The sequence below is a fragment of the Falco punctatus genome (genome assembly GCF_963210335.1).
Source record: "Falco punctatus genome assembly, chromosome: 2".
Classification (NCBI taxonomy): Eukaryota; Metazoa; Chordata; class Aves; order Falconiformes; family Falconidae; genus Falco; species Falco punctatus.
In genome coordinates this window covers 79311005-79599362 of record NC_137581.1, presented here as the reverse complement: position 1 = coordinate 79599362, position 288358 = coordinate 79311005, and the positions used below count along the sequence as shown (strand labels likewise).

The 288358-nt window shown below is 43.8% G+C and overlaps 5 protein-coding genes and 1 long non-coding RNA gene across 15 annotated transcripts; 4 read left to right on the top strand and 2 right to left on the bottom strand.

Moving 5' to 3' along the window:
• Nucleotides 1-57836: 57836 nt before the first annotated feature.
• On the bottom strand, nucleotides 57837-151190 carry UMODL1 (uromodulin like 1). The gene is made up of 22 exons (XM_080376693.1): nucleotides 151102-151190; nucleotides 124665-124907; nucleotides 116533-116694; nucleotides 116038-116144; nucleotides 113696-113888; nucleotides 112626-112766; nucleotides 111696-111815; nucleotides 109698-109952; nucleotides 108138-108250; nucleotides 105795-106014; nucleotides 102079-102216; nucleotides 100807-101529; nucleotides 97504-97616; nucleotides 90616-90829; nucleotides 88979-89116; nucleotides 86821-87284; nucleotides 86060-86202; nucleotides 84676-84912; nucleotides 83710-83869; nucleotides 80652-80736; nucleotides 78521-78728; nucleotides 57837-76194 (listed from the first exon to the last, which is right to left on the bottom strand). Exons 2-21 carry the CDS (start codon nucleotides 124840-124842, stop codon nucleotides 78541-78543), a joined length of 4092 nt encoding a protein of 1363 aa, XP_080232819.1. The 5' UTR covers nucleotides 124843-124907; nucleotides 151102-151190; the 3' UTR covers nucleotides 57837-76194; nucleotides 78521-78540.
• Nucleotides 151191-151568: 378 nt separating this feature from the next.
• Nucleotides 151569-170872, top strand: ZBTB21 (zinc finger and BTB domain containing 21). Of its 2 annotated transcripts, none has more exons than XM_080376701.1 (2): nucleotides 151569-151674; nucleotides 162557-170872. In XM_080376701.1, the coding sequence occupies exon 2, from the start codon at nucleotides 162570-162572 to the stop codon at nucleotides 165738-165740; it is 3171 nt and encodes a 1056-aa protein (XP_080232827.1). In that variant the 5' UTR covers nucleotides 151569-151674; nucleotides 162557-162569; the 3' UTR covers nucleotides 165741-170872. The 2 variants fall into 2 exon arrangements, with proteins under 2 accessions (XP_080232827.1, XP_080232828.1); XM_080376702.1 differs by lacking the exon at nucleotides 151569-151674 and adding an exon at nucleotides 159369-161743.
• Nucleotides 170873-180279: 9407 nt separating this feature from the next.
• C2CD2 (C2 calcium dependent domain containing 2) lies at nucleotides 180280-218818 on the top strand. 2 transcript variants are annotated; one of them, XM_080376704.1, is made up of 15 exons: nucleotides 180280-180979; nucleotides 183112-183210; nucleotides 193426-193545; nucleotides 193968-194069; nucleotides 197903-198025; nucleotides 198329-198449; nucleotides 201462-201570; nucleotides 204584-204645; nucleotides 207059-207198; nucleotides 207468-207639; nucleotides 208407-208520; nucleotides 211063-211190; nucleotides 212325-212637; nucleotides 214384-214420; nucleotides 217932-218062. In XM_080376704.1, exons 1-14 carry the CDS (start codon nucleotides 180698-180700, stop codon nucleotides 214407-214409), a joined length of 1911 nt encoding a protein of 636 aa, XP_080232830.1. In that variant the 5' UTR covers nucleotides 180280-180697; the 3' UTR covers nucleotides 214410-214420; nucleotides 217932-218062. The 2 variants fall into 2 exon arrangements, with proteins under 2 accessions (XP_080232830.1, XP_080232829.1); XM_080376703.1 differs by lacking the exon at nucleotides 214384-214420 and having other exon boundaries at nucleotides 180513-180979; nucleotides 217932-218818.
• A 362-nt stretch (nucleotides 218819-219180) lies between these two features.
• On the bottom strand, nucleotides 219181-223858 carry LOC308059426. The gene is made up of 2 exons (XR_013926232.1): nucleotides 223790-223858; nucleotides 219181-223215 (listed from the first exon to the last, which is right to left on the bottom strand). It is a non-coding gene; the product is annotated as an uncharacterized lncRNA (long non-coding RNA).
• A 1736-nt stretch (nucleotides 223859-225594) lies between these two features.
• Nucleotides 225595-264302, top strand: PRDM15 (PR/SET domain 15). Of its 7 annotated transcripts, none has more exons than XM_080376699.1 (25): nucleotides 225595-225711; nucleotides 230635-230680; nucleotides 234031-234124; nucleotides 235122-235275; nucleotides 236981-237233; nucleotides 238422-238544; nucleotides 241148-241246; nucleotides 242022-242252; nucleotides 242958-243093; nucleotides 244836-244960; nucleotides 245575-245669; nucleotides 246601-246688; nucleotides 248075-248242; nucleotides 249840-249934; nucleotides 251007-251138; nucleotides 252006-252140; nucleotides 254070-254233; nucleotides 254682-254761; nucleotides 255370-255489; nucleotides 256222-256353; nucleotides 256885-256968; nucleotides 257166-257341; nucleotides 258506-258586; nucleotides 258974-259186; nucleotides 259679-264302. In XM_080376699.1, the coding sequence occupies exons 2-25, from the start codon at nucleotides 230644-230646 to the stop codon at nucleotides 260153-260155; spliced, it is 3492 nt and encodes a 1163-aa protein (XP_080232825.1). In that variant the 5' UTR covers nucleotides 225595-225711; nucleotides 230635-230643; the 3' UTR covers nucleotides 260156-264302. The 7 variants fall into 7 exon arrangements, with proteins under 7 accessions (XP_080232825.1, XP_080232823.1, XP_080232824.1 ...); XM_080376697.1 differs by having other exon boundaries at nucleotides 244782-244960; XM_080376698.1 differs by having other exon boundaries at nucleotides 244779-244960; nucleotides 257169-257341.
• A 6143-nt stretch (nucleotides 264303-270445) lies between these two features.
• On the top strand, nucleotides 270446-287869 carry LOC308059421 (histone H4 transcription factor-like). Of its 2 annotated transcripts, none has more exons than XM_080376757.1 (6): nucleotides 270446-275780; nucleotides 283408-283528; nucleotides 284511-284649; nucleotides 285441-285556; nucleotides 286350-286392; nucleotides 287795-287869. In XM_080376757.1, the coding sequence occupies exons 1-6, from the start codon at nucleotides 275648-275650 to the stop codon at nucleotides 287801-287803; spliced, it is 561 nt and encodes a 186-aa protein (XP_080232883.1). In that variant the 5' UTR covers nucleotides 270446-275647; the 3' UTR covers nucleotides 287804-287869. The 2 variants fall into 2 exon arrangements, with proteins under 2 accessions (XP_080232883.1, XP_080232882.1); XM_080376756.1 differs by lacking the exon at nucleotides 287795-287869 and having other exon boundaries at nucleotides 271649-271725; nucleotides 275139-275780; nucleotides 286350-286750.
• The last annotated feature ends 489 nt before the right edge of the window (nucleotides 287870-288358 follow it).

The following is a 288358-nucleotide window of genomic DNA, read 5'->3' as shown; positions in this document are numbered from 1 at the left end:
CAGACAGGAACATAAACCACCAACATAACTTTGTGTGCAGAGGTGCCCTAGTTACTCACACAACCTTCCCTTCTCAACCAGCGCAGCCCGTTGGCCTCACACAGTGACACTGGTGCTAAGCCAAGGACAGAGCAGCAAGGCTGGATGTGACTTTCCCCAGCAGGGTGATGATACACCCTGAACCACACCAGCCTTTCTGTAGTAAGGCCAACACATAAGGTGGTGTCAGCTTTCAGCCTTCTGTCCTCAGCAAGGTACCTCCAGGATCCATACCACAGCACAGGAAAGGAGGTATAAAAAATTAACACTGGCTGCACCCAGAGGACAGCAGGGTTGCTTGTGCACCAGCATGCTGCTGGGGTCCTTCATCTGCTCATGTCCCACAACATACTACAGTTCTGGACAGCTCCTTACTCTAGCCTATGCCAGCTAACCATAATCCACCAAGGCAAAAGGGCCTGAACCGTTCGGGGGGTGTAAGCCAGGGCTTCAATATCACAGGATATTCAGTGCCTCAACATGAATGCTGAGCACAGGCATACCGACAAAATACACAGACACAGGGAGAACTGCTTTGAGGTGAAATACATAAATCCTACTGAAAAATAAGTACAGCAATATACTGCCCTTTATCATTTGTTCAACAACATGTTCCAAGCAGAAAAAATACACTACAGGAGAAATGGACTGTAACTTCACCAGGACTGCCAGCTGAGTGGTGAGAACAGATAAAGACATTTCTTTTCGTTGCTCTAAAGCACAAGGTCTGGTCCAATCCCACAGGATCCTTCAGGTTGCTTTTAGCAGTCTCGACTTTGGGATTATCAAGAGCAAGGCAAAATGGCACTGTATGACACACCCCTTACCCAAACAACCGTTTTTGAGAGGCAAAAATAGATGAGTAAAATTCTTTGGCCCAAATTGCCCAAATTAACCTTCTGTCTCACTTTCCCTGTCTAGTAACATGTTAAAGCTATGCAATTACTGATTTCCTATTAATCCACACCTGTATTTAGCATGCTACCCATTTGTCCCATAAAGGCAGTTGTTTCTTCATAGCCCAATAGTTAAAGACACAAACCTTGAATTCAGAATCCTCCAGATCAATTTCGTGCTCCGCCAGAGACTCCTATAGCAAGGACATATATCCCAGATCTACTGCACTTCCCTTCAGACTCTTATCCAGCCTGCATAGGCTAGAACACCAATTGTCCTGGGCTCATTCTGCACTCAGTGGAGAGAAAGAGGCATCTTTGTATGGTGAGAAAAATCTCAGGTGAGGTGAGTCAAGTGCATAAAGACCAACAAGATGACTCTGTGCTCAGCTGTGTATTTGGGTGACCTGCCATAGGTACTAAGATAAGATCAGTCACTCTGCTGTGTCATCTAAACGTAAGTATTGACTAGTTCAGATCCTGCCCTTGTTAGGGTTAGGAATGGTTAGGAATCATTGCAGTACCTATAGTGACTAGTCTGAACAGAAGTTTCTCTGCGCCTCACTCTACCACATGTACAATGGGGAAAATTCTCTGCCCCATACCTGAGAGCAATATTTAAAGGCTGATTCATTAGGGGTTGTTAGGAGCTCAGGAATGTGGTGGTGAACATTGGGAAGGAGAAGGTAGCGTTGTCTTAAGTTAATATAAACAATTAACATATAATTTTAAGACAAATACATTATCTTTTCCCCTCACCCAAAATATGTAAATGCAACTGATGGCTTATAAGTGCTTGTAGACAAAATTTCCCAGGAGTCCTTTGGGTTCAACCAAATATTTACCCTCTCTTTTCTTCATATAGATGTAAACCAATGTTACCAGAAGAATCAACACAAGTGCAACTCCAAGTAAAACTCCAAGGACAATCACTGCCACTTTCCAGGTGGAACTTTTTCCAGTTGGTGTCTGAGCAGATAGAGCTGGAAATTTAAAACACATTTTAGAAATGTTAGCTGGAAACAGAAAAAAGCAGGTGTAAGAAAGCCTGGAGCCCTAAGTGACAGCTGCATTTTACTGTTTGGCAGCTTTGAAACTTTTGAACAATATTAAAATGTTTTTATATGTAGTAAAGATTTGTTATCTAGAAAATTTTTGGTCTCCTCTCTCTGAAGGTCCTTGTGATCTATTGGTGATATCCATAATTGGCAGCTCTGAGAATGTGCTTGGTGGAAAGTGTCTGGAGGGTTCTGGGAGGAGAGAACTCCAGGCTGTACTTCAACAAAGAGTCACTCCAACAGGTAAAAAAGAGCCATGAAATGGAGCTCTACATAATTTAATCCTCGCAGTCCTCCTTATACTTGCACAAGCAACTTTGTGAAATTAATTGGGACCTGATCCACCAGCTGTACTCACACCTACCCATGTCTTGCTCCACAAGACAGTTCACTGAAACCAAAGTCTCTAAACGGATAGACCAAAATCAGGAAGCTTCCTGATTGCCAGATAAAGACAATGAAAAGCCTGTAGCACATGTAAGCATACTTCATCTCTGTGGTAAAGATGCATGTAGTAATGACGGAAAGGCACACAGACTGAATTATAGTGCTCGCCAGCATTTTACAAAGGGAGGGTATTAACCAGGGCAGGAGGAGCATCTGTGTTGCATAGGATATGCAACTCATAGGAGCTCAAGGCAATAAGCACATCACCACTACCATGAGCATGACAGATACTGTATTTTGGATTAATATCCTTCTGCACAATTTTTGCTTTCCCTCTCAGCCTCTTTGCATCTCTGCAGTATTTTGTGTTGTTAAATCCACACTGCTTCTGGCCAGGGAAGCAAGGGCAAAAGGTTTTTGAGGGTCGTTCAACGGAAGAGGTGTACCCTTCCATCATGTCTCTGTCCAGAGAGAAGTATTGCAGATGCCACTAGAGAGGAAGTCTCCTCAGTCCCCTTCTCCACTGAAAGCCAATCTTTTAGGATCAGTGTGGAGGGTTCAAAGGTAATTACACTGCAACAAGAAGCTCACCTGGCCTTCCTTCTATGTGATGAGAACCCATCCTTTGAGTCTGGAACTTATAAGAACTGGGTATGTGTAGTGGCTCTTTAAAATAGATCCATAATCTGCATATATCTGGACTATGTGTTCTATGAATGTTTAATTAGGTTATCTGGTATACTTGAATCTCATGACAGAAATTTATTTATGAGCTTTTGTGAAGAGCAGGAGATCTGACCCTTTAATCCCCACACCATCACAGAGAAACTGTTTCAACATCACTTACATTGTACAGTTACTTCAGTTTGGTCACCAAACTTGCTCTTTAATATTTGACTTAAATGTGCTTGTATAACATTGACACCGATGGACACTTGTTTTTGCAGTAGAGAAATAAAATAAGCAATCACACTCCCAGGTCTGAATCCAAGCATAATGATATCGAAGTGGTCATCTTTCAGTTTAATTCGCATTTCTCTAACAACCTGTGTAAATTGAAATTGATATTTGTTCCATACGTCAGTCAACTGAGACAGAGCAGGAATGCACACATCATAGACTCAAGAGGATATTCATATTCTGCGCTTATTGTTTCAGGATAATTGCTTTGGAATGACAAGTAAATGAATAAAGGCAGTAATTTTTTTCTATACCACTAAAAATCTTACTGAAGGAGGATTCCAGAACAGTGCATGGTCTGTAACTGAAAATACAAAATCAAAGTTTGACTTTTAAAGAAGTAATTTGTTTAGCTAGTTATCAATGAAACAAGTTCTCCTCCTCCGCAGACTCTAAACCCATATGGGACACCAATTGTACAAAATTTGGAATCTACAAAGCGCACCTAACATTTCTAAAGTTATCTTTAGCATCCCTTAGCTTTTTTAACACGTACAACTAAACTTCAAGCATGGTCATGCACACACTGCCAGTGCAGAACTTGACATTAGGAGTTTAGAACAGAGAACATGTTTGGGTTTTGGTTTTGTTTATTTTTTTGTTACCAGATTATCAAAATCATGATGTTACAGTATAACTACACAGAGGCAAGGACCTGATTTGTCTCTCAATCATTCTGGCACAAACTAAGTGTAATACCATTATACCAATGGGAATGATTTCAGGTTTACATTGATATCGCCAAAAGTACAGTCTTGGCCAGTGCTTTCATGCGGTTATAGGGCAAGAACAAGCATCCCTCCCTTCTAAGTAAGACTGGTTGAAACTTTTCTGTAAGGACTAATCTTTACAGAAAATTAGGTGTTTGATTCAAACCACTAAGGTATCTTCTTGCTGTGGATATATATATATTACCTGAAAAGTGAAAAATTACTATTTTTTATAGATTATAATGAACCTTGTTCTGAGTCCCTGCTCAGTTGTCTCCCTCTGTCTTTCTCTGTGGGATAAACTCCCACCCACAACTACATGTTGCATTAAGTTCTCTGGCTAGAGACTCCAAAAATACTTTTCTTTTCCTCACTATGATGAGCAGTGTAGATGGATAGGAAACCGAGCCTATGCAGGCAAAGTTGTAAAATTTCAAAACTACAACTACAGTGTGGTAGTACTGTGGAATTTAAAAGAAGTAGTTTAAATTACAAAAAAAGAAAAACCAACCAACCAAACAAACAAACAAAAAAACCCCCAAACCAAAACAAGAAAACCACCACAGAAATTGACTACATTTTCAGTTGTGTTAGTACAGCCTTTCTTTGGGTTTGCCTTTTTTATTTTAAAAAAAGGGTGGTAAGTCATGCTGACATGTTGCACAAGCCCTGAGTTAAAGCTTATTAAAAGACAGTAAAGGGATTGCTGTTGGATTCAGTCAGGTTGGAGGAATCCTTTTAAATTCACTAAAGTAAATGGTCTATCCATGAAATGGAGATGCTAGCAGTCATAAGACAAGGTTACCTCTGAGTTGGCGTTATGAGTACATACTAATTTCTGCTTATGAAATCTATGGAGATTCTTAGCTAAAAGGTATGATAAACACACTAAAAATAATTTTCTGTGTCGGTTATTTAAAACAGTCTACTCCAATCTTACAATTGTTTTACCTTTCCAACAGGCTTATATATACCAGGATTCCTGAGAGGTGTGTAAATTAGTTCTTTTCTTTAACAACCTGCTAAAGACAGCTAAGCAGCAGACTGCTGCTTCTGCATGTCAGCTTTACTAGGCTCACCCTCTGTCTCTGAGCTTCCACTTTCTCTCCTCAGTTCCTCCCTGGTACGGACCTCTTGATATTTTCTCCAGTCCTGCAACCACTACTGTGAAGCAAATTGTCAATGCTCTGGAATAACAGTACACACCTGTAAAGATCCCTTCTTTCCAAGTATGTTTTGAAATGTTATTTGTGAGTACTATTCTTTTTTCATCTCCACAGGCATCTTTTTAGTAAGGGGGGAGAAAATAAACAGATTGGTGTGTTCCTTGTGCTTATAAAAAGGTAATTTACAAGTGTCTTTCACTCTCTCTCTTGTATTTGAGGATGAGTAAGGGAATATACCCCTCCTCATTGGACAACATGCTTTCTGTCCTTCAGCCAAGACAGTTCTTGTGCTTCCTATACTGTTTTATCACGGAGAGATTATCTTTTTCTCCTGTCACAATCTTGGTTTAACAATGAGTCTGGGAGACTGATGTTGCCAATCTCAAAACTTTTCCTAGTTCATTCATGATGACAAAGAAGATTACAGCAACTTACTTCTGTTTTGATACTTTCAGACATTGTTTTGTAGCCTTCACTATCAGAGTTATAAAGCGTATGATTAAATGTCTGGCTTTTTAACAAAACACTGCAGGCAAATGCTTGATAATCTGGGGAAAAAAAAGTGAAACCATTAGGTGAATCCCAAGCTGTCACTCCATAATTGCTTTTTGGACTTTATTATCTCATATATGTATAATACAAATTGATAAAACCAGAAACCAATCAGCACTGGCTTCTGAACCTTCAGAGTTGAATCTCTTCCTCTTCAAATTTGTCACCCATCACAATCCTCACAACGTGTTAGTCATTCCTATATTATTCAGGGTGCACCCTACTCCCTAATTCAACAGCCACTCTCCCATTAATTTCAGCAGAAGCAAATTCAGTCTATTAGATTTTGCAAGGCACTGAATTTGTTTAAATCCTCCTGAGTAGGTGGATGAGCCCTAAGCTAAAAGAATTATGCTTTACATAGAAAAGTCTGGAGTAAAAGTAGAGCTGGAAGCTGACACTGAAGTTTGAAGAAGGCAGGTTCCTTACCAAAGAAGTGTGAACTTTGTGTAAATTGACATAATACAGCAGATGGCAAAATACTCATGCAAGATACTATATTGTGGAATAATACCCCATAGTTATGAATAAACAAATTTTTAAATTCTATAAAACTTACATGCGCATGCAATGTATTTCAAGTCAGGACAGCCAGTATTTTGTGGTAAGCAAAACTCAGTTCTGTTGAAACAGGAAACAGGATCTGTAAAATAAATTAAAAATTCAGGATAATTGTCTCTGTGCATGAGTGATTGTTGCTAGTAAGAAAATTATGAAATAGGTGAAAGCATTTTATCATTGCCAAGGCATCACCTAAGCAGCACTTCCTTTTGCCCAGTGAGAACTCAGAACTGCAGATCATAAAAATGGAGCATATCAAACTAAAGGGTGGTGGTGGCTGGGTAGGTGATATTTGAAAACTTTACTGAAATAATGTTGAAAACTCTTGTTTTTACAGTTTCTTGTAAGAATTAAAGATACAGGTTTTGCTGTTACATGCTTGTACAACTCAGGTAAATTAGAGTTTTCAGAAGTAAAAGTCACCTGCAATTTCATTCAAAAACAGTATACATCATGGATTCTCAAAACTTCAGTCTGTGTCTCTGGACTGGCTAACCTGAATTATTTTTAATGGGTCAAAACCGTAGTAAAGGGTGGTACAGTAGTTTTTATATGGTTAGTTCACTGGGTATAGCTCTAGTTCTCACAGAATTGAACATAATCTTTAACTCCACATAACATCTAGATAACTTTGTCTTTATTGTTCTTTTTAATTAGCTCACAAACACTTTTCAGGTAGGGTAGATGGCTTCAGATTACAAAAGGAAAGAAATTCTTTTTTTTTTTTTAATATTTAAAATAAGCAAACTAATAAATGAAAGCCAATGGACTGAAGTATTAAAAGATTTGAATGAAATGTATGATGAGAACTCCTTGGCTCTGTGGTCCTAAAGCTTAAGATAGAGGGTAAGTCTGCAAGAAGGAACCCCACATTTAACTGCTAGAATAATTGCCCTGAAAGGCTTTTGAGAATAACCAGACAATGCACTAAAGAACTGAAAAAAAGGGTTGCAACAAAGATGGCAGTATTTTAGAGGTCAGGAGATGCTGGAAGAAATTACAGTTGCCAAAGGTCAAGTTAGATCTTTCAAAGGATATTGAAAGAAATCATGAGAAAGCATGATGAAGTGCAACACAGTTTTATCAAAAGTGGATAATGCCAAAATAACCTAATAGCTGCCTTTGACAAGCTGACTTTCAGATCTCTTCCAGTGATAGAAAAACAATATTATACAGTGCCAAGTGGTAAATTTTGGTGGAAAAATATTTGTCTAAAGAAGCTGGCTCACAGGGCTAACGGGACATGGCAATGGGTAGCATTCAATACATTTCCAATAGAGATGGGAATACCGATATGGTAAGCACACTGGTATGACTTTGACTGGATGGCAGTGTATAATCCCAGTTACACACATTCAAGAAGGGTGACTTCTATTTCAAAGAAAGAGAAGAGTGATGGGGGCCCTCAAGGTAGAGAAGTTTACTTCTTGGGAAAGGAAACTAGGAAAGAATGTCTTACCTAGTCTAGCAAACAAATTGTGAGAGCACTCTTTGTAGAAAAGTTTGTAATTATATCTGGGAGGAAGAGCACAAAATGAGGAAAGGAGGAAAGGTTAAGCTAGAGGACAATGTTAGCACAAAAGCAAATGAGTAAGTATTTGTCATGGATACTTTTCAGCTGGCAATTTGATAAATGTTTTCAGAACATTTCAGCTGGCAATTTGATAAATGTTTTCATAACATCAGAGCATTGCAATTCTGAAACTGCTTTTCATTTGGAATAGTGGAGGGAAAGCGCCTGAGACCTTCCCAGATGGCTTATAAATGAGTTGATGAGAACCCACTATAGTTCCTACCTTATAACTACATATCTATACTTAACAGACCACTTGCTGTCAGCCTTGTTAAGAGGCAGGTATGGATCTCAGGCTCAGCAGTGCTCAAAGGGCACTAAACAGCTTTTGTGTGGTCAGCAGTGGGCAGAGGAAGATTTTTCAAGAAAAGCAAGCTCCTGTCTGCCTGCAACATCTTTTTTCAGAGGTAATCATCAGTGCACAGACATTTCAACTAAGAAGGTCCTGTTGAGTGCCCTAAGCTAAAATAGCCAGGTTACATACCTGGTTATATGTACAGTCCCTAAATGGCTCGTAAGGAAGACAACGTCACTTCAGAGGCCCCATACATGGTATGAAAAGTTTAGTCAAAAGCAGTTGGCTAAGGGAAAGGGTGTAAGCATCCAGGACTATATAATTCCCAAAAGATATTTTCCAGGTGTATCTGAATTTTGAAAAAAATATAGCATATATTCTGCTTTTTATGCTTTGGTACAGTGATACAATTAAACAGACTGTCTTAATGTCTATATCCTAGGATGACATTAAAAAGATAACAATGACAATTAAGGGCTGTATGCATTCACAAAAGCACCTAAACTTTGCATTACCGGACTACTTCCTCGTAAATTTACAACCAAAATATCCTGACTTTTGTACAGAATTATCTGGGTCAACAATACAGCATGGTGAGAAATTTTACAACAAGCACTTACTCTTGCAAGCTCCTGTTTAATCCAAGTAGTCCTATCCAAGTTTAGGGGATTAGTCAAATAAAGATGATTTACGGAAATAATAGTCTGTGAAATCATATCCAAGTCATATTGTGAAAAGATATTCTGTGAGTATGATCATTAAAAAGAAATTGCAGGATGATTGAGGAAATACCTGTTCGGACACTAACTGAAGTCCAGCTGTTCTCAGCACAAGATAATACTGCCACAGATACTGTGTATACATGACCAGGAAGTAAATGTTTAAACACAGTTTTTGTCTCTTTTGTGATCATTTCCTTTGTATTCTGGCTTCCATCCATGAGGGAGATGGTGTAGAGGCTGCCTCTCCTGCCACCAGTCCAGCTGAATTGTATTGCTTCCCCAGTCACATTCTGAACTTTGATGGACACTGGCACTGCAAAGTGAAAAAGTTTCATACAGCTGAGAGTGATTAATTTCAGTTCTGTGATTCTACACATTTAATATTGAACCAGAAAACCACGATTCAACCAATATAAATTTTTGTAAGTTTTCTTAGAGCTGGTTTCAACCTTTCACCTCATTTTCCCACAAGAGCAGAAATAGACTACTTGCTCTATAGCTGTAAATCATACATTAATGTACTTTATTTAATGGCTCCAAAACACAAATGACTTTATACTTATTTCTGGTCTTTCTCACCTCAGGCAAGGCAGCTGCTCTGATGAGCATTCTGAGGTGGACTGCTGTTGGACTCATACTGATATCATCAGGAGGATGGATTACTAAAATGTCACGAGGAAACCCCAAGTTCAGAGCAGCAGATAGGCATTTAATAAATGTGCTTCATAACAACATTAAGAAAAAATCACCTATCGCAGTGGTCTATCACTGAATGCAGGCTCCCAGTGGAACCTTACTGACTCCAGCAGGGCTTTACCAAGGTGCAGAAACAGCCTTGGTTTATGTTTGTATAATCATGTATTTTCAGTGAGTCTCTCAGGCTTCCCTTTCTAAAATTATATCCAGAGGTTTTACTTCACAGCTGATATAACTGATGAACAAGAATGTTGTATCTGATTTTAATAACTCATTTTGGATAATCTTTATTCTAGTATTCAATATAAAATATTTACTTACTGCAAGATCCTGATGTAAATGTGGTAGCAAAAATGGAATCAGCTGTCGATCCTGTAAATCTAGCTGTAGCACTTTTTGGAGTGAACGTAGTCATCTGTTCTGTAAAACAGCAATTTGGAGGCAATGAAAATAATTTATTTTAAAGTTTCATCAAGTTTATGCTATTTATTTTCATTGACACTCTCCTTAGGGAGGGTCAGGAGAGGGAAAAGACTTTATATGCAAATTTTTAAAGATTTATCATTATTTTTTTAAATATAAAGTGGTTACGTGAAGGTAGATTCTGCTTTTGCTGACAAACTCTCCCTGGAACTTGGGGACTGTTATCTGTGAATCCTTTGTTGCATTGACAGGAATAGCTGCCTCCAACAGTAGTGCAGGTAGCATGTTGGGAACAGTCGTTTAATCCTGGCTGACAACTGTTCCTTGCTGCAATGAAGTTAAACAAAACAGAAAAATAACAAGGTTTTAAAACAGCATTGGAAAAAAGAGATAAACTGAATACTATTTGCTATTGCTTTTCCCCACCTAAATCCCATTTCTCTGGATGTTACCATCAGTGAAATATCCACTAGTGCTTGAATTCACAGTGACAAACAAATTCATACCTTCTATAACAGTGTTTTTAAGATCAGCTTTCAATACTGTACTCCTGTTAAGGGCCTCTGTAAAAGCATCTGAGATCTCCGGTTTTGTTATGTTTTCTCCTATATCCAACACGATGTTGAAGAGCACAACCACACTGCCATTCTTGATGCTATTAATCACTATATGATTTTTTTTTCCATTTATTAATCCTAGGATCTTCTGTGGCAGATGTTTTTTTATCTGCAAGGTAAAACCTTTAAGTTATTATCTATTTTTCTCCTTTAACATAAAGAGTTGTTAGAGTAATATGCTGGCCATAATTCATTTAGAAGCATCTCTCATAGTAGGGGAGCATTTATAACTCCCAGACAGAATTTCATTTAAATCAGGTTATTAGAGGACCACAATATAAATAAGAATAAGGCCTTAATAAATACTACTTTGTTTCTAGCCATCATACAATCTTTCCCACCCACATTTATGATTATTCAACCCAAATTCTCATGGTTATTTACATTAGGAAGAGCTCAACAGAAAATAAATTTTGGGTTAGAATTCCTAAGCAAAATACCTCCTTAATGAATTTAATTTCAAAGTCCTTAAATGCTCTGCTTGATTTGTTCTTATATTCAGGTTTGAAAACTTCGTTGGTAATCCTAGTGGTTCCATTGAAGACTTCAGCAGCTGTGGAGATATTAAAGACAGAATGACCAGCCCAAGTATAAGTATTGTTTAAAATTGTTCCTCAGCTAAGTACCTCTAAGGATAAAAGCAGATCAGAGGTGAATGCAGACAGGTTAACTCTCTGCAGCACATGTGGCCACAATATATCTCATAAATACTCTGTACCAGGCACTGACCACTGTATTCCTCACCTTTTACTTGATGTGTCTCCGAAGGAAGAGGACAAGCTGTTACATGATATTAAGGGGAAGGACGTGGGTTGTGTGTCTTACAACAAGGCGACTTTGAACACCAGTCCATGCAAGAGGCCTGCCCTTGGCCTACAGTGCATTGATTCTGCTCCTTCCAACATATCGCTTCATATACCAGGCACCATTGCTCCCAGAATCACAGATGCTGTCCCATGGGAGGACAGTGCAAGACTCCACATTACAGATAATAGAATAGGTATTTAACTTGTGAGGTTAACTAGACTGGTATATCCTACTGTAAGCATTTGCCATAATGCAGCTGCTTCCACTGAAGAAGCAGCTGGGATATGCAAAGCAAGAAAACAGTAGGAGGTACAGGACTCTCAGCTTTCCTAGGCTGAGTGGCTACAGGAGGACTGTGACTTTAAACCTGCTGGCTGCATGTGACTGGGAACCCAAAAGTGGGCACAACTTGTATGGGAGCATATGGGAGCAGGACAGGCTTGGGAAGTAGAGTATGGAGCTGCGAGAGACCAGCATGTTGAACCACTGTTGGTTTAGTTCAGTAGAGTTTTGAATTTTGTGGGAGGGCAAGGGAGGCTTTGGATCTTAGCCTCACAAAAAAATTGAAGGCTGGCTTTGTCTGAAAGCTTGATCTCCCTCTCCCTATTTATTTCAGTATATAGCTTATTCATATAGGTCCAGGCAGGTGCTCAATGAAAAAGGGCTTAATCTTCAGGCCACGTATGTTAGTCTACTAATGGAAAAACAAAAGGTTCCTGAGGAAATACCTGTCTGAACTGTCAAGGAGGTACTGACGTTCTTAGAGCAAGTTGAAACATCCACTGATATTTGGTATTTATGATCAGAAAGCAGATTTTCAAATGCAGTACTTGTTTCATTTAGGTGTCTCTTCTCCATCTCTCTAGAGTCTCCCCACAGGCGCACTCTGTAAGGACTCTCTCTTGTGCCACCTTGAGGTTTCCAGCTGAACTGTATCAATGTACTGGTCACGTCCTCCAGCTGTATGAAAAAAGTGATAGGAGCTAAAAAGTAAAAAAAAAAAAAATAATTCCTGTGAGGCATGTAGTTATAGACTGTGTGTCTTCAAGAAAAAAAGTATTCGTGTAAAACTGATTGCCTAAGGATAAATTAAAGTCTCTGCAATGTTTTTATAAAGCTGTGAATCATAGAATCTTGGAATGGTTTGGCTTGGAAGGGACATAAAAGATTACCTAGTTCCAACCCCCCCTGCCATGGGCAGGGACACCTTCCACTACACCGGGTTGCTCAAAGCCCCATCCAACCTGGCCTTGAACACTTCCGGGAATGTGGCATCCACAACTTCTCTGGGCAACCTGTTCTGGTGTCTCACCACCCTCATAGTGAAGAATTTCTTCCTACTATCTAATCTGAATCTACCCTCTTTCAGTTTAAAGCCATTACCCCTTGTCCTGTCACTACATGCCCTTGTAAAAAGTCCCTCTCCAGCTCACTTGCAGGCCCCCTTTAGGCACTGGAAGGCTGCAATAAGGTCTCTCCAGAGTCTTCTCTTCTCCAGGCTGAACCCCAGCTGTCCCAGCCTGTCTTCATAGGAGAGGTGCTCCAGTCCTTTGAACATCTTTGTGACCCTCCTCTGGACTCGCTCCAACAGGTCTGATATTGGGGACCCCAGAGCTGAATGCAACATTCCAGGTGGGTTCTCACAAGAGTGGAGTAAAGAGGAAGAATCATCTCCCTCAACCTGCTGGCCACAATTCTTTTGATGCAGCCCAGAGTACTGTTGGCTTTCTGGGCTGCAAGTGCACATTGCCAGGTCATGTTGAGCTTCTTCTCAACCAGCACCCCCAAGCCTTTCTCCTCAGGGCTGCTCTCAATCCATTCTTTGCCCAGCCTGTATTTGTGCTTGGGATTGCCCCAACCCATGTGCAGCACCTTGCACTTGGCCATGTTGAACTTCCTGAGGTTTGCACAGGTCCACCTTTCAAGCCTGTCAGGGTCCATCTAGATGGCATCCCTTCCCTCCAGCATGTCAACAGCACCACACAGCTTGGTGTCATCAGCATATTTGCTGAGGGTGTACTCAATCCCACTGTCCATATTGCCTACAAAGATGTTAAACAGCTCCAGTTCCAATACTAATGCTTGAGGAATGCAACTCGTCACTGCTATCAACTTGGACATGAAGCCATTGTAAAAGACCAAGTTGTATCTTATCATGCATGAGCATATCTCCTATTGAATTCCATAAGAGCACTATGACTCCAAATCAGATAGGATTAACACTTAGATTTGTATTCAGATTAGAATACTTTCACACTATAAAAATTGAGATCGTATCACCAAATATATTTTGGTGCAGAATACTAAAAGTCTTCATTTTCCTCTTTTAAATCTTTGCTTTACTTTGTATCTATTACATATTAAAGAAAAATTAATAACTGCATATTCTTTGACGCTGCATGATAGCAATGTAGCAAAAAGTAAAGATACGTTAGAAGAGAAATAATACTGAAAAAACAGAGAACCAGGTTCAGACAAATAAATTTCATGGAATACTCCAAAAAAAAGAACAGCCTCCAATATTTCATAGACTGGAATTTCAAAACTCAAATAAAACCCAACAACAACAATTAAAGTTCCCTCAAACATAATTTTACCTATGAAGCTAGCTCTGTGGCATGAACACCACTGCATAACCACAATGTGTGCCATTTTGAATACAAATGGAGAGTAGAGCTAAAGATTTTGAAACATTTATATAGATGTAGTAATTCATATTAGTGAATAAATTACCAGACTTAGAAGTCATGTTGTACAAACTAAAAACTCTAAATGAAAATAGAAAAAATAACAGTAAAATCTACACAAATTTTCAAATAATAAAAAAATAGATTTTGATTACACCTATTTAAATACTCACAGCAAGCTCCAGAAAAAGAAGAATTTACAGATGTTGTTTTCCTAAAAGTCGAAATGGCTTGGGTCACCAAAGATGTAGCAGAGACAGAAAGAGATGCCTTTGCACTGCTCCGAGATATAGAGCCACTCCCCGGACTCATGGTAGGACTTTTCTCTTTACTGAGAGTAGTTAAGAAACAGCAAGCAGCAGAGGACATGGACGAGGTGGGCAACGGCATACCCATGGAAGACGTACGAGGCCTCCCCTCCGTGGGGTCCAACCCGCGCATGGTGAATGTAGAGGTCAGGAAAATTGCCTGTGACACGGAACTACCAGAAAGAATGGATGAAAGGCTTGTTTCAATGGTATCTGAGGTGTCTGCGTTGGGGGACGTGCCGGCAGTGGACTCTGATGGCTTGGGAGTGCTTGTGTCTGAAGCTGGGCCGTGTGTCGCGGAATCTGCTTTCTCAGCACCCGACCCAGCACTCGTCACACCGGGAGTGGATGAAGAAGCGGAGGATGCAAGTGCCATGGATGGGTGGGACGTGATGTCCAAGTCCATCCCAGTGGTGCCGCTGGCGCTGCTTTGCTGTGGGCTAGGAGTGGCACGTGAGGAGCCCACAGGCAAGGAGGTGGGCCTGAGAGGCAGAGAGGCAGCACTGCCACTCGCTGTGCCCAATGCAGTGTCAGTGGTGTCGCGCATCATCGTTGTGACAGCGGGGCTCTGCCCTGCCCTCGCGGCAGTCACTCTGAGGGAGCTCCCATCGCCACTTGGCGTCATGGGCACAGTGTCTGTGCTGCCTCCTCCTCCTCCCATGCTCGACATGGAGGCGGTCACCAAAGTTGTGGCAGGGAGATAAAGGGAGGACTTGGTGCCGGGCTGTGTGCTCGCGCCAGTCCCCTGGATTGTGGTCGGACTTTTGCCTTTGCCGGGAGCCGTCATCTCGTGGCTTGACACAGAGGCTGTTGCCGCGTCAGGCCAGGGGCTCCCCATGGAAGATGTAGTGTCCCGCACCTGCACAGTGGCCTGCCCGTGCATGACGACCGTAGAGGCGAACTGTGCTGCTTGCGTCTGCGCACTGCCAGGCGACGTGGGCGAAAGGCTTGTATCAATGGTATCTGAGGTGTCCGCGTTGGGGGACGTGCCGGCAGTGGACTCTGATGGCTTGGGAGTGCTTGTGTCTGAAGCTGGGCCGTGTGTCGCGGAATCTGCTTTCTCAGCACCCGACCCAGCACTCGTCACACTGGGAGTGGATGAAGAAGCGGAGGATGCAAGTGCCATGGGTGGGTGGGACGTGATGTCCAAGTCCATCCCAGTGGTGCCGCTGGCGCTGCTTTGCTGTGGGCTAGGAGTGGCACGTGAGGAGCCCACAGGCAAGGAGGTGGGCCTGAGAGGCAGAGAGGCAGCACTGCCACTCGCTGTGCCCACAGCGGTGTCAGTGGTGTCGCGCATCATCGTTGTGACAGCGGGGCTCTGCCCTGCCCTCGCGGCAGTCACTCTGAGGGAGCTCCCATCGCCACTTGGCGTCATGGGCACAGTGTCTGTGCTGCCTCCTCCTCCTCCCATGCTCGACATGGAGGCGGTCACCAAAGTTGTGGCAGGGAGATAAAGGGAGGACTTGGTGCCGGGCTGTGTGCTCGTGCCAGTCCCCTGGATTGTGGTCGGACTTTTGCCTTTGCCGGGAGCCGTCATCTCGTGGCTTGACACAGAGGCTGTTGCCGCGTCAGGCCAGGGGCTCCCCATGGAAGATGTAGTGTCCCGCACCTGCACAGTGGCCTGCCCGTGCATGACGACCGTAGAGGCGAACTGTGCTGCTTGCGTCTGCGCACTGCCAGGCGACGTGGGCGAAAGGCTTGTATCAATGGTATCTGAGGTGTCCGCGTTGGGGGACGTGCCGGCAGTGGACTCTGATGGCTTGGGAGTGCTTGTGTCTGAAGCTGGGCCGTGTGTCGCGGAATCTGCTTTCTCGGCGCCCGACCCAGCACTCGTCACACCGGGAGTGGATGAAGAAGCGGAGGATGCAAGTGCCATGGGTGGGTGGGACGTGATGTCCAAGTCCATCCCAGTGGTGCCACTGGCGCTGCTTTGCTGTGGGCTAGGAGTGGCACGTGAGGAGCCCACAGGCAAGGAGGTGGGCCTGAGAGGCAGAGAGGCAGCACTGCCACTCGCTGTGCCCACAGCGGTGTCAGTGGTGTCGCGCATCATCGTTGTGACAGCGGGGCTCTGCCCTGCCCTCGCGGCAGTCACTCTGAGGGAGCTCCCATCGCCACTTGGCGTCATGGGCACAGTGTCTGTGCTGCCTCCTCCTCCTCCCATGCTCGACATGGAGGCGGTCACCAAAGTTGTGGCAGGGAGATAAAGGGAGGACTTGGTGCCGGGCTGTGTGCTCGCGCCAGTCCCCTGGATTGTGGTCGGACTTTTGCCTTTGCCGGGAGCCGTCATCTCGTGGCTTGACACAGAGGCTGTTGCCGCGTCAGGCCAGAGGCTCCCCATGGAAGATGTAGTGTCCCGCACCTGCACAGTGGCCTGCCCGTGCATGACGACCGTAGAGGCGAACTGTGCTGCTTGCGTCTGCGCACTGCCAGGCGACGTGGGCGAAAGGCTTGTATCAATGGTATCTGAGGTGTCCGCGTTGGGGGACGTGCCGGCAGTGGACTCTGATGGCTTGGGAGTGCTTGTGTCTGAAGCTGGGCCGTGTGTCGCGGAATCTGCTTTCTCAGCACCCGACCCAGCACTCGTCACACCGGGAGTGGATGAAGAAGCGGAGGATGCAAGTGCCATGGATGGGTGGGACGTGATGTCCAAGTCCATCCCAGTGGTGCCGCTGGCGCTGCTTTGCTGTGGGCTAGGAGTGGCACGTGAGGAGCCCACAGGCAAGGAGGTGGGCCTGAGAGGCAGAGAGGCAGCACTGCCACTCGCTGTGCCCAATGCGGTGTCAGTGGTGTCGCGCATCATCGTTGTGACAGCGGGGCTCTGCCCTGCCCTCGCGGCAGTCACTCTGAGGGAGCTCCCATCGCCACTTGGCGTCATGGGCACAGTGTCTGTGCTGCCTCCTCCTCCTCCCATGCTCGACATGGAGGCGGTCACCAAAGTTGTGGCAGGGAGATAAAGGGAGGACTTGGTGCCGGGCTGTGTGCTCGCGTCAGTCCCCTGGATTGTGGTCGGACTTTTGCCTTTGCCGGGAGCCGTCATCTCGTGGCTTGACACAGAGGCTGTTGCCGCGTCAGGCCAGGGGCTCCCCATGGAAGATGTAGTGTCCCGCACCTGCACAGTGGCCTGCCCGTGCATGACGACCGTAGAGGCGAACTGTGCTGCTTGCGTCTGCGCACTGCCAGGCGACGTGGGCGAAAGGCTTGTATCAATGGTATCTGAAGTGTCCGCGTTGGGGGATGTGCCGGCAGTGGACTCTGATGGCTTGGGAGTGCTTGTGTCTGAAGCTGGGCCGTGTGTCGCGGAATCTGCTTTCTCAGCACCCGACCCAGCACTCGTCACACCGGGAGTGGATGAAGAAGCGGAGGATGCAAGTGCCATGGGTGGGTGGGACGTGATGTCCAAGTCCATCCCAGTGGTGCCGCTGGCGCTGCTTTGCTGTGGGCTAGGAGTGGCACGTGAGGAGCCCACAGGCAAGGAGGTGGGCCTGAGAGGCAGAGAGGCAGCACTGCCACTCGCTGTGCCCAATGCGGTGTCAGTGGTGTCGCGCATCATCGTTGTGAAAGCGGGGCTCTGCCCTGCCCTCGCAGCAGTCACTCTGAGGGAGCTCCCATCGCCACTTGGCGTCATGGGCACAGTGTCTGTGCTGCCTCCTCCTCCTCCCATGCTCGACATGGAGGCGGTCACCAAAGTTGTGGCAGGGAGATAAAGGGAGGACTTGGTGCCGGGCTGTGTGCTCGCGCCAGTCCCCTGGATTGTGGTCGGACTTTTGCCTTTGCCGGGAGCCGTCATCTCGTGGCTTGACACAGAGGCTGTTGCCGCGTCAGGCCAGGGGCTCCCCATGGAAGATGTAGTGTCCCGCACCTGCACAGTGGCCTGCCCGTGCATGACGACCGTAGAGGCGAACTGTGCTGCTTGCGTCTGCGCACTGCCAGGCGACGTGGGCGAAAGGCTTGTATCAATGGTATCTGAAGTGTCCGCGTTGGGGGATGTGCCGGCAGTGGACTCTGATGGCTTGGGAGTGCTTGTGTCTGAAGCTGGGCCGTGTGTCGCGGAATCTGCTTTCTCAGCACCCGACCCAGCACTCGTCACACCGGGAGTGGATGAAGAAGCGGAGGATGCAAGTGCCATGGGTGGGTGGGACGTGATGTCCAAGTCCATCCCAGTGGTGCCGCTGGCGCTGCTTTGCTGTGGGCTAGGAGTGGCACGTGAGGAGCCCACAGGCAAGGAGGTGGGCCTGAGAGGCAGAGAGGCAGCACTGCCAGTCGCTGTGCCCACAGTGGTGTCAGTGGTGTCGCGCATCATCGTTGTGACAGCGGGGCTCTGCCCTGCCCTCGCGGCAGTCACTCTGAGGGAGCTCCCATCGCCACTTGGCGTCATGGGCACAGTGTCTGTGCTGCCTCCTCCTCCTCCCATGCTCGACATGGAGGCGGTCACCAAAGTTGTGGCAGGGAGATAAAGGGAGGACTTGGTGCCGGGCTGTGTGCTCGCGCCAGTCCCCTGGATTGTGGTCGGACTTTTGCCTTTGCCGGGAGCCGTCATCTCGTGGCTTGACACAGAGGCTGTTGCCGCGTCAGGCCAGGGGCTCCCCATGGAAGATGTAGTGTCCCGCACCTGCACAGTGGCCTGCCCGTGCATGACGACCGTAGAGGCGAACTGTGCTGCTTGCGTCTGCGCACTGCCAGGCGACGTGGGCGAAAGGCTTGTATCAATGGTATCTGAGGTGTCCGCGTTGGGGGACGTGCCGGCAGTGGACTCTGATGGCTTGGGAGTGCTTGTGTCTGAAGCTGGGCCGTGTGTCGCGGAATCTGCTTTCTCAGCGCCCGACCCAGCACTCGTCACACCGGGAGTGGATGAAGAAGCGGAGGATGCAAGTGCCATGGGTGGGTGGGACGTGATGTCCAAGTCCATCCCAGTGGTGCCGCTGGCGCTGCTTTGCTGTGGGCTAGGAGTGGCACGTGAGGAGCCCACAGGCAAGGAGGTGGGCCTGAGAGGCAGAGAGGCAGCACTGCCACTCGCTGTGCCCACAGCGGTGTCAGTGGTGTCGCGCATCATCGTTGTGACAGCGGGGCTCTGCCCTGCCCTCGCGGCAGTCACTCTGAGGGAGCTCCCATCGCCACTTGGCGTCATGGGCACAGTGTCTGTGCTGCCTCCTCCTCCTCCCATGCTCGACATGGAGGCGGTCACCAAAGTTGTGGCAGGGAGATAAAGGGAGGACTTGGTGCCGGGCTGTGTGCTCGCGCCAGTCCCCTGGATTGTGGTCGGACTTTTGCCTTTGCCGGGAGCCGTCATCTCGTGGCTTGACACAGAGGCTGTTGCCGCGTCAGGCCAGAGGCTCCCCATGGAAGATGTAGTCTCCCGCACCTGCACAGTGGCCTGCCCGTGCATGACGACCGTAGAGGCGAACTGTGCTGCTTGCGTCTGCGCACTGCCAGGCGACGTGGGCGAAAGGCTTGTATCAATGGTATCTGAGGTGTCCGCGTTGGGGGACGTGCCGGCAGTGGACTCTGATGGCTTGGGAGTGCTTGTGTCTGAAGCTGGGCCGTGTGTCGCGGAATCTGCTTTCTCAGCACCCGACCCAGCACTCGTCACACCGGGAGTGGATGAAGAAGCGGAGGATGCAAGTGCCATGGGTGGGTGGGACGTGATGTCCAAGTCCATCCCAGTGGTGCCGCTGGCGCTGCTTTGCTGTGGGCTAGGAGTGGCACGTGAGGAGCCCACAGGCAAGGAGGTGGGCCTGAGAGGCAGAGAGGCAGCACTGCCACTCGCTGTGCCCACAGCGGTGTCAGTGGTGTCGCGCATCATCGTTGTGACAGCGGGGCTCTGCCCTGCCCTCGCAGCAGTCACTCTGAGGGAGCTCCCATCGCCACTTGGCGTCATGGGCACAGTGTCTGTGCTGCCTCCTCCTCCTCCCATGCTCGACATGGAGGTGGTCACCAAAGTTGTGGCAGGGAGATAAAGGGAGGACTTGGTGCCGGGCTGTGTGCTCGTGCCAGTCCCCTGGATTGTGGTCGGACTTTTGCCTTTGCCGGGAGCCGTCATCTCATGGCTTGACACAGAGGCTGTTGCCGCGTCAGGCCAGGGGCTCCCCATGGAAGATGTAGTGTCCCGCACCTGCACAGTGGCCTGCCCGTGCATGACGACCGTAGAGGCGAACTGTGCTGCTTGCGTCTGCGCACTGCCAGGCGACGTGGGCGAAAGGCTTGTATCAATGGTATCTGAAGTGTCCGCGTTGGGGGATGTGCCGGCAGTGGACTCTGATGGCTTGGGAGTGCTTGTGTCTGAAGCTGGGCCGTGTGTCGCGGAATCTGCTTTCTCAGCACCCGACCCAGCACTCGTCACACCGGGAGTGGATGAAGAAGCGGAGGATGCAAGTGCCATGGGTGGGTGGGACGTGATGTCCAAGTCCATCCCAGTGGTGCCGCTGGCGCTGCTTTGCTGTGGGCTAGGAGTGGCACGTGAGGAGCCCACAGGCAAGGAGGTGGGCCTGAGAGGCAGAGAGGCAGCACTGCCACTCGCTGTGCCCAATGCGGTGTCAGTGGTGTCGCGCATCATCGTTGTGAAAGCGGGGCTCTGCCCTGCCCTCGCAGCAGTCACTCTGAGGGAGCTCCCATCGCCACTTGGCGTCATGGGCACAGTGTCTGTGCTGCCTCCTCCTCCTCCCATGCTCGACATGGAGGCGGTCACCAAAGTTGTGGCAGGGAGATAAAGGGAGGACTTGGTGCCGGGCTGTGTGCTCGTGCCAGTCCCCTGGATTGTGGTCGGACTTTTGCCTTTGCCGGGAGCCGTCATCTCGTGGCTTGACACAGAGGCTGTTGCCGCGTCAGGCCAGGGGCTCCCCATGGAAGATGTAGTGTCCCGCACCTGCACAGTGGCCTGCCCGTGCATGACGACCGTAGAGGCGAACTGTGCTGCTTGCGTCTGCGCACTGCCAGGCGACGTGGGCGAAAGGCTTGTATCAATGGTATCTGAAGTGTCCGCGTTGGGGGATGTGCCGGCAGTGGACTCTGATGGCTTGGGAGTGCTTGTGTCTGAAGCTGGGCCGTGTGTCGCGGAATCTGCTTTCTCAGCACCCGACCCAGCACTCGTCACACCGGGAGTGGATGAAGAAGCGGAGGATGCAAGTGCCATGGGTGGGTGGGACGTGATGTCCAAGTCCATCCCAGTGGTGCCGCTGGCGCTGCTTTGCTGTGGGCTAGGAGTGGCACGTGAGGAGCCCACAGGCAAGGAGGTGGGCCTGAGAGGCAGAGAGGCAGCACTGCCACTCGCTGTGCCCAATGCAGTGTCAGTGGTGTCGCGCATCATCGTTGTGACAGCGGGGCTCTGCCCTGCCCTCGCGGCAGTCACTCTGAGGGAGCTCCCATCGCCACTTGGCGTCATGGGCACAGTGTCTGTGCTGCCTCCTCCTCCTCCCATGCTCGACATGGAGGCGGTCACCAAAGTTGTGGCAGGGAGATAAAGGGAGGACTTGGTGCCGGGCTGTGTGCTCGTGCCAGTCCCCTGGATTGTGGTCGGACTTTTGCCTTTGCCGGGAGCCGTCATCTCGTGGCTTGACACAGAGGCTGTTGCCGCGTCAGGCCAGGGGCTCCCCATGGAAGATGTAGTGTCCCGTACCTGCACAGTGGCCTGCCCGTGCATGACGACCGTAGAGGCGAACTGTGCTGCTTGCGTCTGCGCACTGCCAGGCGACGTGGGCGAAAGGCTTGTATCAATGGTATCTGAGGTGTCCGCGTTGGGGGACGTGCCGGCAGTGGACTCTGATGGCTTGGGAGTGCTTGTGTCTGAAGCTGGGCCGTGTGTCGCGGAATCTGCTTTCTCAGCGCCCGACCCAGCACTCGTCACACCGGGAGTGGATGAAGAAGCGGAGGATGCAAGTGCCATGGGTGGGTGGGACGTGATGTCCAAGTCCATCCCAGTGGTGCCGCTGGCGCTGCTTTGCTGTGGGCTAGGAGTGGCACGTGAGGAGCCCACAGGCAAGGAGGTGGGCCTGAGAGGCAGAGAGGCAGCACTGCCACTCGCTGTGCCCACAGCGGTGTCAGTGGTGTCGCGCATCATCGTTGTGACAGCGGGGCTCTGCCCTGCCCTCGCGGCAGTCACTCTGAGGGAGCTCCCATCGCCACTTGGCGTCATGGGCACAGTGTCTGTGCTGCCTCCTCCTCCTCCCATGCTCGACATGGAGGCGGTCACCAAAGTTGTGGCAGGGAGATAAAGGGAGGACTTGGTGCCGGGCTGTGTGCTCGCGCCAGTCCCCTGGATTGTGGTCGGACTTTTGCCTTTGCCGGGAGCCGTCATCTCGTGGCTTGACACAGAGGCTGTTGCCGCGTCAGGCCAGGGGCTCCCCATGGAAGATGTAGTGTCCCGCACCTGCACAGTGGCCTGCCCGTGCATGACGACCGTAGAGGCGAACTGTGCTGCTTGCGTCTGCGCACTGCCAGGCGACGTGGGCGAAAGGCTTGTATCAATGGTATCTGAGGTGTCCGCGTTGGGGGACGTGCCGGCAGTGGACTCTGATGGCTTGGGAGTGCTTGTGTCTGAAGCTGGGCCGTGTGTCGCGGAATCTGCTTTCTCAGCACCCGACCCAGCACTCGTCACACCGGGAGTGGATGAAGAAGCGGAGGATGCAAGTGCCATGGGTGGGTGGGACGTGATGTCCAAGTCCATCCCAGTGGTGCCGCTGGCGCTGCTTTGCTGTGGGCTAGGAGTGGCACGTGAGGAGCCCACAGGCAAGGAGGTGGGCCTGAGAGGCAGAGAGGCAGCACTGCCACTCGCTGTGCCCACAGTGGTGTCAGTGGTGTCGCGCATCATCGTTGTGACAGCGGGGCTCTGCCCTGCCCTCGCGGCAGTCACTCTGAGGGAGCTCCCATCGCCACTTGGCGTCATGGGCACAGTGTCTGTGCTGCCTCCTCCTCCTCCCATGCTCGACATGGAGGCGGTCACCAAAGTTGTGGCAGGGAGATAAAGGGAGGACTTGGTGCCGGGCTGTGTGCTCGCGCCAGTCCCCTGGATTGTGGTCGGACTTTTGCCTTTGCCGGGAGCCGTCATCTCGTGGCTTGACACAGAGGCTGTTGCCGCGTCAGGCCAGGGGCTCCCCATGGAAGATGTAGTGTCCCGCACCTGCACAGTGGCCTGCCCGTGCATGACGACCGTAGAGGCGAACTGTGCTGCTTGCGTCTGCGCACTGCCAGGCGACGTGGGCGAAAGGCTTGTATCAATGGTATCTGAGGTGTCCGCGTTGGGGGACGTGCCGGCAGTGGACTCTGATGGCTTGGGAGTGCTTGTGTCTGAAGCTGGGCCGTGTGTCGCGGAATCTGCTTTCTCAGCGCCCGACCCAGCACTCGTCACACCGGGAGTGGATGAAGAAGCGGAGGATGCAAGTGCCATGGGTGGGTGGGACGTGATGTCCAAGTCCATCCCAGTGGTGCCGCTGGCGCTGCTTTGCTGTGGGCTAGGAGTGGCACGTGAGGAGCCCACAGGCAAGGAGGTGGGCCTGAGAGGCAGAGAGGCAGCACTGCCACTCGCTGTGCCCACAGCGGTGTCAGTGGTGTCGCGCATCATCGTTGTGACAGCGGGGCTCTGCCCTGCCCTCGCGGCAGTCACTCTGAGGGAGCTCCCATCGCCACTTGGCGTCATGGGCACAGTGTCTGTGCTGCCTCCTCCTCCTCCCATGCTCGACATGGAGGCGGTCACCAAAGTTGTGGCAGGGAGATAAAGGGAGGACTTAGTGCCGGGCTGTGTGCTCGTGCCAGTCCCCTGGATTGTGGTCGGACTTTTGCCTTTGCCGGGAGCCGTCATCTCGTGGCTTGACACAGAGGCTGTTGCCGCGTCAGGCCAGGGGCTCCCCATGGAAGATGTAGTGTCCCGCACCTGCACAGTGGCCTGCCCGTGCATGACGACCGTAGAGGCGAACTGTGCTGCTTGCGTCTGCGCACTGCCAGGCGACGTGGGCGAAAGGCTTGTATCAATGGTATCTGAGGTGTCCGCGTTGGGGGACGTGCCGGCAGTGGACTCTGATGGCTTGGGAGTGCTTGTGTCTGAAGCTGGGCCGTGTGTCGCGGAATCTGCTTTCTCAGCACCCGACCCAGCACTCGTCACACCGGGAGTGGATGAAGAAGCGGAGGATGCAAGTGCCATGGATGGGTGGGACGTGATGTCCAAGTCCATCCCAGTGGTGCCGCTGGCGCTGCTTTGCTGTGGGCTAGGAGTGGCACGTGAGGAGCCCACAGGCAAGGAGGTGGGCCTGAGAGGCAGAGAGGCAGCACTGCCACTCGCTGTGCCCAATGCGGTGTCAGTGGTGTCGCGCATCATCGTTGTGACAGCGGGGCTCTGCCCTGCCCTCGCGGCAGTCACTCTGAGGGAGCTCCCATCGCCACTTGGCGTCATGGGCACAGTGTCTGTGCTGCCTCCTCCTCCTCCCATGCTCGACATGGAGGCGGTCACCAAAGTTGTGGCAGGGAGATAAAGGGAGGACTTGGTGCCGGGCTGTGTGCTCGCGTCAGTCCCCTGGATTGTGGTCGGACTTTTGCCTTTGCCGGGAGCCGTCATCTCGTGGCTTGACACAGAGGCTGTTGCCGCGTCAGGCCAGGGGCTCCCCATGGAAGATGTAGTGTCCCGCACCTGCACAGTGGCCTGCCCGTGCATGACGACCGTAGAGGCGAACTGTGCTGCTTGCGTCTGCGCACTGCCAGGCGACGTGGGCGAAAGGCTTGTATCAATGGTATCTGAAGTGTCCGCGTTGGGGGATGTGCCGGCAGTGGACTCTGATGGCTTGGGAGTGCTTGTGTCTGAAGCTGGGCCGTGTGTCGCGGAATCTGCTTTCTCAGCACCCGACCCAGCACTCGTCACACCGGGAGTGGATGAAGAAGCGGAGGATGCAAGTGCCATGGGTGGGTGGGACGTGATGTCCAAGTCCATCCCAGTGGTGCCGCTGGCGCTGCTTTGCTGTGGGCTAGGAGTGGCACGTGAGGAGCCCACAGGCAAGGAGGTGGGCCTGAGAGGCAGAGAGGCAGCACTGCCACTCGCTGTGCCCAATGCGGTGTCAGTGGTGTCGCGCATCATCGTTGTGAAAGCGGGGCTCTGCCCTGCCCTCGCAGCAGTCACTCTGAGGGAGCTCCCATCGCCACTTGGCGTCATGGGCACAGTGTCTGTGCTGCCTCCTCCTCCTCCCATGCTCGACATGGAGGCGGTCACCAAAGTTGTGGCAGGGAGATAAAGGGAGGACTTGGTGCCGGGCTGTGTGCTCGCGCCAGTCCCCTGGATTGTGGTCGGACTTTTGCCTTTGCCGGGAGCCGTCATCTCGTGGCTTGACACAGAGGCTGTTGCCGCGTCAGGCCAGGGGCTCCCCATGGAAGATGTAGTGTCCCGCACCTGCACAGTGGCCTGCCCGTGCATGACGACCGTAGAGGCGAACTGTGCTGCTTGCGTCTGCGCACTGCCAGGCGACGTGGGCGAAAGGCTTGTATCAATGGTATCTGAAGTGTCCGCGTTGGGGGATGTGCCGGCAGTGGACTCTGATGGCTTGGGAGTGCTTGTGTCTGAAGCTGGGCCGTGTGTCGCGGAATCTGCTTTCTCAGCACCCGACCCAGCACTCGTCACACCGGGAGTGGATGAAGAAGCGGAGGATGCAAGTGCCATGGGTGGGTGGGACGTGATGTCCAAGTCCATCCCAGTGGTGCCGCTGGCGCTGCTTTGCTGTGGGCTAGGAGTGGCACGTGAGGAGCCCACAGGCAAGGAGGTGGGCCTGAGAGGCAGAGAGGCAGCACTGCCAGTCGCTGTGCCCACAGTGGTGTCAGTGGTGTCGCGCATCATCGTTGTGACAGCGGGGCTCTGCCCTGCCCTCGCGGCAGTCACTCTGAGGGAGCTCCCATCGCCACTTGGCGTCATGGGCACAGTGTCTGTGCTGCCTCCTCCTCCTCCCATGCTCGACATGGAGGCGGTCACCAAAGTTGTGGCAGGGAGATAAAGGGAGGACTTGGTGCCGGGCTGTGTGCTCGCGCCAGTCCCCTGGATTGTGGTCGGACTTTTGCCTTTGCCGGGAGCCGTCATCTCGTGGCTTGACACAGAGGCTGTTGCCGCGTCAGGCCAGGGGCTCCCCATGGAAGATGTAGTGTCCCGCACCTGCACAGTGGCCTGCCCGTGCATGACGACCGTAGAGGCGAACTGTGCTGCTTGCGTCTGCGCACTGCCAGGCGACGTGGGCGAAAGGCTTGTATCAATGGTATCTGAGGTGTCCGCGTTGGGGGACGTGCCGGCAGTGGACTCTGATGGCTTGGGAGTGCTTGTGTCTGAAGCTGGGCCGTGTGTCGCGGAATCTGCTTTCTCAGCGCCCGACCCAGCACTCGTCACACCGGGAGTGGATGAAGAAGCGGAGGATGCAAGTGCCATGGGTGGGTGGGACGTGATGTCCAAGTCCATCCCAGTGGTGCCGCTGGCGCTGCTTTGCTGTGGGCTAGGAGTGGCACGTGAGGAGCCCACAGGCAAGGAGGTGGGCCTGAGAGGCAGAGAGGCAGCACTGCCACTCGCTGTGCCCACAGCGGTGTCAGTGGTGTCGCGCATCATCGTTGTGACAGCGGGGCTCTGCCCTGCCCTCGCGGCAGTCACTCTGAGGGAGCTCCCATCGCCACTTGGCGTCATGGGCACAGTGTCTGTGCTGCCTCCTCCTCCTCCCATGCTCGACATGGAGGCGGTCACCAAAGTTGTGGCAGGGAGATAAAGGGAGGACTTGGTGCCGGGCTGTGTGCTCGCGCCAGTCCCCTGGATTGTGGTCGGACTTTTGCCTTTGCCGGGAGCCGTCATCTCGTGGCTTGACACAGAGGCTGTTGCCGCGTCAGGCCAGAGGCTCCCCATGGAAGATGTAGTCTCCCGCACCTGCACAGTGGCCTGCCCGTGCATGACGACCGTAGAGGCGAACTGTGCTGCTTGCGTCTGCGCACTGCCAGGCGACGTGGGCGAAAGGCTTGTATCAATGGTATCTGAGGTGTCCGCGTTGGGGGACGTGCCGGCAGTGGACTCTGATGGCTTGGGAGTGCTTGTGTCTGAAGCTGGGCCGTGTGTCGCGGAATCTGCTTTCTCAGCACCCGACCCAGCACTCGTCACACCGGGAGTGGATGAAGAAGCGGAGGATGCAAGTGCCATGGGTGGGTGGGACGTGATGTCCAAGTCCATCCCAGTGGTGCCGCTGGCGCTGCTTTGCTGTGGGCTAGGAGTGGCACGTGAGGAGCCCACAGGCAAGGAGGTGGGCCTGAGAGGCAGAGAGGCAGCACTGCCACTCGCTGTGCCCACAGCGGTGTCAGTGGTGTCGCGCATCATCGTTGTGACAGCGGGGCTCTGCCCTGCCCTCGCAGCAGTCACTCTGAGGGAGCTCCCATCGCCACTTGGCGTCATGGGCACAGTGTCTGTGCTGCCTCCTCCTCCTCCCATGCTCGACATGGAGGTGGTCACCAAAGTTGTGGCAGGGAGATAAAGGGAGGACTTGGTGCCGGGCTGTGTGCTCGTGCCAGTCCCCTGGATTGTGGTCGGACTTTTGCCTTTGCCGGGAGCCGTCATCTCATGGCTTGACACAGAGGCTGTTGCCGCGTCAGGCCAGGGGCTCCCCATGGAAGATGTAGTGTCCCGCACCTGCACAGTGGCCTGCCCGTGCATGACGACCGTAGAGGCGAACTGTGCTGCTTGCGTCTGCGCACTGCCAGGCGACGTGGGCGAAAGGCTTGTATCAATGGTATCTGAAGTGTCCGCGTTGGGGGATGTGCCGGCAGTGGACTCTGATGGCTTGGGAGTGCTTGTGTCTGAAGCTGGGCCGTGTGTCGCGGAATCTGCTTTCTCAGCACCCGACCCAGCACTCGTCACACCGGGAGTGGATGAAGAAGCGGAGGATGCAAGTGCCATGGGTGGGTGGGACGTGATGTCCAAGTCCATCCCAGTGGTGCCGCTGGCGCTGCTTTGCTGTGGGCTAGGAGTGGCACGTGAGGAGCCCACAGGCAAGGAGGTGGGCCTGAGAGGCAGAGAGGCAGCACTGCCACTCGCTGTGCCCAATGCGGTGTCAGTGGTGTCGCGCATCATCGTTGTGAAAGCGGGGCTCTGCCCTGCCCTCGCAGCAGTCACTCTGAGGGAGCTCCCATCGCCACTTGGCGTCATGGGCACAGTGTCTGTGCTGCCTCCTCCTCCTCCCATGCTCGACATGGAGGCGGTCACCAAAGTTGTGGCAGGGAGATAAAGGGAGGACTTGGTGCCGGGCTGTGTGCTCGTGCCAGTCCCCTGGATTGTGGTCGGACTTTTGCCTTTGCCGGGAGCCGTCATCTCGTGGCTTGACACAGAGGCTGTTGCCGCGTCAGGCCAGGGGCTCCCCATGGAAGATGTAGTGTCCCGCACCTGCACAGTGGCCTGCCCGTGCATGACGACCGTAGAGGCGAACTGTGCTGCTTGCGTCTGCGCACTGCCAGGCGACGTGGGCGAAAGGCTTGTATCAATGGTATCTGAAGTGTCCGCGTTGGGGGATGTGCCGGCAGTGGACTCTGATGGCTTGGGAGTGCTTGTGTCTGAAGCTGGGCCGTGTGTCGCGGAATCTGCTTTCTCAGCACCCGACCCAGCACTCGTCACACCGGGAGTGGATGAAGAAGCGGAGGATGCAAGTGCCATGGGTGGGTGGGACGTGATGTCCAAGTCCATCCCAGTGGTGCCGCTGGCGCTGCTTTGCTGTGGGCTAGGAGTGGCACGTGAGGAGCCCACAGGCAAGGAGGTGGGCCTGAGAGGCAGAGAGGCAGCACTGCCACTCGCTGTGCCCAATGCAGTGTCAGTGGTGTCGCGCATCATCGTTGTGACAGCGGGGCTCTGCCCTGCCCTCGCGGCAGTCACTCTGAGGGAGCTCCCATCGCCACTTGGCGTCATGGGCACAGTGTCTGTGCTGCCTCCTCCTCCTCCCATGCTCGACATGGAGGCGGTCACCAAAGTTGTGGCAGGGAGATAAAGGGAGGACTTGGTGCCGGGCTGTGTGCTCGTGCCAGTCCCCTGGATTGTGGTCGGACTTTTGCCTTTGCCGGGAGCCGTCATCTCGTGGCTTGACACAGAGGCTGTTGCCGCGTCAGGCCAGGGGCTCCCCATGGAAGATGTAGTGTCCCGTACCTGCACAGTGGCCTGCCCGTGCATGACGACCGTAGAGGCGAACTGTGCTGCTTGCGTCTGCGCACTGCCAGGCGACGTGGGCGAAAGGCTTGTATCAATGGTATCTGAGGTGTCCGCGTTGGGGGACGTGCCGGCAGTGGACTCTGATGGCTTGGGAGTGCTTGTGTCTGAAGCTGGGCCGTGTGTCGCGGAATCTGCTTTCTCAGCGCCCGACCCAGCACTCGTCACACCGGGAGTGGATGAAGAAGCGGAGGATGCAAGTGCCATGGGTGGGTGGGACGTGATGTCCAAGTCCATCCCAGTGGTGCCGCTGGCGCTGCTTTGCTGTGGGCTAGGAGTGGCACGTGAGGAGCCCACAGGCAAGGAGGTGGGCCTGAGAGGCAGAGAGGCAGCACTGCCACTCGCTGTGCCCACAGCGGTGTCAGTGGTGTCGCGCATCATCGTTGTGACAGCGGGGCTCTGCCCTGCCCTCGCGGCAGTCACTCTGAGGGAGCTCCCATCGCCACTTGGCGTCATGGGCACAGTGTCTGTGCTGCCTCCTCCTCCTCCCATGCTCGACATGGAGGCGGTCACCAAAGTTGTGGCAGGGAGATAAAGGGAGGACTTGGTGCCGGGCTGTGTGCTCGCGCCAGTCCCCTGGATTGTGGTCGGACTTTTGCCTTTGCCGGGAGCCGTCATCTCGTGGCTTGACACAGAGGCTGTTGCCGCGTCAGGCCAGGGGCTCCCCATGGAAGATGTAGTGTCCCGCACCTGCACAGTGGCCTGCCCGTGCATGACGACCGTAGAGGCGAACTGTGCTGCTTGCGTCTGCGCACTGCCAGGCGACGTGGGCGAAAGGCTTGTATCAATGGTATCTGAGGTGTCCGCGTTGGGGGACGTGCCGGCAGTGGACTCTGATGGCTTGGGAGTGCTTGTGTCTGAAGCTGGGCCGTGTGTCGCGGAATCTGCTTTCTCAGCACCCGACCCAGCACTCGTCACACCGGGAGTGGATGAAGAAGCGGAGGATGCAAGTGCCATGGGTGGGTGGGACGTGATGTCCAAGTCCATCCCAGTGGTGCCGCTGGCGCTGCTTTGCTGTGGGCTAGGAGTGGCACGTGAGGAGCCCACAGGCAAGGAGGTGGGCCTGAGAGGCAGAGAGGCAGCACTGCCACTCGCTGTGCCCACAGTGGTGTCAGTGGTGTCGCGCATCATCGTTGTGACAGCGGGGCTCTGCCCTGCCCTCGCGGCAGTCACTCTGAGGGAGCTCCCATCGCCACTTGGCGTCATGGGCACAGTGTCTGTGCTGCCTCCTCCTCCTCCCATGCTCGACATGGAGGCGGTCACCAAAGTTGTGGCAGGGAGATAAAGGGAGGACTTGGTGCCGGGCTGTGTGCTCGCGCCAGTCCCCTGGATTGTGGTCGGACTTTTGCCTTTGCCGGGAGCCGTCATCTCGTGGCTTGACACAGAGGCTGTTGCCGCGTCAGGCCAGGGGCTCCCCATGGAAGATGTAGTGTCCCGCACCTGCACAGTGGCCTGCCCGTGCATGACGACCGTAGAGGCGAACTGTGCTGCTTGCGTCTGCGCACTGCCAGGCGACGTGGGCGAAAGGCTTGTATCAATGGTATCTGAGGTGTCCGCGTTGGGGGACGTGCCGGCAGTGGACTCTGATGGCTTGGGAGTGCTTGTGTCTGAAGCTGGGCCGTGTGTCGCGGAATCTGCTTTCTCAGCGCCCGACCCAGCACTCGTCACACCGGGAGTGGATGAAGAAGCGGAGGATGCAAGTGCCATGGGTGGGTGGGACGTGATGTCCAAGTCCATCCCAGTGGTGCCGCTGGCGCTGCTTTGCTGTGGGCTAGGAGTGGCACGTGAGGAGCCCACAGGCAAGGAGGTGGGCCTGAGAGGCAGAGAGGCAGCACTGCCACTCGCTGTGCCCACAGCGGTGTCAGTGGTGTCGCGCATCATCGTTGTGACAGCGGGGCTCTGCCCTGCCCTCGCGGCAGTCACTCTGAGGGAGCTCCCATCGCCACTTGGCGTCATGGGCACAGTGTCTGTGCTGCCTCCTCCTCCTCCCATGCTCGACATGGAGGCGGTCACCAAAGTTGTGGCAGGGAGATAAAGGGAGGACTTAGTGCCGGGCTGTGTGCTCGTGCCAGTCCCCTGGATTGTGGTCGGACTTTTGCCTTTGCCGGGAGCCGTCATCTCGTGGCTTGACACAGAGGCTGTTGCCGCGTCAGGCCAGGGGCTCCCCATGGAAGATGTAGTGTCCCGCACCTGCACAGTGGCCTGCCCGTGCATGACGACCGTAGAGGCGAACTGTGCTGCTTGCGTCTGCGCACTGCCAGGCGACGTGGGCGAAAGGCTTGTATCAATGGTATCTGAGGTGTCCGCGTTGGGGGACGTGCCGGCAGTGGACTCTGATGGCTTGGGAGTGCTTGTGTCTGAAGCTGGGCCGTGTGTCGCGGAATCTGCTTTCTCAGCGCCCGACCCAGCACTCGTCACACCGGGAGTGGATGAAGAAGCGGAGGATGCAAGTGCCATGGGTGGGTGGGACGTGATGTCCAAGTCCATCCCAGTGGTGCCGCTGGCGCTGCTTTGCTGTGGGCTAGGAGTGGCACGTGAGGAGCCCACAGGCAAGGAGGTGGGCCTGAGAGGCAGAGAGGCAGCACTGCCACTCGCTGTGCCCACAGCGGTGTCAGTGGTGTCGCGCATCATCGTTGTGACAGCGGGGCTCTGCCCTGCCCTCGCGGCAGTCACTCTGAGGGAGCTCCCATCGCCACTTGGCGTCATGGGCACAGTGTCTGTGCTGCCTCCTCCTCCTCCCATGCTCGACATGGAGGCGGTCACCAAAGTTGTGGCAGGGAGATAAAGGGAGGACTTGGTGCCGGGCTGTGTGCTCGTGCCAGTCCCCTGGATTGTGGTCGGACTTTTGCCTTTGCCGGGAGCCGTCATCTCGTGGCTTGACACAGAGGCTGTTGCCGCGTCAGGCCAGGGGCTCCCCATGGAAGATGTAGTGTCCCGCACCTGCACAGTGGCCTGCCCGTGCATGACGACCGTAGAGGCGAACTGTGCTGCTTGCGTCTGCGCACTGCCAGGCGACGTGGGCGAAAGGCTTGTATCAATGGTATCTGAAGTGTCCGCGTTGGGGGATGTGCCGGCAGTGGACTCTGATGGCTTGGGAGTGCTTGTGTCTGAAGCTGGGCCGTGTGTCGCGGAATCTGCTTTCTCAGCACCCGACCCAGCACTCGTCACACCGGGAGTGGATGAAGAAGCGGAGGATGCAAGTGCCATGGGTGGGTGGGACGTGATGTCCAAGTCCATCCCAGTGGTGCCGCTGGCGCTGCTTTGCTGTGGGCTAGGAGTGGCACGTGAGGAGCCCACAGGCAAGGAGGTGGGCCTGAGAGGCAGAGAGGCAGCACTGCCACTCGCTGTGCCCAATGCAGTGTCAGTGGTGTCGCGCATCATCGTTGTGACAGCGGGGCTCTGCCCTGCCCTCGCGGCAGTCACTCTGAGGGAGCTCCCATCGCCACTTGGCGTCATGGGCACAGTGTCTGTGCTGCCTCCTCCTCCTCCCATGCTCGACATGGAGGCGGTCACCAAAGTTGTGGCAGGGAGATAAAGGGAGGACTTGGTGCCGGGCTGTGTGCTCGTGCCAGTCCCCTGGATTGTGGTCGGACTTTTGCCTTTGCCGGGAGCCGTCATCTCGTGGCTTGACACAGAGGCTGTTGCCGCGTCAGGCCAGGGGCTCCCCATGGAAGATGTAGTGTCCCGCACCTGCACAGTGGCCTGCCCGTGCATGACGACCGTAGAGGCGAACTGTGCTGCTTGCGTCTGCGCACTGCCAGGCGACGTGGGCGAAAGGCTTGTATCAATGGTATCTGAGGTGTCCGCGTTGGGGGACGTGCCGGCAGTGGACTCTGATGGCTTGGGAGTGCTTGTGTCTGAAGCTGGGCCGTGTGTCGCGGAATCTGCTTTCTCAGCGCCCGACCCAGCACTCGTCACACCGGGAGTGGATGAAGAAGCGGAGGATGCAAGTGCCATGGGTGGGTGGGACGTGATGTCCAAGTCCATCCCAGTGGTGCCGCTGGCGCTGCTTTGCTGTGGGCTAGGAGTGGCACGTGAGGAGCCCACAGGCAAGGAGGTGGGCCTGAGAGGCAGAGAGGCAGCACTGCCACTCGCTGTGCCCACAGCGGTGTCAGTGGTGTCGCGCATCATCGTTGTGACAGCGGGGCTCTGCCCTGCCCTCGCGGCAGTCACTCTGAGGGAGCTCCCATCGCCACTTGGCGTCATGGGCACAGTGTCTGTGCTGCCTCCTCCTCCTCCCATGCTCGACATGGAGGCGGTCACCAAAGTTGTGGCAGGGAGATAAAGGGAGGACTTGGTGCCGGGCTGTGTGCTCGCGCCAGTCCCCTGGATTGTGGTCGGACTTTTGCCTTTGCCGGGAGCCGTCATCTCGTGGCTTGACACAGAGGCTGTTGCCGCGTCAGGCCAGGGGCTCCCCATGGAAGATGTAGTGTCCCGCACCTGCACAGTGGCCTGCCCGTGCATGACGACCGTAGAGGCGAACTGTGCTGCTTGCGTCTGCGCACTGCCAGGCGATGTGGGCGAAAGGCTTGTATCAATGGTATCTGAGGTGTCCGCGTTGGGGGACGTGCCGGCAGTGGACTCTGATGGCTTGGGAGTGCTTGTGTCTGAAGCTGGGCCGTGTGTCGCGGAATCTGCTTTCTCAGCGCCCGACCCAGCACTCGTCACACCGGGAGTGGATGAAGAAGCGGAGGATGCAAGTGCCATGGGTGGGTGGGACGTGATGTCCAAGTCCATCCCAGTGGTGCCGCTGGCGCTGCTTTGCTGTGGGCTAGGAGTGGCACGTGAGGAGCCCACAGGCAAGGAGGTGGGCCTGAGAGGCAGAGAGGCAGCACTGCCACTCGCTGTGCCCACAGCGGTGTCAGTGGTGTCGCGCATCATCGTTGTGACAGCGGGGCTCTGCCCTGCCCTCGCGGCAGTCACTCTGAGGGAGCTCCCATCGCCACTTGACGTCATGGGCACAGTGTCTGTGCTGCCTCCTCCTCCTCCCATGCTCGACATGGAGGCGGTCACCAAAGTTGTGGCAGGGAGATAAAGGGAGGACTTGGTGCCGGGCTGTGTGCTCGCGCCAGTCCCCTGGATTGTGGTCGGACTTTTGCCTTTGCCGGGAGCCGTCATCTCGTGGCTTGACACAGAGGCTGTTGCCGCGTCAGGCCAGGGGCTCCCCATGGAAGATGTAGTGTCCCGCACCTGCACAGTGGCCTGCCCGTGCATGACGACCGTAGAGGCGAACTGTGCTGCTTGCGTCTGCGCACTGCCAGGCGACGTGGGCGAAAGGCTTGTATCAATGGTATCTGAAGTGTCCGCGTTGGGGGATGTGCCGGCAGTGGACTCTGATGGCTTGGGAGTGCTTGTGTCTGAAGCTGGGCCGTGTGTCGCGGAATCTGCTTTCTCAGCACCCGACCCAGCACTCGTCACACCGGGAGTGGATGAAGAAGCGGAGGATGCAAGTGCCATGGGTGGGTGGGACGTGATGTCCAAGTCCATCCCAGTGGTGCCACTGGCGCTGCTTTGCTGTGGGCTAGGAGTGGCACGTGAGGAGCCCACAGGCAAGGAGGTGGGCCTGAGAGGCAGAGAGGCAGCACTGCCACTCGCTGTGCCCAATGCAGTGTCAGTGGTGTCGCGCATCATCGTTGTGACAGCGGGGCTCTGCCCTGCCCTCGCGGCAGTCACTCTGAGGGAGCTCCCATCGCCACTTGGCGTCATGGGCACAGTGTCTGTGCTGCCTCCTCCTCCTCCCATGCTCGACATGGAGGCGGTCACCAAAGTTGTGGCAGGGAGATAAAGGGAGGACTTGGTGCCGGGCTGTGTGCTCGCGCCAGTCCCCTGGATTGTGGTCGGACTTTTGCCTTTGCCGGGAGCCGTCATCTCGTGGCTTGACACAGAGGCTGTTGCCGCGTCAGGCCAGGGGCTCCCCATGGAAGATGTAGTGTCCCGTACCTGCACAGTGGCCTGCCCGTGCATGACGACCGTAGAGGCGAACTGTGCTGCTTGCGTCTGCGCACTGCCAGGCGACGTGGGCGAAAGGCTTGTATCAATGGTATCTGAGGTGTCCGCGTTGGGGGACGTGCCGGCAGTGGACTCTGATGGCTTGGGAGTGCTTGTGTCTGAAGCTGGGCCGTGTGTCGCGGAATCTGCTTTCTCAGCGCCCGACCCAGCACTCGTCACACCGGGAGTGGATGAAGAAGCGGAGGATGCAAGTGCCATGGGTGGGTGGGACGTGATGTCCAAGTCCATCCCAGTGGTGCCGCTGGCGCTGCTTTGCTGTGGGCTAGGAGTGGCACGTGAGGAGCCCACAGGCAAGGAGGTGGGCCTGAGAGGCAGAGAGGCAGCACTGCCACTCGCTGTGCCCACAGCGGTGTCAGTGGTGTCGCGCATCATCGTTGTGACAGCGGGGCTCTGCCCTGCCCTCGCGGCAGTCACTCTGAGGGAGCTCCCATCGCCACTTGGCGTCATGGGCACAGTGTCTGTGCTGCCTCCTCCTCCTCCCATGCTCGACATGGAGGCGGTCACCAAAGTTGTGGCAGGGAGATAAAGGGAGGACTTGGTGCCGGGCTGTGTGCTCGCGCCAGTCCCCTGGATTGTGGTCGGACTTTTGCCTTTGCCGGGAGCCGTCATCTCGTGGCTTGACACAGAGGCTGTTGCCGCGTCAGGCCAGGGGCTCCCCATGGAAGATGTAGTGTCCCGCACCTGCACAGTGGCCTGCCCGTGCATGACGACCGTAGAGGCGAACTGTGCTGCTTGCGTCTGCGCACTGCCAGGCGACGTGGGCGAAAGGCTTGTATCAATGGTATCTGAGGTGTCCGCGTTGGGGGACGTGCCGGCAGTGGACTCTGATGGCTTGGGAGTGCTTGTGTCTGAAGCTGGGCCGTGTGTCGCGGAATCTGCTTTCTCAGCACCCGACCCAGCACTCGTCACACCGGGAGTGGATGAAGAAGCGGAGGATGCAAGTGCCATGGGTGGGTGGGACGTGATGTCCAAGTCCATCCCAGTGGTGCCGCTGGCGCTGCTTTGCTGTGGGCTAGGAGTGGCACGTGAGGAGCCCACAGGCAAGGAGGTGGGCCTGAGAGGCAGAGAGGCAGCACTGCCACTCGCTGTGCCCACAGTGGTGTCAGTGGTGTCGCGCATCATCGTTGTGACAGCGGGGCTCTGCCCTGCCCTCGCGGCAGTCACTCTGAGGGAGCTCCCATCGCCACTTGGCGTCATGGGCACAGTGTCTGTGCTGCCTCCTCCTCCTCCCATGCTCGACATGGAGGCGGTCACCAAAGTTGTGGCAGGGAGATAAAGGGAGGACTTGGTGCCGGGCTGTGTGCTCGCGCCAGTCCCCTGGATTGTGGTCGGACTTTTGCCTTTGCCGGGAGCCGTCATCTCGTGGCTTGACACAGAGGCTGTTGCCGCGTCAGGCCAGGGGCTCCCCATGGAAGATGTAGTGTCCCGCACCTGCACAGTGGCCTGCCCGTGCATGACGACCGTAGAGGCGAACTGTGCTGCTTGCGTCTGCGCACTGCCAGGCGACGTGGGCGAAAGGCTTGTATCAATGGTATCTGAGGTGTCCGCGTTGGGGGACGTGCCGGCAGTGGACTCTGATGGCTTGGGAGTGCTTGTGTCTGAAGCTGGGCCGTGTGTCGCGGAATCTGCTTTCTCAGCGCCCGACCCAGCACTCGTCACACCGGGAGTGGATGAAGAAGCGGAGGATGCAAGTGCCATGGGTGGGTGGGACGTGATGTCCAAGTCCATCCCAGTGGTGCCGCTGGCGCTGCTTTGCTGTGGGCTAGGAGTGGCACGTGAGGAGCCCACAGGCAAGGAGGTGGGCCTGAGAGGCAGAGAGGCAGCACTGCCACTCGCTGTGCCCACAGCGGTGTCAGTGGTGTCGCGCATCATCGTTGTGACAGCGGGGCTCTGCCCTGCCCTCGCGGCAGTCACTCTGAGGGAGCTCCCATCGCCACTTGGCGTCATGGGCACAGTGTCTGTGCTGCCTCCTCCTCCTCCCATGCTCGACATGGAGGCGGTCACCAAAGTTGTGGCAGGGAGATAAAGGGAGGACTTGGTGCCGGGCTGTGTGCTCGTGCCAGTCCCCTGGATTGTGGTCGGACTTTTGCCTTTGCCGGGAGCCGTCATCTCGTGGCTTGACACAGAGGCTGTTGCCGCGTCAGGCCAGGGGCTCCCCATGGAAGATGTAGTGTCCCGCACCTGCACAGTGGCCTGCCCGTGCATGACGACCGTAGAGGCGAACTGTGCTGCTTGCGTCTGCGCACTGCCAGGCGACGTGGGCGAAAGGCTTGTATCAATGGTATCTGAGGTGTCCGCGTTGGGGGACGTGCCGGCAGTGGACTCTGATGGCTTGGGAGTGCTTGTGTCTGAAGCTGGGCCGTGTGTCGCGGAATCTGCTTTCTCAGCGCCCGACCCAGCACTCGTCACACCGGGAGTGGATGAAGAAGCGGAGGATGCAAGTGCCATGGGTGGGTGGGACGTGATGTCCAAGTCCATCCCAGTGGTGCCGCTGGCGCTGCTTTGCTGTGGGCTAGGAGTGGCACGTGAGGAGCCCACAGGCAAGGAGGTGGGCCTGAGAGGCAGAGAGGCAGCACTGCCACTCGCTGTGCCCACAGCGGTGTCAGTGGTGTCGCGCATCATCGTTGTGACAGCGGGGCTCTGCCCTGCCCTCGCGGCAGTCACTCTGAGGGAGCTCCCATCGCCACTTGGCGTCATGGGCACAGTGTCTGTGCTGCCTCCTCCTCCTCCCATGCTCGACATGGAGGCGGTCACCAAAGTTGTGGCAGGGAGATAAAGGGAGGACTTGGTGCCGGGCTGTGTGCTCGTGCCAGTCCCCTGGATTGTGGTCGGACTTTTGCCTTTGCCGGGAGCCGTCATCTCGTGGCTTGACACAGAGGCTGTTGCCGCGTCAGGCCAGGGGCTCCCCATGGAAGATGTAGTGTCCCGCACCTGCACAGTGGCCTGCCCGTGCATGACGACCGTAGAGGCGAACTGTGCTGCTTGCGTCTGCGCACTGCCAGGCGACGTGGGCGAAAGGCTTGTATCAATGGTATCTGAAGTGTCCGCGTTGGGGGATGTGCCGGCAGTGGACTCTGATGGCTTGGGAGTGCTTGTGTCTGAAGCTGGGCCGTGTGTCGCGGAATCTGCTTTCTCAGCACCCGACCCAGCACTCGTCACACCGGGAGTGGATGAAGAAGCGGAGGATGCAAGTGCCATGGGTGGGTGGGACGTGATGTCCAAGTCCATCCCAGTGGTGCCGCTGGCGCTGCTTTGCTGTGGGCTAGGAGTGGCACGTGAGGAGCCCACAGGCAAGGAGGTGGGCCTGAGAGGCAGAGAGGCAGCACTGCCACTCGCTGTGCCCAATGCAGTGTCAGTGGTGTCGCGCATCATCGTTGTGACAGCGGGGCTCTGCCCTGCCCTCGCGGCAGTCACTCTGAGGGAGCTCCCATCGCCACTTGGCGTCATGGGCACAGTGTCTGTGCTGCCTCCTCCTCCTCCCATGCTCGACATGGAGGCGGTCACCAAAGTTGTGGCAGGGAGATAAAGGGAGGACTTGGTGCCGGGCTGTGTGCTCGTGCCAGTCCCCTGGATTGTGGTCGGACTTTTGCCTTTGCCGGGAGCCGTCATCTCGTGGCTTGACACAGAGGCTGTTGCCGCGTCAGGCCAGGGGCTCCCCATGGAAGATGTAGTGTCCCGCACCTGCACAGTGGCCTGCCCGTGCATGACGACCGTAGAGGCGAACTGTGCTGCTTGCGTCTGCGCACTGCCAGGCGACGTGGGCGAAAGGCTTGTATCAATGGTATCTGAGGTGTCCGCGTTGGGGGACGTGCCGGCAGTGGACTCTGATGGCTTGGGAGTGCTTGTGTCTGAAGCTGGGCCGTGTGTCGCGGAATCTGCTTTCTCAGCGCCCGACCCAGCACTCGTCACACCGGGAGTGGATGAAGAAGCGGAGGATGCAAGTGCCATGGGTGGGTGGGACGTGATGTCCAAGTCCATCCCAGTGGTGCCGCTGGCGCTGCTTTGCTGTGGGCTAGGAGTGGCACGTGAGGAGCCCACAGGCAAGGAGGTGGGCCTGAGAGGCAGAGAGGCAGCACTGCCACTCGCTGTGCCCACAGCGGTGTCAGTGGTGTCGCGCATCATCGTTGTGACAGCGGGGCTCTGCCCTGCCCTCGCGGCAGTCACTCTGAGGGAGCTCCCATCGCCACTTGGCGTCATGGGCACAGTGTCTGTGCTGCCTCCTCCTCCTCCCATGCTCGACATGGAGGCGGTCACCAAAGTTGTGGCAGGGAGATAAAGGGAGGACTTGGTGCCGGGCTGTGTGCTCGCGCCAGTCCCCTGGATTGTGGTCGGACTTTTGCCTTTGCCGGGAGCCGTCATCTCGTGGCTTGACACAGAGGCTGTTGCCGCGTCAGGCCAGGGGCTCCCCATGGAAGATGTAGTGTCCCGCACCTGCACAGTGGCCTGCCCGTGCATGACGACCGTAGAGGCGAACTGTGCTGCTTGCGTCTGCGCACTGCCAGGCGATGTGGGCGAAAGGCTTGTATCAATGGTATCTGAGGTGTCCGCGTTGGGGGACGTGCCGGCAGTGGACTCTGATGGCTTGGGAGTGCTTGTGTCTGAAGCTGGGCCGTGTGTCGCGGAATCTGCTTTCTCAGCGCCCGACCCAGCACTCGTCACACCGGGAGTGGATGAAGAAGCGGAGGATGCAAGTGCCATGGGTGGGTGGGACGTGATGTCCAAGTCCATCCCAGTGGTGCCGCTGGCGCTGCTTTGCTGTGGGCTAGGAGTGGCACGTGAGGAGCCCACAGGCAAGGAGGTGGGCCTGAGAGGCAGAGAGGCAGCACTGCCACTCGCTGTGCCCAATGCAGTGTCAGTGGTGTCGCGCATCATCGTTGTGACAGCGGGGCTCTGCCCTGCCCTCGCGGCAGTCACTCTGAGGGAGCTCCCATCGCCACTTGGCGTCATGGGCACAGTGTCTGTGCTGCCTCCTCCTCCTCCCATGCTCGACATGGAGGCGGTCACCAAAGTTGTGGCAGGGAGATAAAGGGAGGACTTGGTGCCGGGCTGTGTGCTCGCGCCAGTCCCCTGGATTGTGGTCGGACTTTTGCCTTTGCCGGGAGCCGTCATCTCGTGGCTTGACACAGAGGCTGTTGCCGCGTCAGGCCAGGGGCTCCCCATGGAAGATGTAGTGTCCCGCACCTGCACAGTGGCCTGCCCGTGCATGACGACCGTAGAGGCGAACTGTGCTGCTTGCGTCTGCGCACTGCCAGGCGACGTGGGCGAAAGGCTTGTATCAATGGTATCTGAAGTGTCCGCGTTGGGGGATGTGCCGGCAGTGGACTCTGATGGCTTGGGAGTGCTTGTGTCTGAAGCTGGGCCGTGTGTCGCGGAATCTGCTTTCTCAGCACCCGACCCAGCACTCGTCACACCGGGAGTGGATGAAGAAGCGGAGGATGCAAGTGCCATGGGTGGGTGGGACGTGATGTCCAAGTCCATCCCAGTGGTGCCACTGGCGCTGCTTTGCTGTGGGCTAGGAGTGGCACGTGAGGAGCCCACAGGCAAGGAGGTGGGCCTGAGAGGCAGAGAGGCAGCACTGCCACTCGCTGTGCCCAATGCAGTGTCAGTGGTGTCGCGCATCATCGTTGTGACAGCGGGGCTCTGCCCTGCCCTCGCGGCAGTCACTCTGAGGGAGCTCCCATCGCCACTTGGCGTCATGGGCACAGTGTCTGTGCTGCCTCCTCCTCCTCCCATGCTCGACATGGAGGCGGTCACCAAAGTTGTGGCAGGGAGATAAAGGGAGGACTTGGTGCCGGGCTGTGTGCTCGCGCCAGTCCCCTGGATTGTGGTCGGACTTTTGCCTTTGCCGGGAGCTGTCATCTCGTGGCTTGACACAGAGGCTGTTGCCGCGTCAGGCCAGGGGCTCCCCATGGAAGATGTAGTGTCCCGCACCTGCACAGTGGCCTGCCCGTGCATGACGACCGTAGAGGCGAACTGTGCTGCTTGCGTCTGCGCACTGCCAGGCGACGTGGGCGAAAGGCTTGTATCAATGGTATCTGAGGTGTCCGCGTTGGGGGACGTGCCGGCAGTGGACTCTGATGGCTTGGGAGTGCTTGTGTCTGAAGCTGGGCCGTGTGTCGCGGAATCTGCTTTCTCAGCACCCGACCCAGCACTCGTCACACCGGGAGTGGATGAAGAAGCGGAGGATGCAAGTGCCATGGGTGGGTGGGACGTGATGTCCAAGTCCATCCCAGTGGTGCCGCTGGCGCTGCTTTGCTGTGGGCTAGGAGTGGCACGTGAGGAGCCCACAGGCAAGGAGGTGGGCCTGAGAGGCAGAGAGGCAGCACTGCCACTCGCTGTGCCCACAGTGGTGTCAGTGGTGTCGCGCATCATCGTTGTGACAGCGGGGCTCTGCCCTGCCCTCGCGGCAGTCACTCTGAGGGAGCTCCCATCGCCACTTGGCGTCATGGGCACAGTGTCTGTGCTGCCTCCTCCTCCTCCCATGCTCGACATGGAGGCGGTCACCAAAGTTGTGGCAGGGAGATAAAGGGAGGACTTGGTGCCGGGCTGTGTGCTCGTGCCAGTCCCCTGGATTGTGGTCGGACTTTTGCCTTTGCCGGGAGCCGTCATCTCGTGGCTTGACACAGAGGCTGTTGCCGCGTCAGGCCAGGGGCTCCCCATGGAAGATGTAGTGTCCCGCACCTGCACAGTGGCCTGCCCGTGCATGACGACCGTAGAGGCGAACTGTGCTGCTTGCGTCTGCGCACTGCCAGGCGACGTGGGCGAAAGGCTTGTATCAATGGTATCTGAGGTGTCCGCGTTGGGGGACGTGCCGGCAGTGGACTCTGATGGCTTGGGAGTGCTTGTGTCTGAAGCTGGGCCGTGTGTCGCGGAATCTGCTTTCTCAGCACCCGACCCAGCACTCGTCACACCGGGAGTGGATGAAGAAGCGGAGGATGCAAGTGCCATGGATGGGTGGGACGTGATGTCCAAGTCCATCCCAGTGGTGCCCATTTGCAGTGGGGTAGGAGTGGTAGGTGGGGATCCATCTTTATAGGGGTAAGGGCTTCTTGATGCTGAGCTGAGGCTTTTGTAGGTCAAGGCAGCACTTCTATTTACTGTGACTTCTTTTTTGGGAGTGGATTCTGACTTCATTGTTGGAATGGCGCTGCTGTTCACCTGGCTCTTGGCAGACACTTTAATTGAGGTCCCTTTACCACGTTGTGTCATGGTCATAGACTCTGTGGTCCGTTCTCCATCGAGAGTCCTTGTAGTGGAGGAGGTCACCAGTGATGTTTCAGGATAGGAAAGGTATATCTCCATATTTTGTTCTCTTGTGATTTTATTTGAGCTGTGTGCTACCAGGCTTTTTGTGCCTTCTGGCTCTGTATTCATAGCTGTACTTACGTAGTTCTGAGTGCTGTTATTTGTTACGCTTGTTGCTTCTGTCAGTGCCATCGTAGTGTTTGTACCTGTTCACATTTTAGAAAGACGGGCTGTGGATATTTTTATTGTAATTATGTGAAGTACTTTATTACTGTCTCAGGTATAATTTTGTTCTTGTTTGAAGATTTCATTAATCTTTCTCATTTTCTTTTCTTTCCTTTTCTTCCTGTTTTCCAGTGACATATATTTTTTGCTATTCCTTAACTACCATGAGATTTCTATTCTATTTTTTTCATCTTCATAGATTTAAGGAGCTCTTTACCTTACTTATTTCCTGATAATATTTTTTGAGTCATTTTAGAATTTTAAATTACCTTATTACATGCTTTACTCTTTCTACTCCAATAATCTTTAAATTTTTTATGTTATTTTTTTCTTCCTAATGTGATCTCTTGTACACTTAGATATATGTTTTATTGGTGGATGGACTTGGTAGTGTTAGGTTTGTAGTTGAACTCTATGAATTTAAAGGTCTTTTCCAACCCAAATTATTCTATGATTCTATCATCTCTCTAAACTATCTAGAAAATTAATGAGGGAATATAATAATGAATGGGATGCATTTTTTTCAGCATCAATTTCTCCTCAGCTCTTTGTGTGTATTCTATTATTTTTATTTCTGTGTTTTGCAAGGCAGTTATGTCTTTCTTATTTACTAGCTGTCAGGCAGGAGAGAAAGATTTTTCTGTGTATATCTTTATGTTGATATTCCAAATCATTATAAACATGTGAGAAAATGAATTGTTTTCCTGTGTTTACCTGTATCTCTAACTATGAATAAATTGTAACTAGTTTATTTCATAAGTATGAGAATGACAACGTTTCTAACACTCCTGAAATTTCTTTGAACGTAAAATCAGATCCTTTTCCCTTTGTGGTTATATACTCTGGCTAATTTAGGCTCATTTTATTTACTTCAACAAGCAATCTAACCTTAATTTTGAGGAATGGTTTTGTTCCTACTAAAACCACAAGCACAGTCTTCTGTCTCATGTTAATATTACTCCTTAGCAACAATTAGTTATAATACTGGGTCTTTAGTTTTGGCTATAAAACTTAAAGTATTCTCAGAGAGGATATACTGGAGTAGCTCTACCAAATTCTTAAGAACTACATTAACATCTTTTGACTCTACTTACCTGTAAAACCAAAGTGGTATTTTTCTGTCATTTGGTGCATACATAAAAGCCTGTAATGTAACAGTACATATTTTGCAAAATTCCTCCTGCAGACTGATACATTTTCTACATCCCAACACAGCTTGAATTGTAAGACCTTGTACTTGTATCCCTTGGATTATTACAAAAAATACTGATCACTCAAGAAACTTACACTCATCTGCATTGAGTGACATAAAACTAGACAGTAAGAATGAAATAATGCAGCCCTCTGAATTTCTGCTTTTTCAAAAAACTTTTGCAGTACCATGAGAATACAACATAATTAATACAATCTAGTCCATGCTGTCTTACGAGTGTTTTCCTGGAGAGTATCTTGGGGGGGGGGGGGCCTGGAAATTGGCAAAGCAGATCTTTCATTGGTTCATTGGTCTCATAACTAAGCCTAAGGATAAAAAAAATTAATAAAATCTGGTCAGATACTGCACGTTTCATCTTTTAGATGAGAGCTTTCCAAACATTTTGCTCTAGTTCTTTTGTCTACTTACAGCTTTATGTCCCTACTAAAATATCTGCTGAAATACTACATGTTCAAGAGAGACAATAATAACAAAAAAGTAACTGTAAATATTGCATGTTGTTACATTTTATATTGATTTTTAGCCATCCAGTCCCCCCTGCCCTATCATTGTTTCAAATATATCTCAAGGACATCCTCTAAATATGTATCAATGGTAAATAATCAAATAGATTTTAACTTACACAGAAAAGAAGAGAAAATGAAATGCCAAAGGTAATTCCAAGTCCCCATGTTGAGTTTTCACTCCTTGCAGTACTCTTTCCATTTGTAAACTGACATTTTGAATTGAAGACTTCAGTAATTTAAACAGAGGTGAGGCTGCATTGTTACAACTTGGCCTCAGCTAATCCCTCACGCCAGTGGGATCACAGCCAATGTAAGGAAATTCTCACACCTGACCCATACTATAATAATTTCCAAAGTTTTCTGATGAAGTATGCTTGCTTTTCTATAGTGGAAAAAAGTCTGAGTGTGATCCAAGGTCTAGTGAGTCAAAAGGAAAGACAGAATTCAGTGAGTAGTGCATCACACCCGCACATCTTTTTGTTCAGGGTATTCAATAAGCAGAATATTCTAACAACCCTGGGCCTAGGCAATGCGTGGCTAAGATACAGAACTGAGAGGCCTTGAGTCCAAAAGTCTTGCCCTAATCAGGAAATACAACTTTTTTCCTCCACATTTTCCTGTACTTTTAGTTATTTAGCAGTAAATACTTAAGTATTCAGTTCTACCTTGTATTTTTATTGTATTAGAATGCCAAATTGCTAGAAATGTACCAGACATCAGCCTTCGGTTTTCCAATACTGTAAAGAGGCTGGAGTGGTGATAAATCTCTGCTACTTCACCTCTTTAAACTAGGTAGAAAATACTGGATCAACAGGCCTCTCATTCTTAGCTGAGTTTCTCCACATTTTCTTTAGCAGTTAAGTTCCTCTTAGCCATAGGCAGTTGATGTGGACAGTCACTGCTGGTTGCCTGCTTTGGGTCACAACTTTACCCCAATGATATCACAACCGCCTACCTTCTTTTCTGTGACAAATCATTATAGAAACCCCAGACCTCTGGGTGCCTGTGGGCTCATCAATAACTTCAGTATTTACATTATGTCATATTTTTAATGCCCTTCTCTGCCTGAGGTTTATGCTGATAAAAGCCCTTATTAAATTATTTTTGGTGGGATTTTTTTTCAGCCACACTGTGTGCAAAGGAATGCTGCTAAACAGACAGCACTTGTGGTCCTTTGCAAAGGGAAAGGGGTCCCTCTTACTCTGCAGGACACCAGGACTTAATATCTGCCTCTCTGGGGGGTGCTACCAGTGCTGGCACAGCAAGAGCAGTGAATGCACTTAAATTTCCTACCTTCCCTGTCTGGAGTAGAGTGGAGTGGAGCAGGGTAAGGCCTGAAGAAGGAAGACCATTACTTATCTGAACTTTTTTCAAGTTTTTTATAGATATGTCAAGACTTGGATATCTATAACTACCTAAATTCTAGATTTTGCTCCTGCAGTTAAGTTTTCTGAAAGTGGTTTCATTTTCATTTTAGTTTGACAGGGAAGTAAGACGAAGGCAAATAGTCCTTTAAATGAACCCAGTAAAGGGTATTGTTCTCTGGTATGAGGTAGCAGATTTCAGCTTTGTGCCTTGTTTAATGTAGGAACTCCTGATGCCATCAGATATTTTCTTAGCAATTGCTTATTTACAGCTTTAGCTGAAATGCTTAAAGAATGCATATAAGCTATTGCCTCTTGTATAAGTAATTGTAATTCCCATCTTCCTTTTATTTAGGAGGTCAATGTCTTCAGGATCCTCCCTCTCTTGGACTCCTATTAGTCTAACACCAGTCTTTAACTCGTACTCAGCTTGGGCACTCTAATAACATTACCATTCCACACACAAGGGTGGTGTTTGGACCTATGATTGTTTGGACAAAAAACGTACAAGCAGCAATGCTCCTGCAAACTAGAGCCTTCTGTCCTTATCAAGGAATGGGCAGGATATGCCACTCCCTACCTTTCTTAACCAGGATCTTCTATGAAATGACAGACATAGAAAATTGGCTGCAAAGTCTATTGTCAGGTTTTTAACTACCTTGGAAGTAGCACCACTGTTTTTTAGTATACAAAGACACTTACCTTGTATGAAAATAAGTCCTTTATGAATGAAAAGAACAAAGCACGTTCAAATTTAGTAGTATATGCGTATTTTCACTAACATACAGCAAATGACATATTAACTAAAAAAAAATAAAATTCTTTTTTCAGGGGAATAGATACAGCAGGGTGACTGGTTGCTTCGTTACAGCCTGTCACCAGAGCTGAGGTTTGGGTAAGCCTTTCTGTTAAGCAGCCTCGATTCCACGGTTTCTCTTTTTACACCTGTAACAATCTATGCCCCAAAAGTAAACTCACTTCTAATTCAGCTTGCTATATATTTTATGATAAAAGTTGCTTTCTGGCAAATACAGAACAAGTTTTACCACATGCCTCAAAGATATGAGAGTTCCCAGTATGAAATTGGTGACCCCTTACAAATTTTTTAAATGCTTGTTGACTGATCTCACCAGCCTATGAACTCAAGACTGGACTGGTCACCTACTTCTTACATATATCTTTCAAAGCTTGTGAGCAAACTCAGGTTACACCTAGAGGCAGGAGATGAAGATAAACAAGGAAATAACAAGATTGCATTGCCATATAGTTCACTTGCTAAAACCTTGGCATTCCTTTGAGATGTTCAGAGACTCTGGACTTTACATTGCAAAAAAACCCTTAAGATATTGATTTCCATCTGCTTAAGAATACGTCATCAGAAACCTATGTTTACCAAGGCCTTAGCTTCTCAAAAAAAGGATGAAGCTAAAAGAAATACCGAGGGCAGCTGAATTGGCAGAGGCAGTGTCTTTTATTAAGTCAAAGAATAAAATGAGGAGAAAAACAAAATTCTTGTGGGCATCTAAGACCCTTAGCCAACTTGAATCACAAGCAGCAAATACTGGGGAGAAACACTAGTTACTTCACAGCTGAAAGATAAAAAACGATTTTGAGGTACTCAGTTTTTGAATGCTCCCTTCTGCCAGCTCTCACCAAACACTTCCAAACTCTCACTTGCCCATTTATTAGTCAAAGATGGAATTTCTTGGGGAAATCACAGTTCAGGGGAGAGGATAGTACTGTTTTTAACTTCTTTTATTGTGTTGTAATACCAAACTAACATATCCAAGAACCTCCAAAACTGTGTCAGTACTGTCAGTGAGGATGTGTATTGCTCTGTGGGTGTTGGGAGTGAAAGAAAAAGGGGGTTTTAAGTAAGAACTGTATTTTCTACAGGTATAAGGGTGTCTGTAAAGCTACATAACTGTTAATAATCATAATCTGTTCCACTATGTTCTTATAATAGTACTAAAGGAGCTCTGTAACCAAACTGTTCCCATACAGTAATGCCTGTAAATGAAACAGCCTTAGTCAGAAGCAGAATCTACCTGCACTGTCACAAAGTGCAGCCACAATACGGATTTCAGACAGACAAACCCTCTTGCCTTCTGCAGTCACTCAAGAGGTTTCTGTTAGAGAGATAAATGATATATTTTTTTAATATTAAATGTGGCTCAGTGACATTTCCAGCTCACATTCTGTATCATTTTACAAGTACACTTGTCTAAGAATTGCTCTATCATGGAAATTTTTTTTCAGCTATTTAATATGTGAACTTCATTCCAGAGAATTCAGCCCACCTGAACAATGTAAAACTGCATTATTCAGTGGAAATCACTGAGTTTGTTCTAATATCGGCCTATTATATATTAATTCAAGACTGTCTCTTAGGTTTTTTATTTTATGTTTTCTTTCTCATTAATCATGCATGGAAGTGAGGTTCTTCCCTGTCTAAAACTGCTTCCAGAAGAACCGCCTTCTCATTTTGCAATTTCAGCGCCAGAGAGAATATGGGGTTTTTTTCCAACAACTCTCCTAATTGCAACTGATTCAAGCATTTCTAATTCAGCAAATTTCTAATTCTTGTGACTCCAAGAAGCACAGATATGATATGTATTTCCTACTGGTCCCAAAAGTCCAAGACCGTTCAAAGTGTATAAGTTTTAAATGTGCACTCAAACCTTACTGGTCATGAGGCTTTGAAGTGTTCTAGAGAAAAGGATAATGCTGAGGAGCATTAAAAGTTAATTAGATATAAGGAAATTAGATGGTATTAGCACTAGGCATTCAAAGGAAATAAACTGTTTTGACCAGAGATCTGAACAGCACAACATGTTCCAGCAGGGTCCCTGCTCCTACATTATCCATACTGAAGACCTGATTGAAACAAGCTGGATTTCCCCCTTGCGTCTTTACATTTGGTGAGAAAGCCATCTGAGGGAGGTACAGGAGTATTCTTGTCCCTCACCCCAATAGGAAATCAGTGTTCAAGGGGCATTTCGTAGAATATGGGAACCATGTAACTCCCCCACTATAGATATTGTGCACATAGGTACTGATATAACTCTGTGAAGCTACTTGCTTTTTAACACACCATGTGAGCTACGTGTTGTGAGACCTCTTTTTCATGGACAAACTGAGGGCTGGGGGCATTTATTTACTCACAGCATGATTAAGAGAAAAATTTCCTGTCAGGCTCCTGAACAATCCAGTTGATAAGAAGGAAGGAAATTTTTCTCTTGTGCTACACAGGACTTCCAGATACCTTTAGAACGTTTCTATTCACTAAGGTTTACCTATACTTCACTAAAGACATGCCTGTGCCTGCAGTCCTCCTGCTCATGTGTGGAGGAACTAAGGAAACCCAAGTCATTTATGGGCCCTGAGGCCATAAACCATGCTACCATTTCTGAAATACTCAGTCAGTACCCCTTGACGATAAATCACAGTGGGCTTTATGCATGTACATATTACATAGATGGTGAGACAATTCTAAGGTATGCTTTGTGAAGACACTGACCCACCAAAAAGCAGCACATTGCATGTATCTTAGTCATTTGGGTCTCAGTACAATATGAAGGGAGGGAAGGGGAAGGATGCTCCCAGGTGGCTAAAATGACTTTGTGGTTCCCTGACCACAAAATCACACAAAAACCCACTTAATTCAGGGAAACAATTCACAGGAGCCTTGAACTCTTTCAGCTTCCATCTCCTCATACCGAACTATTTGAAGCTCAGCCCAATCAGGCTAAGAAAATTCATGATCTTGGCTTGAAAAAAAAAAAATGAGAGAAACCAAAAGGAAACAAACAAGGGCAAGAGGTGGCCCTATTTGCCTTCTAGATTTGGGGAACTTTAAAGTTCATGTCAAGTACTTGTTGCTGCATTATAATTATTGAAAATATAGGACAGCTTGAGGCCTAAAAAAACCCAAGTGTCATCAAACAAGAAGTACCAGTCTTGCAATGAAAGAAAATGGGTTTCCTAGAAAATATTCCTGTTTAAAGTTGGCAAAGCATAGTTACTTTTGTGGAGGGCTAATGAGGCATGGGGCTGAGAGTAGAGAGCCGCAGAGGTAATAAGTGTGCTTCAACTAGCTCTGATGAGATGAAATCCACATTTTCCTTTACAGACTTGCATTGGATTATCCCAGAAAGAGCAAATGGAAGAAAAATCAAGTACAAAATACCAAGACAATAGTAAACAGCATAAATAAAGAATCAGAGATACAGCTGAAACAAACCCATACCCAGAGTTCACAATCTAACTCAGAAACTGCGGCTTCCAAACAGGGATCTCATGGACTGGTCAAAATGCTCTACTCCGGAAATAAGAATAGCAGAAAATAGAGAGAAGCTTTCTGTGCAGGAGAGGAGGTATGTCTTCTAGGAGAGGGGAGGTATGTTCTGCATCTGAGCAGGGCACAAAAACAAAACCACAACATCAGAGAATATGTCTGCCTCACCCAGTAGCACGGCACAGAAAGATCCTTGAGACAGAACCAGCCAAGGTGGCTCTGGAACCAGAATCAGAAAAGCCCTAGTAATCTTGATGTTCCACTACAGATAATTAGACCTGAATAATAGGTAGCACTGTGCTAATGAGACTATGCTGCTCCTGTGATTTCATTAGCAACTTTTCCTGACTTCCTTCTATGATGTGCAGATGCATCAATTTGCTTATAGCTATATCAGGGAATTTGTAACACAGCACTGCATAAAGCTGTGTAGTCCCCAAAAGTCCAGTTCTCCGCCAAGCAGCCTCACTGTCAAAGCTTCAGAACCACATTCAAATAGTCCACTGCCAGACAACAAATATCCATGTTAATCATAAACCACAGATGAAGATTAAGAAATTAGCTGCGGGTTCCAGGGTAGAATTCAAAGGACAGCACTCGGCCAAGGATTATTGGCAGCAATGACAATATAACTTCATTACATAGAGTAAGTGTCCAAAACTAAAACAGTGATTCCCAAGGAAGATACTTCTGGCTTGGAGGCTTGCTGCATGGCATCTAATGCCTTTCTTACAAACTAACAGATCAGAATTCTCTTAATGTAGCTACTGACGCTCACTACCAGCAGTTCTGTTTCCCTCTTCACGTTTTGCTCTCCTGATTTCAAAATCTTTTCTTTTTTCTCCAAAATAGGGTTTCCTAGCATCACTGAGATATTTCCCATATATAGAAGATCTACATTCTGTAGCATAACAGTTGTAACTCTATGTAGCATGTCAAACCTCCTATGGATGCAGACATAGGTGTCATGGAGAACCTCAGAACCACTTCTTGATTAAAACATCAAACAGAGCCTCTGTGAAATTAGCTCTTTTTCCAGGTGTGCTACAACCATCTTTTGAAACCCTGAACATATGGTCCCATCCTCTGTCTGCAAAATGAGGATTTACTGTATTTATATGGGCTACTTAAATTGCTATTCTTTGAAGAAAAGATAACTGCTGGGACTACTGCTTCCATGCGTAAACATGTATACATTCTGAGATTGTGACTTCTTATTGGGGGGCAACTGTTTTATGCTGCTAAGATTAGCAGACAGGAGATTTCTTGCATTTAACAGGTGGTTTGAGGCTATAGCAATGCTGAAATTGTTGTTGAGAGGGGCTCTTTGCTCACTCCCCTGCTGTCTGGTTTTGCGTTGGTTGAATAATACAGCCACAAGAGACAGCTGACCAAGTTAGCTCATCTATCAGAAAGCTCTTTTCAACAATTTTTCATCTTCTTTGAAGGATCCATTTTACCAGTATCTGCCAGCCACCAAATCCTGGAATTTGAAACAACTGCTGAGTACATAAGGCATATGGTAAGAGAATAGGGTGGAACAGCTCTTCTTGGCAGCTGCCAGGTATTAGATTGACAGGGTTGTCAAGTCATGTTGCAGCTTCAGTGCTTTCTGTAAAACAAATCCTGGTGCAAAACCAGCAACTGCGTAGAAACATTTTTGTCCCACCAACATAGTCCAAAACCAGAACTCTGATACAGTATATCTACCGTTATGATCAATTGTTTTATTTCACCTACCACACACTGGAACAAAGAATTCTTTCAATAAGCACCTTTTTCCTACAAATAGTGTTTCATGATATTTTCAAGAAGCATATTTTGTAACTCAGTTTCTCCTCTTACCAGCCTTAGTCCATAGAAGTGAGCGACACAATTTTGAAAATTCTTTGGGCTCAGCCTGGGTGCAGCAGGCATGAGAGCCACAGGAATCACTGTGTTCTTTCAAGACTTTAAACTTTTACCTCATATTGACTGGGAACTCAAAATGTCACCGCTCTCCAAATAACTTCTGAAACAAAATGTTCTGAAAAAACTTTTCAGTCTTAAGGAAACTTTTGATTGCATTATGACTGAATGGTCTGGTTTTGACTCTTATCCGAGTCTAAATGCTTTGATTTCCCAACTGTATAAAATTGTAATGTTATCTAAAAATCAAAATTATAAAGGCAAAATAAAACCTATTTGACAGTGTTTTGGAAATAAGTGTTGTGATAACTTCTCCCTGGTAATTTCAGTGAAATTAGTGTGCTTCTCAGAGAGAGTTTCTTTTCACATAAACAAGATTTTTTTCAATAGTGCTGTTTTCAAATCAGCAAAAAAAAAGTGAAAGACCTTTCAATGGAGCAGTTTTTGTCAAGGATTCCTCTATGTTCATAATTTTCTTTTAAATAATTTAGGTAGTGACTATGCAAGAAAACCTTGCTCCATCTTAGGTTACCCTTTTCCATACCTACAGACCTTTCATTAGAAAGCATTAGCTCTGCCACAAAATGATGCAGAGAGTATCACCACAGCCAGGATCATGATTCCAGCCTTCCATTGCCTTTTTCCTGAAGAGTTATGATTAGCTTCATGTGGCTGCACAGAAGGGACAAGGTCGAGGTTTTATGGAAAAAGAGTGTCTTCATCTAGAAATGGGAAGTGAAAAAGAGGTGCCAAAAGATCATTATCAACACAGATATTGCTAAATAGAAGCTATGCTCCTGGACCCCAAAGCTAGAGACAACAGCTGGCTCAAAATTACAGTGCTTAGAGCTCATCCCTCTAAAGCAGGTGTCTCTTGGAGAGAACCAGAGAGTGAGCTAACAGTTGAGTACTGCAAAAGATCAGAGGTTTAGTGAGTCAGCTCTCTCCCTTATCTCTTTTTGTTCAGAGAAGACATTTGTGGAAGCTTTTCTCTGATTTTTCCATGGAGGCTCCAATCATGCCTTCTCCATTGCCTTACTGACGTGTGCCAGATCTAGAAGATTTCAGGACTAAAATCAGAAGATGAGACCATGAATAAAACATACTTATGCTAAGGGTATGTGGGGATCTCTTTTGGCTGCGGAATAAATGCTAAACATTAATTAGTTGCTGTGCTAAATAAGCGGTTTCTTTCCAAGAATTCACTCTATAACTTTGGCTTAATCAACTGTGTTTAGCAGCTAAATATTCCACGTTTGAACATCCTTGGAATACAGCTGAGTTTTTACAGTCCGGGTTGGATCCCCCTGCACAAATAGCACAAGGGCAACGGAACTGCTCCCTGCTAAACGTTCAAGTGACGAACACTGTATATCTCACTAGTCCAGTAGAGGAACACACAGGCTGTTAGTTCAAATATTCTTTCACTAGTTTAAGTTTTCTTTCACAAATAATTATTACTTTTGCTTATTAGCAAGAAGACAGCTACAGCCTTTTTTTCTAGACAGGTAGCCCTTATATGGAATTACCCCAGGGAAAGTCTGTGCTCTTTCCTCCTTAAATACAGTAAGTAAGTGAAGGCATAGGTAAGGTAAATGACAACATAATTAACATCTTCAAAGGACTGAGCATATACAAAAATGAGATAATAAGTGATGCATATAATTATACAAATATAAATATTATATGCATTATATCATGCATTACCCTGAAAGTGTGCACAACATCAATATAAATATACAATATGACTCTCCCACCCCTCTGCCTATCCCCAGCACCACAATAGAATGTCAATGTAAATTACTGTAATTAGTGACAAAGTTAATTCCATGAATATGTGGATTATTGAATGCTTCCAGCTGCTTTTTTACTCCCCATGAAGTAACAGTCCCAAGCTTTGTGGATTTTGAAAAAAAATTAATTACCTGTAATGACTGCCTAATGTACCTGGTATGGCAGCACAATCCCTTTTTGTACTCCAGAGCTACAAAAAAATGACCCTGTGCAACACAGGTGTGGGAACAAGGAGCTGGCAGCATTTGTGAATAGGGTACAGATAGCTTAAACAGTCTTGGCTTGCTACCATATCAAGCAGGATAGACAATTTTTTAGTGGTCTGCATAAGTTCATGAAGGACGATTTAGCTTAAGGCATGACTTTAATTTGCCTGCGATGTTGCTCTGGTGCAATTCAAAACCATCAAGCTCCTTTCTAAGTTAATGTAACTGCAAAGCAAGGGCAGCTAGGCTTCAGCTCTTCATGCCTGTTCCAACGTTGTTTATGAGGAAGAATTTTGCAAGTCAGATATTGAAACAGCAAGGGCTTAGCTGAAATGTAAATTACTCTTCTGGAGCCTGCCACAATTAATGGGAGGAGGATGGGACCCATATTCTTGTTTTGTTCAGTTTCAGGATTAAATATAATGGAAAGCTTTGTTTCCTTGTTATTGTCTTCCTCTGGAGACTCCGTTGGGAGATCAAGGACTAAGATTTGTCCCCTAATGTTATTTATTTGAGCCTTAGTTCTTTACAATGCTTTTTTCTTCTCTCACGTTCTTTAATTTGGTCTGATTTGCTCTCTCAAAGTGATATTAATTTAATAAATTCCTAGCCTACCCTCTGACTTTGAAGAACTTCTCCTCCACCAGCCTTATCTGTCCATAGCTTTCAAAATACACATGCAATAAATTAGCATCTTTGTCTAGCAAGGATATTCCCAGAAACAAAGGGATTTATTCTAAGCAAATTTAGCTGAAGATCCTTCTCTAAAGCACCAATTCTTTCAAAAAAATTCTTCATGTATGAGCTCTCCAAAGGAAATAAGCCTGAGAAAGTGCAAATTAGACACAACACCTGACACTTTTCTTCAGATTGTGAATTTGCATCTAGTTATGGCTACAGATCTTCTCTTGAATTCCTCAAGTATTTAAACATTTTTCTGCTTCTTGAAACATTGGTCATTTAGCAGAAATACTGAATGCCCTGTGCTCATTGTTACTGCTATGACTTTGAAAAGTCATACCAGTTTAGTGATAATGCCATAGTCACTTCAGGGATCTAGATAACTTGCATGGCAGCACATTGCTGATAGTGAGGATCACAGCTTAGCAAGGCACTGGAGTGTTTAAGTACAGAAGAAAGGCCGTAAGTACATGTTTACCATCAAGCAGGTGCTGCTGAATTACAGTTTGAGGCCACACAGATGAGTCAGGAAAGCATTTCAAGTGTAGAATGCACAGGATAACAAGAGTACCTATGATCACTAGCAAATAAAACAATACTACAATCATTAAAAATATTAACAATTAGCAGAGCAAACTCCAAGTCCTCCAAGCCAGCACTGGCATTGCCAAAGTCATTTGACCTCAATGCCTAAGGACTGTGAAACACACCCTTAAAGTCTGCACCTTTATAGCACCTGTTGTTTGAGATTTTCAGAACGTTTTCCTAGCATGGTTTGGCTACATTTCATAAGGCGCCTGCCCCAAGGGTTTCTCTAAGCTGTATTTCCCTGATTTTATTAACAGTGAAACTGAGTGGTTAGATATCTGGCTCAAAGTACTTACACAAAAGAGTTCCTGAAGCCTATGAATACCACCACTTAGAAGCTAGAAACCTGTCCGCTTTTGCCAAGGATAGCTTTCAAGTGAGTGCATGCAGCAGAGCAATTGGTACTACAAGAGGTGAAGAACTGGTATGTTGAAATTTCAAACACTTGGAAAATTTTCTATTTCCTGGAAGAAAGCTTAAAAGCCAAATAAATTTAAGTGATTAAACAACATGAGGATATGTAACCTGTTTATCTACTTCTACAATAGGAATGCAAGCTGGAGAGAGCTGTAGGTAAAAATTCTTGCTATATGGTAGGTGAACAGAAACAGAGATGCTTTAGGAATAATACTATATTTCTATATTAAGAAAATCCTGTTTGTTTTTGAGAAAAAGGCCGCACCACTTCCTTATGATGTATGTGTCACAGTCATGGTGTGAAATCAGCCGTTCCACTGAACTTATTCAAATTTTGGACATTTCATTAAATGACTGGCAATACAGAAATGGTATTACAGTATGTACTAGAATCTGTCTTTCTCAAACATTTTATGTAAGATGAGGCTGGCATTCCTGTTAGTCCTGGTATGAACCTTGGCTCTACAGGCATCCTGTTGCACTAAGAGTGGACAGAGGAATTCTTTGCAGCACATTGCCTGACATACAAATTCAATTCAAGACCCCACAATTTCTATGTGATGAGATATGGGTAGAGACAAGCCCCTAGACTCCTATTATGAGGTTACAGTGGATGAATCCATAACAAAACTAGCAGTATGTGACCTCTGCCCCTGTACAGGAAGACTGATCACTGAAGCATCTGACATCAGTTCACTCTCAGCAAAGTCTTCCCAAAGGGTAGTGGTAAGGTGGGATTAAAATGAGAGCTCCTAGCTTTCAGAGAGCATTTAACCACTCCTGAATTATTTTTTTTTCTTCTCTTCATGAAGCAACTTTTCTGGGATTTATTTCTCCAACAAGGAATGTAGGGAAAATCCAGATATTTATGGCAGATTCCTCTAAGAGTCATCTTTCAAGCAAGGTTTCCTTGAGGATCTCTTTAAAATTTCAAAAGTTGTACTTGAGCCAGACAGTTCACTGGTTTGTGCACCCAGAGCCAGGGCATCACTGCAGGCCCTAGATGTTAGAAAATCACTGCCCTTTGGTCACTCAACAGAAACCCACTTGAGGATCTTCATGGTTGTGTCTATGCTAATCCTAATCTCTATATTCATACCGTCAAACTGGATGATAGATTCTCTTGCCATGAAATCATTAAGCTGAACCAATAATCAACAATCATGGCACATTGCAGAAGAGGTCAGGATACTTCTGTGGCCTTCCTGTAGAAGCTCACAACCATCTATAAGTATAGCACATATGCTTAAACTTTTAGTTCACCCTAACCTGGTAGTGCACCATTTCAGTTTTGTGCACCATTTCACTATATCAGCACGACTTAGTATTTGTTAGAAAGTTCTCGCAATCGCCTTTCACTAAAGACTTTGAGATGCACTTCTCCTCTCCAGGTTGATTAAGGAGTGTTGTACCTATAGTATGAATGAATCATAAATGTTCCTTCAAGAAAGGAAGAAACTGTTACCTACTGATAACTAGAGTACTTCAAGATGCATTGTCCATATACACATTTATTACTGATTCTCCACCATCTGTCTCTCTGATCAACAGGTTTCTGCAGGTGAATGGAAACCACAGTGTATAAAATAGGTTGGGTGTGGAGGGTGGTGTACACCCCTTTGTGTGGAACATAAGGGGAGGTGGGTGCAAAAGCTACTGAAATGAAAAAGTCTTAAGTGCTGAGATCTTTATGACATATGTGTCCTTACACCATACAAGTACATAGAAAATATATAAAACCACATGAAATATAAAAAACAAAGAACACTAGCTGTCGATAAGTAACTTCCTTCTTTATGATGTGACACATATTACTGTATGGGAGACATATTACTGTATTAATCAAAAATAAACATAAATCTTTTTTAGATCAGCTATTGGGCATTTCATATGATACTTTATTTCTTTCACTGTCACTTTTTACGCTGAAATCTCTTTGGAGAAAGGACAGCTATGTCCTACAAAGTGTCAGCACCATTCCACAGCCAATCTGGCCTCCCTGCTCTACTGTAACACAAATTATAAAAATATTTGTTTAGCATTTCTATCAACCTCTTCTTCTAGTTACTGTTGAAGACACAAAAGGAACTGTGAACTCAACCTTAAGAAGTGAAAACTGGCTGCACAAACCAGATGATTCTGAATTAATCTTGCAACAAGCTGCTGACATCTCTCTGTTCAGCTCTGCTAAGTAGGATGGGGAAAATTACACTGGTGGGTGAGGTGAAAGGGAATAGGAGACAAGCCAAGGAAGGAGCCACTCCTTCGCTGTATAATCCTCAGTGTTCACCTCACTTTGCAGTGCCAATGGTGAGGTGAAAACTGCCTTTTTAACCTCCACTTATCCTGTTAGTGACTCAAACGGCAGGTGAAAAAAAAATAACAGGGAAAGATTTACAGACAAATGTAAAAGAAAAGTACACATTCAGAGTATTTAAAGAAATACAATAATAGAAGTACTCTTGAAGTATATTTCCTTTTAGGTTTCTTGGTTAACTGCAGGATTTGTTGGCTGAGTGAAAGCATTTTTGTAAACCTGACTCCAGTTTTCAGTATAAGAACTGTCCAAATAAACGACACCACCCAAAAGTTAATGTCAAGTCTATAAAATTAACCTACAACAGTCAGAACCTGCATTCATTTAAGGAGAAAAAATGTAAGTGCCAGTTCTGATCTTATCATTGCAGATCTGTGTTTGTTTTTTCTTCAGTACATTCTTTTCTCCTTGCTCCTGGAGCTGAGCTGTGTAAGCACCTCATGGCATAGCTTGACAACAGGATTGTTGAGGGCTTTTCCCATCGTCCATTACTATGGAGGCATGTTGTGGCTGACTGCACTTCGTTGGCACAAGGTACACATGAGGGAGAAAGGAGAGGGCCAGGACTACACTACCTGAGAGGAAGTTTGGTAAGAAACCATGGCTCAGTCACAGCCCAACTCTTCCAAGCACAAAAGGGTAGATCTTGACTAGGGACAAAACATGCCCCACTGGAGTGTTCAGATGATGTGTGTTCTCTAGAAAGTGATAGACAGTAAGGCAAAGTCATGCTCTATCTCTTCCTTCCAAGTGTTACCAGAGACCAGTCACCAGGCTAAAAGGTATCACAGCACCATACAAGGACAACACCCTGAAGTTATACCCGAGTGCTAACATTTGTCTTTGCTCTAGTCACATTATAAGCACTTTGTTTTGTACTCTGATCTGCAGATAAGATGCACTTAAAAGCATCTTTTCTTTCTCCAAAGTGCTGTTTTGTAAAACTCCTCCTCATTGCTGCACAAGCAGGCAGGAAGCTGTGCTTTGAGTCACTGTCATAGCTGGTTGCAGGGGACAGGTAATCAGATCATTCCCAGAACCAGCAGATCTCTTGGTAAACAAGGCCGATCTCTAGGCTTAAGTAAGCAGCACAGCAGGCCCCTAAAAGGTCAGGCTGGCAAAGAGGCTCAGTGGGCCGAGCATTAAGGAATGAGCTTTGCAACTCTCTGAACAGCAGTGTGCATGCTAGACATACTGTGGGCTGGGCTGACATACTCACACACAAACTTCAGCACTTGCCTCGGAAGTCTCAGACCTTACAGCCACCTCTTTGAGTGAGCAGAAACCTCCATGGAGAAAATGAAGGAGTCACAACTGCACTGGACTATGCTAAGGGTTTGCGTACACCTTTGCCAAATGCTCATCCCACGTCCAGCTTCAGTGTCCTGGACCAACTTTATTAATATTTTATCTCCCTGCCCCCCTGCATCATCACTCCTTCAGATGCAGGTTCTCTGGGAGAGGAGTTATCCGATATTCTCTGCCTAAACTGTGTCTCTACTTTCCATAATGTAATACTCCTTTGGGAGCAGTGGATTGCAGTGTGGTATTGTTACTGTCCTAGCTCATCCAGATAATTACATAAAGAGGGCAGGTAAAGGGGGAGTTTGTGCAATCCTAGATAAGCAGTCTTGAACTGCCAAGACTTAAAAACACAAATGTGAGGCTCCTCTTCAAAAAACAGCAAGGAAGGGGACCCAGAGAACTTCAGGCTGGTCAGCTCCACTTCAGTTTCTGGGAAGTTTATGGAGCAGATCCACCTGGAAATCTGTTATTCCAGACACATGAAGGAAAAGAAAGTGATTGGGAACAGCCAGCATGGATTTATTGATCACAAACTGTGCCTGACCAGCCTGAATGCCTTCTACAATGAAACATCTGGCTCTGCGGACAGGGAGAGTGAATGTCATTAACCTGGGCCTCAGCAAGGCTTTTGACAATTTTTTCCACAGCATCCTTGGACCCTTGTGCCCAGCTGGGGGGGACATATGGACGGGATGGGTCAAGACAGGTAACTGTTTCCTCTAATTGGAAGTTGTGAGGCCACAGTGCAAGTCTTGTGTTCAGTTGTAGGACTCCCGAATACAAAAGTGATATTGTGATACCGAAGCAAGGCCAGCAAAGGGTTACCGAGACAGTTAAAAGGCTGTGCACATGACATTCCGGGGCTTGAGAGTGTCCCTGGTCAATAGGCATAAAAAAAAAGTCCTCTGAACAGTCTGCCAATAGGTTAGTTCTGAGTATAACATATTTATACAAAGCCCAGGGTGCTTTCCCCACAACTCCGTAGACAGTGCTTTTGTTTGGGTGCTTCAGGCAAGGAAAGGGAGATGGAAACTCTGTCATGCTGTGCTGCTGGAAGACATTGGCCTGGTCTGTGCTTTGTTCTTGTACCGACAAACTATGTCAAGGTTGACTTTTTTAATCAAGAGAGATGTAGCTGCATAGCTTACAGTGCAAGTGTGGTTAGATGAACATGAAGGTGCCTGAAGCTGGAAAAGCTTCTGCCCTTTCCCATACAGCTCACTAATTCTAGTTTGAGTGCATCCTGGACAGGGGACTTCTGCTTTCACAACTTGAATACAAAGAAAGATGACAATACTAGTCTACAGAAAAAAGGCATTTTTGTGTTTTGGGGAGCCTTAGTGGGTGTCTTCACTAAGACCATCAAAAGTTCTGGGAAATGGGTCATTGCTTTTCAGAAACAACTACATGGCCTCTACTCTTTCCCAGATACTATTGTTCTCCAGCTGGATGTGTTTTTTTGAGATCTGCTCTCCCTTCCTTCTTCACTGTTCCCCCATGTTCACCTGTGACCAACGTCAGAGTGGAAGTATGCCTATTCACACAAAGAGCCTACGAGAAGAGATGTCAACAGCACAAAGATTAAGTGTGATCCAGCAAAAAAAATGTCTGTTTTTCTGGATCAGTCAGTGCATTCATGAATCAAACTTACAAATATGTACTCATATTTCTTTTTTGTTTGTTCAGAAACTGTCTATTTGATTTGGTGTGTTAAAACAGCCTAATCCAACTGGCACTGCTTAGTCCATGATGATTTGTGTTCCTGTTTACATAAAAACTTATTCTTTAAAGGACAATTAGCTGTCTATGTCTATGGACAGGTTTCTGGGTTTGCTTGTTTTCTAAATAATAGCACTGGGAAGCAACTCTCTCCCAAACCCTGTTTGACTCAGGTTACTTGAAATTATAGCTATTAATATTTCTGCCAATCCAGAAATAAGGGGGGAGAGGGGAGTTAGAGGTTCATTTTCTGACTGGAGAAGTGTATTTTCTTTCTTAGGCTGATCTTCTCTCTGCCAAGTTATTCATCCAAAGACATCCTCTCATAGGATCCCCAAAAGGACCCCCCCCCCTTCTGCCATGAAGCCTGAGATTTTATTCTTTCTGGTTGGCTCCCCAAACTGCCTTAACATCCGAAAACTTTTTCCCCTTTCTTCAAGTAAGTAAAATCTTTGCTTCTCCAAGAGTCTCTCTGTGCATAAGAGGACAAAACCAGAAGAGGTCTGGTGAGATTTACCACCCAAACTGTGGTTTCTTTCCACTATGGGTGGGTTCATTTGGCTGTTGTAGTGAATTTACCTGTTACACTGTAGCCTTGCCAGACACTCAGTATTCTAGTTTTTCAAAGTATTTTCAGACAAGCTATTGTTCACTGAAGGGCAAGAGGAGTCTGTCCACCCCAAGAGAAAGGAGGGGAAAGGGGAAAGGAGAGAACTTTGAATCACGAATGAAAAAGTAGTTTTCAATAGTTATGTAGTCAAATGGCACAAGACCTCAAAAAGGTAGAACTATTAATGCATTCCAGTTTTAATTGAGAAAGTTCCTGCTCACCTTCTAGCTGGTCAAAACTGGAAAAAAATGAACAGGTGTAGGACAGACCAAACGACACACCTAATCTTGATGTTGGCTCACTCATACCTCTCCTTGGCTTGTTCTTCTAACCTGGGGAAATTCCCTGTAACAATATGAGTAGGCAGTTAACAGCTTTGCTAGATGGTTATCAGCAAAGAAGTGAAACTATAAAATGAGCCATTTCATCATCTTTAAAGATCAGTGACAAATAAATGTTTTATTGCATATAAATATGGGAATGTGCAAATGCATGCTCATCCACATATGTGAATGTAGTAGTTGGGAGAGCTAAAATATTGCATACCTGGATAAGGCCTCAAACCCTCTTTAGGTCATGGGATGCTTTCCAGAGAGGTCATGGTCAGATGAAAAGGAAATACATTCAACAGCACACCAGAGGCAAAGCTACATGAAGGAAGGGTCACACTACCCCTGCCCTCCAAAATCTGGGCCTTCACTTCTGCCAGAGGTCATACTGTGTGCTACAGAGTTCTGCATTTTCTCTTTGATTTCAACCTGTCTGACCATGTAAGTGCTCAAATCATGCCACTGGCCACAGCAGGAGAAGAGTTATTTGAGTGACTTAAAGATATAGAACAGGATCTGTATTACGGAAGCTATTTACATTTGAAGAAGTGTAGCAATTACTCAGTTTCCAGTTCTGTAAAGGAGTGCTATGGCCCTTGATCTGCATGGCATTGTATAGAATGTGTCATTTGCCGCAGGACAAAAATGTGAAAGCCGTAACAGGCATTGTGAATTTATCAGATGAAAGTACACAGGAAACAGCAACAAACTGCTAACACCTAAATTATGATATCTGTTGCTATTTTAAAGGGAGAGGTTGAGAAAGTTGTAGAGGAATGACTGAGAAGCTTTTTCCCTGCTGTCAGAACCACCAGCACAGATTTAAGAGGTAGCTACAGATCAGGCAGCTAGGGAAGAAGTTCTTTACATGTTTTGTGTGTGACCTCTGTATCACATACGGATTATCAATAATGAGTTTCTTGTGCATGGCTTCGCAAGTCCCTTTGACAGCTAAAACTACACACTGAGAATTCACGTATATCTGTGGTACAAACAGATAATATGTGGTTCATATTATTATATGACATATATTACGTGGTAATAAATGCACCCTGCCAAAGCATGCTGTCATTAAGCTTTAAAATCTGCCAGCAAATATAATACTTTAAGTAGTTTATATCAGAAATATTAAACATATTCACAATGGAAAAAACAATTTTTTGTTTACCTGAAAAGAATATGGTAACCTGTGGTATTCTTAGCATCTATACCTAGCACCTATTCAACAATACAGGAACAAGTATGTAGGGGCTAAGCACTTCCTGGGATCTTAGTTAATGTAAAACTTGTGAGAACACTCACAGTTTCCCTGTCAGCAATCACCAAGCAAGCTTTAGAGGCAATTGGTTCTGGTTTTGACAGTCATCTTATATGTCTTTTAAGATTAATTAGCAAATTAGAGTGTGCCCCATTTTTCCAGGCCATACAAAAACAGAGATAATCCCTTTCTAATAAGTATACATGTATCTAGCAGACAGAGCTTTTAGTAGGTGTGCAGCTTTCTCACAAGTGCAAGAATTCTTTCATACTCAGCCTTGGTGATTGTTAGGTGTAATGCAAAAATTAATTCAGAAATAGGAAGATCAACTTCAACAAAGGTCTGTTTTGTTTAGTATTTAGTGTTATGATGTTTATGTTAATTCATGTATCCACCATCCATATCCTATAGTCAGAAAATAAAATTAGAACATGCATTGATTGATATATTTGGGGCATGGTTTCAAACTACTTTGAACAGTTAGTTATATGTCTTCTTCTGTTTAGCAGATAAACAGGGATAATGTGCCAAATCACTAGAAAGTTCTCACTGCAGAATGAAATACTGTAGTGAGAATGAAACAATACTTTCATTTCAGATACTGAACAGCTTCCACCTTCTGCTGGGAAGGAAAATCAATCAGTGCAAAATCCATGGCAAAGAAATAATGTGACAAAAGCACTTTTTCCATGCATGACTCATCACTGGCTTACCATAGCATGTGTAGTAGACTGGTTTCCTCCTGGTTTTGTAATTATGAAATCTGAAAAATGAGGCAACTGACTTCACAATGTTATAAAGTAGAGCAAGAATTAAACACAAGTGTAAGAGATAAGCTTTAGGGCTTGTTTATACTCTGCTGATGTGAAAGGGAAATGTAAATGCTTTCCACACCAACCTTTCTCAGCTGAGGAGATTTATCTTGCTAATGCAAGGTTACTACTTTAACAGCCCCCCCAGTCTTTAACTACAACTTTGGGTCAATGCAGCCTCAGAGATGTTCCCTTGCTAACTTCTTTAAACATGCTTATTAGGATATGCTGCAAGTGGAGTTAGTCAAGGTGATTACAATCATCATCACTATCTCCTCCTCCTCATCTGGCCACTTTCTATCAAAAACAGCACACTCAGGTTAGAGGTGCCTAGCGACAGTTAGAGACTCCATGGTCTGCATACTGAGTGGACAGAGGATCCTTATATCAAACACTAACACAGATAACCAAGCTGCAGAGAAGGGCAAGAGCTCATACCAGTTTCTTCATATTACTTGGCTGCGGGCTGTAGGCCCTGCTCAGCATATCAGCTTCTTGCATTTTCCTCTGAAAAGACTGCAAAGGGCATTCAAAACCTGCCAGAAGTGTATGGTGCAATTTATCCTGCCAGCAATGTGTATTTAGACAATTTTAGGACTTGTGGCAATAATGCCAAAGAACTGGGCAATCGACATCTGCTGCTGCATCATAGTGAGCACTGGTGAAACCTGTCCCTGGAATGAAGTTGTTGTCAGAGTAATGTACATAAGATACAGAATCCCATACTGTAAATTTCACGTTTTTGTGGACATGGCCTTGATAAGGTGCAGCATTCATGGTGACAGTTGAAAAAAGAAACCCTCAAGTCCAGGGGGAACCTCACAGACCACCAAGGCTGCCTCCACCCTGCCTGCAGTCTTAGGCCTCTCCGCATCCCTATCTCTCAGCAAGCTGGGCAATTCCTGCTACAAAACCCTTGCTACACTTTTCCTCCATTGGCCCTGCCTCCTGCAAGGGGGGAGGTCCCCAAAAACATCTCCCAGGTCCTCAGAGGGGAGGCAAAAAAGAGCCTTTCATGTCCATCCTGTCCTGGGCCAACAGCCCCCCAACCCCTCATACTTCAGGCCTCCACAGGCACTTCCCATCCACCTCCCCACCACGGCAAGCAGTGAGCAGACACCTTCCAAGCAAGCTGGAGAGCCACCTGGCCAGCCTTGGCGTCCCCAGCAGCTCACTGACCCTCTCTGCCCGCGTTGGGTGCTACCCCACTGCTGGCACCAGCACACAGCAAAGCGATGACAGGACTGGGTGAAAAAAGCAAAGCCAGCACTGCTGGCAGGAGGAAAAACAAGGTCCACGCGGAAAGGCAGAAGAAGGGTTGCCCTCTCCCTTCAGCAGGAGGAGCCGCTTACCGCCAGCTGAGCGCGGGCAGGGGTCAGGGACTGAACCCTCAACTAGGGGATCTCCATGAGGCTGGAACAGCCCCTGAGTCCTGGGCTAGGAAGGAGGCCATGGTCCCAGCCCCTGCAGCAGGCCCTATGGCTGGTCACTGCAGGAGCAGCCTGAGGACAGAGCTCAGGAGGCACACTGACCCCTACTGCTGTTCACAAGGGCCCCTTGTCAGGGTGAGGCCTCTCCAGCACCATCTGAGGAAGATGGGCCACCCTGGGCTCAGGGCTGGACCCCAAGGCCATTGACAACCATCAGGGCTCAGGGCAGGTCTGGAAGGCAAATGGGGGCTGAGGAGGCAGGAGGGCGGCTGTTTCACCGTGGGGGTTGGCTTCAGGGTGGGCAACAGGTTGAGGTGAGGCCACAGGCAGGGACACCAGCACAGTGTGAATCCTGTCAGTGCCGGTCCCTGGTTTTCCTGACAGCGGCGAGAGGAGCAGCAGCTCGGCTGGCCTGGCTAGGGAATGGCCCACATCAGGCAAGCTCCTGTCAGCCAGTCTCCTTGTCCTTCTGCTACATGCCTCGTGATTGGCACCAAACCACTCAGCTCACCTGGCAAGGCGCTTCTCTGTAAAGCAAATCGGGGTTTTCTCTCTCTATTTTCACAGCAAGATTTTGTTATCAGCTGCCAGGATCCTGGTCTATGCCCATTCAAATCCCTCTGTGTATCTTACATACAGAACAGTCACATACAACTGTACAGCTGTGAGGAGCTGCTTCTCACTGCAGTGAAGTCGTCTTGTAGCAAAGCAGAGGCCAAAGACACCACCATGTGTCCCCAGGAGAGAGCACAGAGAAAGGGGAAACAGGTACAAAACATTAAGTCACCCAGTTGTGCTGAGAGTATTAGTCAAGGCTGCGTTTACAGGAAAAATGCAGTAAAACTTTCCATGAGATTTTACTTAGACATATTATTAATGTAAGGTTGGTTTTCAAGGACAACATGAAGAACTTCTTAAATACAGCAGCTGTAATCACAGATTTCGTGTGTAAATAGATACATGCAAGTAACTAAACACGTGTCACTAAATGTGCAGAGCGTTGCTAAGTGATTCTGTCAGAAGCCAGTTAGTAGGATCCATCTTACTCCCTGAGGAAGCTCTAAAATAAAAGGCAGTTCTGTTTGTGTTTATATGGGGACTGGGGAAGAAAACAATATCCTAGCAAGTGTGCTTAGAGCACAGATACATTTGTTCAGCTGAAAGTCACTAACGTGTTGCTTAACAGAGGAAAAATAAGCCATACAATCACAAAAAGAATTTAAGGGCCTGTTCCGTCCTTTATCAGATCTCCTGTTTCATCCACCATCTGCCAAATGCAGCAGGAACTCCAGTAAGAAGCTGACATGGAGATTTTCCTCAAATATCAGGAACTTGCACAAAGGGAGGTTGTATTTTACTCAGCATCTCACTTTCAAAAAGCCCAGGCACTAACACATTAAGTTCAACTGCATTTTTTACTCTTAATTTCAAATTTCATTTGCCTCCATAAAATAACTGATCAGATGCCTGCATAAGCCTGTATAAAGGCTTCTGTGAGGCAATGTATGTCACATTTTGCTCTCAGTGACAACTGGCTGAGGCAGTTGCAGCAGTTAATGAATATGAATGCCACTGGTGCTTTGCTGGGGTTTGAAAGCAGTAAAAGAAAAGACGCACTGTACCCACACATGGTATAAATGTCAGTTGCTTGGATCAGCGGGAAGACAGCACTGTTTGTGGTTACAACAAAGGAAGGTGGTAAGTCAGTAGCATAGGCCAATCTCAGGTGTTCCTTTCTCTCATGTGTATGGCTTTACTCCATTAAAATACCAATATCAGTTTAAGAAACAAATTCTGGGGGAAGTGCTAGAAATAATAAACCTGGGAATTACTAAACATACCTTTCCAGGGAAGCCATGCAGCCTCCAAGGGTCTGTATAAGGGAGTACCAGAAGATGGATAGTATTTTATCTTCAGTAGTACTGTCTTAGAAGTCCAGGATATAGGACATCTAGGATACAGGACAAGGACCACAGCCTGGACATCGTGGCATACTGACTTTGGCTTTTATAGAAGTCAGGTGAAAGTTAGATGTCATTTCAGGGGGAAGACTAAAATTTACAAGGTGATGCTTCTCATACACCTGTAAGGCAACAGAGGTGCCTTCCTCCTTTTCAAAAATAAGATGTCACAGCTGTAGCCAAATAAGTGAAAAGGAGGAGAACAAGTAGTCAAATAAATGCTGAGAAACACAGGAAATCGGCAGCAGTATCTAGTATCTCCTAAGAATAAGTCAGCTGATTTTTAAATAGACTTCAAAATGTAACCTCAAACAAACTATTAGCTGAAAATCTTTCTGGGACATAAAGAAGATGCCTCCAGAAGCCAATAGCATCTTGTTCAACTGTTACTCCTGACTTATGCCTTACTGACATAGTTAAGAGCTGTGGCTTTTGCTTTGGTCCTGTGCTCTGCAAAAGCTGTTCTGTAAAAATTACAGCTGGAGTCAGTAAACACCCCATTCCAATTCCATTTCAACCAAATTTTCACATTCTTTGCTGAGTAACTCAGTGGACAAACACTACATTCTTACTGAGCAGGTATAATACAGTGCACAACTAAGTGTGCTAGACAAAGCTTAAGAAAGCTATTCATATATAACACTCTGTAATTAGTATCTCAAAGTTGGCACTAGAACAAACACAAGACTGTTCTATCTTCATGTACTAGCAATGGCCATATTTGTTCAAAACATTGATGTGAAGCACTTCATCCTTTCAAATTGCCAGATGCCAAAGGCAACTAATAAATGGGAGCATTTTTTGTGGCTGGCATTTCATATCAAAGCTCTAGGCAGTACAAGAGGCAAAGCCAGGCATTTCCTGAGTGGATCTGAATAGTTTTAAGTATTACTGAACATAAGCCATGAAGAACCCACACTGTCAATAGTGTTACTAGCTGCCAGCACATTCCCAGGCATGTAGTGATATTGTTTGCTGGCAAGATTTTACCTAAATGAAAATTCTACCCAAATGCCTCTGTTAAAAAAAGCAGTCTTTTCTTGGAATTCAGTCACCTTCACGCTCCTGGAGTGAGCCAGGTTTCTTGGTGCTTTAGGATGGATTTGCATCAACCTGTTGAGAATACTACTTCCCCATAACCTACTGCACCATGCATGATCCACTTCCAAATATTAGTGAAAATAGCTCCATAATGACACCATACTTGGAGTTCCCCAACATTTGTCAATGTTTAAATCAAGCTTTCCTATTTTTACCTTGGATTTTCCCAAAGGCTCCATCCAGGTGAGGAAGAAGTAAAATGTCCCATGTAGCAAGGTGCCAAATATGCACTGCACCATCAATAAACTGGGGCATATTTTCTCTTAGGTTTTTATCTTCCTTAGAATTATCTGCAGCAAAAGCAGACACAAAACAGTCAAATAAAAACAACTGTCAAGAGATTGTGTTCTTCTCAGGATAAAAGAGATTTAAAGAGAGTAGTGTGAGTGGACATTCTGGGATCCACTGAAGTACTACATCAGTGATTTATTACTGACACTTCCATACAGCATTTGAACTTCACTGTTTTGGTCCTTTACTGCTTTTTTCCTTGCCGTCTCCAAATGTTCTGACTTTTTCTCAGTTCCTCTTTTATGTTTGTGTTATGATTGTTTTTAGTGTACAAGTCTCTGTTAAGTCTCTGAAACTCTTGTTTCTGTAAATTTCAGAGGAAAAAATCTGCTTTGGGAAAGAAAAGCAGAAGAGGCAGAGAGCATTTTCAGGGGAAATTGCTGCGTGTGGAAAGGTGCTGCATTGGCAAGTCTTGTGTTACCCTCTGGCAGAGTGTCACACCCAGACATGTACCCAAGAGTGTCTTTAGCACAAGGTTGCAGCTGTCCACACAGCTAGAGGAAGGTGAGTTGAAGAAACAGGCAGAGATTCCTTGAAAACTCTAGGCTGAAGTACTGTCTACACTGGTCCTGCTAGGATCAGGAGATAGCAAGGACAGAAGAGAAATCTGCAAAACAATAGAGAGGGGTCTTGAAGAAAAATAGTACTTCTACAAAGAGGTTACTATTCAGTTGCAGGTTTCCCACAAGCCATGCAGGACAGATCCTCAGGCAGCATAAACGTTAAGGAGCAAATCAAAGAAGCCATTAGGTGGCTCTGTGCTCTAGGCTTTCTACAAGATTATAGCAAACATCATGTTTTTAAATCAATTGCAGTCAAACATTTCAAGTTCCTTTAACTTGTTTCCTTCCGCAGCCTACAAACTTTCCAAACAGGCATTAAAAAGTCAGCTCTTCTGTATTTTAACGGCCAAGGAAATTTTCCAATTATCTCCACTTTTTCTCAGCCCTTCTGGGACCAGAGTTTGGCAGCATCATAATAGGAAAGGAATAATGATGAGTGTTTTGCATCAGGTATCAGCAGTGTTGTGTTCTCAGTGAACAATAGGGACATTAGGCACGCATATCACTGCTCTGAAGTGCTTCTTAGGAAACAGTGTAAGAGGTCAAAACTAAATCTTCATTTCTACATATTTTTCATCCATTGTCTCAAATAATTATTTAGAGCCAGTGCTTCATTAACAGAACAAAAGGTGGGCAACCCCAGACTGGAAACAGGAGATAGTCGATGCTGCTCCTGTACAAGATTTCTCCTTGGTCTCAGAACTACTTGTTAGGTGAGATTGCCTGATCACTGGTATGGGGAACTGACCACAGCAGTCTAAAATGAGCCCTCCAAAGCCATCAAAACTTGTCTGAGCAGCAGATGGGGTGAAATGGTAGAGACAGAGGGGTCCTACTGCACCTCATATGTTTCCCCCTTCACAGGAAACACCTGTGAAATGCCTCAAAGAAATTAGGGTATATTCCTCTAAAAAGGTGACATGGTCAATAGCCCAACTTCTGTGCCTCTTTTCCAAAGCACACAGCATGGGTAACAAACAGGAGGATTTGGAAGCTGCTGTGTGATTAGCAAGCTACAATCTAATCACTGTCACTGAAACATGGTGGAACAAATCACGTGACTGGAGCACTGCAATCGATGGCTATAAAATGTTCATAAGGGACTGGCAAGGAAGGACGCATGAGGAGGTTGCCCTCTGTAAAAAAATTGATTGACTGCACAGAGCTACCTTTGAAAAACAGCAATGATCAGATTGAGAGTTTATGGGTAAAAATTACAGGCCAGGCCAACAAAGGAAACTTTGTAGCTGGTATTTACTACAGGCTGCTCATTCAAGGGGAATCTGTTGACAAAGCTTCATACTTGCAGGCTTTGGTCCTGCTGGGAGACTTCAACCACCCTGACATCTGCTGGAAAGGCAGCACAGAAAGATGTAAACAATCCAGGAGACTCTGGGAGTACAACAAAGATAATTTCTTAATCCAGGTGGTAGGCAGCCCAACCAGAGAAGAAGCATTACTAGACCTGCTGCTGGCCAGCATGGATGAGCTAAATATAGATGTCAGTTCTGTCAGCAACCTGGGCTGTAGTGATCATGCCCTGGTGGAACTCAGTCTTGAGGTATATGGGGTAGGTGAACAGTAGTGTCAGGACACTGAATTGTAGGAGAGCAAACTTTCAGTTGTTTAAGGAATTAGTGGATGGGACCCCCTGGGCAACTGCCCTCAGGGATAAAGGAGCTGAACAGAGCTGGCTGCTCCTTAAGGACATATTTCTTAGAGCACAACACCTCTCAATTCCCATGTGAAAGAAATCAGGAAAGGAAGCCTGGAGACCAGTATGGCTGAGTAAGGACCTCCTCATCACACTAAAGTATAAGAAGGAAATTCACAGGTAGTGGAACCAGGGATGTGTATCCTAGAAATAATATAGGGATGCTGCTCAGATGTGTAAGGATGGGATCAAGAAAGCTAAGGCACAGCTGGAGCCAAATTTGGCAAGGGATGCAAAGAATAGTAACAAGGACTTCAGCAGGTCCGTTGGTCAGAAAAGGAAGATTAAAGAAAATGTCATCCCCTCTCCCTGTCCGCTGATAAATGAGACAGGAGAACTAGTGACAACCATCATGGAGAAAGTTGAGATACTCAAATATTTTGGCCCAATTTTTAATAGTAATCTCTCTTCCCATATCACTCAAGCCCCTGAAACCTCAAAGCAGGGACTGGAGGAATGAAGTCTCTCCCATTGAAAGTGAAAATCAGGTTTGAGACCACCTGAGGAACCTGAATATACATAAATCCCCAGGACACAACAAGACGCGTTCCAGGGTCCTGAGGAAACTGGCTGATGTAGTTGCCAAGACACTCTTCATCGTATTTGAAAAGTCATGGCAACCAGGTCGAAGTCCCTGGTGACTAAAGAAAGAAAAAAGAGGACCCTAGGAACTACCAAAAAGTCAGCCTCACTTCTGTGCCTGGTAAGATCATGGAACAGATCCTCCTGGAAGACATGTTAAAACATAGGGAAGACATTGAGGTAATTAGAGACAGCCAACATGGCTTCACTAAGGGCAAATCATGCCTGGCTGATCTAGCGCCCTTCTATGATGGAGTGACTGCATCAATGGACAAGGAAAGAGCTACAGATGTCATTTACCCAGACTTCTAGAAGGCCTTTCATACAGCCCTCCCCAATATTTTTGCAGTTAAATTGGTGAGATATGGGTTTGTCAGATGGACTGTTGGATAAGGAATTGGCTGGGTGGCTGTGTCCAATGAGTTACAATCAATGTCTCAGTGTCTGAGTGGAAACCGGTAATGAGTGGTGTCTCTCAGGGGTCCATACTGGGACCCATACTATTTGTATCTTCATCAATGACATAGTGGGATTGAGGGCACTCTCAGCAAGTTTGCAGTGACACCAAGCTGAGTGGTGTTGCTAATTCACTAGAGGGAAGAGGTGCCACCCAGAGGAACCTTGACAGGCTTGAGGAGTGGGCCCATATGAACATCATGAAGTGCAACAAGACCAAGTGCAAGTTTCTACACCTGGGTCAAGACAATCCCCAGTATCAATACAGACTGGGGTATGAATGGATTGAGAGCAGCCCTGCAGAGAATGACTTGGGGATACTGGAGGATGAAAAATTGGATATGAGCTGGCAATGCACTTGCAGCCTAGAAAGCCAGTTGTATCCTGGGTTGCATAAAGAGAAATGTGGCCAGCAGGTCAAGGGAGATGATTCTCTCCCTCTACTCGATTCTCATGAAAACCTGTCTGCAGTGCTGCATTCAGCTCTGGCATCCCCAGTACAAGAAAGACATAGTCCTGTTAGAGCAGGTCCACAGGAAGGCCACAAAAATGGTCAGTGGGCTGGAACATCTCTCCTATGAAGAAATGGTGAGACTGAAGGGGTTGTTCAGCCTGAAGAACACTCCAGGGAGACTTTATTGTAGCCTTCCAATATAAAGAGGGCTTATAAGAAAGATGGAGACTTTTTATGAAGGCCTGTAGTGACAGGACAAGGTAACATGTTTTTAAAGTGAAGGAGGATTGATTTATATTGAATATAAGAAAGAAATTTTTTATGATGAGGCTGGTGAACCGCTGGAACAGGTTGCCCAGAGAAGCTGTGGATACCTCATCATTGGAAGTGTTTAAGGTCAGGTTGGATGGGGTCTTGAGCAACCTGATCTAGTGAAAGATTTCCCTGGCCATGGTAGGGAAGTTGGACTAAAAGACCTTTAAAGATCCTTTCCAACCCAAAAAATTGTGTGATTTTTTGATGCCTCAACTGAACAAACTTCTGTGTCTCAGCATGAAAAGGGACACAAAGGGAGACGGTGCTGAGAAAATAGCGACTGCTAGCCACTGAAACATAGCACAGAAAAAAATGACAAAAAAAAAAAATGGGTGGCAGCTGTGCAACACTTTTGCACAGGGATGAGAAAGGAAGCATTTGGAGCAAGTGCTAGTGCTCTTCCTTACTTTTCACATTTGGATCCAGACAAGTCCAGTAATGCCCCCAGGGTAAGCTTCCTTGAGGGTAATCTCTGAATACACTGCTTTTGGAGCAGCTGTCAGAACTGTACAAATCAAATGCCCAGGGAGGCTGGTGTGCCATGAGTTTCAGATTGGATCACCACATGCTGCAATACTATTATTGGACTGGGAATGTTGAATATTCTTTTGGTTGTCCTTGCTGCAAAGCACGAAACTAAAAATTTATTTGCCCTTTGTAATGTTGAAGAAAGAGATTCTTAGTAAATGTAGGTACATAATTGTTGCTAAGTGCAGTCCATTGGTGTTTGGATAAGGTCATGTGTTGTGTTTTGAGTGGTGTTTGAACATCATACTGATACTTTAACAGTTCTTCAGAAGCTGTCACATCCACACAATGCACATGTCAATACCTGTGACTAAATCATAAAAGGAAAATATAACAGGACAAAAGTCAACAATAAGTTACAAGAGTGCTTTTATTAAGACACCAGAACTCCAATAAACAGACTCAGATAGTCACAATAGCAGTTTCTGCCAAGCATGCAAAGTATCAAATACAAGCTACTGTTTTACATTTCTTCCTGAAGACTAGTGCTCAGCCTTTGTAAATGGCATAGCTCCACTGAAACCAATAGGCAGATCTCTAGTCTGTCACTTTCAAGCAGTTCAGGACTGTAAGTACTAAAAACTAGAAAAATATTTAGAGTAAAATAGCTTATCCTTTCACTGTGTGGAGAAGGCAAACACATTAGATATATTTGAGAGTAAATGGAGCAAAAGTTAAAAAACTCCTATATAATAAAAAGCTAGTGGTTATGTTCATCAGACTCTAAGATTGCAAAGATAATTTGTAGTTTCACTAATGAATTGCAACCAAATGGATCATTTTTATGTCAGGATGTGGCAACTGATATTTCAGTAAGCAAAAGACAAGGATTTTTACTCCTTAAAGATCCATTTGACTCAGAAGTAGAATGCAAATGATCATTCCAAAATTTATTGATGTATTTAAAAGGTGTATACATAACCTCTAAGATCAATCAGTATGACCTTTTGGAAAATGTAGAAGTCCTTTACCCAGTGATCTTATTACCTAGCAGAAATTGGACTAGGAGGTTAGAAAAAAAGCTTTCCAATGTTATTCTGTACAAAAAAAAATTAGTACCTAAATGCTATGGATACTAAGAGCATTTGCAAGTTCTATTTAATGACCAGTTTCCACTGAGTTGTTTGTAATGGTGTCCATTGAGCTTAAAGAGGAGTTAACCTTATTCACTGTAAATTACTGAATTATAAGTGACCTAGATACAGCAGACTCTGTCACTGTGTAGGAGAAGTGCATGCAGCAATCAGAACCAAGGGGTGAGGGGACAAGTTACCACACTTCTTCACTCTCCATCTTCTCACACGTTTACTGAAGTGGAGGTTTGGGGCAGCAGAGTGAAGAGTCCCCTGGGAAAGAGTCCTGCAGGTGATGTTTACTGTATGGAAAATATTTTTGTTCTAGTTTATCCAGCTGAGCAGGCTGTTGTTGTATCCCATAGAGCATGTAAAATAAACCTTTGCTGCTGCACTAATGGTAGGGTCTTGCAGCCATGCAAAATTCAGCTCAAATTTATAATATTATGTTGCAAATGGAATGCTCTCAGCTAGGTAGGCATCACACTCTGTGGCTTGACTGCACAATCATTGTGGTCTAATTAAACAGAATACGGAGGTACCAATTGACTTATCTGGAAATCATGGGCTGCCAGTAGCAAAAATAGTTTATTTTTTCCTTTTTCTTTTTTTTTGTTTTTTGACTGAGTCCTTGTAGATTAAAGAGTTTACAATCAAATCCCAAAACTCATGCTGAAGAACATTCTGAGTAGGTTAAGCCCCAGATTCACGGTGCCTTTTCTTTATATGGTGGCAAATCCAATACTTGTTCTTCTGCTTCTGTGTACCTAAGGCGTTGCACAATTAGGTCTTCAGTGTTACGGCAGACCAAAGTTTCAACCTCACCTTAAGTAAATAATTAATTACAAACTGAAAAGTAAATCTTTCTAAGGGTCTGCTGATTTACTTCCTGCAAGATTTATAGAAACATGCAACTTGTCAATAGTAATGACACAAATGATGCTACGATGGGCACAGAGCAACATAGTACAGGACAGCCAGATCCTGAAACTTGATTAGAGAACCATGAAGTCTTTCTTTATTCCTCTCTATTTAATCAATGGGAAAAAAATGCCAACATTCACTTCAACCAGGAGCTGTGGTCACAAATAGCTCTTAGGACACTAGGGATGAGCCCAACGATTGCAAAAAAAAAGGGGGGGGGCAGGGGATAGAAGCCTTTTATATGTGACATTAATGTGGAAGAGTGGAACAGTCAGTGTTGCAACTAGTCAAGGCCACCATTGTGAACAGTAATAAAAGCCAAATGCTGAGTGAAGACAAGCTTCAGTTCTCCATGTGATGAAATACGATCCAACTAGAAAAAATAAAAAAAAAAACTAATCACAATTGATAAAGATGATTGGTTACCTTCCAAAGAAAGTAAATACATAGGAAAGAAGAGCTGAGTAGTTCTAGCATCTAAAAGGAGCCAATAGCTGAGGCTCCAACATGGCATATAAGCGTTATGAACCTGACAGTATCCTTTATGCTACAACCTCATTGCACAACTCCAGAATTCCCATTACCATCAAATATTGCAATCACTCATGACCACTGATAAGAGTGGCTTCTGTGAGAAGTTGCTAGAAGCTTCCCCTGTGTCCAATGGAGCCAATGGCAGCTGGCTCCAAGATGGACCCACTGCTGGCCAAGGCCAAACCCATAAGCAACAGTGGTAGCACCTCTCTGATAACATATTTAAGGGAGAAAAAAAACTGTGCAACAAAATTGCAGCTGAAGAGAGGTATGTGAAAGTAACAACTCCACAGACACCAAGATCAGTAAAGGAGGAGGAGGAGGTGTCCCATACACCAGAGCAGAGATTCCCCTGCAGCCCATGGGGAAGACCATGGTGAGGCAGGCTGTCCCCCTGAAGCCTATGAAGGTCCACGGTGGAGCAGATATCCACCTGCAGCCCATGGAGGACTCCATGCCAGAGCAGGTGGATGCCTGAAGGAAGCCACAACCCTGCGAGAAGCCCACGCTGGATCGGGCTTCTGGCAGGACCTGTGGCCCTGTGGCTGAGGAGCCCATACTAAAGCAGGTTTGCTGGCAGGACTCATGACCCCACAGGGAACCCATGCCAGAGCAGTTCATGAAGAACTGTAGCCCATGGGAAGGACTCATGATGGAGAAGTTCATGGAGAACTGTCTCTTGTGGGAGGGACTTCATGCTGGAGCAGGGGAAGAGTGTGAGGAGTCCTCCCCCTGAGGAGGAAGGAGCAGCAGAGACAACGTGTGATGAACTGACCACAACCCCCATTCCCCAGCCCCCTGCACTGCAGGAGGATAGGTAGAGAAATTGGGAGTGAAGTTAAGCCTGGGAAGAAGGGAGGGGTGGGGGGAGGTGTTTTTAAGTTTCAGTTTTATTTTTCATTATCCTACTCTGATTTGAATGGTAATAATTTCCCTAAGCTGAGTCGGGTTTGCCTTGACAGTAATTGCTGAGTGATCTGAGAGAGCCCATCTGTATCTTGACCCATGAGCCTTTTGTTATATTTTCTCCCCCCTGCCCAGCTGAGGAGGGAGCAATAGCATGGCTTTGGTGGGCACCTGGCACCCAGCCAGGGTCAACCCATCACATCTCTGAAATGTAAGACTAGAGGAAGTAGAGCTAAGAGTGACTATTCAAGACTTTAAAAGCAGATAGCTGGGATATAGTGTTCCCTGTCCCTTCTCTGTGATATATATTAAGCATTATTGTACACAGTGAAACTAAATTATCTGCAAATTCCATCATGATGAGTCTGGTGAATTTACTGTGGCAGCTGCATTGTCATCTACAAGGCCTCCACCAGGAAAGAGTTATTAACTCTGCTAACAATGTCAAATGAGCTGGTTCCCTGGAACAGAATTGGATCCGCAGTAAACATCCTTGAGCTGTGAATCAATGTTACATGCTTTTTTCCAGTAAGCCAGCTTTTTTGCCTCTCTCTCTTCCTCTTAAAGGGACAAACATACAAATGGTGGTGAGCTGCTAGAACACACTCATTTTACAGAAAAAGTGCTGAATCCTATGGTATTCTGGAAAAGTGTTAAATTCCCAAGTTGCAGAGGCAGAACATGTGGTAGTGGTTAACACTCTTCCGAGCCGTCTTTTCAGGCTCTCTGCAGGTACTTGTAAGCACTGCCTATCCATTATCAATATCTCAAGTTCTTTACGTCTAACATACCACTATTACCTTGAAAAACACCCCCTCAAAAAAAAAAAAAAAAAAAGAATTCAACACAAGTTTGGCAGAAGGGGATAACATTTGAAGCAAATCAGCTTATGAAGCAGATTTATAAAGATAATGATAAAGTTTCTGTCTTTTATTATACTAATCCATGATCCAAAACCAAAAGGGATACTTTTTTCTAGAAATGGTTACTAGTGTCCTTCTAAAGTGGTGTGTCATTTACTTTGACTGAGACCAAAGCCATGAAGGAATATGAAAACTGTCTTCCTCCTCTGTAGTCTGCAGCATCTGAGAACAGGCAAAAGTAGGAATTTCATTGTTACTTCTACAACCTTCACCCACAGCAAACACGGCAGGACGTTCAAATACTCTTAAACAGAGGATGCTCATCTGCAAGTATTTAACCATTCCAGGAAGAAATAAACAACTAAAAAAAGTAACCGATCATAATTCACTACTTACACCTGGTAACCTGGAAATCACTAATCATAGAACACTTGGTAGCTAAAGTTGTCTGACTTGATTCTGAAGTTGTATCTTCTCGTCTTTCGCTGGTACTGGAAAATGAGAAGGCTCACAACTCCCAGCACAAAACCAAACACAGCAAAGGCAATGAGGATGATGTATCCAACTCCCATCCCAGCCTCCTTCCCTCTCTTCAGATCAGATGCTAAAAAGAACAAGGGGTGAAAGAAAAAAGTCTTGAAATTACTAAATCTTTTCCTGGGGTAAGAAACAAGCCTTTCTTACAAATTAGCCAACACGCATGTTGAAGCACAAATCTGTGATACAGAAATGCATCAGCCTTTTGGAGAGGGTGATTCTCATGTAAGGTCTGTGAGCCTATTTGTCTGCATACATTTTTCAGGAAAGCACTTATTTAGCCAAGCACTTGTGCAGCACCTGAGGTGCACAGAAGACAAACACTAACACATACATGCCTGTAGAAACAAGACCTTTGGCCAAAGATCACTGCTGCCAGCCACAGAGGTATGTGATAGTGGTGTCCAAGCTATGCAGTATCCAGGGCACCATTCCAAGACAGGCCAAAGCAGTTTTCCATAATATATTTAGGCTTATTTCTGAATTTCAGTATGAAACAAAGGAATCAAAAAGAAGAATCACAATGGAAATGGCAGCCTGTAGCCAGATGCAGACAGAACTGGCCTTTCTGAGGATGTTACCAGTGGTCTTTGCTACAGCATGTGGCCAAGCAGTATAGGTGGACCAGTTCAAGCTTTTTTCATGTTTCACTGCAGCAGCTTACCTGACATCATAATTCATGTTGCCTCCTTGAACACAAGAGATGTATAGCACTGTCTTGGTCTAGCCTCACACTTAAAATGTGATATGAGTACATAAATTGGAAATAAGAGACAACATCTAGTAGTACCACTTTTGCCTAGGAATCAGGGTATGTCAGCCCAAATAAAGCTGCCCTCACCAGAGTTCCTTTTGTGTAATGACCATTTTTCAATATTAGAAATACACTGGAGTCTCCAGTGAAAATGAGAGTGAGATCTACTTGATCTAAGTGCTGTACAAAGAAAGCTGCAGTAATTGTTTTTAAAACAATTTAAACTTTGTTTTATTTAAACAAATTTAAACAAAACTTTAAAAACTTTTTTAAAAAGAACTAATTCAGAAGTGAACTGGAGGCTTATTCTAACAGATTTATACTTGCATATAATGGAATTAAAATGCTAAGCCAAAGCCAGTTTTTATCACATCACAACTCAGGAGAAAAATATACCCTGAACCCACTAACAGTCCAGCATTAACTGATCTCCACAGTCATAAAAGCATTAAGTGACTGGCAGAACAGGCAACTAGCAGGAGGCAAGGGGGTGATTTCTGTCTATTCACAATAGCTACATGTTAATCTGATATTGATGTGTACAAATACTCTCAGTGAGTGTTTTATGCTAATAAGATATGAATACAAATGACTAGAGGAGGCCAGGTGACTGAAAATGTTAAAAGCTCACAGGCGCCCTTGAAAGCATTACTCAAAATAAATGCAGGAGAGGCAGATGCATAACAAATTAGACCTTGCTTGCACACAGTGCTCATGTTCATTCTCTATTAACCTGCACTGTACCACTCCACCAGATTAACCAAGGTGCTTTGTATCAGCTGTGCTCTGTCACTTTCCCTCATGGTAGTAATGAAGTCAATAAGGAAACACAACAAGACATTCTCTTATCTCCTCTGATTTTGCACTTCAGAGCTCAATATTATTGCAGTCTAACAACAGCGTAAACACTTGTAAAACTAATTGCAATCTAAAAGATTCAAGCTGCTTTCGCACTTTACAATTGTAATAACTGTTTGATTTTGTGGCTGTTGTACTTGCTACCCTGTGCAAATAGCTACTTTATCCTCTTCCTTTCTACATTCCCTTGACGGTCTGACAGTAACTTCAATGAGGAGGGCACATGCTTTCCCACACTGTCACACGGCTTCAGTAAGAACGCCTGCTCCTCAGAAAAATATGTAGAGGGGCGGGAAAACCATGAGGTTCCTTTGCCACTGAAGAAGAATCTTGACAGAATCTGTGTCCCCTTTTTGTAAGCATCTATTCACAACTCACCAGCTGATTTACACAGGGGTCCCCAGGATGTTCTGTGTGTAGCAATGGTTTCACCAGTCTTCAGGAATCGAGCTGCATGGCATCTCTGCAAAATCAATTCAAACTTCAACAAGTAATATCGTTTACTAATTAAAACTACAAAGTCTTCTCATAAGTATGTGAAAGCCCAGTGCTGTTCTCACTCACTGGGGGTTTTGTTTTGTTTTGTTAAACTGAAATGAGCACCAAATGGAAGTTCAAAAATAATGGTATTGGGGAAACATCAGCATAAAATCTGTAATTAGTTATACTGAAAAATACTGCTGTGAACAGACGTTTCACACAGACAATCTTTCTTTTTATTAACTTTCCGTTTTAGAGAACTCTCATGGGAGAATAAAATTCTGATGATTTCTATAAGCCAGGGTTTTGTAAGCATTATTGTTTGGGTGCTTATGCTGCCCATGGCAGGCAGCACCAGCAAAAGCAGTGGCAACTTTCAGCCCCTGCCAAGCTGTGTGCCATTTTGGAGCAATGCACAACTTTTCAGTGACATGTAAACTACTCATCTGGGAACTACTAGTTTGAAAGTCCTGCCCTGTGAAATGCTGGGGATTAGCTGCTTTAGCTTTGTGTGAGCAGCACTTGCAGAATACACAACACACTCCTCTTCTGCATACTTCCTCTATAGCACCTTTCAGTGTGTTTGCTGCCTTTTTGTTTTAAGTTGCAATCCATAGCCTGTTAAGATTATTCAAATGATACTGTGGCTGTCCTGGAAGTACGCATAAAAACAGAGAAACTGCAGTACCATAGTACAATCAAGCAAAAGAAAGCAGGGCAGTGCAAAGCTGTCTTACCAGCTTGTCTACACACGAATGTCTCATCAGTGTTACCAGCCTGGGTACACTGAAAAATCTTTATAAAACACTGTCAGCAAGTGTCTTTAGCTGGGTCAGCCCCCAGAAAAATACCCATGCAGCTATGACTTTGGCCTACCCTCAAATAGCTTTCCCAACTAGGCAGACCCATTAGAGATTATGGTTACGTAGCTGCTCCCTGATGTCAATGATTTTTTGGTTCCATGTGGCCATGGAGCAGCCATGTTCCACTAAACGTATGCATGGCGGTAGCACATCACTCTTCTCCCCGTTCAAAGTCATGTTTCTTACTCATTTCTTACTACATGCTCCCCAGCCTATTTTTTCTGCTCTAAACTTCAGAGCACCTCGCTTTTTTCCACCAGAAAACAAGGAATAAAAAGACTGAGTAAAAAGAAATAATACAACATGTAAGTCTCAAATTTGTGGGCCAACAGATGAAGCAAATCTGCCCTGAAGCAAGTCAGATCAGAAGATCAGATCCCAGACCTGGACACTTTCCCAGCCACCTCATGTTATTTGCAAATATAATCTGTTCTTCCTCCAGTTTTCTTTGATATTTCTACTTCCTGCAGCTCCCCCTCCCTTATTCATAAAAGCCATTGTCATCCTGTGTAGATGTGCCTAGTAATTGTCTTCTCTGCATAGCATTTTAATCTCGATTTGAGATACAGAATTCACTAACTTTTCATAGGGAGTACGTTTTGCACAGGAGAAAGAACAATATACCTCATATAAATGAATAATAGAGAAATTAATGATATAGAATATATGAAAGAAGAGAGCCCCACAGATTAACTCTTCTGTGCTTTGTTTACTGAAGTTGTCAATCTCAACCAAACCTCATCCTGGGCTAGCAGAATTATCCCATCACAGACCCCTGTAGTTAGATCAAAGCCAGACATTTAATTAACAGTGTTACTAACCTTCAACCCGTACAGCTAAAGCCTGCTCTAAAAATAAACCCAGTGGCTCCAGCAAAGCAACTGTTTGACTCCTTGTAGCAGCCATATCAGCCCACTCGGTCCCTGTCCTGCCCATCCTTCTTATTCCACTGCCTTGCACACACCACAGTGTCCTTCCTCAGCTGTGCGGGACACACGGGGAACTCATGGAGGGCACCACCTCCACTGAAGCACTGATTTTTAACACACAAATTCAGCTGTGGAAACTGGAGCCATCTTTCCATCTGTCAGTTGTGTTTCCTGCCCCAACTTTTTTTTTTAATCTGGAGGAAGCTTTATACTTTGAGAAAGGAAACAAGTTTCTTCTGCTAGCCATTTTTAATCCTTTAGGAAAAGATCATTTGCTTTATAATGGGGTTAAACTGAGTTATTTAGAGCTAGAGGAAAGTGTTAAACAATGGAGGAACACCAAACTGCTAATGAAAACATCCTTGGTAGAAAAAGAGCCAGGAAGGCTGGCAGAAGGACAGGAGAATTCCTGTGTGTCTGCTACAAAGAAAAAAAAAAAAAAAAAAACTCAACGGCAAAACCTATTTTCTTCTTATTTCTATGGTAGCAATGCACTTTCATATGAAGCAGTGTGCATCACTTACTTAGAAGTAAAAAGAAACAAAGCAATGCTTTGGAACACAGAAAATTAGAATCTGAAGTTGTTATCAGAACATTGCTTCGTTTATTGCTTCAAAAAGCAATACAGCTTTAAAAAATCATAACAAATTCTATTAGTCACAGCCCTAGAAACTTAATGCCACCAAGCTTCCTTTCTTGCCACCTAGACTCTCACCCGGAGAAGCAAATCTCTAGAGGGAAAAAAAAAAACACAGAAAAACATCCCAAATCAATTTACTCAGACTTTCCTGCTGACACTGCCAATATAGGTGCTTGCTTTTTTGTGACATGTCCATCTGAGCTGTCATATTTCTGAACAGCCTATCTCATTGTGACATCCCTATGCAGAGGTGAAAGATTCAGTTCTTATGTTCCCCAACTTTGATTTCTGCATCTTACATGCAAGCTACATGCTTTTAAACACAAGGATGAGGAACGGGAAGAAAAGCAGACACTCCCATATGGTTGTAGTTCTTCCCTGATACTCTCTGCTTTCAGCAGAGAATGAAAGAAAACTTCAAGCTCTATTTTAAACCCTGTTTGGAAACATTACTCCTTCAATTCCATAGCAGGAGTGCATATGGCACGTCGGAGAAAAATAGGATATTGGAGAAAATCACTTACTGTCCTGCAGGTGCTTCCTGGGCTGTCCATACAAATACGAATTTTGCAGTGTAAGTAAACCACAGAATTGTTGACAAAGGAAAAAATTTTCATCTTAAACTGTGCTTTGCTTGAATTCCCATTCTCTAGCAGTGTGGTATACGTATTTGGGACAGGACAGCTGAAAAGGAAGAGAAAAAACATACATAACAGCCAGGGCTATAGAAGGTTATAGCACGTAACTCAGATTGTAAGGCTCCTTTAGCAAGTCACAGCCAGACCCTCCGTGAAGCAGCTCTCCAGCACTGCAGGGGTGATAAGGGGCTATTTGCTGCTTTATTCTTATAGTAACTGAATAGAATAGGAGATTCAAGAAGTGGCTGTAGAGTTTGAAAAGAAGGGAAAGAGCGACAGTAAGGATTTAAAGTTGACTTCACCACACTCAAGTTGAAAGAACATCATCATATTAAAAAGAATAGATTTTGTTACTGAGTGAAAGGAGTATGCTGTATTTTAAGGTGGTAGGTGAGCCCAAAGAACATGACATCAGGGTGATGTTAAGGATCCAGACAGGAACAAACCTCCTCTTTTACCAGAGGCTGTGTTAATATTGTGTGTGAGACATGACACATAGGAATCAACTAACTTATGCCTTCACTGAGGAGAGGTACATAAGCTCTTGGTAAAGCTGAACCACAGAGAAATAAAGCACACGCTTTTCAAATGCTCTTTCACTACTGATTGCCAAAACCACTATCAGGAAGACAAGCAAACTGGAACAACTACCACATTACTCTTTGAAAATATTTTCTTTTCATACCTACCTTACTCGTTCAAAGCAGGCATGACCAGTCCAAATGGTAAGGAACCATGTATATAAATGATGAGAACACACATAAAAGGCATTTAAAATACAACACATTAGTAGTTAGCACCACTGGAAGAGCTAAGGCATGGCACATGTTATTGCAAGTGGCATTGCTGTACCTGTTGCTAATAAAAACAAATGAGAGGGGATCCACTGAGTTATTAGTTGGAGTTGCCCAGCAGTCAGTGAGGACCACCTTGAGCTTGCTGTCTGCTCTCTGGATCCCCACTTCAATCAGTACGTTGTCACTGGCAGAGATGCTGAAATTTTGGGGTATTGGAGAGTTTCCAATAAACAACTGCATTTCTGTTCTGAAGTGTCCAGATCCATGCAAATCCTCAAAGATGGTGTAAAGCCTGAAACATCAATTAACCTCCTTTAAAGACCACAAATTTGACTGTGTGTTTCTGTAAGTCATAAATCAGTGCCCGTTTCTTCATCTCTTGTGCATTTAAGTAGTGAAGAGTTATCTGCAGTCAAAAATGTTAGAACACCGTTCAAGAAGAAAGGGTGAAAATGCATCAAGTTTTCAGTTGGAAAGGTGGGGACCATGAAAGCAAGTGGGAAAATCCAAAGGGTGGAATGTCTTAGCAATACAGATAGAGCAAAGAGAAATATTTGAGTGGAACAGAAGGAGAAGACGACTATGAGCTGTCTTAAAGTTCAAAATAAGGAGACTAAGAGCTTAGTACAGAAGAGAAAAGAAAAAAAATGAGAAGGGCTGAAATTGAACAGTAAGTGAGGAACATGAGAAAATTACAGAGGTCAGAGAGGGCCTGACAAAGACTTTGCAGGAGGGGATAGAAAGGAAAATATGATGTCTGAACAGAAAGTGGATTTGGTGATGATAGCTTAAGCATGGTGCTACACAAGAGAGAGGATGTGCACTTGTATGAAGGGAGAACATTCACCATTAGAGCAAAGGTGGTGCTGCCACCTTTTCTGTCTGTGAGTGTGGGCTCGATTTTCTGTGAAGAGTGGATTTGATTCCATCTTACTTGAAGATGGGGCCTTCCATAAAAAAGTCTTTAGATTGTAATCCTTTTTTCCCAACTTAATTAAATAAGAATTTGTGGGGGTTAAAAATTGCCAAGCTCAGCACCCACATAGCAGTCTGCATGCCTGCATCACTTGAAAAGATACATCATTTTTATGTTCCAAAAGCAGGAAAATACTGCTATTGCTACATGTGATTGCCCAGGAAGGCAAAGAGAAGTCAGAAATTCTGACTCCTGAACCTGCACCAGTAGCTCCCAAAGGTTTATTTTCACCTATGGTGTAGTCAGGCAATGGCCAAGCTTGTTGGCTGTTGGATCTATTGACAAATGGAGTCGAAGAGAAGCACATAGCAGGGGTCACTTGAGCACAAGACTCACAGGATGGCAGACTACTTAGCATAACAAGTAATGTCACTGGATATAGCTAAGGTCCCTGGGGATTTTTCCAACGCAGCATTGCTCAGCCACACAACAGCATTTCAAAGGAGAGAGGGTTGTTACTTACCCTTCCGCAGAGTATCCAGAGGAAGCCAGGAGATCATTTTGAAACACACAGTGAATGGGACTGGCAATTTTTAAGTGGTGAATTACTCCCTGAGCAGAAACATCATTCCGAAGGATGGTTTTCACTACAGTATTAGTCATGTTCTGCAAGACAGGAAGAGGAAAGTGCAACTTGTGAACATTCTCCTGGCTGCAAAAATCAAACAGATTAAACCTCTAGCATCTTAGTTGCTGTACTATGAGGTAATGAAAATCCACCAGCCTTCCTCCTCTTCCTTAGTCTGTTATGATCATTGCTCCATAAGGGAATTCCTGTGCTTTGGTGTGGCCTGAACATAACTTTTGGTTTGGGATCCAAAGACATAACCATCACTCTTTGTCCCCACTACTGGTAGCAATTGGAGTATTGTCTGATACGATGATAAAATTGCTTTTAAGAAAAGAGAAGCTTCTGACAGCTGCAAAGGGAACCCAGAGAGGCATGGGAAGCGACTCTCAGTTTGGAGAGGCCCTTGAGTTTTGCTGCCTGACCTCAAAGATTCCCCTTCTCCTTCTTGCTTGACCCTTGTCCCAAACAGAGGTAACTTTCCATCATAAGAAGGGAGTTTCTTTCTCTGAAGAAATTCCTTATCCAACATTTCAGCAACTAATAGGATGATATATCTAGCTAAGGATCTGCCATTGCCCCTCTCCTCATCACCCACCCCCTCACAGAAAAACTGTCGCAGGGCTTCTCCACATTCACTGGCTCAGGGGACTTACAGTCTCAACTTCAGTGCCACAGTCACTCCAGCCTGCCTGCAGCACAACGTGAGTGCCATTGCTGATGCTCACATTGCAGCGAGGCTCCCCCAGGTACAGGGAAGATTCTGGGATAGACTCCTGCTGTAAAAACCTTTTCTGGACAGCAAGGACAATCTTCTCAATTTCACAAAACACTCTCACTGCATCTTTAATGGAAAACTCCTGGGCAGGTTTAACAAGGGGGAGAGGAGATGCTTGAGGAGAAACATCAGGAGTTGACACGGGATCCATGGTGAAAGAAGGCAGCACCACGCTGGAGAATGTGGTGTCCTCAAGAGCTCTTCCTTTGTGTTCAGTAGCAGAAAAGTCCAATGAAGCAGCGGAAGAAACATGTGCTGAAGTTTGCAAAGATGTTGCAGGTAAAACTGTGCTGTATACAGGTTTCTTTTCCATCATTGTTGCCTTCTGGCTGACAGGAAATGCTGAAGAGTGCCAAAAATAAAGGTACTGTTGTAATTTACAGCTTCAGATTGATATCATAAGGTAAAAGCAAACTTTTAGGAGGAAATCACAGTTACTGGCAGGAAACTAGCTTCTTTTGTTTTTTTAACCTACTCTACTTACTGCCAAAGCTGCGGCTTTCTTAAAGAAGAAGCCAAAGGGATACATAAAGTGCCTGTGAGTAAAGCTGAAGTGCTTTATTTCCTGAGAGCTGCAATAATTAGCATGCTCAAGTAAAACACATATACACAGCTTTTGGAAGATCAGTCATTGCGAGAGATCCCCCCTGTAAGTTGGTCAGCAAGTGTTCATGTTTTTGCCTAGTACTATAGGAGACTGCACACTTCGGGATGTGAGGTACGAACAGGAGCAGAGCTTGATAAAAAACCTGGCCCTATTTGTGACCAGTTAGTACCCAAAAGATGCGACCCTGAGCACTTTGGAAAACCCATTTTGGGGAAAGTGCAGGACAAACCTCACGGTTTGCAGGCCCACATTGTACATATGTGTCTTGAGAGACAGAGTAGGGAGTTCAACAAATGTGCTTGAAGAAATCTTTAATGGTTTCAGGAAGAAAGCAAGCAGGGGGGAAAGGGGAAGCAGAGGCTGAGATCAACATCAGTGTGTATGTTGAACACTCAACATCCAGCACAGGCTCTGGGGTTACCCCATGACTCTTTGCTGGTAGAAACCAAAGTGCTCATCCACCACTGACTTAGAGAGCACCAAGATAACAAACTCCATTTGCAGTGGAACACAAAGAATGTGTCTCATTACACAAAAAATCTCTGAAATAATTTCAATGGGTTGTATATACAAATAGCATCTCTTTTCCAAGCAACGTATAAACTCTGTACATATATATATATATATGTATAACATATACACACACACACGCACGCACGCACATACTCCTGGAACTTCCCAGCTTTTGAAAATGCCCCAAATTAAGAGGTTGTTGATTTGAATATAAGAGGAAGAAAAAGAAAAATCTGAGCTCTTTCAGAGCTAAATTTCCCAAATGCTCATTGTCATAATGCTAAATATCTTGGTTAAACAAAACTGAGGAAATGCTGGTATCAGTTGACAAATCACCGTGACTTCAGCCAGAGAGTAGCTTATCACTGTGGTTACAAAACCAAATATAAATTACTGAAGAAGCCTAAAAGAATTTAGGACCTTAAAGACGTCATATGTCAGCTAACAAATGATTTAAGGAAACAGAGAAGCTAGATGAATTGACTCATACAAAAAAGTAGTTTGTAATACCAACATATCATCCCTGCTGCCATACCGAGGTCAAACCATATACCTAGTGCTTTCTGTTACCTTCTTTATTATCTCTGCTGTCCCCTCTGCTACTGCTAATGAAAATAAGTAACAATCTTGACAATTCTATCTCATTTTAATGGCAAATATGAGAAAACAGAATTGCTAAAAGAATCTTATGAAGACAGCATAAAATATTAATATAGTAAACTTTCATGACAGAGTATTACAGTCAGAAATACTTAAAGTCTGCTGCAAGATTTTTCCCAATAGGATCCAGCTGAAAACAACAAACCAAATTCATCCCTTGCAAAATTTCAAGACCTGTGGCATGTGTGACCATGATCCAGTAAAGATCAGATCACTAAGCATTCAGTTAGCCATTAGATAATAAAACTGTATTTGCCTTCACAGCTTCTTCCAGGCCTTTCTGGATGCACATCAGCAAATCCTTCATTGCAGTTGCACTGGTAAAATCCAAGCATGTTATGGCATGATGCATCTGGGGAGCAGTCATCATCTTTGCTTTTGCACTCATCATAATCTTTAAGCAAAAGGCAAAAATGGAAAGAGTATGAAAGAAAATGTGATGGTTCTGAAAATGCAGCACGGTCTTATCTTCATAATACTATGGTGGGATTACACCTCTTAGGTGTGATACTCTACCGTAAGTGTCATGCAGCTGCTGGGTCTAGAAGAGGTGGGATGCTGGAAGCACAGCCTAGAGGGCTAATTGCAAGGCATTGACAAAATCCTCCAGGAGCTGTGCTACCAATGGTCCTCAGCAGATACCCACTGAGATGTAGGCACCCTGCTGCAGAGCTCCTATCCTCCTAACCTGAGCAACAGCCTGATGGGATGCTTCTAACCCTGGGGGCTTCCTCAGTTGCCTCCCCCATTTCACACTCCTGAGGAGATGGTTAGTAAATGCCTAGCATGAGTGAAGCAGGAGGGATGTGTCACTGGTCCAAGTTGCTTTCTTAATTTTTACCTTGCCAAAAATTTCACTTTTGGAAGGAAATTCCCTTTCTCTTCCCAAGGTCTAATTGTAACTGTGCAAGTAAGGATGTACCAGCACAGGTGAGACTCAGAAAGCAGCACTAACTGCCTGCTCTGTGGGGACCTGCCCCTGAAGCAAACTGTTTTAGCACAGGTTTAAGGAGGTCAGGCATTCTACAAAGCGCTGCCACAAGACGGTCATGATCTAATACTAATTAATGGGATAACTTTCCAAAGTCACAGCTGTGAGGCTAACAGGCAAAGAAAATGTACAGGGCAGATCATAAACATGTTTCTGAAGTCATTTTGCATGAGATTCTAATCGATAGCTTATAACAATATCCTTTAGACAAATGTATCATGTTAAGGATATAGAATTTGGTATGTTTTTCAAAGATGACACATCGACTTGTGAAACACAATTCAACAGCAGTTAGTCAGGAGACTAACATTTCTTTTACTGACATAAAATACATATACAGGAAAAGAAGTTGCACAATCAGCCATGGTACTGGTCTTGTTAAAATGTGGAATTTCACTTGAACTCCCGATTTACAGGTGTGTGAGGAAAACACATACTCCCAGTGCAGAAGAATTTGCATGTTCATTCATTTGTTTGTTGGAGTTTCTACCTCATGCAAAATTATCAGTGCAAAGCAGAGGGTAATGTGTTTCAAAATTATTTTAAACAAAGCTATTTATGTCTGTGTACAGGGACCTGTTTCCACTTGCTAGCTTATAAAATCCTCAGTTTGTTACCACTGTTTCTAATGTCTCTATACTTCTCTATAAAATTAATCTAGCTATAGACCAAAAGACCAATTGGTTTTGTCCTTTTGGATCAGGAGTACCTCACTTCTTATTTCATCTTTTGATGTGCCCTGAAAAAGTTTATTGATGCTTAAGCAGAAGCAGTATAAAGAGAATGGCTTTTCATCCATCTATTTTACAGACACTTCCACCTCAAAAAAATACAGATTAATAGTAGACTTTATCACCTTTCTAGTTCTGAAGAACTATTGTAGGGCACAAGGTGCTCCTTACCAGTTATGGAGAGACTGCTTTTGTCAACCGTGAAATAGGAGCTGTGTTCAAAGGCATCACGAAAAGTGGTGATGATGTAGTAGATATCCACATCTTCTGCAATTAGTAAATTGAAGCTTACTACTGTGCTCCCATTAGTAATACCTGTTATCAACACTTTAATCAGACCAGCATCCATCTGCTGCAAAGCCTCCAGGGGCAGAGATTTATGTACCTGGAATAAAAACAAAATGCATGTGCAGATAGACACATAGAAGCAATTACATTTTAGGTTTTGTACACTGCCCAGAAAAGAGCATTATTGTCATGGCTTAACCTCAGCCAGCAACTAATTGCAATCGTGCTTCATATTCTGGAGGGAAGCAGCAGAAAACTGACTTTTTGCTTTATAATGTTTCCACTCTGCAGCAGCTGAAGGATATGGTATATATTTAACCATTAATATTAAACAAGTTAAGCAAGTAAGATTCATCACTAAGAATCATCTGTCATTTGGCACAGGTCCTTGCCTCTGACAATAGAAAGGGAGGAGACTGCAGGGAAGCTCCCATGTTCTGCCTCTCAAAATGCCTCCAGGGAGTGGGGGCAACCCAACATGAGAAGAAGCTGCTGATGGAAGTAGAAATGCCTCCTGACACTCCACACTGCATATATATCTCAGAGGGGTCCCTCAGCTCAGGTGTGTTACAGCTTAGAGCAGACCACCCTCAAGCCTTTCTTCACAGGTGGTTTCTCACCAAACAAGTGAGCCAAACAAGTAATGCCTCTTTTTAAATGCCTGGACCGGGGTAAAGAAAACAGAAAGGCGTTTCATTTCACCAGCACTGCCACACAGTTCAACCTCCCATCAAACTACTCTTCAATTTGATTTCAGAAATATTTCATTAAAGTCTTCTTTGAGGAGTATTGTATTATTTCTGCAAATTCTGACTGTCATCAGGGCACAGAGCCCTGACTCATGGTCCTCCTCAAGAGTCCAAGAGCCAGGCTAGGATGGGTCTGCACTGTTTTAAATAGGAACAGTCACCCTCGGTGTATTGCAGCACCAAATCACAGCTGAACTTAGCCTAGTCTGAAAAATCAATAAAATAAACATTCACAGTCTGTACACAGTAACCTTGGACTTCACTAGTGGTCTAAGAAAGCAAAGCCACCTTTTTCAAAGCACACTGAGCATTAGTCATAACAGCCCCAGAAGAAGCCTCCTTTACCACGCTGGAGAGCTTCTGTGGGATGGGAAAACACAGCCCTATGTGAGGCTCTACATCACCTGGGCTGCTCAGCTTCTCCACCATCCAGCTCCAATGGAGGCACCAGCCCCTCTTGAAGGGATAAACTGACTGGAGCTGTATGTTTGACCTTTTCCCTTTCCACCCTTCAAGGCAGGGTTGGGTACCTCTGGAGAGCAGCCACCCACGGGAACATCTGCTCCTCCTCCTCCAACAGGAGAGCAGTCCATAGGGTAGGGCATCTAGACATACACAGGAGCCCTGGGCCGGGGGGGGGGGGGGGTGGGGGGGTGGGGTGGGGCATACAACAGCATTTGCGTTTCCAGCACCATTCCCCTTCATCTCCACACCCAGCACCAGCCACTGGAGGAGCAGACACAGGTCAGATGGCATCATCTCATAGGACCAACCCCAGGACAAGACACAGGGCTAATATTAATTTAGCCTTCAAGGCTATGTTGAGAAAACATTATACAGAGAAATACAGCCTATTTCTGAGAAACTCACCACAAAGAGAAACTGGTAAACATCCACAAGTTCTCCCCTCAGTCCTTTTCCTCTGGTCACCCAGACAAAGGGCCCGATCAGACTGCACTGTACTCCCTGCCAATCCACATGTCCCAAGGGAAAGCAGGGTGCGCGCACGCACACACATACACACAGATTTACATGCCAGGTCTTACCCCAACATCTAGCCACTATGCAGGAAAAATGCATAGCTGAAGACCAGTTGTCAGGGTAAGCCCAGGCTGCGTGATACCATCCATCAATGTCCTGAATTTTTCCATTAGAGCTGTGTATTTTCTTCTCTCCCTTTCTCCAGGAGATGCTCACAGATCCTCTGTGTTTCATAATATCTTTCATGTTTGTCTGGGAAGTCTTTTTACATCCTTCCATACTTACAAATAGTACCGCAACAGAAAGCATGGGACATAATTTCAAAGCCTGCATCAGGCAGGTAAGACAGGCTGTCCTGAGCTACTGATATTAAAATTGACTTAGAAATTGCCAGCAACAGTGCAACAGGAGACTGTCCACAGTAAGAGATCAGCTCCCAGCAGCACATGAAGAATAAATCCCATGCCATCCCTGCCAGGCATCCTAAGCCTGAGATACACACAGCTTCCTTGTTCGTAACAGCCACTAGCTTCAATACAGGACACAGAGAGATGGAAAGAGCCACAGAAACACCTAAATTTTTGTGATTTCTCAGCGTACTTGCTCTTTGCCTTCGCCTTCCAGCAGCTATCAGGGTCCCAGGAGATACCAGTAGAGAGGAAGGCGCAGAGCAGCAGAGCAACCACACCATATGGGCCAGACAAGCAGCACTTGGCCCAGGTAAGATCTGGAATGTTGCTGCCCTGCACAGGAGAGTTGTACCTCTTTCCCAGCACCTCACTTTGGTTTAGGCCCTCTGTTTATGATGTGTTCCTCAACTCTCTAGCTCAAATTTCCAGATAATTAAGGGGGCAGGTGGGGGCTACGTTGCAGTCACCTCCAAACCCTTCTTCCTCTGCATGTCTTCTGCAGGAAGTATCTGGAGCAGCAGGGCTGGATTTCAACCATGAGTTTAAGGCAGGGCTTACGTCAGTGATGTAACACTTAGGGATGCAGGCAGAGACTCCTACCAGGGAGACCCTAGGGAAGAGGCAAGGCAAGGGGCAGCGATGGGGACCAACGGGAGAAGCAGCCTCATATCTCTTGCACCCATGCACAGAGCTTGTGCATTTTGTGCTGGATTCTCCCGGGACATCAGAGCTTTTGCACAGCTACATGCTAAGCCTGACTTACCTGTCTGCTGTCTGTTATCCAGCCCTAACTTACTTGCCCACTACATATTATCCAGCCCTGCAGACCACCCTAGGTTTTGCAGGCATGCTGCAACCCTTTTCTGAGTTGTCAGAGCTGATGTGTGTTGAATGCACTTGGTGGCAAAGTAACATTGCACGAATCAAACCCCTTATGTGCACCTGGAAAGGGCTCCCATGCACCTGGAAGTCCTAGGCAGCAAATCCTGCCAGTGACCCGTGGGGCACACAGGCAGAGCCAGGAGGATGGGAAGAGCTAACTTCCCTACGGAAGCCTGGGTAGATCGTAGGCTGTCCTTGTCAGCCCAAACATCTCCTGTTTCACCAAGTCAGGGGGCTCCTGTGCCCTTTCTCTTCCCTCTTTCTGCTGTTTCACAAGCATGTAGTGAAAAGTTGGAGGTCAGCCCTAAGTTTTCATCCTTCTTAGTTTTTGTTTGAACTTGTAGACATCAAATACACACACCTGTGATGTCCTCTTAGCTCACCCCCTATTTCACCTGGATTCCCTTCTCATCTATCCTGAAGGTTTTATTTTATCAGTGGTTCTTGTTACCTCAGGCTTGGGAAATATTTGTGTCTGGTTTTTTGTTTGTTTGCTTGCTTTTTTTCTGTCCTTGTTCATATTTTTCCTCACAAAGCAGGACTCAGAGCCTGAAGTGTCAGGGGAAATTCACGGTGTTTATGTTTAGCCACTAGATGACACTACAAAACCCTTTTTCCAGAAGGCTACAGGCTTTCACAACAGGTACCACACCCTAGTTTATCAAAATAACGGTTGATACAGCGGGGCTAGAACAAAAGGAAAAGAGTGAACTTTTTAGAAGGAAATATCCAGTATATAATACCCTTGAAAATGGAGTTCTCTTACTAGACAAATAAATTACCTTGGGATCCGTCATTGTATCGACAATTTCTGTAGCACAAAAGGAAACATGAGCAATGCCAGACAAGGACAAATCAGTACGCCAGAAGAAGAGCCACAAGAATGGGAGAGAACATGAGAAAAATTAACACCAGCGTCGAGGGAAGGGAATGCACCTTGCTCAGGCAAGAAAAACGGGAGGCAGATAAAGTCCAACTTCAGGGCCAGATGGAAGCCACACTAAAACCGGTTTAACAGGGTGGAAAAGGCCAATGTTTTTTTGAGCAAAAAGAAAGTGGCAGACCCAGGCAGCCAGGCTAACCCCATGAGTGGCTGTGGTATGTTTGGTGGGTTTTTCTCAGACCACTCCTCTACAGGTCCCAGGTAAATAGCAGTTCATTGGAGCTATTGTGGGTACCTGCACCAGAGCCTGCATGGCCAGCAGAGCAGGGAACACACTGGCAGTCTGGAAACTGGAAATAAGTAAGTAAAAGGTACATTCATTTGAACAGAACGCTGCATTAAGCCTGTTTTTTTCACTCAAAGAGAAAAATAATCCTCTCCACTGTCCGTGCTTTGCTGCCCCTTCAGGGAGAAGGTACTGGAGCACACATCTGCCCAGCCACCATCACAGCAGCTTTCAAGATGTCCCAAATTGTGGATAAACGCAAATTAACAAGAGGAGTGAAATTACACTGGAATAATGAAACTGCCTTAATCTCTGTATCAACACTTATTCCACATTCAGATAGCTTTAACTGCCATCATTTTAAGTACATTAAGCTACATCAAACAGGCTATGTCACTTCCAGATGAGCGGGTCACCTTGATAAAGCAATGTCAGTTATTAGTTTCACACTTTTTGTCACTCAGATAACTCCAAGACACCCAAATTCAAAACACCCTTTTCACTCAGGAATTTAACGCGCCTCAGTGAATGCATTTTCAGTTCAAACCTTTTATTTTCCTGATTCATTTTCTTGAGGACAAGCCCTAGCTGCCGTGATATTCCTCTAGGCTGTTGCAAAAGACAGACTAAGCATAACCTAAGACGAGTAAAATACTCTTTCACCCTTAGCTATGTTGTTTTCCAGTTGCATTGCAAGGAGGATGGTGAAACTAGCCTGCACAATGACAGTCAAGCTGTCACATCAAGTTTTCAACTCATTCTCATCTACACATTATTTAAATGACGGTATTTCCATTTGCTGTACTGCCAGTTTAACTATGTGGCACTTAAGCGCTGGGGCGGCTCCACACTAAAGAACTTTATACACATTAGGATTTATAAATCCTCTGAATTGCAGATGATGACTCCAAAGAGGTTTTAAAAAAATCTCTGCCAAAGCCTATTTAACTGGAACTTGACAGTTCTTTTAAAGCCCATGAAACTTTCCTCACTTTCTTTAAAAGATCAACTTCTGGCCCTTATAACCTGAAAAGAAAACATGCAGATCTTTCTGTTTTCCTAAACTTCCTTTTCTTTGGCATCTAGAAACACAATGTTTGCAATAAAACACTCGCAACATATTTTGCCATATACAGTAGCTGTGCAACTATAGGCTATTTACTGTGGTACAGAGATAGATGGAATCAATGCTAAAACATCTCACCAGCTGATCCACAAAACCAGTGCACTGGAAAAAGGAGTTAGTTCCTCATAATCACAAGTGATCACTTTCTGCCTGAAACTTTGAGAACCAGGTAAAACTGACACAAAACTTACTTTAGTTCCTTTATGCAATCATTTTACAAATTTTCTGAATATATTCATATCTGTGATGTTCTGGATTAAGATATCTGACTGAACGAAGAAAATATATTCATTTCAGTCCATCTTAATACTATGCTATTCCAAAACAGCCTCAGGCAGAGAGTATTGCTGAATGAGAGTGAGGTCAGTGGAGAATTGCTCCCTTTTCACTTTGCTAATCATGTCACTCTCATTTTGTGACTGTTTTCCTGATGTGACGGCTTGGGGCCAAAAGAACTCTGAGAAAGCTGTGTCCGCTTACACATCCAGAAACGTGCGAACCAGTAATGACCAGTGGGAAACTTATTTGATACCCAAGAAAACAGCATGCACAGCTAAACAGATTACACTTTGCCGTCTTTGCAGTTGACTCTAACAAGACGCTGGCCTGACCTCTGCCCGAACACACGCTGCTGTCAATGCCCCTGCGGTGGACAGCTATATTTCATTGACAGGTCATAACTCTGTAGACAGCGAGAGTTTGGGGACACCTCTGCAGGATTTGAAAATTCATACGATTGTCAGCGATGGATTTATCATCAGAGTTATTGAGGCCTCTAAAAACACAGATAGTTAAGGGAGATAAGGAAGGCAATAAAGCAGCTCAGCGTAAGTGGTTTTACAAGCACAGGTGTGTTTGAGTAAGCAGCAGCAGGAATAAACTTCTGATCAAATCACTAAGACATTTGGAAAATGATACTGTCAAGGCAATGCCTGGGAATTATGAGAGCATTGAAGGCACAGCTATTATCGCAGTGTGCTTTGATATCCTGTGCTCTAATTAGAAGCGAGGGCAGAGGTGACTTATCAAGAAACCACTCCCTTTCCAGATACTGAGTTACAAAAACATGGATGGTTATGAGAAATATCAGCCTTAAGATTCTATGACAAAGGGTAATAACAGTCATACAGTTCATCAATATACCGCTGTGCAGAGCAAGGGTATCAGAGCACTTTGAAAATATCCATTAACTTTTTGTCACACCCCTGGAGGAAATCAATAAGCCAGTATAACCAGGTAAGAGAAGCAGAGGAGGCGCCAGAGAATCCCAAAATCCTGATCTCACTCTAAAATACAGCCGCATGCTCATGTTGTAGTTTCCAAAAGTTAGGGGAACTCAGACCTTACAGGTGTGTCAAGGGACACACATGTGGCATATGGCCTTCATGGGATAAAGAACATATATGTGGTTTCATTGAGACTGGTAGCAGGTCACATCCTTCTTAGCTACTTACTTCGTCAACAAAGAGCTGTGCAAAGGTTTGGTATTCCTCACTGCTTGTATTGCTAAAGTGTGGAGAGTATTTCATGTTTGTTATCCGTACTGTGCCACTAAGTTTCTGGACAGCTGCAAAGTAAGAAAAAGACAATTTAAATGCATGTCCCATGGACTATAGTCCATAAGCAAGTGTGTGACAGTCACTGTCATGCCTCACCACACAGGGTATGCATCAACTCATAACAGCAGAAGGCCAGCCCTCTGAAATGTAGCCAAAACCCTAAATGCCTAAACATAGTCATCCAACACCTTAGTCTGCCCTCTCTGACCTCCAGATGACTCTCAAGAAGGGCACCAACCTCCTGTAGGTCTTACATCAGCCAGCTCTGTCTTGGATGCTATGTGGCATCTGAAATGCTGCTCTATGGCTATGTTCAGTCACCTGAATAGCTCTCCCAGCTCCCTGTGCATGCAACAGGGAGACACCAGTCCCTCCAGAGAGCAAATCATTGCAGCACCAAGGCCCTCTCTCCACCTTCAGAGGAAGGCTAGACAGCTGCCTGAGATCAGACACCTACATTTTAGACAGCTATTAAAAGACAAGACAGAATCACAGAACCATAGAATCATTTAGGTTGGAAAAGACCCTTAAGATCGAGTCCAGCCATTAACCTAACACTGCCAAGCGAACCCCAGCAGGGTGAGTGCTTCCTGAAGCTGTATTTGCTGAATCACATTAAGGCGGTTTCAAATGTTTTAGGTTATTTCTCAACATCACTGGGTTTGGCATTGCTGCTACAGGCACCAAAATGATGGCAAGCAGGAGAGAAATTGCTTCTCAAGATATGATTCACACCCCTAGTATCCTTTTAGTGGCCAGCCGGGCAAGCTGACTGCTATCACCCGATACCATGACCCTTGCCAGGCCACTGTCTTCACACTGCCTTCCTAACTCCTAGCATAACAAGACCTAAAGTTTCAATGTTTTATATGAATATAGGGTAGTCTTCACCAAGAACTCTATCATCTGGCTAAGGATTCAGTTTAAAATTGTTTCTGAATCAAGTTACCAGTTTTTACTTTCTGGTGTACCAGCTTGCTTTCCTCCCTACAGACGTCCTGATTTCAACAGTATATAAGGCACCGAACCGGGTTCCAGCTGTGAGACTGCCAGACTCCTATACTGAGTTTTAGTCTCCCATGTTAGTTGTTTTCTCTGAAGCAGCAAGAATTGAAAAGCAGAGCTCTGCGTAAACTCCATGGACCTTGTTACATCAAAGTCGGTTCTAGTCACGCTGGGAACAATAATCCTTTGAACTGGGGCAAGTACTAGAGGAAAAGAAATAATCAAGTAAAGCTTTGCAGGGGAGAGGAGGAAGTCATGCCTGCTTAAAGCCAGCCACCAAAGCAGGCTTCCTTTATCCTAGCATATTCTGATCCCAAAGGAACTCTCACAACCACTGATCAGATCAAAGGATTTGGGCTTGCTTTTTGCTATGGCTTGTCCTGTCATGTGAACATAGGTATTTAGGAGATAAACCGCATTCAGTTATCTGGTGGTGAGAGGGGAAAATGTTCTGAACAGTTTTTAAATGGGGGGAAAGAAAGAATTGGTATTTAAAAGACATGACAGACTATGAAGAGTTGGCTGAGGTTGACCCTCCAGGCCAGAGATGTTGCCACAAGGAGGAGCTATGTATTAAACTTCACTGAACATGGAATTTTGCTCTCTAAATTTCCTGCCCCTGTTAGTGAGGTACCAGTATGGTGGCTTTTCCTCATGTTCCCTTATTCTTCTTGTTATTGTCCCAGCAAAACCACTTGACTGAATATTTGATTCATCAGATGAAGAAAACAAGTTTTTATAAACTGAACTTGTTTGTGTAGAATTTTTCAATTTCTTTTCCAGCTGGAAGAAAACGATCGGGGGGGGGGGGGGGGGGTGCAGTTTAAATAAGCTATTCTGATATTTTTACAAAAATAACATTTTTTGTTTTCATTTAAAACAAACAAAAATAAACACAGCACTTTTTTTTACTCTTCCCTTCATTGAAAGGGGCAGGGGGAACACAAAGCAAAGCAGTACATGCAGCTTTTCAGTTCAGGCCAGTGTTGTTTGGTCCAAAATTATTTGCTTCCTCCTTTTGGCCACTGAGGTCCCAAATCAGTTATTTGTCTGGCTCTGTTCCCAGGTATCATTCATGCCAGGCAGAGTGAAGAATACAACATGAAAAAGAGAGAACGCAAAAGCTGAACAGAGGCATCGTCATGACTGCCCAGAGAGCTTAGCAGGACTGGAGAAGTGGACACTGTGGCACTGGTGATCAGGACTGGTGGTACACGAGAGGCTGGAGAAGCAGCATAGCTGGCCTTACATGGCTAAAAAAGAGGTTTTGCAGGCAAAAAGGAATGAGGGAGAACCAGAGGTAGGGCTGGGTGAGTGGAGACCCCCTGGAACGGAAGATCATAGGGGTGAGGAAGAGAAAAGAGCAGAGGGGATTGTGGTTTGGGATCGGAAAGACGCGGAGGGCATGAGAGGCAGAATAATGACAAGTAGAAACAAAACTGAAATAGGTATCACTTATTAACACACTAAAGGAAAAACACATTTAGTGATGGGCAGACACAGCAGCATTCCTATCCCAAACAAAACCATAATTAAAAGACAAACTCTGACTCTAACCTTGAAATATGATTCAGCTGCAATCAACAGAGAAATCACCTAATTAACTGCAATACATCTGCCCAAACCCGAACAGATTAAGCCCTCCCTGTCAGCCTAGCTACTCTCAATTACAGCTCTTGACAAAGTGGCTCACAGGTTTCCACGCAGCTCCTGCCCCACAGGGGATTTGTAGGGCTTTGCCTAATCCACCCTACACCAAAAGGAATAGGAAGGCAGGTCGTTTGCCTTCCCAGGTCTCTGAGGTAACTCTACAGGTGGCTGCTGCTGTTGTACCCTGGTGCCAGAGCATGCAGGAGAAACGCAGACGTGTGGCAAAAGGGCAAGCAGCGTATGCTTCAATGAGCCACGCTCAGTGCACTGTGTAGATTTGCATCATTCATCTGTTTTGAGATGAAGAAACCTAACATTGATAAATCTAACTGTCAAACTACCAGAAAAAGAAATTATTTTGACATGCTGATTTAGGGAAAAGTGCCAATTCTTGCAAAAACATAATTTTGACATAGAAAAACTAATTTCAGACACCTTCATCCCAGACCACCGATTCCAGCTGTGCATCTTTCCTGAGTGAGGCTTTGCTTCTCACACAGCCTAATTACCACGAGTGGAGGTCCCTGCCGAACGTATACTCACTGTGGTTCATGGTGGGGCCTGGCGTCGGGCTGGGAGCTGGAGAGGCCCCTGGCAAAGCTGGTGACCCCAAGGCACCAGCGTATTTCTCAGACCAAGAGCCATTGTCTCTTCCCATCTCTACACGTGCTCTGAGAGTGGCATTGCGGGGGGGAGTGCCAGCATCCCCTATGGCCGGCAGAGCTGTACCAGGGCCAGCCTGAGAGCTGGCTTGAGGCACAACAAGATCTGTGCGACTTCTGGTGGTAGCACAGGCTCTTGTGTGCGATGGCAAACTGAGTTGCTCTTGCCCGGCTGTGCCTATGGATGTATTTGTGGGAGCGGCCGTTTGCTGTGGTGCACCAGAGGAAGCTTCTGCCACAGAGCTCTGCTGCGGTGGACTTATGGCTGCCTGCCACTCTGCACTCATGGCCAGTTCCTTGCTGGCTGCAACCCCCGTGGCCATGGTGCTGTTGTCCCTGCTGAAGCCCATCTGTGGTGCAAGGTCTTTTCTCCAAGGGGTTGGAGGAGCACTGGTGGGAGAATGACTGTGGGGTGCTTGCTTGTTACCCAGGGGTAGTGCAGCAGAGAGGTGCACAGTGCTGCCCATCTCAGAGCCTACAGCAGCCACCATCTCAGTGGTGGCAGGGGAAGCAGGGCCTGCAGGGCTCACTTCTTCAGGAGCAAACTCTGTGCTGTTTGTAATTTCAGGAGCCATCGTTTCGCTGAGAGTGTCCACAATCTCACCTGCAACACAGCAAACACACATTGAAATGGGAATTCAAACTGGGTAAGGAGGCACCAGGGTCTGACCTGAAAATGGGACTGCAACCACTCAGCCATGCATAACAGCATTACAGAAACTGGTCTTGGGTATGTTGTTAACACATTGTAGGATATGTGATTTTTATGGTGTTGAATCTGGTTTGTGCCTACAAAAACAAGCAGATTTGATTCCCTGGTCTCTTCTCCTGGTTGACAAGCCATCATTACAGTGGAAGGAAATAAGCCACAGTCATACCAAAAGAGGAAAAAATTATGCCTCATGTTGCTCAGCAGTCAGTTATTAGGCTAATCAAGGAGGATCTCAGAGGGCTTTCATCTGGAGATATATGTAAGCTTCACCTTTATGTTCAGAGACAGATCATATATAGTCCTTCAGCCAGAGACTGCAAAGGTGCATCTATATACACATTGTGGGCTATATAAGTTGCAATAAAAGCAGAGGTAAAAAAATTTACAACTTATTCCAGCCTTTCATGGCAAAGGGAAACTACATGACAGTCTTTTGCTCACCCTCACAGTTTCTTCCAGGTCGAGACGGATTGGTGTCCATGGTTGTCTTGCATCTGCACAGGTACGAGCCCATCAAATTGACACACTCTGCAAACACAGAGCAGTCATTCTCGGTGGGAGAAGCACATTCATCCCAGTCTGTAAGACCAAAATCACAACATCAATCAGATAGATGGCCTTCTGGCTGCACTAAGCTAGAAATAATCATAAAGAAGTCTTTTCTTCAGTTTTTGAATTTATGAATGTGTCTATCTTTTCCATCATTTACCTGACAGCCAAGCTCTGAGCAGTGCAGAACACTATCTGTGTTGTTATTCTCTCACATAAAAATCAACCTTTGTCCTTGTAATTTGAAAAATATTTTCTCCTGGTAAAGACTTTTTCTAATATTTTTTTTTAGAATTAAAAATTTATTTGAAGTGTAAAAATACTGTAGGTTTGTACTATAGCTATATCAGAAGCATACATTATACCAAGTTTTGTGTACAGTACCTCCAGATACATCAGGTAATGAACAGGTCTGTTATCACTTGCTCCTTGTAGACAGAATATTAAATAGACACTTAAATCAAATAATCTTCTGCTTCAAATAAAAGGTAAATGCAAGTAACTCCCACGAGAAGCACTCTTCAGTTCATAACAGAGGAAGTGCTAAGGGCAAAAGCTCTTTGTATAAAATATTTTTTTTCAAAGGTAATACTGTAACACTGTGACCCTCTTCTGGTAGTCTCAGAAAAAAAGATCCTGGTTCATCAATGCATGAATATGCTCTAAGGGTGTTCCTTATGTCTAATTTCTGTTGCTCTGAATCAGTCAGAGATGCTTCTTTCACAGAGTTATAGACCTATTTTATTGCTGAGTCTCTTCGTTCTTGAGGGATTTAGATCTGGAGTCTTATATTACCATTCACGCCCTGTTCCATCAAACATGCAAAGGCTGAGTTAATGCTTTGGACATGAATAATCTCAGTGAATCCCACGTGAGCCCTCCCTGTGTGCACTCCCTTGTGCGCGTCTTAACTGCCTCAGGACTGTAAGTGAGGGAGAGCAGAAAACTAGCCTGGAAACTGTGTCTTGGGACAAGTAATTCTGATCAGAGGCTAGAAAATTGTTTTGAATAATGCATTATTGTAAGTGCTTGTTCTGCAAACATGCAGAGATTAATCACTGTGATTATTTCTCCGAAGCAAAGTCCCATTCTAGAAAAAGAAAGCTTGGAGCAGGTGTGTGCATGCGCATACATGTGTTCATCTTTTTGCTTGCAGACAGCCTTCCCCTTTTACTTTCTTCCACCTAATATTTCAATTCTTTTTCCTTTCCTCATCATTAGACAGTGGTTGTATCCGTGATTGTTTCCATTAGACAATTTCATGTGCCTGTGGCCAGCATCTGCCTATTATGTTACAGCCTAAGCCACTTAGAGGGAATACAGAAGTATGCAGGACTGACTAAAGCAACAGCAATGAAAAGTGCTCTCATTAATGCCTTACTATGCTATGAAGTAATTGTGACTCTTCATGGCTTCAAACACCATCTGAGAGATGCTCCCATGATAATTGCCAAATAACTTACATTCACTGGCTCCATTGTCTCTGAGGGTTTCCTTTCTCATCACTCAGCATGGCTTTTTAAGCAAATTTCTTCAACTCTGATGGCCACATTCAGTCATGAATCAGGCCAAAACATTTATGTTGTCTTAGTGCTCACTGGCACTAGTACATCACTCATGCACATACACACCCATACACACTGCCCTTTTTTCCTCTATAACCATTCCATCTCAGCCAAGGTGTGCTCTGTGCTCTCTTTCTGCACTCTTGGCATCTCTCACCTTTCACATTTGGCGAGCACCTTCCACACACACACCCCTCAATGAACAGTCCTATTCCAAAAATTATTAAAAAAACACCTTTGTGTTCACTATGATTACCCATTATACCTGTAAGAGGTACATGCAATGGGTAAAAGTCTGTGAAATGCCTTACCTAATGAAGTTGCAGATACTAAAGGTTTGCATGACTTCACAGAGAACCCTGGAGGAGAAATCCAAAGAAATCACTTTGGATTCAAGGAATCCTGTAACTGAAGACGGTGGCTAAGAGAGTATTAGTGAGAGGCATCATCTACACTTGCTGTATTCTTACACTTCTCCAGGAACTGGCTCCTGGCTGCTACTGAGGACTTGATATTGTGCTAGATGGATCTTGGACCTGACTCAGCACATGTCCCTTTGTCTTTTCTTACCATGCCTCACACAACAGACAGATATTTTAGTGTCTCTGTTCATCATGGCAGTAAGCTTAACAATTTCTGAATCTTCGAAGAGACATGCAATTGCCTCACTCCTTTCAGTTGTGCTATCCCTTCTGACTTCTCATCCTTGCTTTTTTGAAGTTGAATTCCTTGCTCTGCCACTGCCACTAAACCAGGCACACAGCCTTCTGTTGGCCAGGCTCCACAGAGGGTCCAGGTTGCGTTTCTCCACTGGTGCAAGAGGATCTGTGCAGGTTTACTGTCAAAGGGCCCATTCCAGGGCTCTCAGGGGTCAGGAAGAAAAACGGCCCATTATACAGAACTTTCCTTTACGTACTTCATTCCTTCACCTTGTTTTCCACATTTGACTTTAGGAAACTCATGTCAACCAAATGCTTGTTTGGGCAGAACTAAGAAATATCCCCCTTTTCTCTACCCTAAGGAGGAGTGGAGGAGTTGACTGTGCTCCTTGTTAAGAATGGTGCTACTGGAAGCCATCTGGTTTTCTGCAATTAAAGTAACAGTCCAGAGCTATTGCCTTCTTCCTCCTCACTCCTTCAGTCCCAGGATCAATTACATTTGTAAAGTATTTTGGCAGACATCAGCACCTTGCAATTCAGTATCTGCTACCACTGTGATATTTGTAGGCTTCGGGTGCAATTTGTCTCTTCTTGTTTTTTCTTGTCCTGTTCTGCTGAACCCCCACATGCTCTACAAATCCAAAGGGAGTTTTCCCTGATCACAGTAAATAAGCTTCTAAAGGGCTCAATACACTGGGAGAGAAGAATAACCCATTCTGCTACTCTGGCTTTGGCAGCTTTCTGAACTCTGGCTCTGCCAGCTGGGAAACCTGAAGCCAGAACTTGGCCCTTTGAAGATAAAAATGGTGATTACTGAAGATCAAACAAATGCCTAGTTTAACATAAATTCCATGCGTGCTTCTTTAGTCCTGTTCATTGAGAGGACATTTGGGAATTTCTCTGGCTGGATTTCTATAGTGAAGATGTTAGATTTCTTTTCTTAAACCCTTGGCCCAAATACAGCCTCACAGCCCTGAAGTACAAAACTGTGTAGCGGGCATGTGTATCTAAAGGCTACAAATATTCCACAGTAATCCTATCTGCAACTCAGTGTGAGAAAGATACGGCAAACTTCCAACAGCCCGCAAAGAGGAGAGAGAAGAAAATTAATAGGGAAACCACGGGCTTCACTCCTTCTTAAACACAGTGGAAGGAAGCAGTGTCTGCAGGTACCTGGGCACAGCCAATGTTCCTTCATCTGACCCTTCTGAACTTATGGATAAAAACCCATGGAGGAGTTCTCACATCACAGTTTTCCCTCCAACAAACCACATATTTTGTCTCTCTATAAAGTATTTTCCATGAAGAATGCTGGTGATACCATGAGTGATCAAAATACAGACCCTGTTTTCTTGTTTGAAAAAATAATAATAATAAAAATTACCTTCTACTACAGTGTTTTGCTGATCCACCAACAGCACAGAGCCATTGTGCAGGTAGGAAAGCACTGGGGCAAATGTAGAGGCATCAGCTGGGAACTCGGGGTCCTGCACAGTGATTCTGACCCTCGCAAAGACGCTGCCAGCTTGCAGTGATTCAGTCTGCGCTTTCAGCTTCCCAGATTTGTATAAAGCAGAAATGTTGGGTGGAAATGAATTTTCAAGCTGAAAGAAGGGAGAGAAACATCAACAATTAGGAACCCAACAGGAACATCTCCTTTTAAAACAGAACTATGGTGGTACCATTTTAAAAATGTGTGTATGCACAACATAGAAAATGTAAAAAAAAATTTTCAAGGTGTTTCAGAAATCTTACTTTTCGGAGCTTATTGAGGCACAGAGGAGTGTGAATCTCCTTGGTGCACCTAGGTACCCTTGAAAATGGTACCCATCTGATCACTGGTCTTACAAACAAAATTCCATTTCAACTCAAGGGGAGTAAAATTCCTTCTGCCCCTGTTTTCCTGCATCAGAGCTGAATTGGCATGGTAAGTCTGCATGCATCAGACCCTTGATGTTAGTTCTGTATGTCACACAAGCTTTTCATCCCAAGCTTTCTATATACTTACCTCTGCACTCCCAGACACTGGAACTCGGTCATCTCCACTGTCACTGGAGCCGGCTCTGGCTTGATTTTGACTACTACCAACTAGCAGTCCCCCGACAGTCCCCAGGCAGAGTTGGGACACCATGCGCTGGCCAGGGGCCAGCCCCAACAGGCAATCTGTATGTGACCACCGTGCTTTGGAAGACCCAACTGCATGGATGCAGGCTGGTTTGTGGCAGTTGGTGTTCATGCCAGAGAATGGTTCGGGAAATGTTTCATTTACTGGTATGGGCATAGCTTTAGCTCCCAGGGAGTATTTGAAACTAACCAGTCCAAGTCCAGCCTGCAGCCAAGACCAATGATAAAGAAATCTCAGGATGAGAGACAAGAAAAATGGGGGTGGATAACGTCAAGAAAATGTGTTTAAGACAGCCCCAGCTTCGAGGGAATATCACAATTACATCATGGTTGATTACCAAACCAGTAAGTAAACACATCAGTTGAACAAATGGTGTTACTTTCAACATTAAAACTGTCATACTGCTGGCAATATTTGAGCTGTGCAGGAGTTGGAAGTTTTATCTTACATCTCTAGAAGGCATCTCCTTGCCTTTTGTTCCTACATACACCTCAAAGCACACCTTTGAGCATGCAATGCAGAGCCACAGATCGACACAGCTTTGTTCCCATTCAGACAAAGTTTGCTCCAAAAATTCCTACAAACAAGCTGTTTAACTGGTCTAAGCTCACATCAGGGTGGAGAGGCGAGAAAGAGAGAGAAGTGAGAGGGGTATGTTGCGCTCCCAAATACCCAAGGAGGCAGAAGCACACAGATGGGCAACGCTTCTTTTCCCTCCTAACCCCATGATGCCAATTAGGTCTGCAATAGTCTCAGAGAAGGTTCACTCACAAAAATCTTCCTGCACAACAACAGTGAACAATTTGAAGCTATGGGAAATAAAACCATGTCAGGAACTTCAGCTTGCAATTTCTCATGAGCAAATCCCTCTTCCGTGCTGTCTTTGAAAGTATAACTCCATTACTGGTTTTTCGCATCAAATTTATATTCACGTATGTTTATGGATCACCCTTTGTTTTGGGAAAGTGTCGGTTTGGATGGAGATCCCAAGTGCTCTCTACGGGCCCTGCTGTCTACAGCAAAACTGCAAGAGATTGCTGTGTCTGAAATGTCCCCCCTGCCTGGGAAGCTGAGAGCTGGTAATAGGCTTCATAACTCAAGTTTCGTTTATGGTTGTTTACACCTGAACATGGACAGTGGCTATATGTGTGCATGCAATGAATGGGGCTGCAGAAGAAAGCCTGACACGGTCACTCTTCCTTAAAGAAGAATGAGCTTTGACAGCAGTCAGACATTTATTGAGGAGACAGCACTGAAATGAATGTCAGCAGTGTCATTTCAACAATCCATTAAAAAGCCTCAAGTCAATTTAGTGTGTGTTTATTGCCTAACTAAAGATCCAGGGAAAGGAGTCCCTGTTGCATGCCTGCATTTTTAGTTCCTTTACTCTTCGGTAAGGGAAAACTCTCATTGGCTCAATTGCTAATAAGGCCAAGGGCTTGATCTGTCTAGTCAGTTGAATTTTGTTTTAATTATAAAGAAAGGTCACAGGAAATAGTATGATTTTCAAGGGATATTTCAGCCAGGCATAAAATCCTCTATTACATTAAATAAATTCCAAACTGGAAAAAAATGTATTACCTACAGATATTCTAGCATTACCTCTGTAAGCAATAGTCTTGAAAATTCCTTATATGCTGAACTGCTGGCATTATGGAAATCATCAGTGAAGTTGTAGTTGAGAATCCTCATAGTAACACCAAATAACTTGGCCTCTATAGGACACAATATTTAAATATTATTTTTATATTAAAAATACAATATTAAAACACACACTGAAAAAGCAGAAGAAGAAAGGATTCAGTCAAAATTGATGAACCCAAACCAAAATCTGAGATGATGGAAGGAGAAGGGGGGGAAAAGTTGAGAGAGTTTGGTATTAAACCAAGAAAATAAAGCAAATATTCCACTACAAGCTTGCTATACATAGAGGAGCTGCACTTACATCAGGTCCATAAAGATATTTAGGTGCCTAACTGCAACTGCACGAGAACTGGGTATACACATATCCCTGTGGACCTGACCCTACGTAACTCCTGCATTTCTGTTACACCCAGGGTTGAATTGCCTGTGAACTCAACTTTGGCCCACCACTTAGAATTACTGGTTTTTTCCTCATCTTGGTAGCATGGATAGTAAATATATTCTTAAACTGGAAACAATAACAAAAAACAGTGCATGCCACTTCTCTGCCTGGTAAACCCTGACAGATAACACACAGAGAACATAAGCCAAATCCAAGAGCCAAGGAATTTATAACCACTTTAACCTGTATAAACAATCTGAAGCTGTTACTCTTTGGACTGATCTTTGGAAAACTTTTCTTTTTCTCAAGGGCTTCAACTTCATACTCTGAAGTTCAGCCCTCTGTTTCCATAACCACTAGACCTCCTACTTACCCTCTACAAAGGGAGTAATTTTCTTCTGCCCTAACCTAGAGTCATCCCTCATCTGATCAAAGCGAAGGCTCTTATGGATAAACATAAACAGCAGCATTCTCACTGTGGCCAGTATTAGATGGTTCACTGCCTGCTTTGCTGAGAAAATGGGGAGATATTTATTTATTTATTTGCATGAACGTTTAGGAAATAATTTAAGGGTAAAGGAAAAGCAAAATTATGTTTGATCAACACACTAGAGACTCGGGGAGCTAGCATCACTAGCTAATTGAACAACATTATGCAGGTACTCTGCTGGCTTCCTTACACAGCCTTTGTTATTCCCTTTAATCTTGGTCACTCTCAAATATTAGCTGAATCTGGCCTTCCTCAGGGCACTCTTGTTAGCTCAGCTGAACCCTTGACAAACGAGCTGACTGGATTTCTCACTGGCCATGGCCATCAACCAGGAAAAATGGGACCTGATGGGAGATGGGTGGCAGCAGAATGCAGTGGTAGGCACAAAAAAAAAAAAAAAAGTATTAAAGTTTATCCTGGTATCTGTAATAGTTTGAGTCAGGTCCAGCACTACTTTATGAACTAAAGCTGGAGTTCTGCTGCCTGATAGTCCAGGTTGCGTAAATGCTGGGGTAGAGAAGAAGTGCTAAAGGGGTTGGGAAATGGAGATTGGCAAGGACAGAATGGATCATCGTTGAACTGCAAGGGGATGGGGGAGTGCAGGGAGAGAGAGAGAATGTATATATATTTTAAAGTGACTATTTACCTGTTTTAACATTTTGATGAGAGGTGCTGGTTTTTCCACAGGTTTCATAGCTGATCTCTACTGAATACATCACACCTGCTTCCAGTTGAGACACATCCATTTTCATTTCCTCTGTCTTCAGGTTTTGTACAATCTCTTTACCCTTGAACACTTGGACTTGGAAAGTATGGTTCAGAGTAGAAGTGACATGCCAGGACATTTCAAAACTGTTGCTGGTAACACTGAAGATTCGGTGGTTTGTAAGTGCAGAGGGATCTATTGCAGTCCCAGGAAGAATGGTCACAGAAAAAGGAACATTTCACCTTTAAAGTATTGTGCTATCCTAAATCCATTCTAGATAAGCACTTTGACAATCAACAGGGGAAGCTCCTCTTTACATTATGTCAGGACAGCATCTGCCCCTTTCACACTACCAGGTCCCTTCACACATGAACTATCCCATGAAAGTAATTAATTTGGTGTTTATGCTTTTTATTTCTTTTTACTGTACATATTTGTGTTGAATCTCTAGTAACACTAATAATCAGCCAGTGAGCTACAGGTTCACGCAACAGGAACAAGTTTGCAGTAGTGGATGTGTGTACTCTGCATACACTGACAGCAGCTTCGCCTCTTGTCACTTCAATCATCAAAATGCACCTCTTCAGGAAAAGGCTGCCTTGATTTGTGCTTGGAAAAAACCCACAGCCCCCAGTTTACAGAGGCTGGAGGATAAATGGTGGGAAGTGTTTCACCTATTTATGCCACTCTAATCCAGTGCAATCATTGTCATGCCAATGGGAAAAGGCAAGATTCTTCAGAGATGATTCCTCTCCTTAAGGGAGGAGGAGGTGTCTAAATGGGATTAATAGGATTAATTGCCCTCCAGCAAAGCCAGTCTGCCTCCACCAACTAGAGAGAGAGAGCCGAGACTAGACACCTCTCCTGTAGACAGCTGGGGTCAGGTGGGATGAACATCAACCCCCACGCTAACCTAGAGACCATGGTATGCTGCTGTCACAACTTCAATTCTTTCATGCTAAGGGTTAGCCTGAGGAAAAGCTTGCTTTCTTAAATTGTTTCAATAGAAAACAATTGTTTCCAGGACTCTGAGCTAGGTGGCTGTCAAACACCCCCAAAGCCACACCACCCCTGCACTACAGGGCCTTCAGTTTAATTCCCCCGGCTGCAGCTTGGATCAGAAGTTGCAGATGAAGGACCAAGAAAATGCAGCCTGTCTCTCTGAACTAGGCAAAGAACTACTCTAAAGATATTTCCTCCCACAAGAGGAACAGGATGTTGTTAGATGGATTGTGATAAATCTTGCCTGAAAGGGCTGAAGTCACGCATACAGAGACAAACCTACCGGGGTCTGCTCCCACTGTGGTCCCTCAGACAGCTATAATGCATAGCAGGGACAGTATTCACAAAGACTGCCTCCCGTGTAGGGTAGCTGTGGCCAGCCTCCTTGACTCATGTTCCCCCCCCAGCACCTTCACGGACTCGAAAGCAAGAGACCCGCATCCCGGTGGTGTGACCAGGAGGAGCTCCTGTGGTCAGTAACAGAACCTCCCCTACCTTATTCCAGGACAAGTCTGGGGCATGCAGCTGGGTCCAGAGCAAGTGAGTGGTACTGGCCCCACACCAGCCCTCTCCGGCACGCTGCCCATGCTGGAGGATTATCCAGCACAAGCCCTGTGATGGGATTTGCCCTTGAATGGCTCACCAGGCACAAGTGGCTCAAGCAGCCCAGTGCAGCCACCTGTACTGCCAGAAGGCCAGCTCCCTTCAGTAGCCATGGGGATAACAGTGGGGCTTCTCCAGTGGTCACTCAGCACCACAGCTCCTGATCTGAAAGTCCTGTTAGGGAAGTGTCTGTCTTTCCATTTTCATAGGTGGAGATTCACTACCAGCCTTTGTGAAAACCCTCTTGTAACTCAACTAGCCCCAGGAAAAAAGGATCAAAGAGTGGCTGAATTAAAAGCAAGACAAGATTCATTCAAATCCAAGGTTACTCACAGCATCCAGCATCTGTAGATTTGTTAGTTATGGACAAGAGGCTTGAATTACTTATAGACAGGGAGCTGTTGCTAGTGTTAATGGGTTCTAATGCTGAACTTGGAGTAGATGCTGCCATGTCTAGAATAGAAATAATATTATCGAAGAGTTAAAGTATTCCTAACAAAGAAAACCCAAAATAATACCGTTCATGCTTTCTGTAGCTGAAAAGCAGTAATAGAAGTAATATAAATAGAAATTAAAATAAATGTATTATCATATCATAAAAGCATAAAGTAATACATTATCTTAATTTTTGAGATTAAAGGATTGTGAAATTGTTTTCTAACTAAAGCATTAAATGTGCAAGCACTTATTTGTCTCATTAACTTAAAGCTTATTAGCAGGCCCATTGATGGCTGTGGGCTGTAAGTACATGCCTCTATGTTCTGCTGAACTGGTACCACCAAGTATTACTTCCCCTGGTGCCAAACTCCAGCTGCCTCCAGCAGAAGACTCAGAGACAGTGTAGCAGCTCAGGGTGGGATTATACAACCACCGAGTCCTAGCTGCAGTCACGCAATCAGAACGGGAAGGAGGCACTGTGTACAAATAGTGTCATTAACTGTATTTTCCCAGGAGGCTGGGGAGCTGTACTGACAAAGATTTTGCTCTAAGAAGCAGTCAAGGTCTGACACTAGAGGTTTTGGCAGGTGACTGAGGACAGCTGAGGGTGAGACAGGAGAAACAGCAAGGAAATGTGATACAAATAAACTGCATTTTGATCAGAAATAGCTAACAGCTGGCTTACGTGGTGTCTTCTCCCAACAGCAGGAGAAGGGGCACTGCATGCTCCAGAAATCTTTGTCTTGCAGGTGATGTCTGCAATGGACCACAAAGGCCTGCAGAATCTTTCTCAGTATTTCCCAAGGTGAGACCTGCATTTCTTACCTTCCATTCTTCGACTCAGCTGGTGAGGGATGACATCTGCCTGTTCACGCTGAGGGTTACAGCGGTAATAACCCTCCAGATTCACACAGGTGTTTTTCTCAGGACAAGCATTGAATTCAGCATAGGAACATTCATTGACATCTAAGAAGAGAAACACACCTTGTACAGGTATTGATAAAAGCATCAAGCTTGATTTGCAACGTGTGTGTAGACCAGGCTCTGGATACGATAAATGCAGTGTAAATCTGCAGTAACTCTGCTGAAGTAACTCTGGATGTATCTGGGTGCAATGAAATCAGAGCACTGCCCTTCCCCAAAACAGTTATAACCCGATCGCTTTTTACTCCAACTCTTTGGAATGAGAGGACAGTTAGTGGCAGCTCCTGCTTCCAGTTGCAGGATGTCATCCAAAGCTAAGAGGTGTCAGCAGCAGGAGCAAGATTTACCCAGTGATTTCACTGAAAGTTGGACTGAGTTTTCAAATGTAAACACAGAATAAGAAGTAAATGACAGTGGTGCTTATGGATGCATTTCGTGAGTGAAAATGTTCAGATAACTACACAGTACTAAGTCGACTAAAATAATTTAAACCAAATATATTTAAATATTTCACTAATATTTTAAAATAAAGTAGTAATACAATATAGTAATCAATAGGCTATAAATATGACTTGTTTGATGCAAGTAACACATTTCTATAAAAACAGTGTATCTGCTTCCCAACAAAACACTTTTTTTATGAGCCTGTTTCATACAACTAATGATTGTGCTACAAATACGGACACCTTTGCTTTTTCATCTGAAGATGGGCTATGATATTAGGAGAAAGAAAATTTAGTTGAGGAATTGGGAGTATCCCCCTCCAAACTATTCACTGCAAAATAATTATTTACTACAACCCTCTCCATCTATAATGGAAACGTTAGGGCCATATTTGGAAAGTTTACAAGGTCTGCTACGGTATTTTTGAAAGCACATTAGTTCTATAGTCATATAGATGAAATCCCAAGTGAAGAGGGATGAACCCCCTAAAAAAGCTTCCCCCCCGTGACAGGATTATAACAAATAACCTTGCACTTCTGTGTCAATTACTTCATATGTGCGCTTCACAATGTCCTTCAGAGAAGAAGAAACCTCTGCTAGCGGAGCTGGCTGGTACAGTCCGATGAGAACCTGGGAGGCCACTGTCCCAGCATATACTTCTGCACGATTGCTCTGGATATGGTGCACAGAGGCATTCAAGGGCTGTAATGCACCAGTAATCTGGAAATGGGGAAAAACAATTCAGTATCTTGTTCCTTTCTCAGCACAGCTGTATACCAATGAGGCATATCTTATGCAAAGATTATCATCATAATCTGAGCATAGAAAGAACCAATTCAGAAAGCATAGCAAAGTGGCATCATTTAGGTCTGTATTTATGCAAGGTGAGCTCTTCTTACTATCACATTTCACCACAGAGTTATGGTATAATGCTGCCAAGCTAAGGCAGGTGTGGAGCTGCAAGTCGGGTTTCAAATGCTTAGGCAGGAGTATGCAACCCAGGAAGATATGGGAAAAGTAACGTTGGTTTGTAGTGTTTAATCATTACATAAACAAACAAAATAAACATTACAAAATCACAATAGAAAGAATATACATTAGACATGCTATTACAGTTCATCTGTAATAAAGCTGTCCAACACTTCTCACTTTAAGCAGCTAAAAAGACTGCTGGCAAAGGAAATAGAAAGAAAAAGAAGAAAAGCAATAGACTGAGGAAGAAGGGACTAAGAGTCACAGAAAGACCCCAGGACTGATCAAGCCATCACAACTGTGAGTCAGGAATGAGGGAAGGGACAGGGTGGTGGGCTGAGCATTACAAGTCAGTGGAGCAGACAGGGCCTGGAAGACATTCCTCTAAACAGCAGCTTATTGCAAAGCTTCCGTTTATATTTCCTATTTCTGGTGTGTCTGACTTTTCCAGAACTTGATTCAGACCAAGATATAAAAGTCTTGGTACATCATTACCCTCTACTCCTCTATACAACATCAGGACCAGGGTTTCTCGCTTTTTTAGGGTATGAGGAGTTCAGGTAGGAGGAAGAACTACACACATGCAACATCCCCATGCTACTGCTACTATTTCAGTTCCCCTGCGTGTCAGTCCTAGCTGATGATGGGAGAAGGGTTTTCTTTGCTACTTGCCCACCCCCAGCTTGAAACTGGGGAGAAGTTAGAAATAAAAATGGAGGTAAATAGGGACCTGCCCTCTTAGGTATCTTTCAAAGACCACATCCAAGCGTGGTTTTCTCCATGGCATGGTGATATGTACTAGGGAAATGCTTTGGGTTTATGGCCTGGAAGGTCTCTGTCCTAGTTCATCAATCCATTTCTAAAGACCACTGAGAGGACAGAGCAAGACCTTCTGTGCAAGCATGGCTTTAGTTTGCAACCTAATTCTTCCTGCAGACACTCCTGTGCCTCATGCCTCTGCTAGGGCTGTTTTTCTTGGTTGCCTTGGACTCTTCCCACCTGCTGTGTTATGGATAGAGAGATGCGCTGCGCTGCTGTTGCACAGCCCTGAATGTGTTGTTTACAGGCTGCCCAGAGAGGTTGTGAAGTCTCCTTCTCTGGAGACATTCAGAACCTACCTGGACACAACCCTGTGCAACCTGCTGTAGGTGAGCCTGCTTTAGCAGGGGGTTGGACTAGATGATCTCCAGAGGTACCTTCCAACCCCGACCATTCTGTGATTCTGTGATTCTACTGCTTTGGCCACTGCTAATCTATACACAAGTCAGAGCCTTGGTCCTACAGCAAAAGCAACACCCTGCTGTCTCCCCCAGCCCTGCTCCTCTGGCAAGAATGACCACAAAATGCCCTTGATCCAAGACACAGTCGCCTGCTGTAATCCTGGGTTTTCACAGCAAAACTTCTGGTGTTGCCGAGTCCACCAGCCACGTAGGTCCCAGTGCCGTAGATCAGGTTTGTCTCTTGAAAGGTTTAATTCAAAACTCCTTATCATAAAGCATCACACTTTGCAGGTCTTGAAATCTGGACCCAGTCATAGGCCAAAAGCTGAACTGAGACAGAGCTGGAGCAAGCATCATTTAAGCAGGAAAAAGCCCTATACTTCTTGTCTTTAAAGACATATATACTATATGTCTTTAAATTGCCCTTGGAAGAGACCTTAAAAATTTACTAAAGAAGCTGATAAATCAATATTAATTGAGCTGCTTGAAGATCATCTGACATTCAGTAATTAGGAATAAATTAGTGCCATAAAGCATGATCTGACAGAACAAAGAGGGAGCGACTGGCTGGCAAGGTTATGCCCAGCACAGAGGGCTATGAAACAAGTGGTGGTTACTGAGTAACAGGAACATGGATGCAACAAGCAACACACAGGAACGTTTGCGTTTGTACATACCATGGAGTGCAAAAGGCGTGAGTGATTCAGAAGGTAGGAATCCACTCTAATTAATTCATTAAAATCCATTTTCACAAGCACTGTCACATTGTACCAGAATGTCCTTCCTGAAGCGTACAAAATAAAACAGCCAAGTCATCTGAGGTCTGATGCTATAGAAAGTGACAGAGCTATAGGAACACTCTGAAGCTTTAACTTGGCAAGTATGAAGGGCCCACGTACAGCCATCAGTTACAGCCTCGTTCGCCATATGCCGCAGGCAGCAGCACCAGTGAAGGAGAAGCAGCCAAGGAAAGTACCTGCAGTACTCACGCACCGTTTAGTTCTCATGGGTGCAAGTGCTGAAGCTGAGTATCCTGGAATTGATCCAGAGCAGATTCCCATATTCGTTTTCTAAAGAGCTATGGTAACAGTTTTCCTGCCCATTCCCACCCTCAGAAGGAAAAATTAAGCATATTTCTATTAGAAGCAGTCTTAAATTTATCAGTAACATACCCTCTGGCATTGGATCCACACAGCCTGCTCCTTTGGATGAGTTGCAGCATTTTTTAAGCCCTGGACATTCAGTATCAAACGTGCAAGGATAATCACATGTTTCCATATTCTCCATTGGACAAATACCAGGTCTTGAGGCAAATACACTGGATCTATTGAGTGCTAAGTAACAAAAACATTTCTGAGAACAAAAATATAGAAAATAGTTTCCAAAAAATTGTGCTATTTAATTTTAACAAACACCTCCTCCTCATTTTAGAAGCACATCTGTTCTAAGGTTTTCGTGTGGAGAAAACAGGAGCCTAAAATACCATTATTTCATTTTAAGAGTGTAAATATTCTCAGAATTTTCTCTTGTTCATGACATTCTTGTTACAGAAATTTTGAACTTATAATTTTCCATTAATAATTATGGGTGGATGGATAGATAGATAAGTTTCTAAATGTGGAGGCACTGAAGCACTGCAAAACAGAAAATGTGCCTGATGTCAGCTATGACTAATCCAAAGAACATATAATGATCAAAAGAAACAGGTAATGTCTGGGCTAGAAATCGGGAGGTTTTATTTAACCTTTGGTTGTGACAAAGTTAACCTTTAGTTATAGTGATTGAAGATGTCACATGAGAGTGGAGGCACAATGCTGTTCTCAGGTACAGTTAAGGGGGTTGCACAGAGGGACAGCAGAGCAGACCCGAGCCCGTGGTCTGCAGCCTGGCAGCACTTGCTCCGCATCAGCCAGCCGCCCTGGGAGGCCAGCAGCCCACGCCAGGCAGCCCTGAGGGCGCAGCTAAGGCAGAAGGTTACTGCTTCCCAAGCCAAGGGCAGACAGTGGTCCTGGCTCAATGCCCCCACGTACCCTTCTCCGGAGGAAAAGAGAAAATACTTCTAAGCTCTACGAACATTACTTTCATCCATGCTCTCAAACGTAACTCCAAGTAAGGCTCAGCTCTGGTCTTCCCAATCAACCTAAAAGATTTCTCTTTTCCATTCATTTTGCACCTACAAACTCTTGATCCATTACTGATCAATTAAAGCCAGCCAGGAGAAAAATAAAAATGATTGTTGCAACAGAAACAGGTTGTTGTGCAGGAAAACCACACTCAGCATGATAAAATCCATAGCAAATGAAAGGTCCATAGCAAACTATAAATCTATCATGAACCATCATTTCTGTGGGTTTACAATTTCCATTATCCCAAGACTCTGAATAATAGTAAATCTGAGGTTGCCAAGAAGCAGAAGGGAATATTGAATCGAGGACTTTTGGCCTCAGCAAAGTAACCTTCTTAAACAGGCAAATGGTCTTGATTAATTAAGATTTAGCCTAAATCTATGTAACTTGCTGCCACATGCACATTCCAGGTCTCCCTCTCTGCCAGTCCGTGGAAGAGTAGAGGCTATTGCAAGCAGAGAGCCTCAGCTTTTCAGCCCACTCCTTAACAAATCTCATTTTTAGTACTCCAGATCCCAAGCTCAATCTACAATCCAGGGACTGGGCTCAAAATATGGCATACAAAACTCAACATGTATAATTCTCAGCCACTTCTGCAGCTGGACATACAGTCATATTTGCAAAAAGAAATAGACTGTTAAGACCAGTGGTTTTAAGACTATGGTCTGTGTCTTTTTGGGGGCCCAAAGTGTGCTTGTCAAGGGTCTCTGAAAGGTAATTAAGAAAAGTGAGCATAATTTAATGACAGGAGTCCACACCTCCACTGAAAAATCTGCCAAATCCCACAAACTGGAGAACAGGGAAGGCCCTGAATTGAGATCTCTCAGCAGCACACAGGTTACTTGCACATGTATTTTAAAAGATTTGCATGCAGAATACATGAGACAGCACTTTCCCACACTGATTTTTATAGTATTTGATACAACGTGTGTGTATACTTTGTGTGCACACAGTCACCGAGCACATGCTTTAACAGTGCTGTGAGCATCTTTCAGGTTGGTGTTAGACCCACAGGAGCTCTGGGGAGCAAATTAGGAAACTACCCCCACTCCCAGCCCCAAAGGATGGCTGGCTGCCTTACAGGGAGACGGACTTTTTCTGCTGCCTAATGCAGCCTACCTAGTGTGGGCCCCTTCATGCCTGCAAACCAAGGACCCTTGCCCTCCTTAGTCTTCCCCAGGACCAATACTGCCTCCAAAGTTCATTTAGAGTTGTAGACCAAGGTTTACAGTAGGAAGACAAGCAAAAAAAAAAAAAAAAAAAAAAATCCAGCCTTGTGCAATCTTACTCAAGTTACTTCTGGGTCCAGAAAGTCCCAGTAGTCCTGTTCTGCTTCCCAGCAGGAACCTCTGCTACTGGCTCTGGGGCTGGCACTACGGGTCATTCCCCCAAATGGGTCCTACTGCTAGAAAACCTCTTCCTGATTTCTAGTCTAAAGCCACAGTAAGGTGTGAAACAGCCTCAGTTGCCCTTAGATGAGTCTCCCACACATTCCCAGTCTCACACGATTGCTCCATCCTGGCCTCCTGTGCAGGGAGGCTAAGCAGCCTCTCACACTGGGAGCCTGCACAAACATGAGCGCCAAGGGATTTCCCTGCGTTAGTAGGTCACCAGTGATCCTTGCTATTCAAACCAGGTGGATCTTGGTAAGCTGGACCCAAGCATGCAAATGCCCCCAGCTCTGAGATTCAGGTACAGTTCAAGCAGGTTTGAGGTTCAAAGCAGCCTTTTTTTCACCTAGGTCTTTCTTTTTTTGGCATGTTTAACTGCAGTGTAAAAGGTTTAATGAGTCACATGCAATCTCAGAAAACACTACTGAATCAATGGCCATGCTAGCCATTTGCCAAAAATCAAAAGGTCATAATTTTCAGATCAGCAGAAACAGAGATGGATTCACATCACATTTCTGCCTAATTGTACCAGATGCACTTTGAAAATTCAATTTATACTCTCCACTTCAATCACCTTGGGGACAGTCACCTACCGAGCAACACTGCCAGCACTGGGGAGCAAGCCAGCTAACTCCTCTGTCAGCTGGATAAAGTATAGGCTTTTCTCCTTTGTTATTTGCATAAACATACAGCAGAAGAAATGCAGCACCCAGCACTTAGCAACAAAAGGTCAGTTACCAGCATGCCCATGACAGCCACTGGGTCTGCTGTGACCACAGGATGGGGGGATCCCCCAGGACATAGATGCTGAGGGACACCACAAGCTCAGCCATAACCCCCTTCCTCTCCCTCCTTCCACCTGGAGGGGACAGGTTTCATCCAGAGGGTGTGACAGAGACAGGGACCAAAATCCTGCATTCATCCCAGGCATCAGGAGGTGGAGACAAATCTATGAGATTATAGAAAGAGCTCCTGGCAAAACCTATTACAAAGGCAGAACAGCAGTTTTCATCATATTACCCTGTTTTCAGGGTCTTTGAGCACTGCTAGACTGCTTGCTCAGATGGGTATTGTCCATCCTGATTGCCTGACCGGGAGTTAATGGAGAGCAGTGTCAGGATGTGCTGTTTCCGCATCTGACAAATATTTAACACCCCTCCCTACAAAAAGCCATATCATTCACTAGAACATATTCAGGAGCCATGGACTGAAATTCAGCAAGGAAGGAGCTGTTGGATGATGGAGGAACATGGCCTTCAAAGCACAAAATCAGTCTGTGCATGCTTAGAAGAAACTTAATGAAATGTAGGCACTGCCACTTCCAAGGGGTTCATCCTGCCGGCAGCACCATGACGTGGCCACGCTCTGCCCTGTCGGTGCTCACACCGGCAGTCAGTGGAGGGCCATCAGGGACCCATGGTGAACCCACAGCTCGGACTCGGACGTGGCCGTAGATACCCCTGCTCCCCCTGGGGCTAATGTGGTCAAGAAAGGCAAGAGGTGAGTAACTGAATGGAGCAGATAACTTGCAAGGAAAGACTACTAAAAAGGTTGGGATTTTTTGCTGTGGAGAGAAGTAGGCTGATCAAGGTTTACAAAATCCCAGAGGCAGAGGGTAAGGTGAAAGTGGAGCTGATATCCACCAGAGCCACAGTAATGAAATGGGTAGAAGCACACGCTTTACCCAAATGGGTGTGAACTTCTGGAATTTGTCAGTGTGGGGGTGTGAAGGCAGACAGCTTCGGTGGGCTCACACAGGGGCAACTCCCGGACAGGAGTCCATAGGCAGGCACCATGAGGAATGGGCAGGGACATACCCTCCGACACCTGTAATCCCATTTCTGCAGCTGCTGAGGGCACACAAAAGACCCAAACTACAGGGCAGCCAGAGACATCTGCTTGTGGGTGAGGTCCCGTAGGGCATCTTGGCACCTTCCCACCCCAGGCTGACGCTGCAGTGCTGCCCACATGCCCCATGCGGTGACGCTGCTGTCCCATGGCTTTCTGGTGACAGCCCATGCAAGGAGGGGCAGCTGTGCCACTGCTCCCCACTGATCTGGTTGGGCTCAGCAAGCAAACATCTGCATGCAGGCTCTGAAAGGTCCCAGCCCTGCGGAGGAGCTACCTGGGCACCTAAAATAAATAGGGTGTGTGTGTGTTATTTTACAGTTGTTTTCTGAAAACCTTAGGGAGTTATGCACACAAAGCATACTCTGATTAGAGTGTGGCCTTAACATTGCAAATCAAGCACTCTCAAGTTAAGAAACTCCAGGATTAAAGTTTTGGGGGCTTCTTGTTTCAAGGTATTTTTGTGTATGTCTGCTTAAAAGAAACAGCCTTCATTACATGCTGATGCACTCCTTTGCTCTCTAGCTGGGGATCAAGCAGGGTTAGATGGCAGATAAGGAATCTCTCTGGTTTCATCTTACGCAATAAGGTAGAAGGCAGGCAGCTAACCGGTCACAGGGAGAAGTAACCCTACCAGTGCTTCAAGCAGCTGGAAACAAGCCTGGAGAATTGGACCCTGTCTTTACCTTAAAAAAAATACCCTGCAAGGTGCTGGGGAAGTTTTGCACAACAAACTTAAAACAACCTTTCAGAGCCGTGGGTTTCACAGGTCCAGGAACATGACCAGCAGCCCTGGGACCTGCTTAGCAACTGGGGGGCTGCTCACAGTCACCATCAAGGACATGGGGCTCTACACTCCAACCACACAAACTGTTAGAGGCAGCACTAAGCACTCTGAAAATCAAAATCAAAATAAATTTAAGAAAAAATTAAAACCACGCGCTAGGTGTCTTAGAGTGGGCACACAAAATGGTTTGATCTCATTTTCTCTGCAGTTCGGCTGCCCAGCTCTGAAGAACAGAGAACCTCCTTCCCTTCCCACAGGCTGCAGGAAGACAAATATCGCTGTCTGTGAATTGCCCCAGGATTCACCTCAAGAGGTGATAAATAATTCTGTATTCAGAGAGAGGCGCGGCAGGGCACTGCACCACACAGGGACCGCAGAGGCCAGGGTGGCACACTGCTGAGGAGCTCCTTAGAGGGGTTCCATCATCCCTGAGCACCTCAGGGAAATGTGGTCCTCGGGCAAGGCAGCACTGCATCAGGTAATCAGAAGAGTTTATTACTCGGCATGCATAGGCACAAAGAGAGGAAACAAAGGTTGTTTTATTTAATTCGAACTTTAGAATTAATTCTAGCACGTCCTAACTTTTAGATATTTAATTTTTTTTATTTTATTTCAAAATGTTAAAGTTGTTTGTGTGTGCATGTGTAATGCTATCCTCAAGTGATTGACTGGCAACTAGTGAGAACTCCCAGAACAACCTGACTAATGATCTAAACATTTTTTCCCAACAGTAAAGAAATAAGAAAAGCAGGACCTGCCATATCCCTGGCAGGGGTAAATGTTTCCTTCTAGAAAGAAAGGGTGTGGCCAGGAGCAGGTTGCTGTGAAAGGTCATGGAGACCTTTCCACTCCTAGCAGGATGGAGAGCATGCCAGCATGGATAACGTCAAAGAAGAAAATAACAGTAGTTCAACAGTGTGCTGTGCAGTAATTTCAGCATTTCCAGTTTCTCTTCTCATCATTTATTTAAGACTGTGTCTAGACAGTGCATTACCATTCACCGAGTTTATGACTAATGCCCTGAAAAGCAAAGATACCGGAATAATGTAAACACAGAAATCACCTAGAAGCCATACAAATCCTTTTATGGTTTAAAATATTCCCAATTTAACTTTGACAGGAAAAAAGAGTCAAGATGACCACAGTATTTCATGGGCAAACTTGCCAGGAGTGCCTATCAACAATGTGGCAAGGGCAGAGTAGAAATTCTGTAGCTAAGCTTTACAAGAGATTTACAGATTTGTTAATGTTAGATGAAATAAGCTCATCAAGAGCTCTCAAGCCTAAAATATCCCTAGAGATGCTTTTAAAAGGCATAGAATTATACTGAGAAAAAATATTTAAAGTCTTACCAGGCTGCCTTTCTTTTCCACCCAAGAAGATGGTCTTGATTTTCAGAGGTTCTGAAACACCTTGAAAATCATGATCACTCGTAGTTTCTTGTGCAAATAGAGACAACTGGAACTAGCCAGTGACTCTTCAATGTTTAGCTCACACAGCTATTTCCTTGTACTACAGAATTAAAAAAGCAATTTTCTCCAATTGGTTCTCAGTCTTGTAATTTGATAAGTATGTGCATACATGTATGCATATGCATGTTTATCAAAAATACCTTACTGAAGTAACTTTTCAACTATAATTAGATCTACTGGAGATTTTCCCATGTGGAACTGATGCTTGGAAAGTACAGATGATCAACAGCAGGTCCTCTACCCGTCTGAGAAGACTGCCTGGACACACCATAACCTGCAGGTCAAGTTTTGCACTGGCTGACACTCCACAACAGCCACAGAGCCAAACAATGGCAGGATACAATAAATTAAGAATTATGTGTATCTAATTATGCTTTCATTTCTCTTCTTTAGCAAATCATTTTAAGAACAAGTGCAACACAATGACCACTTCTGTGTTTCCATCTTTCTGTTAAAAGCATTTTCCTGCTAGACACAATATTCTACTGGTAACTTTTGAGAAAACACCTGGCAAAAATTATCTGGAGGTTAATTTTCCAATGCTCTGAAGCAACTTAGAATTAGGATGAACACACAGTTCTCAACAGATCCCATGACAAGACTTATGGCTCATATCCTCTCATGTCATGTTATATCATCCAAGGCAGGAGCAGGTTCGGGGACATTCCCACAATCTGAGTCACTTAAGCCTTATGACCCAAAGCAAGAGCCAGGGCTGCAGTAGAACCTTTTCTTTTCAATATTCTGTTACAGTGTTGTCACTATGTAAATTCCCAGGAACATAACTTTATAAAAGGGAAAACGGAGAATATGCAGTATCATACTGAAAATAGGAGACAAATTTATGTCCTGCAGAACTTTTCTGGATGCTGAAACAGTCCAGTGCTGGCCTAGCTAATCCAAGATGCCTATTCATCTTAAAAGCATGTCTTTATCCATTAAACAAAAAGAAGTTACTTTTACCCAAGGAACCCCTTCCATCTACGTCTCAAATTCTGCTAACATAGGCGTTTTCTTGTTGACAAGCGGTAGCCTTGATGTGGGAGGGAAAAAAATCTTCCTCTTGAGTCAAAGATGATTTAAGTCTTCTGGAGCAGAGTCTTTTTGAAACTCAGAAGTTAGATTAGATCCACCAAAATGTTCATGAGTTTCCAGACCTCCCTGGAAGGCAGTTAGTACCAACTTGCTCTGAGGCAACAGGTTGTTTTAAATTAACATCAAAATTGAGTTTGTATCCTGGAAACTGACCCTGCTCCGTATCAAAGGAGTTGTTATCCTAAGTGCATCCTGAATAACTTTTGAGGAGAAAGCTCCTACTGTAAATGCAAGTACGCTCAGAGCAGGTACAGCACCAGGCAAGGCTACTTGGCCATGGATACTGGCCTGAACCATGACGAGTAATTAGCCTTTGCAGGGGTACTGAGCAGGTGCTGCCTTCATGCTTACCTGGAACTTTAGTGACTTTTCAATTAGGGGTGGCAAAGAGCAAGGATCATTAGTCTTTCATGTCTACTCCTACCATGTTGGACCAAGTTCACTGTAGATTTTTGCAGACTCACAGATTTCCATGAACAGGAACCTATTGTCCAGAACCAAATTAAGCCTTTACATGCCTCAGTTTGAGTGAATCCTCTTCTACCAGAAGCATTTATTTGAACTGGTAATCTGACTAAAACTTACCTAAAGAGCAGTAGAGTCCAACTTGTTCATATCCTTCACAGCAATCTGTAAGAGTGATGGTTTCAGGGACTTCAACGGTATGATACTGCGTTTTGTAGTATGTCCGGGGACACACCATCCACGGTATCCATCCTCCACAGGAAGTGTTTTTCTCATAGGACTTTTGGTAGGCAACCATTTTAAACACAGTTTTGGTCAGGCTATAGTTGCACAGATGGTACCCTAGCAAAGAGAGGCCTTTTTCTAGGGAAGGGGGGGAAAAAAAACAAACAGGAAAGAAAGGGATCAGCACTAACTTGTCACCCCAGAGCATAAGTTTCCTGCAGTATCTCATTAAAAATACCATTATGAGAAAGCAGTGACAGAACCAACACAAGATGAATGGTTTCTAGGAAGGCTGATGTTAGGAAGAATGTCACTTTAGAAAACGGACAGAAAAAAGAATTAGTTGTGACTGTCATGGGCAACACTTCAGTCAGAAAAGCATGCAGATTGGCAGAAAATTCAAAGAGCTCTCCATGCCTTCAGGTACAAAGCAGAAAAAGGGTAATTTAACTCAAGTAAGTATAAAGGAAATTAATATACATTAGTAGAAATTAACAGTAGAGCAGAATAGGCACTTCCAGGGCAGAGTCATCCAAGTAATTCAGATGTCCACTCCAGGCTCATGCTGCCAAAGTGTTCATCTATCTCTGCTGACTATAAACGGAACAAAGGGTGAGGAACTCATGGGCAGGTGTGTCACAGTAGATGTCTGGAATGAGGCACCCATCAGACATCGCCCTAGGCTAAAACTGGGTACTCGTACATCATTGGGAAGGACTTTCAGGTATCTGACACAAAAGGTATTCCTGGAGCTCCTATGTTGCCTGTCTGTATTTGTAGCAGACTGTATTAGACCAGGCTTTTGAGAGCTGCAGTGGTTCATCGCCTTCAATTTAAGCAAAGTCAGTGATAAGTTCATTAACCATAATTTCACGCAGGTCTGGGAATGAGAGTCAGTTTCTGGAGTTCTGAAAGCAGCCATGATGAGCAAACTTGTTACATGCTTTACTTAAAACTGAAATACTTGAGCAGGAGCAGGAAAAAAACCCAAACAACACAAAGAAACCCAAAACCAAACAACCGCAACAAAACCAGATGGAATTCAAGAATTAGCAGTAAGCAACCTACAATCATGTCACAGACAGCAAGCTGTCTCCTAAGGAGATGTTACAGAAGCCAGAGGGGCTGTGTCACCCTGTGTCCCATTTGGGAAGCAGATGGGACAGAATTAAAATTCTAGTATCATCCTCTAGACAAGGCAAAAGAAATTTTTACAAGGATAAATACGATGCTGCAGAGATGCAGAGACTTGCAGAGATGCAAGTATGGCAAGATTGTTACTTCTAAGACCTCTGAGGGGACCAGGGCCAGTCAACAGACAGACTGAAGCTAACATAGTATACACAACAGGCACACAATTAAAATAATCACAGCTTACCTTTGTTTTGTACAACTTATATTTGTACAACTTATATAATATTTATATTTGTACAACTTATCTCCTGCCTGAAAATTCAAAATGTAAAAACAATTCAAGAAAAAAAGAACTGTCAGGTTCTTGGGAATCATGTGCTTTTATCATGTTTAAAAGATATATGCACCATTTGAACAGGACTGGTACAAAAAGCTTTGAACAGGACGATCCGTTTGTAGTGCAAGGAGAGTCCAGAAGAAAGCATGGGATACCATAAAGCCATGATACATCGCTCAAACTGGCTCAACCAAATCACCCGAAATGTCTTCCTCCAGCCCTAATCCTAGCCACTGCTTAAATAAGAACAGCCTGAAAGACATCCCCTGACTTAGATGTTTGAAAGGCCATGAAGAAAAATTTGCTTGGTGCAGTTTCCAGAGGCACAGACACCTCCCTGCAGACAAGGGCACTTTGGAAGAGCAGAAAGAAGGAGAGGTGGCTGGGATTGACCACCACCCCGAGCATAAATAACCTGTGTTTGACCATACCCAGGGAGAGCATCGGCACCCTGAGAGTCCAGCCCTGCTCTGCCTAACCCACCTGTGCCTTCCTCCTGCAGCACAACGCAAAGTTTGATGCAGGGGAATGCTACAGAGGGCAAGTGTAAGAGCAGGAGATCTCCCAGCAGGCTCCAGGGAGCCCTGTGCTGCTGCTTAGAGTGGGTCAACAGGAAAACGTTGAGAGTAAGAGAACATCTGGAAATCCCACTCCCTGCTGCTGCTTCCTCCTCAGCCTCAAGCAGGTCACCTCTGTGCCTGGTACCTGAAGCTAGCTCCAGAAACAGCAGCTGAAAGGTCTTAATTTTCCTAAAAAAACACAGGGCTGCTCATCCTTAAGAAGAGAATGAAAGGAGATGGTCATGAAGGGCAGGACGACACCCAGTCTGTGTCAAGCTGAGGGGCTGAAACCCATGCCCTGCCTGGCCCAGGAGAGCACCCAGTGGCCAGGATGGAGGTCTGACCAGGACCATGAAAGCCCGTAGCCAGCTGTTGCACATAGGTGGCTCTGCAGGAGGGAAAGGAAGGTGAAGTGAGCCAGAGAAAGTAAGGTGGCCTCCCTCCCCTATTTAACTTTAGGACATGCCTCTGGGAGAGGGGATATGAGAACAAATGTGAGTCCCAGAGCAGAAATCTGAGATTAAGGGCTGCTTTTTATCCAGTGGATTTGATCAATTACCACTTCACATCAGGCAAAAGTGCCTCACAAGAAACTGGTAGCTGTCAAGCATTCCATTGCCATGTGTTAAGAGTCCTCCAAGAATACCTACCCCAGCAAATGCTTCTAGGCACGTAGGCGGGGGTGGGGGGTGGGGGGGGTGTGAAGAAAAAAAATATCTTGTTTCAGCTTTTTTTTTTTTCATTACTTTGGGACCTGAATGACTGAATACCCAAAGTGGAATGGAAAGAATACCTAAGTCATTTTGAATCTAGTCTTCATGTGGAGAAAGTGCACAAACATCTGTTGGTGATCATGGTAAGTAGGAGGAGAAAGACAAGTTTTGTTCTATGAAAACAAGAAAAAGAAACTACTGTATTAAAGAATCATACTGTTATAGCATAAAATTAGGTTAGAGAGGGTAGGGTAGGTAAGGAAGAAGAGTTCAGCTTCGTTCCTTGTTACTGTGATCCCTCCACTTCTCTTGAGCTCACAAATTACCATGGATAGAGCAAAGCAGGGAGTGGAAGAGAACAGCCAAGTAAGGTTGTAAATAAGAGCACTGAGGATCCATGTTGTCCATGCAGAGTTGAGGCTGCAGCAAGGACGTAGCACTGGAAAGCTAAAAATTCCAGTGTCAGCTGAGCTGGCTTAGGCTCTACAGCAATGTGCCACATAAATACAGGTATGAAACTGAGAATAAAATGGTGTAGAATTAGACAGTTTATAATTAGAAGCTACAGCTGTCAGAGCAGATATGAAATCATATTTCATACTTAAACATTGATACTAGCTATAGAATGAGGCTGCCAAAGCCAAGAGAGAAAGCTGCAGATATGGCTATGGTGGTACAAAAAGATACCCTCACTGGAACAGGTTAGACTGAAGGTGACAGGGAAAGGTGCAGCACCACCTACCCTACCAACACCCACCACTTCCATACAGTTTAAAACAAGCTTTGACACTCAGAATTCAATTATTTGCTGACAGCAGTTTCCTGCTGAGCGATGTGGCTTAGATCAATTTGGGCTCTTTAGCAAATTGGCTTTCTGTTCTCATTACCCCCATCTTTGCGATTATGGCACCATCAAATGGAATTAAATTGCACTGGCTGTTGTTTCCAGCAACACAAAGCTGAAGTCAATTGCAAAGTAGAAGGCAGTCACTTGACATTAGTAGGGCTACATTATGCCTATCATCTCAGGACTTCAGGTTTTTATCTTAGCAACCACCAGCTTTCAGCACTGTCAGGGAAAGTATAACATTTATCATCTTAAGCAAGAGCAGAAACAATTAAAGCAAATAATTTATTAATAGAAACAACTACTGAGGGGAAAGGCTGAAACGAAAGTCTGCACAGGAACAGGCTGCTTATAACTCAAGGTCAAACCCAAATCAGAATTGAGAGCATGATCAAGTAATCAGCAATAAAAAATGCTTGATAGCATTTATGCCAGACACTTAGCCGCAATGCTGGAAACTTCACTGCTCAAGTGCCAGAAAAAGCCACTGTGAGCTGTGATCTGCAAAATCTTTTCTTGCTGGAGAATAGCAAGAGCCAAAGACAAACCCCTTTCTTCTTGCCTTGACATAACCTTAAAAGTAATCTGTTCAAACAGGTTCCTGGAGGGCAAATTCAAACTCAGCTTTCAAAGATGAAGGCTCCAAAACATGAAGAAAAATGGATCAAGGGCTTGATTTTTCTGGGTATTCCAAATTCTTTCTAAATCAACACCATTTTAAGTGGCAGTAGAAAGGGGATTCTGCTGAATCTCAAACTGTAGAACCTGCTTCTCAGTTCTGAATTTGACATAATAACAGAAAAGTCTGCAAGGCTTTAGGAAATATGCTTTGTATTTTAACTCAGACTTGGAAAACCATTTAAGTAAAAAAAATTAAACAAAAAGCAGCCAAAATTCACAGTCTTTTCTCATCTGAATAAATCAAACCAGAAATTAAGAGCAAATTAGGATTTAATTTAGCAGTTACAGCCTAGCAATTGGGTTAGGTTTTTCCAAATTACAGCCCATACTGTAGACGAAAGGTAAACATGCCTTCCACAGCTTCGTTTTATGCACCTCTAGGAATTTGCCAGGTACGTTACTACACAATTTCCTCCAAAAGTTTATTTTAAAGACTATTTTCATACAATTTTACACATTACTGAATACAAAGCAGTAATTCTACTCATTCATTTCCAGCACAAAGGAAATAACAAGGCTTTTTCCTGGGGATGACGAGTTGGGGACAAAGGTTGTATTTTGGCTTGGTTAGATTTTCTTTGTTTAAGAAACAAACAGAGGATTCTTAAATGGTCGCTTAGACATTGCCAGTTCTCCAGAAAGTGGCCACCTTGGTCAGTATATTTCAAATAAAGAGATATCCCACACCCAAGCTAAGCTGTCCTACATAACAGCCATGGTCCTCTGACCAGGTTTGCATCGCTTACCTGTAATTTCATTCCCGCTACCCTGCTGTGTGGCTGCCCAGAGGATGAGAACAGAAATAATAGTGATCCTGGCCATTGTAGCACCAGTGGATAAGCCCTCCTTATCGCTTCGTTTCCAAGGTGGTAGAACTTGATTGTCCTTGCATGTAGGCTTTTGGATTAGGGGAAAAGGTGCTCTGGTTTTTTACCTTTTGCAGGTGGATGATAACTACTGGCAACAGAAACAAAGAGGCTCCTTTGGGGATTTCACAGTTTCTTCCTACTTTGCACTCTCCTGGGGGAGCCTGCCTGCTCAGCTTGCCCCCCCCACTGCCTGACTTTGAGAAAAATGCATTTCAAAATTGCTGGTTTAATCCATGTTTATCCTTCTGAGCACTGATTCCCTCTCGCACCTTGAACATCTGACAGATAGGAGCTGGATTTACATACCTCGAATGTCAGGTACATGTATCTTGAATTTAAACTCTGTCCACACATCAGGTGATACTATTTTGTAGGTCTTTCATTCTGTATCTTGAAAACAAACTAGGAGAAAAAGTAAATGTTGATGTTGACGTTTTTTCCTGAATTTAAGCTGTTTCACTAGCTGTTCTCATTGTGCTCCTCATTTCATCGCAATTTCAGCATCACATAAACCAGAGCAATGCTAGGCAAACAAGAACCTTACTAGGCAGGGCATGAATCAGGAGAATTGAGAAATCAAAATCCCTTTCTTTTCATTGTGTAAATCACAAAAGATAGATGTGCCTGCAGCTTTACATCACAGGACAATAACTTCAGTGCAATATCACTTGGCTCCTGCAAAGAAAAGAAATAAATACAATAAGATATTTTATGAGGACCTGACACTAAAGTTTGGAAAATCACAGGTACAGTTCTTGGAGCTGAAGCAGTGTGCTCAGACCTGCACTTAAATACCTATTACAGTGTTGTAGGCAATTTCATGTGGATGAAAGAGCCAGACATAAGGCAGCTGGAACCACATCATATGTGTATGTTCAGAATATCAGTAATATCACTTCTGTAAAACACTGTTAGGCAATCACCGTGTTGACACTCACAAGGTTGGAGAGCTGGGGCCCTGGAGAACATGTGGGGTCAAGAGGATGGTTCAGATCCTGTGGCAGAGGGCAGAGCCAGAGCTCCATGTAGTGTTGAGACACTTGTGAGCTGTTCTTCTGGCTTGGAAAATAAAATACCAAGTGCATCAGCAGAAAAAAAAAAAAAAAAAGAGAGAGAGAAGAAAAGAAGAAAAGAAAAAGGGAAATTAAGACTTGCACAGACTTCCAATGAAAAATGTTTCTGCAGAAAATGGGAAAATGAGTAGAGAACATTTCCAAAAAAAACAAAAAAAACCCCACAAAACCAAAAAAAAAACCCAAAATATATTCTGTTTTGGAAACATTTCTGCTATGTCTAAGGAGAATGTGTACTTTAGTGCTCCTTCTGCATGCACCAGGATGTCTAGTCAGGCTGTATCCCTCAGGTGCACCATTTGCATCTACTGTCAGCACAGGGAGACAACAGGGAGACCCTGGCTGTAGGCTGTACAGAGGATGCCATCTGACTTTAAAACCCTATTAACAAATAAATACAATTTTAAAAAGAGGACTTGAGTCAGTGAAATTAAATTTCAAAATAGAAATATTTATCTTCATGATCTATTTTTTTTTCAGCAGTCTAAATTTTCTGAAAAAAATATCTTCATTAATTTTTTTCTGTTAGCACTCACAAAAAAAAGGTCTTTAGCCCTTACAAATTACTCAGCACCTTCTGTAAGAAGTGTATGCTGGCCAAATTCAAATACAAGTAATGCCAGGGAGGCATCTGAATTGAATTGCATCTGGGTTCTCCCACTTACAATCCTAAATTGCTGCATAGGTTTGTCACATGTCTTAAACAGCTGCTGCTTTCCAGAGTTAGCTATAAAACAAATGTCATGTTCACCACTGAGGACTTCTATGACCAAAGTATGATCCTCCAAAGTGCAGTAAAGGACTGGTGTCCCCACTCTGAAAGACTTAAGTATACAAGTTCATCCTCAGGACTATGAAAAAACATTGGATAAAACTGCATATTTATAGCTCCTTAAATGTTCAGGGTGAGGAAGGAACAGTGAGTTGTGACTTTATTGCAGCAGTGAACAAAACAGTTGCTAAACACAGAATATGCAGAACCCCCTTTTCAAACAAAACTGTTAGTAAAGTCAGTGGGTGTTTAATCTAAACAAGAAATGGATACAGAAGTCCTGTGTATTTCAGGATTTACCTTGCAATTTCCAAATTCTTTGAGGTTCTGATTCATATCTGCGTTATTTCTTCAATTACAATCATTTAGGCGCAGCAACTTACTTTTTAGCAATGCAGATACTGGAGGAGACCACTCAGGCAACTAAGCATGCATCCTATGTCCTGTACAACTATTTTCACATCTTCCAGACATATTCTTGAACTTTGTTAACTACAGTAAGTTTAAGATGATGCCCTGCATCCCATGTGCTCTTTGTATTACTGCAGTTGGTGTAATGAGTTGCACTTACTCAGCACAACTCAATGCAGAGTCTCCTGCAGGGAAACTATATAGATTCATCGACCACCTTGGAAAACTGACACCTTGTACCTGCATGGCTGATTACATATAATTACATTTTTAGTAACCATTGGTGTATTTCACAGATAAATTTTTGCTCTTTTTTTTCCTTACTTCTTTCAACTAGGCATTATCTTAGGGCCCCACTAGAAAATTTGCTTGCTTTTGCTTTGGTGGTGAGGAAGGTCAATGGAGAGAGGAATGGAGAAGGAAATGCTTAGTGGAATAAAAACCCTGGCTGTGTGGTGGTAGTGAGCTGGACTACACTCTGGAAGGAGCTCGTCACAGTCCTCCTGGCACAGTCATCTGGAGCTGATCAGTTCTCCCAGCTCTTTTGTCTATACTTTCTGCAGTTACCTTTGTAATGTCTGAATTGATCTAAAGTACACAATTTATACAAAGAAGAGCTGTGCGAAGAAAAGCCATGTCAAAATCCATTCATGAATAATTTCACAATATCAAGAAGCAGATAATTAGAGATAGGATTTGACTCTCCTAGACTGTACTATCAGTAATTGGAATATTGCAGCTGTCAGCAGGCTTCCTCATCAAACTTTTTAGGCATTTATTTCTTTAGACAGATTCACTTTCGATATAATTAATAACTTAGAAGATCCTGATCTTCTTTAGGCTAGAAGTTTGACACAGAAAGGTCAGTTGCTGGAAAATTTCTTTTTGCTTTGCATCATTTTGTCTATGAAGTAATCACTACTTCAGATGCCCAAAATAGTCATTACATTTCAAGACAGACTGGTTTGCACGCAGGAAACAGAACTATGCATTTGGGTTCCACAGGAACCTAACAAAAGCTGTTTGCTCCAGAAGCCAGCATGCCTTCCTGTAGATGTATGGGACCTAAGGCTTAAGAACCATTAAATCATTTAACCTGATCTGTCAAAATCAGCTGTCAGTACATGTCTCCCAGATACCTCTTCCAGACTCCCACCATTTCAATCTGATCACAGCCTGTCAGTCTGAGAAAACCCAGGCTATGGCCACAGCAGGCAGTGGAAATGGATGGAGGTGCCACAGTCCTGAGGATCTTATCGTGGAAATAAACTGATCCAGGTCATCAACACAAAGGCAAAACCGTGCTGCTAACTGCCATTGAAGGTGACAAGAAGTTCAGATGAGACCTGATTTCCATCTGCTTTCTGTCTCACGACTGTGTTCCCCGGTTCCTGTGACTGTCAGTGAATTTTGTCTCACCATTAGGGCTGTCTTAAAAACTGCCCCTGCTGTGACATTTCAGATGTGTAGTACGGGTTGAGCTCATACCTGTCTCTCCCTTAGTGGGGCATTGCTAAGGTTTCTTTCCTCTTCTCCGCTCCTGGTCTTTGTGAAGCCTGCAGAAACTGCCTTCGAGCCTGCAGCTGATCTGTCAACACTGGCTTAAATCGGTCAGCAAGGCCAAAAGGTGTTAGAAGACAGCAACAGGCTGACTTAGCCAGAAGCAACCTTTTTGCAGCTAAAGACAAAACAAAAAAATCACTCCTGCCATCAGGACACAGACTTATTCCAGCTTCTGAAATTCAGCATATATAATGGACACCTTAACGTCTACTCGCTGCAGAGAACTGCTCAGAAATTTTAACTATTTAGCTCTCAGAGTTAAAATGCTGGTCCGTGATTCCAGGGACGTGAATTCCCTGCCCCTGCCATGGGCCTTTTGTGCAGCCACAAGCAAGTCACACAGGTCCGATCTGTCACTGTAATGAAATTGGGGGTGTGCGTGTGGGTGTGTGCAAGTGCAGAAAGCCCAGTATTTCAGACCTCGTGAAAGCCATGGCTACAATACTATAAATATGCTTTTGCTTATGTTACCTGAGAAAAAAAGTAAAATAGAAAAGGCGCTGTTTTGTCAGCATATGCTAGGCCTGTGTTAGGGACAACAGCTAAACTAGCAATTTTTTGAAAGGGTCCTTGTTTTCCTGAGCTTCAGATACATTCAAAAAATGGAATAGTAACACTTGCTTACCTCACTTATGTGTTTCAGAGCAAAATGCATTAAAGATGAAGGGACATACCCAAATGACAGTAAAAAAATATTCACTTTAAAGCTCTAAAAGTTGATGAGCTGAACTATGCAGGCAGAACAGTCCCTGACAGTATTCAGTGATTTGTTCTGTCTCACCAACAAACTGTTCCTCAGGCAAATCATCGGGTCTTGTTTTTTTCCCTGAACACGCACACACAGTTTTGAAGTGACTCATGAGGAAAAAGTTCTTATTGGTAACAGGAGGAAAAAATATGAGTCAAGCGGAGGTCATGCTGAACCTCCGCCTGGCCTTGCTCCTCCAACTGAGCGCTGGGTGTGCAATCTCAGCACAGAGAAACTCTTGTTTGCTCCAGTGCTTTGATGGCATGGTCCCATTCCCAATACCGACTTTGGTACCAGATGAGATTGTTGATCATGCCTCGTACGTGATTTAGCAGCACTGCAGGGAAGTAAATCAAGTCCCCTCCTAAGACATTTTGTAAATGCTTCTTGGTTTTAACCCTAAACTCAGGCATTTTTGAAAGAAAGCAGTCTGGGAAGATGGTATTGCCCTTTGATATGAAAACTTACTTGGAAGAAAAGCCAGAGGGTCTCCTGCTCAGCATCTTCCCAGGGGGTACCAGGACCAAGTCCACCTGAAAGTCCCATTCAGCAAAGGGTATCATGCCTGGCCTGTATCAGCACTTAGTGACGGGACCAGAGCCCCTCCTTGCTCTGTCTTGCTGGCTGGTCATCGGCTCCCTGTAGCAAAGGGCTGGGAACACAGCGTTGACACCAATCTCACGCTTCCTCGCGTCCACAGGCCTCAAAAACAGGAACTCCTTACAAAAACACCAGTGACCAGCCCATGGATGTGTCCAGGCTTCACTGGTTTGCGCCAGTGCTGCTGCCTGTAACCCATTTTTGACTGAAGGCACCAAGTGCGCCTCTTGGAAGGATGACCTCCCATTCCTTATCCCTCCTAAACCCACCCAGCATACAGCCAGGATACAGATGGGAATGACAGAGAACGGTGCATGCAGCTGGCAATTCCCCTTGTGAATCCATCCCTTGCACACACATGCAAAACCTGCCTCTCTTAAGCAGATGTGAAGCACAACACAAACCAACCAAAACGTATGACCTGTTTTTCGCTGTTAGCATAGGATTTGGCCCTTACTTCCAGATAAGAAATGCAGAGATATACACACAGGTCCAAGTACAAGTTCCTGATGAGAGACTTTTCTAAATTGTTCCAGAAGTTAATCTATAGTCCAAACCCCAGAAAATGTTTCACAATTTCTGTAAAATCTTTTATTGATGCATTAGATTTAAATGATTTCAGGAAGCTTCTCACTTTGAAGGACCTAAAGAAAAATTGTTTCTGTGTTCTTCTGAGCCAGCTCAATTCAAAGCAGAGAAGCTCATGAGGGAAGAGGAGCCTTTCAAAGCAGAAACACTGGAATAAGAGAACCTACTATACAGACAAGGCAAACGATAGCACCCCGCTCCTATTGTGTGAATACTGAGTAAGGACTTCACGAAAGATTTGCAAAAAAACAGCACATTTGAGCCTGATTAGAAGGTACAAACACTTGAACAGTTTCATTTAGAAGTTGTTTTGGGAAAGTGTCGTTTCTTTTTTTTCTCCCTGTTAATACCTGTAATTGTGATTGACCCAGACAAACACTGGATTACTGAGTACAACGGAGGCAGGGAGGTTTTTAAGTGGGCAGAAAAACACCAAATGACTAAAAGACTAAATGATTAAAAGCAGTATGGAGTGGAAGTTTGGGGGTAAAGAGAAGCTTGGGCTGCAAGAAAAAGAACAAGAGTTTTAATTTTTCTGCCAAAATGTAATAAGCAGACAAGTTATGAACCCCTATGTATGTCTCTGTGGGAATCTGAACAAACAGAAAATTTACTGGCAGTTTCAGAGATCTCACTGTATACAGCGAGGAAATGCTTTTCTTTTTTCTTCTCTTTCTGTTAAAGAATATCCTGGCCTGCTGTCAAGTGTAACTGTTGTTTTGAAATTACTTCTGTTTTGAGATTGATACTAAATCATCAGTGTGATTAAAATCAAAGGATCTATGGGTTTTCCATGCCCTCACTCATACCCTTCCCCTAAATAAAGGTTGCAAACTACTTGTAAGAACCCCTGCACCAGGTGTCTGTGAGAAACAAGCCAAGCCTGAACAAACATTCAGATTTGCCCAGAAGGCACTGCAGGGCTAAACCACCCACTGAATTACTCAGCAGGAGGCTATTAGCATCCTGCTCTGACTCTGCATTTTGACACGTATACATACACCATGGTTTCGCCCACCAAGTGACTTCTGTCATCTGAAGCATCTGTTGAGTTCAAGCTTTGGCTTAAACAGAGGAGAGCAAAGCTCCAGCTTGCAAGTGTTTTCCAGCACACTGGCAGGATTTATTCTGTCAGTACCTATGAATTAAGTAACAGAAGAGTGGAAGTCTAATATTAGTCCACAGGTCTCTTCCAAGCAGGGCACTCTGCAGGACTGTGCAGCCAGAAGGAAGCCTCCACCCTTGGAGCGTGAGTTTTACATTATACTAGGGAATAACTGTGCTCCATTTCAGCAGTTTCTCAGCACTGATATTTCCACTTCTGATGGCAGGAAAACTGCTGCTCCTTCTACTCCCCCTCCTACATACAGCCCCTGCCTCACTTAGCACCGCCTGCTTCTCCAGGTACTCAAGAAAAGAAAATCATTCCTACCTCCTAACAGCATCAACTGCTGACACAAACATTGGCAGTTTGTCTACAATACTATAGTGCTGAAAGGGGAAGTAGAGATCTAAATGCTTGGTTTGGAATAAAGATCATATTGCATCACTGGCTTGGAAACAATTGATCACCTTCTTTGCAAACGTAATCAGGAAAAAGGAGAGATGCCTGGCAAGGAGGTTCAATGTTTGGAGCACAAAGAGACTTCACACCAGCTTTTGCCAAACTCAGGTAAAGAGAAATATGTGGTCATGCACTGTAAAATAGGAGGGAAATAGTTTTGACTTTTCTCTCCCTCCAGTTTTCAGACCACAAAAACCCCCAACTAAAATTATCTATTTATAAACTTTCAAAAAAAATTTGCATTTTGCCAGATATTGAGAGTTGATATTTAAAACTCAAAAGGAGATGCTTTTCAAAATGTTTATTGGCTTGTGAAAACAGTGGGTTATTTATTGAATCTGTTCTGCACCCTTAATTAGTACAAATGCCAGCAGGGAAACTTCCTGTGTGCTTTCTCCCATGCTGACCTTCCGCATGAGAAAAATTCCCTAGTGAAAATAGATTTTAATTCCCTCCTTGAAATCAAACATCTGGCTTTGGTTAAGGAGGCACACAACCCTGTCCTTTGTGATATTTGGACTGCAAGTGCTCTGGGGCAGGGAGTATTTTCTTTGTTATATGCTGCTGAAAATCATAGGGCCTTCAGTTTATAGCTATAATAATGATAATGCTACCGCTGAAGGATGATAAGAACATGTTTGTTGTCATGATTAACATTCAGTTGTCATTCAAATGCCAAGTATAAATATCAGCATGCATATTCCATCACTTTTCATGTTTGCAATTAATTTTTATCATATTCTAAAAACTACTGAATATCATCCTACTCGAGACAGAACTCTGGAGCTCATGAGCTCATTTAATGCCTTAAATCCTCATTGAAAGGTGGGATTCAAGGGTGTCTCCTCCAAAAGGTACTACTGCTGATATAAGGATGTGCATCAGTTACACTTGTTTAATGAGAGATAAAGAGAATGTGTGTGCCCTTTTTAAAAAGTGTGAGGCAAAAGAAATAGGATTGCTTCTAGCACATTTTCATTTAGTTCACTGTTCTTTTCTTCTTGGAGATCTGATGGGATGGATAGACCAGGGCCCATGGGCAAAGTCAGAAAAGGCTTTAGGATAGTCTATAAAACTTTCATGACTTAGCTGCAATGGATTTAGGAAAGCAAAAGCTTAGCTGATGATAAATGAATGCTATGCCTATATGCCCCTGATTCTAAGAAATCATGCACCTAGGAGGAAAAACATTGAAGTGTGATGTCATTCCCTGTTTGCAAAAGACCTGCTTTTGACAGACCTTGTACTTCCAGAAGCAAAAGGGGCAAGAATACTCAACACACCTTTAGGTACTGGAAGAGTTCACACAATGAGCCCTGAGGGCTTATAAACAGCACCAACCCTTAATCATCAATCTTAAGAAAATCACCCTGATGTCAGTGCTGGAATTTGATGCTTCCTCCAGGATGCGGTGAGTAGGTTTCTTCACCAGCAAGGTGGAAATCTCATGCCATGGAAGGACACAGAAAAGTATCCTCATGGTAACAAGTGTATCTTTATGATAACAAGGGTCCAGTAAGAAAGCATTTATTATACGGTCCACATGTAAAGCAGTATTTCCATGACAAAAATGGCATGGCTGAAGCAGTTTTGCAGTCTGAAGAGCTGCAATGAGTGACAGAGAGCAGGCAAAAATACAGCAAATTACCTAAGCTTCACTTGGCACAAGGGTGATGTAGACCTGGAAAAAAGGGCTCTGCATAATGCTCTGGTCCTTGGGGCAGAGAAAAGAAGGGACAGGCAGAAAAATTTTGCTGTAAGATGCTGCTGAAACACTCTCAAAAGGAGATATGACCAAAAGGAGGTAAAAGCAAATTCCAGCAATACTGGTATTCCTCTTCCTTTTGCTGTGCCAAGTACAAAAGCATGAGTTCTAGCTTCTTTTTTTTAAAACAAACATCTGAATGTTGAAGAGTCATGTGCCTACATTATGCAACTACGTAGTCCCTAACAAAATGGTCTGATTTTCAATCTAGAGTTGCCTAAAAATAAATTTGGGAGGGCTGTTTTCCCAAAAGAGTAAGGGTTATGCACATAACTCAATGTCCACTTGTGAAAATCTTTCCTGCATTCCCACAAACAGCCCTAACAATTATCCAAGCAGCAGGATCTTTTTAAACTAATTTACTTTTAGATCTTCTTCTGCCTTTCCCCTTTTACATTTTTATGTCTGAACAGTAAATGTATATGAATGTTTTGCTTAGGTTTTCTTCTTACGACGTCTTTGCCATTACATACATTTATTTTTATATACATGTATGTGTATATTCACACACAAGCATATGCACACACATATATAATAAATAAATACATCCAGGTACATGCATACATATATATGGGTATATATAATAAGTGCAAAGATAGAAACATTGCAAGAGTAATTTATTTGACTCAACACTGTTAATATTTAAATTAAAAATGATGGAACTGCATCAGCTTGTTGAAAATTCGTCTTACATGATTATTGCACTCTTTAAGCATCACAATTTATACAGAAAGCAATTGTGACAAGGAAAAACCAGTTCTGGCACAAGTAGATGAGACCAATGAGAAAAAAAGAAATAGAAACAGTGGTTTGCATTACAGTCTCCAGCAACTGTGTGCAATCAGTGCGGAGGGAAATGCCTCCCTGTGCATTGGATGCTTGAGCTGGAAGTTGTAAACACCCTCTAGAAGCTTTTACTGATCAGTTCAGTTCAAGCCTCTATCCTTAACAAGTCTTTACATGCGCACCACAAAGGCAAGTCCCACAGCACCTTGTTAACTTGTTTATTCTTTCAAGCTCTCTGCATTCAAGCTATATTACATTATGCAATTAGCTGCTATGAAAACAACTGAAACATATGTTGGGTTTGTGTGTTTAAGGATCAGTTCAAAATCTGTTCTCTTCAAAAAGTATTCGACTCATTGACCAAGGATAAGTTTGAAGTCTGTACTATTTTCCTGTATTATGAAAAGAAGCTGCTGCTGAGGTTACATTTAAAACCATTGAGATGGTGTAAAAATATCTGTGACTAACAGTGAATTTTGATGACTTGAACAAGTTTACTACCTTTCCTATAGGAACAAAATAATTCATTATTTTTAGGAGATAGGTGTGACAGGGTGGTCTTGGCATACCACGAAGTTCATCCTGTAGCATATTAATATTTTTTCTGTTGAAAAGTCTTGCCTCTAAATTTCAATGTTCAAGTGATTCAATTATTTGCAACTTCTTCTGGCAAATAAAAGGCAGCACATCTCAGCTATGCTACATGACATTTATTTGCACGGGAAAAGGAAAGAGGCAGTTACCATGTAAACAAAAGAAAAACAAGAACAAAAATCTCACTCGCTCAGTTGAGCTCATCACCAGCCAAGCCTAATTTTGATCAGCTCTCCCATCAACAGCAGGATCCACTGTAATAGAATTTACCGTAAAAGGAGACTTGGGGGGTTACTGTTATCAGAGGGTTGACCAAATGTTAAAATACCAACGGTGAGAATAAACTCAAACTATTTGAAACTGTTGATTTTAGCATGATTTGTTTTCTAAATGTGTAATAGGTCCACTGTGGCTGTCACTGGAATAGCTCTGCAAGATTTAGTTCATGACCTTCTTCATGGAGTTTGTTCATACAAGCCTATTTCCAGTGTTAATGTATTCCCCCATAAAATGCAGATTGAAGGCATGTACTGGGTGTATCCCAGGTCATAGGAAAGACTTATCCCAGCCCAAGAAACCATGAAAGTTTTTGTCCTTCTCTTATCAGTCTATTCCAGGAGAACAAAGGCATTCAACTTGCCCTTTTTACTGTTGCAGGCTGAATTCAGTCACAAAAGTATCCCAGTCCTACAAGAGACGGTAAATACTGTTGTTCAGGGGCCTATGTAGCAGCTTACTTGCCTGAAGCCTACTATGATATTAGGGTCTTCACACTCTTCCATCAAGCATAGGGCATTGTGGATACATGAGGTTCCCTTTAAACTAAATAATGCACACTGTATGGGTAATAAAATGTCATCTAGAGACACATTAGAAAAATTCTTACTCCTCCTTGAAGGGAAAAGATTTTTGTGTGCCATGTGAAGACAGGATTATTAAAAAAAAAAAGTATTTAAAAATAAACTAAATTTTAATAAGCCATATAGAACAAGTTCAAGCTAATTCCCACTGAAAATAAGTGGGATGAATTTGAGAAAACACAAGGCTGTCTTTCAGTAAATATTTATGGAAAGACAGAAAGAGGAACAGAAACTTGGTCATAAGTTTGCCACGATGAATAGGTGTCATTAACATTTGCTCACTCTGTATGAGCCATGGGTTCTTCCTCTTGGGGGAATCACAGTGGAAAATTGTAAACAATTTTTTCTGCACAGCTTCATAAAATAAATTCCCAGTTCTGTATTCAGTGCCAGAGATATTGCCAGGCAACAGGAAATGATTGCTATATCTTGAGAGAATGCCCTGAATTAATTATTTTTAGGTCATCCGTTAGTGACACAATGCAAAGTTTCGCCCAAGTTTCACTCCAATGAGCCCATACTTGAACCTAAGCAGATGTCCAGAAATTTCAGCAGATGAAAAAACACAAATGAATCTCTTTAGCTCACTAAAATCTGTAGCTATCAAGCAACAACAATCAGCATGCAGTTTAGCAGGAATGAAGAATCTGGATATGCCCACTCAAAGAAAAAACTTCAGGCTGCCTCATTTGGAGCTTCAAGACGACCTGTGAGGGCTGATTCTCTGCTGACACTGTCCCGCGGGCTCTGGACACACAACCACACCTGTGGGAATAGGCTGGGCACATGCACAGGCTGTGGCACAACTTCTAGACAGGAACCTGGTCTTGATGACAGGGAAGCCACCATAACTCTCAGCAAATTTTTCCAGTGGTTAATAATCCTCACTGTTAAAATAACCCTGCATTTTATTTCTTTCTTGAAGTTACAGCTTCCAGGCCAGGAAACTCGTTACGATTTTTGCTATAACATTAATAACCTTTCTTGCTTAAAACATTTTCAGAGGAAATGCTCCTTGCTTTCCAAATTATTTTTTTTTCATTGGAGAGGAGATGATTTTGAAAGGTTCAAGTCTTTCAACCAAGCAGAAAAGAGAAAGCTCTACCAGAAGCTGTAAACTCAGTGCTAGGTTAATGAAGAGCTTTGTGGATTATTTACATGCACAGGTGCGTTACATGATTAGAGGACAACAGTCCTCTTTAATTTCAGAATTTTAAAACCCCAAACAGATAGTGCTGTATAAGTAGTAATGACAAATGACTTCATTTTCAAATGCTTCCTTTAAAATGTAAATGCATACATCATCTTTGAACACAAATCTATTAACAATTTGGCATCATAGATAGCATTTTTAAATATTAAACACTATGATGTTCACTATTCTTAGTGGTATTTTATTTTGTTTGCCACTGGCTAAAAACACATTTCTAGCCAGATTTTTCAGTTTAGGTGGCAAGTGGTAATCCGTTAAACTATGGTTAACTACAACACTTGCAACAGCCTCTCCAGACCCACTAGCTGCACCCAACTGATAGATGGAGATGCAGTTAGGTTGAGCCCAGGTTTTAGTCACTGTAGACAGAAGCAACTGCTGTCTTTGTGTTGGTATGCACTAGGGTGGAGGTCTGTTCGTGGCTGAAGGCACACCTTGGTGGGAAAAGTTCAGAGCAGGAAGAAAAGCAACCATGTCACCCTTCAACAGCAGAGACCTGCTGCTAGAAATGAGTAGCATTAACAGCTGATGTAATATCTGAAATACTCAGCAAATGTGCTGCTGGTCCAGGACATCTCTTGACATCCTTTGCCAGCAAGGGGTTTTGTAGATACCTGGCTACAACTTAAAACAGCATGAAAAGTCTTGAGGACAGGACTCTCCTCTGAGCTAACTTATGGCTAAACAACACAAGTCACATTTTAGCAGCAGAGTGAAACTCTCCAGCTCACTCCTGGAAAAGCTGTAGTGCAGTAAAGACAAGAAGAAAGGAACCAACTGGGACTGAGGAAGGTGAGGAGGGGGAATCAGAGAAGAGAGAGGAATGAAGGAAGGGGACAAATCAGTACATTGTTAGAAATAGCATTTGCCAATTCCATATAGATTGTATTAACTCCAAAAGACCCAATTAAGGCAATGGAAATGCAGAACCAGTAATGCAGAGATGAATCATCTGACCTAAAATAGAGGGAATGATGAAACACGTAAGGGAAGAAAGCATGTCATTTTAACAGCAAAATATTCCAGATACAATCTCTCAAAACTGTTTGGCCAACCAAAAGCACAAGACCGTGTTGGTTACTAAAGCTTTATCCAGGTACAATAGAGAATTTATCTATTACAAGCTATAGTTTAAAATGGACAGGTCTGCCCCTCTGCAGTCTCATATACAAAAGCTAGGCAACACCCAAGGTACTACACATGCCAACCAGCCTCCAAGAGCGACACTGCCAATCAAGGATACAAAATAAACAAACATCAATTCATCAGTTTTCAAAAACAGAATGTGAAATATGTCATGAATTACAGAATCCCCTCTCATTTTCTCTCTTCCAGGTCAGCATTGTACTAATAAATAAAATGAGACCACAGACTACCTCTCATCACAATGCAGGTCTGCAGCAGTTGTGAAGCAATGGAGAAAAAGTTTCCAATGCAGAAAGCCTGCACATATTCCCAGAACTTTTACAACCATAATTTAAATGAAAAAATGTCCAGCTGAAGGGGGGAAATCATATCCAGGCAGCTCAGCAGCCTGTCAGAGAGGAGAGGACAGAATTTCTGTTCCACATCACACATTTCTGCAGATTCCTGAGAAGAAATATGCCCCTTCAGTAACTCCAGAGTCCACTGACAAGACTGCAGGGGTCAGATTCCTCAACCACTGATGTCAGGATTTAAGACTAGCTCTAAATCACTCAAACCTACCCTCTCCTCTAGTCTGGAAAATTCTAATCTCTCCTTAGAGTGTGTCAGGTTCCAGTAGCAATTTCCCTGATACAATACCTGGCAGCACAGCACTCTTTTCACGGCCTTTTCCCACTCTGAATACCTCCATCATCCACACACAATGGGACATCTGTATTTTCACCACGTTCAACAGGGAACTTCCCTTTTATATTTAAAGACAATTTAAATATTCTTTGTGCTACTTCGGAAATAGGGGAAGATCTTGAGAAAGAACAGCCACATATGCTGAAACGCAATAGCTAGGTCCTTCTACGCCACTCTGAGACTCAGTATTTTCTGTGCTTTGATTAGCCATCTGGCAAGTGCCATGATCTTTTAACCCAGCATCAAAATATACCTGCATAACCTTAAAGCCAATTTCAATCTAAGAGCCAATGCCAACTTAAGATTTCTCTAGTCCTGAGCCATGAGATATCATAGCTAGTGAAATGACTTCTCGTATGTGCAGTACGGACAATAATGTTTCAAACATACGAACATCACAAAGCACACACACACACAACACCCCAAAAAAAACAACAAAAAAACCCAAAACAGTTTAAAGCCAGATTTGTGCACATCACTTCATCCTTTTTGCAATGGTTCTGTTTACCTTCATAATTTCTGCAGAAAAATGTCAGATACTCAGTGTCTTTTGGCAACACATCACATGGAGTATAATGCTGAGGCTTTACTGCAGTCAGCCCAGAAGTCTACATTAATAGCAAGGTGGAAGTCCACAGCTGGCAGCAAAATTGATGCTTAGATGCAGTGCACTGAGGCATGTGCAGTCCACATGCATTTGTGCCACCCTACAACCCTAGCTCAGCCTGAAGAACTAAGGGACACTGCCTGAGGACCTCCTTTCTATCGTTTCCATCTCACTGACCCTGACCCTTTCTAACTCTGATGCCAAGTGAGGATTCTTAGTGAGAGACCTGGTGCTTAGCTAGCTGTGTAGGGACATCCCTTAGGTCTTCAAACTTTGATTAAAACTCTGGGTAGTCTGCCCGTTTTTAAAAGAAGTTATGACATTTTCTTTCCTCCAAAAATGCCCATGACAACACCAAGGGAAATGGTGTAAGTCATCAGAATCAGAAAAAGAAAAATCATCAGACTGTGAAGTCTGGCAAACAAAACCATGCAGTTCATGTGTGTGATTTTACCATTGGAGTTGTTTTCAGTGAGAAACATTTGTCCTGTGGCTCTCCAGTACACATTCTAGTTGTACTGGTCACGTGCGGTCTAGAGCTATGACCTCTGCCAACACTACGAGAATGACATTGGAGAAAGTAATGTTTGTAAATTGAGGGAGAGGAAGCCAACTGCGTAATGGCATGGCCAAATTTTGCCTCTTCACATCAGCATTCAAAATGACATGTATACACAGTGCTGTGTAAACAGACATACCTACCAAATCCCTAGAATATAACACGTTACAGCCAGTTAGGCCCCAAGCAAGATGCTTGTACTGGAGAGGCAATCGGCCTCTCTGTTGTCCATATATAATCGGCTCATGTATAATGAACTGCCACAGGGAACTGGGGGGGGGAAGAGCATTAAATTGACAGAAAAGCAGGTCAGGCGAAAATGCCTCTTCCAGAGCACCGCTTCTGTATAGTGAACTGTGAAGTAACATTTACTAAACAAATCCCCATTCTGGTTTTGGGTCTGAACTCATGGTGCAAAGAATGTAATTTGACAGCACAGAATTGACAATAATAAATAGTCAATGGCCTGAACATAAAGACATCAATAATTTGGTTATCTTGGTTATTTTTGTTATGCCACTTGAACTTTCTACTCAGTAATGAATAAATCAGTACAGAGGTGACATCAGTGAGACTGCAGAGGCCATAGATATGCAAAAGTTGACCCACAGTTGTTACAGGGCAGTATTTCTTTATTCATGGCCTGAAAGCAAGTTTCAGTTCCTCATCTCAAATCATAGGCATGTTTTTATAGTGCACACAAAGGCATGAGGATAAGTTTAAAGCTGTTAGAAAATTGAAACCTCTCCTTGAAATATGCCTTTTGTAGCCTTACAACCAGTATGTTAACATCATATATGAAATGACTTATTGACACAACAGCACCCTCAGGCATAGTATGTGCACAAAACAAAAACCAGCTTTTTGGCTGTGCAAACTAAAAAATACCATGTAGAAATAACATTTCTGGCACTATTTGATGAAACAAAGGAACGTAGACACAATTTTTCAGCAAGCCAATAGGTTTGCTTCCTAACTTTTGCATTTTTTACTTGAGAACTTACCACAAATCACCTCCATTTAATTTCATACAATCTTCTGAAAAGAAAAAGAATCTACTCAACACACACCACATTTTTTCCAGCATCTTAGCAATGCACAAAGACAAATGTACTTGCTGCAGCTCTGAAAATTGTTATCTGTCTCTGTGTAATCTCTAACCCCAGAAGATTGTTGTTTGAGGCCAAACTGTCAGACTGACCTGAAGAATTAAAGTATCAAGCTGACTTTTAAAATATACAATAGCACTAATAGCTCTTTGGTGCTTTCTCTGATTCACTTATATAAAACTTCCAGAGAACTGAGGCTACAGTGACAGTGCTTTCTGCCAAGAAACTTGATGCCTAAAGCCACATTTACAGGAAAATATGATGATAAACATAATTATTGTACTAATGCAAAATTTTGCATTACCATTCCATTTCTTCTTCGTGAAAATAAATGTCGCTAAACATGAACAAAATCACAAGCCTTCCTTTTTTATAACAAGCACAAGACACTTCATTTTTCTTTGCTTTTCCTTGTTGGAGTTAGCATATGGACAGAATTACAGAATATGCTTGCTATATCAACCATCTTTTCATTTGCTTTTTCCTGAATTTCCTTACATACATTCTGTCTAAAATAAAGGACCAGGATGTACACACTTGTAAGTAGGAAATTAAAGCCACTTTTTAATAGTCTTACATACTTCCACTGTAATCAGAATACCCAGGATTTTATTTTTAGAAGACTCAGACATCGAACGCCAGCTGAAGTTAATCAGAGCTGTGAAAACTGATAACACGAAATTGTGCCTGATCTGCTGCACTGTGACAGACTTAATTCAGTTGCTCCTGCAACTAGTTATCAACGTGTTGTTTAAAGCAGCCACAAATGGCTTACTAGTTGCAAATGAAGATACATTGTTCTTTTAAACAACAATCACAGTACCATGACCGTCTGCCGGCTTAAGGGAATGCATGCCCTAATACTTGCAGCATATTTTTCTCTGAATCATTGTCCGACCTGTGGAACTATCACCTTTTGAAGTCAGTATCTGTTTACTACTACTTAGCAGTTTCCTAGGGTAATGTTACTATCTGGCTGCTTGTTGTCTCACAGTGTTTATCTGAAACTGTCCGAGTCATTAGGCATGTGGATTCTGAGTGGAAAATACGAACTAGATTGTGCTACTTGCAGAATAATGACGGCGACAGCTAAAAAAGCGCAAGACTTGGCACTCAGAAACTGCAATACCAGGAATGAACACAGTTTTATATCATACTGTATTATAGTTATTTTCCTGGTAGGAAATTTAAATTTTCAGTCTTGTCTGTGTTCATTGCTTCACGCTGGTTATGGAATCACTGTAATTTTTGTAATATTCTCATTGTGTATCTTACTTCCTGGTTGTCTCTCTGAATACTGGTAAGCGTCCATACTTTCCTAACAACGTAAGTGACAGGTTCTAACTAGAAAAAGTAAGATTTCTTTTTACCTGCTAGCATTTGTTACGGGAGGTCTCATACAAACTTCCATGCACAGCTCCCAGCAATGAGAAACTGGTAGAAAACTCTGTGTCTGTATTTTGACAAGTCATTAAGTTACCTGTGTTTTGGCAGAATATTTCAAATTGATAAAGCAAGACCTCCAGTGTTTCCAGAAACATTTGTTACATTCAACAGTGGCTGAAAGGAACCGATTCATTCAAGTGTCTTCTGTGATCACAAGTAACACCGCTTCGCTTCTCAGAAGTTATGGGATAGAAGCCTGTATTGGAAGGAACAGGGTAACAGTCATGCCGTGTCCTGCAGCACTAGTTAGCATTTGCTCCACTGGTAAGATTTTCAGGGCCAACTGGGAGAGGAGGCAGCTTCTTAGAGATTAATTATCTCCCTCTGCAACATGTCCTTGGCAATAATAATTCCAGAGATTTTGGTGGGAAACAAGACAGACATAACACTCTGTCCTTCGGGTACTGCATTCCTGCTATTACAGCAGCTATGGGAGAAACAAGAGTTTGAAAAGCCACGCTGCCTAGGAGGGCATGTGGCAACAGCAGATACTCCTAAAGCTATCCAAGTACAGAACAGACATAAGACTCAAAGAAAATTTACCAAGATGAAAAATTTTAACACCTATACCTAGCCAGGGTTCCCTCACTGAAATGAAGCAAAATTAGATTGTATATCCTCCCTTCTGAGGTGCATTCTTCTTTCTTTAACCCCTCTCCTTCCTCAAAACCAAGCTTTTCTCTGCAAAACTCTTTCTCAGCTGCTAATATAGGAGTGCCTAAGGGTATCTCAGATACCCTCAGGCTCTCTGAAAGAAAATAACCTGACATCATTAGTTTTAAATTAATCACATAAGGTCCAAACCTTCACTGAAAAATTTTTAGGGGTCTATACATCAAAAAGGCCTGAAACTAGAGATCTAGAAAAAGGACAGCCTAGCTCCAGGATATTACTTTATTCCTATTGGGTTTATATTGAAAATGAAACAAATGTTAGTATTAAAAAATCTGAACTATTCAGAATACACAACTTCGCCCTATAGTACAATATTTGCACCATGAAAAATAGTAATTTCTCATACACTGCACATAAAACAAAAGCAAGTGTTTTAATTTTTACATGTAAATTTTCTCAAAAAGTCAGTGCATAATCATCCATATTTTTAAAATAGCTTGCTTTACATTCTACATTTTGCAGAGGTTCGGTTTTTAACAAATTTCCAGTGATTAAACTTGTTGGCAAGTATGATCAAAAGTTAATCTGAGCAGCTATTGGACGCTCTGAATGGACAGCAGACATTATACTCAACAAACGGGCATCTGGTAGTAACAGCTGCAACCACACAGGTACAGATGAAAAATACATCAAAGTAGAGTGCTCCATCAAAGCATTTAAAATCAGAAATGTTTGAGAAAAACGTTCATAAACAAGCTATTCTTGAAGAACAAGAAAGTATTCACATAACTGTAAATGGTATATTTGACAAAATTAACCAACTTAACAGACAAACCCCAAAAAATCCTACAGCATGAATTCCTTGCCTAGATTTCAGTAGAATCAAGAAAAATCTGATTTACAGGGAATTAAGGCATCCGTGCAACTTTAATAATATCAAGTCAATCAGACTCAATCATGAAATACAGTCATATTGAGTCTTATGTCTCTTCTAACGACAAAATCTTTGAGAATTACGTTCAAAATTTTCTCAGAAATCATCTGGTTAAAGTAAGACCTACAGGGAATAACTGCTGTCTGGTGCCAATACTATACAAGCTACTACATGGGCTCTATCCTAACGGCTGCACTAAAGAAACTGACAAATTAAAAACAGCAGTAATAAATACCTGCACAGTAAGACATTCTTAGACACATGCGTGTGTTCACCTTAAAGAGCAGTTTTTTCAGCAGAGTAATTCCAGCACAGAGGTTCTCCATCTGTGACACAAGCCCTTTTACAGAAGTGTGGAAGAGAAAATATGCAAGACTAGTTTGTTTCTGCTTGGCTGAGAAATAACCGAGTACGTATGAAAAAAGTTATCAGGGCGCAGCCTTGCTAGATTTATGAGCTCTGTTTAGCTTCACAAATGTTTCACTGGCAGCACAGATAGTGTCACTGCATACACTTGTTCATGTGAACAGATCCAAGTACCTCCCTAGTTGTTTGGTCCCATTACCACAGTAGGCCCCATTATGACAGAGCACTTGTCTGCACACCCGCTCAACAAACGAGGCTGGGGAACTATTCCAGGTGAAACCAAGCAGCTCGCTTCGTTTTCACACCAGCTCATCACAGAGCCACACTCAGGGCAGAAGCAACAGCGGCACAAGTCTGAAGGAAAAAAAAAAAACCAACCACTTTTAACAGGCAGCTTAGCAAGTTTGCCTTGAGCCAGCGATGAGAAAAAATACATCCAGGGAGGGGAAAGAGGAGCTAGACCTAGTGAGGTACATCGCCATTTTTCTTGCACCAGGTTTAGTCCGTTTGCAACAAAACCTTGGCAAAAAGGTTTAAACACAGCACTAAACACATTACAGAAATTCTAGTAGCTGCCTCGAGTACTTCTGACTTAGGTGGAATATCTAAAAGCACACTGTTTGAAAACATGTATGCGGATTAGATATTAATCTCTAGAATTCAAGCTGTCCTTAATGAAAAGATAATGCAGCCTTCAACAAAAACACGGCAAATCTCCTAATTCCGATTTCTATTTTAATACTTGTATTTTGACACATAAAGCCCTATTCAAGTATTTAATTCAAAGTGGATAATTTCAACGAGAAGCAAGCCTAAAGCAATGATAACGCCCATTATAACGTTTCAAATCACATCGAGATGAATGAGCACAGCCGTTACAAGGGGTCCGAGCCAAAACCCGCCAGGGCCTGTGCCTGCGCCCTGCCCCCACCAGGGAGCGGTGGGCCAGCTTGCAAGGACGCCACGTGCGCGCCACCAGAAACGGACCTTCCCCCCTAACGTTTGCGAAAACCACGAATTAAACAAACCCGAGCAAACAAACCAAGCAGGTACCGCGAAGCAGGCCAGTACATCAGGTGAACTGCAAATAAAGCTGCCCGCGGAGGCCTCCCGACCCCCGCCCGCAGCACGCGGGGCCCGGCCCGGCCCGGCGAGGGGGCGCGGGTGCCCGCAGCGGTGCCCCACCGAATCCCACCGCCACCGGCCTCGCAGCGGGGGTGGGGTGGCGCGGCGGAGGGCGGGTCACCCGCCTGTCCGCGTCTCCGCCGGGTGCCGTCCGGTCAGCCCCCGCCCCGCCTGCCTCCGGTCCCCCCCCCCGCGCGCGCCGCGCCGTTAGCGGGCGGGGGGGGGGGGGGGGGGAGGGGGGGACAGGGCAGGGCGGGGCGGGAGCCCCCACACGTCCGGCGCCCTCCCCGCCGCGCGAGAGCCGGCCGCGGGAGGCCACGCGCGTGCGTGCGTGAGGGCCGGCGGCCGCCGCGCCGCTCGTGGGGGAGGGGCGGCGGGTGGGGGAACCCCCGTAACCGTCTCCAGCCGCTACCCTCCCCGCCGCGCCAGCGCCTCGCCCCCCGCTCCCCCGCCGGCCAATCGGAGCGCTGCGCACGTGACGAGCGTTCCCTTCGATGACCTCATCCCTGGTGTGGGATGACGTCAAATTCAAGATGGATGGAATCACGGCGGTGGCAGCAGCGCGCGCGGGCGAACCGTGAAAGGAGGCGCCGAGGGGGGCAGCAGGGGGGGGCGCGGCTGGCGGCGGAGAGGGTGAGTAACGGCCGCGTCTCGCGCCCGTTCCGGGGGCTGCCCGCGCCGTTTGGGTCTCCCCGTGTACAAAGGCGTCTTTTCCTGACGTAACTCTGAGGTGGTTTTTTTTTTTTCCCCCACCGAGCGGGGCTGCGGTCCCCGAGCGGCGCACTGCGCATGCGCCGGTTACGAAACGCGCCTCCCTCGGCTCCGCGCATGCTCCCTTCGCTGCGAGGGACTGGCCGCTACCCGCCGAGCCGGCTCACGCCCGCCACATAGACCTGCCCGGGCTGCCTTCTGCGCGTGCCCCGCCCCCCGGGCGCGCGTGCCGCCCCCCGCCCCGCGCCGGGATCCCGCGGAACGGCGCCTGCGCGGCGGCCGCAGCGGGGGCCGCGCCGCCGGTGGCTTGCCCGCACGGCGCATGCGGAGCGGCGCCCTCGCCGGCGGGGGGCGGAGCGGAGCGGTGCGGAGAGGGGGAGCCGGGGAGCGGGCGCAGGCCCAGGCCTCGCTGGGGCGGTGCGTGGGATGGCGGGAGGCCGCGAGCGGCCGCGCTACCTGCGCTGCTCCCGGCGGGCGGGCGGCGCCGCCTCAGGGGGCCGTGGCGTCGCCCCGCATTGGTGGTACCGACGCTTCGCCCGCCGCCTGCGGGAGCTGCGGCTCACGACTCGCGCCCGGGCGGACAGCGGCTCTGAGCTGATCCGTAACCATGACAGGTTCCGGGAGGGCTGTGCCTCAGTGTCATAGGCCCTCCCCGGTGTGCCGTGAGGGGGGAGCCACGCTAGCCTGCACACTGCAGGGCGGAAAGCAATCCAGCAAGGTTCCTGCGACCTGTAAGCACGTGCAGGTATTAAGTGTAGCTTTACTAGTCCAAGGGCTCTTTGGCTGTATTATTCACGAGTAGGAAAAAGTACATCTCCTAGAACAGTAAAAAAATTCTCTGCAGTGTGTACCAGCGGGTGCTGGGCATTTGCAGAGAGCAGCGGAAGGTATTTTACCCAATCATGGCTGTCCGAGCGAATTTTACTTTAATGCTCTTTGAAGTCCAGACTCTTCTTATGTCCGCATTGGATGTGGCTCATGTAAAGTATCAAATGGCAAGAAAATGTAAAGGCATTATTACAAGATGGGAAATACTGTGGAATCTCATTGTGTACTGAGTAAGCTCTTCATAATAATTAAACAGCACGTGTTTTAAAACCTGTTCAGTTGTTTTGTTGTTGGACTTGCAGTGGAAGAGGGAAGTAGGCTGTAGGTATAAGAAGAGATTGTGATGAATTACATAATCACACAACTTTTGGTAAATACAGTGAAGAATCTTGTAGTTAAGTTGTAGTTAGCATTTTTATCCATATATGTTAATATGAAAATAGGTATTTTTTTTTCAGAGTGCCTTTTTGTACAACAAGGTTTTTGATATTAAATCAGGAGTGGTAAATATGTATTACAGGTAAATTTAGTACTGCTTTGTTTGTATTGCCTGAACACTACCAATTAGAGTGTTCTGTTCTGACTTTGGTCAAACTCGTGAGCTAACGGCTTCAGCTAAAATTTTCCACCAGGGTTATGCTGATGTTCTTAAGGGGAAGTTTTGAGCAAACTTTGGCAACTGTTTTTATAAACCTGGTTTGCAAAAAACAAATTATGTGGCCATCTTTTGGGTGGAAGGGGATCTGACATCCCTTCCTCTCAGAAATTTTATTACCCACGTGCTATACTGTTGTAATCTCGTTGTAATCTGTAAGAACATTTGGTTTACACTATGTGTAGAAAACCCACCCAACCTGACTGGATTGTGAACATGTAAAGAACGGTCGTTCGCAGGTTCTAAGTAGGGACTTGCAAGGAGATGTCACAAATTACAACCTCTGGAGTTTTCACTTACAACGATGTGTGCCAGACCAGGATTTATTAGGGTTTCTTCAGCTGGGAGCTCCCCTGAGCCTGCTGGAGCCAAGATAACCCCTGGGGATCGGAACTGAGAGTGAGTGATCTTATCTCTTGCTCTCAGTGGTGCTCTTGTTCCTCCACTAATTTCAACATTGCCCTGTGATCCAAAATAGGATTAAAGGCATTGTGAGTTGGGTGCTTTTTTAACACTTAAGGTAACTTATCCTTTAGTATGTATTGGCAGCCTTACTTAATATAAAAAGGGGCGATAACTTGTAATAAGTTCTTGAAGTCCTCTTTGTGCTGTACATTTAATGGTACGAAAGCATGATAAATGTGAACTTTTGTGCTTCCTTTTGCTATTGTGTAGGGTCCAAGTGGCAGGGTGATGCTCTCAGCTGACTCAAATTCAGCATGTTTCTCAGGACTGAGAACCCTCCTTTATCACTAGAAGCTTGATAACACAAAGATACTGGGGTCTGTGAGCTCATGTTTTTTGTGTGTGTGATGCTAGAGACACAGAGAATTGAACAGTTGGTGCTCTGCTCATCTTCATAATAATGGCTGACGATGTTTTCCTTAAAAATAGTTACAGGCATGCCAACATTGGGGTTTAAAAGGATGACTTTACAGAAAGCCATGAGATTTCATACTGTATTGAAGTTTCTTTTTGAACTTCAGTAGCTGTGAAGTAGTTATCGTAACAAAAAAAAAAAAATTAAGTATCTTCCCATTATGGTTTTCAAGGTTTTGAAAGTTGTTTTAACTGCCAAATAGTGATAACTATGGTCTATAAACAAGTGTAGACTTACCGGGTAGAGGAAGGAGGGGCTGGGGGGAGGAAGCTGGGCTGTAGCCACCATATGGTTTGTGCTGCACTGGGAGGTACTTACTGTGAGTCACACACTACAGTTGCAGCTATTTCCAGCTCTCATTAAAAGAAATTGTCAACTTTTGAGCAAGTGAGCTGTTTCTTAATGAACTCTGCTACATTTAATGATCTGAGATCCTTGGAAGTGGGGGCTGGAATCTTCAGAGGCAGCAAAATCATTTGTTGAAAGTGGAAAGACTGCAATATGCCCTGCTTTAAAATAGATATTCTATGCAGAGGGAGTTGCTTTCCCCAAATATTTATGGTGTAGATTTAATACTAGTTATGCACTGTAATCTTTCTTCCAGTTTTTTTCCTTACTGATAATATTTAAGGCAGCAGTTCTGTTTTCTTTAATTCAGCAATGAAATAAAAAACCCCAATTGTCTGTTGTCTTTGCTTATTGGCTACTTTATGTATTATGTTGTTCTAAGATAGTTCAGGCATATTTTATGAACAAGAGAAGTGTTGAACAACTCTTCTACCTTCCTAAACTCTTTCTGCCTCTGCTACTACCACCACCAGTTAGTTCAGCAGCCTTACAGCCCATCAAAAATAAAGCTTTAAAATCACCTGGTTGTGATTGTTGAGGGGTTTATCCTTCTGAGATTTGGTGGAACACCACACCTCTTTTCTGCAAAATCTTTATGTACAATCTGTGATGAAAAGGCATGAAAAATCCATTAGTCAAATTTCAAAAAATACTGTGACACTTGGCCTTTCATAGTAATTCATATATATTTAAATTGCATTCTTCAGGAAAGGAAGTATTTTCCCCTTGTTCGTCTCAGAGCATTAATCTCTTTACCCGTGGTTTATCCTACATCAGCACTTAACATCATGAGTAATCTTTAGGTTGCAATTCATTCTCAGTAATCTCTCTGATAAATTGTGGCTAGCACAGGGACAGTTCTAACACAGGGGACAGTGAGTGTCCCTGCCAGCCCCTGACCCCCCCATCCTTTTAACTCTGATTTCCCTCCAGCACTGTGTGACTCATGCCTAGGCCAGGACCAAGCCTGACATCACAGTATGCTGGAACAAGGAGTGTACCAGCAGTCCCAGTGGGGTGGATGCCCACCAGCTAAAAAGTTCCGGGGTAGACTATTTGGCATTCTGGTCTGAATACATTTGTGAGTATCTTTTGGAGAATTTTTCGAGAATAGCATACCTGGTACAGTAAATATGCCCTACAAAAATAATTTTAAAGTAAATTAAGAAACAGAAGGAAAAGGAGCAGAATTACAGTGATTTCTAATCACTGTTTGCCACAGCTTCATCTACATGTCACAACCAAAGGGAATTTGTTTATTTTGTGCTAGGACATAACTTTGAGTACAGTCCTTCAGCTATTGAGGTCAATGGCCAAATTCCCTGGAAGTTCAGTGAGAATAGGACCGGCTCCTTTCCCATAAATCCTTTTAAGGAATAAAGAAAAAATACATAGTGTTCTTGTTCATGGAGGAAGATTTTTTTAAAGAGTATGTGAGACATTGCCTACGTCCAAATGCAGGTGGACTTTGACTAAGCTGAAAATCTTCCACATGCTATTTATGACCTTGTAAATCTGTTATGTAAAACTCATGTAAAATTGCTTTTGTCTTTCCCCTTTTACAGTATCCTGTATTGCCTTCCCAGTATCTTGCCAATAGTTAATGATGACTGAATGGTGTTTTCTTTGGATCCCTTCAGCGGGTGGAAGATAGCTGTACTCCCTGAATCATAAGTTTCTCACCTGGCAACTTTTTAGAGTCAGCTTCTGTATTAGTTCTGCATGTTTCAGATGAAGTGCATGACTTTTTCCCCCATCTCTTGTTTTCTTACAGAAACCTTAGTGCAAACACAATTATGAAAAGTACCTTATATGGGTATAATTGGCTTCTCTTCCCATCTAAAATATACTATGCCTGTAAAAAGCACCTTTATATTAATATAAATATTTTTCTATTTATTATATTATTCTATTAATTATATTAATAGAAATAAACCCCACAATTAGGGTTTGTAATTTTAATTATACCAGCAAAATGAAAAGCAGTATGTAGACAAGATTTTATTGTGAATTGGGCCAGTTAAACAAAGAGTGGCTCATACAGTAGAGCAGATATCTGAATATTATTTGATTTGGTAAGTATATCTCAGCATTACCAATAAAATAATAAAATCAACCTGTAGAAAGAGTACAAGTGTACACGTTTAGGGGGTATATGTCTCCCTGTCTTCAAATTCTTGTTTTCCTGCGTCTCTTACCAAAAAATCACATTAAATATTTCTGGGGGTGAGGTTTTTGTAAGTGCTTAAATTGTATGGCCATCAAGTGTGTTAGTCTTGTCCCATCAGAGAGTTTAATGGCAATGTTACGAAATGTGAGAATGAAAACTGACGAACTCCTTAGGGAAATGGATTTTAAACTTTTTTTAGTCTCTTGCTTTAGTTTACAGCAATAGGGATGATGAGTTACTTTTCAGTCGAGGCACTGAGGCCAGGACAATTATTTTGTCAAACTGTGTTTGTTGTGTTTCAATCTTGAACTCTTTCAAGAAGAATCAGAAAAGCTCACGGCCAGTGCTCATTCCTGCCCTCTCCCTCAGATCCAGTAGCTGTACAATCCCATGGTCAGCTGGATCAGTTCACTGACCTGACAGCAAGTTAGGCCGTCCTTAGTGGGGAGGAGATGTGGACTGCTGCTTGCAGGAGTGACCTGTAGTTAGACTGGACTGAGAGCAAGATGAAATTGCACCTTTAGCTGCTGCTTGTTTGTAAACAAGAAAGAGAAGGACAAATAGAGCTTTGTGGTGTTACTCTGACATTTTGTGGTTTGCTGCAAGTCAGGAGGAGCTATTTTTGAGTGTCAATTGGTCAAACTATGGGTGTGATCTGAATATGAAAAGCAGCCTTTAATTTCTAAGAGAATTTCTAGTCTGTATCAGGATAACTGCTAATTATTTGTCTCTGGCGGAGGGCAAAATAGAGAACTGCACAAATATTACAGAATTTCTTCTTTTCCCTAAAGTTCTACTTCTGTATGTGTGGAGGATAAATAGCTGGAAATTAATACATAAATTTCACACACTAGCAAATATATTATTAATCTAATTTTATGCCTGTCTTCATACCAGTGAGTCTGTCCTTGCTGCTGACCTATTGGAAATGAAAAACATTTGTCTTCATGGAGAAAGTTCACAGTATTGTCTGCAGTGGTAAACAGCAAGAGCAGTTGAAATCACATTTCATTAAATGCAGGAAGACAGAATCCCCAAACCTGCAGCAAGAGATTACTCAACTATGTAGTTAGAAAAAGATTACAGAAGTGCACACTCTTGCTCTGCAGATTTGGAGCTTTAACACAAATCTTTTAGGGGGGTGTAAGGGTGTGTATGTCTGTAAATATATGTGTATTGTAGGAGAGTATGTTGCAAATGCAGTTGGTGGGAGAAGAGGCATTTGACAAACTGTTTTCAAACTCAAATAATAAAATCCAGCATAGGATCCTTGAGTAAAAGTTTAAGCAGTGTAGGTTTCTTTTGCATCTGGACTCTTGATGAGTAATGGTACCTTTCCCCCCCTTGTGTCTGAAATGGTGCATGAATTACAAGAACCATCAAATCCTCTGCAAAGCACTCAGCTGAGCATGACATTCTTGCATTTACCTGGCGATACCCCAGAAAGTCACTTGTATTTCTTGGCTGAGTCTTATAATCCATGTTTCTTTGGGATTTTTAGTGGGTTTGCCCCCACCACACATCTTATGTATGTTTTCCCTGTTGAAACCCCTGTTCGGTCTCCCTCGTTGCCTGTTACCTCTCTGTATGTTTCCTCCTCCTTCCTTGTATTCTCTCCTAACTGCAGTTTCTCACAGCCCTGGCGCCTCCTTGCTGCAACACTGCATCTTATTAATGTTGCAGAACGTAAGTCTTTCCCACTGCCACCCCCAGCATGCTTTTAACATGGCTTTAGCTGACAGCTGTGTCATTACAAGGGGAGTCAGCAGGCAACATGTTACTTTAGTTGCTTGTGTGTCTGCAAATGTAAGCAGTTACACTGAAACTGTTCACACAAAGATCTGCCTCATTCTATCTGTAAAGTTTTAGCATTGGTGACCGTTGTTTCTGGAGGTGAAGTTTCAGATGGGCAAAGCCGATTGAACAATTTGCTGACAAAGAATGCAGCTCTGATGCTCATCTGACCTCTCAGTGAGCCGATTAAGCTGACAACCTATAAAATAGCAAACAGGTATAAAAAGCTGGATTGCTTTTGTTTGCTTGTTTCCTGCTTCATTTTAGGGAGCTGAATCAACTTACTGGGAGGTCAAATGAGCAGCACAGCTGGTGAAGAGGAGGAGGGTACCACAGGGCTGGGAGGAGATGTGAGAGTAAGGGACAGAGGAAACAAAGTGGAACTGCCACTTCAAAGGCAGGTAGCTGTTGAAGATAATAAACTGCTGGGCTAAAGGTTAAGCTTTTTCATGTTTTCCTGGTGAAGAGCTTCCCCAAGTAAAGATTACGTTTTTGCAGAAAGTAATTTTGAACTAGTAGAGGTGTCTTTTTCTCTCCTTGTTCAAAAAATAAAGTAAAATAAAGCTTGTACTAAGCATGGTACTTAGGCTTCTGAAATCTAGTTTGCTGAGATCAGTAGAGGGCTGTTGAAGATTGACACTAAAATCTCTTTTTGGCCTCCTGAAGGCAGGTTGCAGGTGTTCCTGCTGCACTCACCCTTTCTGGAGCGTTGTCATCACTGTTGCTCCTGAGGACCAGCAGCTGCTATAGCATGTGGGGCCTGAACACAGACAATGAGAGAATTTCTGATATGCTCCTACAGTTTCCTTGATGTCACCTGAACATGACGGAAGAAAAGAGGAAAGCTTTTGTTTCCAGTCAGTAGTGAAGATGACTGGAAGAAACGGTTGAAGGGAATAGAAACAGATTCTCTGGAGGAAAGAGCTTAGGTACTCAATGGCAAAATAATCTTCAGCTGAGGAAGTATGAGTCCTCAACGCCTGGAATCAAATCTAGTATTACAAGAGACTGCCGTGGTCCTGTTATCTACTCAATAGCTAGGCACACCTTCTGTGTCAGGGCTGTGCACTGTCAGCCGAGCATTGACTTTGATGAGAAACTGTTGTAAGGAGTTCTTGTCTTCCTACAGCTGCTCTGCTGCCACTATCTGCTGCCTATTCAGTTATGCCAATGCAATGGTTCTTGAGATTGTGGTTTAATATAAAAATTGACCGGCATTTGAAAATAAATATTATTTGGTTTTTATTTATTGTCTGATCTGCTGTGTTATAGAGATCTGTGAATATTTGTACTGGCACAGCTGGAGGAGTCAACAGCAGCGTGTAGATACGATGAACAAAAGAGCAGGAATGTCATGGATCGACTTTGTTACTGAAAAGTGTTCATGTAGTGGAATTTTAATACCATTTTACATTTACGCTGGTGATCTTTGAGGGGGTTTTACATCCAAGTATTTCAGGCTTTAAGATGATCTGTGTAAATGTCTTGAAATGGTTCTGCAAACCGGTTCTGGTTTTGTTTCTTGAAGTATCATAGCTTTTTTTATTTCTGACTGCTGTGTTTAAAGGCAATTAAGCTGAAAGTCAAGCACTTGTATTAGGAAATAGCAGGATTAAAGCTGCCTTTGCAGGATTAATTCGGTCCCTTGCCATTTGTGTATGTTGCAGCCTTGGTTACTGTTAAAGTGACAATTGGCTTCTTCACTGGACAGAAGAGACTGCTCTGAGAATGAAAGGGAGGATTGTAGTGGGATGCTTATCTCTGCCTTGTTTAATGTAATAATTTGAGGGTGTTCTATGAATAAAAAAGGAGAATGTAGAAAGAAGGATGGGAGACTGTTGGATGGTGCTTTAGACATACAGATTTTACACGTCTCTACTAATAGCATTACTGAGGAACACACAGCAATTACATGGTGTTTATTCTGAGAATGTATTACACAAAACACAAGGCCTGGGTAAAGCAGATTAAAATTAAAGATTTGAAAATGTTTCAAAACATTTGACTAATATACTCCTTTCCCACAGTGTCCTTGAAGTATGGGTTCTGCAGCAACTTCTGTTGGGTGTCTCTGCAATACTGTTTTAGTTCAAGTTTCCTTCATAAGCACACTGTTGATCTGTTATCTCTATCTAACATGCTGCAACTTGCATCCAGAAGAATCACTTGAGTTTGCAATTTCAGCTTCTTTCAGAGGAAGCTAAAGGAAAAGATGAATTCCTGGAACACTTGTTCTAATAACGCTCCCGAGTGTTAATGGGTGCTCAGACCACGAGACTGGATTAGGGCCAGCCAGACTCCACCGCTTTAAATTGCAGTGGCATCCACAAAGGATAAGGGTAGTGCACTCACACCCTGCTCACCCAGCCCCATACAGTACTTTTAAGCAAAACACAGAAAGCAAACCAAAACAGATTGGCTTCTCAAGTTCTTAGAAGCTTGACTGCTCTGCTATTTTTAGATGGAGGTGTGGGGGGATTGTGCATTATAATTATCTGAGGTGAATTAAGGATAAATTAGTGTTTATGAAATGACACTGCAAGACACTGAAACAGTCAGTAAAGACCTGGTGAGGAAACAGAATTCTGCTTTTGCTGTTGCCAAGACACTATTAACTCATTCAGTAGTTTCAGATGTAGAAGTGGTAGCTCAGTCCTGTGTTGTGATCAGTGCTCTGAAACACTGTATGCTGCACCCTTTAAGTCATTTCTCAATAATACCAATTTAAACTCTGATCACTTATTTATGTCCATTAGTTGTAAGATTTATCACCCTCATCTATTAACCATGGGGTTACAGCTTCTTAATAGTTTTTTATCTTGATAAACTTTTCAGGTTTGCTTGTAAGATGATGAACAGTGAAACCTTTTTGTTGTAGTAGCATACTTCATGTGTAAGTTATAAACTAAAGAGTAGTTTTTCAAATAGCTGTAAAAAGAAGAGAATTGCTTTTACCAGACACATCGACTTGTTTTACTCCCACCATGGAGTAAGGTAGTCTCAAGACTCTTACAGGTTAACTTGCATGGAATTGTAAGGGTGTCCATGAAAAAAAAATGAAAATTGGATATTGCTGATTTCTCTCTGTGTGTGCATGTGCACAAATATATACATTCCAATTCATGCCACAGAAGCTCTTTGTTTAAACTAGGTTAAAACCTGATTCTCTTCTTTTGTTAAGATCTAATCAGGAGCAGTCTATTGAGTTATTGAAGCATCCTGTAGTATGCAGTGAGCTGTGTTTTGAAGCATATGGAACACGGAGAGATTTCTACAGTTTAATTTGTGCTTATTGTACTCTTGGATGCATCTGAGGGTAACTGTTCCTCAAGTATATGGTTTATGGGCATAAAGTGCTTTTATGCTAATAAGTAACATGGAGGTTCAGTTCTGTGATTGCTTTTAAGCTAGAACAAAGCAATGCAGGGATACTTCAATTATAATTGTGACATCTCCAAGAAACTAGATCCTGTCAGTGCAGTTGTGACACATATTTGATAGCTAGAAGTGTATATTAACAACACTTCCTAAGCATAATCAAACATGATGAATTAATCTAGATTACAGACAATAATCCTGCTTCCTTTTCCCTTCCCGGTATTAATGCCCTTTCCATCATCCTATTAAAAATGAAAACAAAACCCTGTTAATTTGTTTAGTCAGCAGGAGACTGTCAGGGTTGCTTAGCCTCAGAAAAGTGACTTGACAGAACTAAACTTTAGATACCTGATTCCAGAGTTTATCAGTGCAGTTGTCAAGGTAGATATTCACAAAGCTAAAGTTGAGAAAAAGATGATCAAGAGTGAAATGACTGAACTGTTCCTTCGTGTGGATAGGTACACTGCAGGAAGGGAACACAGCACCCCCACCCCCAAGTTAGTTAGGTGTAATACTGTAATATTCTTGGTGTAAGGTCAGCGATTAACAGTGTATTTGGAAGTGGGCTCTTTTTGTGCCTGTGCATCTATTGCAGGTAACAGTGTTCATTTCCATACCTTTCCTCCAAACAAGATATTTTCTTCAGCGCTATTGATGGCAGTTTAGCCAGTGTATCGAGTACAGAGGGATTAGGTGTGTTTATCTCTAACAAGGCAACCTACAACTTCTTTTTGTTGTTGTTCTCTTTCAGAAACATCAGAATCATGGAGGGGCTCTTGCATTACATAAATCCAGCACATGCCATTTCGCTTCTAAGCACACTGAATGAGGAGCGTCTAAAGGGACAGCTGTGTGATGTTGTTCTTATAGTAGGAGATCAGAAATTTCGAGCTCATAAAAACGTTCTGGCCGCCAGCAGTGAATACTTCCAGACTCTGTTCACAAATAAGGAGAATGAGTGTCAGTCAGTGTTTCAACTTGACTTCTGTGAGCCAGATGCTTTTGATAACGTGTTAAACTACATTTATTCTTCATCCTTGTTCATTGAGAAAGGCAGTCTTGCAGCTGTGCAAGAACTGGGCTACAGTCTTGGAATATCCTTTCTTACAAACATTGTTTCTAAGAGTCCTCAAGCTCCTTTTCCAGCTTGCCCCATTAAGAAAATAGTGTATCAAGATGAAGACGAAAGTAGTTCTCAGAAGAGAAGTGTCATTGTCTGTCAGAACAGAACTGAAGCACAAGCAAAAAGTATAAATCAAACACATGATTTAAGCCATACTTCTAAACCTTCACCCTCTGTTGCTGTCAAAACTAGCAGTAGACCACAAGTAACAAAACCACCTGAAACCCTTCACAACTTACCACTGACTGAAAGGAGATGGCTGAAAGAAAGCCCTGTGAGCTATACCAAGCTTCACGAAACTTCTGGAACTGTGGAGGATCAGAGCAGAGGTGGTTTAGTGAAAAGGAACACAGTACTGCCTCAGATGCCTTTAGCAGAGAAAGAAATTGCGAGCGATGAACCAGGAAGCAGTGGTCAGCTTTTAAGAGGAAAGGCTGCAGAGATGTCATTAAAAAGACTGCGTCCACCAGTCTTGTCTCTGCATGGCACATCAGAATCAACGTTTTTGTTGCGAGAGGCAGGAAAAGGAAATGGTCAAGGTGAAGACAGGAATTTGCTATACTACTCAAAGTTAGGGCTAGTAATCCCATCCAGTGGATCTGGTCCAGAAAACCAAAGTATTGACAGAAGCGGGCCACTTGTAAAAAGTCTCCTTCGAAGGTCACTGTCCATGGACAGCCAAGTTCCTATTTACTCACCTTCTGTTGACCTAAAACCTTCACAGGTATCATCATCCTCCTCACCGGGAACTAACGATTCCCAGAAGACATTTAATGTTGTATCTCAAAAGTCATCCTTGAAAGAGTCATCAGAGAAGTTACTCTTAGATGAAAAACCACAGGTAATACACCCACATCGCCTTAGGTCTTTCAGTGCCTCTCAGTCAACTGATAGGGAGGTTGCTTCCCCTTTCACAGAGGTACAAATAAAAACTGAACCTAGCAGTCCACTTTCAGATCCTGCCGAAATAATAAGAGTTACAGTGGGCGATGCTTCAGCATCAACAAATAAAGACTTTCCTTTTAAAACTGAGGATAATCATAAGGAACCAAGTAGACTTCCAGCAAAAAGATTTCAAGCTGATAGAAGACTACCATTTAAGAAACTGAAGGCAGATGAGCAGGGTTCTCCTGGGTCAGAAGATAACTTTGAGGAAGGCTCAAGCCCTACGCACCTTGATGCTGATTTTCCTGATTCTGATGTCAGTAAAGATGAATACAGTGAGATGGAAGAAGCAAGACCAAATAAAAAATTTAAATGCAAGCACTGCCTTAAAATTTTCAGATCAACAGCAGGTCTTCATCGTCATGTTAATATGTATCATAATCCAGAGAAGCCCTATGCTTGTGACATATGCCACAAGAGATTTCACACAAATTTCAAAGTGTGGACGCACTGTCAGACACAACATGGAATTGTGAAGAATCCCTCACCAGCTTCCAGTTCCCATGCTGTTTTGGATGAAAAATTCCAAAGAAAACTGATCGATATAGTAAGAGAGAGAGAAATCAAGAAAGCTCTGATTGTTAAACTAAGACGTGGCAAACAAGGTTTTCAGGGACAGTCTGCTTCACAAGCACAACAAGTCATCAAAAGGAATTTAAGATCGAGAACCAAAGGAGCCTATATTTGTAGCTACTGTGGGAAAGCTTACCGTTTCCTTTCGCAATTTAAACAGCACATAAAAATGCACCCAGGGGAGAAACCAATTGGAGGAAATAAGGCTCCTAAGCAGAAAGATCATATTCATATTGAAAGTCCAGTAGAAAACAAAGAGGTTTATCAATGCCGTCTCTGCAATGCTAAGCTCTCTTCACTTATTGAACAGGGAAATCATGAACGACTCTGTAGAAATGCTACTGTCTGTCCTTACTGCAGCCTTAGATTTTCTTCTCCAGAGCTGAAGCATGAGCATGAAAGCAAGTGTGAATACAAGAAGCTTACCTGTCTTGAGTGCATGCGTACCTTTAAATCATCCTTTAGCATTTGGCGTCATCAAGTTGAAGTTCACAATCAAAACACAATGGCTCCATCAGAGAACTTTTCTTTACCTATCCTGGATCACAATGGAGAAATAACGAGTTCATCAAGATTGCCTCCTCAATCAGAATCCAATAAAATGAACAATTTTGTTGCTGCAAAGGAAGATGGTGTATTCAGCGATTCGTCAGAACAAATAAATTTTGATTCTGAAGATTCCTCATGCCTACCTGAAGACTTAAGTGTTTCCAAGCAGTTTAAAATTCAAATCAAAGAAGAACCAGCAGATGATATAGAGGATGAGGTCACTGAGACAAGCAGAGAACCTAAGGAAGTAGTCTCCAACAAAGATGCTGGTTTGTGGCCCTGTGAAAAGTGTGGGAAGATTTTCACTGTACGCAAACAGCTGGAGCGTCACCAAGAGCTCTTATGCTCTGTGAAGCCATTTATTTGTCATGTGTGTAACAAGGCCTTCCGAACCAATTTCCGGCTGTGGAGTCACTTCCAGTCTCATATGTCACAGGCTGCAGAGGAGTCCACAAATAAGGAGCCTGAGATATGTCCACCAGCGAATTCCCCATCACCACCACCCTTACCCCCACCCCCACCCCTCCCCAAAATCCAGCCTTTGGAGCCTGATAGTCCAACAGGCTTGTCTGAAAGCTCCACTACTACTGAAAAATTATTTGTACCGCAGGAGTCAGATACACTCTTCTATCATGCTCCACCACTCTCAGCAATCACGTTCAAAAGACAATACATGTGTAAACTCTGTCATAGAACTTTCAAGACAGCTTTTAGTCTTTGGAGCCATGAACAAACACACAATTAGCTTTAATAAGTACCTTAAAAAGCTGGTTCAGTGGAGGCTGTGTTCAGGATCTCAGATGATGCTATATAAACTATGTATAAATTTAAGAGGATCAAAGCAACGATAATGATGATGACGACAAATTTGGAATTTGTGGTGCTGCTTGAATTTGAAGATTAAGGTAAATTAACTTCAATAGTAGGCAGAAAGCAGAGTAATTTAAAATACTGTGGCCTGGGATCTAATAGTAACAGAATAATTTTTATTTCATTTAACACTGAAATATGATCACATCTGGATTGTATGCATGGATCTTCATCCTGTGATGTTGGTGTGTGCGTGTGTATTATATATAAAGTTATATATTAAATGAAAGAGCAACAACAATTTGGATTCTAACTGTGAGTTTATAGTAGTGAAATACTGTAACCAACGTCATTAATTTTTTTTAAAAGAAACCAACACGCAAGCTCCATATAAATAGTTGCCATGCACTTGCAGTTAGGGAGGAAGTGGATGGAGTGTCTTGCTGTATTGACTTAGGTCTTAGAAACCTTTAGCAATAACAAATAAACCTCAAGTTTGAGTAATCCTGATGTTATTGGATACGAATGTTTGATATTTTAAGGGAGCATAAATTGTTTTGTTGTTATATGGAACTTGTGCAAATTAAAATAGAATCTAAAGTCAGCAATATTATTACTAAGATTTTATATAAAAAAGTAGCAGCAAGCCTGCTTTCAGCCAGCCATTTAATTATAAGTTTCTAAGGGAAATTGTGTGTGGGGGAGGTGTGTGGGGGGGGAGTGTACTTTGCTTTATATAATGTCCCAAAGACTAATTTACTATAGATACTTAGGTAGCTAAAGTCATTGTATTAACAGCCATCATAATGCAAATGGTACCGTTTATAGTATGAACTGAGATTGAATGGATATCAGACAATTTTCGTAATTCTGTTTCCACTGTTTGTACAACTGTTTGTAATTCTAACTACAAAGGAATGTATAACTATTAAATAAAAAAAGAGTTCATTAAGGGACAGAAGATGAGTTGTGTGCCAACACACAGTAATAAGCTTGGCCGTGAGTACAAAGATATGTTTTAACAAAACCTAAAAATGTAAATATTTATATAGACAGCTGTATAAATGAAGAAGTATGTATTTGAAATTTGTATTAAGCATACATATCCAGCTCAAAGCAGAGGAAAAAACATCACACTACAATCACTGCATTTTATGAATACAATGCATAGAATATTTCTTTCTGCCGCTTTCTATCATATGTGATACTGTGTTGCAATTTTCTAATTTGTTGAAAAACATGGTAAAGATGGGCTGCAGATAGTCTGTGTGGTTCCATTATTTTACCTCAAATCACAGCTGGAGCGTTTAGTGTCAGTAGGATCACAGATACTTACCAGAAGCTGTAGTAAGGGTCCCAAATTATTCTGTAAGTAAAAGAAATATTTACCCAGAAATAGGTGGTAAACTAACAGTGAAAAATTCTTCTGCTAGAATTTAAACTTAATGGAGTGGTGACAGATTAAAGTGAACATAAACGATGCAAACAGTATTTATGATCCTGAGTACTTTTAGCCTGTGTGGGCTGGGAGAGAGGGATTGCATTCCACACTACATAGTCAGAACTCAGTCTGTGTTTGTTTGCTGAAAGCAACAGGAGTTTGGTTACCAGTTTAGGGGAAGCAGGAGTGAGGCTTTGATTCTGTATGTAACCATGAATTTTTTTTCAGCATCCCAGACTCAAAAGTAAGAAGAATTGCAAGCTGACACCAAGATTTAGCAAAATTAAGCATAAGTGTATCATATGAGAATCAGGGTGGGCACCCTTAGGCACAGCAGGAATAGATTTTTCTCAGCGAAAGGCCGAGTGTGCCACCATTTTTTCCAACAGATTTTTGTTTTAAATTATTTTTTCTGAAGTTAAGTTTGAAAGAATTGGCTCAGGATAGCCCCCTGATGTTTTTTCAGCTACCAAAAAATTGCAGTGTTAGTTTCAAGACACTTATGTTTCATTTTTTATTAAAATCCAGAATTGTTACTAAACACTTCTTATAGTACGTGTTGTTCTTTTTTGTCCTCTTTCAGGCAAATTGTAGCTGAATACGATTATGCTAATTTGTTAGAATATCAGTTAAACTCTTTTGGTGATATTGCAGTTAAAACAAAATACTTGTTTAATAGTGACGTTTCTAGTTATCAACTTTTTTACTCCACCTAATAAGACTAAATTTCTTTCTTACCAGAAACAGTTTCAAATTAAAGTGGTTATTGCCCTTAACCTGGTTTAACAAAATCAGAAAAACAAAGCTTTGATAAGTATCCTTTAAATGTATTTAAGAAATCTGTGCATATAAAATACGAACATATTTTTGAAAATGGTTCCTGAGTTTTCACCAATTATTCCTCTACACAGCAGTCTGAAAGTTTATATGTAGCCTTTTAAAAATCAGTGCGCTTTCTAAAGGGCGATGGCAACTAGTTCAGCTTTGTCATAGTCATCTAACTTCCAACTGGGATTCTGATATGGAAATATGATGATAAATTCCACATACTTTACATCAAAAGCTTGTGCAACATTTTTGAAGAAACATTGACTTTTTTCCTAGTATACTATGTATTATAAAAAATCCATAAAATATTTTTGGTCTAAATAGCCTCCTTCTAAGATTTTCTTTAATTATTATGTTTCGGGGTTTTTTTTTTCTTTTAAAGTTTTGTTTTTAAATTTGAGTGTGTCTGTGTTTTTTTTAAAACTCAGTTCCTATTGTTTAGTAAAGGAATTCAGGATCTCTGAAGTTTAAATATGAGATGTTTATATAACAGTTCTGGTTTTCTATTAGCTTTTATACAGTATCTTAAAAAGCCCTTGATAGAAGTGTTTATTTTGGAGGATACGGAATAAATATGCTTCCACTTATAAAACTTTAATATATGTTTAAGAAGTTAAATTATGGAAAAAATGTTAGTTGCTTGTTTATAAATAAAGGTCTTTTGAAGAGTGTCTAGTTTGGCCACAGCCAAAATAAAAGGCAAATGTATTGATACGAAAGCCTGTCTTCATCATATTTTGTTTAATTTTGTAGCTGTGACTCAAGTGACACAAAGATAGAGTTCTTATTAAATATAAAAAGTGTTTTGCTTTTTTCCTTAAAATTTGTGACAGGAATGTGCAGATGTTTTAATATATAGATTAGAATCTTTAATTCTTTCTCTTTTTTTGCTATTTTTATAAACTGTCAGATAAATCTCAGAGAACTATCCTGCTTCAATGGAGGTACAGTGGAAACTTCTATTGCATTTAAAAGAAGCAGGGTTGAGCCATGAAATGTATTTTGTTTGGGGACTTCTTTGCCTTTCAGGCACTGTGTTGGCAAAGCGTCTTAAGTGTATGGCTAAGTTCCATTAAGATCAGTCTTAATTTTTTTTTTGTGCTTAATTTCTTTGCTAAATTGGGACCATAATCAACCTTGAAAGTGAGCAATGGCAGCAAAATACATACAGATTTATTTTTTTTTTTAAGTCCTAGAACCAAATGTTAAAATTAGTTTTCCTCTACATAAAAACTGCATATACAGTTAAGGTGTAGTACTGTAGTTTTACAAAAAACAAAGGACATGAACCAGTAATAATACTGTCTCTAGTTTTGGGGGGGGGTTGGCAAAGGGGAGTGAAACACCCTGTGACAGTCGATTGAGCAGATAACCTGCTGAAGCAGTGGGTGACACTAGAGTTTGTCTTGTGTATTTCAGAATGGAAATGTGGCCTTATCTGTGAACCAAAACACAGCTGTAAGAGACTTGTTCCTGCATTTCCTATTTAGGCAGGCCTTCTAGTGATACCCAGTAGATTTATTTGTCTGATGTTTGTTTTCCTCCAAGTAGGGCATGCAGGTTTGGTCTAAATCTACATGTACGCTGTTTTTGTTCCAAGCTTCCAGTGATAAAACTGGAAGTTTCTCACATGGAATAAGGACAGACTATGCCTAACTTCTTGGCACTAACAGAGAGGGTGCAAATATCTGGCATGAGCCTGTAATCTGGCATGTGCCTATACTGTTCAATAAAATTGTTTACATTTTCCTACCAGAAGATTTAGATAAAAATCAAACCAAGCTTAGGGTTTTGTTTGTTGGTTTTGGCTTTTTTTAATGTTGCTGTTAATGAATAATCAGTGTTAAAATCTTTTTTGTTGTTGTTGTTGAACACAGCCTGATAGTATTTTTTAATGTCATTGATTCTTGTTTATTTAAAATGACTTGTGAAAAACTGTACTATAAGTGTTGTACATAAAGGGACACTATCAAGAGAAAGGTTGTATACAGTAAATGTACTTACCTGTATTAAGAATACTTGATATTAATAAAATCAAAGAATTTTAAAACATTGAGTCATAACACTTGAGCTGCTTGGGCATGAAAATGCCTGTTAAAAGACATCTTCAATTGTTGCAATGGTGTCTGAAAAATGTATCTGAATTCTGTGGGTTGAGCTTATTTTTCATGTTGCTTTCTCTCTCACTATTCCAGAAGAAAGGACTCGATCCATTTTTCCTTTTCCAATTTCTCAGCAACATACATTACTTTTTAAAGACACAAACTTCCCACTACTGCAGCAGCATCTTTAATTAAAATATATACATAAAACCAGAGCAAACTATCTTTTGCAATGTAACATGCAAAATGCATATAAAGTACACATTTTAAGGCTTAATCTTGACAGTGTCCCTTTTTAAAAAGCAGGAAAATGGGATCACTTTTAGTGCTTGGGTACAGGGGAATAGTTTCCTACAGTTTCTAGAAATTGGAATTATCCAATATATTTGCTATAGAATTTTCCAGTTAGTTACAAAAATCACTTGTCATTTTAAAGGATTATAGAAGTAAGACAAAAGAAGCTGGCTTTATAATCCTGTATACCTTATAATCATTCTATATCTGTTCAATACACCAGGATGGGTTTTTACATTTTTTTTTAGGACTGAGACTTAATAGCTTAGGGTAACTTTTTTCTTTAATGTAATGTAAATCCATTGCTGCTTTGTACAACTTTTTCTACTGTGTGGTTTCTTTACTTAGATCTTGACTAAGAAATGTTGGCGTCCAATAAACTTACACTTTGTTTCTTTTGAATTACTGTGTCTTATACTGGAATCTTTTGGCAAAGTGTGATGTTATTGTACATACCATTGTGTCTGTGGGATAGGAATTTTATTTATAAAAGAGCATCTTTTGATCTCTTTATTGGAGGTAAATTATAGTTTTTACATTGCTAAAATAATGGCTTTTTGTTTGTTTTAGTACTGAACCTTTTACTGGAAAATACAAGATAATCAGCTGCTCAAGGCAATCTCTTGAAAACTTAAGCACAGCCCAAATTCTGATTCCTATGCAGTCAGTGATTAAAATGGGACTTTGTGGAAGCAAGGTTACGTCAACTGAATATCTCTTTCATCTAAAACTGGATTGAACCAGATGTTTGAAGATACATGGTCAGGAATGTTTATGGTGTTTTGCAGTGCTCTCATCGAAAGCAGTTTTGCTGCATGTATTTACCTCTTCAGAAACCCCTGACTGGGAACGTAGTGTGTGGAATGCAGAAAATGATCCCTGTATCTTTTGGGAACAGGGTCTACTAGACTCCTCTCTTCAAAATAGTTGAGACCTAGCTTTGAAAACTCTTAGGCTGGTTTTCTCAACTTCTGGGACTCCACATGTGCTGTCCTTTGCCATTTTAAATTTGTGCAGTTTGGTTGAACCTGTTGACTCACGTTTAATAGAGGAGACAAAGTCTCAAGAGTTAATCTCCAGGAAGTTTCATAAAAATCACTGACCAGGTAGCAAAGAATCTTAGTGGGAAGGATAAGATTTGCAGCAAGAGCATGGTCTGAACAGTTATCTGTGCTTTTTTCCCCAGAGTTTGTCACTGTGTGCATGTGTACTGTCTTGTCAGAGTAAGTGGGGCAATAGGGTTGAAAGGGCACTCCAAGCTCAAGAGGATTTTGGCCTTTGATGCTCTTTAAATCTCTTTGAAAACAGAGGCAAAGGGCTCCTGGCCTGTCCTTCCATGGAGCCCTGGACGTCAGAAGTTAGGTGAGCTTGGAAAAGGCACAGAGAGAGTGGAGAGCTGCTGTCTGACTTGTTCACAGAGTCATAAATCACCGAAGGTTTGGCTCCCTCTTTCTCCTTTCAGTGTAAGGAACTCCTCCAGCCCTTTCTGTGTCTCTTTAAGATCTATATACAGTTCTCTCACTGTTTCAGAGCAGATTAACATCTGCTTAAAGGCTTCACAGAAAATGTCTGTTCTAGAGACCATACAATCTATATTTGACATAAAAGTCAAGAAGCAAACCAAAATTATAAAAAGTTATGATAATACCATGAGCATTGCACCTGTTTTCATGGCTATTTTTTGTTCTAATTCCAGCTGTCCACTTCTAACACAGTTGCTCTGCAAACAAATCCAGTAACGTTTACTTACTTTTCTGTTCATAGGATGTTACCAGTTATCACTCTTTTTTTAATATAGAAATAAAAACACTAACAGGATATTTTTTTCTATTAGACCTACATGGATAACATTTGTGTTTCCAGTCCTGAAATACTCTAGCAATAAAAATTTTCAAGGTGTTGGCTGCAATGGAGCAACATACACAACTTCTATTTCCTCTTCATTTTTTACATGTGTTGAAAGAGTACATTGAAAGCAAAGCCAGTTTCTGCTAACAAAGAAATTGCTTTAAATTGCCTCTGCAGTTTTGATACAAGCCTTAATAATTTCTTAATGTCTTGTCAGTCCAGGATCTAGCATGGGTACACCGCTTTGATGTCACGGAGCCCTGGTTGTATTCATTAGCTTAAGCTGATACTTGAGGGCACAGGCTTTCATCTGGCAAGATGCATCTCTCCAATGAAGTCCACTGGTGTTAAAAATGAGACAGTGATGAAGCAGTAAGACCTGCTGGGGTTACTAGCATCCAGGGATGCTTCTGGAAGGAAGAGACCATGCTGAAGTTTGCAGGCTCCACAGGCAGGTGTCTGAAGGGCAATGAGCCAGAAGAAGAGGTGGGAGAAAGTAGGATGACAACAGCAGAAGAACTTAAGATATAGAAGAGAGCATGTTGTGGCCCTGCCAAAAACTAGAAAAAAATCGGCCTCTGTTTTAAAGTGTCATTTGTGATGAATATGGCTCTTGGGTTCCTGCTTTTTCCTTTCTTCCCTAATGAACAGCTAGGCTTTCCTGGGTTTTCACGCCTTTAACCCTTTTTGGCTGACAAAACCAGGATCCGTTATGCTATAAAGTCTATGAAAGAGTTAAAGGGAAGAAATACTTCCCAAAAGGTTGTCTAATAGTATTTCCCCTACAGTCTTGCACTGGGGGACGTTTGGGTCCTCTTGAAAGGGGCTTTGAAAACTGCACATCCTGAGGGCTTCACCACGTGTGGCAGCTATCCCTGTGGAGATATGTTCACCGTTTCTCCACCTCGCCACCTGCACCTATGGTTGCTAAAAAGAGGGGGATCTAAAACCAGAGGAAAACCTACAGAACAGTATACACGGCTCTACTGACCACCATCCTACTTACTCCTTCCACAGCTGGCTAGTCCTTGGCTTCATGCACATCTCTTGCTCTGCAGGGCACATTGGGTGGCATCCAGTTTAATGGCAGAACAGACACAGCTGTTCTCACCCATAGGGGAAAAGAGAAAGATTTGCTCTCTGCAGGGCAGCCCAGGGCTGTGATTAGCAAGGCTGTGATTATTTGCTGCTGCCTCTTCTTCACTCATCAATCAGCTGAGCAGCCAAATGCCACAAGATGGAAACTTAATTTTATTAGCTTGCATTCAGATTACTCATTTCAGGAGAAATTTGACTGAGGCAGATAAAGGCATGTAAATACATTTTTTAAAATCATGAGGGGAAAAAACTGTCAAAAAAACAGACTCTCACTGAGTCAGTCTGCAGGAGAATCACAGATAATAAAAATGAGACTTGAAATCGGGTAGTTTTTTCGCAAGTATTACTGTAAGGCTGAAGAGGGGGAGAAGCACCTAGAACCTTCATTTTACGGAGGTGATTCTATAACCTATTACATACCTCTAACACTGTATACAGGCCCTAGGAGGAACCAGAAACAAAAGGCTGCACCATCACATCCACCTGAAGAGCCACACTTGAAAGCATCACTCCGAAGGTGAACCCCTCTCTCTATATATACATGTATATGTATGGTGTGGAATGTACGTATATAAAAATGCATGTGAGTGTGATTAAATATAGCTCAGTTACATGGCAATTGCTGAGTTTCAGGAAAATTCCCTGTTAAGTCAAAGGCATGTTGCAACACACTTCTGTCTAAAAGTTGTTCTCTGGTATTCCTTCACTTAGCAGCATGGTTTCTGCCTAACTGACAGCTAGGAGTGGAGAGATGAGGTGCATCTCCAGACTCTTGAATCGTTGGTACCCTGTTGGGACTGCCAAGGAGAGGCCAGCCTATCGCAGTGGTTTCTACAGTGCAGACAGTTGTCTAAGGAAATGCAAGAGCATTATTTGTAGCTTAACACCTGTTATGATAACATGTAGCCAACACACTTGAAGAAGGGACAATGGCTTTAAACTAAAAGAGAGTAGATTTAGATTAGATATTAGGAAGAAATGCTTTACTGTGAGGGTGGCGAGACACAGGTTGCCCAGAGAAGTTGTCGATGTCCCATCCCTGGAATTGTTCAAGGCCAGGCTGGATATGGCCTTGAGCAACCTGGTCCAGTGAAAGCTGTCCCTGCCTATGGCAGGGGGGTTGGAATTACTTGATCTTTAATATCCCTTCCAACCCAAACCATTCCATGATTTCATAATAACATGAACTCATGACTGAAGAGTTAAAAGCTTTTTACCCTTTGCAGGTGCCATAACACATTGCATTCTCCATCAGGTAACTGGCAGGATTTGCATAACCATCTTGTCCATGAGCCCATACCCATGTGCTCCAGACTCAAGGTGGTTTAGCCTTAGTGCGGTACCTGCGGGGGTGTGCTCTGGGGTGACGTGCAACACAAAATTGGTATATGCCTTTGGATTTTCTTAGCTGTCTAGCTGAGCTGGAGCCTTTTCACTGTTCTAGAGGAAGGTGTGGGTTCTGAGATTTTTCAAAAGCTTTTCTTTCATTTCACACTCTTCCTATTGATTTCCTACAACATTGCTCTCAGTCTAAAATTGGAAGATCTCCGTTGCTAGTTACAGAGTCCTTCCTTTTTTCTGATGCCAGACATTCCCAAAGCCAGTTGGTCTTACTGTCCTCAGGCATGTGTCTGAAGGGCATACAAGTATTTGTACTGCATGGGAGAGGCACCCATCTCTGGGAAGTCAGCATCTCCTGGGCTGGAGACCAAGATTTAGAAAGAGAGGCGGGAATCTCTCCAGTAGTGCCTTGGCAGGAGATTCTTCAGCTCTGTCATGGGAATGGGAAGCCTTAGCCATTTGGACACAATGTTAACTCAGTCTGAATTAACCCATGGGCAAGAAAGTTGCTGTGGTGTCGCTGGAATCCCCCATCCCGCCTGGAGTGCCTGGAGTGCCGTCCCCGAGGGAGCCGCGCACAGCCCGCTCACGAGTCTGCATCCCGGCGACCTCCCCTCCGGTGGTGCTTGCGCTCTCTGGTGGGGAGAACGTAACTGGCTCCCGCGGGTGAAAATCAAGGGAAAAAAAAAATAATAAAAGCTTGTCTGTCCTGTTTTAGTTTCTAAAAACTTACGGTATTTTACTGAAGTCTAGTAAAAATATTTTCGAAGAGTCATCACCATAGAAAAAAAATACTCTCAAAAATATTTTCCCTTCTGCAGTGCCAGACAGAAGTGGTAAAAGACGTGATCAGCAATTCCAGACAAAATGTCTGTTGTTAGCCTTTGTTCCTTTCGCAGAATCACGACCACTTAGGAGTAGATTATTTACTGGATATTAGAAAAAGTGGAAAGTGTGATCCTACAGAGAAAAGCAAAATAGTTATAATATGACAAAACTATAGCAGACTTCTAAAATTAATGGGTGGAATACTGGTGTGCTGTGATGAACACAAACATTATGGTGCCATTATCTGTCTGCTTTCTCATGTTTGGTTTTTTTTTTCCTTTGTGTCCTGGATTCCAGGTTAACCCATGACACTTTGACAGGCTGTATTTCTGGTACGTGAATGGCTTCAAAGGAAAGTACAAGTATCCAAGGCGTATCAACTTGGGTCCATGCTTGCCCTAACAGAATTGAAACATACCTTTGCAGTTTTGCTTTATATTTGAATATATAATTTGAAATTATGATTGGTCAAAATAAAGCATTGTGACCCATTTGTTTTGAAACTTAGCCAATTTGTCAACAATTATATTTATGGGGTACGGTTGTTTCTTCAAGGTTTTTTTTAGGCCAGGCCTGTATATTAATAACACATATAATAACAAAGATATAAGAGCAATTTTCTGATCTAATGGAAAACTCAGGTCCTGGCAGAATGCCTTCTTAAGCACTTAAAGAGATGTAGGCATTTGGGCAAAGAACTAAATGACCAAAATGAATTGAAGTTTTTCTACTACGAGGTCATGGAGGACATACTACTTTTTCTTCAACAGAGACTGGTGTTTGGATGGATCAGATATCTCCTGTTTTTGCAAAAGAACCAAAAATAAGAGCAATTAGTCAAAGTGAAGATCAAATGATATCATCATCTTGGAGCTTTTTTTCTATGGAACAAGATTCCTTCATTAAGAAGAGGATGTTCTCTGGAAGACACAAGTTGGGTGGAGTTATTCCAGATCAAGAGCCAGCTGAGTCTCCTTGCCCCCACGCTAGCTCCTAGTTATGAAAGCTTGCTTACTGGCACCTCCTTGGTGCCAGACTGCTGACCATCTTCTAATAAGACTTCTCTGGGCATCCCACCTGACCCTTGTTCCAGCTCTCTGCACACCCATCACTCTTTGTCAGACAGCTGTCACAAAGCAGAGGACAACTATTCTGGTATGTCAGGTCACATGAGACAAAATGGGTCACATGCTGAATATCACCTAGAAAGGGGCTACAGAAGACAGACTGGAGAGTACATGTAAGGGCAGGAGCAAATGGAGGAGCTCATGTTCTGGCTTTAGCATTGTGCCTTTCTTTGCCCCACAGCTCCTGAGCCAACTTGCCACATTCAGCAAGTAGAAAGACATGCCTGTTACCTGCCTGTGGCACAGCAGGTAAAAAAGTGGGAGAGAGGCTGAAATACCACATGTGAAAGGGGAAATGGTCCCCTTTTCCATGAAAAGTTACATGCCGAGGGGTCACATTTCAGGTCTACTTCTGCCAGCTGAGCTGTCAACGAAGAGAGTGCAGTGGTATCACCTCACTCTGACTGTTAACCTAGCAAAATCTCATGATGAAGATGTGGGTTTAGTCACCTCACAGGTAAAGGCAGCATCACAGAGTCCTAGGACACTGGAAAAAACTCAGCTGGCCAAAGTGCAGTTTTCCCAAACTAAGAATCTCTTACACTATTATGCTGTCCTGACGAAGCACTTGTTTCAGACTTCGTGTTAGACTGCATGCACGGCCTCTTATGAACCTTCTCTTCACATGTGTAAAACTGGAGCTCAGAGGCAGAGAATTAGTGGGAAAGGTTTGGATTGATTTTATCTCTGTGCATTGTAATTGTATAACTGATCATTTAATTGCAGTGATTGAACCTACAGTGCTTTTTTTTTTTTTTCTGCTTATGGCTTTACAAATGAAATTGATTAAATAACTGTGATCTCATTCTGCTCTCTTTGCTTGTATCTATAACATGGGACTTGGAGTAGTCTTGGATCTAGCACTTTCTGGGTGCTGGATCTGAGTGCACACACCCTGCTGTGTCCCACTCTGGCATACACATTTGCCTGTGCCAAGTCCAAGCCATCATTCCACCCACCTGCAACAAACCTGGAAAGTTCAAACAAGTAGTAGTCAAGGTCCTAAAATTCTGCCACATTCTGTCTGCAGGGTGGAAAAGAGCATTGCTGAACAGATGTATGATGAAACAGCACTATTTAATGGGTGAGATATTTCTTCGTTGTTCATGTGCCTAGGGTAGCTCTACCAGCAAAACATTCTAGCACAGACCAGGTCAGGGTAAGATACAGGCCTGCAATTTTCCTCTTGCCTTTCCAGCACAGAGCAAAATGGTTAACAAAATTCATGCCTGAGAGGACCAAAACAGGATATGTGAGGTAACCACAATGAATGATGCATTTATAACTCCCTTGTTCCATACCCTTTGTAAAATCAACTCTGTACCAATCACTTTACATTTTTTAAACTTGCTTTGCAACCATCACTAACAGAGATATATACTTGCTAATTAAAAGAAAATCTGGGGTTTGGGAAATACAGAAGTAGCTTAATAGAAATACAGCACATACCAGAGCCTAGGAGCAAGTCAGAATCACCGTTCCCAGTTTCAAAAGTACACAGAATTATGAAAAATTACTTTACTAATCTCATCCCCAGAGCTATGCTTGGATAGGTAAGATCCTGAATGTTCAAAGGGCTATTCCAAGTTCACAGGTGCACAAAAAAGGAAAATAGTTAATTATTCACTGCCACATATTTTTGCTATACTTTAAAAGTAAAAATGTAAAATATTTATAGTAAAAAGATAGCTGATAAAGTTCTGTAAAAGAAAACAGTTCTTAATATCTCAGTATAATTTTTTACTTTTTTTGTCATTTCACGTTCACTAATTAGACTCACAAAATTCCTGCCAGTTAAAGAAAACTACATGGCGTACGTGGGGAACTGAAATATGGGACAAGCTAAGGGCAGTTTTGTCTGTCACAGTGCAGTGCTGTATAAGAAATCCCTGAGCTATCTGCAGACAAGATGGTACAGCAAAGATACTGGTTTGGATCTTAAAATGAGTCTGGTTAATCAATCTGGTCTCTCAGCAGGGTCAATTAACCTATGGACAGAGCTGTGCTAACATAGCAATATGGCTGTGGCTGTGGATCTCTGGAGATCTCAGCAGCTTGCTCCTTGGTGTCATGTAGGTGTACTCTAAACCACCCACCTGGAGTCAGGCAGGCAGCAGGCAGCTGGTCAGTGAATGGAGTGTGGGATTTCCCTGTGTCCCAGGCAAATACTTTGATCTCTGAGTAGCTCATTCTTCTTACGTCTGTACAGTAAACTAACTACAGCAGCTAAAAGTATGTTCTGGCCCTGTTAAGTTTGTAGCATATAGGTGCAAATGTGGACAATGTATTTACAACACAAAATGATCAAACTGCTTCTCAGGCAGCAACCTGTTCCTCCTCCCAGAGACCTAGCCCCCATATTCTAAAATACTGTGTTAAATGTTGATGTAACAGCCTTTCAGTGGCAGTAGCCTAAACCCAAACGGAGCAAGAGCTTCGCTGCCAACCCTAATGACTTAGTGGATTGCGCAAAAAATACAAGTGAGGTTCATTGGCTGGGAGCTGCCATGGGTAAAGTCACCATGAAAGAAACAGAGCAGACAAAAGCAGAAGAAAAACAAGGACATGAACAGTGATGAGCTGATAAGGTAGCACTCTGAAAACCAAACAGGAACTTACTAAAAATGAATGTGACAGAATTAAAGACTGATGAAACTTTTATTTACTATCAAAAGATAATGTCCTCCCCTTTATCGCAAACCTCCTACTGATAACACCAGCCATTCAGCATGGTGTGCAGCATCAGCTCCGTATTTAGGCTCCAGGCCCCAGATCGCAATGAAGCACAGGATTGGTTTTCTTCTCCTTGCGGTGAGTTTGACATCCTGGGCAGAGGAGGTGAGGAGGCACCAGGAAGAAAAGGGAAGCTTGCGTTCGCCCTTTGATGGGAAGCACAGAGAGAAATAAATTGCCTTGTAACCTCCTGCTGTCCCGCGGTGCTATGGAGGGGTGCACAGGGGCGCGAGCACAGACCCACAAGTGTGGGCGCCCTGTCAGGCAAAGGGGTGCCTTCACAAAACGCTCGCTTGCTGTGAGGGGCAGCGTGGCCGCTTTATCCGCTGGGCTTTGCAATTCCGACATAAACTAGGTGAGTATGCCTCAGCCTATTGAACGGGAAGATTATCTGATTTTTTTATATTTTGGGGGGGGGGGGGGTAAGGCCTGTTTTGTAACTGACTCCCACTGCCCACAGGCAGGCATTAACACTTGTATTGAGTGCAAAGATGTGAAGGGCTCGTCACATGACTTTTCATTTGCAGTTGTTGCTTAGTGTGCAAACGACATCCGTAAAACCTACTGATGTCAAGGGAAACCCTTTGTTGGAAGAAAAACAAGAAAAACGATGAGTTTGACACCCGCGCCTTCCCCGGCACTGCGAACGCCTTTCCTGCCCCACTGCCTGTCCTGCCCCACTGCCTCCACTGCAACGCCCCGTCCTGCCCGTCCCCGGAGGCGCTCCCCTCGCCCCGCGGGGTCCGCAGCACCGCCCGGGGCTGCCAGTGGTCCCTCCGGGAAGCGCCGGACGCGGGCGCGCACGGAGCCGCCCGGCGGCAGCTGTCCCGGCCGCAGCCCGCGCCCCGGGCAGGCACCCCGAGCCCCGCTGTCCCCGCTGCCGCGGCCCGGGGCGCCCCCCCCCACCCCGCAATGCTGCGGAACGCCGGGGAAGCCGCCGCCTGAGCGCCCCGCGCCGCGATCCCGGGCCGCCGCGCCGCCGCCTACGCCGGTAGCGCCGGGCAGGGGCGGGGGCCGGGGCCGCGGCCGGGTCGGGGCCGGGCCTCCCCTGGGCGCCCCGCCGGCGGGGGCGGGCCGGGCGGTGACTGCGCCGTGGGCGGGCGGTGCGGCGCGGCGCGTCCCCGGGCAGGGGGCCGGTCCGTGCCGCCGCTCCCGGCTCGGGCCCTGTGCGGGCTGCGGTCGCCGCTGCCCGGCCCCGCCGCCGTGCGCGCCTTGCTGGGGGCTGGTAGCGCGGCTCCCATTATGGTCAGCCATGGCGTGGCTGGCGGGCGGGCTGGCCGAGCTGCGCTGGTGCGCGCTGGTCGCCCTCTTCGTGGCGGCGCTGGCCACTCTGGCCGTCTACCTGGTGCAGTATGCGCTGCTGGCCCTGCGGCGGGGCCGGCCGCCGCCACCGCTGCCGCCGGCGCCGCGGCGGGACGAGCTGCTGGAGGAGGGCGGCTCGGTGCTGGCCTGGGCGCTGTCGCTGGGCAGCTGGCGGCGGCAGTGGCGGCGAGCCTGGGTGGCGGCGCTCAGCGCCGAGGCGGCGACGCGGGCGGTGAGTGCCGGGGACGGAGCTGAGGGCGGCGGGCGGGAGGGGAGCGGGGCAGCCCCGCCGCAGGGCCCGGCCGGGGCGCTCCGGGCGACGCCGCCGGCCGCTCCTCCGCGCCCGCCGGGCCGGGGCCGGAGCCGGGGCCCTCCTGGCCGTGGGGCGTCCGACCGGGCCGGGCCGCGGCGGGCGAGGGTGGCGTGTGCCCCTGTGCCGGCGGGGGCTCTCCCCGCCCGGGGCGGGGGGCGGCGGGGGGGCACTGGGACTGGCTCCACAGATCTGTCGGGGCGCTGCCAGGACGGCGCCTGCCTCTGTGTTACAGCCTCTCCTGTGCATAGGGGCGTGTGTGTGTATGTGCACATATATATGTGCGCGTGTGTGCACAGATGTGTTTCCGTGTGAATGTGTATATCAGTATGTATACATTTGGTGCTGGCTTGGCAGGAATTTGCAGGAAGGGCCTGGCCGGGGGCAGGGAGCGGGTGCACGAGTGGGAGCGGGGAAGGCCGGGGGGGCAGTTGTGACCCTGGCCCAGGCAGCCGGTGACATCGCTCAGGTGCGGGCAGATGGAAACGACAGAAACTTCCCGGCCTTCGGTCGGTCCCTCAGCAAGTGGCTGCCAGAGCTGGGCTCCTTTGTGTTCTCTTGGGCCAGGCTCGGTGTGATGCCGAGGGCTGGTGTTCTCCAGACAGCCGTGGGATGGTGGGCATCTCAGGTTTGGTCGGCTTGCTTTAAACCCAAGTCAGGTCAGGTGCGCAGAATGTGGCACCCCTTCCCTTCCCATCCCGTCCCGCCCTTCTTGTGAAGGGCACAGCCTGGCATCCTGCTCATCGGTTTGCAATGGTATGCCCGGACCTAAGAGGCAAGGAGGTTAGGTGAGACCATGGCAACCTGATTCCCTGGTCCTGAGGACTGAACCGTTGTTGTGTCCGTGGAAAATGCTGAGGCTAAACTATCTAGGAAACAGCACGTACCCAGGCCTCTGCATTTGCGGACAGCCCCCTCCCTGGGTCTAGGAGGTTCCTTTGGCGGCCCCAGAGTGCTTTCTTCTTATTTGTCAGGGGGCAGCCTGGGCGAGAAGGAAGAGTGGGGCAACGCGTGTGTGTAAAAGATAAGGAAAGCAGGTTAATGCTTTCCAGACCTTACAACAAGTTAGAGCTGTGGAAAGAAAATGCTTTTTCTGCCCTTTCAAGTTGCATAGTGCAGCTGAGAAAAGCAGCATGGGTTGTGCTGAGAACCAGAAGTTTGTCTTGTGCTTGTGGAAGAGGAGAGCCCAGACAACTTGGATACAGGTGCTAGGAACTGAAAGTAACTAGAAAAAAGCGGCAGCTTCCTGTCCCAGACCAGAGACCAAAGCCACTTTGACTGGGACATGTGCACCCTCCCTCCCCAGGCGAACAGCTGGAGCCATCTCTTGCCATGCGTTCACTGCCTGGCACTGCAGCGTGGCGTTGCTCCCGCTGTCAGGCTTCCAAAACTATGTCAGCAGCCCACGGCTAAAGAAATTCCTGCGAGCAAAACAACCTCGGGTGCCGAGGGAAGTGGCAGTGACCACTTGGTGTGGGTAGCAGGTGAAGAATGCAAGTGCTGATGCCTCTGAAAGTGTTACCTCACTGCCAAAACAGGTATACGCCATCTTTTCCTTGCTGTCTATGTGAAGACTGAGTAGCTGTCATCACTGCCTGCTGTCATACACAACGAAGGACTGGGGAGGGGGTGGCTTCTTTCCTCTCTTCTGCAAGATGATATTTGGGGTTTCTCAGTTTCAGCATAGCCTAGGTCAGACCAAAACCACCTTTTAAAACTACAGCACTGATTAATCCTTACTCAAGAATAGCAGTTTTACTGAACTCTGTTGCTGCTCACAGGCTTCACTCTGCACTGTGCTGGGTACCTTGATAGTCTGCTACAGAGAAAGATGACATGATTAGGCGCATAGTTATGTCTTAAGTATAGGTTTTCAGGCTCTACCCTGTATTATGTAGTGAGGTGTCATGCAATTAATACATACAAATGTTAACATACATTTGCAATTCCGTCTCCGGTTCTTCCAGGAACTTCACTGGCAGCGCTGTTTTATCACTTGTTTTCAAGCAGTGTGTTCGTCACCTAATGATGCTTCTTTTTTTCTTCTTTCTTAGGATTCACTGTTGCTTACATTTGAGGAAGATGACCCACCAGAACCACTTGAGCTAGGAGTTAAACAAGTTGTTAGTATTGTAAAGTCAGCTCAAGAGAAGGTAAAGTTTTGTTTTGTTTCAGTTGCATGGTTTTGTTTTACTTTTTGGGCAGGAAATGTTAACTTCTCTTATTAGCATCAGTGGGAGTTTTATTTGCCAGTACTTCTGTACCCTTGATCAAAGTTTGTCAGCACTGGTAAGAGGCTGCCTCTCTAATGAACCTGTGCAGACTCTTTGCATTGATTCACTGCTTTTGCAAATCATGAGCAGAATGGGCTCCAGAGCTTCTACCACATGAACAATAACGAGTGTGATGCCAGGTTTATAGGTACGCCTTCAGTGTACTCATAGAGCAGCCTTCTCTCCCCACCCCCATGATTGGTACAATGGTTCCTCATCCTGTTGCTGAAGTGTGGGGTGGAGACTCCATGAAGAAGGAAAGTGATACTTCTCCTCTGGGACAGGAAAACATCTTTGCCTTTTGCTGTTTGTGGGGCTGATTACAAGTTTGCTTTGAGTTGGGTAAGGATCGATGGAACAGGGGCAAAGTCCTGAGAGTGAAGTCTTGACTCTACTGAATCCTGTGTTCAGTGGGGAGTGAATGGTCTCTTTCTTCCTCTCCCACCCTACATACTCGGAAGTGGTTTAGTACATGGAAAATTAAGATAAGGCAGAATGTGGCTCTCGGAACAGAGGAAAAATGCATTAAAAGGGGAAAAAAAAGTTTGTATGCTTATTAGCCATGACAGCTTCTGCATATTCATTCTAGTGTCTATAACTACTAGTCACACCTGAACTGAGGCTCAGTTTTAGGCACCTGTATCAAATTAGCCTAATGCTTTTCTTATAGTTTTGCTTTGTTATTTTGGTTTGCTTGTCGAATTTAGGTGTTAAGCAGCTCTACTATGATTCCTTTGAAACCTATGCATGCTTATCTGCCTGATACACAACTTACAGGCACACCCTGATTGGTGGCAGCTGGGTATTGCCAACATGTAAAGTTTGTGCACTTGTTCTCTCTTCCTCTCCACCCTGCACCCCAGCAGTGTGGCTAGAGAGACTGGAGTTGGTAGGGCCGTAGAGTTGCCACTAGTGTTACTCTGTGCCACTAGAAGACACCACGGTGGGAAATTATAAGGAGAGGGTACTGCTAGGCCTAAAAAGTGGTGTGCTGCATAACGTGTGAAGCCAGCAACCAAGGGAGATCTGCTACAAATAAAAGTCAGCAACTAACAGGACAAAACCCATGTATCTTGCAGTGCGTGTCTAAAATGTTGCTGGAAGGCGGGCACGGCTGCAAATGTGTTTGCATGGAAGATGACCAGGAGGTTTTGATCTGCTGGCTGCCCCTGATCAGTGTCAAAATTCAGGGCCAGCTCTGTGCTGAGTGCTGCCTGTGGCTAGACCACGATGAGAGCAGCATCTCAAGGCTAAAACCTGCTTTTGTCTTGCTGGCATGCTAGAACCAAGGCACAACACTGCAGTCCTGGATTTTCCTAAAGTTCTGTTGTACCGCTGGGAATGTCTCTGCTGCAGTCCTCAGCTAACTTCTGTGTTGTTTAACTGTAGATTCCAACAGCTGCTGTAGCAGCGAGGTATTTTAGTGCCCGCTGCACCCCATGGGCACCTTAAACTGCTGTGGCAGCAGAAGGTATCAAGTGCTGGCTCCACGGCAGCCTAAGCCTGGGGAACTGCTCCCTGCTGTAGGGCTGTTTTCTTGCGCTCCTTTACCTGTGGCTTTGCAATCCAGCACCCTCCCTTGTACAGTCTCTGGTCCTTGGCTGACTTTGGCTTGAGCCATTTCAGTATGTTAATTGAGCTGTTATACTGTAGCCAACAATCTAATGTGGTTTTGCAGCAGCTTAAACCAATATAAGCACATATAAAAATGTATCTGATTAAAACGTGTTTGCTTATGTAAACTGGGTTGTTCTGAACTGTCCCAAAACCCATTTCCATAATCTTTTGCACAGCTGCTGGAAAAATTTCTCTGAATTATTCTCACTCCTTCAGTTAAGGTACAACCTGAGTATTTGTTTGGATTGCAGTATACAATAACCTTAGAGTGGCACTCTGGTAGCTACTTTCCCTCCTTCCTTAAGTGTATACCTTTCTCTAAACACCTCAGGAGTCCTCTCATATAGTAATTGTCTCTTTTACATATTCCTCAAGTAATACCAAGGGTCCAAAGGTGGTGTTTTTGTGGTGTTTTCTTCCCCCTGCCCTTACTCTTCAAACTCTTAATCTTTGCACATGAAATTGAAATATCTCTGCAGCTTGTCCAAACCCAAACTTCTGATGCATGTTTGTAACTCACTGCTGGTGCAACTGGCTCTGAATGTAGTTTGTGACCATATGCTGCATGTTTATCAATGTTGTAGCATCCCACAGAGCTCTGCCCATGCCTGAGGCATCAGCTGGCACAAGCCTCTTTTTCCTGCAACCGGTTCAACATGCTGCTTTACTTGTAATCTGTATGGCAAGAGCATATAGGTACCTTGGTTCGGCAGCCAGGGCTTGATTTATTGCATGTTGTTTCAAATATGTATTTGACCTTGCATCAGAGAGGTTGTGGTCATCAAAGGAAGTGGAGGATTGAGGGTGAGAAATCAAAATAGCAGTAAACATGGGATATGTAATACTTCAACGCAGCTGTATGCTTATAGAGCCCTGTGGTGTGTCTTTTGTGGTGGGTGGTCCTCTGTCCTCTTGAATGCTGGGCCATGGAGCACTGCCAGGTGATGAGCCTGCCTGGTGCTGGGAGCAAGCCTCCTGCCCGGGAAGTCTTGCTATGAAACAATACGGCATTGCCAGCCAGACTGTAATTACGATGTTACTTCTGACAGCCCTGTTTATGACCAGGACACAGGGTAACACTTGTAATCCTTAGGTATATACATACTGTCCTTGCCTTAAGAAAGCTGGAAGTTGTAAAACTGTTGTGCACTTCACAGTGCAGTGCTGCAGACGTGGTTGGGGAAGCCACTGGTTGTCAGCTTTGCCAGCGCTGTTGTGCTAGGGACAGAGCTCTCTGTGGCTGAAGGTTACACCACACTGCTTCTTGACAAAGCCTCTATTTATACATCGCCTTCACTCCAATTTTGGGCCAGAGCCTAAACATATAGAATGAAGTGGCCTGTTTTCATTGTGTGGTGTTGGTGGTTTTGTTTTAATAAAGTAAACATTAGGAATATTCTTAGCTAATTCTGCCGGCCTTTCCATTACTGCAGTCTGTTTCCAGAGGCTTTGAACTTCACAACAAAAAAGGCAACAAAAGATGATTCTCTTGTTGGGGACTTGGCACAGAGGGTTTTGAACGGAGCAGGCTACAACAGAAGTCTCCCTTCTTTTCCTGCTTCATGCTTAAGTAGAAAAGGGTTAAATGCCCTTAGAGTACCATTACTTTAATATGTGATAATATGTTTCTATACAAGGAATGACTGTCGTGGATCACAACATGCAACAGTAAATATGAAAGCTTCATTAATTTTTCTGTGAGACTTCAGACAAGCGTGTAGATGTCTCTAGAGATGCGTTCTGCCCTGAGTTGCTCCAGGAATGGATTTGGTGGACTTGGCAGTGTTAGGTTTACGGTTGAACTTGATGATCTTAAAGGCCTTTTCCAACGTAAATGATTCTATGATTCTGTGAATCTGGCTGAGGGGAATGGTGGAGAGAAAGGGGGACTGTTTTGCAGGCTTGTGAGAGGTCCTGTTTTCTGCTGAGCTGTGCAGCATGCCTGAAGAGGCCTTATTCACCCACACAGCTGTCGTAGCTTCAGTTTGGCATCACTTTGTCTGCAGCCACCCTGCTGTGAGCTGGCAGCCTGTGTTTGTGCCACACTGGGGCGTCGCGGCTTCCAGTTCCAGTTGCTTTGAAGCAGGTAGAGACGTTTTGCAGCAAAGGCTGCTTTCTGCTTCGGGAAAGACTGGATTCTCATTGTAACCACTCCAGTACTAACTGGGATCATTCCTGGTTATGTACATATGTTATTTCTGATTATTTTTGGTCAGGGGAGCTGCCCTGACCACCATGTGCAGTTCCTATTGTCTTCTAGCTCCCTGTTGTGCTTGAAAAGCAGTCCCAGAGCTTTGCTGCTTTAATGTCAGGGTTTTTTTTACAAGACTAGGTGGAATCATGGCCCATGCAGCTTTTTTTTTTCTTGGTGTTTTTTTCTTTTTGTTTTGTTTCTATATTCATATAATCCTTTATTCTTAATGTATTTACTTTTCTTCCATGCTGCTTGCTGTCAGTAAATATATTGGGAAGGAATTATATTTCCTTCCAGCCTTTGTTTAGCTTGGCTAAGTAAGTTGTTCCTTAAGTCTCCTTTCACAATGTTGTCGTACCTTGTAAGTCAATTCTGTGCACCCATTCTTTGCAGCAGCTCCAGTTAAATCCATTTTCTCGAACTTGGTGGCTGAAGTGACACCCGGCTTTGCAGGTGAGGTCTCACCATGCAAGGAGATTACTGCTTCTTTGTGTCCCTGAAAGCACTTGATGTGTTTTAGGCTTCCGATCTGCCTCTCCCATGGCTGCTTCGTGCTGTGACTGACAATGTATCCAGATCGCTCTTCCCTTGGTGTTCTCCCGGTGATAAGCTGCTCTCTGCCTAAGCAGTATTTGTTAATTCTCATACACACATGTTCTGTACTTTGAATTGCATTTATCTTCTAGTCTTCAAGGTCTTTCAGCTTTTCTGTGATGCCCTAATCTTCCTTTATATTACTGCTTCCCAGCTTGCTTTCCTCAGCATCACTCTTACTTTCAGATTTCTCCTGAGGGGTTTTGGATGTTAACTACACAATAGGTTGTGTGCCTGACAGGCTCCTTTGTAAGTTGCCTCCAGCTTTCACCTCCCTTGTTCACTGTACTGTCCTTTTACTTTCAAGCACATCTCCATTCACCTTAACATGGGAATGGTGAAGTATAAGCTTAATTATCAGTGGGGGGCCCTACTAAAATAGACAAGACAAGATAATGGATCTAACCTACTTAAGAACTGAGTGTCTTGTTGAAGGAAGACATCAGACCGGGGATTTGTTTGCTTCAGTGGAAATAATACTGGTTTTGGCACTGTCAGGTAGCCTGCCTGTCTTCCTGCTGCTACTGCAGTTGTGGGTGGGCCGCCTGTAGGCTTGTGCCACATCTGCCAGCTCGGTACAGTGGTCAGGGATGCCTTAGCACCCCAATGGCATGATGTGCCTGTGTTTTTCTCTCCAAGCTACTGTAGCACAAACTGGCAAACCTCTCCTATGTGTTATTATCTTCTGTTGGTCTCCATATCTTCACTATGCTGTCTCTGAAATCGTTTGTAAAGGCTTGTGTGTTAGTGAGACCAAACTAGCAAGTCTATTTTTGGTATTTATTTATTTTCCCCCTTCTTAAAAGTAAGTATTGCTTTCGATCCTCGCACCATTTGATATTCACTGAACTTGTTAGACATATTGAAAATTCTTTCTGTCCTGTCTCTTTGTACTCGCTACTTGTTTTATCCTCCCTCCCCTTTTTTCCAATTCTTTGAACTTGTACGTATATGGACCTCAAAGGAGTGGATACATTCACATTTTATCAGTTTCTGCTTTGTTTCTGTTGCTGACGTGGTAACTCTCTCTCCCCTGTACTCATTCCATCACTCACCCTGCTTCACCCTGGTGTTTACCATTGTTTTTTAAAACTGGTCTATGGTTATGTCATTATATTTGCTGGCAAATTCGCATCGATACTGGCTTCTAAAAATCTGCCCCTAGCTGTGGCAGAGTTAGATGTTGCATTTGTCTTCTTCCCTGCGGTCTGCATCACTGGTAAACTGCTTGGGTAAAGAGGGAATGGTGGAGAAGCTAGAGAAACCCCCTCAAAAAGTTGATGCAATAGGCTCTGGTAACCAAGGAAGATCATGTAATTCTTCTTCTGAATTTTCTTATGGTGAGGTTTTAAGCTGAGCACACAAACTGTCTGTGTGGCCACTGACAAGATAAGTTTTCCATGCCAAAAAAAGAGCCTTCTCCTTCTCAGAGCAGTACTCCCAAATGTGGGAAAAATCTAATAGCATACTGATCCATGTAGTTGAGATCAAGGCAGCTTTCACTGTGTGGCTGACTCACGGAGTATACTAATTTTCTTGTGAAAAGATTTGTATTACTTGAATACTATTGAATAACCTCAAGTAACTTGTTCTTTCTGGAAATAAATACCAAATGCAGTAAAACTGATTTCCTTCCAGAAAAAAAGGAATCAAGGCTTATAATGCTGAGGGTTATGCACATGCATGTGGTGTGGTTGCGGCCTGGGGAGGGTGAAGAAGACCTTCTCTGGTAGGGCTGTGAGAACTTCCCCCTGACGCCGTGGCCCTTCACCCTCCCTTGGCCATGGGACGAAACCTGCTGTGGCATGTGGAAGGGGGAGGAAGGAGTAATGAAAAGGCCATGTGTAATGCACGGATCAGTGGGGTGCCAGTGCCAAAACGGAGACCTCAAGGAGAAGGGGACACCACGTGTCAGGAGCAGAGCCATTGTGGTGCTCCTTGAGATGAAACGGCTTCCACTGCTACTTCAGGAAGGAAAGAAACTGAAATTTTGCAGCTCTATCCAGAGGAACCACAAAGGGAAAACATCAAGAGGGGGCAGGCAAAGCAGGAGGAAAGGCTTTCGCAGCTGTGGGTAGACAAGTTTGAACACTTTTTCTTGAGAAAAATATTTGTCTAACTGTAGTGCTTTTTCAGTCTCCTTTGTTCCTCAGATTTTTTTTTTTTTTTTTAGGATAATTGTACTAATAATTTTAGGTACATATAAGGAAGGTGTGTTACAGCATCTGCAGCTCGTTGGAGCCAGGTGCCTGTGTTGGGCAGATGGGGAACAGAGCCCAGCCAGGTCAAGGAATTCAAGGAGTTTTGCCACAGCAGCTCACCCACATTGTAGGCTAGTGCAGTCAGGGATGGAGGCAGGCGAAGGGGGGCGGTTGGAGGGTGTTGAAGAGATAGCAAGAATAACCCTGGCGTGGGGGTGATCAAGTGCCAGGAGTCAGCTGAGTGTGGGGAGGGGTGGTGGAGTGCTGAGGAGGAGCAGGGGCACAGCTTACTTGAGGAAGAGCTGGGAATCCCTTCTGTGGGAGATCCCCAAAGTTCATGGAGAGACCTTAGCTGGTGAATGGGATGTTTGTGCCAGGGGAAGCTAAAGCTATGGAGGTGCTGGAGGGAAAAAATGCCTTGGTCCTGCTGGTACAAGAGACCTGGTTGCTTTGTGCTGCTGTTTCATCTCACCCTATTTCTGCTGATTTAGGAGGTCTCGTCCAGATGTAGGATAACAAAAGAGAGCTAGGTTGTGACTCCTCTGGGAGTCCAGAATTAGCTGGCCACAGCTGCTGTGCGGTGGTGCAAGGGCTTAATTTTTAAAAAGCAATTTGTTGTAAAAATGTCAAGTTTTCTAGACTCTGAAACACAAAGTGTTGATGAATAGGGGTATCCCTGTTAAGGAGGAGTGGGAGAGAGAGATGGGGAAGATAAATGAAGTTGAAGAGCAATTCTCTTCCGATCAGCCCACGTGCTACTGTTTTCTTGTGAACTTCTATCCTTCCTCTTTCTCTCCCTTGTCAACCAGAAAGTGGTGCTTTGCCTGACCCTCCCTTCTGCTGCTCTTCATCTGTGCAGAGAAAATCAATTTGAGGAAGCAGGTTGGATGGGGGCATGGAGGAAGAGGAGCATAGCACAGGAGGCTTCAGTATTTTTCTTCATGTGGCTATTCTGGGGAAAATGGCCTACATATTTCTCCTCTGGTCTGTCAAAATCATCCGTTACACTTCTAGAGGAATGTCACTTAAAAAGGGAAGTGGCAGTTGTGTTATCTTTAATCAATTTCTCACCACTTGTGGCAGCATCTTAGATGAAAACCAAATCACTTTCTCTTCAAATTCTATTCTGGAATTCTGCTTCTGTCAGTATTCTGACTGCATAATCTATCCCACTCCCAGAACAAAGGGATTCACCTGATATGAAGACATATGATTTTCCATTAGCAAATGTAGAACCCCATACCTTTTTCTGACTGGATTAAAAATTAACAGACTTCTGTACCTGAAGACCATAGTTATTTTAATGAAACTGAGGGGAGGAGGGAAGTAGAATTGGTAGATAATTTTGGCAGAAAATAAATTAATCAAGCAGACTAAAAGCCCAAACCCTACTGGTTTGGACTCCTAAAGTAAAGGTACAGATACAGAAAAAATAGATTTAGCATCTCTTGACAAGGTGTAGAAAGAAGAGTGAAATTTCCAGCACCTGCAGTGTTTGTTTCCATCCTTCACTTAGAAGTAAACATGATTAGGAAAAAAGAGGCAAGTGAACTTATCTACCAACTCTTCTGCCACACTGTTTTTGTTTAAGCAGAAAACAACAGTGTACTTGGCAACCTGGCTCTTAGACATCCAGAAATTCCAGACAAATGGGTCCACATCGCGTATACAGCAAGTCCAACTTGTTCTGAATGCACTGAACTACTTATGCATGTGTGAGTGAAATGCGCGTGGATGAGAAACCATTGCATTTAGGGCATGCAATTGTCAAGAGCTTTTGCATCAGGCCTGTCCTTTTCCCTCCTCTGCCCTTGAAAAAGAGGGAAGAACCTATTAATTTTTCAAGTCTTAAAAGAACAGCCATGCCAATCCATCGTTGTGAATGAAAGGAGTGATTGTGATTCTGTGTTTCAACTCAACTACAAGTAAAATAAGCAGCCTGGGCTCTTTGGTCTTGTTACCTTTTAAAAATGCTTAAAAATTCTTTATGTTGTATCATAGTAGTGGGTGTTTGTGTTGATTATGTGGAATTAAGGGTCAGAAATCACTTCCAAAGGAATTTAGACCTTGTGGAAGGGGAGAGTGAGGGAAACTGCTTTGTCCACTTCTGAACTGTAATTTGCAGAAGGCAAACCTGAAAAGGCAAATCTTGTTGCTTGTGGGTGTGGTTGGGATTTTTATTTGTTGTCCATCCCCTCCCCCTGCTCCTTTGTAATTAAGTCTCTACCTTAATGGATGTGCTCTGAAGCCCTTGATAATGCTCTGATCCTTCTTAAAATGTGTGCTATAGAGCCGAGGGAGATGAAATACATTTAAGGAGAGACTGATAAGGATCTTCTGGAAGGTACATGATTAATTTTAAAGCCTTCAGCTTCTATTCCAGTGCCCGTAAGTGAAGCAATAAGTGTGCAAATATAATTGAACAGCATGAATACTGTTTCCGTCAAACAAATCTTGTAGCGAATTATTTGTCTGTGCATTGCATTAACCTGGTTAGCTTTGCCTGAGTCAGTCTAAGGAGGGCTCAGCTATCCTTTCCAACAGTGGAGCTGTGGGGACGGTAACTACAGAGGGACAGTGACAAGCAGCTGTCTTCAACCAGCAAAGCTGTTTGCAAAGTGAGCTTCTCTCCCTGGTGTAATGAGTGATTTCTGACTTACGTGCCTGGGGCCTTCTTGTGCCACGAGGTGCTTTCAGCACAGTCCGGGAATTTTGCACAGCAGGTCCAGCACCTCAGTCAGTTTGTGGAGGAGAGGGAGGAAAAAACATACGGTGTTTGTAAAGTCAGTGTGATAACAAGTTAATTAGTGCTCAGAAAAGTGAGGGAGTGTATTCAACAAAGTCTACTGCCGTCAAGTAGCATACAAAACTTTTCCCAGATACTTAGCTGTGTCACCAAGTTTCAGGGCCTTTCTTGGTCTGGTCAAAGACTTGAATAAACTTTTAAAGGCTCCTGCCCCTTTCCACCCCACTGGAACAGGAATTACTCAGACAAAATCCTCTTGTGCAGCAGCAGGGTTATATCAAAGTTCCACGTTTTTAGAATATCACTAAACCAAATATTGTTTGGTAAAGCCATGGTAGGCTACTTAGTTTGGAGCAGGTATTTTGTGTCCCTTATGCAAAAGTGCGATCTTTGAGCTTTTAATATATAGATATGTGAAGCACAAATGAGTCTTTTGTCAGATGAGGAGTTACTTTTGTATTGGATAACAATACAAATTTTGGAAAATACCAGCACTTCCAGGTATTAAATTCTGTGTCCAGAAGTGAACACTTGAACTACAGTTTTTAGAAGTGAATGTACAGAAGGACATTGGGATGTTAATGAAATTGCTTAGAAATCTCCAACCTCTGGAATTTAGCTTAGTTCTGGTAGCTTGAAGTCCTTCCTTTTCTAGTTCCTTTCTTGCATTTACCAAGTCATCATCTGAAGACTAATTTTTTTTCCCCTTCCTTTGTCTCCTGCCACCCCTTTCATTTCTTTAGGTGGTTTCTTGCAACGTTGTGGGAGATTCCGTTAAATTTGTTGTCACTGTCTCACATACTTCACCTGCAGCTGCGGAAGGTCAGTCGTACAGTGTGAAACTGTCTCCACTTCACTTGCAGGTAAAGTGTTAAGTGTTGTTCTCTCTCTTTTTTCTTTTGTTATGTCTCATCTCACAGCTAAGCTGAACCTCCTGTTTGCAAAATGCATACAAGCTCAGCTTAACTCCAGCAAAACATTCCATAATATTACAGTTTCCCTCTGGAACAAATGATAAATTCATAAATTAAGCCACCTCTTTAGGAGACTGTGCATAAGTAACACGTTGGGTACGCTGCTTGTGTATGGAACGACAATTCGCTTGTTTGACTGGCATGCACTCTCAACGGTTAAGTAACTTCTGCCCCCTTAGACCGTCACTTTGAATTTACTTACTCAGAAACTGGTATCATTCTTCCTTTGGTGGGCCTTAGTATGGAGCTTGACCTACAATTTCTTTACAGGACACCAGAATGCTCTCTAATAACTGCTTTCCTATCCACAGCTTCAGCTCTACATGAAAGACAAAGGGGAAGATGTCAAAGTTGAGTGGTTCCTCATTAATGCTGATGAAATAAACTTTGAAATCCAGCCAATAGTGCAGGAGGTCAGTAAGATTTACTTGTTGTGATGGTAGAGAAGACTGGTCTGTGTCCTTTTGGTAAACCCAGTGTAATGCTTTCGCTTAGCAGTAGAAGTGCCTAGAGCAAAGGTATCGGGTGAAGCTGGAAGAGCTGAAGCAAAAATGCCTGTTCCTTTCTGTCAGCTGCCTTTGGTAGAAGCATGGGCAGTTACATGTCAACAGTGCTGTCAAGCTGCCTCGGTGAAATCTACCATGGCTCATCCATCAAAACCCTACATCTCTGAAATGTAGGAACATTTCTCAAGGTTACTGAAGCATTAAAGATAAATCAAATCTGAATCTGACAGACAAGTGACTTTGCAAACATTTTTAATCCCAATTCAAATATGTGAAAAATGTCTGTTCCTAAATACCTTCTCTCAGAGTGCTTCTAAAATAATTTAAAAAAAAAACAATTGTAATGGTATTCCTATCAAAGTAATTACAAAGTTGCCCCTTCCTTAACTTAAATCGGTTTTGAAATCTGGCAACAATAGTTCAGAAACAGCTATGAAAAAATACAATTACTTAAAGAAACAATGGATGATCTAAAAGTATCTTGATGCTTTTGGAATTGCACTTTATCTCAGTATATAAACACTGATTCATCGGGGTTTTTTTACTGGGACATCCCCTAAGCGAGTTTCCTCATGACTCAGACGGTCTTCTGCCTTTGGCTCTTCACGATATATTTTTTTTTGGCACAGATGTGGTTACTTAAGCGTTTCTTACAACAGTGGGTGAAGACTTGCTTGTATTATGTGAAGCTGGTTTTCTGAGTGCAGGCCTCGTTAAAAAGTAGGTTTATTGTATGGTAGACCTGCTCCTAAGCACCGGTACTGAGCGTACCAGATGTAATAATTTATTACCACGGTTTTTGTACACAAACATGTTAAACTCCTAACTAAAGACAGATGAGTCTTTTGAAGTGTGTTTTAATATAGTTTTAATACTGTGCATGCATAGCAGTGTGAATGACCTTCATGTGTTGGGATGGTATGCTGATTATCCACATATTGAACAGTCATTAAGTACTTACTGACAAATGCAGATGACTCTGGTACTTCACAACCTGCTTTTTGAGAGATGCCTGAGTCCACAGCTGCAAAGGAGTTGCAACTTGTTGTGGTTTGCCCACATTCTTAAAATGAGCCAGTTAAGTTTTTAGTAGTTAAGGGCTTTATGTTGACTTCAAAGTTTCTGTTGGCACTTAGGGAAGGGGGGAGGCAATAAACAAAGACCTAAAACCTGTGAGCAGCCTACACCTCGGAAATTGCTTCAGCTTCTCAACTTAAATGTCAGCTTTTGTGTTTTGTTTTTTCCTCTTTTGGAATCAGTATTGTGCATACAAATAAATACCCTTACTTGATTGTGATTGTTGACACAGTGGTTTTGTCATCAGTCAATAATAACCTGTTTTCTGCTGATCACAGCTGGGTGAACCTGAGTTGTGTTTGACAACCTGGCTGACTGGCAGGGCTTGGATGCGGTGACTTCATGTGCTGGTGTGCCCCAAGCTGGCCACGGTAGCTGGCAGTACTCCCCTAGCCCATGTAAAATGCGTTGGTTTAAGCCTTTTTGAGTGGCAGTTAAGCCATTATGGCTTTCCTTGTAGAGGGTGTTGTGATGGAACATTACTTTCCAAGTAAGGATGGCTAAAAATGAGGTTGGGCTGACAGGAGGCTCTTTAACGAAAGCGCTTTCCAAATAACTATGGAAACATCAGAAAATACCGATGAGTATAAGTCAAATGACTTGACTATTGTTGCTGTTGTTACCATGAATAGCAAATGTCAGATTGTGTTGATGTCCAAGCGAGAGGCAGCTGGGATTTTAGAATTTGACAATATTTTTCATCAAACAGTGTTTAGGTAAGGACAGGGGAGAGAAATTACCTCCAAAACAGTGAAAACTAACCATGATTTATTTGCTTATTTAAACAACATTAAGTAATGAAATTTCTGATACTGAGGCTTTAGATAGCTTTAGACTTTAAAAGTAAAAGAGTATTATCTGCAAGTTGTAGAAATCTGTCACTGTCTCTTTCCTTGGTGGTTGTTCGAGGGAGCACAGTGTGAATAAAAGAGTTTCTGTGGAACTGGTCGATGCTGTTGCATGTTTTGAACTGTAGCGACCTGTCATCAAAGGGCACTTGGGTAAGAAGGCAGTGAAACAGGATTTCTGTATACAGCATTCCTGGGATTTTTATCAAACACCCTGAACGTTTCTGTAACACTTGGGTAATTGGGAAGGGGCTGTTATTCCAAGTCTGTTTGACCTGTTGTGCAAGCTGCAAGCATACCTTTAGGAGCGCAGAAGTCATTGTGCTATCATTCTACACCTGAGAAAGGACTGGAGGCTTTAGAAATGACAGATTGCCTCTCCTGCCGAGAGCTGTCTGCAACGGGGGAGTGTGGTGCAGGGTGTCCAGAGTGGCAGAGCAAAGCCTGTGCTCTGCCCTGGTGGCAGAGATGCTGTTGTTTGAGACTTCAGCTGTTACTGCCTCGCAGCTTCGTTGTGCTGTGTGGCTGCAGCAGCGTGTGTCAGGTGGCACTGAAAGCTGATGGTGCACAGCCGTAGTATTATCAAAGCCGCCTGCTTGGATTAGGCCTTCAGTCCCCTGCGGGATCTCCCTGCTGTGCAACTCAGGTGTCCTTGTCACCAGTGTACCTTGTCTTTGCAGCAGGGCCTGTTTGCTGGCCATGGCATGCTGGTTATAGGCAAGCTCCCGTCAGACAGCGGCATGCGGAAGGGTACCTTTTTTCTGCTTTGTGTGATTATTTCATTCTCCAGCTGTTCTGTATCTGCATCTGTCAATCAGTTCCCTTTCCTTTAAAGCCTTGCTCTGTAATAGTGAAGTCTCTCAGGTGAGGTATCAGGTGAGAAAAGATGGATAGGTCTTCTGTTGCTTAGGTCAGGTCTTAGTCTCCTTCTTCAGTCTTGTCTTTAGAAAAGAAACCTCACTGAGATTTCTCCTGCGCTATCTTCAGAGCAGTTGGGTATCAGACTGCCCTTTCTGTGATGGCTTAATTTAAAAATCCATTCCCTGTAGGTAACTGAGCAAAGAGACTTTCCGAGGAGCATGACATGGGAAGCAGGCTTCTCCAGGAGCACAGGGAGGGCAGGGGTGGGTCACCATCTTCATACACCTTACAGTTAATTGTGTGAAGCTGTGTGTCTAAGCAAAATCTGGTCTGTTCTGATCCTTCAGAGATAGTGGTGCTAAGCACAGACTGCCATGAGATTTCTGAATGGACAAACGTACAGGTCAGTCCCCCCAGAGCAGCATGACTGGTATCTGTCCATACAGTGCACTTTGCAGCAAGGTTGAATACTTCCAAGGGATGCTATAGTGTATTTTTTTTTTTTTTTTAGCGTGGCACAGGATTAGCTTCTTCTCAGCTGTTGCAAGCTGGCATAACTCCCATTAAATCAGTGGAACAGTGCCGATCTGCTTATCTGATGACCTGATCTGCTCTCAGAGTGCAAAGCAATACAAAAACTTTAAAACACCATCACAAGATATAAACTGTTAATGAAACTTTTGGTTTTGTGGCTAATAGCTGTGCCTTCCTAACTCTCAGAAGAGCATGTGGCTTTTTCAGTGTATATTTCTAGTTTTCATTTAATGCATAATATAAGAATTTAAGTAATTATTTGCATGATCTCTTGTAACATTTTGTTGGCAACATCAATGATGTCTGTGTCTGAAAAAGTAAATGGTTGACAGCTTTGGTGGTTTCAATATACCAAATTAAGTTTTGCCTTAACTTCTTTCTTCTGAGTTTAGAGAAACGTGATTGTTTGTTTCCTCTTAGGGACAGGCAGCAGGGACGTGTGCAATATCTGAAATGCTCAGAGATGTTTTGAAGAACCTCTTTAGCTCAGTTTCTCCATCTGTAGTGTTGAGTACAAGGCCTACAGATATAAAGGAGGTTCAGGTAAGTCTTAATCCTACCTAAGTCTTTTGACAAAAGTGTCCTTCTGCTTAGTGTTTTAATTATATGTTCATGACTCACAAATAAATAAGTTAACACCATTCAGTGATTGGAAACAAGTGGAATGCATTCTTTGAAACAACGTAGCCTTTGGCAGTGAATCCTTTGTGGTCGTAACTCCCATGTGGCTACCTGTTGATGTTACACCCCATGGCATGTCTGCTTCCCTGTATCAACGTGACAGAAACTAAAAGTACTTTGTATTTGCATATGTGTGATCCCTCTTGTTTTGCTTGCTTTTCACAGAATGTACACAACATAAGCCTTCTCCCTCAGGGCACTAGTCCGCCTAAACCTCCAAGGGCTCATGAACTCAAACTGCTGGTGAAAAACATCGCGGTAAACCTAACTGATCACAGTGCTGCAGGTAATACAGCCCGTGCAATGCTGCTCATTTTCAGGTTGGGTTGGGTTGGGTTTTTTTCCCCTTGTGGCTGAAATAATTTGGAAGCTTTGGGTTACAACCTTCTCTCAAAAGAAGATGTAAGAAATTGCTGTACTCAGAGAAACAGGCTTAGTCATGCTTGTACAAAACTGTGTATGTGTTGGTTTATTTGAGCATTTAGACATCTTGATCTTCTTGTAAACAAATCCATCATTGTTGACAAGAAGTTGAAATGACCATATTTATAAAGTTGCTTGGTTATTTTCTAGATTTTAGCTTCAATTTCTAGAAGTTACCACTTTGGGTGTACCCAAGATGAAGGGCTGAAATCCAGCTCTCCATTAACTGTTAGTGATGACATGGGTTTGGTTCGATATTACCTTATTGTTACAGCTGCTTTTCTTACTTTTGAGTAATTTGCTGATTTATCGTAAACTCTCCTCAAAGGTAGTGTTTTGTTGTCAGGCATTTTTTCCCCTTAATAAAGTACGTCTGTGGGTAGGGGAGGGAGTATCTCTTGCAAGTGGAGAGTGAAGCCAAAAAGGAGGTCACTGCCTAGTGAAGTTGCAGTGTTGTTCTTTTGAAAGAAGCACCAAGCCTGTCTCGCAAGTATTCAGACTTCTTCAAGTGCAAGCACGCCTCCATCACTGATTGAGGCATGAGCAAGCGTATTGCAGATTTCGTCAGCAGTAATACAAATCTGAGGCTCTGTTATTTATGGTCCCTAACAATTCTGTAACAGTCTTTTCAATGGAAGCTTGTGGCTGCTAAATTGGGCAAGGCACTGGTTTTGGATAAATATATCCTACTTACTGTATTCATTTTTTCAGTTAGATATAATATGTTTCTGCCCTAGACTCTTGCATAATGCTGCTTTGGTCATTCTGATTGGAAGTGATTTCCCTAAAGCTTTCTGCAGACTGTTTTTTTAAAAAAACAGATTATTTTTAAAGCAGTTCTGAAACTCTTCGCAGTGAAATGTCCTATATAAATAAAGCTGTGCTGGAAACTATAATTTGCAGGAAAAGTCATTCAGAATTCGTTACTACTCTACAATTTTGTAGTGCAAACTAAACTTTTCAAAACAGCAAATCATTTGGGCTGCATTTAAAAGTCATGAGATACCTTTACGTGCATACAACAGAAGGTTCATCTTATGGGACATCTCTGACCCCTCCCTGAAAATGAGAGCAAGAGGGGACAATTAATGTGCTGTACTCTGGGAACCCAGATATTGGGAGGCAAAATCACTGTTTGATGTTTTAAAAGGAGATGGAGAGATTTTGGTGGTTCCCTAGCAACTCTGGTAGTGTGAACGCTTTGGAACTACGTATGAGAAATAAAGCTTCATAGTGGGGTTTAGGTGTTACACTTGAAATCCAGTGGAAATACTGTGTAGCTGGGAAGATGGACATGGCTTGCTGCCTTTTAATTATTACTCCCTTCCCTTTTCCTGGCCTTGTCTTGCCGCAATAATTAATTATCCTGTTGCAACTCTGAGACTAACCTGCATAGATGCATTGAGGGTTGGGAAGAGGCAGTTGTATGTGTCTTGATCATTATCATCCTATAAACCATGGATGCTGACATGGTTTATAGGAGCTTGTGGCTTTCCCATAGATATGTTAGTTCAGCTGGCGAGTAACCAGTAGCAGAACTGGTCTCTGCTTATAGATGATGCACATTTTTATCTCCTTAGTTTGTGTATGTAACAAAGATTATCCTAGATTTAGTACTATACAGTCCACAGTGTATCATCTAGGGCAAAAGTGATTTCTGCTGTTAAGGAAAAAATTGTTAGCTGTATACAGCAGGGTGTGTGGGGCAGAAATGCTGAAATACCCTGTTCAGTATCAGTTGGTCAGTGACTCCAGTGTAATTTCAGGCAGAGCTATACAGGCGTTTCTGCCCCAGGCTGCTGAGCGCTGCTGGCAGCCAGAGCAGGCTGCAGTGACATATGGCTGGGTTAACAAAAAAACACCCCAGGTTCATTAACTCAGGCTCAGCTCACTGTGAAAGCAGCTAAACTACTTACTCCAGGGTTAGCTTGGATCCCAAATACACAGTGCTTTATCTCCTCTAATAACCTTGCCAGGCCCAAGCTGCTTCTGTGCCTCATCCAGCCCTGATGCACCACTAGAGGACAACTGAGACTTGATGATAGTAAATATAAGCCTAGATTCTTCTGGAGAACTGGAGACAGCATATCTTTTGTTTGCTTTTAACACAGTCGATACTGAGCTTTTTGCTACTTTCCTTGACGTTTTCAATTGCTGGGACTGAAATGGTTTCTTATGCTGTGAAAGTTGTACAAAAGAAATTGTTTTAAGGGGAACACGGTGTGCAAACTATTTCCCCTTGGAGCAGCAATATAACTGCTCTAATATGCCAATTTGCTGTGCTATCAAATTCCAAGATCAAGGTAGAGATAATTCTGCACCAGTACTCTAAAATGCCATGAACTTGTTAAAAACCGCAGTCCATAAAGCCATTGTTAATTAACACCACTGTCAACATTCACTGGCTAGCAGAAAAAGCTTGCTTTGATGTCCAAAGAAACCACTGTGACTGTGGCCAGTAGGAATTTTGAAAATTTCTGGGTTTTTTAAAGCAGCTGAAAGCAACTTTACTCCCTCTCCACCACACACCCACACTGCCGGCTCTTTGCTGTTCATTCTGTCTCCCCATCCTTTTTGATTCTTTTATGCCTGTACTTTTTTACTTCGTGCCAGAATTCAAGTCGGGTTATCATGTTTCACACTATGTAGAACAACAGTGCATAAGACAATGATGCAATCTTGACCATTGCCATTAATGTAGACGGTATACAAACTGAGGGAAGAAATTTATTTTGTGGCAGGTGAGAAAGTGTTTGCAGTAGTCTGTTGCAAAGCACAGTATGTTAAGAAAGGGAGTTCTTCACTTTCTTTTTAGTAAGTGCGCCTCTTGGTGATGGAACATTAATAACTGGATATTATTTTCTTGCCCTTACAGGCAGCACAAACCTTGCATGTATAGTTCAGTTGAATGACCCTATGCAGAAGTTTTCCAGCTCTGTAGCCAAAAATGCTGCAAATCCCTTTTGGAAGGAAGAGTTTATCTTGTAAGTAACTTATGTACTGAGAATACTTTTATAGTAAAGCATCTTTTTTTACTTAAACTATGTGAGGTTTTTCAAAGAAGAATGGCATTTTGAAATACAGCCAGTCAGGTGGCCTTAGAGAAATCTGGAGCTGGTAGGGACCTCAGGATATCTAATTACCTTCTGCATGCATATGAAATCAAATAGGTCTGTAGGTCTTTGCTGGTAGGTATCTGGTTCTAGTAAATGACAGCAGTAACAGGCATAATAAATCACCCTGTGCTTTCATACAGTGCCAGAAAAAAGCACTGGCAAGGTTTTGAAGTCACTTTACCTTGAGCACTGCATTTGAGGAAATCTGATGTCTCTCCATTCCCTTCCCTGAGTGGCAAATGTGAATGTGCAAAAAATTTGACCATCTAAAAGAATGGTGGCTGTGATTAAAAAGGAAGCGTAAAACTAACTGTAGATTTTTTTTCTGTAGAGCCAAGTGGGACTTTTGGGCAGCCTGCACGGTATTCAGTGATTCACACAGCTTCTGTGTATAAGGTCAAAAGTGAGCAGTTCTAAAACTATTTTAATTTCCACTTTCTAGCAGCAGAGCAGAAATATCTGCTAGCTTCTGTATTGTATGAGTTGAAGAAGGGGGAATCACTGGTGGCAGGGTGGACCAGAGGGATGTTTCTCTAGTGGCTTTAAACACACACACACAGGCAGGCAGCTTCCCAGGGGAATGGGGTGGAGATGCTGCCATACAACCTACTGTGGATACTGCTTGGGTGTGTTTTTTTTCTATCAGGATATTAATGTGTGAGGCATTTCACACACAGTGGAGTGAGTCTCTCTGATTCTTTCTGTAGCTTTCCTCTCTCCTCTTGGTTACATTTCTTATATTTCAGAGAGTAATGCTGCTTATTTTCCTGTGACATTTTTCTTCACTGTCTAGTCACAGCCTGACATCTACTGTATCCGTTCCTTAGCTTACAAGGAACTGAGCTTGTATTTGGACCTTTGCCTGTCTGTGCCGAGTGCTTTCTTCCTCAAAGAGTGGTGTACAATTCTGTGTGCTTCTTCTCAACTTGAAGGAGGTCTGTCTGTGGAGTGCACAGACCTTTTTCTGCCTCCTCAGTGCAGTCTGCTGGACTGCGCCTGTCAGTGTTGTGGAGCGTGCACTGCAGAAACAGAAGAGCTGAGGGGAAAAGTGACAGGGGCTGCTTGATTTAAAGGAAGACACCAGGATCGGTCATCACAAGTTGTACAGGACTTGGAGAACACCAGACCTCTCTGCATGTCTGCAGTGGGTGGAAATAATTAGAAATCACTATAGTCAGCAAAGAAAAAATTGGAACACCACCGAAAGGCCTTACCTTTTTATATTGTCTGAGGGAGGTATGTGCACCTGGTTCTTATCCTGCTGTCAAGTGGAAAACCAGCTAGAAAGCTCTCTTCCTACAGACATGCACAGTCCAACGACTTATAAGGTCTGATTTTAGTTACGAGGACCTACAGCTTTTGTGGAAAGCCACAGCTCAGACAACGTTTTTCTGTAACAGTGTGCTGCATCACCATCAAGACTTAAGGATTAACATGATGCAATTTCTTCTCCACAGTGAGAATGGGGAAAAAATGCCTTTCTGTAGCAGCTTTCTATTCTGGAGTATCTCTAAAGTGCTTCAGCCACTGGGGCTGTGAATCACTTCAGCCATCTGTTGGTAGAACAGCATCCGTGCTTGGTGTTGCAGAGCAGACCCGTTCCCAGCAGTTTCAGACAGGAAGTTTGTAAGAATAATACCCTTTCCAACTGAAAGTGCAGAGAGAGGGCAGGCAGGATGTGATTAAGTTGACTGGAATTTGGCCTTGACACTAGGGATAATGCTAGGTTTTCCGCACTGCTTTTCGGAAGTGCATGAGGTAAGCTGGGGGACTTTTACAGAAAAATGATCAAGATTTGGCTGCAAACCTTCTTTCAAGTTCATCCCCATGCCACCCCCCACCCCCCATCCTTTTCTTTCTCCAAAAATGAGAATACGCACCAGTCTGATCACCAGTGTACCGACCACTGTGTCAGGCTCTGCTTTAGCTTCATGGGAAGAGCAGCAATAGTATCATCAAGGTGCTTCCTTTCAAGTTTTGGAGGTACGGGAGAGGATGGTAGTGGCAAAGAAAAGCTTACAACCTGCTACATAGATGGTGTCCCACAGCATCTAATGGCAGTGGGGTGCCTGCAACCAAGATCACACCATCCTGAAATGGAGACGTAAGAAAATAAAATACCTATGTGCGTGCCCTTAAGCTTTTTTGGCAGTACACCGACTGAGAAGGTTATAAAATCAAATTTTACTCAAAGGTTCATCAGTAGGTACCCAGTTTGCTTCACTGTCTCAATTAGAGGAGAGGGTCTGTATCTATTGTGTAGTCCATCTTACAAAGTACCACATATGCCAGTAATTCTGCTAATAGTTCACATCAGTTCTGTCACACAGAAACTAGCTCTTGTTATCTTGCAACATCCTTGAGTCTTATTTTGAAAAAGTAATACTGACTCTTCTCACATAAGGCTGTAACTACTTCTATTTACTTGCATCTATCCTGCTTTTGCAGGACACTTTCCTACTTTCACACAATACCGCACAGCTTTGAATGGGTTGTTGATTGGACCTGTTCCAGCATCTTGTCTTACAAATTTGATCCTGCCAGGAAAAACTAGCCTCTTACTGTTGTGGTGTAGCAGTCAGACTAAGGACCAATATCAGCTTGAAGGGCAGTGTTTGTCACCTACTGGGGAGGTGAAAAGCCTCTGAAACCTTAGGAAATCAAAGTTTCCTTTGGCCATGGTTTTCTGACTGTGATCCCTTTAGTCAGTCTTACCTGAGGTCAGAAAGATACGATGCACGCAGGTTTAGCGCTGCCTGGCTTCGTGTGGGCCAAGAAAAGTTAGGGTATTGGCAACCAGAATGGGAAAGGGGAAAACCTACGTGGAAAGGAAAATCCGCTCGCTTGCAAAGACCTAACATTAGTTTCATTTACTTTACAGTGAACTAAGTGCCAAATCAAAAGCATTGCAGCTGCAAATAGTAGAAGATGGAAAACTGGATAGTAAGTATTAAAACTGAAATTTTTTGCATGTTCAGCTTGTGAGCATTGCTAAATGTTGACATAAGTCCTCTTTTAGTTCTACCCAGCTGTACAGCCAAACAAGAAGCTGTCAGATTTCTGAACCTGCATTAAAGCGTAGATGTCTGCTGCTAGCTTGTCCTGGTAGTGAAATCAGGTATGCCTCAAGCGTGGCTCTAGGCAGCTGGAGGGGGAAAGAACAGCTGTGGAAGAGAGATCAGCTAAAAATAGCCAGCCAAACTTGTATGAAACAGGCAGCTTGGGGAAAATTTATAATGTAAGTTTATGTCTTTAAACTCTGTAAGCCTGTCTTCAAATGTAGGTCCCAGAGTGGAAATCCATGGAAAACCATGGAGTTCTTGGACAACACTGACCTGGGTTAAGTGCTGCCCATATACCCCATTACTTCCACCTGTAGTCATGGACAGAAGAGAGAACATCTCTGTTCTCCTCTGAGTTAAGGTTACATAGAAACCTTGTTTCATTTTAGACTGTAGGCATACTGAGTCTTCCGTATGCTCATATCCTAATTTTTCAGCCTTCTAAACATTAAATGGATCCACTGTGAGCAGTGTTGGTTTCAACTTCAGCTTTCCAGGTCTTTCTGTGGCTGAAGGGGAATCATGAGTGTTAATCCTAAATCCTTCCTTTTCAAGCCCCAGAGGCTGCCTAGCAGTTACCAGGTATAAAACACACTAATTCTGATTATATTGAATTAAAGGTAAAACATGGGGGCTGAAACATTTTTACTACTTAATTCTGTTGTTGCAGTTTGCATTTAGCCTTCAGTGGCAAGGAAACCCCTTCACTGAACTATTGCATTTGGTTTATTTGGAGAAGTGTTACCTTCCTGGTGGGGGTGAGAGGTAGATGGGTGCTGAGACCAGAGAGCACGTTGAGGTGTTTTCATGAGCTTTGTAAACTTGCTGCAAGTACTTCATTACTTGGGCTTTATTGAAGTGATGACACATCATAAATTGTTCTCATATATGCTGCATGTTATTTTGCTGATTTTTTTTTTTTTTTTTTGCTGGAGCTAGAAATAGTAACTGTATTTCACCTCTTGGATCCATTTGCTTTTTCCTTCTTATGTCAGATTTCAGGTTCTTGACACTCAGCTATTTCTCTGTGGTTTAGTACTATCAGGTATGTTCAGCTTAGTTCAGGAAAGAGTTACAAGGTATGGGCCAAAGCTTTTCATACCCAGTGATTAAAAAATATGTGCTTTTACTCATGGTGTCTTGTGATAGTGGACGAAGGCTGGGCCAGTAATTTATTAGGTAATAATAATATATTAATATTATCTAAGCCTTGGCTAGTAAGTAATATAGCCAAGTGGACTGTGTTTGATTTTTTTGTTTGGTTTACTGTATTTATTTTTATGTTTAATAATTTTTATATACAAAGTTGTGCAATACTTTGCGTATGACCTGCGATTATTGGAGGGATTGGGAAGTCAAATATAAGCAAATGTTTAAAAAAAATTTCTGATATGGATGCTGGTTTTTGATTTTTAACAAAAAAATGGGTTCTATATATAGTCAGCAAATGTATATTGTTTCTTGCATAATGTTTAGTCTTGCCTGTACTTAAGCATCTTCAGTAATGGGTCTTTCAAACAATACCAGTAATGTTCCACATCCTATTGAGAGTGTAACTACTAGCCTGGTTTCCTGAAGAAAAAGGTCCCAACTGATTGTATGGAGAATTGTCTTCCTCCCCCTCCCCCCATAACATCTTAGCTGTTCTTTTCCAAAAATTTGAATAGAAAACGCAAAAGTAGCATCATATTTATGAGGAGAGAGCCAAGTAGTGTGAATATAGTATAGATCTCTACTTGTCTTTGAATTTTGCAGAAAACTGGGATTTCATCTCTGAAATTGTGCAGCACTTTGGGTAATGGTTTGTTGCAGTCTAGTACTAATAAAGTAGGGGGAAGAACAAGAGAATGGCTGAACTTGCATTAAAGTTCAAATTAAGAGAGGCTATTCTTAATGATGCACCAGTTTACCAGGAATCCAGAGCATTTTCTGAAATGAAAGATGCAGGTAACCGGTTACAGAGATTGTTCAAGGATCTAATAGTAATATTTCTAAATGTTTTCTTTTCCTTTAAACGTTCTGTGTATACAGGGAAAAATAATGGCCAGAAATAGTGGCAAATAAATAATATTTCATGTCTCCATTCTTTCCTGTTGTGCAGTATTAGGCCAGGCTGAGGAATAGTCATAAAATAGAAAGAAAGCTGTGAAAACTCCCACGTTTCTGCCCCATGGTATAGGACCCATTCTTGCAATTAGCTGCCTGTGTTCTTCCACCTCCTTTCCCATCTTCTCACCCTTAAACATACTGATAGCATGGATATACGCTGATTTTGTAAATTTTATTTCTTCAAGGTCCTTTATCCACAAAGGTGACTGTACCTCTAGACTTGTTCAGGAAACAACCTTCTGGCCAGCAAAGCTTTGCACTGAACAGCAGGGCCGGTGAGAGCAGCCCAGAGCCAGGGCCCCGGCTGGGATCCATTAGTGCAGAGGTACTACTGCGTTTGGATGGTTTTACAGTGGATCTTGTGCTTTGGGAAGTACCTGCAAATGCTCGTCTTCTGCTTTGGACTGTCGCTCACAGCACAGTGTAATTTGTGGGCGAGTTAGAGCAGCATATTCAGATTGCATGGTGTTTGTGTCTATCAAAAGAATTAGTTGTTTGGCTCTTGAACATTAGCAAAAATGTTAAAGGAGTACTAGCTAGAAATATTAGTGTCCTTGCTTGACTGTTCTAAGGCAACATTTTTTGTCTTCCTAGTTCTCTTTTATAGAACCCCATGAATTAAAGACATGGCAAGTCTCTTCTCCAGTGCTGGCCACTAAGATAGAAAAGGATCGCACTGTGATGCCCTGTGGGACTGTTGTCACTACTGTAACTGCTGTGAAAACCAAACCTCGTTTAGAAGGGAGATCATCTCCATTGAGCACAGGTAAGGAAGTCCACTTCTTCCTGTGTTCTCTTGGGGTTATCTGTGGCGACCAGGAGAAGTTGCAGGGGTGGGATGTAAGGAAAGGCATTGTTGTCCAGACTTCTCTGATATGTTGGAGGGGGGACATTATTTGTATTCTTCAGAATCAGAGTTTTTAATTTTCAAGAAACCTTGTCTTTACAAGAGGAGTGGTTAATGTTCCTTTTAATATACACTGTAAAGCCTCACGGCAAAGTGATAATGCAGAAGAACTTGGTTTTGGTGGATGGTTTTCCGCATGACAAAAGTATCAGGCTCTTGGAGTGTTTACTGCTGGCAGACCATCCTGTGCCTTCTAACTGTGATCTGTACTATAATCTCTAATGAAGATCGATATCATGTTGTGACGAAGTAGTTTTTTTCAGTAGGACTTTCAGGAGTAGATTGTCCGATTCTTCTTGGGATAAACACGAAAGCAAAACCTCTAAACAGTCTTTATGTGAAGTCTCACAAAGAGCTACATTCTTTAAAGCTATTAAAGGTGATCTTTTACTTAAGTGGGTGTTGTCTGGCATCTTACAGTAGAATGTTTAAAACCAATAAATTCACACTTCACAGGTCTTTTGGAATCAGGTTACCATAAAGCATGCACTGAGAATTTGTATTAAACAACTTTCTCAAATGCTTATGATTTGAGCAGGTTTTAACATTATAGGTATAATAAATTCTTACTGATTTCATAATAAATGTCTTGAATAGTTTAAATAATAAAAAACCTTGGTCCTCAGATTCTCCTGCGAAAACTCCAGTTAAAGTAAAGGTGATTGAAAAGGATTTCTCTATTCAAGCTATCCATTCTCATGGTGCTCCAGTCAGCAAAACTTTATCGTCTTCAGATACAGGTAATAGAAATGTTCAAAGCTGCTAATGTGATGTGTGATAAAGAATATGTGTGTCTCTGCTGCACATGGGATTAATGTAATCTTGTTAAAATAACAGCAAACCCATATGGCTACTGCCTTGCAACAGGCACTGAGATGTTTATGTTAGCAAGTACTGTGGTTAGGGATATAGCAGTCTTGCAGTAGAAGTCTGTTTTTAATCAGTGATTTTAATTACTAATTTTGAATAAATAACAGTGAGCTGTGGTTTGGAGGGGGGAGGTGACTGCAGAAAAGCCAGGCTGTCTTTTCTTTTGAATGACAGATTCCTCCTTTATAAAGGCGTGAGGGACACTGCCCAAAATTAAAACCCTGTGACACTTAATTCTAAGGCCATTGTGAAGTCCCCTCTGTCTGAAAAGAAGGCATGAGGCTGGACCGATGTAAGGAAGACTGAATTCTCTTCCTAGCCCTGCCACTGGGTGTTTTTGTGCTAATGCAAATAGACAACCTTGCTGTGCCTGTTGGTCCACCTTCCTAAGTCACCTGGCATACTGCTGAAGAGCCGCCAGAGCGTCAGGTGGCATTGATAGTAACTTTAATTATAAATTCACTTTGACTATACTAAATCTGATTTTGACTCCAGGGTATTTCACCTTTTCAAGCTTCAGCTTCTGAATCTTCAGCATATTTTTCAGTCCTGTGTGTGGTTACCATTTGATCTTTCTGTAGCTCTGTAGGCAACAGTAATGACAGATGTGACCCAGTCTAGCTGCAAACAGCACATGGTGTGGGTTTCAGTTCCCTTTGTGCAGATTTGAGTGGAAATGCGACAATCTGGAGATGATCTTGACTGCTCCTGGTGCAGTCAGAAGGCTTGCTGAGAGATAGAAATGCATTGGCCAAAAGGCAGAAATCTGTGGAAGAGCACAAACCAGTAACTATGAATAGCTGTAATAGCACTTGAATCTTTCCCTACTTCTAGACTAAGAGGTACTCGATATCATGAAGCAGCATGGTATTACTAAGCCAGTTTGGGAAATGTTAAGGTAGTGCTAGACTTCTAAATTGAGTCTCATAACTGTTTATGATACTAAAGATACAAAGCTCTTACTGGAAAACTCATCCAAAGACAACTTCGAGCACATTGATATGAACAGTGGATTTATGGGAGTGCAGGGGAATTTCTGTGAAATGTTTATACAACATAGCAGGAAGAATTACTCATTAGAACAGGTTTAAGCCAAATGAAAAAATACAAAGGAGCATTGGGTATGACAGTAACTTAAGTAATAGTTATTACAGGCATCATGCCAAAATAGCAACAAGCACTATGGAAAAGATGCTGTGGCCGTGCCATAGTTCTAAGTGATGACAACAGTAAGAACTAGCAAATGCCAGTGATGCTGTCCTGGATGCTCTCAGCTGTTCCTGGCGGCTTTGCAGTGGAAGTAGAGGTTTTTAATGAGTGTGCAGACGTGTGTGGGTATGCATACCCCTTGTGCACACATACTTTTAAGTTCCAAAAGTATCCAAGATACTTGGTGCAGCATAATTATTCAGGCCTCATCTTTTATTGCATTAATAACAGAAGACACTGCTCTGTTTAATGAACATTGGTTCCATTGCTGCCTCTGTTCTTTTGTTGTTAAAAGCCCACCTCAGACAGCATGGGGATTTTTGTCACGTTAACTTTCTTAGCCTTGTTTGTTCCTAAGATTGACGAGTTTGATTAGTGTGTATTTGCTGTGCCCGAAGTACTTGCATAGTAGATGCCAGAAATGGCCATGCTTAAAAATAAACTTGTGTTTGTCACTAAAGAGAATGCTCTTTAGTATAATCAACAGTTTTGTATGTACTACAAACAATTTTGTATTCCTGTGCAATGTTTGGAGGGGAGAATGGGGTGCACTTTACAGGCTTCGGAGACAGCTGATAAAGAGCAGAGTGACTGCTACTTTGCATTCCCCATCCTGTCATAGTGCCATAGCAAATCTGGAAATGCTAAGCAAGGATGTCTGGAAAAAAGAGCAAAATAGCTACCCGAAGAAGTAGTAGCACATGCTGTGCAGTTTTGTACAGTGTTGAAACTATGGCTCTTCATGATTGTGATACCTAGTGCTCTACCTATCCACCACTTCTGGGTTATATATATAGTTATATATATATATATGTGTAGTTATATATATAACTATATAGGGGTTTTTATATATAGTATATACAGTGTGTGTGTGTATATACATATATATACCCACACCATAGTGTAGTGGTGACTATAAAATAATTGGAAATAGTCGTATGTTTTGTCTAGGCTTCCAAAACCTGCTGTGTGCTCAGAGCAAGGCTTTGTAAGTGCAACTTAGGTACCTCTTCTGAAAGAATGGGTATCAGAGGGGAAAGACAAGACCCAATAGCTGGGAAGTGAGTTGGAAGATGTTTTGTATTGCCTGGTGTTTGTACCATCTTTGCCATTTTCTTTGAATTTTAAGTCAAGAACAAACTCTGCCTTTTCTGTTTTATCCCATTTTTCTTTTCTCCTTCTGAAATAATGCTTTCTTTTCAGAACTGCTGGTCCTGAATGGCACTGATCCTGTTGCAGAAGCAGCCATTCGGCAGTTAAGTGAATCTGCAAAGCAGAAGCTGAAGTCTCCTAGAAAGAAAAGCACCATTATCATATCAGGGGTGTCCAAGGTAGAGCAGAAAACAACACTTACTTAATGCTTAGTACTGTAAAGTCTTTACTCCTCTAAATGCAACTTGAAATTAATGTGTCCCATTCAGCAGTCTCTGCAGATCTAGGTCTGTGTGCCCGTTTGTTTCAATAACTGTTTCAAGTTAAGCCAAATCAGGATGGATTTGTTGGGGAGGGTGTTCATTTCTGATTGTTAGGTTTGACAGCCTGACTGAAAATGCATGGTATCCTTGGATGGGAATGAGATAATTAGGGATTTGGGAAAAATTATTAAGTTGAGAACAGAAGATAATTAGTCCTTCTCTGCGTTTCACCCATGAAAGGAAGATGTACAGAAAAAGTATGATTTTTTTTTCCTATTTTTTTTCAAAGTTGTTAAAACAAAACCTCTGAAAAATCTTCTACTCGTCTGGGCTCGGTTCCAGAGGGAGGGCAGACAGAAGACACTTTCTCACATGGTGTATAGCATTCCTCCAGACTTTCTTCATCCACAGCCTCAGTGTCCCATCTGTTGCTTGGTGCCTACCTGTAGTCCTTGTCCATCAGCAGCCTGCAGGGAATTTGCTGTCAAGGCTTGCTGTTATGCACGGGACCCCTAAAGAGCTTTGGGTGAAAGCCAAGTCAGTGGGAATGGCTCCCCTCATCATCACTGTGCTGTGATGAGGCGGGGGGAAATGAGAATCGGCTGCCACAGTGCCAGATGTAGCCTCATGGGAGATGGAGGCACTGGGGCTACATGGATTTGTGTTTAGCTGATATGGATGACACTAAGTCCTTTTACAAGATGAAATGCTTTGATGTTTATTTTCTTAAAAGGACCAAAAGATTGTTTATGCATACTGATACTTCATTACAGCAGCACATGTAGGAAAGAGTTATTTGCAGAGGGGCTGGGGATAGGTGAGAGGCACGCGCTTAATGGTTTTCCAGTCATTTGGCTTTAACAATGTGATTAAAACTTGGCTGTATGCTTCTAGCCTTTATTAGAACTAAGGAAGCTCAAAGTGGCATTCTGATAGCCCTGAGCGATACAAGTAAAAGTGTAAAGAAGAGAAAAGAACTTTTGCAGGGAGACTTGATTTCTTCCAGCAGAGTGGCTTGTGTCAGTGTTGTCTCTTATTTTCGCTGGGCAGACCTCTTTATCTCAGGACAGTGAAGCTGCGCTGATGATGGACTATGCTGCAGCCATGGACAGCTCCTGCAAAGAAGTAGATCCATCCACTGTGGACGAAGCTGTTGCAAAAGTCACTTCTGATGAAAAGCTGTCGTTAGGTGCTTCAGAAGTAGTACCCGATACTGAGCCACAGCAAAGTGCCCATAAGGCTTGGGGATTGGAGAATGGCAGCCAACAGTGGGACACCAACACGCTTTTAGACCAGACCTGTGAAGAAATATCTGGGAGCTCATTAAGTGTTTCAGAAACTGGGAGCATGAAAAAATCTAAAGGTATGTGAATCCTACCCCTGCTTCAGAGAACAACTTCTTTCTCTACGTAATTGGCAGTATCATGCAACACTGTAGTAGTTCATCCTTTCTTACTGACTTTTGTCCTTAAACGCCCTGTGATTGTGGTGTTTATTGAAGCTGTCCTACTAGCAGCCAGAAAGAGTGCAGTCCTCTGGCTCTCTGAGCCAGGTCAGGCTCTCTTACATTTCCCTCCATCAGGAAATAGAAGGGCTCACCCTTCAAAGTTGAAGGGCAACTCACTTAAGCTCAACTCAGTTATCTGGGAGAGAAGTAGCTAGCCATATCGTCAATTCTTTGATGAAAACTCTGTTCTTGTAAACAAGGACTTGTGCTGTATCAGCAGCTCCATTATTAACGCAAAAAGGGCAGGGGTCCACAGTTGCTTTCTGATACTTTCCCTCTCCTTCACATCTCTGAGCACAAGGCTGGCCTGCCCTCACTAAAGCGTGTGTTCAGGAAGCACCACAGCTAAATCTTAACTACCTTGTGAACGGTTTCACCCTTTTCTCTGATTTAATTCATACATAGTTTTCTAAAGAAAATGGTAGCTGCAGTTTGAAAATGTCTTGGGATTCTTTGTGTTTCCTTTTTAAATCCATAACTCTCTGAGCCTGTAGGACTGGTTTGTGGCTTAGTGGTAAACACAGTCTGACACAAGAGCCAATGCGGTGGCCTGTGCTCTGAACAGGTAGCACACCAGTCTCATGGGTTGCACATTGAAGTTGCAAAAATTGTGTTTCTCGCCCATATCCATCCCTCTTTTGCTTTATTATTTTTGATTGTTTCCTTACCTGGAGTTACTGTAAAATGGCTTACTACAAAATGTCAAAATATTATTAGATTATTGTAACCCACACACACATAAGGCATACACTGGAGATCTTTACCAAGGCTCTCCCTTAGAGCATCAAGGTTTTCTGGCCTCCTCACAGCTGTATAGCTCCACCTGATAAATTGGGATGGTACAGCAGCAATCATTTTGACATAGATGGTCAGGCATTGGAAAGTTCTGGGTGTGTTTGGGGTGGGTGTAGGGGTTATTTGTGAAAGAATTTGTCTCAATTGGAGCCTAGAAAAGTGTAGGAAGTTGTATGAGATATTGCAAAACCTATGGACTCTTCTTTAACATGTTATTCTAAAACAAGCAAATGGAAGTTTGTACATGAGCTGTTGTCTGGTTTTGTTTTTCCCTGTGCAGTATGTTGCAAAGAGATCAGGCTTCTAAAGAGCCTGTTTACAGAGTGTAGTATTGGACTGCTAAAAAGCTCAAAGTATCTCTAATATTTGAAAGAGCTGTCTCATCTTGAAAAAATATTTTAAAAAGCTGACTCAAATCCCTTTCTTCATCTGTGGATATATCTCTGTGGAAGTCTTGAATCTCTGCTTTGTCACAGCTGAGTAGATTTTGTGGAGTGAGATAGAGAAACATTTCAACCCCCTGCCTTCAGTTAGCTTTCAATAGCTCAAGGTTTCTGTTTTGTCAAATGCTTTCCCTTTAAAAAACGAAAACCACAAAACCAAACACAACAACAACAAAAACCCTAGAAAACTCAAACAAAGCAAACAAAACCCCTTCTGCTTTAAAAAGCCTTGTGTGTGTATTAATGTCTTAAATTTAGCGCTGTCTGGGTTTTGGTTTTGGTTTTTTTTTTTTACTTTTGCATATTTTTGGTTTTTACCTTTCTGACTTCCTCTTTCTTAACCATTCCCTTTCATAAACTTAAGAGGACTACTGTGCCAACCAGAATTAATTACCTACACAGTAAGTTATTTTTGTCTTTTTTTAAGAAAATGTAGCTTTACAATGGTACACTCATTGTAAAAACTGAAGCAAAACATAGTTTGGCACCTGTTTTCTTCTTCCTCCATCCATTTCTTTCCTCCCTCCAAAATTACCTTCCTGTGCTCAGGTGTCTTAGCAGACTAGTCTGCTGTAACAAATCATTTCTGATGGTCATGCTGTCCAGGTGGGCCACGCAGAATGGACAGAAAGGAAGGCTTGGACGGGTGCTCTACGTTCTTGATCTCTCTGTTATGCCCATTCCTGTAGTGTCTGTTTATCAATCAAAATCTGCTCATGCAAATCATGTGTGACCCCATAACTGGATGTGCATATGCAGAAAGCTTATTTTAAAACCTGCTGCTTACAGTTTTCTAGATCTCTTTTCTAACCTCACTTGTAGAGCTGCCAGGACCTCAGCAGGTATTTACAAAACCACCTGGATAAAAACTGTTTTGGAAGTTGGGAAGGAATGGAAAGAAGCGATGTCTATTCATATCCTTGTAGATGTAGAAGGAAATCTTACTTCATTAACAAAAACGAGATTCAGAAGTGATCCTAGTCCCACAAGCATTTTCAGAACACCGTAAACTGGTGCAGAGGAGCCTATGAAGACCTGTCGGTCTGTACAGCACTCTTGGCGTGCTCTCTGCTTATCTCCTGGTGTTAGGGGCAGAGTTGGCATATGGATCCTGTTGAACTCGAGAAGTAAGCATGCAAATAGCACGAGCATTGCCAAGCTTGTGATTTGCCCTACCCTGCTGCCTTAGCAGGGGTGCATGCCTCCACAACAGCTGGAGCCACTGTCAGGCAGCAAGTACCAAACTGGTTAGCAACTGATGGGTGGCAATGGGGATGTGGCAAGCTTCCAGATAGCAATGACCTCAGTGCCTCCAGAAACACAGGGAGCTTTCATGCTGGGGGGCTGCTGCTTGTGCTGAGCCTGTGCTGCTCTCAGGGAAGCGCTGCCTGCAGTTTTTCAGCTGCAGTGAGTTGTCCTAGGCCACCGGCACAATTTTTGCAGCGTTCTTGGTTTGGTTCTATTTCCTAGTATGGGAATTCGGTCTGAATGGATAGGACTAAACAGCTGCTTATGGATAAACCCTTCTGTCCTACTCCTCCTGTTGGCATAGCTTCAGCTGCAGCTGCCAAGACTGCTGGGCAGAACAGCTGACTGCTAAAACAAAAGCCGCACATCAGCGAGGCCTCATCAGTCCCCCCCAGCCTTTGCATATTAACAACTGTCAGTGTCATGGGGCTGAACACTGTTTCTTTTATGCTGTCAACAACAGCTTGAAGTGGTACTGCTTTGCCAAAAAGATCAATCAGAGGGTGATGGGAGAGCAGTCAAGATTCAGATCCATGAGTTACAGTTGCTTTCAGCTGACTTCTCACAGGGCACAATGGAGTGGAAGCAGAAGAATCTCAGCAGCAGCAAGACAAAACATGCTAGAATATGCTTCCAGGTGCTGAGTGGTTAGTTCTTAAAATACAAAATAATAAACCCAAGCACGTGTTTGTAACTGCTCTGTTCTGAACAAAAGCATCTGGCTGTGTGCAACAGAACTGCTGTGGACATACCTGTTCTGCAGCTGTCACTGTGCAAAATAACATGTAGCCGGGGTCAAGTCCTTGGAGGACAAATACATAATTCCAGCTATTGCACGGTATCGCATGAAATAATTGGTTTCTGTGTTGCTTTTTGTATCTATTTGCAATGGGAAGAAAAGCAGAATCAAGGCCATACAGTGACAGGAATTAATAGCTGAACTGAGAAATTTGAATCGGGAAACCTCTTAGTGGTACAGGAACGAGGTGTGGAAGCTTTGCCAGGAAGATGACTGTCCTCACATACTAGTCTGACTGCCAGAAGGCTCCTGTGTTGGCTTGCTACCTGGGTCCTCCTCTGTTCAAATTGGCTCGTGCCACTTGGACAACACCGCTACCCAAGTCTGCACAGAACTGTTGCTGTTTTAACATGGGGCTGATGTACTGACACGAGGCTGAGTCTTGCCAGTAGCTCAGAGTGGTGTCCCTGCCAGCTGCAACCAAGCTGCCTTACACATCAGGCTCACATGTGCTCATGGAAAGGGAAGGTGGAATTTGGCAGAACGGTGGCTGCAAAAACAACCCAAGCTTGCTGAGAGAGGAGTATTGGTAGCTATTGTTGGCAACATGAGTCCCGAGTCCCTGTTGAGATGACATCTGCAGTTGCCTTGGCTGCATAACAGGTTTGTCATGGGATCAAGGGAAGGAATGCAATAAAATAAAACAATTTACTGCAGAAGGGATTTGAGCAAATTTCTGAACCTGTTGGAAGCAGATGTAACATTATTTTTAATCTACTTCAAGTGAATTGCTATTCCTAACAGGATTTTAAAATAGCAAATGCTTTGTGATTGTTAGCTCTAGGTGATGCTGCTGAATTCATACAGAATACATGCTGTCTGGCTCGTATGGGCCTACTGCACACAGGTTGGCTGCCAGGTACTGTTCTCTGGCACCAAGAGCCTCCTTCATCTCGAATTAAAATGCCACCTTCATGTTGTGCATCACAGGCTAATCTTTCCTTTTTAGCTCCTTTGATCACTGAAACAACAGAGAGTAACATGGCTTTCTCTAGTTTAATCTTTTTATGTACTTTTATTGTATTGGAAAGATTGGATATGCCTGTTTGACATGTGAGAACCCAGCGTACAACCCACACCAAATGCTGTGCATGTGTATGTGTGACCACTAACATAGTTTTCAGAAGAACATTTGGAACTAATGAAGTGTAAGGAAGGAGACTTCCACAAGATGTGTGGATTGACTTTAGAACCTTAAATCAGAGGATTAATATTCAGTTGCTCATAGGCATGTTTCACGGTAGGTTTCCCTCCTTTTCAACAGCATAATTTCTGAAAGAACTGAAGGAAAATTCCTTTTTTCTTTAGTGCTTCTGTAGAAATGTATGTGAGCTCTTCTCTCCTGAACATTCTGCCAACAGTACACGTGCATGTATATGCATATAACTAGAACTACCGGAGTCTTTCATGATTCAGTTTGCATGTTACTTGCATGGAATTAGGAAAAGCAGAGAAATACATACTTCTGTGGAGTCTGAATTTCTCAGTGGTGTTCAGTAGGGAGAGAGCTGGATCAACAGCAGGGCAAAGAGGATTCAGTAGCATGTAGTGTGTAAGTATGTGTATGTGTGTCTCTGGCTGAAAGCACGACAATCGCTCGCATTTGCCAGTATCTGGAATCACTTATTCCAAGGTGGAACTCATACTATTATGGCCCCTAGGTTATGGACCATCAATGCTCTTGCTTTAGATTCACCACACTCTTAGGTTTCTAACATTGTTTGAATAGCACAATGTTTAAACTAGAAATGCTAAGACCAAGGCTTTCTTCAGTCATGCTGCAGTTACAATTGAAGCTGAGCTTCAAGGGGAAAGCAGCCTGTTCTGTCTAAAGTGCCCTGCACCTCTGCTGTTTGCTTCTGCAGGTGGGATTTTGAAAAAAAGTGCAAAGCTCTTTTTCCGCCGGCGACATCATCAGAAGGATCCAGGAATGAGTCAATCGCACAACGATCTTGTCTACCTGCAGCAGCCACTGTCAGAGGAAACACGCAAGAAGGGAGGCACTCTTTCACGTATTCTGAACAGAAAGCTCCTTTCCAAAAACAAAAGCAAGAACAAACTGAATGGTGCTTCAGCAGAACCATACATATAAGACTGAACACTCTCTGATGGGATACTTGCACATCAGTTGACCGTTTGTTTACAGAGCAGTACTAGAGAATACAGATAAGACTGATTAATTGCATAAAGTGATGTTCACTAGTACAGTGGTCCAAGAATAAACAGAAAGCTTGTCTTTTTTGTTTATTTTTTCTAGAACACTTTTTCTCTCTGATTATAAAGTTGCTCCTCTAAATACAAGCAGTGCTAATTGTATTGTGACAGCTTTTGGAGGACCATGTGGTTTATTGTAGAAGATGAGAGAGGATGAGAAATGGTACAGGTGGGAAGGACCTGCATGTAAGCACCTAGTTTACATTAATGTGGAGCTAAGAACTGAAACATCATACCTGCTATATGACTGAACCACTGTAAAGAGAGAAGATACCACTGTGCTTCCTTACTGAGCCTGGAATAGTAGCAACACAAGCCTCAACTTGTTTTTCTAGTCAGGCTGAAAGGGAAAAAGAGAGGCCCAGATCCAGTTTGTATTGTGGTTTGGAAACGGGTAAGTTTTCAGAAGCAGAACTAAAATGCTGATTAAGATAGCCTACTGTAATAACTCTAGCCTGCTGTAATAACTGCTCAGTCCATGTAGGTGGAGAGATGCCTTTGATATTAGCCATAAATCAATAAATTATGCAAATACTTATACTAGCATATTGTTTAATGTTCTGTGCATAAGTTATGCCTGAAAAAAACAGAACTTTCTCTAACGTCTACTTGAATCTACTCGCAAACAAAACATTTACAAATTCTTATATGTAGCTTTTCTTCCCTGTGTGAGAAGCTGCGTTGCTAATGCAAAAACCTGTCTTAGGGGCTCTAATTCCTTCTCCCAAGTACTTGTTAGACAAGTATATTAACCATCATACCAAATGCAAAGCTAGGAGCAATAAGTGATGAATAGAGCATATTTAACCCTATAATGCTTTTCACTGGACAGCTTGATTTACTTGCCAAACACTTACTGAGATCTTGGAAAACACAATTGTGAAAAGAGCTTTTTTTAAAAAATAATACTTCCCTTAGTCGTCTTTCAGTTTCTGGATCTACCAGTGTTGTCATGTGGCGAGTGGTTGGCTGGGTGAGTTTTTTAACTTTTTTTCCTCATTAAATATTGCAGCTGGCTCCTTTAAATTAAAAGAAAAAACTGGTGGCTTAAGTAAAGGCATAGTTCTTGTTTTGGCTATTAAGAAGAGTAAAATGTCAGTATTTCACAGGTACCATCTTTCATGCATACCTGTACTTTTCCATCATCTACATTCCTCCTGAGGACAAAGCACCAAGCCTGTTCTCTTTAGCCAAGAAAAACATCCATTCCATCTGAATCACTGACATGAATGGATGATATGTTTGTACCTGCTTTGCCAGCAGTGATCCTCCCCACTGCCTCTCCCACCCCCTGGCCTTTTCTCCCCTTAAGACATCCAACACTTTGGTTTAAGTTGAAAGCCCAAATATCTGCTATTCTTGCGAATAGAAAGTCACTGAAGAACAGAAACACATTTCAAAACTTATGATGGACTCTAGATTCCTTGGTAAATGCTTTTACAAAGAATATAAAAGTAGAGAGGTGTTGGTTTCTTTTTTACCAAGAAAACAGTAGAAGAGATGAACTGACAAAATCTTGCAACTAACTGAGCCTGTTTAAAAATACTGTTTATGTGTGTAACCTCCTAAAATCACTGTGGTAGTACAGCAGTTCAGACTATCAAATAGTTGTACATTTAAGCATGCTGCTTATTATGAAAACACTTGAAGGCATTTTAATATTCTGTATTTTGAAAATTGGCTACAAATGAGTCTTCTAGAGCTGTAATGTGCTTAGAAATCACAGTTCAGTAGTACATTTTTTTCCAGCTTCAATGTGCTTGAACACATTTGTTTATTGTTAATTCAATATAAAGTAGAAGTTAGGTTTCTTCATTTGTTCTACAGTGGTTCACGATATGAGTGTTAAAAAAAAATGGTTCTCTCAACGAAGACTTTTTCCCTTGACTTAAGTAGGAGCTCTTTGCATGATGGGGCCAGCTGGGGGTCAAATCTCTGCCATGTTGTAAATCCTTAGTCTTGTTTGCTGAAGGAGAAAACCACAACTGGCCATTGAGTTCAAGAAATCAAGGTGAGACTGAGCTCCATGGGTTACACCCCCTTACACTAAAAGCAAAGAGCTGTGGAATTGGGAATGTAAAGGGAGCACATAACACGTCTTGAAGTCTGCTTCAGTTACTGAACTGGGATTTTAATTTACAGAAGTTTTGTCATGTACGGTGGAATGGGATGGAAATAACACTGAATAACTTGCAGAATACAGGAGTAGGGTTTGCTTGTAGCTTACCCCAAAGAACAGGTACACACTGAAGTGGGTTGTTGGTTCCTCTTTCTCTTAAGGTCTTGATGATTGCCTAAATGCAAGTCTTGATGGTGGGAACCAAGAACATTCTGTACTGCAAACTGTGTGAAGGTTTGGGATCACATATATTGAGAAAGAATGAATTCTGAAGATGAGAAGAGTAAGGCATTTTGGGTAAAAAGGGAACCTTCTTTCTTAATTGTCTTCACTCCTCAGGAAAATAAACATTATTTAGTTTGATGTTTGACCTCTACATCTGGCTGGTGTGTTCCCCACCTCTTGCTATTCTTCTACAAATAATTTGTGTTCTATTGGAAAAACAAGGTAAGGTACTAAACACAAAGGGACAATTGAGTTGGTTAGTTGTGACAACCCCAAAGGCCCACGATACTGAATCCCATTCCTCCCTTCAGAGACGATTAGGTTGTCATTTATGATCAGGAGACCTGAGTATGTACGTATTTTTTTTTTGTTTACTAGTATTTAGGTCAGTGTAAGTTGTCAGTGGACCCTGACAACTAGCGGGAGCTATGCTACAGGTTTGGGATAGGAGGACTGGATTTGTAAACTGGCATAACTAACACTGAGATGTATCCTGCCAGGTGCTGCATGTTTCATGTGCAGTTGTGTGAAGGATGCTGGAGAGAATTACTTTGTTCTTTTATGTTTTGCAACCTTCATAATTTTAGTAACTACACTTTTGAACAGTAGAACAAATTTCTGCATGATGTTGCACTGAAAACTTGTTTTCTGCCTTCCAATTTAAGTATTTCAGAACAATAGCTTGGAAACAGCCTGTGAAATCTTTCTTCCTTTTTGCCCCTTTTCTTACACTTTTGTGTCTCTGAATATTCTATACAGCAAAGAAGGCATGGCATTTAATAAGCACTGAGAACTGAAGGCTTGCTTTTCCCCTCTGAAGAATTTTTCTGCCCGTAGTTGAAACTTCTTAATCTTTGTTGTTTTTCTTTATGGCATTTTAGCTTTTCATTTACCTTGATGAAGACAACCTGCATCCTTACCTACCCAAGATTTGCCTTGACTTTAGTCTGAATTTTGACCAAGCGGTAAAAGAATTAGATTCCTCTTTGTAGATCGAAGCAATAAACCTACCTAGTATCTCAAGTGTGAATATAAGCTACATAACTTTCTTAAAGTGACTGAGATCACTTTAAGAGTCACTTTAAAGAGGAAGGGGTTCTTTATCCCTAGATTGTCGGTATTTCATATCCAGTTCACCTCAGGAAAAAATTATAGTTATGTCACTCCTAACTATACATGAAACTTGTGAATCTGAGGTGGCAGGAAGGAGTGGAAGAAAATTCATATTCATTTAAAAAGCAAAATAGTTTTGGCAAACTTGAACTTAATGGACAGGTCATAAACTGTGCAGGCATAAATACTGAGCTTTATTCTTAAGCTTTCTGTTAGATTTTCTTTTTCCCCTGCTCTTTCTTTGGGAGAGAGGTGAGGCTCCAGGTCATACAGAGCTGTAGTTACCTCCTTGCTCTTGAGAGGACACGGCTTGCAGCACTGCTTTTTTTGAGGTGTTCTGTTGCCTGGCAATGATAGCAGCTTTGAGGATCAGTGAAATTCTACAGCATTTTGTAGTACTGCGTCTCCTCACTGGTTGTAGGTGGTTTTAAAGTGAAAGCTTTCTGCTGTACATGCAAAAGAAAAATCAAAGTCACCTACATAAAATGCTACCACATGCATATAGGGAAGCAAAGTAAGAATCTTGTTCTTGTAACATCTTTTTCAGCTCTGGTAGCTCTAGGTGTTACAAGGAGCAGGAGCTCTATACAAGGTGGGAGCCGCATGGCTTTTTCATTGTAGTTTATTGCAGTTTTTTAATTGTAGAGCTGAAGTTTGAGATAAGTGCTTATCCCAGTACAGAATTAAGTATACTGTAGCTCCAGGCTAAGACATTCCCGTTGTGAGTGGGAACAGCTGACCTCATGCTTTGACTTCTACAGGACCTAAGTGGATTTATTCATGTGTTTAAAGTCGGCATATGCTTCTCTACATTGCTAAGCCACAGCCTTGGTGACAAACAACTGAAGATTAACTGTGTAACAAGGGTGATTAAGTTAAGGGTGAATAATATAATTTCACTCGGGATATCCAAACTGCTGCTATGCAAGATGCTGGCATGGTGTGAAAATACCTGGGAAGCATGGGTCTGAGGTCTTTCCAATACTATAACTCTGTATTTCCCAATAATGTATTACGCTCTGATATTCCAGGTGGAGTAAAATATTTTTTCTAGCATTCAACTGTGATACTAACTTTTTCTGTGGTGGGGTTGTTTGTTTGTTTTTCTTTTTTTCTGTGTGTACACTAAGTCAGTGTAATTAAGAATGATATACAGATTTATTATATCACTAAAAAACCTGAGAAGATGATTTTTTTAAAGAAATAACTGCTGCTGTACATACAATAAAGCCAATTGTCTCTGTGTAGTGCACTGTCCTACATACCTAGTCAGCCAAGCGTAACAGATGGTTTTCTACTCTCCTTCACTAATTTGACCTGTTGCTTTGACCTGTTGACCATTTACCTGTTTACTCAGGAGCAGAGTTCTCCACTGATGCTGTGCTGACACCATGGGTTGTTTCTGATAACCCTGGCTATATCAGGTAGCCCCTTCTTGTTCCTTGAGAAACTGCCTGAAACATGGACTGGGTGGGAATCTAATGGAAAAAGGAATTATGAACTCATTGTGGTTACTTGTTATTTTTTCTTTCATTTATATTCTATTACCCTGAAACCATTTGTTATTTTGGGAGCAAAGAGGGAGGAGTGTTATGGCCTATACCCTGTAAAGAAGACACCAGTACTAAAATGAGCACAGCCTGGGAATAAGGTTCTCTTGCAGTCATTTTACTGAAAAAGGTATGTTCTAATAAATGCTGCTACAAAGCCCTACCAGGCAGGGGGAGGGGGGGGGGGGAGGGAAGGGGAGAGGGAGGGGGAACAACACCAAAACCAGGCATTCATATGAAAATAGCCACGATACTGTTTTTATTTTCCTTCCTAAAGTGAGTGCTGTACCTTCTTTTGCAAGGAAATTGTATGTTACTTTACTGCGAGTTGCTGTCCACATTTCTATGCCTGTTTATTTCATACCCTTGAAGTGCTTAGCTGAAATTTCCTAATGGTCTCCCAACAAACCTTCTTACTTTTTGTCCCCACTCTAATCTTGGGTGAGGTTTTTTAACTTGTATGATGCCATTCATGTATGCTGGCAAAAGTGACAAGACTTACCAAAACGAGAGCAGGAATGGATGTAGCACTATGTCTGGTCCATACTCTTTCCTCCAGTTCATCATTCTTAAACAATGAATAGAAGGAATTTTCATTTTTTTCATCTCTCTACCCTAGCAAGACTGGTGTAAAATGCCAGTTCACAGTCTGATGTTAACTCTGCAGAAAGGAAGGTAGGCATACTGGCAAAAAAAAAAAAAAATGTTGGAGCTGCAGGATCCAGAATCGCATGTATTGTAAATCCAGATTTCTTCAGCTAGGAAACATACAGATAACTATTCTGAATTAGTTAATACTTATTCTGACAAAGCGAATGCACTGCAAGCAGGATGTGTACTGGATGCTGAAGAAACCTAGGCCAGAGGCCCAAAGACAGCTCTGTGAACACGAATATGCACTGAGATGTACAGGGAAAATTAGTAAAAGCAGACTATACAAAACTAAAGACCGGTCAGCTTCAATCTTTGAAAAAGCAAATGACCTGTACTTGAAAAATTCCCCTTACTACTGCTGTACTCATTAAAAGTGACTCACCTGAAGTTTTCAAAGAATAAACGGTTCCCCCTCCTTAAATTGCCACCTTTTGCCAAGAAACAGTGTTGCACATGTTCAAAATTAAAATGCTGCATTGTTACAGTTTACCCAAGTACTTAAGAAGTGGAGAGCTGCAATACTCTACCCATCCCTCTTCAAACCAAGTACTTGTGCCGAAGGGGATATAGGATGGGTGAGGTGAGAGTGAGGAGCCTGGCTTTAGCCAGCTGTAAAAGACATAGCTGTGAGAAGAGCACATCCCCCCAAAAGGACAGAACTAGCACCTGCTTTCCATCATCTTTAAATCTTCAGCGGTGCTTTTTCTGTGAAGACTGGCCAGCCGCACCACAGTGGCAGGGAGCACTGCGTAAGGCTTTGTGGGGGGCTCCGTTGTAGGCGATGCTTCTTCCCAGAGGAAAAAACTCGGGGTGTCTCTCTCGAATACAGAAAGCGTAAGTGGTTCCTGCCCCCAGCCTCTGCCTCTGGAGGGGTGTTCTTGGCTGCACGGTGCACACTTCGCTTGGGGCGGGGTAAGCGCTGCTGTAACCTGAACTGAATGCTTAAACCCCCTTGAGAGCTTTTGTTCCCTGGGCACCAGATTTCAGTGGTAGCCCACGATATGAAAAAAAACCACCCAGATATTACTGGTTGCATTTGTGGATGGTACGTGTGGCCGCAGTGTTCGCTATCAAGCACAGCAGGGCTGGGCCCCGATAACACCCTGGTCAGCCAGGCGGAGGGGCTCGGGCGCGCTGTCCGTTGGCCTCGGCGAGGCTCGGGCGCGGAGGCAGGCGCTCAGGTGCTTGTTGAGGGGTTAGCAGGGGGAATGGCAGGGCCGGCAGCCTGCCGTGCGCCTGCTCGGCTCCTGCGCGCCGTCAGGCCGCTCCTGGGACACCGCCCCGGCGGCCGGCACCGTCCGGGGGACAGGGGAAAACCCAACTGGTGCCGCCCGGCTGCGGAGCCACCCCCGACGGCAGCCGCCCGCCTGCTCCAGCCCCGCCCGGCACCGAGGCGCCGCGCCGGCAGCACGGGGCAGCCGGCCGGGAGGGGGCGGCCGCCCCTCGCGCAGGTGTCGCACGGCCCGGTTGGGGGGGGACCCCGGGGACGCGGTGCCGAAGGCCCGGCCGCCCCCGCTGCAGACCCGCCCCGGCAGGGACGAGCCAGGGCGATGGGCGCGCCTGGAGTAGGACTGCGCCGCCGCCGCCCCCCCGCTAACGACGGCGGCTGCTGGCGGGGCCCGGGCCGCGCGGCCCTCCCCGCCGCCGGTGGACTACGCTTCCCACCGTGCTTTGCGGGCGGCCCGGACGGTTTCCGGTGGCGCGTGGTTTCCGGAGCGGATCGGAACCCGGAGTCCGGATCCGATCCGGGTCTGGCCATTCCCCAAGCAGGTAACGCCGGTTCCCCGCGCTCGCGCCCGCCGCGCCCCACCCCGCCCCGGCCCACGCGCGGCACTCCCCACGCGGGACCCCCGCCCCGCCGCCCCGCGCCCGGCCCGCGCGGCTCAGCCCCCGCGCCTCCGCTCGCCGCCCCGCCGCTCCCCGGCCGCGCGGGGCCGAGGCGGGGGCGGCGGCGAGGGCTCCCGGGGCGGCGGCGGCTCCCGGCGTGGCGGCGGCGGCGGCCCCGCCGCCTCCTCCTCCGCCGCCGCCGCCTCCTCCATGCCGCCTGTTCTTTGTTACAGCGGCCGTGCCGCGGCGCGCGGAGGGAGGGCAGTAGCGAGGGGGGCGAGGCGGGTCCGAGGCAAAACCCGGCGGAGCCGCTCCCGGATCCCGGGCCGGGGCCCGCCGCCCGTCGGGCTCCTGGCGGCCGCGGCGCGGTCCCGCCGCTCAGCGCCGGCCGTGCCCGCGCTGAGGCCTCCCGCCGGCCCCGCTCACACACACGCACGCACCCCGCGGCGCCGGGAGGCTCCGGCCCCGCCGCCGGGCTGCGCCTTGCCGGGCGCCGGCCCCGGCAGCGTGTCAGGCGGGCTGGGGGGGTGGTGGCGGCGGGGCGCGGGGGCTGTGTGGGGGCGGGGGGGGTGTCCCCGCAGGCGGGGCTCGGCCGGTAGGGCCGTTGGTCCGGGGCGGGCGCGGGCCCTGTGAACGGGCCCTTTGAGGGAAACGGCCCCGCTGGGGCTGGTGCCGCCGGCAGCGGCGTTTCCCCGGCGGCAGCGAGGAGCCCTGCCCGGGCTCCGGGTGCGCGCCGCCTGGGAGAAGGTGCGGTGCGTTCGGTGCCAGACAAAAGGAAGGAAGCCCCGGCCGGCAGTGCTCCCCGCGGACACGGCCTCTGCAATGCGCTCCTTTTCTGCTCGCGTTCGTTAAACTTCGCGTGTGCTTTATTCAGCCTGGGCAGCGTGAGGTTGCAACGTTGGGAAGGGCAGGTGGTGTGAACTCAGCACCCGCTCTGTTACTGTGCTTCCCCTTGCTGCTGTGGAAATTCTCCCCCTCCCCCTTCCCAACAGTAACTGATGGAGCGGTTGTAGATTTGTGTGGATACAAGGTCTCAACGTAGTTTACCAGATATTCTGCCAGATAGCTTCTGATTACTTCGAACAGTAGCGTGAACAAATTAGGCTACGTTATGAAGACGACAATGTGTATTTTTAAGCGTGTTCTGCTTGCACATGTGTATTTGCAGTAACCATCCTCTTGTGTTTTCTAGTTACTTATTCATCTTAGCAGAAGCCCATTTTAGAACTTTAATGGAAAACTGAAGAAAGGGAAACTTCTGTTTTACTTTGTTGGTCATTAAATTCAAATACAGATTTTTTAGGGATTTGGTTTATTTTTTGATTCTTAACTATTTTTTTTTAAATCCATTTGCAATATCAAAATTACTCAACTTACCACTGAAACCCGATTTCTTTCTTCAGCAGATTATAAGGGGAAGGTATGTTTTTTACACCCAGTCTTACATTTTTGGATAGCTTACGGCTCAGGTGGTTCCCCGACACTAACACTGCAGCACATCATGCTCCACAGGCAGATACCTGTGACACCGCAGCCCCTCCATGTCTTCATCTGGGTTCCCGCCAAAAGTGTTCAGAGGCCTGTGTTGCAGCTGGAGTTTGTGTGCTTAGCCGTGTGCTTTACACTGGGCACAAAGTCACTCACTTAATTATACAAGCAGCTTTTTTACTGCTGTCAGAATGAGGCCTCGTACCTGTGGTCTAATTTCTTCTACGTAGCTTTTCACCTGATTATTCACTGCTTAGTGATTGGTCTCTGGTTTATATAAAAGTATCTGGTATTCCCAGAAGCTTTGATTACCTCTGCAAGACAAGAACATAACTGCATGCAGTAGGATGAGTTAATTTCATGGAATATTTTTCTGATATGAATGATTGAAAAGGAAATCAGACATGGGTCAGAGCAACAGCAGATGAGGGTAAAAAACTCTGAAGTCTGTCTTCAGTGCTATCATGTGAGCTAGTGTGGCCATTGTGTGATTGCATTTACCAGATAGAGTGGGTGGCATAATGTCATTTATTTAAAAAACTCTTGGGAAATACAGTTGAGATTTGTGAGTTTTGAAGCCTACGAGTGAGAAGCAGTATGTGTCTGCAAAGCAGAATTGTTAGAGCCATTTTGGGGCAGTTCTTCCTTTCTTACGCTTTCTGTAAAGTACGAAGGGGGGGAGGGGGGAAAGGACCACATGAGAATTTGTAACAAGGTGCAGATACTAATGCAAGGTGGTCCTCTTTTTTTGCACTTGCATGTTGAGGTGTGAGTTTATTTGATAGATAATACATTACCTGTTCCTGTTTATTTCAAAGCATAGCAGGTCATTGTGCTGAACATAGGGAAGACACATGACAAATCAGAAATGTTGTGATGTGGAAAATAGAAGTACTTGCTGCAAAAATGAAAATTGCACTAATGCAGATAATAGCTGTAACGTAGTGTCCTTACCAACTACGCGAGGTATGTTTGAGGGACCTTTACGTTTTCTCCCCATCACCTTGAACAACATTTATGCTACTATGATTTCTCCGCCCCTTTGTTGCTATTCTCATCTGATGGCCCCTAAAACAAGACTGATGTTGCTGCTTCTGTAATACTGCATGTCATCAGTCTGTTATTTGTGAAGAATGTGACACAGGAAAGTCCTAGAAAGAGAATGCCTTTGACAAGCAGGTCACACAGCAGTATTGCTCATCTTGCTGCAGTGTCCCCTGCATATCTGAACCATTGACCAAGAAGACTATTTGTTAATTCAGCCATATTTAGGATTAAAGTCTTGTCAGGAAACAACCAATCTAAAAATAACTGGACATACACCTCTTGAAATAGTGCAGAGCATCCTCAGTACATCTTGGTTAAAAAGCAAAACAGAACAATTTTTTACATCAGCCTACAACGTGCTTTCTGTGGCTTGTTTTGCACAATTGTACTCTGGGTTTCCCTAAATACCTGTTGCATTGTCAGTGCTTTCAGAAAAATAACTCTTGGGAAATTCCCTGAATTGCTGCTTGTGCTCAGCACTGGACTTTTGTATAAATGCTTTATTATATGAGTTCAGTCCCCAAAAGCTGTAGCTGAGAAAGGCCTAGCCTGTGCCACAGACAGACAGTGCTGGCCCCTTATTAGGGCAGTGGGTATTAGGAGGGATCGTGCTGTTGACATTAGGTGGAGTTGGGGAAGGTAGGGCTTGGAACGGGCTGTGGGGGAATGCGAGGGTGGCCAGACTTGGTGGCCAAAATCCTTCTTAGGCTGCTGCTTAGATGACGGAGCAGCAGGAGGCAAGAGCCTCGGCAACCAGGTGCCCGTTTATATTCCCATCAGTTGACTTCCTGGCTGTCCACCCAGCACATCTCTGTCCTTTGCTAACTGGGAGTATCCTGCCCATTGGTGAAGGAACCTGTTTGCTGCTTGTGGTGGAGGCTTGAGGGAGAGTGGAGCATGGGTGCAGCTGGCTGCTGCTTATCAGACACGGCTTCCTGGCATGTGCAGGTGCCATTGTAGCTTTAGCATCAGATTTGACACAAGTATAGAGTCCTTCCTGAAACGGTGAAAGGGGTTGTGTGGGACAGGGACTTCACTTGCACTGAGAAGTCAGTAGAGCTGGTACCTGTGCAGAAGTAGCTGCTGCTCCAGGCTCCAGCCTGAAGCATATCCATGGCCCAGCCAGGCAGAGCGTCTGAAGCATCAGTGGTCAAGAATAAACTCGTTAACGGGAAGTCCTGCTTCTACACTGATGCTGAGTAACGGCCATGCTTGTGTGTATCTTTAACTTTGCTTCTGTTGTTACAGTAGCACATGCTTTATCTTTTTTCCAAGGGGGCTCAGCTGGCTTGGTGTGTCTTTGGTCATGTTTCCTCCCTTCCTGTCCTACTCCCCCTCATGGGTTCAGTCTCTTACTCCTTCCTGTTCTCTTCTTGACCAGTGTGCTTGCTGTTTCTGCAGCCTCATTCTGTCATAGCTCTGGGTCATGATCTTCGACTTGCTTTGGCTCTCACTGGGCGTTGGGAAAATTGATTATTTGAAGAGGAGAGCCTTGTCATGGTTAGAAAAGGGAAAACTATCTTCTAGATTCTGCTTGTGCCCTGATCTTAGCCACACGTAATCAGATTATTTGCCAACCATAATTTAGACTGTCTAGACATCATTGAGGAGCAATAGATAGTGTTTATGCAAGTTTTTAATGCATACCTCCAAAACTGATTTATATAAGTGAATATAGATTATCCTTATTTTATGGGTGAAAGTAAATTGGTGAGTTACCATTCATGGAAGGTCAGTGACAGAGATTGGATTTTTTTCCAGGTTTTCTGACGCCCTTTACCACAGTATAGCTTTGCCTTTGAAAGAAATCTGTGATCGTATCTACAGGTTTTAGGTTCTTAAGATTAATGTCTTAAGTAATCCACCCTTCATAGATAACTTTTTTAACTACTGTTCAATAAAATGTTCCATTGAACCAAATGGGCCTTGTTTCTGCAGCGGTTGTTGCTGCCCTGGATTAGTCCCCTCGCTCTGCTCGTTCTGAGGCTCCGTGGGAGCTTACAGCAGGGGACACAGGGGTGGCTGGAGGTTGGTGAGGGAAGGGATGGGGAATGGCATGAGGCAGCATGGCCTCACGGAGAAATGGCTGTGAACCTGCAGACATGTAGGCTTCCTGGTAGTGACTTCAGCAATACATGTAATGATACAGCAGTCACTGGGGGATTTTTAGCAACTTTAATTCCTTTAACTTTTCACTGATACTCCTGGAGGGGCAGTAATGTGTTTGGGTATGCTCTGGGGCAGTCAGCATCATTAGTCCGTAAAGGGGTGTTTCCATAATACAGAAGGTAAAAGTCATCCAGAACTAACTTCATCTTTGTATTTTGGCAGGTTTGAAAAATGGCTGAAGATGGCAGTGATGAGACTATGTTTATTTGTAAGTATTAAAAGGGAAAATTAACTTTCATGATGTGACCTGTCTACTCAGAATGATTGAAGACTAAAACAGACTAAGTTTTTATTTAGGAAAATATTTATGTAAAAGAGGCTCAAACAGCTTATGGAGGAGTAGAGAGAAAGTTGCTCATTTTAAGCATACACATTCTCCCAGTTTTGTTGGCAAACACAGAGACCTCTGAACGTGAGTTAGCAGAATAGATTTGTAATGGCTGAAGTAAGTGAGATTGAAGGCCTGACAGTAGTTTAAGCCTTTCATTTATACAGCCAGCTTTAGCACCCAGGGGTGTCTGTGGGGAACTCTGACCTCTAGCCTGAGTTGAAGATCTGCAGCTCCACGGGAGGGTGCAGGTTCATTATTCTTTCTGGACAAGCCCAGCTGGAGATGCACCAACTGCCCTGACGAGTTTCACTCATGGCATTCACTGTGTTTTCTTGTGCCCCTGTGCCTGGGCCAGTGCTTCATGCAGCTCAGCTCTGTGGTCTGTCTTCTGTGTAGCCCTGTATGCTGCGTCGGGCTCAGTGACCTGGCATCTGGACTTGTGGGGTCATGGCATGTGAAGAGAGGCTGCAGCGGTGGTGTGCCCAGGGACTGTGGTGGGCCGTATCCCATGCCTGATGGAGCTTGGCTAGTAGGCATGTTTCCCAGTGGCATACTAGCCCCTGCAGCTTCTCTTTTTTCACCAGCCTGGATATGTAGGATCTGGTGTCACAACAGAAAAAAGCAGAGTCCACTCACCTACTTGAATTAGCAGAGAGGACCCAGATACTGTGGAACCTATCTGGAAGAGCAAAATGAAGCATACATCACCGGTCGTATGGATCCACAGCCTTTTACTCCTGATGGCTCCACAGCTGTACATAAACCTTATGGCAACTATGCTGGAAAGTTCCACTTTTCCCTCCACCACAGATTCACCAGGGTTCTTTCAAAAATAGTGTTGACTCAGTAGGCAATCTTACTGAGTTGCAGGTACCAGTAGTGAAGTTACCTTATCTTCCACTTCATAAAAAGACGCTGGAGGATAGCAACAAGGATTAGGATGTGACACCCTAATTTGTACAGAAAGAAGGTGTCACACAACATGGTTTTCCCCCTTCCAGTGGGGAGACTGGTCATTTCTTTAGCTTTCTTGTGCTCTCTGTAAGTTTTTATCATGCGATATGGGAACTGCTTTTGCTCTGAAAAAATAAGTTGTTATAAATGATACTATGCACTCCCATAGTTAACATAATTGAATACATATTTCATAGACATAAGAGAGTTTTTGAGTAATTTTTGATAGAAGTCTGTGAATAGACTCCCCCTCGGGTATTTTACCATTTGTCCCATGCTTAGTTTTGTATTTCTCTAGTGGCTGTAATCTCTTGAAAGTGTCACATACGGTGAGCATAACAGCCTTGGGGGTATGTCTGCTGTAAGGTGCTCCTTAGATTTTGAGAGGCATGCTACACAGTATCAGTGTCGTATTCCCCCCACTATGATCATTCATTTGCAAAGGAGCGAGAGGAATGTGTAGCTTATTCCTGCATGTAGTTTTGGATAGTGCTGTGTGCACTTTGTTGAACCTGTGCAGTGGCTATCTTTGCAGAAGTAAGGGGTGCCTAGATGCGGTCAAAAGATAAGGGGAATGACAAAGTGCTTAATTTCCTTTGGCAGCAAAGCCCTTTTAAGAAGTTGTCGCTCCGGCTATTCCTTCCTGTCCCCATTGGTTATGACAACCCTTTGTGGTTGATAATCCAGTTCTTTTCAGCAGTCTGGTTTACACATTCCTTTGTGGCTCCTGTGCCTTCTCTGGTTCTGGGAATTTGTATGTAGCCCAGATTATTTCAGCAGTATTAAGCTCAGTGTGAGCTACAGGCCCACCTAAGGGTGGTAGTGGTACAGTAAACAGTGTGGGACAGCTGTAGGCTTCGTTTTGATGCTGGTGCTATGTGAATAGCACATGCCTGCAGATCCTTTCCTCCGATACAGCTATCTGCTGCTGTACAGCAAACTGGACTGCGAAATTCATTCAACTGAAAAATAAACTGATGGGAAAAGCTGATTGTTTCGTTCCTTGGTTCACCAGAGGGCATCACAAACAGCTGTACAGGAAGCAGCAGCCAGGCTTGGGGGTTACACCAAGCTGGTTTGTCAAATGCATGTGGATTTTCACTGCTAAGCTGTTCTGTTGCCAGAAGAAGCAGCAACACGGAGCTGTGCGTTATAGTTTGGGATCCCTTTTCCATGTCTTAGAATAAATCATTTTTTTAGTTCACTGGGACGGATGCTGCGAGGGAGAGGTTTCCAGTTAGGAGTACAGAGTAGCTTTGCCAGAGGGGACATACCCTGGAATGACATGGCTTTTGTCCTATTCTCTTCCCAAACAAAGCATAACCACCATAACTTTGCATCCTTACTGAAGTTACCTCACTTGCCCTTGTGAGTGTGGAGCTCAGATGAAAATCACGCTATAGGAATATAACCCTTGTGTGATGATCTCTTCTTAAGCTGCATTAGTAGCTGACCAGGCAGGGCAGTTTGACAGCTGTTTTTCACAGTGAAGCAATGTGTATGTGTGTGAAATCCTGTTAAGTTGGCTTATTTTAGAAAGCCTCAAATTACCTTGGTCTGGAAATTGTTCCTTAGGAACTATTCAGTTCTGACTAATTTACAGCCACTTAATAAAGTAAAAGTTAATTTAGGTAAGCTGACCGTGAATTAAAAAGTGGCCAAAGTGTGTTGCGCAGCCAGCTGGCTTGTTTGGAAAGGCACCAGAAGGTATCTTGGAGGTATCTCTCCCTGCGCTGTGGGTGAGGAGCACGAGCAGGCCAGGCGTGGCTCCAGGCAAAGCTGGGTTCCCACAGTATGCTGTGCCTGTCGAGGCCCTGTGCCAGTCCTGCTGCTGGTACTCGGTTTATGCCTCCCGGTGCTCAAATGACCATGCTACCCAAGCTGTTTCTGAAAGCCTGGGTTCTGGTGAAGGTGGTAATGTGGTTTTCTTCAGTTGCTAGATGTTACGGCACTTTACCTGACAAGTAATGCCACCTTTAAGTAGAATATTGGCTGCGGATGCAAGGCAATTATTTTCCTTTGAAACAGAATTTAAACAATTGTATTTGGACAGTACTGATCATGGTGTGTGTTATCATCTCACCTAGAGGTGCCAGCTATCAACTTGTTCAATTACACATGGTTTTTAAAGTAATATAAACAAACATCTGCCTCTGTATGTATGTACTTTGCCTGGTGCTTGGTTTTGTATTTGGCTTTTGAAAGGAGGTGGCAGCGGTCCTACAGTGAAAGTTTTCCATCAACCCTTCTGTACGCTGTCTGCTTCCTTGCAGGGTGTGAGGACTGTGGGCAGTACCATGATTCAGAGTGTCCAGAGCTGGGCCCAGTGGTGACAGTCAAAGACTCCTTTGTATTGAGCAGGGCAAGGTAAGGAACGTTTATGTTACTTCTGACTAACCCCCCATGTTAGTTCTTTAAAATGCATTTGCTGTTTAATGGGTGTCACACTGACAGCTGAAAAATGAAGTCCCAATGTAAGGAGAGCACATGGCCTTGATTAAATAGAAAAACTGATGCATACGCTTAAGTGCTTTACTGAACTGAAGCCAAAAAACAACTTGCTGCTCATCGGGACTTGGCTGCTTTGCTGAGGTTTCTGCCACAAAGTTAGATAGTGCCAGGTGGGGTGATGTCTTCTGTCTTAGTCAAGTACCTGCAACTTTTTCCCCTCTTCAGATATACCATATTAGTTTCAGAGAAGTGTATGAGAATTTCTCATTCTTATGAATGGTTCTGTTCTCCTGCTTGGTATAACCTCGGTAGTTCCTCCACTATGCAAACCAAGTTGTTTATCCTGGAAGGCAAACAGTTTGTCAGGCTTGAGTTGCCATTAATCAATCCAGAGTGATTGTTTCCAGTCACTTTCTCCTCATGAGCCGATAAATGCCTCCCAAAAGGTCTTGTTCCTTGATTTTCATAGGGACTGAAGTGAGGCTGACCAACCTGTAGTTCCTTGTATCATCCTTTTGGCTTTTTTTAAAGATGGGTGCAACGTTTGTCTTTCTTCAGTCATTGGGGACCTCCCCTGATGCCCATGATCTTTCCAAGACAATAGAGAATAGTCTCACTATGGTGTTGGAGTGCTCTGTCAGCACCCTCAGGTGCAACCCATCAGGTCCCTGGACTTACATGAGTGAAGCGCTTTCAAGCAATCACTGATTTGGCCCTCTTCCGCTGCTTGTGGGTTTTCCTCTATGTTTATTTATAAATCCTCATGGAAGTTAGGGTATGTTGATCAAAACACGTTGCTGTCACTGGAGATGGGAGAAATTAGATGTTGACTTCTTTCTTCCATGGCTTCTGGCAGTGTTGTCCCATGTGTAGCTGGGGTTTTTTTTCCCTCAATTCTCTCTTCAATTTTTAGATCATCTCTGCCTTCTAATTTGGAGATAAGGCAATTGGAAGATGGGACCGAAGGAGTGTTTGCTCTCACTCAGCTAGTGAAGCGTACCCAGTTTGGCCCATTTGAATCCAAGAGAGTTGCCAAGCTGGAAAAAGAATCAGTTTTCCCCCTAAAGGTAAGACATGACACATGAAAAGCAGTAACAAGGAGTCAGTTTTACCTGTGATGAATTTATGCCATCTAACACTGGGGGGGGGGGGGGGGAAATGTGTGTAGGGGCGTTATTTGGGACACCTTTTAGGCGTGCCCTGCCATGGACTAGCTAAACAAGCATCGTCAAGATGGAGGGACAGAGCATACCCTCAGCAAGTTTGCTGACGATACAAAACAGGAAGGAGTGGCTGATTCACCAGAAGGCTGCGCTGCCATTCAGCAAGACCTGGACAGGCTGGAGAGTTGGGCGAAGAGGAACCTTACGAAGTTCAACAAAGGCAAGTGTAGGGTTCTGCACCTAAGGAGAAACAACGCCATGCACCCCATGCACCAGTACAGGCTGGGGGCTGACCTGCTGGAAACCATTTTGCGATAGACCTGGAAGTCCTGGTGGACAGCAAGCTGGTCGTAAGGGCACACTGCTGGATCATGGTTAAGAAGGCCAATGGGATCCTGGGGTACGTTAGGAGGAGCATGGCCAGCAGGTTAAGGGAGGTTATTCTTCCCCCCTACTATGCCCTGGTGAGGCTGCATCTGGAGCACTGTGTCCAGTTCTGGGCTCCCTGGTTCAAGAGAGACGGGGAACTACTGGAGAGGGTTGAGCAGACGGCTATGAAGATGATTAGGGGACTGGACCATCTCCCTTATGAAGAAAGGTTGAGAGGGCTGGGCCTCTAGATACACAAATACCTTAAGGGTGGATATCAAGAGGATGGGACCAGACTCTCTGGGCAATGGGCAGAAACTGAAACACACAAGTTCCGTCTGAATATGAGGAGAAACTTCTTTACTTTGAGGGTGACAGAGCACTGGAACAGGCTGCCCAGAGAGGTTGTGGAGTCGTCTTCCCTGGAGACATCCAAAACCTGCCTGTATGTGATCCTGTGCAACCTGCTGTAGGTGAACCTGCTTTAGCAGGGGGTTGAACTACTCCAGAGGTCCCTTCCAACCCTGACCGTTCTGTGATTCTGAAAATACAGAAGAACCAAACTAGAGGCTTGTTCTGCATGTTTGAAGTGAACATCCTTGTAGGAGATAGGGCTAGGATACAGTCAGCAAAACTGCTTATCTTCCACCTTCTGCATGTGATGATACAAGAGAGACGACTATGGTAGTTAATTTTGGTTGTTTTAAATGAGTCTCTTCGATGTCATTGTATTTGCTTGTTGAGTGACATATGCATTAGGTTTATGGAACGTGCAGAATATATTTTTTTTGTCTTGCATTTGTTTTATTCTTCTCTTGACAGTTTTGGTAGGAAAAATGCTATGGTAAAAATTTAATTAAGTCTTAGTTTTCAGTAATACCTAATGCAGAAGTAAAAATTTAGAAATGTGACTTGGGTTGATGAGTGTTTCACAGCATGCTGTTTGGATTCCCCTCCATTCTTTTGTATTCAGTCATTCATATTTTTTGAGAAACTGGTGGCTATAGCAAGAATTCTTAGGATCGAAGTTCAGTTTGTTTCCATCCTGCCCCAGTAGTCTCTCAGACTTACTCATCTGTAGATGTGACTGATATATGAAACACTCCTGATGCAAGTGTTGAGGCTTTCTTTGTCTCTGATGTACATTGAATGGAAGCCATTGCAAAAGCAGAAAATAAAAATTCTTCTTAACTTTGTATTATTTGTTAGGGTTTTATTATATAAATATTTTGCTTGGCAGGTGTTCCAGAAGGATGGCCCCCTGGTATATTTTGACACCTCAAATGAAGATGATTGCAACTGGATGATGATGGTGCGACCAGCCACCGAATATGAGCATCAAAACTTAACTGCCTTCCAGCATGACAATGATATTTACTTCACCACCTCCCAGGACATCCCACCAGGAACTGAGCTGCGAGTGTGGTATGCAGCTTTTTACGCCAAAAAAATGGAAAAGCCAGTGCTGAAGCAGGTCACTAGTATTGCCAATGGTATGTGTGGGGGCCTTTTTTCCTTCCTAAGGGCCCAGTCCTGATAGGGACTGATAGTTGCCAAACTGTTGTAGTTGGCAGTGCTGTTTATCAGATAGGCTATGACCCTGAGTTTGGTAGCCTTTAGAGTCAGGCTAGCCTGTGTACGTGGTTGCACTATAAGAAAAAAACATAGATTCTACATTTTTCACCATGGTATATCTGAGGTTTTGAAAATGGATGGCCTAGTTGATGAATCAGCCTCTTCAGTGTGAACAAACTGGATAAACAGTTCTTAACTAAAGAACTGGTGGTTGCGTCAACATTTCTGGATAGAAGAGCAAAGGAACCCAAGTGTAGTGTAAGTCTAAATACATACCCAGATTTGCTAAAGAAGCCATACTTTTTCAATAGTGAAAATGTTTTGGTTTTGCTCAGAACTGTTACACAGTTTTAAAAAAATACCTTTATCTTATGCAGCCTTACGTGGGACCCTCTAGAATAAGATAAGCTCAAGAGTGAACTGCCATTCCACATGATCGCTTGTGCATTGCCAAAAAAAGGCAGCAGATATTTTAGAATCTGAATTAGAATTGCTAGAAGTCTTTTGTTCCTCTGCCCCTTCATTTTCTTCAACTTTTGCATTTCTACATTTAAAAGGCATGTGATCCTTTAGCATTGCAAGGGTATTTTCTTTCTGCTCTTGAGTTGGAAGTACTTCCTGAATGGTATTACTGCTACACTGAGTATAATTTGGGCTGACAAATGGCTTGAGGAGAGGCTGTTGCTATCAGCATGCTTTTTGGCTCATCTTGATGGTAAGCACAGTCTTACGTGGTACAGCTGAATCAGTGCAGTTAACAGGTTTCTGAATTCTAAGCTGTTTCCAGTTGGTATTGAAACTGAGAGGTTTCATCTTTTTCCTCTTTAGTTTAACCTATTTGTGTATTTTTATGTATATGGGTGTTTAGAAATACTGTTTAGGTACATCCTGCTTTCTCTGTTCAGCACTTTCACTTTACAGTCCAGAATATGAAAGGCACATTGTATGAGGTTCAGGCATAAGAACGTCCTGTTTAGGATTTTGCATGAGAATGTTTTTTGTAGGCCTGCTATAGGGCAAATTTTCTGACTGTGGTTACTGCCCTCAGCACAGCGCAAGAGAATCAAAGGTCTGGAAACTAAAGGAACTGTTTTTCCTCTTCACAGATATGTGCTTGGTAGTGACAGAGTCTGATAAAGAGGGGAATAAAATCTCTTCAAAACCTTCGTCTGCTGTCTTCCCCCATAAAAAAACGAAGAAATCCAGCATACCAGCAGCCGATCCAGCAGGTATGCGAAATTATGGTATTTGTAAGGGAGGCAGAGGAAAGGTATAGATCTGAAGAGCTGTTAGGTGTAGCACTTCTATGTAGATACTATGGTTATATAACTTTCAGCAAATGTTAATTTAGAGAGGATTTGAAAGACTGGATTATTCTTTTCATGGGCATGGTGCTTAAAATACATATGCAGGTTAAAAAATGACAGAGGGGCAAATAAACCTTTAGGCAGGTGATTTTCATGAAAACCACAATTCCTGACTTTGGAGGTGGTTATTGTTGGGATGGGGCCTTTTCCAAAGAAAATCTTCAGATACAGCAAAGTGTAATGATAAAATGATCAGGCTCTAGAAGAAAACATGAGACCGTGAGTGAATGTAAGAACCGTTTGGAAATGACAAGAACATTGGTCATCCCCAAATTACAATAATAGCAGAAGCCTAATAGCATTCAGACTGTTCTAGATTACAGGAATTCATATTTAGATAAACTTATAAGCAATAGATACTCTTGGCAAAAAGAACATAGGGCTCAGGAAATAACTAGAGGTGTCATAAGAACTCGATCCTCAAGGTCAGTTATGAAGCAATGTCCCCCCCCACCCCCGTATTCTGTGATAAGTGGAACAATGAAATTAAGAACCTACTTAACACGAATTGCCATGTCTAACAGGAAACACCTAGCGTGTAGGGTGGAGAACAGGATCAAAGTACAAATTCTGGGTTTATTCTTTGAAAAGGTTATCTTGTTAAATTTTGCTTACTAATACTAAAAGCAGCCAGGAGAAAAGGAGGAGAGAGATGTGTACAGCGGAATTCATCAGAAGATCCATTGATTTAACTTGGATACTGTCATAGCTAAAATATAAAGTTGACTGAGGGGTTGTCTTTCAGTTTGGCATCATTGGTTTTTCCGGGGAACATGGGTGACTGGACTGTACTGCACTGTGAAGAGTTTGAACAGCCCCTCCTGCATCCTACTGTCTTGAAAGTCTGACTTCAATAGAAACAAAATGCTGCCTGTTACACTTCGGGAACCCTAAGGTGTTCCCACTGATGTAGTGTTTTGGTGTTTCCAAAACAAAATATGCCTCTCTTAATTCTGACTGTTTGCCTAAAGTCATACAAAGCAGTTGCCAACTGCCAGACCTGTGCTTCCAAGTAAACTTGGTTGCCCTGCAGCTGTCCTGGAAGCCTGAACAAGTGGGAACCTAAACAGGACCTGACTCTTCCTGGAAAACCAGTGCACAGCTAGGGTTTCTAGGTTTCTGCCTGAGGCAGCTAAAGGAGCAAGGGAAGTGTGGAGTCGGGGACAATTTTCCAAGACAGACTTCAGTTTTGCAGATAGTGCTTTTTCAGTTTTATTAGCCTGAAACTCCATGAGACAGATACAGTAGCTTACATGTTGCTTATTAATCTTGTTAGGGGTTTTTTAAGCTATGCAGAACCTTGGGGTTTAGGTTTGCTGGTTTTGTCCTTCTGGACAGAGCTCTGAAGATAAGTTCTTTTTGTAGCCTGTGAAGAAGGAATTTCTGGTGCTGAATTGTCTAGTCATTTTTTATTTACTTATTACAGCACAGATGAGATCACACCTCTGTACTGCAGAATGCTTGTAGCAGGGAACCACCTCTGCTTCAGAGAAAGTCTTATTTTTGTTAAAGAGCCAACACTGAAACGGAGGAACTAAGTTTATCATCCCATTACAGATGGGGTCCTCAGTCACAGAGATATGAATGACTTCCTAATGATCATACAGGAAATCTGTGGCAGAAACTGAGACACAGTTTGAATCTCCTGTGTTGCCATTCACCTAAGCCAATTTCAGTGTTGTCCTCCTTCTCTGGGAAGCATCTTGTAGATGGTGGAATATTCAGCTTTGTGTGTACCAAAAAATCTCTGAACCAGTCCAGATTTATCAGATCCTCTTGACAAATTCAGACATATAATCCAAGGACTTAAAAACAATAAGTTATGAACAGAGTAACTATTTTCCTCTTTTTTTTTTTTTATTCCAGTTCCATTTTCCCCCAATTTCTTCTTGATCTTCTTTATCTGGTGTGAGCTGATAACATTAATTAAAACATTAATATGGTGTTTTCATAGAAAATCTATTTAATGAAACTGCTCAAACCCAGGTTTTCATTGTCCTCAGCCTTACTTCTGTTAATCCAAATACTCTTACTCTGCAATGCTCTTCACAGAGAGCCAGGAGGCTTCTCCTGCTTCTGTCCTCAGCTGACCCAGAAAAGGACTGGTAACCTGGTTTTAAAGGTGCTAAAAATTGCTTTATATTGTGCCTTTGATAATCACAGTTCTTTAGAAAGTGATAATCACAGTTCTTTAGAAAGTGATAAAGAGGTCTCAGGACTTTACAAAAACACTGATACTCTCTCCTAGCGTCGTCTAGTTTCTGTTCTGACTTTTCATCTGATCTGATGTTTCAAGTGTTCATGTTTGGAAAACCCTGAGTTGGTCCCAGCTGCCCCTGTGGGCTTCTTACTGCTTAAATTGTAACTTGTGATACTTGGGGAGTTATTGCAAGATAAACAAAGCTACAGGGATTTACCACCTTCCCATTTTCAAAGATTTTCAGTATTTCCTCTTGTGACTTTAGTGAACGCTTCGGAAGGCAGTGGAGCTGCAGAAGCAGAGTCCAGCCAGTGGACGTGTAAAGTGTGTTCATCTGCTTTCCAAGAGCCTCAGCTGCTGACAGGTAAGAAGTGCTCGAAATTCATGAGAGAGTACTGAGAAGCATCAGGACAATTCTGCTGCTCTTAGAGCAGGACACTGTGAAGCCATGCCCCATCCATGATGCAGTAAGATACAGTTTTTTATTTTTGTGTTCCTTTAAGAAAAAGGGTAGGTAAAACAGTGATATTTTGGATATAGCAGTGGTCAGTCTCTGAGGAAACAACTGTGATGTTGAATCTAAAATAAAACTGTTGTCTAGAAGATGACGTGAGGATTAGGAATATCAAGGATGGAGAACAGCATGAGCAGCGTATAAGGTCAGTGATACCAGCTTATACTTAGTGATATTGTCTGTCTGGTATTTATGGCACAGATTTAGTAAAGATAATGAGAGACTTTTTTACTGCATTGAATTTACAGCTATTTTATGCACTTTTCAAAAGAACTTAAAATATTTAAGAGCTCTGACCATTTGATGAATAATTTTTGAAAAGGAGACTTAGGCTGCTAAGTAACTTGGGCATTTGGAAAAATGTGTCCATTATTAGGGAGCACAGCCTTTTTGCAGTGATATCGAACAAATCTCTTAAAATAATCCGTCCCTCTGAGTAATTGTTTCAATGTTTAATAGACTGTATGCTTTTATTTAGGAAGGTATTGTGACTACTTTTGAAATAATTTTAGGTGAATCTGCTAAGTGAGGTTGACCCAATAGATAGGCTTCAGCTGGATCTATCCCTTTGAGTATTTAATGAGTTTCTTTCCTCCTTACTCTCTTTTCTTTCCCATCCACCCAGAGCACTTACTGAGTCACCTGGAACAAGCTAAAGGTGCCCCCCAAACCAGCCAAAATGAGGCTGTTGCAGAGAAAGCTGTAGAGGGTCCCCCTGTGGATCAGCCAGTGATTTGTGATGCCGCCAGTGCCAGTGCAGATACAGACTCAAGGAGGAAGGCCAGGCGGGGAAGAAAGCCCAAAACAGCGAAAGCGGAAGCACCTCTTGTCGTTGCTGAAGAGAAAGATTCTGCAGGTAAAACAAAACTTAAGAAAATGCTAAGCACATATCCCCACGTATGTCTGTATTGATGCCTTCTCAGAAAGGTTTAAAAAGTAGCACAGAGGCAAGATGGAGGTATTTAGTTAGATCACTAAAGCAGATGATTTGAAAACTTTGTTAGTTATTTTGGAGGGCCTTGTCTATACTAAATGTTGCGGCACCTACACTTAATTAACCTCCATTCTTCTGTGACGGTTTTAGTAATAGAGAGGCACAGAGAAACACAGAATAATGGTTATGAGAGACCTGCCTGGCTTTCTGCAAGAAGGAACAGGAGAGAAAGCATCCTCCCTCTGAAGAGGAGATACCTACCTCTCTCTACCTTAAAGTTTATTCTTGAAAGGGGCCTTTTTCAGGGCCTCACCTTCCTTCAGGGGAAGTTCTAGCAGGAAATTCTGTGGTGCATAGTCAACTGACCCCTTAGTGATAGGTTGGAAAGGTAAGAAATCATGCCTCCGTAAGAGGTGTTGGCTACATTTTACTTGACATTCAGTAGCCACTTTACCTTGCAAGTACTACCTACTCGTTAGCAATCAATTATTCGTCATTGGCAAATAACATGTTTGGTGCCACATCTCGCTACAAATTCTGCATTTGAGGTTTGATTTCTTTCTTTCTATCTATATTAATCTAGATATTTCTAACTATTAACACTGTATTTTTATGATGTGTTTGCAGTGGAACGTGTAGCAGATGTTGTAACTGAGGTCCCACCAGAAGAGGTGGCCCTGCCTTCAGCTGCAGAAGAGAGGATTATGGAATTGGTTTTAGGAAAGATGCCTAGCACCACAAATAGCATCAGTTCAGTGACAAAGTAAGTGTTCTGGGATGCAGAATTTCCTTTTAGGCTTAATTAAGATTATGTAGCATGAAACAGCTCTGCTCGACTTCTGGACCCACAGATGTTCTTTCTTATTACTGTAAAACTGTGTAATGCTGCTGCTGCTACAAGAGCTGCCTTTGAGTGCCGCAAGGATGGCGTGTGCACTGGAAGATGGTGCACAGATGGTGAGGTACTGGTGGTAGAATTTTGGAGCATAAACAACGAGAATTTCATTTTCTGTCATGTTACTGCTTTTGTTCAGTGTGATTCCAAAAGCCTCCTGCAGCTGCAAGGTGAAGCACTGCTCCTGTTGAATGTTGGTGGTAAACCAGGAAAAGACATCTTTGCTAAAAAAGTTACACTAACCACTATTACTTTTCAGTCTTTTCGTCTTGTAGTCGACCAGCTTGCAGATACGTGATTAATAGAAGGCCAGTCTGTTATTTAACTTGAACTTTAGACAAAATATATGAATATCTATAATGAAGAGCAAGAGAGAGTCTGAAAAACAGAGGATGTTACAGACAGTTGGTGGAAAGTGGCCTTGGGAGAAGGGATAGACACGGTAAATGTATGAAGCTGGGCATAAGAAGATAGGCTCAAGGAGAACCAAATGGTTGATGAGACCAAACAGAAATACTTGAACTATAACTGTCCAAATCGGCATACTAAAAGATCCACCCTCGAGCAAAAAAAGCCCCCTCCCCACAGAACATGTGCAGTGAAAAAGAACTCTGTGCCTTTAAATGGAGATGGTGGCTTGTAAGAACTAGTGAGATTTAAGTGTGACTGAACATAATTGTAAACAGTTGTTCAAAGCGTATATGAAATTTTACTATGTGTTAAGAGGTGTGCCAGCTTTGTGGATTTACCACCTAGCACCCATCTCTGCACAGACATGCAATAAATGGTATCTTGGCTCTGTGTCTGAGATTACCTGGTGTGCACAGAGCCAATGAACTCCATTTGAGACAGCAGTCTTAACTTATATGAATGACTTCATGTTGATTTGTGTGTGTCATACTTCTGATTTAGAGCAGTGGGGGGGAAAGCTTCAGTATATTAGAACCTCAGGGAGACCCTTAAATATATTTGATCAATTTAGGTTCTTTAATGTCGTTTTGTCTTGATAAAACCGGCTTTTAAAATTCTTTTTGTATAATAAAGCACTTGATTTTTCAAAATTAGCTAGTAATGCTATATATTGAAGTTCTTAGGTGATACACAGCCATCAAAAATGCATTCCAGCAGGTGGTTGTGCTGGGAAATAGAACAGTACTGCTTCTTGGCACCCTGCTGCCCTCTTATCATATTCCTCCTGCATGCGACCTGCCAGGCTTTCTAAGCTGAAGTAGTGCTAATGTTTTCAGAGGATAGTCAGAACGGTTCCTTTATGTTCCTCTGAGGGGCCTGCAAAGAGAATCTCTGAGGCTGGTGGGCTGCTGCTTTTTTCCTTGTTTGTGCTGGGTGAAGATAATTTGGAGTTAGCCGCGCTCTGACATCTGCTGCTTCCAGAGGATGGCCAGGAGGGCACCTTGGCAATGAGGAAGCTCCAGGCCCCCTCCCTCCTGCCAGAAGCTGAGCATAACACTCCTTTAGCTTTAGCCAGCTGGTGGGACTCTTCCTTGCAACCTGTGGGATACCTTTCAGTCCCTGCCTTTCTTTCTCTAATCCAGTAGGTTTGCTCATCACCAAAACACCATGTCCCTCAAAAGAAGTTTAATTCTCTCCAGTAGACATGGTATACGGCGGAAGCTGATAAAACAACTTGGGGAGCATAAGCGAGTCTACCAGTGCAGTATCTGCAGTAAGATCTTCCAGAACAGCAGCAACCTCAGCAGGCACATCCGTTCTCACGGTGGGTTGCTTTTACCTCGCTTGTGTATTGATTTCATCTCTCATTGGTTCCACCATTGAGTAAAGGAACTAGGCTATTGTTAGATACTGGGATATTTGAAGAGAGCTATTTTTTCTTTTTTTTTTAATGCTCTCTAGGAAACTCTTAGTTATGCAGAACAAAGCATGAGAAGATAATAGTTGAAAGGTGAAGTTAAGAGTATTTGGGGCTTGAATTTAGGTACATATTTTAAGCAAGGGCAAGGAGTGATGTTTTCTCCAGAACTATTCTTGCCTTTAAATATACACATCTCCCCCCCACCTTCACAGGCACATGGGTAACATTGCTATGTAAATGTCAGCCGAGTGCATTTTAGCTTGTGAGCTAAAGTTCCAGGGGTCTGTGACCTACTACGAAGTATTCTGTGAAAAATAATCACTGAAAAAGGGTGGGGGAACCAAACAAAATTGTTGGAAAAGGTTAAAATCCGCTACTTGGATCTCCTGTTTTACTGAAGTTTCTCATCACTAGCCTGTTTGTTTGCTGTTGCTTGTGCTTTGGTTTCCCCTGTCTTGCCTAGAGTTGATATTATCAGTCACTGACTACTTTCTTTTTATCTTGATTGATCCCCTCAGGTGACAAACTATTTAAATGTGAGGAATGCGCAAAGCTGTTCAGCCGTAAAGAGAGCTTGAAGCAGCATGTTTCATACAAGCACAGCAGGAATGAAGTGAGTGTAAATGACTAGCGGGCTCTTTCTGAGGTTAGGTGAAAATGTAGTGAGCTTCCAGGTCCTAGCTGGGAAGCTTGGGTCAATTATATTTGGGTAGATGTCTGTGTGAATAAGTGAGACAAGACTGATAGGGAGAGGTAACATCTTTTGTTAGAACATCTGATGAATTTGCAAAGCGTGGACGTGCTTTTGAGTGTACAAGTCCTTTTTGTGTCCGAATTTCCTATAGAATATTGTTTTCAGGCATCATTTACAGCAAGACAAGCTGAGTTAGGTGGACCTGTATGATCTAGAGGTGAGATCTGACTTCAGTTTATGGTACTGTATAGGATTGTTCCAGTCTTGTTTGCTTGTTCTGTTGCATTTATCCCCACCAAAAGTGTCCTTTAATGCGTAACTCTCTGGGTAAAGGCTGTGTCGTTAAGGGCTACACACACGTATGTAAACCTACAGTTTGGCAGCACCATGTCCATTGGTGAGGGCCTTTTAGTGCTGCTGCCAATATAAATATTAAACATGCCTCTAGTGGTGCCTTATCAGAAAATATTTCTGTTGCTACTTGGCATCAAGGTCCTAAGTTCTCAGATTGCTGGCATCTGTTCTGGAGCTGAAGGATGAGTCAGATTACATCCTGCTTCTCAAAAATTGTCTCTGTGTTGGACCAGGGGTTGTCAGGAAGACTGTTAAATGCACACAGGGGCATGATCTACTTTTTTTTTTTTTAATAGAGCTCAGATATAGGAACATGGCAGGATGATATAGTGTCAGAATTTTGCATCAATGTGTATTTGAATGTCCTGTTGAAGGAAGAAAAATGGGAAAAGACAGAAAACAGCAACAAAAAAAAAGTAGTTCAGATTTACAATTTCTCTGTCAGGCGTGACTTGACTTTTTCCCCGCTTGAACATTTACTGTTTGCAATCCTCAGGTTGACAGTGAGTACAGATACAAGTGCAGCACATGTGAAAAGGCCTTTCGGATAGAAAGTGCATTGGAATTCCATAACTGCAGGACAGGTGAGAATGGCTAATTGTTCCACTTCCTCTGGCATCTCTACTCCATTTTGGGAGAACATCCACAAATCCATCTCAGCATAGAAACTGCAGAAGGGGAGCAGGAATTTGGTTTTTGTCATCATCACAGCAAGCAACCTGCCCTGCTTCCCTTAAACTCTGTGATAAGTGTAACCACTAATCTGTAGAGCAACACATCCACTTATATATTGCTTTTTTTAGTATCTCCTGCTTACCTGTCTAATATCCTCAGTGGTATTTCATTTGCATGTTCACAGATACCCTGTCACCATCTCGGTTTAATTTTCTTTTTTGCAACTAAGTTTCACTTCATTTATCTGTAACAGAAGAACTGGAAAGGGGAGCAGTACTATTGATTGATTGTAGTTTTCTGGAATTACAGTTTTCTTAGTTTTTTTTTATACTTGGAATAGTTTTTCTAGATTTTCTTTTCTTAGTATCACTACAACCTGTCCTTTCCTCCCATAGCCATCCCTTGTTGTTACTCGTATTATTTATGTTGAGTGATTTATGCTTAGAAAAGGACATGTTGGTTACCTTTATGGACCCATGACTGACATGATAACTGTCAGTCCAGAATCACCTGGGTAGTTACCCCTTACAGCACCATTCAAAGTAGGTTTTCTCAGTTCCTTTCAAGAAGGTACAGGCTGTGTAAAAACTCAGCCTTACGAAGAATGGAAACTAATGCCAAGTAACCTCAGTATTCATTTTATTCAAAGGCAGCAGCTCATTTTTGCTTTTAGACCAAAATGAGCAGCAGTTTTTGCTCTGTTCTTCAAGGCATGAAACAGTTACTTCTTTGTGATTGCTGTAGCATTGGCAGATTCCATCTACAGAACCATGCCTTCATGTTCCAAGAAAAGTCTTAACTGCTGAATACAAAACAAATTCCCCATAGGCCTATTGTCATGTAATGGTATATTTTTGAGATTTTATACTTTCTTCTGGAGTATTCTGTACTGGCCGGTATTAGAAGCCAGTGCTGGCAGAAGTATTCTGGTGCTTAGACACAGCTGTTCATGTTATGCTATGTTGCTGTATGTGTAGTGATTTTACCAACATTAAAAACTTGAATCAATTGTAACAGAAGCCACTCCAAGCATAATTTTAATGAATGCTAGACCACAGTGGAAGTAGCCCATGTGAGGAAGTTACAATGCTAGATTCCATGTTCAAGTTAGGATTATGTATATTTGTTGCCTTTGAAAAAAATTTTAAAGTAAAAGAAAAACTTCCCTCCTTAGTCCATACAATGATGGGTTATAGCTTAAAACTCCTCAGATCTAACAGAAGAATTACCTGTCTCACAAACATACAAAACCTGGTTTCGTCTGTAAAGAACTGCATGGTTTCTCTTGCTGACAGATGACAAGACATTCCAGTGTGAGATGTGTTTCAGATTCTTTTCTACAAACAGTAATCTTTCAAAACACAAGAAAAAACATGGGGATAAGAAGTTTGCATGTGAAATCTGCAATAAGATGTTCTACCGGAAGGATGTCATGCTAGACCATCAAAGACGACACTTGGAAGGTAAGTATGCTGCAGATCAATTACTACTCTTGAAATGGCAGTGGAGGTGGGAAGGTTAAGGAAACAATTGTGTATCATATTCTTCTGGATGCTAGCTGTCTTTTTTTTTAATCAGTTACCTGATCTGGAGTAGCAAGTTTCAGCAAAATGAAGGATAAGAGTAAATGGCCTCAAGTTACACCAGGGGAGGTTTAGATTGGATATTAGGAAAAATCTCTTCACCGAAAGGGTTTGTCAAGGATTGGAACAGGCTGCCCAGGGAAATGGTTGAGTCACCATCCCTGGAGGTATTTAAAAGACCTGTAGGTGTGGCATTTAGGGACATGGTTTAGTGGTGGACTTGGCAGTGCTAGGTTAATGGTTGGACTCAATGACCTTAAAGGTCTTTTGCAGCCTAAATGATCCAATGATTCTATGATTTATTTAACATAATAATAATGGATCCTGGAGGGGAGTTATCTAATTCTATGAAAAACTTTCTAGGAGGTGCACCTACCCTTTTTTTTTCAGCCTCATGTGATTGGATCCAGTGCTACTAATGGTCATGGGGAAGTTGTTTGGCTTATTATACAGTAGTTTAGACTAGCAGATTTTAATTAAATCTTTTTCTTTCTTTAATTCTGTTCTTTCTATTTAAAAAAACAGTACGGTAACTTGAAAATTTGAAGGCAGATAATTAACTTGCAATGTACAACTGGAAATGACTAGTGTATAAATAGTATAAATCAAATGCTGTATGATGTTATCTTTCAAAATCTTAAGTATGAAGAAGAGGTTATACACTGCTCAAAATCTTAAACATCTAAAGATTTTATAGGTATTCAAAGACTCTGGAAAAACCTGAGTGATGGTAGGTATCTGAAATATGTATTCTTACCTCTAGTGATATAAAATCATATAAAATCTATATATAAGATTTATATATTATATATATATATATATAGAGAGAGAGAGAGATAAAATCTAGATATGAAATCAGAGGTGATTTTAAAGAAGCAGCCAGATTGTCTAACTTTGTACTGTGGGCGTAGCTGACTGTCACTGGCCTCTCTTGTGATTCAGACCTTTGTGTCATAAATGAGAGGACAGCTAGAGGATGAGGGGTTGAATGGCAATGGCAAGGCATCTCATGCTTAGCTGTTACAGCACAGCAGCCCTCTTCCCTCCTGAAAGTAGCAGAGAAAGATCTGAAATTCTCATTGAGCATTAGAGATGATGCTGGGTGGTTGCCCCTCTCATTAGAGACTGCAAGGGGAAGTTTCTGGGCCAGATATTTGACTGAAGTGCCAAGGCCTACTAGATCTGCCTGTTTCCAGGTGCTGACAATCTGTGCCTGGTTTCTGACACTTTATGATTGGTGTGCTGAACAATAAGCCATAATATTCAGTTCAGCAGACTGCTTTTATATTCTTTAGGCACCGTTTTAATTTAGAAATCATCCTTTTGTTAGCAACTAAATTCTTCATTGAGGCTTTTCCCATGATCCTAAATGATCCTCTTCTCTACAGTATTCACCTGAAAGGGCATGCAGATTGGAGTGGAAAACCATGGTTTATTTTTTTTGTTTTGTTTTTTTGATGGGGACTGTTCTGTTAAGGGGTGAGGCGTGTGAAAAGAGAAGACTTTGAGCACAACACGGAAAACATGGTGCGCTACAAAAAGGAGCCTTCGGGATGCCCTGTGTGTGGGAAGGTAGGCGCCTTTGCCAGCATGTGCCATATGAAGCTCTGCATTGTAGCTGCAGTCAGGGGTATGGTGTGCCTCAACCCAGCTCCTCCAAATGAGTTACCGTGGCATAACAAGTTGCCACCCATGTATTAAACCACAACAGCAGCCTACCTAAACCACAACACAGCCTGCCAAAAGGTTGAGGTAAATTACTTGCACTGAGGTATATGCCAAGTCAGATTACCTCGCAGCTTGGACAGGCATGTGGCTTGTTACCAGCGAGCCTTGCCATCCAGCCACGACGTTATTCTTTAAACTGCCCAGCTCCATTATACATCCAAGCTCACTGTGGCCATGCATGGTGGCAGCTGTCAGGACAAAGATAAGAACAAAACTACTTTTCAGGATATGTAGCACAGTGTAGAGTGTAACATGGCCACTGTCTGTCAGTGAAATCTCATGGCTCATGTTATTTACAGTGAAGCTTTTCTTCTGGAATGTAAACAGTTGGAGTTGACTGTGATTCCATGGTGTAGTCATGGCACTGTTGCATTTGGGTATTTAACACTCATGAGATTAAGTTGCTGTTATCACAGGTACAAAGACTGTGAGTTTAACTAGTGATTTTATAAATGTCTAATGATTCATGGTGCAAGACATACTCAAGCAGCTCTTAAGTTGGTGTGTAGACCTTTGGTTTTGATACTTCAGATACGTTACATATCAATGAAGGTAGATTTTGTGGATGTGTCTATTTATAGATAGGTGGAACATTCATGATTCAAAAGGCATTATAAAGACTAAATATTTCTAAATCTACCCTGTGTAATTCTGCTGCAGCTTTTTTGGAAGTCCACCTCTGATGAACAGCCAATTTCAGTCAGTTCCTTGGAACTGTACACCTGTATTTTGCTGTGCCAGTGGTTTCTGGGGTAACCTGCTGGCTGGATAACAGGAGCCCCTACATGTTTGTGGCCAGAATGAATGAAACAGGACAGCAAATATGTTCTGTGCTCTCCACTGGATAGCTTGTAAAGAACTCCAGCCCTGATGGACATTATACAAAAAACATTCCTTCCTTCTTCTTTTCTTTTAGGTGTTTTCATGTAGGAGCAATATGAACAAACATCTTTTAACACATGGAGACAAGAAATACACTTGTGAAATCTGCGGACGTAAATTTTTCAGGGTGGATGTGTTGAGAGATCACATTCATGTCCATTTTAAGGTATTGTGCTAATAATTTATTAGAAAAGTTACTTAGCAGACATGTAAACATACCAATATATTGAGACTGTTGCGGCCACGTGTTCATACTGGCAATACAACAGTGGTTATGTGCTTTGCGCAGTGATGTTTCTACAGCAGCTTAACATGAGTTGTGTTCTGATTTACCCACGGCTCTGTTTCTACATCTGGATTGCTACGGCATATATGGACCAGTTTAAAGCAGGGAGAATAACTTAACAGGAAGGCTGCAGACAGATGTATTGTTCCAATTGTAGTTTGGTTGGGCTGAGGGGTTACTGTCATACTCTCTCTTTGTGGGGAAAAAAACAAGAGAACTAATTGTTCCTGCCTTTTGCATGCCAGTGACTGTGATCCTCTTGCATATGCCAATATAACTGCCTGTATATTGAGTTCTTTACCTGATTTTATCAAAATGTTCCAAATCACAAAAAAATCCCCCATTTTAATAGTGCTTAATCAGACCCAGATTATTTTGACATAACCAGGTTAACACTAAATTAATTATAAGGATTGAATTGAAAGTTGTATAACTCAGTGGTGCTCATAAGGATGTTTTTATGAATAGAATACTGTACCAGTTGAATCTCTGTTTACATTGAAGTTCCTTTTATACAGTGAAAAATTGAGTGTTATTTGTTTGGATAAGCAGTTGTTCCTTGTTTATTCATGGACAGAGGAACTTTGTTTACTTGATTGAATGAAGCAGGAGGGTATTTTAAATAAATAATGTTACAGCAATTGTTAATTCAAGGCAGTCTGCATGGCAACAAAAGCTGACTAGGTGCTACCTTTTGAAATAGAAGTTTAATCTATTAAAACAAAATATTCTTTCCCACCTACACAGGACATAGCACTAATGGATGATCACCAGAGAGAAGAATTCATTGGTAAAATTGGAATCTCATCAGAGGAAAATGATGACAACTCTGATGAAAGTGCAGATTCTGAACCTCACAAGTATAGCTGCAAAAGGTGCCAGGTAGCTTTAAATACTTTCAAATTAACTTTTTGGGGGGATGGGAGGAAGGAGTGGAAACGTTTATAAATCATTCAGTATTTTAAATAACATTAAGGGTTCACAAAGAGAAGGCCGGTCCGCAGGTCTGCTCTCTTCCACAGTGCTTGTTACCTCTAATCTGTTGATGCTTGCCATAAGACTTTAGGTGATGTTCTGTAAGGTGAATGCTAAACACTTAAAATGAGAAATACACATACATATGCTTACCTGTGTGGAAAGAAGCAAGCAAGCAAAAGTGGAGGAAGAAACAATAACGGAACATTCACATTATTCACTTTTAATTATGTGCAAGTTAAAATTATTACAGCATTTCTGAATTATACAATCCATAAACTGATTAATTTTTATGAGATCCAATGGTCCTCTAGTAGATACCCAGTTCTGGAGAATTAAGACCGCTGCTTATGTTCAGTGTGACTGCTTATTCTTGGCCTACTCTATTACTAACAGGACAACATTAGAAGTACTGATGAAACATATTTTACTCAGTTGTCAGCTGAGACCGGAAGACTTTTTAAACCTTTTGCATGGCTTTTGCCATTTTATAAAGAAGTAATGGGGAAGAATGGAGTCCTTAAGGCCCATTTGGATTCCCTTACTGGGCAAGCGTGCTGTGCTGGGTGGGTGGGATGCAAAAGCAATCAGTGAGAACAGCAAAACTGGCCAAACTGACATAGGGACAGGGGAATTTTGGTAGTTAAGCCACTGACTTAGCTGCTGGAAATCAGAGCTTCTATCACAGTCTACACTTAATGTGATAAAAGTGCTTAGCTTATCTTCATTTTAAAGACATGGATATAATAATTCAGTTTTATGTTTTATCTGTGCACTGGTTTTAAGTGCTAAGTGATTTTAAGCTTATGTCAGTGAGCGTAAGAAGATGTGGTATCACACCAGTTTACCACATTGAAAGCAACCACATGATTATTTTAACACCTGACACTTTATGGGTACATAAACTATATAAAATTGTATGCTTCCAAATGAGGGCAATTGTGCCATTTGGATTAGAAAGATCATTTTGGAAGCTGGGATTTTAGCAGTTTTGCAGGTGTTTGTGAAGTAAATGGTTGTGTAAGGCAGCAGCTGTGGATAACGAGTGTTAGCTGTGATGAGATGGGGGGGCTCTTTGTGGCTGAAAATATCTTTCATGTGTTCCTAAGGGAGAACAACATACAAATGAGTCATAGTGAACATACCTCTTCTGAGCTCTTAAGAATCTTTCTCTTTTTTTCTCATCCCAAAGCACACCTTCACCAAGCTGTGCAATGCTGTCAGAAATACCCTGGCTACTCCCAAAATTGGAGCAAAAGATGATGTCATTAGGGCACTTTGCCTGATATGTTGGAGTATATATGTGTATGAAGGGTTACTTAGTCCAGGGAACTAAGTCATGGAGCACCTGTCTACTGTAGTTGTAGCACTTCCAGGAGCTGAGCTAGAATCACTGCCCTGCAATGCCTAGAAATACCAACTCTTCTGGAGAAAATGCCAAAGTTTACTATGCAGACTAGAGCTTACCATGCCCCTAGAGCCCAAAAGACATTTTTTCCTTCTATGGCATCCTTGCTTTGGCAGCTAGTAGAGGTTAGATGTGGCCCTCTTCAAGGCTGTTCTTCAGTGCACAAATAATTGGAGGTCCTCTGCTTGTGCGGTGTAAGAAGCAGAGATACCATCTCGAGCTAGTTTTCCAAATGGTGTCCTGTAGTAATGTGTTTGTAATGGCCAAAGAGGTTCAAGCCTAAATCCGGCTTTCACAGATTTTTCACCTAGGTTTGCACAGGATATTTATGTCTACTAGCTCTGACTAGATCCCAGTGATGTGTTACTAGACTGTTACTGTTCCCAAGGACTTTTTCCCCTTTGGTTCACTATTGGTTCTTTCCACAGTTGACTTTTGGCAGAGGGAAGGAGTACCTGAAGCACATAATGGACGTGCACAAGGAGAAAGGCTATGGCTGTAGTATTTGTAACCGACGTTTTGCCTTGAAGGCAACTTACCATGCACACATGGTCATTCATCGGGAGAACCTGCCTGATCCTAACGTGCAGAAGTAAGATGATGTGTTGGAGTGACAGGAGGAGCTATCTTTCTGAAGCTACAGTGGCTCTGCCACCTGAATTGGGCTGTACTAAAATATCTGAAACTGTATAATAGGCGTTAAAATGTTTATTAAAAGCTTGAGATGTGTACCACTAATGAATCACTTCACACAGAGATTAGTCAACAGCCTCCCAGTTTGGGCTTTGTAAAGTATAAATCTATGATTTTGGTAAATATTTTTTACAAACTATGAATTGAGAATATAGGAATGCCAGACTGCTCCAAGCTTGCAGTGAACTTACAGGTTTCTTAAGGCTAATTTAAAAAATGCATTTATGTTTCAAGGAACTTCTGTAGTAATTATTATTACCACATGAAATACAGCTACTGATAGAGATGCCTGAAAAACACCTCTGTCTCAAGAAATGAGTCACAGTTTTTGTTCTTCTTGGTTCCAGGTACATCCATCCATGTGAAATCTGTGGAAGGATTTTTAACAGTATAGGAAATCTGGAAAGACATAAGCTTATACATACAGGTAAAAATGTTGTATTTCTTTATTATTATCAATACTAAGAAGACATTTCTGTTGCCAGTACCTGCCTTATTTTTTTTCAGGAGGAAATAAGTTGTGAGTTTTTACTATAGGTTACAATGAGACAAATACTACATTTATGCTTTTAGGGTAGACCGGTTTTCTAAAGCAGGAGGTATTAATGAGGGTATTTCATCTAGGCACACAATCCAGATTCCTAGTTAATATGATGCAGGATTCACCAGCTAAAAATCCTAATTCTGTATTCTGTTCTCCCCAAATTCTTACCCGTGCCATCTTCTCACCATTACACAGGCTGAAAACTGCTATCGCAAAATCATTTTTAACAGCTCATTATTATTTCACGCTATTCAGTATTTTCCTGCCTCAGGCTTTATCTTTTTTTTTTTTCCCCAGATCTCACACAAAAAGCCAGCTTTTCTGTCTCTCCAAAGTCTTCTAATTTAGTTTGGGCTACAATATGCATGAAAGATGTGGTTGACAACACAGGTGGACTCTTGCCCTCTAATTCACCAGTTTAGTCAGTTTTTAGGAGGTGCACATTTTTCATTAACATCTTTTTTATGTTGTCTTTTAAATTTACTTTTAAGGTGTAAAAAGTCATGCTTGTGAGCAATGTGGCAAATCATTTGCTAGAAAAGACATGTTAAAAGAACATATGCGAGTCCATGATAATATCCGAGAATACTTGTGTGCAGAGTGTGGCAAAGGTATGTCTAATGCCTTGTTTTCCATTAATTGTGATACTGAATAACAGGTGAATATCTGAATTGAAACTACTGCCATTCTTAGAATATTGGGAAGGTCCTCAGAGTGATGTAAATCCTGCATTTTTGAGAGGTAGAAACTGTATTAATCAGGAGTCTTATGGTTACATAAACTACCCCTAATTTTATACAATTTAAGTTTCATGGCCTGTAAGACAAAACTGATTTTAATAAAATTTGCCTCTGTCAGACTGAGGAGTGCTTGCCTGACCAAGTTCCAAGGCATTTGCAGCACAAAAATGAATACAAGTTAATTTTGGCATTCTAGGCTGTTTTTAGGCTTAAGAAATAGAGTAATTTCTCTCTGTAAGAGCCTTAAGAGTTAAAGTTGCTTTGACTTTCTGAATTGTTCATGTTATAACTTGAACAAATCTGCACTGGTATTTTAGTGGAGGGCAGTAACTCTGAGATGTCTAATGATGTTTTGCCTTTGCTTGTCCCTGCTGTTTTGCTTCTTCATCAGTGGTTACTCTGATGTTTTCCAGAGCTTTTTCTTGGAATTAAAATAATAATAATGATAACATGCACTGCTACCTAAACAATTAAAAATATGCAATTGTGGACATGCAGCAAATATAATCTTAGAGCTTATGGCTAACAACATGGTCATCCTGAGTTCTTCTCTGAAGGTGGGAGCAATGGACTAATTGTCATGCTGTACCTTTTGTCTCACAGGAATGAAGACAAAACATGCACTTCGTCACCACATGAAACTTCATAAAGGGATTAAAGAATATGAATGCAAGGAATGTCACCGAAAATTTGCACAGAAAGTGAACATGCTGAAGCATTACAAAAGACATACGGGTAAGGTCTCTAAAGATGTACAAAAGTTGCACTGATTCAGTTAAATGTGTCCTGAGAGAACTCTTATGTAGAGCAATCAGAGGGTATGAGGAACATTAATAAAAATATATATATTCTGCTTTTTGAAAAATGAGATTTAGTCCTCTCACCAGCCAAGATCACCTGTTATAAAGTTTATATATTTAGTTTACCTGGTTTCATGTTTTGCTTTTCTAAGAGAGGTTGGTTTGGTCTAGGATAGGTCGAGAGCAATGGTTTTGTTTTAAGTTAGTCTTCAGTTTCTCATTTTCCAAAACAAAACTCTACCTTCCACATCAATTTCTCTTGGATTCATTTTCTGCCAGATATAGTGGCATGGCTTAGTTAAAAATAGCTGGTGAAGCTGGGCTTCTACTTTTTGTAGATAAAATCTACTTTTTGTAGATTTGGCTGTGATATTTTAATATTTTTTTTTTTAGTAATATGAGACTCTGAATTGTCCCAGATGCTTAGATTGTTTTCACTCTGATGCTGCCTGTGCTTTTCATGCAGGAATCAAAGATTTCATGTGTGAGCTCTGTGGCAAGACGTTTAGTGAGAGAAATACAATGGAGACTCATAAGTTGATTCATACAGGTAAATCCTCTAAAAAACAGTATCCAAAGACAATATTTTAGTTTTGTTCCTGGACTTGCTTTAGTCTTGCTAGTCCTGGAACTAGTGTTACACATCATGTTACCAATATAAAATTGTTCCTCTTGTTGATATGCTGAGAGTATGATACTCATCTTTGGGGGCTGTTGCTAACAGCATTTCCTTCCATCTGCCACCAGTAGGAAAACAGTGGACATGTTCAGTCTGTGATAAGAAGTATGTCACTGATTACATGCTACAGAAGCACATCCAGCTCACTCATGATAAGGTGGAAGCCCAGAGCTGTCAGTTGTGTGGGACAAAGGTTTCTACCAGAGCATCTATGAGTCGACACATGAGGCGTAAACATCCAGAGGTGAGTGAGTTTGGCAGGTAGACTGTGGGGTGGTTTGTTTTTTCTTTTTGTGTGTGGTGTTGGTTAGTTCATGGCTTTGAAAGGAATTACTTTTTCTCCCTCCCCCTCTCTCTCTCTCTCTCTCTCTTTTTTTTTCTGTTCTTCTGGGGCCAATTTTAGGTAGTGTCTGTTAAACGTGCACTTAACTGAATCAGCCTTTCATTATGTTAAGATTCAGTAGTAAACATATCTGATTGTCAGTGTCGAAAAATGAAATTCTTCTGATTATTTAAGTCCTTTTTCTTTTTCTGCCTCAGCTTAAATGTTATTTTTTTCATGTTTTGTCTTCATCCATTAATGAGTATAATTGATTCTTTTTTCCCTATTGTGTTCTCTGTATTCAGAAGTGATCTGAAAGAAGTGGTGAATAGAGAGGTGATGGCAGCGTCTGCTGATGATACAAAATTATTCTTAGTATTAAAGATGAATGCTGACTGCAGAGAATCTGGATTAGAGCGATGTTTTGTCTGACCCCAGTGGGGGGTTTTCTGTGTTCTAAATTTCTGAATAGCTATTGTGTTTCTCCTAAGCATTTTTTGTTTAGGTTGACCAAGGCTTTTCTGTTCCCTTTCAGGCTTTTTTGCCCCACCCCTACCAATTTATCATTAGTATTGCTTTCCATGAACGTTTTTTAATCATGATGACTGGGAAGGAAGTCACCAAAAAGCTTTGTTTGTTGATCTTTGGATTAAAAATACAGCTGCATATCTGCAGTCCAGAGGGCAATTTGTTCTTTGATAATCTGAGATGTATAGATTCAGCTGAAAATAATGGAGTAAGACACAGTTGATAAGTTTATAAACAGAAACGCAGTTTTTTCAAACACACTGTTTGTTTTCTATAGAAGTCATCACTTCCCAGAGGGCTGTATTCTGTCTAGAACATGAAAATAGTCTTCTGTTGTTGTCTTTAAACTTTGCTGGTTTTCAGCAAGAAGGAAAAGATTATAGGTGAAAAGGTTAGTTTAAAAAAAGCCATGGTTAAATTGCTTGTGTTAAATGATATGTGTAAAATGTTAGATTACATCATTTTTGCTTTGTGACAGGATTTATTAGGACAATGCTGTCTTGTTTGACTGTGGTATGCAGTGGTGCGGTTCACCAGCTGATAACTCTTTGCCTACAGATTCTTTCGGTGAGGATTGATGATTTAGAGCAGCTGCCAGAGACGACGACCATTGATGCCTCCTCAATTGGGATTGTTCAGGTAAATTCATCATTGCAGAATTCTGGTGGCAGCTAGGTTCCAGGCCTACTGGAGGATGAGGTGGGGACATCACTTTTTGGGTACATAATGTAAGGTGGGCGTAGGCTGATGGGAAGGAATGTGCTTTTTTAGAGAGTCAGCTCCAGCTTAACATGTATGAGCAGATGCAAGCTGTCGATCTGTTTTTTTGTATAGCACAGGTGCTGGTGAAACAGAGGTAATTACAGGGTGAGGCCTCATTCCTCACCTAATTTTTTTTGGTTTTTTGTTAAAGTGTGTTTCTTCACTTGAGAATTGACAGTAAACCAACTTCAGGTGATAGTCTCTTACTTGGAACTTCACTAAGCAAAATGACTTGATGTTTTGTTTGGAAATGTGTTGCTCCAGCCGGAATTAGCCTTGGAACAAGGAGAATTACCAGAAGGGAAACAGCATATGAAAGCTCCTAAACGTGGCCAGAAACGAAAACAAAAGTCAGGTGAGGAGGAGGAAACTCAAGTGCCTGAGGACCCTGCCTTCAGTGAATACACAGAGAAGGAAGGTGACTTCACAGGGAATGTTGGAGATGAGACTAACTCAGCTGTACAGAGCATCCAGCAGGTGAGCTCCAGTAGCAGGGTGATGGGTAGCAGGCACTGCTTAGAGGAATAACCCTTCTTTTTTCCTAATAACAGACACAAAAGAGTGATCAGAACATTTAGAGCTAATTTGATCAATTGTGGCAATAAGAAGATGAATAGGGACTAAAAAAAGGAGTTGGTCCAGTAAGCTCCTCATGTTTATTTTCATTTATTTTGGCATTACCATCTCCTTGTTGGCCAGATACCACTGACCAGCAGAAGCTGTGACTAGAAGTGCAAAAGACAATTCAGCTGCATGTTTTGAATGTTGCATATGCCTCTCCCATTACATTCTGTATGTGGAAGTTGTTATATTCCAAGCTTTCTATGTTCCCCTCTGTGTGTGTGACTTCTCTTGCTGGCAGTAGCAACGTGTGAGCCCATCAGCACTTGGGTGATCTTTCTTGATGCTTGATACTTCGTAGTCAGCTGCAAGATGTAAGGTTGAGGTTACCTTTCTGTTTTTCCTCAGGTGGTGGTGACCCTTGGCGACCCAAATGTCACAGCCCCTTCCAGTTCCGTTGGGCTGACAAATATCACTGTTACCCCCATTACAACAGCAGCTGGAACCCAATTCACAAACCTCCAGCCAGTGGCTGTGGGCCATCTGACTGCACCTGAACGTCAGTTACAGCTGGACAATTCAATTCTCACCGTCACGTTTGACACTGTCAGTGGTTCTGCCATGCTGCACAACCGCCAAAATGACATTCAGATCCAGCCGCAGCCAGAGGCAGCCAATCCTCAGTCTGTGGCCCATTTTATAAACCTGACCACCTTGGTGAACTCCATTGCTCCTCTAGGGAACCAGATAACAGAACAGCATCCTCTGACATGGAGGTCAGTGCCTCAGACTGATGTCTTGCAGCCCCAGGCACAGCCAACGCCACAGCAGTCAGGACAGCAACAGGTTCAAACAGAGCAACAACAACAGATGTATAGCTACTAATTTATACTTCAAAAAGTTTTGAAATGGACAGTACTTAGAGACAAAACCACACAGATGTTTGGAAAATTTCTAATAGAATTGTTTGCTGGATACCAAACAGAGATGGGAAAATGTTTATACAATGAAATGTAAGCTAAAATTGGCATAGCACCCTGCAACACCCTAATCTTGAGATTCTTGTGCTGTCTCCAGATCTTGCACTGTCTTTAAAAAAAAAAAAAAAGGAAAAAAATCTCACCATAAATTTAGCACCCCTTTGCACTGTGTATTTTGTGCAGTAAGATTGAGATTTGACAGGAGCATCATAATTTTAACCAAAGCAGGGAAATCCTAAATATTACAGCACCGGTGATTTATAAAACCCTTTCAACCGTACCATGTCGCTTCTTTCAAGTCTGGAAATTACATATAAAGACCTTGTTCACAGCGAGGTGGAATGCACCTGTGGTCAGCTGGTAGAGACTGAAATGTAAAGGCACAAACGGGAAAAATGGTAATTGTCTTGGGTTTTATCTTCTTTAGGTCTTGTATCTAACAACATTGGTAAAGTAGGTGGAGGTTGGGGCTTTGGGGTGGGGATGTGTGTGTTGTGGAAGAAAACACACCAATTTCACAAACTATTTCCATTTTAGTCATGGGAAAAACCCTGTACCCATAATACAGTGTTAGTGCTACTTGAATCAGATAGCTGGTCTAATGCTAAAGCAACTTTTATGGTCTTCTAGTCAAGTTTGAATCAAACCAGTTATGAACTGAAAAAAAGAATGTGATACAGTTTTATGTAATTTTTCAAAACTGCTCTTTCAATCTTGCTTTTAGCTATTAGGCCTGAAGAGCAATCAGTCCCCTTTGATCAAGTTCAGGATGTGAATTTTTTTCAATTAGTCTTCTTTCATCGTGTAATAAACATTTGAGAAAGCATTCTTTTTATATATATATACATATATATGCATATATATATATATAGCCTTTGTACTTTACTGTGTGTTCCTGGTGAGTATTTGTGCAAAAAACACTGTTATCAATATGATTTACTAATTTTTTCACCCCCATATTGCCCTTTCTCACAGGAATAACATATGGATTCTATTCCTTCAGTTCCCAAAATTTCCAAAATTCATAGCCACACACAAGATTGTGTGAAGTGCAAGAAAAAAGAATGTTTGAAGCATATTCTGCCACACGGAGGCAGTATGCCCTAGTGTATAATGGGCAAGGTTTGCATGACTGTTGGGAATATAAATAGTGGGTTGGGTCGAATACATCATTGCTGATACTATGCTTTCATTCCATTCTCCATACATTGATGTGCAGTCTAGACTTTTGCATGTCGCGAAGATAGTATCATTCCCACAGAGAAAAGCAGCTGATATAAAAAAAGAATAAACTATAAAAAATGTTGCTGCCTGGAATCTTGAAAGGGAAATCTGTCCTTCCAGCTGCGGCTGAAGAACAAGGTCCTTTGGGGCAGCAGACTGAGCCACAGAACGATGCTGAAGGTTTTTGCTGAGGATAAAGCAGCTGCTGTGTTTGACAGTGAAGATAGATTGATGGTTGTCAAAATCCTGCTTGTGCCTATGGTATTTATGAAAATGTTCTGTATTAGCAAAAATATGAGTAGGAACGACTTCAGCTTTGAAAGTCTTTATTAACATGGACTACTTGACCCCTAAAGGATGCCTTATAATCTCTACAACAAATTTTTCCAAAGTATAAATGTCTGGATATTAAAGTTAACCTCCAATGGTTTTCTTGGTCCCATAGCAGTGTCTACAGGCTCACTATGCTAGGCTCTCTGTAAAGCTGGGTTGCAACAGGACCTGTATAGGCCAGGGGCTTCTGGTGACGTATTTTTTATGTCAGAGGAGAACTACTTTTCTGTAAATGTCAACAAGCCTGTAAAATGTCTGCATGAGAGGCACCTATATTAGATGGGACAATAATGTATATCAGAAAGAGAAAATATCTCACCAGTGTGGGAAAGAGAATTTGTCATTCCCTAGCTCCTTCTGTCTTCCTCAGATCCTTTTCACACAATACTGAGATTCTGTAATTTTCTCAGCCTCCCAATATCCTGAGAAATCGTTTTATGCCACTCATCACCTGGATTATTTCACCACTGGGCTGAGAAACAGTTAAGTTTCTTCTCAGCTGCCCTGTCTGCAAATGCTTCCCCATCACACCAAACCCACAGGTAAAGAGGAAGCTAGGTTTGATTTATGAAATACGCTGTTTATGTACCTGAAAGTACTTGAACTCCGCTCACCCACCCACCCACCCCCAGTGCTTGGTGCCTAATTAGTAAAGGTATGTTATCTTTTGGCAGGGCAGTTTGGAGAGGGGAAAAAAAAAACCGGCAGGGAGAGGAAAACAGAGAGGTCCCTAGGTCAATTTGTTATAGTAAATAGAAGATGGCTAACATCTAAAAAAATACTTTTTAAAATATATATATATGTACACACACATATGGAGGGTTACAGTGCTATGTATAGTTTCTACAAGATGAGGGTTTTGTTTAGACATGTAAATGGCAATTAAGCTTTTAAGTGGGGAGGAAGAGGGGTTTTGCCTTAGCTGCAGAGGGAGTACATCTGTTCTACATTGACCCTACTGATAGTAGCATTCATGATGCATCAAATCAACCTCAGCCATTTTAACATGTAAATGCCTATTTAATAAGAATTGCACATGGTGGTAATCAACCATTATAGAGACCTCTCTGACTTCACAAAATCTCTTTATCATAATGTGATCTTCAGGTATACTGTATTGTTACGTTGACTAGCATCCCTCCCATTCTTAACTGTCTACATAATCCCATCCAGGCAAGTCCAGCATCTTGCCTTTCTGGTAATGATTGATTCTAGCTGATTTAAAAAGGAATGATCACACAATAAATGCTTGCGTATCGGTGGTCACATAGAAAAGAAACATCTTTTTTCAGTCTCTGTATCCCCAAAATCAGAATTGTAGAACAGCCCAGGTTGGAAGGGACCTCAAAAAATCATCTGGTCCAGCCTTTTTTGGGAAAGGGAGCCTAGAGGAGGTTATCTAGCACCCTGTCCAACTGCATCTTAAAACCCACCAGTGACGGGGACTCTACCATGTCCCTGGGAAAGTTCGTTCAGTGGATGATTGTTCTTACTGTAAAAATTATCTTAAATAATACTCTGTTTCAGAAGGGAAAAAATATAACCACTGGAAGGGCTTTGACTAGGCCAGGCAACAGAAAGTTCTCTAAAAGCTATTCTTCCCAGAGCCCTCCTAGAAATGATCTTGACTTTCTCTGCAACCATTGCTATGATACCACATCATCTCAGCATGATTTTAGTATTATTATTACTGTTCTTAACATCCCTATGAGAACACAACTGTATCTTGGGTGTACTGCAGCATGAAAAATTTTGAAGCAAATTATTTTGTTTCAAACAAATGACTTTGTTTGGAGATGTTGGAAATTGATGCCTTTTCAGACAGAGCTTACCTTGGACAAGTAGTGACTGCCAGCTGCTCTCCCAGCTAAGCCTTTTTCAGATGAATACCAAAGTTATACTGATGCCGTTTCAAACTGCACAAGAAATAAAAACAATGTAAGGGATGTGCAATCTAAATTTCCTTTGCCAATTTGTTACTATATAGGATGTGAAGGTTATTGTTTTCAGCCATGTGTTGGAGATTTTGCATAACAACTGTTCAGTAACAAACTGGAATTACTTTGAGCCAAAGGAGTGATGTTGTGTAGTGTTCTGTGTATTGTCATTGTTTATTGCTGAGACTATTTAATCGAATGCTGTCTGTGGCACATGGGCTCTGAAGTAAAGGAGCATCAAGGTACAGAACCCTTTCTCTACCAGTGTTATTCTTTTCTTAACTAATGCATTAAGCTTTTTTTTTTTTCCCAAATCATGTAGACTTGCTTCAAAAGCAATAAGCTTAATCATGATCTTATAGAACTTTGTACATACCACAATATATAGAAACATGGGGTAGCATTTTAAAATATTTATTCTATAGCTTGTTACTGGGTAATAACAAAAAGCAGAGAAGATTGAGTCTTTCTTGGCTATGGTCTATGGTGAGTTCTCTCAGGAAAACCTACTGTATCAAGTGCTGTTACGCTCTGTAAAATTAAAATCTTCTTCTTAGATGTGTCAGTATGAAAAGTATTTTTACAGCAACCTACCAATCAGTCTCCTATCAGACTAACCAGCTATATTTCTGTCCCTTTTTATTGTTCCCGAAATTGTTAGAAGTTAACAGCCAGGTAACAGTTGAATTTATTTCTAGAACTGAATTTTCTGTCAGTTTGTTGGAGTGATTTGCTATAGGTGTTCTGCATATATAAAGATGCCTGAATTTCTCATCTTGAAAACCAGGAATGGAAAAAATACCATAAATCCAAATGACAATCACATAAAAATTATAGGTACTACATGAAAGCAGATAGGGTAAATAGCTTTGTTAGCATTGCTTTGTGAATTGTTGTTTAGTAATGAGATTTGCTTGGTGCTATGTAAAGTAATAATAACGTCACTCCTAATTACTTTTGGCCTTATATTTATTATTGATGTAGGCATACCTGTTGGAAAACCTTTAAGCATTTGAATTTTTGGCATGCCTTTCCATGGTGGTTGTGTGTTGGCCTCATCTAGTGTAAGACAGAAGGAAACATATCGGAGGAGGAGGATGCTGATCCACACCGCAAAGCTTCGCTTGAAGTAGTGTTGGAAACAGACTGCACCCAAGTGACATGTGTCTGTGAGATGAGTTACCAAGGTTTGTTTTCATATAAGGGCTTTTGCTCTATAGCAAACCCAAAGTGTGATGTTTGGCAACAGGATAAAGGAAAAAAAAATATTTTTATCATGTTTGTAATTAACTCCAGAGTGATTTTCACTCAGATGCTATATGATATTTGTACTATATGGAAAGAAGCCTTTAGATTTTCTTGATTAAAAATGTTGGAGTGCTGTAAAAAGCCACAGGTACTTCACCATATAGTGCAGCCATGGTCAGAAAACACGTTTCTTGCCCTAAAATGCTTTGAGAAAGCTGTTCTGGATTTGTTTTCCCTCCTGGGTGCTGAAGTGCTGTTCTGCATATGTACTGCTGCCAGTTCAGTTCAGAGTGGGGATCCAGCATACCGAGCCCCTGCAGTACAGCTAATGGATGGCTGACATGCATCGCTTTTCTGGAGAGTCCAAGCTCACTGTTGCTAAACTTAAATTCCCAACGGCTGAGCTGAAAAGGGCAGAGTGTGGCAGGGAAGGCGGGATTTTTCCAGGAGACTTCAGTTTCACCCCTTGAGTCAGGATTTCAGCAGTCTGTAGTGCTAATGCCTTTCTGCCTTACCCATGAGCTGTTTTGACCAGTTACAGTGCCTGGTTAGTTGCTAACACTTTTAAAAAGCTGGTTATGAGGTGCAGTGGCTGTAGAGCTGCTGATGTCAAAAGCAATTAAAATACTGAGTTTGGGTATTTATTTCATCTAAAGCCAAGCTTTTAAGTTCTAATGTCTTTTTTGCTGTTAGTTGAGTGCTTTCCTGTATTTTTCTGCTTACAAATTTTCTAAAAAGTTTTTTAGGTGTCCTGTAAGTGTAGCAAAATTTAAAAGGCTACAAAAAGAGAAGTGTAGTAATGGCAGAATGAGGAGTTAAAATTAGGAGAAACTAATGATGCTCATTTTCTACAGATTTCCACCCTTCTACCCACATGAGTCTGAGTTTCTTCTGTGATGCTAGCTCAGGGAAGGAGACGGCACATGCTCTGGCTTGTTTTTCAGAATTACTCATGCAAGGATTGATGTGCTGGGTGTTGTTAATGTGAGCAGATACCAGCTAAGTTCTGCCAGCCTTCCCCTCAAGCCACGTGCTCATTTCAGTCTGCCCAACACAGCTGGCCGTCTTCACAAAGCTCACAGTAAACGTGTCTCTGAGACTTGCATCTCTCATGTTTAGCAAATGCCAAGAAACAGATTCAAAACTTGGGAAAGAGGGACCTGAGAGCTGAGGCAATGAAATACGTTGGAAGTACAGCTAAAAACTATGTGGGAGAACACACACTTAGCCTCCTTTAACAAACTGTATGGTGAGTTGAGGTGGATGCAGTGCTGTTAATTATTAGTTATTATTGTGTTCAGGTGCTTTTTTCTAGCAGAGTCTATATTCTATTACTTGTGTAGGATAAAGTATTAGTGTGTGTTCAGTTTACCGTAAATTAAATTCAAAGCTTTGAATTCACATGCTCTGTGTCATATGCAGCAACATGCAGAAACCGGGGTAAGATGCTCAGGTGATAAGAGAATGAAGCAGGTCCACATTTCACCACTTTTGGGAAGAGCTAAAGCAAGATTGTGGGCAGCATTTTCTCAGGAGTGAATGTCCTTTCTCACACACAGAATAGACCTACATGACACCTGCATACAAGTCAGGCACAGGAGTGTCATCAAGGGGATGACACTGGAATAGAGGGGTGTTTTACAATAAAAACAAAAAAAATGAAATCAGCTCATTAAAGGAAAGGGTGGGCAAGTTCTAATCTTAATCCCTTGCTGTGCCACAGAAGGAGAAAAAGAATGGCTTTTAATCTTATACTGGATGGTAGGTTAAAAAAAAATATAAATTAACTGCATGTGTAAGATCTTCTTCCCTTCACACCCATGCCTGTGTTACGATCATAGTCTGAGCTTTCAAAGGAATAAATACCTTTTGTCTGACTGACATACAGATGGCACTTGTGCCCAAGGGCCCTAGTTATTGTATGGAATTCAGGGTTGCTTTTCCAAGTAAATACAGGTACATAGGTTGGGTGTATTTGGGCATGAACCAGGTTCTTTTTGGGCTGTGTGTCTCTTAAAAAGTAAAGAATAGTTGCTTTATTGTTCCACTGCCGAGTCCATGCTGATGCAAACAGATTTTTGCTGAAGAGACAGTGGAATCAGTGACAAAGCACCGTTTTTAAAGATGCAAAAGAGAAGAGCTTAGATTGCATAATCAAAGGAAAAAATGAGAAACTTTGTCCTGAAGGCAAATGCACCTACTTCTCATTCACTCTCCTCCCTTTTCCACTACTTTTTTTCCCATGAAATACATGCAAATCCTGACATGCACTTAGTTTTCCTCCAGGCATGATATACTTGTGTAGTTATTTAAGTAAGAAGTGAGTTGAAAAGAGGTATGAGGTGTTCCTGGTAGAAAGGTCTTGGAAAAGAGTGCTCTATTTACTGCTGCTGTTTTAAAGTAGTCCAGTCACCCCTGAGAGCATTTGTAGTTAGTAAAGGGATAGCTGTCATTCTAATTATATAGCATACAAATTTCCTTCTTAATTTACTTGGTCTTCTCACAGTATAGCCAGTATTTCTGAGTCAACCTATGTTAAAAAATGTCTAGAAATTAAAGAGTAAGCATTTTATCAAAATGAAGAGTGGTTTAAGAAGTAATTCAAGTAGAGCAAGAATTTGCTGTAATCGATTAATGCTTGCAAGGAAACACCAGTTCTAGTTGCACAGGTCACTTTACCAGAGTTGGAAGCAGTAAGTGAATGTGTGTGGTGTCCTACACTTGGCTACTAAGACTTCCAGCTCTCAATGGCACCTGTTGCCAGCTAATGCACTTTTACCTTTAAAGGTGCCTCTGTTTGGTGTGGATATTGAAAAGGGTGAGGAAACTGACAGGACTATAAATGGAAGAATTAGAGGGTGGCCAGTGGTGGGTGCGATTGTTCGGTGGTAGCTACAACAGTAGCTACAACAGCAGCCAAAGGAAGATATTTTTTAACCGCCCTAAATGCCTTCGCAGCTCGCTGCCAGTCTCCCTTCTCCTCCTCCCCCGTTCCTACGTGCGAGCCCCGCCGCCAGACCCGGGGCCCCGGGGCCCAGTGCCGCAGTTGCCGCCGGCGCCTCTCGCTGAGGGGCCCAGTGGGCCGCGCCACGCGCGCCACCGCCGCCCTCTGAGACCGGGGCGCTCCGCGAGCTGCGGGGCCCGTTAACCCGTGCTACAACGGACCAAAACGGATCGCGTCCAGCCGGTGGCGAGTTTGACAACGGGGCAATGACCCCCCCGGGGCCGCCCCGGCACAGCGCGGAGCGGGGAACAATCACGGCCGTTAACGGCCGCCGGGCCGCACACGCTCGCACCGACTCCGGCCTCGGGTGAAACCGCGGGGCAATCCACGGCGCCACCCGCGGGAGGGGAGCGCTGGGCGACGAGGCTGAGAGGCGCCGTAGGCCCGGCTTGGCCCGGCCGCCTCCGCTCGGAGCAGCGTCCCGTCCCCCCGCGCTGCAAGGGGCACCCAGCGCGCTCCGGCTGGGAACGGCCTCGGCGCCTGCGCACAGGTGCGCGGGCGGGGCGGGCCGGGCCTGCCTTCCCGCCCGCCCGCCGCTGAGGGGCTGAGGCGGGTGCTGGGGGACAGCGGGGGCGCAGGGGGCGGCTGAGGCGGGATGTAGGGGTTAACGAGGAGAGGGGGCTGGGGCCTTGCAATTGCGGACGGGAGGGTTTCAGGGTCGCCGCCAGAGTTTTCCCTGTAGTCGTTGTTGCCTGTAGTTTAGTCTGCTTGTTAGGATATTGTGAATACTGGCATTGGTCAATTAGAATAATTAGAACTTGAAATATTTTGTTCCTGTCATACTAATACTGTGTTGGAGTAACTTTATTAAAATACTTGACAATGCATTATTTAATGTGTAGCATAAATGATAGCTGTCTTACCTTCCCGTCTGTCTCCAGAGGTGCCAGCATTTCCTGCTGCAGGTCAGTAAGATGGAGTGTTGGTGAAATAACAGGGCTGGTTGTAGCAGTTTAAATTAAACTGTTACAATGTGAGAAGAGTCCCACTCACAATATAAGACCATCACTTCTTTCAGAAGCTTTCCAGTAATTACCTTTCCAGTAGGGAAATGCTTCCAGATTGGTATTTTTAATAGCTGAAGTGCAAAGATACTGCCAGTTAAGTTGACAGTGTCAGTTTAATACTATTGAGTTAGTATAGTGGTTCTTGCGTGGTTTTCCACTTGCATGTTTTGTTTTTTTTTTTTAAACCCAGTATTATGTCAATGCCTGACTTTTTTAATCAATAGAATCAGTAATAGCATCAGGGAAGACACCGTCAGACTTTTATACTGATGCTTTAGGCTATCGGACAGAGTTTCTTTTCCAGATCTGTATGTGTTCATGAGAAAATGAAGAACCTCCTCCCAGCTGCTTGTTACTATCCTCCCAAAGTTTCCCGCTGACTGAGATCCATCAGCTGATCTGCTTGGAGGCTATTTAAACTCTTAAAACTAATCCAGATTGCTGGGAATAATGCAGGTTAGGGAGTGGTCCTGTGAGCAGCTGAACTGGCAGATCTTTGAAGCTAGTAACATAGGGAAGAAAGAGTAGGGAGGTGGCAAACCACTGAGAACGGGCTAGTAGTTTTTCATGAAGTTTGCTGTTGTTGCATCTGTTCAGAGTCATGGAAAAACAATGGAACCATTTCTCCATGGTTTATGCTCCTGTTGCTTCCTTTATGCTGATACAACATGCATCTACTTGAGCAGAAAACTGATTTACCATCTGTCTGTCATTCCCCACAAGAACTGGCTTTCAGTTGGATCCATTTTCTCATCAGTTGAGTGGCTGGCAGTGCCAATTCCAGAGCTGGATCTCAAGAAGAACAAGAAGGGGTGGATGGAACCAGGCCTGTTCAGTGGGAGCTCTACTAAAGTCAGGTTAAAGTGACTGTGGAATTGCACCCATGGGCATGGTTGCTTTGGCTTTCTATGTGGAAGGAGTTCTTACGCTGCTGCCATGAAGTTAAATTACAATAAAGGCATCCACCACAGATGTTTGGGATGGTGATCATAGGACTCTTGCTATATGGTGGTAATGAAAATGTTACACCTCGTGGCTCTGGCAAGGTGTAAATGTTTGCAAAACATGGCCTTAGATTTTTAAAATAACATCTAGTAATTAAAAAAAAGAACAACAACCACACCTACAAAAAAAAAGTTTAGAGCCTATAATCTTAACTGCTACTTTTACAAGAGAAATTTACAGAAACGTAATACGATAACTAAAACTTTTCTGTACTTCTAAAAATTTTAGAATGGGCCCCAGAAGCAAATTTAAGAATGCTGAATTGATACTACCATGTGAATGGAAAGAATGCTGCTTTGTAGGGAAATGCGTAGAGGAATTTTGTAATCATATTGTGGAACACTTGGAAAAGCACCTACAGCACCCCCTGGAAACAGCAGGTCATTTGTCTCATCTGTCACAGAGATTACATTCCAGTTTGGAAGATTATTCCTAGCCTAGAAAATAATACTGACTTAAGTTTACCTGGACATTAGCTTTTCTAAGACCCAGCTGCATGAAGCCCTTAGACTTGTACCAGCTTATACCCACTTTTTTTGTTTCGTATCTGATTGCCCTGGATTTTTTTGTTTGTATTGATACCTATTACTAAGGTGGAAAGAGACCAGAGAGGTGGTGTAATGAGAACTTCTGCTGAGGATTTTTTTCTAAGATTAGAGCCTTAGCAGGTGCAATTGTCTAAAACAAATTTTAGCAAATTGGTTTTGAATGTTGAGAGTTCTTCCCTTTCAGGGAACTGGCCTGCTGCTTAAGAATTCGAAGTGTGAAGTAGCAGTTGTATGAATCTTTACAGAAAAAAGGAAGCTTTCATTGTTTGTGTGGTATTTACCTTATTTGGATACATATGCTGGTGTTATTTTATGATGGGTATTATATTTTATATCTTTTTAACAATATTAAATGTACTTGAAAACAAAAAAAATATCTGATTTTGCAGAAAATTATAGGCAACCTCTGTGGATGTAATAGCAATAACATACTAGACTTTTTAATATAGCTATTTTGGCTCTTGTGTATCCTGCTCTTTATTCTTAACACTGTAATCAAGTGTAATTACAGGTGTAGGCATTTTAATTAAAGGTGAGTGAGTTTTAATTAAAGGTGAAAAAAGTAGAATTGGACCAACATTAACAATGTTTCTGTGACCTAAGCTGAAGAGTGTTATGGTATATATCTAAAAAAATACTTACTTTTACAAAATTTTCCTATTGAATCTATGAAGTGCCTTTCTGCAAAAAGTTGTGTTTTAAAGTACAGAGCACTCTAGTATAGCTGCAATTTTGAGGCAGTGGAAAATCTGTTTGCCACTGAGATTTGAAAATTTTATGTAGTACATTATCAGTAGACAGCAATTACTAGCTTCTCTGCTAAGGTTACTTACAGATTGTGAAGTTATTACAAATATAAGTACTATTGGCATTCTCACTGTTGTGGCACATGGTTGCAGATTTCATGCAGTATTCTGTAAAATGTTACTTCTTTCTTGTGTTTAGATTGGTACAGGTGTTGGTGGAGAAGTTGTGAATTTAGGGGGAAAAATCCCAGAGAGCTGATAACATACGTCTGTTTTCACAGTTACCACACCAAACTGAAATCCATAGGCTCTCATTTACAGGCATTGCACCACAATTTGACGGCATGTTTGCAGAACAGCCGTAGCTGGCATCAGTTACCAAAGACTTCAGAGGAGTTTGTTTGCCATTGGGAGAATTGTGATGTAAGTGAAATACATTGAGGTATTGCTATTTTGTTCCCTTTCCTAACTTCACCTTATCATTCTTTGGATTTGACTCAGTATTAGGAATTTTTGCTCAATCTTACCTCTGAACAATGTTTCCCACTATCTCTGTAAGTAATACATGATAATTATGGTAGCATTCACGAAAATGTAAGCAGCATATTTGCGTAACATCTGTGACCTTGGATTCAAATTTTCTTTCTTTTTGTGGTGACTTAAAATGACCATTTTGAGAAAGATGCAGCTTCCCTTGTGTTTTAACAGCATACGTGCAAAATTTTACCCAATTCATTGATAGATTTATGAAGTTGGTAATTTGCAGAGAGTTTGAGAGTGTTTATTGTTAGTTTGTCTGAAGAAAGGCAACAGAATATCTGATGTTTCCTCAGTCAGCTGGAAGTGTGGGGTTTTGTTTCTTTTTTTCACTGGGACAGAAATCAGACATTTGCAACAGGCTGTTCATACAAGTCTGATGTTCTTATGTGGCCAAGATTGGTTCCAACTAAAAATGGTGTGCCTCGACCACTTTTTGGTGTCCTATATTAAATAAAATCTTTATCCGTTCTGTTTTGACTGCTATTTCTCTATCAAGTAGACCAAGATGATCAGCAGTTGCTATCTTTTTTTGACAGTGTTGATATAAATAGTGCTGCTTTTATACATTTTTTTCTGCTTCTTGTAGGGGTTCATCCCTGATCAAAAGTAGCTTCATATTGATAATGACATTATAGGGAAATATTTTCTCTGTTAGTGTTGGCCTCAGAACCTCAGCTGTTATTTATGGCTAGTGAGCATTACCTTTGCATCCACAAGTGTATTGCCTTGCAGATGACATTTTCTTGCCACCTCTTGTTGTGTAACTGTTGAGTAAGATAGTTTTTAGAGCAAGTAGTAGTGCAGGAAAATAGTCTATCTGGTCTACATTAATTTTTTTCATGTTGTATAAGTTTTTTTGTTTTATTTAAGTTATATAACCAAACCCAAATACAACATTGACGAAGAAGAAATGAGTTGTGCTGTGGAAAACAGAAAAACTGTAAACCTAACCATTTTTCAAACCTCATGTGGGCAAATCTAATGTAGGTACAGTAATGTTGAACTGCAAATCAAAACAAAAACTTGAACATTTTTCAAAGGCCTTTGATAATTTTTTTACTTATGTCTCTCTAGGCCTTTCATTGATTCATGGGTTATCATCCTTAAATCCTATACCTCTATTATCTCTGACTTTTTCATATCAAAGTTGTGATAGCAATGAAATAAACTATGTTTTTTGGGGTTATAAACAAACACTATAATGAGGATGAAAATATTTCCATACAAGGAAACGTCAGACTGGTGGTGCTTTACATAGGTATTGTATCCCTTATGCGCATCACATTGTTGAATTAGAATCAGTGTGATATTTGAGTAAATATACTGCAGTGATGGGAGTGAAATTACTTGTTTTCTGGTGGTGATTATAGTCCATGCTTTGCTTTGCTAACCTTCTCCTTACTAGGTCTAAAGCTATTTCAAGTTTCCTCTTAACATTTCAGCTGACAGGTTGTGCCATAGCCTATATAAAAGGTGAGTTCCTCCTCATCTGTATGTTGTTACTGGGCAGGATGTCTACAAATACCCATTTGGATCTTTTGGCTTATGCATTTATAATATCTATACTCACATAATGCTTTGATGCCTCTTTTCATTATTTTTTCTTTACGTGAAATAAGGAATGACAAAAATCTGAGAGTGAAGTTTATATATAGAGAGAGGTAATCCTGTTGTTAAGTCAATCTGTGAGAAACTCTATCTCTGTAAATAAAGGCTTTTATTTACTAGTGGATTACACATGGAGGTACCCATTCTCCTCTTCCAAAGCTGTAAGCCTAAACATATAATAAAGAGCATTACTTATGATAACTTCTGTATTGTTTGCATAGCTTGATTACAAACTTCTGTTACAAACAAATCTTATTGCCATTTTGTCTCATAGCTTATAGGAATCATATTTCTTACGGTAGTTATTTTTTATACTATAAGCTTTTTAATAGATACCAATTAGTCTTTACTCGCATACTGCCATGATTGGTCTATTTCTTTAAAAATTGAGAGGTTCATAAAAACTTCAGAGCCCTCAGAATTTTATTTTGCTACATCTACATCTGTCAGTAAGCACAATCTTTGCTTGAAAAACATGCTTAAAAAAACCAGAAGAAAAATCTTTCCGTTAATTGATTTAATGTTCCATTTTTCATTTATGTAAGTGGGCAGTTTGGGCTGATGGAATCCTTTAGTCCATAGCATTTTGCTAAATCGTTTTATACATGATTTTTCAAGTTCAAACTATGTTGTGAATTTAATTAATTAAAGGAATGTTTCCCAACTTAGTAGGCAAGCTAGACTAGACCCAGGAGGTGGGGTAGGGCACACTGCAAAAGAGGAGAACTTTGAGGGCAGGGAAAACTGCTTACCTTTCCCACCCTCCTGCAAATATGTTCCCACAGTTATGAATATAATTCTCTTTGCAAATCATACATAACAGCTTTCCCCAACACTTGTGGTGCCTCCTACTGTGTCAGATTCTGTTTCCTCAAAGGTAAAGCTTCTGACTTGGGCAACAGCCCCAAAACTTCTGTCCTGTCCTATTTAAATATAAAGAAATATTCAAGAAACTTCCCACAAAACACTTAGAGATGGTGCCAAGAAATTAAAACAGGTTTAACCCCCATATGGTTACCCTGATAAAGAAGTAAAGATGTTTTCGATCACTGTCTAGCTAGCTCAATACTTTTAGTTGGTTCACCTTAATATGCCTATATGTTTTCATATATACAAGACCTTGGATTTCTCAGATCATGTTTCAAGCCCTTCAGAAGAAATGAGGGCTTGTCTCCCTGAGGGAGCTATTGTGAAATACATTGGAGTATGAATTTAAAATGCAGCAGTTTACCTGCATTAACTCCTTGTGTAAATGTTCTGTTCTGCACACAGAATGCCTAGCAGTTTAATCTACCCTGCTAAGATTAAGATGATTAAAACCAGATAATACTAAATTAATAATTTTTTCATTTATATATTTCTCTTTTTAAAAAAAAAAAAAAACAAACCCAACACTGTTTAAATTTTAATCAACTGTATATGACCAGCAGTGGCAATATCAGCCTGAGGAGTTTCACTTTCCTTTCCTATCCCTGATGTTTTTATTTGGTTGAAAGCCTGATCAATTCCTTGTCCCAATTCAATGTGTAGCCTTACAAAATTGTGCCAGCACAGCAGAGAAGTTAAGGGATTAAATTATTGGGAACTGAAAGGAGTACTTTGAACTGCAGCTGGTGACAGTGCATGGTTGAATGACACCCTGTGTTACTTGAAGAAAAGCCAATATGTAGTCTACTTTGACTCTGCAGGTGTGGATTTTTGTGGAGTGAGGCAGAAGCTAATTCAGGTTTAATCCCCCTTGCCACGTAAGTACTGACTTGTTGCACACGGTGTCCATAACTCCTAATTCAGTTTAATCATTGCAGAACCTTCCCATTTCTGTTGGAATTATCTGCACTGTCCTCACAACCTTCTCGTGAGTAGGAGCAGGTAGAAGTGAAAGGAAGGGAGAAGTTAAAAATATACCAAATAAATAAATCAACAGAAATACGTTAACAGATGTATCCCTGCCCCAAAGAATGGGTAGAATTCACTCAATTAGTCTAGACAGACTTTTCAACTACTAGATGGTAGCTGAAAATTGAGGACCTGGTTTGTGTGCTGTTCTACATTTTTGTAGTTCATGTAATTGTCCCTGTGTTGGAGTGAGCTAATTAAACATTACGACAATATTTACTGGTGTCTGATTGCTTTCTAAAAACACTTAATCCTCTGTTCCTGTCAGTTGATTTTCTGCCAAAATTATCTTGTCTTCCCCATGTTTCTCTTTTGTTTTCAGGCTACCTTCAATAACCCAGTGTGGTTTTATCAACATGTTGCTATTCACGCCTATGCTACTGAGGAAAAAACTGCTACAGATCAGAAGAAAGCTGTTTGTTGTCACTGGAAAGGTAGTTCATATATATATATATATATAAAATATATTTCATAAAGTATTTCACTGCAGCATTTCTTATAAAAGTCACTTAATTCTACATATTGCATAGGAGCTTGTGAGAGCTCTTCAGGTCTTTTTTTCATCTAAAATAATTGCAGAAACATTTCTATTTCCTAGGCATCATGATAGTTCTTATCATCCCTGGAGCTGAATGCTCCCAACTCCTAATCAGTCTAAGCTGAGAATTGCCAGTACTGAACGAGATTGGGTTTCCTCATAATTCTCGCTGTGCTTGGTAGTTAATATACCATTCAAACAGACTTTTCACTTATATTCTACCACTCAGGATCAGGGTTGTCTCCCTTTCAATAATATTTCATGGAGAGCTTACTCTGCTTTTCCTTACATGTTCCCTTCAAATCAAGGGAAGCACACCTGTTGCTGTCCTTGTTTTTCTCAACTCTGTGTGAGAAAGAGCATTTTTAATGCATTCTACCTCTTGTGTTAAAATTACTGTTATGGCTTCAAAGCTGATGTTGTGCCCTTGGCTCTATTGTAGAAGCCACATTCCATTGACAGTCTTTCATAGCAGATGCCTTGATTGTTTGAGTAAGGGCTAAACTATGGACTGCCATTTGATGTGCATGCCATTCAGCTTCAGACCCATGAAGTGTATGAGCAGAACCTCTCCAGAAGAAAAGACTTTCTGCTGAAGAATGATGAGACAATTTATGGGACTCTGGTCCTGGAACAGATCATTCTGTGCTTGCTTTAAACCAGTCATTTTGGTTCTCTTGTGAAATGTGTCAACAAAGTCCAGGTTTGATTGGAATCCTAATGGTGAACCCCCCAGATGTGTGTCTCTTAAATCTATGGGTTAAAGTTACTTCTTGGGTTAGCTATTCACTGCAACATTCTTTTGTTTCTTTTCCCTCTTGAGTTAGCTGACAGATGCCCTGGTTTTTGGCTGGGGAACAACCTACTGCTGTGACCCGACAGAGTAGAATCTGTAGTCCTTGGAGGAACAAAAATTGCACATCAGTGTGGTCATAGCTTTAGAAAATATAGCCCATTAGGACAGGTGAAGGGACTTCTTTGATTGTATAGCCGAAATAACAGAATGGCAGAAAGGGAAATGCAGAAGAAAAGGAATATGATATGTCTTCAAGTATGTTTAAGAAATGCCCTGCTGTTACGAACAGTGAAATTATTTGTTCTCCATGTCTGTGCTGGAAAGGATGAGAAGTAATGAGTGTCAGTTTTAACAAGAGAGGTGTAAGTTATAAGTTAGGAAAGCCATTTTAATAGCGTATTTTAAAATACCGTAGCAGTTGCCTCTTGAAATTATGGAGGTTGTGTGTCACCAGGGAACTGCGAAGACCTCTTTTTCAGACCAAGGTGTAATTGATCCTGCCCTGGAACAAAAGAATAGGTCCCAGGTTTTTACAGGGTCTGTTGCAGTCTGTGATCTTGATGCTGAGGGTGGTGGTATACGTTTCAAAGTGACATGCAAAATCATAATGTCCAGGCAGTGAAAGACAGCTTTTCATTCACACCCCCAAATTTAACCAGCAAGGACAGGCCAGTAAGGTCTCATCTCTGTGAGGAAGCAGTTTCCATGGAGCTGGGACAACAGGCAGAAGGTGATCAGTTTTTTCCAGGAACCCTCAGTATGCTAGCTGGTGGTCTAAGTTGGTTTGAATTTGTGAGGCTACAGCAAGAGTGGGCTGCTCTGCAAGGTTAGGCAAACTGGGAGTTAAAGGTGACAGGCAGGCCGGCAGGTACCTGACTGACAGGGTGCAGTCTCGCAGAACCTGAACAAGAGCAGGGCAGGTCAGGTGGTGCTAGCCGGGGTCAGCCATAGCCCAACGATCACCAGCCAAGTCCCCTGTGACAAGACAGGTCTGGCCTCAAGCCAGGACTTCCAGGTAGCAAGTCAGAGACAGGGTCAGTGCGGCACAAGGCAGGGGTAACCCCAGCTGCCAGACAGACAGTGCAGAGTGTGTGAGTGGAGGTCCCGGATGAGGCTGCTCACTGCTCTTTCTCGCAACTTAGCTGTTTTCACAGAAGTGTGATTGAAGCTTGAACAGTGTCACCATATTGGAGCATACCTCAAACACAGGCAACTAAACTTACAGATGTGTGGGGTGGAATTGCCTGCAGAGGAGGATTACAGAGAAATACGGCTATAGGCTGGTCAGGACACCCAGAGGCTGTTGGTGTACTTGGAGCCCTGGCAGAGTTCACAAAAGAGGGATATAAGGGAGAGATGCAAGCTGATGTCCCATATATCACATTTTGAATTTGGGGTCAGACAGACACAGAAATCTTCATGTTGCACTAGAATAATAATCAGTTCTCCAGCTTCTAGACATGGAAGCTTGTCCTTTTTCTATGGCCCCTCCTAATCAGAAGTATTCTGTACACACTAGAGGTGAAAGAGACACTGATGATCCTGTTGCCTCCTTGTAGGCAAGGTAAGGTTTTAGGATTTCCTGTGTCTTTTAATAAAGAGTCTGGAGTTCTGTCCCTTTACTAACTGTTATTCTGGAGCTCAGAACTCCTTTCCAGGAAGCTGCCTGTATTCTACCCATTGGGGTGGATGTGGGCTATTATCAAAGCTATTGCATTCTTGTTCTACTTGAGAGAATGTCTTGATGAATAGGAGAAATAGAACTCATGATGCATCTACTTGGTTAAATGAACTAGGCAAATCCTTTTTGTTAAGTGAATTTCGTGTATTAATTTCTGAGACCTAAAAGTACCCAACCTGTCATTGAGTTTGACTCACGTGATTACTCTTATCATGCACCATCCACAAAAGAATATTTTATCTTTCTCTACCTCTTGCTTTTGCATTTGAATGTAGTCCTCTTGATTCTTAAAAGTCTTTGATTGAGTCCAGGCTGTTATTTCACCTTTTTAGAAAGATGGCTTTCCACATAGCTGTTATCTTTGTTAGGTAGGTGAGAGAGGCCCGTGGCTGCTTCTCCTTGTGTGAGAGGGTAGGCTATTCCTTCACACCTGTCTGAAGTTTTTTCCTGAAATAGTACTTTAGCTCCATTTACACCAGTACATTAACCTGCTACGGATTTTCCCCTTTTTTGTCACATGTGAATAGCCAGAGCTTTCTACTTGTACTGTTAAAACTTGCACTGTGTCCACAGTACCAGTCTGTTCCTGAGCTCAAGATATCTGAGGACATAGTTATTCATATGCAAAGATTGGTGGATAGCTGATTGCTTGTGGTTAACCACTATGTGAATGTGTATGTAAAGATAGAAAATTTGAAGATAAAAAAATAAAAGACAGCAGTAAGTAGAGTTCTTGGAGATGTAACGTTGACATGTATTTACTGCCCCGTCTTGTTCTCCTGGTTCTCCAGACACCATGAAGATTGCTATAGTTACGTGACAGGGGGTGGGCAACAGGAATAGTAATGCATGTTATCACTGTTCTAGTGTGTGAGCATGCATGCGGAGTCAAAAACTTTGATACGTGAGGGTGAAAGTATAGCAGCAGACTGCTGATTCAAAACAAATTTTTGAAACACACACATGGCCAACAGGGCTTGAAGAATTCTGATTACTGACAAATAATCTGGCTTTGGCTTGAATATTTGAGGCGTTAAATGTCACATAATGTTTGTAATAGTATCAGTCTGATTATTTTTTTTTCCTAGAAGAATCTTTGTGTTTCTAAAAATGTAACAGTTTCTACATAAGAAAGAGCACAGTACTCATCTGCAGCTTTTTTCCTGTTTGTTTGGTTTAGATTGTTAGGTGTATTTAAAGGAAAGTATAAACTGTGGAATCATTTAAGAACCCACACGCCAGAAAGAGTTGTAGCATGTACTACTTGTGGAGGAATGTTCTCCAGTAATGCTAAGTTTTTTGATCATGTAAAGAGACAAGTTTCAGAAAATAGTAAGTGGATATGCTCTCATTTCTGTTTATATTTTTAAGAGATCTTAATTTAAGGTGCTTTGTGATAATGTACACATGTAATTTAATAAATATTTCTATTTTTCATATAAGTAAATTGCATGAAAGCAGAGTTTACTCCAGGAAGGCAGTTGTTTTCATAAAGCATAGAAGTTCTTTTGACTTTGCATGTCTGACAAATTAGGGTAATGAAAGTGAGCAACAGAACACCCTTAGATCCCTGTTTCAGCAGAAAAGCTATTCACTTGGCAGCTGTGGCATCGCACTGCCTCTCTTCCCTTGGTGCCCGTGGCACAGCATGACATTCCACTGACACTGGGAAACTGCCCATGAATGGGAAAGACTTGATTATTGAAGAGAAAACTTCCACAAGAGCCAGGCTTGGATTACAAAATCTGCAAGTAATCCCAATGAGTATTTAACTACTTTCAGGTCAAAAGACAATTTTTTTCTCTCCAGCTTTCCAGTATTTTCTTCACCAGAACACTTCCCACCTTGACTAACTGTGTATTAGTTGTCATGCTTTCCTGCATGGTAAAGAAGAAGGGAGTGGTGGTTGGTTTTTTTTGTTTTTAAGTGCTTGGAATATATTTAGGAATTGTGGATGTTTTGGTGATGGAAGGTAGGTACATTCTAAGTAATTGACAAAGAGCTCAGATTTCAGACTGTTAGTGTTTTGAACAGATTGTTACTCTGTTTGGGATAAAATTAACTTACTGATAAACAATCTTTTTTATTAAGCCTAAACTGAATTTTCTTCTGGAGAGTATTAGTAATGAAAAAGAATACTGAAACTGTCTCAGTGCTGTGTTAGTTTATTAATTAAACTGGCAGCTATAGGTTATTAATTAATAAATGCTTCCTAAGTTATTTGTATTGTCAATAAATGGTTTCTATTTAAATTCAGAATGAACGTTTATTTGCCAGAACTGTCAGAAACATTTTGCCAGTGAAAGGCTGCTATGAGATCACGTGAGGAGACATAGAAAGTCAGAGCTTTTTGAAATAGAATATACTTTTCTGAAGGTCACCTTGTACAGATAAACTACAGAGTTATAGCTATAATTAGATCAAGTAAAATAATGTGCAAAATGAGGACGACTGTGTTACAAATGCTGAAAAGTAAGAATTTCATTGCCAGTCCCTCTGAAGCATGGAAATTCCTTTCTTCATGCCTTCTGATCAAAAAGTGTAAGGCATTCTCTGTTTTGCAGTAGCTCTCTTGCAGAAGCTTATTCTTCACTTGCACCTCTGTTTACTTGCTTGCATGACTAGGGGCATGGTTAAAGCCAAAGCTGTGTTTTAGCTTGAGTTGCAACTCTGCTCACCTTCCAATGCATAATCAGCCTCACTCAAATAGTGTAGTCCTTCGTTGACCTAACCACAATCTCCCTGAGGTCCCCAAACCATTCCCACAAGTCATACTACAACAGCTATGACTTGCTGGGAAAGAATCCTACAGCATCTAAGCACAAGGAAACGTGTGATATTGCTGTTGGATATACAGGAAATGCAGAAGCCAAGAGGCGGGTGGGTCTTTGCTTTGGGAATAGGAATATTTGAACCATGTAGCCAGGCCTGGGTACCAGTCATTTAGGTTGTATAAACATGCAAGTAGCTTTGTGCAGTCTTGCTCAGTCAGGGTAGATTCTACTTTCTAGTTGCATTCTTAAGGAAACATGATTTTTCATTGTCTGCAAGTCAGTGCTTTGATGCTTAACAACTGTGCATTTCCTTTGGTACTTACTGTAAGCTACCAGGACTGACCATGTTTGTATTTAAATGGTTTTATAGTCAGCATGCATCTGACTAAAATATCTTTTTATTTATTTATTTTATGTTAGAAAATAGAGAATCATTTTTGGTTTGTTTGCTAGATTAGTTTTATTCCTTTGTCTCAAGGTGATTTTGGACAGAAATTGCAAATAAATGCAAATTAAGATACTGTTTTTATTAGCTAATGAAACAGTTTAAATATGCTGTTGCGTTTTTTTATATTAAAGCATAACACATAAAAATAGGTTTGATATATTAAATAAAGCACATGGCTAACTGAACTATTTGTTTCTGGTCACTCTGGCTGCACTTAAACCTTTGTGAATTGTACAGTGCACCCAGCTGTCCTTGTCCTCTGATAATTGAGGCGGTGTTCTGCTTACATAGCCAGGGAAAATCACAAGGTGGCTGGAGTTAGCAACAAGGATAACATGAACCTGTGTCATGTCCCAATAAGCCTCAGCAAATCATGTACAAAGCTACAATGTAAACTTGGCTGAGGGAGTTGGGAGGCATTCCTTGGTCCAGCTGTTCAGGCACAACCTAAATGCCTTCAGATACTAAAGCCAGTTACTTCCCCAGTTCACGATTCAGCTTTCTTTAAAAACTCTGGCAGCATACATGTCTGCATGTTTGTGCAGACTGCCGGTGCAGACGTGACAGTCTCAGATTCTTAACCCAGTGTATTTCATAATAGCTTGCTGGTGTAGATAAATAATGACGTTTTCTTTTAAAGAGCTTGGCTACCTATAAGAAATTCTTCTGAAATAAGCTGTGATGTGAATGCAAATGCTGTAGATAGTCTGAAATCACTCCCTACATGGACATGGGAGACAACTAAGTAAACTGTTGGATACTCCCATTTCAAGAGACTGCTGAACTTGACTGATGCAGTTTTGGAGATTAAGTTATTCTAGACTAGTTTTCCACATGAGGTTATTTATTTTAGGGAGAGGAAAACAAAACAAAAAAACACAAAAACAAAAGAAAACAAAAAAAACCCAAGTAATTTTGCTGGTTAACACAAGCTATGAGGAAAAGTGCATATGCAGGGATTGATTCCAGAATAGTTACAGTGCATTGTATTTACTTCCTTTTTTGAGGATACATGGGCACTTCAACTGCATGGGTTTTTTGGACACTGATAAAGCACTGGGCTGACCATAAGATAATGCATTGTTTCAAAGTCCTAAGTATAACAGATTTTGTCTAAATCCAAAAATTCTTTATTGAGACTCTTTCCTACTGCATTCATCAGGTTGCTGATTCACATGCAGCAAAGCAAGCATTTGGTTCAGCTTAAGGTGTCCCAGTCCTGCCTGCCCGTCTGCCAGAGGTTTTCCCCAGTTCCAGAGTCACCAGAGCAAACTGCAGTTCGTAGCCTGGCCGCTTAGCAAGCGCCTGGCGTTGTTATGCCTTAAGGCTTAAGCAGATCTATCTGAATGTGAAACCGGGAGGCGGAGGGCAGACACATATTCTTTCTACCACTTTTTTATGAGTGGTAATACCTTAAACGCTGGCAGTCGATTTGCCAGTGCTTGTCTGTCAGAAGGTCTGCAGACAACATCCACCTTCCAGAAAACTTCCCAAAGTGCCAAAGGCAAAATGATAATCATCCTTTTGGTTGGAGCCTGGAGGGTGAAACATAATCCCCTACATCGATTTCCCTTACCATCTGTTTTTTGAGAGTAACTTGAAACATTGTAAGATTGACCATGATTTCACTACCCTTTTTATTGCATCTACATTCCAATTTTTATCTCACTTTTTCTCTGTGTATTTTCTTCCCAAATGTATTATGATCTGTTAACTTTAATATGATATTTTAATAATATTTTTTTTGGTCATATGTCATAGCAGAGAATGTCCTGGTGAAGCTGTGATACAGAATTGAAAGTATCTTTCCACTCTCTTTTCTAGTTACTCATGTTACACGTGCCTTTTGTGATACGGTATGCACAAGTGTCTCCTCACTGAAAGCCCACATCGGGTTCTGGCACTGTAATGAACATCCTTTCCATTGTCACCTCTGTGACAGCAGGTAAGAAAACCTGAGGCTGATACCTACATGAGCAGAACCGTAGAACCAAGTTGGTGTTCTCAGTAAGAGGTAGTAAAGAAGGAAAATCTTTACCACTAAAATCATCAGCTATTCCACGAAGAAATCTAGTAGATTCATCTGCCTTCAGCTGCTGAAACATTGTAGTTCATGAACTTCTGGTGCAAGTAGGACTGATGTGCTGAAAGGTGAATTTTCTTGGCATGACTATGTGTACTACAGAATGGTCATCACGACAAGTTGAGAGGTGTAGCAGCAGTACCTTAAACTGTGGATTTTGCTGTCCTAAATGATTGCTGGCTGTTTGTTGGGAGGGTCGCAGTCTTCTCCTTTGAGTGATTTTTCTGCCACAGGCTTACTGTATCTTCTGCTGTCTTGCACTTTTGCTGTGGTGATTTCTCCTTTCACTAAGTGATGCCACACAGTTTAAAAAAACCCACAAAACTGGCATTGTGATGCGATAGACCAAGTTGAATATATAAGCATTGGCAAATTATGTTGAATTTTGCCAGAGATGAGCAGTGTAGCCTTTGTATGCTACAGACGTACATACAGACGTCTGTAGCATCAGAAGGATGGGCAGACAGAAGGAAATAATCTGACTTTCTAGACCAGAGGGGATGAAGTGACTGATTGATAATGGACAAGAATTTTCTTTACCCGAACAGAAAGAGATGGCGATGCCTTGCAACTTGGTTGTGGAAAAATTACCTAAATTTGGGCATGGTGTGGATGTGTGGGAAGAAAGAGGGAATGGAAAATGAAATCCAAAGCACATCAAAGAGATGTCTGTAGTATTCCTTTTCACAGGTGGAAAAACTGAGGTAGAAAAGCAGTTTATATATATTCCACTTTCACTTGCCATTGTCAGAGCCAAAAATTACTACCTCCCAGTCCTAAACATTAACCACAAGACTACTCCTGTGTACTATTATATCTGCTATTTGTTTTACCTTGTTTTCAGTTTTAAGAATGCGTACGATCTGCATAAACATGTTGAAACACACAATGGTTCAGATGCCTACAGCTGTGATGTTGAAGGATGTGGTTTTATTTCATGGACTTTACGAACTTTGAGACAGCATTACAAGAGAAAGCATGTGGTGAGTACATTAAATAGCAGAATAAAATACATTGCTATAAAATATATGTTCATTTAGTTTCTTGTGAATTAATTAAATTTTTGTTTTCGATCAAATCAAGTATTTATTTTCACACATTTCTAGGACTCTTGCAAGTATTATGCAAATACCTGATTCACCCTTACCTATAGATTCTGAGTGCTTACTTTAGGTGCATGCAGTGGCATTCTCACAGTCTTGAACTCTGGCCAAACCCAACCCACCCCCCTTTTTTTTAGAAAAAAAACACAATGTGCCAATCCTAATCTCAACAGCAAAGTATTTCAGGGATTAAAATCCAATGTCACATTTCTCCTCATGTTGGTACTTCATCCTTAGAACTAATATGTTACCTGAAAATAGAGAAACTATAAAGTCTGTAAAGCTTACATCACTTTTAATCAGGTGAGTCTGACCACAACATTAAAATACAGTTTTGGTGGCTATAGTTTATGCATACTTGTTACCTGTTTCTTCCACTTCAAGTTATGATCACTGCTGTGTTTTAAAATTAATATATTTTAGTGGAAGCTATGTGTCACACTGCTAATTAGAGATATCTGCAGTATTGATGGCCAATGCAGAGAATTTCCATGTTCACTGGGGTTCCTTAATCGAACAAGTTCTAAAACTCACAAATTTTAAATGTTTTAGGAAGTTCACTGCAAAAAGGTTTTCAGCTAGTGTGGCTTTCCATTTTTCAACAAAGGATTAATTTTTGTTATATATACACGTGCAAGCCTTCAATGACTCTAATGGTCTTTCTTTCCAAGAGTAATGGCATTCCAACATATAAATGCCACGTCTGTCAGAAATGTTTCTCCTGGAGTTATACATTGACCCTACATCTTCAAAAAGCTCATAAACTCAGCAGTCATTCTAGTTTCAGGTATGTTACTAGTTAATTCTTGTTCAGATTGTAAAGTAATGGGTTTTTTTAAACATTTTAAGAGATCCAGATATTTAATTAAATGCTATCTTAAGTTTGATTCTGTTTTAAACATTCCAAGCATGAAACAATTTACTACTTAGATTTCACTATCATGATGGAAAACCTATTGTAAATATGGTTAAACCAAAAAAATAAAAGGATCTTTTTGCTTTTATAGCTTTTCCACTTTGAAAAGCTTGTAACCTACATTGTTGAAAGAGATTTTTTTGACCCTGTGCAAGTTGCATCCACTAAAGAGAGAACCTAAATGTATCAGCAGCTTCTGTAGTATAAACAAGCCATATTCTCCGTTTTAACGCAAGAAAATCCAGCAAATAAAATCTAATTATGAATAGGTATCTCTTACTTTTTGTTACGTGATGTATATTTGATAAAAACTACTTATTGGAACCCTCTTGCATGTGTTCCTTCACATGGAGTGTTTTTTTGTTTGAGTGCCACCTAATATATAGCAATCTAATTCATCTTTTACTTGCTGACATTCTCAGTTTTGGCAGTTTACTTAGATGTTATTCTTCTTTTGTCACCTCTGTGACAGCAGAGATGTCAAGAAAAGATGAGTGAGTTAATCTCAGTTTGTGGTATGTTGAGGTAAAGTGGTTTTAATATAGTCTAGCATTAAATCTACTTGAGTATTCCCCCCATGCATGTTGTGGAATGATCCTCGGTAATGTTATTCTGCTGCAATTTGCTATGTTTGTGAAGTGTATTTTCAATTTTATTCCCTTAGGTATAATGAAGATGATGAAGGTCATATGAGTTTGAATGTAGCGGTATGTAATGCTGCCATGGGTTTAAGTCAGGCTGTTAACAGTAAGGTGGTAACAAATAAGTCTTCACCAAGTCAAAATAGTTTTGGAAGAGAAGGAGGGGATGACTTTTACAAAAGAGGCACTTCAGCAGTAGAAGTACTTTCCACACTGCTTCAGCCATGGTCACAAGCTACTGGAGAAAATGTTCTGGTAGGAGGAGAGACTTCTGTGCCAAAGGCAGTGTATTCTGAACGTCTAACTGCTGTACTACTGGGCTACTACAGACAGTTTTCTAGAAAAGCAGCCTTTTTGTGGATGTTTCCTGTGCAAATTATACTCTTCAGAAGAGATTTATTTTTTAAACTAAACATGTTTTAAAGTCCTCACTTATATCCTCGTTGAATCTTGTATATAATACTGTGTTTTCTCAGCTTTCATGTTAAATTTTTCTAATATGTTTAGAGAATATATGCAGGATACACACAATATTATGTACGTATAATACTTTCATTTACAACCTTTTGGAGATGAAACTTTTAAGTTCCGTATATTTATATAGCGTATATATGTGTGCATGTGTGTTTGTTGATTAAAATAATATAGCCCATGGGGAAAGTGGTGAGCCAGTGCATGAGACAAACAGTTTGAATTGATAGGTAAAACACCCGAGTTTTTATTAGCCCAGTATGTTATTAGAAGTCAGATAACAGCTTGTGAGATGTATATAAAAAATTTACAACTTTGGCAGGTTTCTTAGCTTTACTTAGTGACTTTGAAAATATTTAAAGAGTTACTAGAGAGATTTTATTATTATAATGGCCTTTTAAGCTACAGTGTATTGTTAAATGAATACATTTGAATAAAAAAGTTATGTCCAAATAAAACAGTTACAGATGTTCACAGAGCTGACTTCAGGATTTATATACCATTTGGTATAATGGAAATTTCATAATTGTTTGTTGGATGCTGCAGATACAATGACGAGAAAGCAAATGATACTGGCAGCATAGCTATATGTATCTAACTGTATTTTCATAAATAATTCCACATAGCCGTAGTTATTCTGACTTGTTAGAAAAAATGCTTGCAATAATATTTATTTGATTCTTGTATAAAAGGCATAGGCAAAAATATCACAGTAAAAATGAATTGCAATGTTTGAAACTGTTTTTAAAACAAGAACTGAATTAGCCCTCCAACAAAAATATGTAAGACTTACACACAAGAGAAGGTAGTGTTCGGTCGGCTAGAAGACTAACTTACCCTGTAGTAGCTACTACAGGCCAGCATCCCTTGAGGACCCTTTGAGGTATATATATGAATACCTAAAGAGGTATTCTGCCGCTTTGAAAGCACCTGTCAGTGCATACGCTGAGCAGTACTGCATCCCCACTGCTTAGTGCACGTTCATTTCTTTATGTAGACAAGCTGATACTGCGAGCCCAGAAGAAGCAATCGGCCTGCACACAGATGAGTCCCGAGCCAACCAGAATGGAGCATCAGGCAGACTGGGAACAGTTTGAACAAAAATAGGCCATCTGAGATGGCAGCGAGCTTGCCGTGTGACCCCAAGGATCCCGGGGCGCTTTGATCTGGAAGGATTTACACTGTGCGTCTTCTGTAGAGAATGGTCTCCCCTGAACTGGCCTCACATCATCCAGCTGCTGCCCGCTGCTGCGTGCAGGCCTACAGAGCGTGGGGCCAGGGGAAGGACGGACCCCCCCTCTCATCCCCACCGCTGGAGGAGCACAGTGCTCTGCCCAGGGTCCTCACAAAGGCTGGCCGGAGTGGGTGAGGAGGTGGTGTCAGCATCAGATCTTTTATGCTCTTAGGTGAACTGTTCCCTCTGCTTCCCGTGTTTGCTGTCACAAAGAGCATGGAGGGAGCGAGCCAGCTGAGGGGGTTCTGCCGTTTTGCTACCACTGCGTTCTGAAGGGGAGCGGGGCTTGCTGGAGGGAACCTTAAGTAACGTCATGCCTGTGCTCAG

Coding starts and splice junctions, on each gene's coding strand:
- UMODL1 (XM_080376693.1), bottom strand. CDS start 124,842: ATGGTTGCCTACCAAAAGTCCTATGAGAAAAACACTTCCTGTGGAGGA. Junction 113,889..116,037: donor CACGCCTTTTGCACTCCATG/GTATGTACAAAC, acceptor CCCCATTTCCAG/ATTACTGGTGCATTACAGCC. Junction 87,285..88,978: donor GCCTGGAAGAAGCTGTGAAG/GCAAATACAGTT, acceptor GGCACTCTTCAG/CATTTCCTGTCAGCCAGAAG.
- C2CD2 (XM_080376703.1), top strand. CDS start 180,698: ATGGCGTGGCTGGCGGGCGGGCTGGCCGAGCTGCGCTGGTGCGCGCTG. Junction 183,211..193,425: donor TAAAGTCAGCTCAAGAGAAG/GTAAAGTTTTGT, acceptor TCATTTCTTTAG/GTGGTTTCTTGCAACGTTGT. Junction 198,026..198,328: donor CAGATATAAAGGAGGTTCAG/GTAAGTCTTAAT, acceptor TGCTTTTCACAG/AATGTACACAACATAAGCCT.
- LOC308059421 (XM_080376756.1), top strand. CDS start 275,648: ATGTTTCTCTTTTGTTTTCAGGCTACCTTCAATAACCCAGTGTGGTTT. Junction 275,781..283,407: donor TGTTTGTTGTCACTGGAAAG/GTAGTTCATATA, acceptor TCTCTTTTCTAG/TTACTCATGTTACACGTGCC. Junction 283,529..284,510: donor TGTCACCTCTGTGACAGCAG/GTAAGAAAACCT, acceptor CCTTGTTTTCAG/TTTTAAGAATGCGTACGATC.
- PRDM15 (XM_080376694.1), top strand. CDS start 230,644: ATGGCTGAAGATGGCAGTGATGAGACTATGTTTATTT. Junction 237,234..238,421: donor GGTCACTAGTATTGCCAATG/GTATGTGTGGGG, acceptor TCCTCTTCACAG/ATATGTGCTTGGTAGTGACA. Junction 255,490..256,221: donor GTGTGCAGAGTGTGGCAAAG/GTATGTCTAATG, acceptor TTTGTCTCACAG/GAATGAAGACAAAACATGCA.
- ZBTB21 (XM_080376701.1), top strand. CDS start 162,570: ATGGAGGGGCTCTTGCATTACATAAATCCAGCACATGCCATTTCGCTT.